General features: G+C 36.5%; 7 protein-coding genes and 2 long non-coding RNA genes across 20 annotated transcripts; 5 read left to right on the forward strand and 4 right to left on the reverse strand.

Annotated features, from left to right (window-relative positions):
• Positions 1–91,674: 91,674 nt before the first annotated feature.
• On the reverse strand, positions 91,675–124,061 carry LOC125779023 (myrosinase 1). Of its 8 annotated transcripts, XM_049459374.1 has the most exons (7): positions 123,574–124,060; positions 119,029–119,227; positions 116,732–117,616; positions 115,939–116,086; positions 115,725–115,815; positions 104,781–104,853; positions 91,675–92,096 (listed from the first exon to the last, which is right to left on the reverse strand). In XM_049459374.1, exons 1-7 carry the CDS (start codon positions 123,639–123,641, stop codon positions 91,812–91,814), a joined length of 1,749 nt encoding a protein of 582 aa, XP_049315331.1. In that variant the 5' UTR covers positions 123,642–124,060; the 3' UTR covers positions 91,675–91,811. The 8 variants fall into 8 exon arrangements, with proteins under 8 accessions (XP_049315331.1, XP_049315329.1, XP_049315332.1 ...); XM_049459372.1 differs by lacking the exons at positions 104,781–104,853; positions 115,725–115,815; positions 115,939–116,086; positions 116,732–117,616; positions 119,029–119,227 and adding exons at positions 92,296–92,386; positions 92,510–92,657; positions 93,028–93,912; positions 97,478–97,676 and having other exon boundaries at positions 91,675–92,169; positions 123,574–124,061; XM_049459375.1 differs by lacking the exons at positions 104,781–104,853; positions 115,725–115,815; positions 115,939–116,086; ... (1 more) ...; positions 119,029–119,227; positions 123,574–124,060 and adding exons at positions 92,296–92,386; positions 92,510–92,657; positions 93,028–93,912; positions 97,478–97,673; positions 111,024–111,209 and having other exon boundaries at positions 91,675–92,169.
• LOC125779025 (uncharacterized) lies at positions 95,460–96,527 on the reverse strand. The gene is made up of 2 exons (XR_007423082.1): positions 96,219–96,527; positions 95,460–95,956 (listed from the first exon to the last, which is right to left on the reverse strand). It is a non-coding gene; the product is annotated as an uncharacterized LOC125779025 (long non-coding RNA).
• Positions 100,143–111,316, forward strand: LOC125779024 (uncharacterized). Its single transcript, XR_007423081.1, has 2 exons — positions 100,143–100,279; positions 111,203–111,316. It is a non-coding gene; the product is annotated as an uncharacterized LOC125779024 (long non-coding RNA).
• A 6,788-nt stretch (positions 124,062–130,849) lies between the features above and the next one.
• Positions 130,850–133,364, forward strand: LOC105233681 (probable ATP-dependent RNA helicase Dbp73D). Its single transcript, XM_011215816.4, has 5 exons — positions 130,850–130,992; positions 131,048–132,448; positions 132,528–132,650; positions 132,711–132,891; positions 132,977–133,364. Exons 1-5 carry the CDS (start codon positions 130,970–130,972, stop codon positions 133,337–133,339), a joined length of 2,091 nt encoding a protein of 696 aa, XP_011214118.2. The 5' UTR covers positions 130,850–130,969; the 3' UTR covers positions 133,340–133,364.
• Positions 133,365–134,528: 1,164 nt separating this feature from the next.
• LOC105233682 (importin-4) lies at positions 134,529–141,991 on the reverse strand. 2 transcript variants are annotated; one of them, XM_049458298.1, is made up of 9 exons: positions 141,497–141,991; positions 139,469–139,641; positions 138,685–139,403; positions 138,168–138,577; positions 137,894–138,001; positions 137,612–137,721; positions 136,405–137,545; positions 136,124–136,344; positions 134,529–136,064 (listed from the first exon to the last, which is right to left on the reverse strand). In XM_049458298.1, exons 1-9 carry the CDS (start codon positions 141,557–141,559, stop codon positions 135,638–135,640), a joined length of 3,372 nt encoding a protein of 1,123 aa, XP_049314255.1. In that variant the 5' UTR covers positions 141,560–141,991; the 3' UTR covers positions 134,529–135,637. The 2 variants fall into 2 exon arrangements, with proteins under 2 accessions (XP_049314255.1, XP_011214119.1); XM_011215817.4 differs by lacking the exon at positions 137,894–138,001 and having other exon boundaries at positions 141,497–141,990.
• Positions 141,992–142,489: 498 nt separating this feature from the next.
• Positions 142,490–147,219, forward strand: LOC105233683 (uncharacterized). Its single transcript, XM_011215818.4, has 7 exons — positions 142,490–142,849; positions 142,903–142,964; positions 143,038–143,182; positions 143,238–143,865; positions 143,948–144,324; positions 144,398–146,862; positions 146,925–147,219. The coding sequence occupies exons 1-7, from the start codon at positions 142,777–142,779 to the stop codon at positions 146,988–146,990; spliced, it is 3,816 nt and encodes a 1,271-aa protein (XP_011214120.2). The 5' UTR covers positions 142,490–142,776; the 3' UTR covers positions 146,991–147,219.
• Positions 147,220–150,717: 3,498 nt separating this feature from the next.
• LOC105233685 (probable RNA helicase armi) lies at positions 150,718–154,677 on the reverse strand. Its single transcript, XM_011215819.4, has 7 exons — positions 154,473–154,677; positions 154,192–154,406; positions 153,700–154,128; positions 152,022–153,635; positions 151,323–151,964; positions 151,101–151,262; positions 150,718–151,023 (listed from the first exon to the last, which is right to left on the reverse strand). The coding sequence occupies exons 1-7, from the start codon at positions 154,675–154,677 to the stop codon at positions 150,718–150,720; spliced, it is 3,573 nt and encodes a 1,190-aa protein (XP_011214121.2).
• Positions 154,678–155,509: 832 nt separating this feature from the next.
• LOC105233687 (eukaryotic translation initiation factor 5B) lies at positions 155,510–209,435 on the forward strand. The gene is made up of 9 exons (XM_011215823.4): positions 155,510–155,907; positions 156,179–157,512; positions 157,576–159,031; positions 159,095–159,227; positions 182,604–182,680; positions 189,460–189,655; positions 190,312–190,419; positions 204,765–204,926; positions 208,744–209,435. Exons 1-9 carry the CDS (start codon positions 155,834–155,836, stop codon positions 208,849–208,851), a joined length of 3,648 nt encoding a protein of 1,215 aa, XP_011214125.1. The 5' UTR covers positions 155,510–155,833; the 3' UTR covers positions 208,852–209,435.
• Positions 159,514–169,175, forward strand: LOC105233686 (ATP-dependent DNA/RNA helicase DHX36). Of its 4 annotated transcripts, none has more exons than XR_007422982.1 (3): positions 159,514–159,960; positions 160,014–160,118; positions 160,198–166,341. XR_007422982.1 is itself a non-coding variant. In XM_029548316.2 (3 exons), the coding sequence occupies exon 3, from the start codon at positions 166,364–166,366 to the stop codon at positions 169,172–169,174; it is 2,811 nt and encodes a 936-aa protein (XP_029404176.1). In that variant the 5' UTR covers positions 159,587–159,960; positions 160,014–160,118; positions 166,348–166,363; the 3' UTR covers position 169,175. The 4 variants fall into 4 exon arrangements, 3 of the variants coding, with proteins under 3 accessions (XP_029404176.1, XP_011214123.1, XP_011214122.1); XM_029548316.2 differs by lacking the exon at positions 160,198–166,341 and adding an exon at positions 166,348–169,175 and having other exon boundaries at positions 159,587–159,960; XM_011215820.4 differs by lacking the exon at positions 160,198–166,341 and adding an exon at positions 166,348–169,175 and having other exon boundaries at positions 159,589–159,960; positions 160,014–160,091.
• Positions 209,436–232,008: the final 22,573 nt, after the last annotated feature.

The raw sequence follows: 232,008 nt of genomic DNA on the forward strand, positions 1-232,008 counted from the left end.
GTTGAGAGTGACATCGTATTATTTCCAGTGGAAAACGTACATTTGTATATGTGTGTGTAGATGTACTATCGCCGGTAGTGGCAGCAAGAGGACCAACACTGGCCGCCACAAGCGCATCTATAAAGTTAAATACACACACACATACTGTACACATTTGCTACGAAATTATGCAGTGATATACAAGTACATACATACTTATGTATGTATGTACGTGGGGTTTCTGCGTTGCGCCTGCATATTACCGTTACCCTGATGATGAATATTCGCATCTGTAACCAAATAAAATACACTAGGATGCCCAGCACACAACAGAAAGCAAAAAACGTAAAGATATCTATGTATATATGTATGTATGTATATATGTTTGTATGTATATATGTATGTATATATGTTTGTATGTATGTACATATATATGTACATATATGTATGTAAATACAGATTTTTGTTTTGCTACTTTCTTGTTGTACAGCAGCCAAATCGCGAGTGTCGTTAATATAGACTTACACTCTGCGGCAAAAGTGAGGATGCAGGGTTAAGTATTAAATTTTATATAAACAATTTTATAACTTTGCCATTATTTTCTTTGCCATTATTTTCTTTTATATTTTTAAATAATATTTCAGTTCGTTTAGTTTAGTTAATCTTTTGAATTTTTTTTTCTAACCAAAATATATGAAACATTCAGTACCTTTAATTAGTAGAGGGTAGAATTTAAAAAAAAGTCCTATGTTCTAAATTATAAAAAAAAATATTTATATTAATATTTTTTTGAAAATATATATACATAAGTATGTATGCGTATCCGCATACTTATGTACCTATTTTTGGCACCATAACAAACAACAACAAAATGGCATCAAAAAAACGAAAATGAATCGGCAATGAGTGAAGAAAATTCACAACAACAAAGCGCAGAGGCAAAAATGAGGCATCTTGAACGTCAGTACGTATGTATGTATGTATGTATGCTCGTTATTCCCAAAATGCTGCCCGAATTCCACTGCGGCCGCGGAAGTGCGCTCGCCCCAAAGAAGAGAGATTTGAAAATTTGTCAGCAAGGATTTGCAATAAAAAATAGAATGTCTTTAAGTAATTGCTATCCACCTTCCGCCACAGGTTGCAACGAGCATTGCATGAACTCTGTGCACTGAACTTTCCGGTTGCCAAATTGGCGTTGGCAACAGCTGTCACGTTCGTTGAGTGAGAACTGCAAGCAAGTGGATGACGTTGTTAAGGAAACGCTCTAATTTACGTGAAGTGGCAAGGTATACACAAACGTTTATTCTCCTCGTAGCCCATTAAAGTTCTAACGGTTCCGCCGTGCATATTTCCTGCTTTGTGATGCACACGAACACAAAGTCAGAATTATCCCGGGCATTTCGAGGTATCGTTAGCTCACATTTATTTGATTTTCCATATTCGTGCTTCAACGCGCCACCCTCAGCCAACTTTCTCTAATGCTAATGATAAATGAATGCTTGGCTGAAGCCTTTGCCTTTACCGTCTCTGCAGGCTTGTACGGATGTTTCAGGATTTGTTCGCAAAAAAACTAGTGGATGCAACCACATGGCAAAAGCTATGGTAAGGCAACTATGTACGTTTACATACATATGTATGTATATACATGCGCAGCATATGTATGTCATTACAGCAAAACTTTATCATTATCTCTGCGACCATGTAACTGAACAAAATTTTTAACACACCACCAACAATAACACTGAAAAAAAGCATTTTTTTCACACCCCCTGTAGGAAAGTCTTAACGAAATAACGTACTGAACGGCTTGCATTTCTTCAGTTTAACATTTAATATCCCACGTACAAAGGTTAGTTCTCCGAACAAATTGCACTAACTTTTTGTACATGAATACATCCATACATTCATAAGTACTATGAGTTCAAATAGCAATTATGAAAGTAAACAAAAATTAAAATTATAGTTTTTTATAGAAGCTTGCCAATTTCCTACCGGGTGTGTATGATGAAATGTACACCAACGCTTATTAATGACTATAAGCATAGGCTTATCTTCGGCAAGCGCGTTCATTGCTTTCTCTCAAGTTGCGTATTTTCCGACAGCAGGACTCGCTGTCGTCGCGAATTTGATTATCTACCCTTGGAAATCGCTTTTTGAAACACACCCGCAAACAAACCTTGGCATTATGAGGTTCATAACATTTCGAACAGGCACAAAGTCTGATATTTTAGTCGCGCCATATTTAAAGTTTTTAAGCGCATTAAGCAGATATCTGCGATAATCCGTGAAAATTTTAGTTTTGTCATAGGGTGTAGAATTAAAGGGATAAAATCCAGGGGGCTTCTATTAGAATTATAAGTTGGTCTCGGTAGAAATAAAAACAATCGACTTTATCATGTTGAATGACATCTATGTACCTCCCTCTTCTTCTTCTTTACAGTAATCGTTCATGCCTTTACACCGTATTGCAGGACAGGAATAATGAGTGACTTATAGAGTTCTGCTTTTGGTCGTCGAGAGAGGGCTTTACTTCTCAAATCCCCATTCAGTCCGAAGTAGCACCTGTTGGCAAGAGTTATTGTCCGTTGGATTTCGAGGCTGATGATGTTGTTGGTGTTAATATTGGCTTCAAGATTGACGAAATTATCTACGGCTTCGAAGTTATGACTGTCAACGGTGACGTGGGAGCCAAGTCGTGAGTGTGACGAAATCACAATTTGGGGTAACAGAAACTCGCTAGTGTAGAGGCTCCCTGCAATATCTTGAAAATAGCCCCAAAGGCGACAAAAATATCCAAAACTCTACAATCATCAAAATTTATTTTTTAAGAGCGGCTTAAAATAAAATACAGTTATCCAAGCGATTAAATTCTTCATTCATTCCTTATTGATTTTGCTAGTAGCTTTTTTTACACTTTCCGTCGATGTCCGTTCGATCCCCGTATCTGCAGCAGTCTCTTATCTCTTTCCTTGATATTCCTTGCCTGTGTTAGTATATACATATGTACATATGTAAATAGTGCGGACGTGAGTGTTCACAATTCATTAAACTTTCTAATATTAAAGTCGGCATTATTCTCTTTTTGCAAGGCAGATGTTTAAAGGCACGCTTTCTCGGCGGCCCGCATCAACCTTAGCCGGAATAAAAAATGCCAAACCACAGCAAAGGCAAAGAGAGACCTACAAAAGAATATCCCACATGAAACACATGTTTTGTGTGGGTTCTGTTGTCAACTCCTTTTCATTACTCGTGTGTGTTTGTTTGTTCTTTTGTGTGCTTTTGAATTCATTCAAAGTTTTTTTTAGCTGCTGAGCTCTCGATATCTTAGGATTCCGGCGTAGATACATGCATGCATGTGCTTGTGTGCGTGTGTTTGTGCACCATTCTGTCATATTTTAGCGCAAACCAACTGGTTCCTCTTTAATTTCCGCTTGACGTTGCGGCTGCTCCTTTGAGAAATGCGTGAGCGGGCATAAATGAGAACGATTATTATTACGACGTTCGTTGGCGAAGGCGCTGCACACACACACGCACGCACTAACGAACTGGGATAAGTTCATATGTATGGGTTAACGGATGCCAACCATGAACTGGCAGTCAGTCAGGCGCTGATTGAAAGAATACAAATTTGCTCTTTTTATTTTTTTATTGTTGTAATCGTACGTTTTGTTCTTCCTGTTACTCCGCAGCGCTCATTGAACGCCAACGCAGTTAAAAAGCAGTCGCGGACGGACGGTATGTTGAACGGACAAATAAGCATGACATGATTCCGTCATGTACGTGTGTATATGTGTGAGTATGTTTGCCTCATTTGTCAGTCAAATGAATTGTGTGGTTGCGGTTGTTGTTATTGTTTGCTTGTTTGTTTGCACAAAGTGTACTTGTATGTTTGTATGTGTGTGTGGTTTCATACCCTCATTTCTCACATCCGAAGGCATCGAAATTATGTTGAAGTACTCGGTGGTTGTTAGTGCTGCTGACCAATATATGAATCCATACATACATACATACATATGTACATATACATAAGTGAAGAAAAATATGCGTGTAATGTGACACTGGTTGTTACCAATGTTTAGAGGCCTTACACTTGTCTCGGCATGTTCCCCGAAAGCACAATAACACAAGAACAACGGATTCGAATTGAACTTTGACAGCTTCGAAATTTCGAATTATTTCACTTTAAAAATGTACATAAATATAAACGTATATACATACATATGTATGTATGTATGTGAAATAAAATTTCAATATTCCTATCAGAAATGTTAACAACTGCTGAAGACACATAACAAAAACAAAACATACGTACACGTACATTTGTATGTAGATATGTATGCAATTAGGTGGGTAGCGGTAAATGTGCATTCGTATGTGTGTGTGTGTGTAAGTCTGATAAAGCATTTAAGTGCAAGTAGGTCGCGGGGATAGTGGTTGACAGACAGACAGCCGAACAGGCACATTCAATCAACAACCAATATAAACTTGCACGCATACATACACACACAGATGTATAGAGCTCGTTGCTCGTCGGCTTGTTTGTCACTTTTGTGTCTGCACAGCTGGCACAGCCGAAATGCAGCCGAAAAAGTGCAGTCTGAAATTTAATATAAAAATTCGTTTACTGATTATTTCGATTCGAGGGGTGCCCCTCAACACCCCTCAAGTTTTTGAACATTTGTCATTAAACCATGGGCTGAAGTACACATGAAAATATAACCTCGATTTAAATTCTAGTCAATTTCTATAGCTTCTTTTTAAATGCTGTCACTTCCAAATTTCCAAACATACATACATATCTACGTTGCAATAATTACAACACCACTAAAAGGTAGTTTCAAACCAATCAAAAACACAAATTTCAAAACAAACTATTTTTAAATTTTTTTTATTATTATTTTGGCTCAAAAGTCTTGGTTACAAACGAAAACATCAAAAAAGTCCACAAAATAGTATTGTATGACCTTAAAGTGAAGTTGTTGGAGATAGTAGGTTGTCTGAAGATATCAACCGAACGTGCATATCATATAATTTACGTATGTTTGGGTATGAGAAAGCTCTGTGCAAAGTGGGTGCTACGCGAGCTCGCCTCTGACTAAAAACAATGACGGGCTGATGATTTGGTGCAGTGCTTGGAGATGTTCAAGCGCAAGAAACCCGAGTTTTAGCGTCGATATGTGACAATGGATGACACATGGCTCCGTCATATCACTGCGAAATCCAATCTACAGTCATCCGAGTGGACTGGATTCAATGAACCCGTTTCAAAGCGTGAGAAAATGCAATAGTCTGCAGGCAAGGTTATGGTGTCTGTATCCATTGAAAAAATTAAAGTTATCAGCAGCAACTGTTATATTGCGATATTGGACCGCTTGAGAGACAGAATCACCGAAAAATGGTGCATTGATAATGCACAGTGTCACAAGTTGGTGAAAACGATGGCAGAAATCCATGCATTGGGCTTCGAATTGCTTCCGTTTCCGCCATATTCTCCAGATCTGGCCCCAAGCAACCATTTCCTGTTCTCAGATCTCAAAAGAATGCTAGCTGGGAAAAATGTTCGTCGAATGAAGAGGTGACCACCAAAACTGAGGCGTATTTTAAAGCAAAGCACAAATCGGACTATAAAAATGGTGTCGAAAAGTTGGAGGGTATCACCCATGAAGGGAACTGTGTATGTTGAATGTTTTTCAATTGACTTGTTATCAGACATTTTCTGATGTGTGTTTCCCAATTACTTTTGGAGTCGGCTCTCTAAAGCTCTCCAAACTCTTAAATATTAATTTACCATTCTTAACCTAAATTATATATTTTTTTAAGAGTGTTCTTGTGAGTTGCAAACACTCTCTAAATTAGAGTAATGAAAGTCGGGTACTCATTACTTTCATCTGGCAACTCAATCCAAATGCATAAAAATTATGAAAAATAAAAGTAAATTTCTTATTGAAAGGAAGCTTTTGCAATAAAGCCGCCCGACTTCCCTATATACATATATAAATATTTGTTAGGAATTCAAATTAAGAATGTAAATGTGACACTTCCCCGGCAAACAGGCGATGGTTTAAAAGCAGTCAAATAAACTTCATCTGCTTTCGAGAAATTGCAATTCAAGTACACATAAGATTTGCACGCAAATGCATTCATATTCTAGCTGATAGTTCACATATTTTTAGAATGATATCTGTCCCGAGCTTTGCGGTTCCTTTGCCTTTTTTTGGTTTCTGTGGTTATTTGCCTTACTTACGTGCATTTCCGCGCTGTTCCTCATTCATCACTTACTTGTTTTCTCTTCTTTGTCGGCCTGTTTTTTTGCACTCAAAGCACTTGTCGTTTGGGCGCCGCCACTGCGAACTCCTAATCACGTCAGTCTCCTTCTGATTCTGAAAAGTTTCGCACAAATATGCTTATCTAAGTCACACACACACATTCTTAGTGGAGTTGCTCGCCACCGCAAGGCTTTATTTGCAAACGGCATTTTGGCTCTGCACTGCACATTCCATGTGGCACAGAACACGCACATGCAACACACACCACCGCTTCCGCTCCGCCACTTATATCATGCCTACAATCATTTGCATATCCTGCCGCGTGGTTCTGCTGATTTTAATCCTTTACATTACCCAAATAGTGTCTGTGAGTAGTTTCGTTAGCAGACGGTTGTAGCATCCGTCCGTCTGTCCGTCAGGGACTGCAGTCTGTCTGCATCCTCTTCATGTATTTTGTTTGTGTATAAAGTGAATTACTTATTTGCATTCCGGTTTTGTTGTTGGCGTTTGCAGTTTTGTAGACACACCTCAAAAAGTAGTGGGAAGAAATGCCTTAAAGTGCACTTCTGCCCGTATTTTTGCTCTCATTCATCAGGATTCTCAGTTTGCGGCACGCTTTCGAAGTTGAAATCTTCTTAGGTTGCACGCGGGCAAAAGTTAATGAGTGTACTTTATCAAAAGTTTTCAAATAAAGTGGTTTTTGGGTTAATTTGGGCTGGATGTTTACTTAACCAAATTGCACGCTCCCTTGAGTTTTCCGAGAAGATTTCTTCGTCAATGTCTGATTTTTTTACATATGTAACAGAATTTTAAATTTGCTTGGAATTTGTTCATTTAGATACCGAATTTGTTCATTTAGATACCGTTTCAGCGGTTATAGCCGAGTTAACATCAGCGCGCCAGTCGTTCTTCCGTTTCGCTGTTTGACACCAATTTCACTTGAATCCAACAGAATCTTCCTCTTCCCCTGCTTCCACCGGTAGGTACTGCATCGAATACTCTAAGAGCTGGAGTATTCTTATTCATTCAGACGACATGACCTATCCATAATTCGCTGAACTATGTCTATGTCGTCGTTTATTACATAGAGCTCGTCGTTCCATCGAATGCGATATTCGCCGTGGCCAACGCGCATAGGACCATAAATCTTTCGCAGTACCTTTCTCTCGAAAACTCCTACCGTCTACTTATCAGATGTTGACATCGTCCATGCCTCTGCACCATATGGCAGAACGGTAATAATGAGTGAATTATTGAGTTTGGCCTTTGTTCGTAGAGACAGGACTTTACTTCTCAATTGCCTACTCAGTCCAAAGTAGAATCTGTTAGCAAGAGTTATTCTGCGTTGAATTTCGAGGCTGACATTGTTGTTGGTATTAGAACTGGTTCGTGACGTGGGAGCAAAGTAGCGAGTGTGACGACTGCATTTTCATTCATACCCTACACATTTGCTTCGCTTCCTTATCCAGTCCGAAGAAATCATAACTAACAGCGAGCTTTATTGTAGGTTGGGCAGAGTACACTTAAATTCCAATCGTCGGGGATGCTTTCGTCATGTTCTACAAAGACGCTGATGCATGGTCCTTATCAGTTCTTTGCCGCCGTATTTGAATAGCTTGGTCAGCAATACAACGCCGCGTTGTTGCTCTTCGGACGGGTAATTGCTATTCGAACTTCTTCATGGTTGAACAACGGAAAGTCTGTTCCATCGTCATCAACTAAGGACTGAGGTTCACCATCTCCTGGAATTATGCTTTCACTGCCATTCAGTAGGCTCGAAAAGTATGCTCTCCATAATTTCAGCATGATGCATGAGGGCATTAGTCACTAGATCACATCTGGGGGTTCTTCAAGAGTATGCTCCGGTCTTGAAACTTTCTGTTAGTCGCCATTTCCTGATAAAGCGATAAAGGGAAATTATGGTTTTTCTTTGACTAGAGGTGGGGGATAACGAATTATACCATTTAAAGTGTTAATATGTATAATGACCCAGCAACATAAAAATTATTCAGTTATGTTGGATGTTAAGACAGCCAATGGACGATCAGCTCAACTTAAATTTACTCTTCGCGGATTGCAGGTTCAATATACCGTCTTTTGTCTACATCTCAACACTTATACTTTCTGTGGCAACTATTTTGGATAAAGGTGTATACTGCTCCATCTTCCATTTAGGAAAACTCTTTTCGTTTTGAGGTAAGTTTGATGTCTAGGTTATCTCTTGTTTCGATCTAAGAGTAGCGCGACTCTTTCAATTTGATTTTAGAAGACAGGAACTCCTTTGAGAAATATACTTCTCCTTATTTTTCCATTCGGGTTTCACTCTATTTTATCTGTTGGGGCTAGATTGACTTGTTTCTTGTCTCAAACTTTTTCCAGAATTGCTTGAAGAAATAATTCAATCTACAACTAAATATTCTAATGTGAACTTTTTCTAGACAAAGACATGAAACTTCATTTGAGTTGCAGTTAAGAGACTACACAACGAGCTTTCCATAGCACTCATGCCCTTCCAATGTGTCTGTGCAATTGAGGAAGAAAACCCACTCGTGATCAATGTCTACACCTACGTACAATGGGCTGCAACAACAACCTAATAACTATAATTACAGCAAAAGGATGAATGCGTCCATTAGATGTGGCGACGACACTCCAAAACTGACAATAATGTCGTTGTCACTGTCGCTGTCGCTTATGTTATTATTATTATTATGTTGTTGCTGTTGTTGTTGTCGCCGTTGCTGTTACTGTTGCTGTCATTTCTTCCACTCAAGCGACTGCAAATAATCGCAAACAATAGATGCATGTTCTGTTCGGCGCAAAGACGTCTTGTGTTCGCTGGCAGACAAGAATAACAGTAACATAACGAGCCGAATAAGGTTTAAAAATAAGAATAAGAATACAATAAAAAGCCGACCAAGTAGGAGAGTACAATAACTTGCAGCAACAATAACAGTAAAGTACATGTGGAGCAATAAATGACAGAGCAGTAACTTTCCAAAAATGAGAGTAAAAAATAAATAGAAAAGAAAATTACAACAAAATTACTGTGATATTAGGCACAAGCTGACGACAAAGGAGCATCCAGCCGTACCGTTGCGCCAGCGCAGACGCGTAAGTTAAGGCAGCGGCATGCATTCGCCTTGCCAGCAAATAGGTGGATGCAACGAGCGCAAGTGGCAATAAATAGCGAGCAACAATTGCAGCACAGTGGACCTGCAGCAGCACAGCATCCGCGCTGTTGCATGCGAACAATGGATGAATGCACCCACTTCACTTCAGTCAGCCAGTCAAAAAGCAGTGCGCCCATGCACACAGTAATGCATACATACATACATATGTATATAGAAATAATACTTATATTGGAGTACAATACTAATGGTGTATGGAAGAATGAGAAGAGCACCGCATAAAGGAAAGGAAACAAGCAATGACAAAGCAAATGCAGAATATCTTATAAACAACAACAACTAACAATGGTGAAGAAAAGAAAGCGGCTGCAATAAAGAATTTACTGCCTACCGGGACTCCGCGATCAAATAATATATACATATGTATGTATGTACTCGTATGTATATACATTTATATGAAAATCCTGGATGCACATAACAGTAACTTGAAATTTTAAAAAGTTCGGGAGGAAGTGTTGGGTGTTGGGTTAACAATGCAAAGCATTAACCTTTAAATTTTGCATAAAGTTCTGACAACGTCAGCAAAGGATTCGTTTCTCAAGGTCACTTGTTCCTCTCGGTTAATTTTTCGGGTAAGATCAGAAATAATGTACCAAAACCGGTCGATTTTTTAAATACGAAGTCTTACTCTCTAAGTTCTAAGCTTAGGAGGGTCGTGCTTAGCTAAATTTGGGAAAAGCTCAACTTTATCTTTCTTGAACTCTCTCTAACCGCAAATTAACCAACACATTAGTTAAAACTCTATCTAAGCATATCATCAAAGGTCTGCTAACCTCTAGCCCATCTCAAATTCATATTTCCCCATTATTTAAGCAATTGAAACATTTTTCTTAAAATTTCTGTCAACTGGACTCATTCACTCGCAGCATAACAGAAGCAATCTTAGCTTTCTTACAACGTTTGGACTTGGTAACCGTATTTTCCTCCATTAAATAAGTTCGGTAATATTTCATATTATACAAATATATATGTATAAACTCCATGGCTGCTTTTTTTGTACCATTTATGTACCTCTAAGCCAAGCTATTGATTTTTGTTTTGAACCAACAGTTCGATATACAAATGTTAACGTCTGTTGGCAACAATTCCCTCTTTTTTACGTCGGCTGACTAACTGTGCGAGTTCTGGCTGCTTTGACACTTCAGTTTTTCACTTGGCATTTCATTCTGCTTCTTTTCCATTTACTTTCGCCTCTTCGTTGCACTATTTTCATAGTGTCTTATGGTTGCTTTCGAGGAAACCCTTCAAATTTTTAGTTACCTTTTTCTGCAATTGTGGCAGTTTTCCACCTCTGAACCCTTAAAGTCTCACACACAAACCTGTTCGATTGTATGTCTGTACAGCCAATCCTCGTGTTAATTCGTGAGTGATGGCAAAACTTTCTCCGCCCGCATTGCTTTGCATTTCACGCCACAGTTATCCGATTAGAATTTTTTATGGGAACCTAAGTAACAACCTAAAAAACAAAAGTGGTAAATAATAGCGCATACATATGTACTTACATATGTATATATAAATGTTGAGCACTATGCATAGCTCGTGTTTGAGTAATCCCATTCAAGTGTCGCTGGAGTGACTGTAAAAGTGACCAAAAGTTTCTATATGCAAGGCGAATTCCAATTAAACTGGACATTTTTGAAAAACTTACAAAGATTATATTCTGTTCAGTTAAGCCTCCAGGAAACGAGGTTGAAGTTCCGCTGAAGAATCTATTTCATTGAGATAATTTGAAGGAATATTGAACAAAGTTGTGTGTATTTCTTGTAATTTTTGTCTAGAACCGGACTCATCGCCTCAAAGACGTAGGCATAATTTGGCTACGTCAGTATAATGGTACAATTGAACATGCGATTCTGGAAATGCGACTAAGCATCGTCGATTTGCTTCTGATTTTTTCGTTCTTGAGGAGTTAAGTCGAAGGTCTCACCCGAACATTAAATTTTTCTCATAGAGACTAAACTCTCCGACAATGCGGCAAATATAATTTTTATCTTCTAGGGTATCAGTATATCAAACACATTTATGACATTTGACATTTCTCCTTTAAACTCTAAAAAAAAAAAATTCATTATTGTCCCCTGTCGAGCGATCACATAGAATTCGATCCAGGAGTTTAATATGTATATTTCGTCTTGAATCCCAACAATTCTTCTTCTTTTTTTCGTTCTTCCTTTTCGCTGTTTGGCATCAACAGGAGATTCCAGGTATAGCCAGGAACCTGGTCTATCCAACGGAGTGGAAATCTTCCTATGCTTCCCCCGTCGGCTACTGCGTCGAATACTCTCAGAGCTGGTGTGTTTTTATCCATTCGGACGACATGACCTAGCCGTAGCTATTGTCTCTTAATTCACTGAACTCTGTTAATGTCGTCATACTAGAGTATATCTTGTACAGATCATATTCTTATCGCATGCGATATTCGCCGTTGCCAATGCGCAAAGAACCATAAATCTTCCGCAGAACCTTTCTCTCGAAAACTCGTAACACCGACTCATCAGATGTTGTCAGTCAATGCCTCTGCATCACATAGCAGGACGGGGATGACGAGTGACTTGTAGAATTTGGTTTTTGTTCGTCGAGAGAGGACTTCACTCAATTGCCTACTCAGTCCGAAGTAGCAGCTGTTGGCAAGAGTTATTCTGCGTTGAATTTCGAGGCTGAGGTTGTTGTTGGTGTAAAAGCTGGTTCCAAGATAGACAAAATTATCTACGACTTCGAAGTTATGACTGCCAACAGTGACGTGAGAGGCAAGTTGCGAGTGCGACGACTGTTTGTTTGATGACAGGAGATATTTCGTCTTTCCTTCGTTCACTACCAGACCCATATGCTTCCATTGCTTCCAGTCTGGAGAAAGCAGAACTCACGGCGTGGTATTTGAGACTAATGATATCAATATCATCGGCAACAATTGCAGTAACATTAAACTTTTACGAAGTAAGTAATGGATTTTTTCTTTATTTGTAATCATATTGCCACTGGAACAAACCTTTAATACAAGCAAACTACCGATCAGCGAAAACTGTCCGAGAGTCTTCAAGAAACCTAGAGAAATAAAGATGCCTACATATTTATCCGTATGTTTGAGTGAGTAATCATGTTTATGGGGATTTAGAAACGCTTCAGCGCGCTGTTGGCTGGCATGATGGCGATGTCGGCGTTCGTGGTGGGTGGCGCGGTGCGGCAGTGTTGCATGAACATGTTCGGGTCGTGCTTGCATTTAAGTGGTCATTGCTTACAAGCCCTCATACAAATGCATACATATGTATGTATGTGCATTTATGTGCAAATTTCTCCAGCAAGCTAGCGCTGTTGGTGGTTCGCAAGCACATGTGTGTGTATGTTTGCCATTTTGTACTACAAATTTTATTGTATTTTAATTGATTTTCAAATGTGCATTCCGTAGTTTTCCAGCTTTTGTGTCCGACTTTTTATTTGCCATTTCCATTTACAACATTTTCATGTTATTTATGTAAACATTTGTAACGCTTGTCGGACATGAGCACATGAGCAGATCTATGCTCATACTTTCGTACATGTAAGTATATGTATATATATACATACTTGTGTGTATGAATGTTTGTACGTAAGACTGTATGCTTGTGAGAAAGTCGCAAAAATTACCGGGTTATTGTCGACGCCGATGATGAAGCAATTAGGAGTTGATATTCGGAATGATGCATATGGTACATAAGTATGTACTTATAAATAAATCTATAGATATTATGTAGTTGGGGGTATTTATGACATTTAAGTAGACTGAAAATTATTTTAAGTGTATTTTCAAGAGAATCCCTTGGAAATGGTTTAGCCGAATTTGATAAAATTTGTGGAATATCTCCTAAACGAACTTAAAGAATTGAAGAAAAGTGCAGTTATAGAGATGCTTCACTAAAAGTAGGTTCACCATAATGCCATTGTAAGTGATATAAAGGAAGAGGAAGTTGACTCCACCACCAGTCGCTCTTGTATAACGATTATAGGACCACACCACCACTTCTCAAGAAAAGGAAAGGGTTCCTTAAGGGTTTACATGGGTTTCCTCGGGTAAAAAACAGCCTTTATCAACATGAAACAAATTAAATATTTTATTAGAATTTGTTATTATTACAAACATACATTATTAACAAAAAAATTCTTAAATTTTTAGAAAAAAATATTTTAAACTCGGCCATTTCGACGCCATTTTCGGAGACCCCTCGGAAAAAAGATGCGCCCTCGTTGGCAGCGTAACTCCTTACAGGATCATATAAAATGAAAAATACGTGTTTTACTTGAAACCTTAACTTAGAACTTGGACGAAGGGAAAAGGAGAAAGAAAATTTGATTTCTGGCAGATATTTTTACAAAAAAAAAAAATCGCGACATTTTTTTTCAAATAGTTGTAATCAAAAAAACATCCTTCGTTCGAGTCTTTAAGGATTGTAACTCAAAGATCTGTGTAATATGTCTGAAGATCGGTTGAGTAGTTCTCGAGAAATCTTGCCAATCGACTTCAAAAACACAGTTACAAGAAAAACGCTTTTAAAGACGGCACACTTAACCTAGCTAGCCTCGAGCGCACAAGTTCTCAAGGCTGTATCACAGAAACTATTACTCGGATCAACTTGAAAATTTAGGACAACAATCTATAAGTGTTGTAAAATTTAATAAGACAATAAAAAGAACCGATTTTTTGAAACCCATGTAACCCCCTAACGGTCGCTCATCGATCACATTTCTAATTGAGAAAGCTAATCACAAAAACAGGTGAATTAAAGCTTCACAAAATTAAACTCCAGATCGGAAAAGTTTTTAGCAAACTCATAAGCGCCAGTTAAAGACATTGCCAATGTTAAGGAGAGCCTTAAACTTCCGTTATAATTCAGTTTATTTCCACAGTGGCGAACTTAAACTTAATTTATAATTTTACGCTCATTTTCAATGAAAAAATTCAACAAAAGTGCAATTTAAGCGTTTACTAATAAAAAACTGAAACTTCATTGTAACAGTACTTTCTACATTAATCTAAAACATGATTACATAAATCACCATTTCATCAACAGCAATTTGCCGTGGCATATTAGGCATTACAACCGAGCAGCTTTAAAGTATTTAACGATATTTATTTTTCCAAGCGAACACAAGGCGTTATGAAAGTTCGTTAATTACGGACGAAAAACGTAAAAGAAAGCAAAAACACTATTTACAGCAACAACATCGAACTAACGCTACTTCTGTAGAGCAATGAAGGTATTATCAATCAATCGTAGATTATCGTTCCATCAATGTTAACTTCGTTGGGGAAGATATGGGTGGCAATTATGAAGCCACAAGTAAAAGGGAACTGAAAGTTGCTTAGAGGGGCATTGAGACGCATATCAATTATCGAAAAATCTCACATGTCCATGAAGCTTTTATCACAGTGAAGTTATCTTAACACTTCAGTGTCATCTATATGTATATAGTAAGGAATAGACACTAGCAGCTTTCCGCAGCTCCTCCTCAAATATTTCTACGTACGCCACTGTGCACATCGTTATCTGCCACAGAGTAATTGAGTCAGCAATATTTCGCGCCATTTCCAGCTTTTTTTCCCTCTTTGTGTGTATAAATTGCTTTGTGATCACTTGAAGTAGCGAAATGCAGAGGAAAAACATTGGTCAGACACAATGTTGCGCTTCACCAGCAATAGAGGGGTCTACATAGCTGCTGTCCGATTGACGCCAGGGCGCTCTAGCCTGTGCTGGCGAATTAAATTCAACTTCAGACAATTCAAGTTGCAGAAAAAGTATCCGAGTCATTATCTATTTGAGGTTAGCTGCAATCGAAGACACACATGTACATATGTGCATACATACATACATACTTAAACAGAGGCAGGTTTGTTCGCATTGTGAAGGAGTAATCGGCTTCCCTGCTAAATTCTTTTCAAGGGAGCAGAACACTCGCACAAATTTCAATTGGAATATGATACAATGTACTCTCAATTTTATATTGCTTCAAAAGTTAGAAGAAAATCTTCAGGAAGACTACAAAAATAGGTCAGACAATTCATAATAAGATAGATTAGCGCTGGAGCCCCATTCAGTCGTCTCGACGCATCATTATCACTCACGCATACAAAATATTATTTATTGTTGACTGTGACCCCAAACTGGACCCACTCGCTGGGCCGCCTGTGTTCGTATCTAAGTACAATATTTTATCGGCACCAAAGTAGCTGTAAATTGCAATGCGAAAGCTATAACAACAAAAAGTGTGGCAGCTGGGCAGATCCGCTTTGATGCGATGAGATGGCCGATGCGATGCAATGCGCTGAATGCCATGGACTGCTGGCCTCTGGCAATTTGGTGCATTGAACTTTACACTCGGCCACAAACACACACACACACACTCACACCTACACGTTAATGCATAGGCACCTAAAGGTACGGGCAATATTGAGAGTGTTGCTAGCGTATTTCGTAGGAAGGAAATCGCATTGCATGCCACTTGGGTTTGCAATAAGCCACCAACAACAACAACAATAAGAACAGCTACAAGACAGCTTACAATAGCAGCAATTGCTACTGCAGATGCGGGCGAATCTTTCGACTCGACAACACACTCGCACACAAACTAGCAAACAGCATTTATTGTATGTACATATGTATGCATGTATAAATGTGCTTATTATCTATCAGCTCATAATGCGATTATAGGCCACTGCGCCTGGAGAGCCACAAATAAATAAATATTTCATTGGAAATGGCATCGAAAGCACATTTACAAAAATCTCTGTGTGTGCCTGGGATGCGGCTGCTAAGCCCAACGGATGGATATTTCATTTGCAGCAACAGCAAAAACAATAACAAGAAGAAGAAGAACGGAAACGCATCACAGTGCCGCAGCGCTGAGTGTTGCAAGCGCTAATCCTCCAGCGTGTGTTTGTGTGATTTGGATTTGTTGCAACATTTTGCAGCTGCAACGTTGAAATACGAGTGGCTGAGTGTGTTACGCGGCATTTACAAATTATTAATAATCAAAGCGATTGAAGTGCTCCAGCAGGCGGCGAAATAAAAATCAATAATAAAAAAGTGATAAATGTGGCCTAAAGCTGCATTAGCAAAGTCAAAGTGCCCTTTAACAATATACTATATATGGTATATGTATATGTATATACCGCAATACATACACACATTCGCTTGGAGCGCAATTAATGTGAAATTGCTCGCCCATTTCTCTTTTTCTTCAACGAAACCGAAATAAAAGCAATAAAAGTGTAATAAAAATTACAATAATTTACATACTCACACATATACATGCACACTCTGGTATTGTCGGTTCATAAAAAATGCGACGTCGTCAGCTGGCAGCAGATGTTCAGCCGCCCGAATGTTGCACTCTGGGTGTGTTGCCGCAAATTGTTGCATTGGATATACTTATGAATGTGAAAGTTTGTTGTTGCTTGTGGGCGTGTTTGCGTGCAACAAACCCTTTCATTTGGAAAATCTAAATAAAAAAGCCATTTGCCACGGATGAAAAGGTGTTGAGTTATTTGTCAAAACAAATGACTTATGAATAAAAAATGTATGGGTTTTAGTTGCTTGTATGAGTGAATGCCCCTTTGCATGCAACAACAAAAATATACCAAATTAAATATTTTAAAAAAGATATGAAAGAAAAGTAATATTGTAAGCAAGTGGCTTTCGCTCGACAATAATCTAATTTTAACAAATCCGGTATTTGTTTTCATAATTTTGGATATATCCAAAAGGAAGTTTGAAGCCCTTAAATTCTTACCTCCATTCCAAGGATTGTTGACTTCTTTGCATGTCAAACTCATAAACTCATGTCTCATCGGCAGTTATAATGCTTTCCCTGAATACGGAATCGGAATTCACACGATCAGGCATATCTATGGAGACCTGTTTATGATACTATTTTTGAACAAAAAATTTAGCTTTTTAGTGACGAGTTGAGCAAGAACGCGTTTTATATCCAAAATATCCACCAAAATCAATCGGACGGACTCGCGAAAGATGACGAGCTTTCTTGTCATCTCTCTTATACTTCCCTGACGATTTTTAAGCACCATATCCTTCACTTTTTTTAATATTTTCATCAGTTGAAGAGGACGAAGGTCGTCCAGAACGAAGCAAGTCTTCAACGATCTCTCGATCATCTTAGAAGGCTTTGTACCACTCTTCGGCTTGTGTTTTTGATGAAACTGAATCACCGTAAGCCTTTTCTAACATTCGTAACGATCTCGCGCACGAACTTTGGTTCGAAATACAAAATTTAGACAAATTCTTTGCTCTTATTTTTATCCATTTGTAAGAGTGTGCCGACTTAAAAATTTTGTCTTCTTACTTCTAACGTACATATGTAAGTGAAATGACATTCTAAATAATAAATGTCGAAAAGGCTTTATGTGGAACTTAAACTAGTTTCGGAGAAATGCTAAGTTCAATTAAGTTCATTTCTCGTGAAGCTACGAAGAATCTCACTTGGACTGCCAAAGACGCGGTTGTGTTGTCCAGAACTCTTAGGTATGGATCAAAAAGACCATCGAATATGAGTAGAGCCTGTCACAAATGAGGTGACTAATATCAATTTCAGCCAATTCGCCGGGTTTGTAAAATGTGTGGTAACCGAGCAACTTCAACCGTTCACACGACGGTCGAGCCTAAGTTACCGGAAATAACCCGGATTTTAACCCGCCAACAACACTCAACTCGGCACCATTCCTCGAAATAATTTCAGAAATGTTTTCTGTCGCTGAACAAAAACAACACCTTAGTCACGCGAAAGCTGAACAGTGGAAGAGAAAATGTATACTTGTTTACACGTCATCTTCCTCATTGCAACCTTCACATGTCGAGTCCTCCAAAATCTATAGCCTCACTGCGTGAGTGCCAATGGGACAGTGTCCAGTTAGGACCCCTATCATTGCGGCAATGTGAGCCTTGCTAAGAGCTAGCAGTTCAATAGATCTTTTACCTTCCACTCTGGACCAGAAAGCTTTCATAACCCGAGGGCACGAAGACATTGCCATTCTGGTGGAATTTGGGAATGTGTGTTTTTTCTTGCAAGCTCATCAATTTCCAACGAGTTCGTTGTGACCAGGCAGCCTTACAAGTTCAATATGGAGCTTGATGCTACTGCTATTGAGGTCATGCACTCCTTGACCAGCTTTGAGCTTAGCTGGCAACTGCGCTGTTAGAGTGGATGCATAACTCCCTAAAAGAAGTCGCTTGACATGTTAGGAAAATAATAATAAGGAACTTTAGATGACACTTCCCAAGTTAAATCAAGGATGTATAGAATGAGCCTTAGGGTTTGCGATTAAATTTTTCATGGCCTTTTTGTAGGGATTTTAAGGAGACACTGTCCGATAGGCATATGTGGCGAATCCAGAAATTTTGACGCCTGCAATTGTAAAGGTATATAGAAGATGGCGAGATGGAAACATCCCGATACCTTCCTCCCGATTGTACAGCGTTCGCTGAACTGAGATTGGAAGTCAAACCTTACGTGAATCGGGCGAATAGGCGGGAATTGATGAGAACAGATTTAAAACTCACTTCCTTGCTTGGATCAGTTCCGAAACTTGACTAACTTGCGAATAAAGAAGGTAAAATTATGCAAATATTCAAATTAGAAGAATAGAATACAACCAAGATAAATCAATACAACCGTAAGTGTGTGCATTTGACTCTTGTTTGCATTATAAACACATATCGAGTGTTGCAAATGGTTTCAGGTTGCAAGTCCATCCTAATAAAGATGTTAAGCCAAACCGCATTCGAGCTCAAACATGTGTGCGAGTGTGTACGTGTGCAAGTACAAATGTCAAACACTTTGACAACAAAATGACATTCATTTATATTCGCAATTTAGTTGCCAGTTGCAAGTAGCAACCACAGATGCCGCGAATTAGCAAAGCACTACTGCGCAGCTTTGAGAGAAACCGCAGCATTGTGGTTGCAGATTTGCGGCGAGGTTTTCGGTTTCAAGAGCGACTAGTAAATAAATAGATAATAAACTAATTCATTAAATGAAATTAACTCAAATCAACGGATGCAATGCGCCAAGCGCGCACAGCAACACGGAGGACAGATGGGCAGCACAGAGCCAACTACCGACGCGCAAATACAACTATGCAACAAAACAGTGGAGCGTCGCCGCATCTAATCGGCGCGCAAAGTAGGCACTCAGCACGCCAGTTGGCGCGTGATGCCACAGCGCGCCGTTCAGCTAATGAAGTGTAACCGCAGACCGACGCGAGCGTTGAGTGAAACGAGCAGCAAGCGGCGCGTCGCGCATTCCGATCGGCATGACTTGGCAGAAATGCGGGTTGCGGTCGGCTACAGTCGCTGATGGATAAGCAATTGAAGGCGCAACAGTTGCGCATGCGCGCGGCAATTTCACCGCGCATCGTCTCGATCGCCTCTCTACTTAATGCTTGCAGAGTCACCGTTTTGTTTTGATCTTCAATTGGTGAGGCGAAACTGTACCGTTGACGAGGTGCCACTTGTGTGTGCAGCAAGCGGCTTCTGGCGCACCAACAACCGCAATGAACTGCACTTTATGTGCTCATGTATGTGTATGACTTCTTTGCGGCAGCAATAAAAGATAATAAATGGCTACAATTATCGCTAATGTCTAACAGCGGTTGAAGCGCGTGCGCAGCAAACAAACAACTACTGGCACACAGAGCAACAACACATAGCGGCACAGACTGTTGAGTGTGGAACTTGGCTGCTACTGTCATTGCAACAGTAAGTGTAGCAACAGCAAAAGCAACCGTCAAGTTCAAAAGTCTTTAGGGCGCACGAATCGCTGCTCTGACAAAGCAAAGCGACTTTCAAAGTAAACGCAACAATAATAAAATATGATTTCAAAGAAAAACATTCAATACATAAAGAACTCGTGCCAAAGCAAAAGCGCAGAGCAGCAGAGCAACACTTGCAACGGTTGCAAGTTCACCATTCATGCCGCTGAAGTCGTAAATTTGTGCAGAGTTTTCATTTCTCCATTTTTAGCGGCAGAAACTGGCAATATTTCTGCAAAGTTCAAGTTCATTAAAATGGCGAGGAAGAAAAGCAAACAACAGCAATAGTAAGGCCCACGTATACATACATATATACATGTATGTGTGTGTGTGCACTGAGTACGGTAAAAGTGTAGTAGACGTTGGCGGCGGAAATTGGCAACGTGCCCATTGTCAGCATTTCTTGATATTTTTATTTGTGTGAAACTGCGGGCAATCAGCGGCCTGGCAGGCGGTGGAAGTGGCGGTGGCGGTGGACAGCATCAGCTGCTGCAACATTTGGTTAGTATCAATGACGCAGCAAACTAGCCGGCCATGTGGCATGCCTCAGCCGCGGGTGGTGACTATTACTGCAAATCGTGCATTTAATTGCAATGCATGGCATATTAAGCGCAATGATTTAGTGAATATTCATGCAGTGTGCAGGAATTGAGACAACACTACTCGCTGTACGATAATGTTTGGGCAATTCCAGTGCCTGAGCGCCTTCAAATAGAATTCAAACTTGAATTAAACTTCAATTGAGACACATTGCTAATGGAATTGCAACAACTGTTATCTTAACTCCTTGAACTGCACACCGACTTCTCCTGATCGAATGTACAATTTATTCGAAGTGATATAAGTAAATATAGACCGAGTTACATCATAAACGATTTTTAAGGAAATGCCCCACAATACTTCTCCATCACTTTGTGAATCCAGCGTCCAGCTCTCAAAACATAACAACACTGGTGGTCCACTTAGCTTGTCTCGTACTCATTAAAGCGGTTGATTTTATTACAACAACAACAGCGTCATAACACCAACAGTATTATTAACTGTGCCTGCGTGGGTGGCACATCGCACACAATCACCAAATCCTTGCAGAGGGCAGACAAATGAGCCACAGATTCATTCATTAACTTCCACTACAATCAGCATAATTATACATACATACATACATACACGTACTAGTATGTGCGCACAATCAGGTTAGGATAGTCTTCATCACACAAGAGCTGTACATACTATACAACGTCCCATCCTACGAGCAAGACTTTATATTTCCATAAATGTACATAAATAATTTACAGTTATGAAAAGAGTTATCTGTATGGTTAGGCGTACGCAAACATCCATATATACTCGTACTTATGCATGTTTACACATTATTGTCAACTTCAACGCTAGAGTTGCTTCTCTGCAGGCTGTGTGTTGTGGTGTGCCATCGTACCGTGTAGGTGTTGATGAATGAGAGCTTCAATCTAAATTTCATGCATCAATTATTTTGACTAATTCGACAACACTGCACAGCAATTCACGCGTAATGATTTGCCAGCGCTAACCAAAATGAATTAATAATGAGTTTAAGAGCATGGGCTCAAAGCACGGTAGCACGTACAAACTTATGGTAATTACGCAGATAATTATTTTCCTTTCAGTTATAGTATAGTTGATGCAAATATGTATCAAATTTTTATACTATTGTTAGGTTTGTATACAAAAAAATTACCCGTATTCCGATCCTATTAATCATTATAACAGCGACTTAATTAAATCTTACACTATATTCACTATTTTCTGGCGAATGTCATTGCTTCGTATTAATTACTAAAAACTTCTTCTCGTACTTTACTCACAAAATATTTTCCAACCTTCAAAAACTTCTACAACAGGCTTCCTTCCAATTGGGAGCAGAAAACAATAAAAGAGAAAAATTAAAAAAAAAATTATTGTGTGTAAGATTTCATCATAATTGCGGGTGGCACACATACATACATATGTATATACTATATTAGATTAGATGTCAAATATTCACAAGCGAGTTTCCTTCCGCTTCCCACTTACTTCCCGCTATTTCCTTTTCTTCACCAATAACTATTTAAAGATATCGGAATTGATCAAAATTGCAACAAGGTATACTTCTCGCTGTCTACTCCCTCTTCCATTCAATGATCCAACACATGTACCTCCGCTTATTACACGCAGCAACTTTTGTTTTCGGCCTTCTTGCCTTTCGGACTCTTGGTTTATAGGCGAGGTGGCGACGAGGAGAGGAGAATCGGCGCCGAGTTTCCAGTGTTCAGCAACTCGCTTTGTGTTCTTATTCGTAGCAATTCGCTGCCGACGTTTTATTCGGCATTCGTGTTCTTTTCTTTCGTAGTACATAGTTGCATTTGATTATATTTTTTGAAATTAATATTTTGAATATATTTAAAAAATTTAATTTTTTTTTTTTTTTCATCTTTTGGCAAGTAATTTGCAAAATATGTATACAATATACATAATATAATTTAAATATTTTTAGAAAAATGGAGTATGAAAAACGAAAAAATCGAATTAATTTAAAGATATTGTGAAATGTATGAGAACCATACAAATGATTCAAGAACGATAGTGAAAAGGGTGACATATGTATGTGAAATTCTGTCATATAATCTTTGTGTGTTCATTTGGCCGAATTTATAAAGAAAATGTATTTCTTAATTGGTCAGAACTGATTAATATATGTGATAGAGGTGGCCCAAATACCCATGAGGAAAAGAAACGACAATGGGTTAAGTAAGAGTAGACAATGGGTTTTAACAAGTAAAGTGACAGAGAATGAGAAAAAACTCGAACAGAGTTGCGCACACAATTGCTCGTGTGAAGGTAATGGCGACAGCAAAAGAGAATCGCCCGAGAATTAGCCAACTTTTGTTGCCGCGTCTAATAATGGACTACGAGTATATGACATTTCCGTTTTCTACAAACTCTTCCGACACTTACTCTTAACCATTATTTTTGCGAGTCTTAATTTTTTAAGACTTTTTCTCAATTGAGAATACTGAATAATGAGCCACACAATTTTGCAGAGCGACAGCAATGAGATAAAAGAGCATTATAAATACAAATAACTATTAAGACTATTAGATAATAAGGCGGCAATTTGTAAACCGCAGGTGGTGAGGCACAAGTCACCCCGAAAAAGCCAAAGGGACCAGAAACACTCACATTAATGTCACTGCGGAAATATGTAACATGCGGTAGCTGCGCCTAAATGTAGACATTAAATATAGAGTTTTAAACGGGTTTAGATAATCAATTTAATTGCTTGCCATTTATGGTGAACATAAAAATTTTAACAAACAATTCAAAAAAGGGTGACTAAAATATTGAAAGGCCGGAAATTAAAGAAAATTAACTGTTGATTGGCTATTTGAAGCGGTCGCATAAGGGTTATAGTCATGTGAAGAAGAAAATGGAAGCAGAAGTTATTGGGGTTAACTATCGTACTGAATTTACGTGTTTTTTACTTTATCGAGTTAAAAAAAAAAAAACTGATTTGGCCAATAACTATGTACTACGAAAAATAACTGATTTCTGATTTGCTTTAAAATTTATCGGTAAATTTGTTATGAATATTAATATTGAAATGAAGACTTATACCGTTAAAGACTTATTGCGATGTGAGAGGAAAGCAATATTATTGAGTAACTGGGCTGCTCTGTACCGTCATTTAAGCTTTAGGGGAGCATATTTTTAATACTTGCAATTGCAATTACATGTTGTAACAAACATTATTACTGTTGTATAAAACAGTAAATACTGCGTAAGCAACGGCATTGAATTCAACTTTCTACTAATAATTATAGTGAGGGGGCGATAATGATCACAATGGTGACACATGTACACCAACAACAACAACAACCTGTTGCGTTTTCGAAAAACAATAATAATAATCCATACCCAGCGGGATATGGTAGACATTGGTAAGCGAGCAAGGTAACGATGCAGCATGATTTATCGGGGGGGGGGCTGATCGCTTACCCGCTTACTTTACGACCTGATGAAAATTAACACGGCGATTGTCCTACGAAAGTAACAGATCACCCCTTTCGCTTACCATAGGGACGAAGAATTCTTCGATGCCATAGTAAACGAAGAATTTCTTCGATGCCATAGTTAACGAAGATTGTCTTTGATGCCACAGTTAGCGATGAATTCTTCGATGCCACAGTTAACGAAGAATTCTTCGATGCCATAGTTCACGAAGAATTCTTTGATGCTCAAGGTCAATGGGAAAAAATTGCATATTTGTATGAAATAAGTATTATTGTACAAAAAACTCACCTTATTCACTCGTAGGCCACTCAACTTTTTTTTTTTTTTTTGTATTTTGTTAAAAATAAAACTGCACTAGATTCAATTTTTACAATCGTTATAAAGGTTTTATTTTATGCGAAATGCACTTAAAAAATTGTTATAACAAAATGTGTTTAACTGAACTGAATTATTAAAATTGAAGTAGTTTAAAAAACGTAAAACATATTACGAGTATATATGTATGTATATATAAAATATTCAAAGTTTGAAAACAGCAGGTTTTAAAAAACGTTAAATATACATATGTATTCAGACGGGTAACTAGCGGAAAGATCCGGGATGCTGCCACAAAGCTGCGAGATGTTGGTCGCTACCCGTTTTTTGAGCCGTTATGGTTTTTCTTTATTTTTGTGGCTGAGTCTCTTTTTCGTTTTTTTTCCAAGCCACGAGACCTTGAGGAAACGGCCCTTTGGGCGAGATCTTTCTATACCATGAATTTTGGTGAATATACTCCGAGTCGGTGAAGCCTTCAACTTTCACATATTCTATAAAAAGAGTATGTTTATAAATTTGAAGCTATGTCCTTCAATGTTAAAAACAGGTGAAAAACTTACCAAATAGTAACCAACTTTTTGCTTGAATTGATTTGACGAAATAATGAAACAATTTACTTATAATTTTATTCCATCAATTTGTATTTGTCGTTTTTCAACGTACTTACTTGACTTGTGAATATGAACACAGTAGAATGTAGCCGCATAGCTTACTTTTTATGCATTACCTGGTATCGAAGAATTCTACATAGAAATTTCTTCGAATTATTCTTTCCAAAAAAAATGTAAGGCGGGGAACCATTATTTTCCGCATAGCTTTACTTTTATGCATTACCTGGTATCGAAGAATTGTAACATAGAATGCTTCTTCGAAGCATTTCTCAAAGAAAAAAATGTAAGGCGGCGCACCAATTATTCTGCATAGCTTACTTTTATGCATTACCTGGTATCGAAGAATTGTACATAGAATTTTCTTCGAAGCATTCTTCAAAGAACAAATGTAAGCAGTTGAACCATTATCCCGCTGGGTAATACTGATAATGAGCAACAAATTGCAGAGCGACAGCAATGAGATAAAAGAGCATTATAGCTCAGTTGTCATTTGTAACGGAAGTAAGCGCATCTAATATGCAGTGATTTAGAAATTATATTCGTGTAGTGTGCTGTGCCAATCCTAAAATTCATTGAATTCGTGTTAGAAAAGTTAAATAAAGTGTGTTAGTTAAATTGTGAAGAACAAAAAGTAAAAAAGTTAAGATTGATTTGTGGTCAATGGCGAGGGGAATGCAAATTCACAGTTTATTGGTTAACAATCAGTGAGCATCTTCACGAAGGCAGAACTAAACGCCAATCGTACGAGTATAACGAATGGCTGCCGTCTACACATGTACAATGTATATGTATTAGTATCCGAAGTTCGGTAAGTGATTTATTGTATACTCGTTAAGTAATGTACATATATTATATATAAAAGTATGTTAACAAAAGCTTTTAGAAAACCAAGACTTGGAAGTCAATAAATGGAAATAAAGTTATCCTTTCAAATTTTGAAAAATAGCCTATGATATTGGCACCTTTTTCTCCGATTTTCAGACTATAAATAAAATTGAACTATATTGTTGATCTTGGTAAATATATTTAATAACACTCTGTGTAGTCTAGTATCACAAATGACCTAAACCTAAGTAATATCATGCCCAAAAAAAGAATTTTTTTTTTACAAACAGATTTTGGACCGTTTTTTCAATGTCTGGTTAGCAGCCATTTGTCAGTTAAGATCTAATTAAAGAAAAAGGTTTTGTACTGAAAGAAAAAGTATCTGTTAAGTTGACCACAACTTAATTGGTAGATGACTGCTAACAAAACATTGAGAAAGCGGCCTTTATATCTATAGCAAATTTGCTAGCCGTAAATGGGTTCTTCGATAAATGAGATAATTCGTTTACAGTTTAGGTTAGGTTAGGCTGTGCTAACTGCCGGTTCTGCGACCTGGAACAGGAAACACCAGCACACCTTATCCTAGATCTGTGGAAAAATGCTTAAGGCCCTGGATTACGTTTACATCAGCAGGGATCACATCACCTCACTAGCTCCCGGCAAACTCCTGGAACTGTTCAGACTGCTGGGGCTCTGGGAGGTCATGCGATATAGGAGAGAGCACAATAGACCCTAGGTCGCGGTGCAGAACCTCAATTAATATTCTATTCTATTCTATTCTATTCTATTCTTTTCTATTCTATTCTATTCTATTCTATTCTATTCTATTCTATTCTATTCTATTCTATTCTAGGTTAGGCTAATCTGGTAGACCAATTAGCGATGCATAGACCAGCTTGGTCCTCTACGATACCAGATGGAGTTCACTTGCTAAGTCCAAAAAGAGTAGTCATCGTTTAGGATGCCTGCGCTTGAATTTTAACAGACTTTGCGAACTCACTGTCGACATATTTATCACACTATGGGGACCCCGGTTGCTAACAGCGTAGACTTGCCAATGTGGGACAAGTGCACAAGATATGCTCCATTGTTTCCCTGGTGCCCTGCTCTAGGCATTTCCTGCAGTCTTCTCGATCTGTCAGCCCCGTCTTGCTGGCGTATGACGCCACCAGACAGTGATCACTTAGTATTTCTTTTAATTAAATTACGGCATTATATAATAATCTGTTGCGACCGAACTGAACACATTCGCAGTACATTACGTTTTCTTGGAAACACAATCCACTATAACATTATAAAGGTTTGTACTCCGTATTTTGTTTGCTCTCAAGTAAGGTATGTAAATTGAACACAGTTATAATTACATATCTTCATTACTGCTTCAAGAGCTCACTATTCAGAAGAATTCCAGTTCTGTCTAAAGCGTACGTACATAAGTATGTATGTATGTATGTATATAAAACACAAAGCGGCATCTGTTTGTATGTCTCAGGCTCTGGAACTCTACCAGAGCTGAAGTGTGAAATCAACCTCATCGGCACACGACACATCGCACGAAAAAGCGACGTTAAAATTCAATTTGATAAACAAACAGTAAACAAATAACAGGAAATGCACAAATTCAGATGTTGATGATGGAATTAATAAGGTAATTGGGTGAAAGAAAAGCCAGACCTTAAGTGCTGCACGAAAGAAAGCAAAAAGGCGTGTGCCACCAAAAATGCATTAACAATAACACTTGAAAAAAGAACAACCAAGAATTGTACGAAGAATTAGAAACATATTTTTAACTTGCACACTTTGAGCGGCACATTTACACAGTTTGTTTGTGTTAAAGAAAAAGAAATATTGAGAACCAGAAAAGTCAACAAAGCGCCGTGCCACTGATAGGTACAACAAAGCCGCTGTAAGTTCGGATTCAATTGATTGGAAGCGAAGTCATTCAAGCGTCTGGGTGACGGTCGTTAGAAAACTAAACAAACAATTGTGTAGTCACTGCAGCGTTCAAAACATCGGACATCGGGCGTATTGTAAGCAAATAAACATTCGAAAAAGTCACTGCCTAATTACCGGAAATAGCACTTGCCACAATGCAAAGAAACGAGACGCGACGCGAGCGGTGCGCATAAGCAAAGGCGCGAACATGGATGCAAAGAAGTACAGTAACTGAGTAACTGGGTAGAGCTATATGACAGCATTTCTGTACCACAATCGTAGCATTCGAAGTCGCACCTGAGCGTTTTGTTTTTCTAATTTTTTGTTACTGAAAACTATGCCTATTTCGGCTCATACATATGTATGGGAACACCGAGCAAGAACTCGAGAACTTGCTTAAAGATGTAGTGCTTATTGTAGAGCTTTGCTAAGATATCAAGATTTCTTTTTCAAATTCACTCTCTGATAATGTCTAGAGAGCTTTGGGTTACGTTGGTTGAAAATATCGCGTTGAACTCAGAAAAAAACCAAGCTTGAGATGTTTTTTAAATATTGAGTATTATTTTTCTAAAAGGATTGATCGTGATTTGTATAGAATTTTTAGTCCAACAAGTAAGGGAGGGCTAAGATCGGGTGCCACCGAACATTTTATACTCTCGCATCATAAAGTGATAATCGAGATTTCATTATCCGTCATACATATTTTTTTATTTTGCTGTAAAATTAATTAGATTAGTAGTTCCTGAGATATGGTTTTTGGTCCATAAGTGGGCGACGCCACGCCCATTTTAAATTAAAAAAAAAGCCTGGGTGTAGCTTCCTTCTGCCATTTCTTCCATAAAATTTAGTGTTTCTGGCCTTTTTTTGTTAGTCGGTTAACACACATTTAGTGATTTTCAACATAACCTTTGTATTTCTTCCATTTTTGGACTGTATATGGAAATGCCTGAGGAAAACGACTCTATAGAGTTAGGTTGACATAGCTATAGTAGTTTCCGAGATATATACAAAAAACTTTGTAGAGGGCGGGGCACTTGACGAATTCTAGATTCCAACTTTATTCCATCGACGAAGATTTCTAATTGGGTCCATTGACTTTAGATAGACGCACATAAGCAACATAATTTGAGTTGCCGCGTTGTCTACAGCCAACATTGTTATAAAGCAAAACAGACAAGTTGGTAAAACGTACAAGTATGCTTTATTCAACGAGTGCCTGTTGCGCTGTCATTTGACTGTCGGGTTGGCAATGCTTCAGTGCGCATGCGCGCCGCGGCGGTTAAAAATAAAACCGGGAACCTAACTTCTGCTTGCTTTTTTCCAACTTACATGCGAAAAGCAGCGTTATTTCCTACGCTGAGACTCAACAGCGTCGCGGTACGTTGCGGGTCAGCGGCTGCTGCAGTAAATTATAGTTACGATAAATGACACACCCTGCCGCATGTTGGTGCTGTGCATGCCACCAATCATGTAAATCATTTCAAGTTCACGGCAAACACCGCCGCCGCGTTGATATGGCAGCCAAACGGATCGGATCAACATCAGCAACGAGTCAAAAGCATCGAGCCCGAACATCACAAAACAAGGTTTGTGCAAAAATCAATGTAAAAATAAATACAACAACGATCATTTTTAATGCGTGCCACAACACGGTGTGCTGTCGCATAAAAATATCGCGCATGTCAGCTCCACAAATGCAACGAGGCAGCACACCACCGTGCCACTAAGCAGCAACAGGGCAATGGGACAGATCGTCAGCTGAGGCGGCGTGCAACAATACTGCACTCACTTAGATGTACGATGTGCTGTTGATTAGAGTTGAAGGCTCGTCGGAATCACTCTGCGATATTGCTAGCGACACTTGGGTGCATCAAAATTGTCCCAACGGTGAGTGCATTGTTGCACATGCAACACGTGCGCAACGTGTATGCCTGGAGACGTGTGCTTGTGTATGTGTGTGAGAGTGCTGGGAAGGACGACTGTCATTGGAACGCCCCCATAAAAGGGCTGAAGAGCAACGTAGGGAATGTGACATGGACGTGTAATGAAGACAAAGGGGTTAGCGATCAAAAAGTACGACAAACAAACGCACATACATACATATGTATATAGGTATTTTTAATATAATGACTTAAAGTATCCGCAAAAAAAATATTTATATTTTTTTTTATTTATGGTACAAGTATGTACATATCTATAATTGTCTGAACATATAGAGTTGTCCTCAAAAATAATGCTATGTACATACATATGTTTGTTTGTAAAAATTCCAAGAATTCTCAAGCGCATATCTCGCATACATATAAGTATGTATATATTTATTTATTTGCGTCCATATTTACATAATTTTATTTATTTTCGTAATTCAGTTGCAACAATAGCGCTCGTTTGACACGCTGTCGTTTTCGACGAATCGACAAATCACAGCTTCCACAACACGCACATCACCGCATATTATCTGAAAACCGCTAAAGCCAACAAAGCTCCATCTCATCTTTATTCCTATCATTTCCCGCAGTGCCATGTCAGCCCTTTTTTGGTTTTCGCATCGAAAACGCACAAGCTAAATAAACGAAGTCGTAAAACAATAAACATATTCAATTAGTTGCGTTGCGCATGCGCGGCAGTTAAAGCGCTGCACCAACAGCTTCACACATACGAAATTCCTACACCTACAAACTATCGGGCTCATGAATTTATGGGGGTACCAAATGGATGATGTTCTTACTGCTGGCGTTTTATTGTATTTATTCAGCGTTCCCGGCTACTGTTCGGCTGGTGTTAAATTTCGAAATAACTTAAATCACCCTAAGCACACATACAGTCAGACCTCGATAATAATGAGTGCGAGAATTATTCCTACGCTTCTCAATTTTATTTTTTTAATACCGAGATTCTCTCCATCTTAATAGGTGGAAGAATTAGTGTTGATAAAAGTGGAGAGATTCCTTTATAGCCTCTTTTAAAAAAATAGTCGTCAGGTGAGCAGGAAAATATGGGGTTTCCACGAATTTCCTGATGAAATACATTTTTTGTAAACTCTATTGGCTTAACTGTATAACTACCTAATTCGAACGTAGAAATTTTAGACTTTAATAATAATGAAATATCCTTCAATTTCTTTGGCGAGAGTGAATTTTCATCGTAATAACTAGACTCTAGAATAGAAGGAATCGAAAAAACAGACGAGTTGGCTCGCTTAGGGGAAATGTTCCCAGCTACAAACCGTTCAGCTCCTTCGAGAGTTGCTTAAAGCAATGGACTCTAGAGGTTCAGGTCTTGGAGGCAAAGTACAAAGTCACACTTTAGCATAGTGTTCATGGTGGAAAGATCAAAAAGCTTATACCTCTATAAGGAATCTTAGTAATATTGTTGGCGCCACCACTGGACACCTATCCTTAAGATCTCAGTTTTACAAAATTAGAAAGTAGATTCGGGATATATTCCACGGCTCCCTATGCTTCAATGAACATTGAACCGCATAGATAGAAAAATATGTTTTTTTAAATAATCCATTGAGTTGCTAGATAAGACTTAATTTGGTTAGCTCCCGGGAACACAATGGGCCTAATGATGACTTAAGTGCAGTCGCCAGCTGTCTGGCGCTCCAGGCATCTTTTTCATCTAACAAACCCAACCGTAGTTTTTACTGAAAATCGAAGTTCGTTGTTTCCTTAAGAACGGCTTAAAAATTCCTTCTTGAGGGTTCCTGAGTTATACGAATTCCTAAAATTTATTTGAAAAAAATTTGACAGTACCATAATTTTTTTTTTAAAGAGAGATTCTCGACCCATAAGGTCTATTACATTAAGCTGCGGAAGACGTTACACAAATCAGTTTCATTCCAGTTTAAATACAGTAAGTCTATGCGCGAGTCTAATTTCGTGAATGTACTATTACTCCGATTAATAAAAGACTCTAGATATATACATACATACATATGTATACCGGTATAATCTCGTTTTAAAAGGAGTTAGCGAACTAAAGCGTTTGGGCGTTTCGTGAAATCACTGCTTGTTGTTGTGTTGTTATCGTTAAAGTTTTGTGACATGTAAATATCGTTTAAAAGTGACTGACTGAGCACGACTCAGCGACACTAGACGTTAGACGGTGCCCCCAAGCGTTAATGGCAATAATGCAAAAACGAGACTAATGTAAATAGTAACAACTTTCGACATCAATGGCGGAAAGCAAACATAAAATGACCCCGCTTGCCCCCACCTCCAGGCAGCTCCGACAATGTTTGCTTGCTTGTAACCGCGCGGCCCATTTGACATTGCCGCCATGGCTAGCGGCGTCACATCTCACGTTCACCTAAGTGTCTCCTTTTTTCTTTGAGCGGGCTTCAATTACTCGGCAGTAACGAAGGAGTTGAAGCAGTTAATTGAACTAGAAGGAAAAGCAGTTGTTGCAGCAGGCCGTGTGGGAGAGAAGAGGAAGGCAAGGCAATTATTTGACTTACTTGTATGTATGTATGTTGCTATATAAGCTGTGCTCGGTGCTTACTCAAGCCAATTTTGTGCTTTTTAAGACTTTATTGCGTGACAACGTTTGTATAAAATGTTTGCTGTACTTTTAAGGAGCTTCGAGTTTTATGCGTATGTAGTTATATGGTGGAGGTGCATTGGCCTGTGGTGAGATGTGGTAAGTTTAAATTTCTTTATGGAAATTTCTCTCTCTTCTTTTTTTAAGAAAGTCACCTCAGCATAGGGTCGTTCAATCAATTAATTAAATTTTCATCAATCTTCTACAGATTTTTCGCTGAAATCAAGAGAAGAAGAGCCAGATTTAACTAAAATCTCAATCAATTTAGAGAAACATACTTAGACTAGAAGCCATCACTTTCAAAGGAAGGAGAGCTGAGGTTCACAATTTGGTCTCATCCGCAGAGATAGGCTTCTAATGATCTCGGCTTGGCCCATAACGGTCCACTTCTTTGCTCCCTACTTATAATAATTACCCAATCTACTAATTTGTCTTTGACACATGTTTCATAAAAAGCAGAATACTAAACATACCATTACATTCGAGTTGGTTACTGACTTTGATTACTTGCATTTTTCTTTAAACTCCCCGTAAGTCCATCAAATAAAGAAAACATCTGTTTTTACGCACGAGTGAGCATGAATAGCAAATCGAAAACAACAAACAAGAAATGCGCCAAGTCTAACAAAATAACGGTACAACTAGTTGGATGGAGAAATTTCGAAAAATGCAGCATGAAAATGTTGCAGCAAACTGCTTCTATGGCCTATGAAGGCGAGCAAGTAAATAGTCAAAAAAGCAGAGTCAGCTTAATAAGTTTGTAGCGTGTCCAATTGGCTCATCCGTTGGGTCAGTGCTACCGTTCGTGTAGCTGATTTTAATGTAGAAACGTCAAATTTATCCGGCCAATGGCATCGTGGCCACTCTTCATGCGGAATCGTGCCAATATGATTAGAAAAGAATTACAATCTTTCTCTGGAGCTCAGCAGGCAAAGCGTGGCGCTTTAGGGAACAATTAAATTGGGTCATCCAACATTTGTTTCAAAGCGTATACTATCATGTACCTTTATACATGAGAGTATTATTCTTTGAAATATTTGGAGAAAATTTCTTCTAGTAACTTATAAATTGTTTGCCGTGATAAGATTCATAAATGTACAGAAAACGACACCATATTTTTCAGCTTTTTTTTGACGCTTCTCTTCAGTAAAAATTTCATTTTATCATGGAAAGATAGAAGATCCAACAACGAGTCGAAATTATAAAAATTTATTACCGAAATTTAGAGTCAGTGGCTTCAACTTTAAGAGCGCTACGTCCAATTTATTATCGTCATAATCGTCCTATCAGATCAACTATTGAGCATCTAACGGAAATCCATAAGCACAGTACAAAATGTTCTAGCGCCAGTAAGACAAAGAAGTGCTCGTAGTGCCGATAATATTGCTGCCGCTGGCGCATCAATTGAGTCTCTAACACGTCGTTCTCAAGCATTGGTCATCTCTGTGACGTCATTTTGGCAAATTTTGCGAACTGATCTTGGTCTACATCCCTACACAATGAAACTAACGCAAGAACTAAAGCCGCTTGACACCAGAATCGTCGTATGTTCTGGGATTGGGCTGAGCAACAACTTGAAAATAACCGAATTTTCATCGAAAAATCATCTTCAGCAGTAAAGAATTTCATTGATACCCCAAAACGTTAGCCTCTTAATTAAAAGCCCATTATACGAGTATAGTAACTTTCGTTTTCTGGAAACTGTGTTCAAAATCGGTTGTCAAGACGTCTCGAGAACTACTCAATCGATCTTAATGAAATTTTATACAGGTCTTGAGCAAACATCCATCATATAAAGAGGTCTAAAATAAGCTTATATTTCCATAAACACTCAACATAAAAAGAGTTTTTATTTAAGGAGATTTAAAGAAATATTTTGCTATGATTTAGTTCGTTTGTTAATTAAACACTAAACGGGACAATAAACTCCAGTTTGTAGCGGAAAGCGAACGTACTTTTGCGGCCTTTCTCTCTTCATCTCAGCAAATACGTCACGCTAGCCCTTTCAACTAGATCCATCCGACGATAGCGTTTCATCGCGTTGTGGCTGATTGCAGCATGGCCAGTTACTAGTAATAATATACCACCTATTTGTAAACTATGTACATACTAAGTTTATAGTTACTGTACACTCAACAATAGCAAAATGGAAAGTTTGAACTCGATGCATTAAAATGGATCGCAAATAAATTAATTGAACTTTGCACGAACATTTACAGCGTTTTCAGTGCATTTTAGTTAAGAGCTAAATTTTAACACCAGGTTGTTTGGTATAAGGAAACTACAACCATTGCACTTTCACATGAAATTGCTCAGCACCACTTGGTCACACCCGAATTTCATCACGTTTAACCGCCGATCGCTCCACTTCCCAAAACAACAAAAGCATTCATTCAACTTGCATTTGCAACAATCAGCTTGCAACATTCGGCTGCTAACAACACAAAATTCGATTTTGCGATTTCACCTGAAAATTGATTAGCAAAATTCAAATTAAGTAAAACTTAATGAAAAGCAGGAAACGTACGCCCGCTCGCTCTCCAACTTTCTAAGGTTAATGGGGGTGCAAATTTCAGATCTCAACGAAATTTTTATCTACTTCACAGCGAGCTTGCTTGTAAGCCTGATTTTAATCGTAATTAAGGCATTATTTTTACACTAACAGCCGGTGGAAGTGAGTGTGAGCAGGGTATTGTTTTTGTGATTTCGAAAGATGTGGCGTTGCAATGAGAAAATAAAATAAAAAAGCTAACGCCGCTATCTAATCATCAGCGCTCTTGCATATGAACACACATGTATGTATATATATACCTTATATGGTATATGAGTCTTTATAGCGTTGGTGCAATTAGTTTATTGGCGGTGAGCATCTTAAATATTTGCTCTTGTGCTACTTAATTGATTTACAACTGAAACTCATCAGCATCTTTTTATGGCACAACAATTTTAAACGCCTATGAGCTTGCGAAATGAATTCATAGAAGCATGCGACGTGGAAGCAAATGGCAATGCGAGAGTTTTTAAAGTGGTGGACATTGAAATCGGGACGAGTAAACATTGCAGCTTTTTAAAACACTTATGTATTATGACCTGTACGGCTTCTATAGAATTTAAGGAAACTTAGATCAACTTCCACCTGCCTATTAAAAGACTGGCTAAATGTTATTTTTATACAGAATTTATTACTTAAAAAATACGAAAAATTTCGAAATATCGGGTCTTTTCGTAGGGACGCTACAAAATTAGATCGATAGGGACAACAAACGACGCCATATTTTTTTCCACTCCTTTGCCATTTTTCTTCAGTAAGTTTGCTATTTTATCATGGAAAGATATAAGATCCAACAACGAGTCGAAATTGTTAAAATTTACAACCGAAATTCAGAGTCAGTGGCCTCAACTTTTAATCGTTACATCCAATTTATTGTCGTCATAATCGTGCCGTCAGATCAACAAATTGAGCTTCTAGTGGAAAAATTTGAGTCCACAGGCACAGTACAAAGCTTCCGTGCTAGTGAGACAAAGAAGTGCCCATAGTGTCGAGAATATTCCTGCCGCTAGCGCATCAATTGAGGAAGATCCAAATCAGTATCTCACAAGTTGTTCTTAAGCTTTGGGCATCTCTGTGGCGTCGTTGTGGCAAATTTTGCGAAAAGATCTTGGCCCATCCTTACATCCTTATAACATTAAATTGACAAAAGAACTGAAGCCGCTTGACCACCAGAATCGTCATATGTTCGTGAATTGGGCTGAGCAAAACCTTGAAAATTAACCGAATTTTCATCGAAAAATCACCTTCAGCGATGAGGTTCTTTTCTGGCTGAATGGCTTCGCCAATCAGCAAAAAAATACTTCTTGAGTCACCATTGCGGGCCGTACTTTTTCCGTGATGATCAAGACCGGCACGTTACTGTGAATGGATATCTTTTTGGGTCGAATTGAATGATATGGACTTGTACAAGATTTGGTTCCAAAATGACGGCGGCACAAGACACACACAGGAAAATTCACAATCGATTTATTGAAAACCAAGTTTGGTGAACTTTCTATCTCAAGAAATGGCCCAGTCAATTGGCTACCTCGGCCGTGCGATTTGACCTCGTTAGACTAATTCCTGTGGAGCTACGTCAAGTCTATGGTCTATGCCAGGAAGCCAGCGATGATTGTTGAATTTCGTACGAATATCGAACGTGAAATTACAGCAGGGTCGGACGATTTATGCTTGAAAACCGTGGAAAATTGGCTTCAGCGTCTGAACTTCTGTAAGCGTGCCCGTGGTGACCATGCAAAAGAAATCGAGTTCCATAGATAATGCCATCGAATGTACTCGTACTTTTACAAGAATAAATAATTTCACAGAAATATACCGTTGCATTATTTTTATGCATAGACCTTAAACCTTAGTATTAATCGAACACTTTTACTAATTTATGCTACTAAATCATAAGTATATTTTTTCAAGCATCCACAGTTTAATGCCCTCCACTGTATGTGTGTGCTAATATTAATGCGCGCGGCAATTGACCGATAATTGCGCTAAAAAACTGAACATACTTAAATACACAAGTAACAGTAAGCAACAACGTGCAATCAAAGTACACGGTAATTGCCCCATAATGTGGCAAGCAGTAAAAAGCAAGCATTTGCTGCACATTTCATAAGCTTTTTCCCCGCTTTTTGCCCATTTCTTGCTCCTGCTCTGCATTACAGCATTAGCGTTGACCGTTTTCACTGCTCTTCAATTGCAGCAACAACAACAGTACGCTATGGTACAAAGGCTAACGTACCACATTAGGCGCTGCGGCGCTGGCAAATAACGCTGCAAATATTTTTGCAAATTTTACCGCAATGCTAACATTGTACGAGGCCATAAATTCGAGTGGCCTTTAAAACGCCAGTTCCAGCCGAGCCACGGCTTTAGCTCGCACCCATTGTGCTTTCTCCCGATCTAAATACGACTGCACTCCGGTAAGCAGTCATCGGTCAGCGTTAAGCGTCGTGTTGCGGTCATTGTTTCACCAGCTGCTCGCCTTTGTTTGTGCTTGCAACGATTTCGTTTGCTCGCACAAAACAGCTGCTTTTAAATTTGTGGCATAAAATGCAATTTGTACTCGCCTACAAAACGAGCAGATAAAACATATTCTTACTAGCAATGCTTCGCTAGCACTTTGCTTGGTTGTAAAGTACTTTTTCTTACTTGCAACTTCCAAAGCGTTTTCATGTAGATCCATGTGCATGTTGTTGCTACACTGACCCCTATTCGTCTTTCGCTTAGGCATTAGTAAATAAATATTCTCCATTAAACTTTCATTTTACAAATACAAAAAAACAATAAGAAGTGTCAGTTTTATTTGCGTGTAATTTATAAAGAGCTACAATGGCGCTTGCTTCACTATCCTTATTCTTACACTAAGTAAGTAAGTACGTGGCAATAAGAAACGTTGAACTTACTTATTCCCGGTAAATTGGAGCACAATTCGCAACGGTCGTCCCAATTTGCCTTGGCAGCCTTCAGTGTGATTTATAAAATGTCACGTAGCAAGTTGCTTTGTTGCATGAAGTTGTTGTACTGAAGTAAATGACAGTTCTGTGTCACATAAATTCCTGTCACAACTTTAAAGTAATATTTCCACTAATATATATGCGTACATATTTACAGGTAAATCAATAAGAGAACTGAGCAGGTGGGAAATTGTAGAAACCATTTCAAACTTTGAAAATTGATAGATCCAAATCTTTTGAGACTTTGGCAAATAACATTGAAATTGTCCTTTCGAAGCTCGAGAACATAAAGTCTTGCTTTCGAAGAAGTCATATATATAATAACGGGTTTTTCAGTAGGGACGCTACAAAAGTGGATCCATAGGGACAACAAATGACGCCATATTTTGACATTTCTCTTCAGTAAGGTTTGCCATTTCATCATGGAAAGATATACGATCCAACAAGGAGTCGAAATTATTAAAATTTACAACCGAAATTCGGAGTCACTGGCCTCTACTTAAGTTACGTCCAATTTATGGTTTTCAAAATCGTCCTATCAGATTAATTATCGAGCGTCTCGTGGACAAATTTGAATCCTCAGGCACAGTACAAAATGTTCCCGCGCCAGCGAGACAAAGAAGTGCCGACTGTCGAGAATATTGCTGCCGCTGACGCATCAATTGAGGAAGATCCAAATCAGTCTCTAACACGTCGTTCTCAAGCATTGGGCATCTCTGTGACGTCATTGTGGCGAATTTTGCGAAAATATCTTTGCCTACATCCTTACAAGATCACATTAACGCAAGAACTGAAGCCGCTTAAACACCAGAATCGTCGTATGTGCGTGAATTGAGCTGAGCAACAACTTGAAAAAGATACGGATTTTCATCGAAAATTGAGCTTCAGCGATGAGGCTCATTTCTGACTGAATGGCTTCGTCAATAAAAAAAAAATGCGTTATTGGTCAGGCAGCAATCCACATGCATTTCATGAGTCGACATTGCATCCAGAAAAAGTTACAATTTGGTGCGGTTTATGGGCCGGCGGCGTCATTGGGCCGTAGCGCTCTTATTAAAAACCCCTTTATAAGGAAAGCACGTCAGAACCTCTAACATTTCCCATCGCTTCTAGTTCGTAAGCATTGAAAGTTTTTATGCGTTGCCAGCTGATTTCAATTACACTCACAGTGATTGTAATATGAAATAGACAACAAAACAGCTCATGGATACCAGCATCAAGAAAAAAAGAGTTCGGTAGCTATTTTAAATAAATTATACCAATTATTCTGTCTGCTATATCATTGTCCTAATCACATCTGGCACTCAGAATTTACCTCCTCCTCTAGTCTAAGTAGTCGTGCACACAACAAGAAAAAGAAACAAATCACTGTCCACAACATGGAGCGTATGAAGTTACGAGTATCAAGATCAAATATCCGCAGATAGTTCAAAATGTTTTGCTGCTCTGCATCACAATCATTAACAATAACACCGTAAGCCGCCGGGCACCCATTCTCAAGTCATAATTACGTCACTAGAAATCCGCCGAACGCGCTTTCATATACATATATAGTATATATTTATATTTGTAGACACCAACCTGCTTGGAACTTAGGGCCCAAGGCGATTTTTCACACTCTACGCTGCCGTGTTTGGCTAGAGCGGTGGCAACGAACGCGGCTACTAGCAGCTGACCGCTACTCTGCCGCACATCTAGCGAATGCAAACAAACACACGGGCATGCAGTCCCACACACACATCGTGTACACCAGGTTGGTGATTGCTAAATGAAAGCAGCAACAAACTATAAAATGTTGCAGCCATCGTTGGTGTTGTTGCTGCTTCCAGCCATGCAATTGTTGTTCCCATTGCCCAGTTGAGCTTCCTGTTCTTGCTGGTTGCTGCCACACAGCAGTTCTTCACAAGCGTTTTCGATGTCAGTTGTACTCGCGCACACACTCACACAGTCAAACACCGTTATTTGTATGTGTGTTTGTATGAGATTACTTCTTTTTGCTGCGCCAACTTTCAATCAACAGTGGCGGAAATGCAATTTTTTATGCAACCACTTTTATTTCGGTTTTTACATTTCGTGCCACTACATTTCATACCCGTTTGGCGTCCACTGCCTTATGTAATCTTGTTCATCGCGATCTTTTTGCTTTGTTTTGTCTTATTTTCGCTGTGTTTTCTCGTAGCAATGAACCGTGCTTTGGCGCTGCTTCACTTCACATCCGCAGCGGTAAAAGCCAAGCGAGGAAAGCAACAGCCAAGCCGTCATCGTCATCATTACCATCGTCATCTTCGCCGTCATCGTCAACATCTTCAACAATGGTAGTGTAGTGAAGTCGCCACAGAGACAAAACAGTAGTCATATCTTATCCTCTATTTAATAGTTTTTGCTTTTTGTTGTTGTTAAGCTTCACTTCCTGTGTTGCAGCATTGCTTTACATTTCTGGCCAAGTCAGCTTCAAGTCCAACTCCAGCTTAGCCGGCATTTATCTGGCAGATTTGTTTATTGGTCGTAGCTTTAATGTTGTCGCCTTTGGTGATCCAGTGTTGCTGCTCTGTACCCCTAACATTTGCCGATTGATATCTCTTTTCATTTGGCTTTCATTTGAATAAATATTCGCAAATAGCCAGTAAGCTAATAAATGCCTCGACTTAAGAATTATGCGCTTACTACAATTTTGTTCAATGCCAAGAGCATACGGGTTCCATGTTCTTAGGAAACTTGAGCTAGAAAAGGACGGAGAACTTAAACAGAATAAATCACGAAAGATGGAGAATATAAAGACTTTGCAAGCAGAGCTTCTATGATCTTCTCACTCAGTTCTCTTACTAATTTTGATATTATTCATAAGGACTGACTTGTGAGAGCCAGTGTGAGTTTCATGGTCTCGAAAAATATTAAAAACTTTAGTTTTGAGACTTAACCTTTTGTTAATTTTTTATACACTGAACATGGTTATTAACTTTTCACGAAGGAAGCTTCAGATATCCCATAAAGTAATTAGTATACCATAAATGATCAACGTGACAAGCTGAGTCGATTTGGCTTCTTATATGTCCGTCTGGATATCCGTCTGTATACGCAAATTAGTCCCTCAGCTTTAGAGATATCGATCGGTAACTTTGCACACGTCATTTTCTTCTCAAGAAGCTACTCATCTACCTAAATTGCTGATATATAGTAGGACCACTATAGCATATAACTGTCACACCAACTGGCCAAACAAATTTGAGATAAAAGATTTTTTTTCTTATTAAAACAAAGAATCGTTTCTGGCCACTCCCAAATGAATGGCGCTCGTAGAACTTTCCTCACTTCCGTAAACTTATAGCCCTTGCCAATAGGTGCTACTTCGAATTGAGTAAGCAATTGAGAAGTAAAGTCCCCTCTCGACGAACAAAGGCCAAACACTAAAAAACACTCATAAGGCATGGACGATGACAACATCGGATAAATCGACGTTACGAGTTTTCGAACGAAAGGCAACGGTGAATATCGCATTCGATGAAACGATGAGCTATACCAGTTATACGACGACATTAACATAGTTCATCGAATTAAGAGACAGTGGCTACGCTGGCTAGATCATGTCATCCGTAAGGAAGAAAATACTCCAGTAAAGAAGAAGAATCGACTCCACTTTATCTCAACCTCTATATTAACCAGTGTGGCTTGAAAGAACTAGCAAAACAAAAGTTTTCAGATTTAGTTATGGGTAGTTGCTATAAGGAATGCAACTGTGAAGGGTATTATAACCTGGGCGCAGTCGAAGTTAAGGTTCCATTTGAATAAAAAAATTCTAAACAAGAGTCAATCTTTTAATCGATTACAACCACTGGACGTTGAAATGCACTAATCTAATTTTTGTGCAAGCAACTCCGAAATGACTTTAGTTTATCAACTACAAGAAATAATTGAGAACATTATTTCCTAATTAGAACAAAAAAGGAAAAACAACACAAAAATAAATCGGTGCATTTAAAGCGATAATAAACGAGACAGCAAAGCGCTACACTTACAACAAAAGTGCAACGAGTAATCGAAAAAACCACCAACAACTTAGTAGGAAAACGACCGCTGACAGCAATTGTGATGGTTATTAAGTTTAATCTCTCCCAGATCAGTTGAACATGAAAGCAATAATAACAATGAAAATGACTGACAAACAACATAAACTTAATTGACACGCAAGATTTCGTTACAAACACTCACACAAAGCCGTAAATCTAAAAATAGAGATCTTGTAGTATGACCACAGAAACACAGTGGAACGAAGACATAACCCAAAACTGGATCAAAAGGCAACATAGGAATGTACCAGTAATATCTGTATTAATTTAAGACTTGAAACGGCGGCAATTCTTGTGCTAATTGAAACGGTTTCATTTGTGACAAGATCAGAACATCATTACCGGAAGCAAAGAAATGAGAGGGACAAAGTGCAGATTATAATTATTCATGCATTTAAGTAAAAGTTGAACAAAGTAAGAAACGAAAACAAATTGCTAAATCTTAAGCGCTGTTTTTTGGTCAAAATAAGTAACGGTTATATATGAAAAGAAGTACTGTATTGAACAATGTGTCAAAACATGTGAGATTTACAAGTCTATTGAAACAACGCATTAGAGGTAAATAAGTAGCTTCGAATAAAGAGTTTTGGAAATATTGGAAATACTTATATTGGGTAGTCGAAAAAGTATTTCGTATTTTGTCAACAGATGTTGTTGCAGTCGTATATCTCCAGTGCTACCAATCACATTGTGTCATACCACACAGTGTTGGAAAGATGGGATTTTATCCGGGGAAGTTGAAAAAAAGTTACAGCTGTTCAAAAATGAGTGAAAATAATGAAGAAATTCGCTAAATTTTGAAATTTTTGTATAAAAAAGGCAGAATGCCACACAAGCCACCAAGGAAATTTGTGAAGTTTACGGAAACGATGCTGTATTAGTTCGTGTGACACAACAATGGTTCGCTCGCTTCTGTTCTAGAAATGTCGATGTGAAAGATCCACCTCGCTCTGGTCGACCTATCGTTGAAAAAGTCGATGAAATTATGGAAAAACGATTAACCAGGACCGTCACATAAGCAGCCATAACATCGCGAAGGAACTTAATATTCATCATCAAATGGTTTTGAACCATTTAAAAAAGACTGGCTACAAAAAGAAGCTCGATGTTTGGGTACCACATGAATTGTCTGTGAAAAAGTATAATTGACCGAATTAACATCTGCGATTCTTCACTGAAAAGAAGTGAAATCGAATCATTCCTGAAGCGAATGGTAACAGGAGACGAAAATTGGATCAAATATGACACTAATATACGAAAAAGATCATGGTCCAAGCGTGGTGAAGCTCAACAACTGGTTGCAAAGCCAGAATTGACGCCTCGAAAGATTATGCTGAGTGTTTGGTGGGGTTGGGAAGGAATCATCCACTATGAGCTGCTCGAGCCTGGTCGAATGATTGATTCTACATTTTACTGTCAACAACTGATGAGATTGAAACAAGCAATGGAAAAAAATATCCAGAACTGATCAACAGAAAGGGCTTCGTCTTGCATCAGGACAACGGTCCACACACATCTTTGATGACTCGACAAAAACTGGGAGAGGAAACCTGGAAAGTTTTACTCTGATGGAATAATTTTTCCTATAGTTGAAGTTTGATTAAAAATACGAAAAGACTTGTTTGACTATTGTTGACCCATTATAAAACTCTTTAAAGGCAAAAAGAAGCACCTTTTTCGGTGGCAAGGATTCACTATCAAACCGAAATATTTAACTAAGGTTTTCAGTGAGTTACTACGTGGTGTAGTACAAATTAGAGAGCATAGCATATAATTAATATTTTTGAATTTCTCATCAGCACCAAGAAGTATTTCAAAACCTCGAATCTTGTTCTTCTCACAGCACCCATCAGGAAAGGTATTCAAAGTATCTTAACAATAATTTGCCTCACTTGTATCATATTTATTTATATAAGTATATTTGTGCAGTGCATGTATCCATGTAAGCTCTCCAACAAGTCGCAATATAATTGATTACGCAAACTTAAGTCATTGCCGGATGGATTGCTGAATAGAGCATTGAATTGTCGGTATCTCTTTTACTGGGCGTAGATGAGCCCAGCGGCATGTGAAGTGTTCTACGTAAGGCTCACACTATGTGTTCACTGATTACAAAGATCAATAGGCATGTAAATAAAAATTGATGAAGTTAAAGTCAAAGCAGCCACAGCCTCGACTTCAACCGAATTGACATGAAAGCTTACGGCTAGACCTAGTCAATGACTTCATTGAACATAAATACCATATATTGTTGTTGACTTTGTGGGAAGTCAATTGTGTTTTTTTTTTTCATTTATACTTCTTTACGTACATATTTACTTTTTATACAACTATTAGCTGTAATATGTACCTTGCTTATGTATAAGTACTATATATACCTTGCAGTACTTATGTAAGTGAGAAGTTCTTGAACTTAAGTGATTGTACGTGAGAAAGTAATTAATTTGACAATTAAATTGAATTCTACTTGGACATCTTTTAACTGTCAGGTATTTACTTGAGCTGTGGCGGCTTGAGGTGCAATGTCTTCATAGATACATAGACGTACATATGTATGTACCATATATGTGTTCTTATGTAGTATGTGTCTAAGTGTTTATGGACTCTTTTTGTGTTCATTTGAAGCCGGTAGAGATATGAGAAATGTTTTCTGGATTTCCCATCAACTGATTACGACGTATTTAGTGAGAATCTCATAAAGCACAAAAGGTTCCCAACCCTTTGATTGCTCCACTGGGCCGTAGACAGCTAGTTACCAGTTTAGTTGGTCAGTTGGCTTTTTATTGCTATGGTTGAGTGAATTTGATGTATTGTTCTGCTTTCAACGCAACTGACAACACACAAATAAAACAAATAACAACAACAAAATAATGAAAAAGCTATTACCACATTAAAAATAACAACAGAGGGACTAGCATATGTTACAATACAACACAGAAAGCGGCGCGACTTGCACCAAATGTTGCATGTTGCAACAGGGGACAGCAAAAGTGCTTATTTCCTTTAACTTTTTATTTTCATTTGATTTTTGTTTTATTTTTATTTTATTTTTTGTTTTCGTGCATTTTATTGTCCAATTACAAGTTGGAAATAATATAGGAAACCTATTTCGAGTTGTTAGGTAAAAAAATCACTCTTTTTCCAGTACATAAATAACGATTTCGAGAACGTTTCAAGAGTCTGGACATATAACTGTTTGGGGACCATGACCTTGAGCCCTAAAAAAATCGTGTGAACCACACCTTCCACTTCTTATTTGTCCCGAAATTTTATTTCACGGCGTCGAAACGAAACGAGGTTAGATAGAGCATTTCGAGGCTTAAATAAATTTAATTTTATTGAATGTAACTTTTGAAGCCTTCAGATTAAAGACTTGAGCTTTAAAAATTTTAAATATTCAAACTGTATTGTTCATATTTTGCTTTCTTATTCATTTTAAAGCAGTGTTGCTAAACACTGGAGCTAAACTACTCAAGTCACAGTGCTTTTGTAGCAAAATTACAAACAAATACCACTTTTCTTTCAGTTACACCGAATAGCCCTGAGGTTTCAAAGCTGATTTATTATTTATTATAAATTCTTGATTAAAGCATCTTTTTTGGCACAAAATATATCTCAAACAAATTTATATCTTAATCACGAGTTGTACCAACTTTAAATCCACCCTTAAAGATGCGCAAAAAATACACTTCGCACCCTTCTGCCGGCAGCAACGGCCACTGCAGCAGGTTCAGCAATTATTTATTCACATAAATTGTATTATGCCGGTAATAATTCTTATTTATGCACATATTTATCACCCCAGCAACAACATACATGCGAACTCTGAAAATCCGCAAATTGAGGGGGGTGTGGTGTGCCTTTGCTGTCAGCTTTTCATTAACCGGGCGTACAAGTGTAATGGACGCAGCAGACAGTGAAGTGTTTAACTGCCATTTTATGTTTTAATTTCGGTTTTGTTTTGCACTTACTTATGTATGTATGTGGCGATTTTGGTCCTTAGCACGTAGTGCGCACGCAAATTTTCGATATTTTCACTTCAGCTTTCATTGCAGCCCTACTCCCAATCTTTATTAGAAATTTCAATTTGGTCTGACAGTTTTTCAATGCATTTGATTTATTAAATAAATATTTCTGTGCGTTTTTATAATCAAATTTTAGTGCGATACTGGTTGTGACTATTCTTAAATCACATTTAAATCCATACCACAATGCGAAAATTCATTTCTATATCTACATATCATCACCTGAAATGCAAAACTACGTATCAGCAAAAAATACCAAAATTTAATTTTTTATTGCTAACGATTTACTGCATCATTTTAAATATGTATATGATGTAGCGTAAAATTTTAACCTCCCGCTCTCAGATATAACCAATATATAACCATTTTGTAACCTATGCATAACCATTTTGTAACCGATATATAACCAATTTATAACCAAAACTCAATTTTTTTCAATATGAGTGGTTTCTATTCTAACGTTTTTCTTTCATTTGTAAACTTATGAAAAGTCATGTTACGTTATTTTGCATATTAGGTGACGATATGTCTATGCCAGTTGCTTCCATGTACAGATACAGTAGTTATTTTTCTCTCTTTTGTATTTTGCGGTAACAAACAATGCTTGTATGGCACATATATATCGGCATATACATATATGTACATACATATGTATGTAAATGTGCAAACTTCTTTGAGCTAAGTTACACGTTATATGTATATTATCTTGATTTCTGGTCTCCAGCTAAGTCTTTTCTTTCCTCTTACTTTCTTGAAGAACTGAAAGGCAGATGAAGCGGTTAGAAACTGAATGGAGTGCTGTACATCAAAATCTACTTTTAATAAAAATTCATCATCAAAATTTGACCTGACTTTGTCCATTTTAACTGAGCTTGAAATACGTCGTGTTGGGATCAGAAGAATAGCAGGCGATCTGCACATACATACGAGTATATATATCTTCTATACTGAACTATTATGGTTAATGTTTTGAGTATTAATGTACCAAAATACCGATGTCATATTTATAAGTTAATATCTCTACTCAAAGCCGTTTTGGTTAGGGTTAGGGATACCAAAACGGCTTTAAGCAGAGATATTAGCTTATAAATATGACATCGTACGAGTGACTATCCAACAATCTAGCGACTTACGCTCCAAAAATTAAACGAAACCAAAATTCTCTGAAAGCATTGAAAGCTATCCCAGTCGAGGCTTAAAGCAAGGCTATGTAAAATAGAATGAAGCGTTGACATGCTTGTATTGGTTCACTCTATTTTAAGACGATAATAAAATGTGAAAATGATACTTTTTGCCAGTCCGGATCTACATACATATACTTAAGTGTATGCATATACCAAATCGCTCTCAAGGCCTCCTTCACAATTGTCAACTAGCTTCTTCTCGAACTATTGATTAACCTCAAAATATTCACATCCCAGCATTTGGTGCAAAATTTAGCAAAAATAAGCTTAATTGTAAATTAAGTTATTTCTATCCCACTTTGTCGAAAAAATCCTAACAGCGCGTGTTAGCTTTGTTGTGGTCCAGCGGAGTCAGCCGCTGGTCCCGAGTATCTCGCAGTCAGTCTGCGGGATAATTGTAACAAAGTTTTCCAAGATGATATTGGAAGCTTCCTTTCGCTCTCTGATCGCTAGACGTGTGACTCAATGCTTTTACGGCAAAGCTGGAGCAAGTACGTTTATTGAAAGTCAGATCCAAAACTAATAGTGAAAGTGTCATTGAATTAAAGTTGAACTTAAAAACAATAATAATAAGTGTCGGGTTACTGCTGCTCGCAACGAACTCAAGCGTCAGCAGAATGTTGCTATGTAAGCAAAATGCACATACAACAATTCTATTCTATGTTAACTTGTATGCATTCATCAACACTATTTGCAACATCTGTGCCAACATTAACTTGGCCATTCTTGCCAACTATGGACTTGAAACCTTCAATAAATTTCAAATCACGGAGAAATGTGGAAATAATGTCCATATGGGCGAACAACATGTGCTTATACATATACTTACGTACATACGTTTGTACATATGTATATGTACATAAGTATGCAAATGCATCTGATAAATCCCTACCAGCGAACAAAACATCGCGTCACCCCTTCTGGCGAGCGACACCCTGCAAGCGACAGACAAGTTGCAACCCACCGCCAACTGTACTCTTACTACTCACAGAGTTACTTACATACATATGTACATATGTACGTTTATTTATAAAGCTAGTATACAAATACAAGCATATGTAACATGTGTTCTTCCGCGGATGTTGCACCATATACTATTCTGTGATGAAAATGCAAAGCAAAGACGCAATGACAAAATATACAAAATACGGTTGAACGACAAGGCAAACTAACGAGAAAATAAACCAAGAAAATTGTTAAATAAAGAAAAATAAAAAATCACTGCTGAAAAAGAAATTGTAGTAATCCTGGAATGGCAAAACAGAATTGATGGCTGCTCGCCACAACAAACTACGCAAGCGTAGGCAGCGCTGCAAACGAAGGAAAGCACGACAAGCGGAACGCGTAGTTAGCAAGCATGGCGAAAAACGGAAAGCAAAGTAAAATTGCGACTAATTTCGTGAAGTCGCCAACCAACCCTCTTTTCAGCGCACTCACCACACGTACGTATGTTTCCATATATATGTAAGTATGAGTGTGTGTGTTTGTATAAATTATTTTTGCTTTTGTTGCTTGGAAGCTAGTGGAAGCAAAGGACACAGTGGCGGCTTAGGATTTCTTGTTTGGATGAATCACAGACGCCAGTTCGTCGAACTCGGTTAACAAAACATACATACATACATACATACACACAAAAAAGAAATAGATAAATAAACGACGTGAAAGGTACGTTTCACTTCCAGTCGCCAAGTAATCATTGAATTGATTGATTTGCGGACAAACAGTTTTTGCGCTTACCTTGCTGTAATCCACTGTTGCCACTGCCGTTAACCACAAATACACACGCACATGTTACTCGCGTAGCCACTGGATAACGGAAACTAATTTCTGTTGATGATTTGGTGAATTTTAACGATTAGTTCAGTGGAGTGGGTGAGAAAGACTTTGCTTTAGTTAATTATGAAATAATCCGCGAATGCGACCAAAATGATTACTGATTTCTGACAAAAAATTTCTTAAAGTCTACGCACCTATGCGGAAATGCGTGGTTTTATATTTTACCAGAGCATAAACAGAAATTTTTTTCTACACACGATTTTAACAACACCGGCCGTCATCTCCAATATGTGGCTATTTACGCTTGTACATCTGCATTTACGTATTAACGTACAAAAGACTGGGCCAGAGAACTTAAAACAATTTTCTTTTGGTCCACACATTTCCCAAAACATTTTTTATAAAATAAACAAAAGTGTTATATTCTCTGATTCATCTATCAGCAACAGCAGCAACACTTCCAGTGGTGTTGCAGTCGCTCACGTAGGCAGTGGGAATTCCATGCCGCTCAGAGAGAGAGCGAGAGGTAGAGAAATAGTGAGCAAACACCACGTACTCATAAATATGAAGAGAAACACAACTTTAATATTCTCTTTGAAAGACAGTGGGCTCATTTCAAGAATTTGAACAAAAAAGTGTTTATGCACAGTGACTCAAAAAAATCAGAGTATGCGATTGCGTAGATATTTGACTTAAAAATGTTTTGTTTAATAAGCCACAATGCTAATTTTAATGCCTGAATTCATAAATTCTGTATATCACAACTTTTAAAACCTGAAAATTGTCAAATTGCTCTACAAGTGAAAACATTCTTTTAAAGTATGCATTGGAAAATGTGCGGCTCAAAAGAAAACTTGTTCAGCAAGAAAAGCCTTGCCATGGCTGCATCGCTTCTTGGAATATTTCATATAATAGCGCCATGACAACTCCATAATTTTGTATTACCCTTCCCTTAAAAGTAAAAAATTTGAATATCATATTTCATATTGTATGATACATACATACATATGTATGTAAATATGTACAATTTCCCATTTTCCTCTTCTAAAGAAATCAAAGAGATAAATATAGTGTTGCGCTACATACGTCTGTAATAACAGCCTACAAAGCCTTGGAAGTTTCTGGCAGATAAAAATCAATAGAATTGCTATTCAAGGCCATGACTTCATACATCTACATACACATATTTTCAACCGTTTTACTTTACTCCGCAGCAGCTTATCGACTTCAGCTGCATCAGCCAAACTAAAAATCGGCCTACCGACCGCATGCACTCGGCTCGGCCACCGGGCGTTGGGTGGTGGTTGGCAGACTGCAATTACACTACTTGTAATTTACTTACCGATATTCAAGCATACACGCATACACACACATATTAAAGCTATAAACATGAAAAGAAACCTCAGCAGGGTTGTTGCTGAAGCCAAAGGGTTGTGCTTGCAGTTGGCAGTCGAGCGCTTTCCCCAGCAACGAAACAACTCCTAAAACAATATCGCCACTGCGACGTAACAATTGTAATGAAAGACAATTTGTAAACCAGAAATTGGGAATTTGACTGAGACGAGAACTGCAGGCAGGCAGTGTGGCGTTGTTGTGTGCAAGAATTGTAAAAATCGAAAAATCCCAGTTGAATTTTCCCATGTGACCAATAATGACAATTTAAGTAAAATTTTTTTCCATTTCTTTGCTATGTGAGAATAGTTTTCTTTTTTATGAGTTGGGAAATTTTGATTGTATGGTGATGCAATACAGACATATCGCGAGAGCGAGATGTTGAGTCCAACTTTAACAACAGATTTCCCTGCAAGATAAAGGATAACCTAAAAATATCACAAAACAATCAAAATAAATGAAATGTTGAGATAACAGATTGTATATTCAAAAATAGCAGCATATTTTTGAAACCAAAAACTAAGTTTAAATTCTTGTTCTTTATTGGTATAGAAACCGCTTACGCGGTTATAGCCGAGTTTAAAACAGCTCACCAGTCGTTTCTTCTTTTCGCTGCTTGGCGCCAATTGGAGATTCCAAGCGAAGCCTGGTCTTGCTCTACCTGGTCTGTGCAACGTCGAATACTTTCGGAGTTTTTGTCCATTCAGACGATATGACCAAGCCAGTTCATCGTTCCATCGAATGCTATATTCGACGTGCCAATCCGCAAAGAACCATAAATCTTCCGCAGAACCTTTCTCTCGAAAACTCGTAACGTCGGCTCATAGATGTTGTCATCCTTCATACTTCTGCACCATATGGCAGGACGGGAATAATGAGTAACTTATAGGTTTTGTTATTCTGCGTCGTATTTCCAGGCGGACATTGTTATTGGGGTTAATGCTGGTTCCAAGATAGACGAAATTATCTACGACTTCGAAGTTACGACTGTTAACAGTGACGTGGGTGCCAAGTCGCGAGTGCGACGACTGTTCGTTTGATCACAGTAGATATTTCGTCTTGCCCTCGTTCACTACCAGAGCCATTTGCTTCACTTCCTTAACCATTCTGGAGAAAGCAGAACTAACGGCGAGGTTGTTGAGGCCAATGATATTAGCTGTACACTCTTATAGAAGATGGTACCTTCTCTATTTAGTTCTGCAGGTTTCTATATAATGAGTTTACACAAGTTCGTCCTTGAAGAATTGGGAAATAGTTTTAGCTAACATAACAATTAATAGTGATCTATGTATGTTATTATTCTCCAGAAGAATCTTCAGGTCAAGCGTTTTAAGATTGGATTTTGAATATTGGAATATAATTAAATATTTAATAAAGCTTGATTTCATAAAAAAAGATGTTATTAAAACTTAAATAAGAGTCTTATTATGTTTACAAAAACTTCCTTCGGTTCTCTACAGCTTTGAGGGTGGCAAATTGAACAAGTTAGATTAGCATAATCGTTACTAGATACTAATCGGTTATAACACCCTAAACAGAAGAATTTATTTTGAATCCCATTGGACTACTTTGTTTCGGAATCCATTTTGACAAGAAACGAGAGCTTAAATAAAGGATCGAAGGTGGCTACTTATGAAGCTGCTGACTTTGAATTCGCTGGGGTTGCAATTATAATCTATACGATTTGCGTTCTGTCCAGAGTATATTGTTTTTTAATAAATGCTTCTAATACTAGAATATAGTCTTCACGTTTAAAAATAACCTCAACAATTAAGCTGCCAATGACTTTTACTTAAAAGCAACCCCCAAGGCACCTTGGAAACCGAGACTGCCGTAAAATAAGTTCAATGAAACCACTGCGACTTTGTATACAAAGTTAATGAATTCTTGTTTTTTTGTTTTCGGTCATGGGAAATACTTATGAGCACATGAGCTATTTACCGCCAATTTTCAAGCACGCTCTCACACCTTCCGCGCTGCAACCAGCTGCACACAATGTGCAACAAAAAGGAAGCAATCCCAAAAACACATTAAATCCGCTGCAGTCACGTGCCAGTCAACGACGCGTCGCCGTTCAAAGAATTATTGAACCTGAAGTTTTATCGGCCCAGCCGTCGGTCTCAAGCATTTCTACCCCCGTTTAAAGGCAGCAAGGCAGCAGCGCCACTGCAACACCTCCCGCTAATGAGCGGCAAATAAGCTGCTGCTGCGGCTGCCACTCGATTTTGCAACAAAACGTGGAAAAATATTTGCAAGCGAGCATGTGTGTGCGAGTGTGTGTGTGCCGAGAACCTTCTAAGACTATCCCAACGCGATTTGGTGTGAGATGTCGAAAAAAGAGGAATAAATCGACAGTTTCAGCTATTAAAGTCGATTGTGTGTGAAAAATTATGTGCAAAAGTCAGCAAACGTGTGACTAAGTCGACGGCGGGGTGGGTACGCTGTAGGCGAATATTCATATGTGTGTGAGTTTGTAAAAATATGTTTATGAGTGCATTTGTATTTGCGAAGAAATCGATATTTGGCGCGTTGCAACATGGGACAGCTCAGTCTATGGCAGGGCCAAGCACTTGCGCATACAAACACAAATAGAACATATGTATGTATGCGTAGAAAATAAATAAAATCATGCATTAATGTGCTTTGCATATGCACATTTATACACATACATATGTATGGTGATGTGTGTGTTTATGGTCACTCATTTCAAACAGAACTTGCTAGGCATGTCGAATTTGCATATTATGCAAAATGTGCTCAACAACCCTGACGCATCCACACCACCGGGCGTAAACACACACAAGCCCAAACGCAGGGCGGTCATCCCTGCAGCTCCCAACACCCAGCGCTCGCCCCCACCCACTCAACTGGCGCACCAACTCGGCCTATTCAAATATTTGTTTGCTTATCGTCTGACTGGGACAGCCTGCCCGTTAGCATTGTGGAGGTTTGCACCGACTTCGCATTGAAGTTTTCCATGCACACTCACCCATGCAAATATGTATATACATATGTACATAGTATGTATATGTATGTATGTGAATACGTACATATGTGCTTGTGTATAGAAAATTCATTTGTTACCTTAGCATTTCGCTCGCTTGTGCGGTCATTCACGTCGCCTTGACAAGGTGGACAATAAGCATATGAACACATACAAATGCACATAGAAACCACCGTACATACAAGTATATACAAGTATGTGTATGTCATATATGTCATGAGAGTTTTTTAATTAAATCGCAGATAATAAAGTTTAATACATTTCATCGAACGATAGCGATCGCCATTCACCGTAACCACTGATTTTGGTAATAAAATTCAATGATTTGTGTATTGACTACCAAATAATACACAGCATCGTTTTAATACTTTCATATATTTAATGTCTCAGTATTGTGTAATATAATATATATTGGCATATAACTTCACTGCGCACTCGATGACTATACTATATATTAACTGTGCACTCGATGACTCTACTATATATTATTCTACTCGCTCCTCGCTCGTTTTACTCTACTCGCTCCTCGCTCGTTTTCCATTCGCATCGGTGGTGCTGCCAGTTGTCATCACTCACTAGGGTAGCCACATCCCTCCTATTTTTTTTAGCTTCAACTTAATCCCTTCTTGCTGAGCTGATGGTTGGTCGCCGGTGAACACGTTTGTAGGTGGTGATGTGACCTTAGGCGCTGACTCAGGACGTAGTGACCCTTGTGACGTTCCTGTCTCCTCCGCGCCTGAATTTCTGGATAGTGTTGAATGTTGTTCCATTGGTGGATGTAACACTGTTCCTGGCGCTTTCTCGGACTCCCTGGCTGGTTGTTGGTTAGCGGAGGGAATTTTCTTAACCTGGCTGCTGTTCCTCCGCAGCACCTTACCATCGCCTGAAAGCTGTACCTCATCGCCTTGCCTTTTAACCACAACGTATTCGGTTGCATCGAAATTTGGTGTTAACTTGTGCGGGAATATAACGTTTTTCAAAAGCACCATATCCCCAACTCCTATGTCCGAGCTTTTCGCCCTTCTGGCTGCATCAGCCTTCTCTTTCCCCTTATGTTTATTTATGCAGTCCAAGTCTCTTGCCGACGAATCACCGATTTCTTGTGTTAGATCACGTATGTCTGGGATCTTGTTACGAATAGTCCGATTGAACATTAATTCCGTTGGTGTAGCCCGACTTATAGTTCACCTTGTTAGAGTGGGCAATTTTCAAACGCTTTACTAGTGATCGATTTATATTCTCGACCTCTCCGTTAGCTTGAGGCCAGTACGGCGGTGTTGTGACTAGCTCGATGTTATTCTCTCTACAGAATTCTTTAAACTCATTGCTCACATACTGCCTCCCATTGTCAGTACGCAAGGATTTAGGTAACCCTAGTCTAGAGAAGATGTCTTTCATTGATTTTATAACAGCTTCGGAACTTATTTTCCTTAAGAACACAACCTCTTGATAGCGCGAGAAATAGTCGATCAATACGAGTACATATTCGCCATGTGGGAAGAGGACCTATTAAATCCGTTGCCACACATTGCCATGGTCCGTCGGGGAATCTGTGTCTTTGCAGTGGGGTTGGATTATTTGGTAGTGATAAATTCTCGGCAATTTTTTACAAAACGTTCGACCTCTCTGTCAATCAGGGGCCACCAAACCTTTGCTCTTAGTCGTCTTTTCATCGCCGACTCCCCTGGGTGCCCTTCGTGTGCGAGTTCCAGTACTCTTTGCCGTAGAGATTCGGGAATCACAATGCGTCTCCCACGCAGGAGTATATTGCCTAGCACCGAAAGTTCTAGTGGGAACGGATAATATATATTGGATGTTCCCGAGCTCCACGAGTTGTTACTTATGTGAGTGATTGCATCAGATATATGATCATCCTCTGTACTTTTTTTATCAATGACGGTTACTGTAAGAGTTGCTGGCACGGAACTACACACGATTTGGAAAACATTATCTTCACAGTTGCTGTCAAATATGTCACTACTTGAAAACTTGACTAGTCTCGATAAAGGGTCCGCTATGTTTTCCCTTCCAGCACGATAAATTACTTTAAATTTGAAAGCTTGCAGTCGTAGAAGCCAACGTTCAATTCTGGCAGGTGGCTTGGATGTCGGTTTAAAAATAGCTTCAAGGGGTTTGTGGTCTGTGACCAATTCGAATTGTAATCCTGCTAAATAATAATAAAATTTCTCTACTGCCCACACTAAAGCCAAGCTTTCTTTCTCTGTTTGCGAATATCTTTTTTCGACGTCTGAGAGACTTTTGCTAGCGTATGTGATTATCTTCGGATCCCCACCGCTGTCGAATTGAATTAAGACTGCTCCTAAGGCTATTGGGCTGGCATCAGCTATTACGCGCGTTCTGTTCTTTGGATCGAAGAATGCTAAGTTGGGTATTTCCGCTAGATAAGTTTTTAGTTTTTTAAATGCCTGTTCTTGATTGTGACTCCAGGTGAAAGTGCTACCTGATTTTAGGAGACTCCTCAAAGGCTCAGTAATATCAGCTAATTTTGGTATAAATTTCCCTATGTACGTAACTAGGCCTAGGAAACTTCTTACCTCGTCTTTGGTCTTTGGAGCTCGAAAATCCCCGATTAATTTTACTTTCTCTGGATCGGCAGTGAACCCCTGTTCCGATAGCATGTGCCCCAGAAACTTTAGCTCCTTCACTTTCCAGGCGCATTTGCCTGTGTTTAGTACGACACCATTCGCATTAAATATTCGCATAACGTCCCTTACTGCTTCGTCAAGTTCTTGTTCCGAGCTTCCGAATATGATGACATCGTCGATATAATTGAGAACGTTCTTGCAAGGTGATAACAACTCTTCCATTATGCGTTGGAAAATCTCAGGTGCCGAATTTACCCCGAACATTAACCTTTTGTACCGGAATAGCCCTTTGTGTGTGATAAACGTCGTTATTTCTCGGCTGGCCTCATCGAGTTCGATTTGATGGTATGCGTTTTTTAAATCCAGCCTCGAGAAAAATTTTGCATGTCTTAGTTTTGTCATGAAGGAGTCGAAGGTGGGTAAAGGGTAGTTTTCACGTAGTATGGCCTCATTTGCGCGCCTCATATCAATGCATAGCCTCACGTCCCCATTAGGTTTGAATACTATGACCACCGGCGATATCCACGAGCTTGGCCCTGGAACTCGCTCGATTATGTCTTGGTGTAATGCTTCATCAATCTTTTCCGCCACTTTCGTCTCTAATGCAATCGGAATGCGTCTTATTGGTTGCTGGACTGGCCGGATACTACAATCTATTGCTAAACTAACTTTAATGTTTTTGATTTTTGGAAATGGCTCTTTATCTTCAATTCGATGGACATTTAACCCTACTCTCAAAACATTAAGTTTTACTGCTGAGTCCCGCCCTAAGAGTGATTGACTTCCCTTTTCAATAACATAAAAGGTAGCAATCAGTTCTGTATGAGCTGTAGCGATTGGCGCGTCAAATACCTGCAACACTTTCAAAAGCTTATCCGCGGCATACGCTTTGAATTGATTTGGAGAGTGGGACCGGATGTTCCATACTACGGCCTGTCCGTTTCGTAACTCCGACCAATCTCCTTCACTTATTAAATTAAATCGAGACCCAGAATCTATTACCATGTCAATCGTTCGGCCACCAATAGAGCATCTAATCCTCTCATCGCTCATATCATCATCAATTTTAAAACAGTCGAACTCCCGCATTTCTTCACATCTCATCTCACCCTCATCATTTATGCAGCGCACTCTAGATGCTGCCATGCGCCGCCGTTTCAGGTTATCATAACTACCACTTCCGTGCTCACGTTTGACCCTTTTTGTTTTACACCTCACTGCAAAATGACCCTGTAGCATACATTTATTGCATTTAGCATTCTTAGCCGGGCAGTTAAAGTCATTACTCGTATGCCCTTTACGCCCGCATCTATCGCATTCAGCAGTATCAAACTTAGTTTTGTTAGCGATTTTGTTAACGTTTAGTGGCACTACGTCAGAAACCATTGTTGTCGTTTGGCTTTTTATTGATTCGTGTATCTGACACATTTCAACCACCTGCGTTAAATCATGTTCTTTTTCCAGGAGTCGTTTTTTCAAATCTATCGGTGCCCACACATCGATGAGTTTATCTTTTATATTCGTTTCTATAACTTCTTTCTCGGTCTTACCGAATTGACATTTAGCAGCTTGACCTCTTAGTTTTAAAATGAATTTATTTAGAGTTTCCCCTTCCATTGGTTTCAGGGACCTAAATAGATGTCGTTCGAACGTCGAGTTCCTCTTTGGAGAGAAATGTTGTGTCAATTTACCCACGAGCACCTCATATGGATCTACACCTTCTTTTCCTTCTACCAGCGCGTCTGGGATATTATACGCGACTTCTTGTAATTGAACGCCGCCAAGGTGTAGCAGTTTGCTTCTTTTCTTAGACGCAGTGGTAATGTCTTCTGCTTCTAAGTACAACGTAAACGATCGAAGCCATTTTTCCCACTCTGTTCGGATTATCGACTTGTCCATCACGTCGCATAGAAATGGCGCCACACTGGGATTCATCATTTTCTTAGTATACTAGTATGTATATGCAATTTAATGCCAAAATTTCTCTTTATTATTTAGATTCTCTTCAACTGGCAATTTAATGCCTATGCAATTTAATGCCGAATTTTCTTTTTTTCTCAAATTTTTCCAATTTGCAATTTAATGCTTATGTGACTGAATGCCGAGTTTTCTCTTCTTTAAGTTTTCTTCGCGCACTCGCACTTGCGCAGGCAAAATTCAGTCGCTCTCACACACTACCTGTTGCTTTTTTGACTCGCTGAATTGCGTAGTTATATGCAAAAAGAAAAAAAAAAAAAAAAATTTCTCTCCACCCTTTCCGATTCGTTTTTTTTTTTTTTTTTTTTTTTTTTTGTAATTATTATTATCCCATTGTCGTCGCCACTGTATTGACTACCAAATAATACACAGCATCGTTTTAATACTTTCATATATTTAATGTCTCAGTTTTGTGTAATAACTCTACTCGCTCCTCGCTCGTTTTTCATTCGCATTCACCCGTTACATTTAGCAGCATTTTATGGATAAAAGGGCCTTTCTCTCATTTTAATATGCACTTTAATGTGGCGGCAAATATTTATCAACGTATATATACATACGTACATATAAGTGAAGGAATAATGCAATTAAAAAGAAAACATTTTTTAATAATAATAATAACGAACAAGTAGACCTTTCAATACAAAATATTGGTAAATATTGCCGATTTCATTAATCCATGAAAAATGATGTAAAAGCAAAAATTTAAAATACCATACATACTTACATATGTAAATATGTGTGTGAATCATGAATCGATCGTTGCATTGAGCGATAGACAGCCCTAAATTTTGAGTATTTAAGCAAGCGCTTTGTATTTTAATAAGACATGGAAAGCTAGTGCATAATTACTATTATTGGGTCTGTAAATATATTCGTACGTGTTTTTTTTCAAAATTTGAACGTTTTTTATATAGATAGATAGAAAAATTAAGACTTTGCACTGCAACCTATGGTCTATTGTAACTCTCTTATATCACCTGGCTAATTTGGGGATCGTCTTTAGTGCCGCTTGACTATCGCATGTATAGCGATACGCTGTTTGCGATAGTTGCGGTGGATATTGATTCCTGCACACTGACTTATAGCAAAGATTTCTACTTGAAAGATGCTCGGAAAACGTTCCGCCCGCAATGCCTGCTCCAATGTCTTCCGGTGTTTTCGAACCGTCAGTGTATAACTGCTGCCCTTCAGTAGTAGGCCGAGCGTGGAATTGTGCTACTCCGCCTTACTGCCAAGGGTAACTATGAACTTCTTCGTAACTCCGTCCTTTGGTGTGTCTTACCCTAGGACCTTCATGTGTTGAGACGACATTATCTTCCCTTTGCCAAAACTCTCTGCTGTTATGAGCAGCATGGTATGTTTCGCTCCCTGTTTGATCGCTAGGTACAGCGATGTAACCTCCAGAATGTGCGCATAGTCCTTGAAGCGCAGATACAGGCAAATCTTTGTAGTTTTGATAGTTGAAGGCCTACCGAAGGCTGCGTTATCTTAGATGTCCAAGCAGCAACTCCATAAATGACAATAGGGATACAGCCATCTTATGACACCTAGTTTGCAGCCCCAGGATCCAGTTTTTCATACCGTATTCAGATGTGAACTATTATCCATTCAGTGTGTTCTGCATCGATCGGAACAAATAGTAGTCTGAAACAGGAAGGTCTGGGCTATAAGCCGGAAGGTGTAGCAAAATTTCACAGCCACATTTTTAAAACATTTTATAACCGGTCTTGTAACTTGATGCCGAATTGCTGAGTTTTTGTCGTAGCGTCTCTCATTAATGGTTTCACTCGATTTTAGAAGCTCATAATACACCCAATCAATACTTGGCGTATTAATTAATTCGGCTTTGCCGTTAATTTGGCTGTTTAGTATAAGGGGTCCATTTTTCACCACCAGTCACAATGTTATGCAAAAACGACATTTTTATGGCGTTCAAGCGCCATTTCTGAAAAATTGTTTTCAAGGTATCTTGGCTTCAATTTATATGACACCAAATTTTCTTGCTTTTGGAGGTATTCATTTGCTCTTAAACGTTTTGAATAGTATGCTCCAGTTAATCTAAAAGGTTCTGCGAGCTCTTCTTTTGTTTGTCAACAATCCTCTCGAATAATGCTTCCACCTTCTCATATTCAAAGTTTTTTGGTCGCCTATAAAGTGCATCGTTTTCCAAACAAGAGTCACCACTTTTAGAACGACACAAATATAGTTTAAAATATTTAGTTGAATTTTTCAGAGTTTCCGAAATCTGCAGCCAGAAGATTTAATTGTTTTATTTATAGTAGACATAAAACATGAAACTCGAGTTTGTGGCGCCGAAAAATGTACTACAGCTTGCTTTATGTTATTAGTGTCACATAAATAATTTATAAATATTTCGAATTACAAAAATACACAGGTTCTTAGTCGAACCAATCTTATTACCAGAAAATGGACACCAAAATTAAGAAGCAGAAGGCGTTTCAAATTCCGAGTCGAAATGTCGCTGTCGGTTAAACATGTTCTAAATACCTAATAACTAATTAAATACCACATTATTTGCAACTATGAAATTTAAAAAATCAAACAAATCAAACCATGCCGAAATCAATGACCGCGACGCCTTCAGAGAATTTACCATTTGGGCTCCAACTCATACATGAACCGAATGCGGAAGCCAGAACTAAGAGAGTGTAAAACAAGTTGTTAATGTTTCCGGTGCATAACATTTAACGGTTGCATAGAGAATGTACTTATGTGCGCTTGCAACGGTAAAGAATGCACAAAAACTAGGAAATGTGTCAGTTCACATGGGTGTTAGTCCGGAACGAGCTTTAAACCCAGAAATGCGTGTCAAAACTTCGTGACGTATTTGTACTAAATTTCGTGAAAACTGGACGAGTGTCAAGCAAAGCAATAACAATAACACAAAAACAACCACAATCATAATCATCAAATAAAATACCTGAATTAGTTTCAAATTATGGAAAATTATGCACAATAATGTGGATTTTAGTGACGATGGGTACTTGCCAACGTGTAGATATGTATGTATGTACATATGTAATTACGAAATATGGTCGCAAAGGCCTGTCAGAATATTATTGGTCTTGCTCAAGCGCAGGCAAAGCTTAGCTGATATTGATCAATGCTTCCCCCTTTAATTACATTACAAGCCGAGTGCTGCAATGAAACGGTACATTGAACCATTCAGGTGCATTACGACAAAACTGTGGCACATGTCCACACACGAGTATTTTGTCTGTGGTACTATGGCTTATGTAAACATTCGTGTGAATGCACTCATAAAATGTAGACTGTTCGTACATACGAGTATATCACACCTTTGAAGTCATTACGCACCCGCGAATGATGTTTAATGACGATAATTATGTTTGCTTATGTTGCGCTCTTAATGCTCACTTTTTACATTTTACGCATTTCTCCATTATTTATTGCATTATCTATATAATTTTGTTTACCTTCTGCAGCCGATCGGTGAAAGAAAAGTGCTTCAAAAAAGTATGTAAACATATTTGACAATTAAATCGTTCAACCAACTGTCACTAATGCACTATGAGTAAGGGAGATTGTTTTTGCTCGAAAAATAACGGTCTTTTTATATTTTTTGAAGAGATAAAAAATGTACATGAAAAGTATTTTAATGAAAATTTGTCATGAAACAACTGCAGGATAATTTTTTCAAGAGATTTTTGGGCCACCAGTTAGCTTTAACTGTCATATCGAACTTGGAGGACAATAGATCGACGATTTTTCGGAGAAAGAATTTCGAATGACAAATATTGCAGAACGGTCCACAATTATACTGATGCATCATCCAGCCATGAAAATTACTAATTAACATACTCAACAATACTTGAGTATTTGGCCAAGCATACAGGGTTTGCCCGGAAAGTTATAGTACTGAGTCGAATTAAAAAAATGTATTGAAGATCGTTACACTTCTTTAAAAACTTTCAAAATAGGCTCCTTCTGCGTCGATGCAGCGCTGCCAGCACGATTTCCAAACATTGAAAGCGTCACGGAAGGCATTCTCCGGTATAGCCTTTAGAGCCGAGATGTATGTTGCTTGCATCCTCTTTGTCGTCTCAAAATGCTTGCCTTTCCTCGGCCTTTTCAGGTAAGGAAACAAAAAAGTCCGAGGGGCCTCATCTGGGCTCTAGGGCGACTGCGGAAGCGTTGGGATGCCGGCCTTGGTTAGGTAGCTGCTTACAAGAAAGGCGGTGTGAGCCGGAGCGTTGTCGTAGTGCTACATGAAAGTGTTTAATTCATAAATTGAACCATGAAACGGTAGTTGGCGCTGGGATTGGAACCTGCCACAGGGAGGGACAACTCCGGTAAGAAAGATTGCAACACCCCAATATTTAAGGAACTACTATTCAGCAGTTTAAGGTCAAGGTATCTCTGTTCGACTCTTTGATGGTCATAAATATATAAAGACTCAAAATTAGACTCTCCTATTGCAATTCGTAAAATAAACGACATAAATATGATAAATCGAAGCTATCATACACATATGTGAGGTGATTATGCTTGATGCGAGAAAAATTACCTCATCACAGTTGTCATTTCAGGTAGACAACGCAACGGTAGTAAGGGAGTTTCAGATTTTTCGAAATGCGCGCATCTCCAAACCCATTTGGGCATTGCGCATGCGTCGCGCACACCTTTCTTCCCGCCTGCACGGTAACGCTGGTGGCGGTTAAAACAAGGGTTGTCAGCGTGAATATGCACATAAGCATATTCAATGTCAAATTGCTGCCGAAATTGCATTTTTCATCCGGCAATGGGCATGTGCTGCATGCAACACGCAACGTGCAGCAAACAAAAGCAATTTCGGTATCGCTGCAGTTGAATTTATTCGATTCATGCATTCAATAAGGGTTGCTGCAAATTTAATTTGCTACTCACATGCTATCGAAGTATCAAAAGCCGGGTTTGAGCTCATTGTCAACCCTCGAGAACGAACAGCGATGGTGTGTGCACTGCAATCACAGTTGAGTTGCAAGCGCCCAAGCGATTTATTTTATGCACTAACGTATTGCTCATTATATGCATTTGCGATATACATATATGATACACATATATACCCATAGGCGTAGAAAGGGGTTTCATGAAAACCAAAAGTAAAAAAATGTTAATCAGTTCTAATAAGTTCTCAGTCCATATCTGTTTGAACTCAGTTCTGTTTCTTTAATGGCGTAGACATCATTTACGCGGTTATAGCGGAGTTTCATTTCACAATTTAGTACCAATTCGAGATACCAAGTGCAGCCAAGTTCTTCTCCACCTGATATCTCCAATGGAGAGGATGTATTCCTTTGCTTCTCCCGGCGTGTAATGCGTCGAACACGTTCAGAGCTGGAGTGTTTTCATACATTCGCACGGCATGACCTAGCCAGCGTAGCCGTTGTCTCCTAATTCGCTTAACTATGTCAATGCCGTCGTATAACTCGTCCAGCTCGTCGTTCCATCGAATGCGATATTCGCCGTTGGCATTGCGCAAAGGACCATAAACCTTTCGCAGAACCTTTCTCTCGAAAACTCCTAAGGCCGACTCATCAGATGTTGTCATCCATGCCACTACATCATATAACAGGACGGGAATTATGAGAGACTTATAGAGTTGTGTCTTTGTTCGTCGATAGAGGTCTTTACTTCTCAATTGTCTACTTAGTCCGAAGTAGAACCTGTTAGCAAGTGATATTCTGCGTTGGATTTCGAGGTTGACATTGTTGGTGATGTTAATACCGGTTCCTAGATAGACGAAATTATCTACGACTTCGAAGTTATGACTCTCAACAGTGACGTGGGCGCAAGTGCGACGACTCTTAGTTTGATGATAGAAAATATTTCGTCGATAGGGAGTCTCCTTGTCTAAAACCTCCATTGGTATCGAACGACTCGGATAGGTCCTTCCCGATCCTAACGGAGCTTTTGGTATTGCTCCACGTCAGTTTACACAGCCGTATTAACTTTGCGGGGTTTCAGTTAGTGAACTAGTAGTAGGAATATTTAATCTGCATCCCCTTACGAAGCGTGCCTCTGTAAACAGCACACACATACATATATACAATAAAGCGTTCTTGTTGTTGGTAGTGCTCTTGCCTTCGTAATTCAAGTTCAGTGATTATCAATGCCACCACTGTTTGCTGCATTACGAATCATTTCTGCTATAAAATTGTCACCAAGCCGCAAAAGTCGCCTTGACGCTTGTGTCGTTCGCTCGTCGCTTAGACAATGACACCCCACTGCATAGGCACACATGTGCCTATATCCTATATACGTATGCATATGTATTCATGTGTAGATGTATATGTGCCAGTGGGTTGTGGGGGTTGCAGCGATAAAATAGCAAACAATTGATTTCCGATTTGGCTGCAACACAATTTATTGTTGTTGCTTTTATTATTGTTTTAGTTCACATTAACATTTTCCATTTGTTCGCAACAGTTCATACCATTCATTACATGTAGTATGCATGTATGTGTGTAAGTATTTAGTAGATTAAATTATGTATCTGCTGCGATTGCATGTTGCAACTACTAATGCCACAACAGCAAAAACAACAATTGTAATAATCACTGTTACGTCGCATATTGATTGTTTGTAGCATCATCGTCATCGTTATTGCATGTGACACAAGTCCATATGCGTCCGCTTGCATATGCGTATGTTGTTGTTGTTATTTGCTTTAGCTGTGATGATCAACCATTGTTTGTGCCGCCGTTTGAAGTTATTTGCGAATTTTCTGCATTGTTCGCAATGTTGCAAAGCGTGAAGTAACTACTAGTCTACTAACTCCCTCTGTTGCGCAACATCGGAGTTACTTTTAAGCACACAAACATACATATGTACATACATATGTGCCCATAAATTATGTGGGTTTCGCTGCGTGTGACCGAGATATGAAATATTTCGCGCTGGAAATAGTGCCGGCAATAGAAATGCGAACTCATATGCTAACGTGTGTATGTGTGCTTGTCGACTTGCACTGTTTGTGGGTGCATATGCTTCCTATAAGTGCTACTAATCCACATTTAAGAGTTTGCACACAATAAACACTTTCCAGTGATTAATTTTAAATTTGTAAAGTAAATGATTTTCGGTCTCCTATAAATTGATCAGCAATTACAATCTCTGTCTACGTTTCTCGGGTACTGCTTTAGAGAGATATGTATATGTACATATGTATGTATGTGAGCTCACAATATGTCGTTATGAACCGTCTACACATATGAGATTTGTGAACCGATTGTAAACATATGAATATATTATGCCAAATAATCTTTAAATGATGATCACCTGAGTTTATTGAAATGTCCCTATGTATACTTACCATCTAGATAACTTTTTCCACACAAATTGAAATTTCCAATATTATTACTTACAGATTACCGATACGATATGATACGTCATTTTAAGAGGTTGTATGGGTTCACGGGTCTCAAAAAATCGAATTTTTATACTCTCGCAACAAAGTTGCTAAAGAGAGTATTATAGTTTTGTTCACATAACGGTTGTTTGTAAGTCCTAAAACTAAAAGAGTCAGATATAGGGTTATATATACCAAAGTGATCAGGGTGACGAGTAGAGGTGAAATCCGGATGTCTGTCTGTCCGTCCGTTCGTCTGTCCGTCCGTCTGTCCGTCCGCCTGTCCGTCCGTCTGTCCGTCCGTCTTTGCAAGCTTTAAATTTTGTAAAAATTGAGATATCATGATGAAACTTGGTACACGTATTTCTTGGCTCCATAAGAAGGTCAAGTTCGAAGATGGGCAAAATCGGTCCACTGCCCCGCCCACAAAATGGCGGAAACCGAAAACCTATAAAGTGCCATAACTAAGCCATAAATGAAGATATTAAAGTGAAATTTAGCACAAAGGATCGCGTTAGGGAGGAGCATATTTGGAAGTATTTTGTTTGGAAAAGTGGGCGTGGCCCCGCCCCCTACTAAGTTTTTTGTACATATCTCGGAAACTACTATAGCTATGTCAACCAAACTCTATAGAGCCGTTTCCTTCAGGCATTTCCATATACAGTTCAAAAATGGAAGAAATCGGATAATAACCACGCCCACCTCCCATACAAAGGTTATGCTGAAAATCACTAAAAGTGCGTTAACCGACTAACAAAAAACGTCAGAAACACAAAATTTTACGGAAAAAATGGCAGAAGGTAGCTGCACCTAAACTTTTTTTAAAAATTAAAAATGGGCGTGGCGTCGCCCACTTATGGACCAAAAACCATAACTCAGGAACTACTCCACCGATTTCAATGAAATTCGGTATATAATATTTTTTTAACACCCTGATGTCATATACTAAATATGGGCGAAATCGGTTATCAACCACGCCTTCTTCCAATATAACGCTATTTTGAATTCCATCTGATGCCTTCTCTGTATAATATATACATTAGGAACCAATGATCATAGCGGAATAAAACTTTACTCAAATACGGTATGTGAGCTGAGGTATCCCTTGTGGAAAAATTGTTGTGATCGGACTATAACTTTTCAAGGTCCCTGATATCGAACACGAAGAACTCAGTGCCTTACCTAACCTAACCTAATTTTTCACCGAAAATATCGGTAAATCTCTCAGAATTTAATTCTAATTAATTTTGCAGCAAAATAAAAAAATATGTAAATGACGGTAATGAAATCTCGATTATCACTTTATCGTGCGAGAGTATAAAATGTTCGGTGATACCCGAACTTAGCCCTTCCTTACTTGTTATTTATTGTTTTATTAAATTCTACAACTCTTTCAGAATATTGTCCAAAATTTTCAAGTTGATCCGAGTAATATTTTCGGAGATACAGCCTTGATAACTTGTGCGCTCGAGGCTAGCTAGGCTAAGTGCGCCGTCTTTAAACGTGTTGTTCTTGTAACTGTGTTTCTTGAAGTCGGTTAACAAGATTTCTCGAGAACTACTCAACCGATCTTCATAAAATTTTACACAGGTCTTTGAGATTCGTAAAGGCTTTGAGGAAGGATTTTTCCCATTTACAACTATTTGAAAAAAAAACGTCGCGGAATTTTCACTGAAATTTTCAATTTTTAATAAAAATGTCTGCTAAAAATCCAAATTTAATTTTTTTCCTACATCCAAGTTCTACGTTAACCGGAAATGGCGTCGCAATGGACGGGCTTACAACATTTTTGTTCAAAATTCAGAATTTCTTAGTTTATAGTGGATGTTTGTAACAAAAAAAACGTATAATAAAATCTTTATTATTTTACATAAAAATTGTTGTTGAAAAAGGCTGTATTTTCCTCGAGGAAAGCCATAATAAGAGGATAATTCCCTTTTTCACAGTCGGTATATTCTTAACCTCAATTGTGATATGACTCAAATTACAAAATCTGTGAATTCGGAATAACTAATAACATACATACATATATAAAAACAATGTTAATGTGAAAATTCGACCCTAAAAAATGAAATCGCATTATAGTGTCGCATATACATACTCGTACATATACCTTCATTCCAACGCGTCAATTGTTGACTGGTATTCAGCCAAACAATCATCAAGGCATTTTCAATTCAACCAGGTGTTTGATTTTTTCTATTCAACCATTTTATCCCTTTATGAATTTTCCTTTTAGTTTGAAGCGCATTTTCGCTTCTAACGATCGTGGCACGTTCTTTGGAAGCCAAGCATGATTGCCACTGCTTGATCGATATAAATGATCGTGTGCTACTTTCAACACTGCCTGAATGAAATGTAATTATGTATGTATGTTTATGCACACGGGCCTACTTTTTCTTGAAGTAAATACGCAGCTCGTTTTTCTTGCTCGTTAGTAATGTGCAAAGGTGTGCGTATTTGTTAGAAGACTTCCTATTTATTGCAGGGTTTCCTTTTCAATAGCGCGCAGATGTTTGATCCTCGAGGTTGGTGGCTTTATGAAAGGCGAAGTAACATTTAAGGGTCTCGTTACAATGTAAGCGCCTCACAATATTCGGCTTTTGAAGTAAACGTTTGACAGGCGATGTGTAATATACAAAATAATATGCCTCTTTAAATATATACTTATACAACATTTAACATAAGATTAGAGCAAGATGGGGGTAATAATAATTTTTTTGTAGTGTGATTGTGACCTTGACACTGTCGGACTTTACGACTGAAGGATTGTATGTAAATCAGAAATGCACTCGCAGGTTTGGCCTTGCCTTCCCAGAGTTGAAATATTAAATGAAACGTTTCTATAACTTTGGAATACATTTTTGAACTTGAAACATTTCTTTATTCCATCAATGCTTAAATATTCATAGTTTCAAGTACAACTTTATTTATGAACATTAATTTGAGTGTAGTTCGCCATTATTCAATAAATATTTATATCCACTTTGATTTTCTTTAATTTCCTAAGCCATTCATTATTAAATGCATCTGACCACTAAGCACTTATCGCCCGTCTTACTCGCGTCTCAAGCGTTCTATGCTCCCTTGATGTGGCAGCAACTGTCAAAGAACTTATAAATTATGACGGCAATCATTTGTAATGTGAGCTCATACTCAAATTGTATACAAAAACATACACATACAGATGTATGCGCATGAGGACTAGACGACCAGCGCTATGAGTATAACAATAAACCCAACTGAGAAGAAGCGGGCAACTGAGATTTCCGTTGATATGCTTTGGTGAATAGGAAAGTACACGTACTTACATATGTACATATGTTTAGTATATAGCAAGTTTTATATAAATATCGTTTCCTAAAGCAATTTTGTAGAATTGTGAATGCGATGAATAGAGTCATTAAAGTTAATAGTGTCAAGCAAGATTGCCGAACAATGCAATTTCGAGAGTAAAAGTGCAATACTTTATAGGCATACTCGATAGGAGAAAAGTTAATAAACAAAAAGTAAAAGTTTCAATTCAAAAAAGTTCAGCACGATACTGTTATATTTCGAAAGAGCTGAGACTGCAAATAAATACGTAAAATGGCATACAATTTGAGTTATATAATAGAAAGGCGAAAGCAAAGAAAGCCGGATTGATTTTCCGGAATATGTTAAAGCATAATAGGGCATAAACACTAACTATCCTCCCTTCCACCTCATTTCAAAGAAAAACTCAATGTTGGCCTTTGTTGTGTCCACACATTAAGGCGTCGAAATGGCACAAAAACTGCTGATTTTTAATTTGTCTAAAACTCTCGAGTTACTATATTTCCAATAAGTGGAAAGAAATAATTATTTGTGAAATAATTCGCTGAAGTTTTTTGTGCTGTGTTAAGGGCTTTGCATGTAAAAATCTCATCAACAATGCTTATCATCTAACTACCTAACGATTTCTTTCTGATTGTCCTAATAAGATAGATAAGTCAAACTTCTAAGAGGACTAACATGTGTAGAGCTATTTCTTATGCTATGGAGGGCAGATATTTGTATACATACATATCTTCTTGGTTCTTATAATGCTTTGCACTGTTTGCACTTTGGACTATGGAAGAGTGTTCTCAAATGTTATAAAGTTTGTAAGAGAGGGAGCCACAATGCTTTGTCCATCTAGACCCAAGTATACATATCATGCCATTATTGTCAGTTTTATACGACTATCAATGACCACATACGAAACTCAATTTGAGTTCAGCCCAAAAACACAAAAAAGTTCCACCTCAATACGACTTAGGAACCCATAAAAACATTAACTACAACTGCTACATATTAGTTTACAAAAATAATAAACATATTCATATTCCTATTTTTACAATTTTTTCTATCAATTATTCAATTAATTACAATTGCTTTTGATTTTCGAACGCATTGTGTCATAATGGGCGCTGGTCAACCCCCATTTGTTCACGCTTCGTTATTGTAATCGAATAACACAATTTGTTTAAATCATACATAAATATGTGTGTAACAATGTGTCTACACATATACTTATGTACATTGGTTGATACTAAGTACACTAAAGTTCGAATCTCCGAAAATATATTAATCGACTGCTATGTCGTATTTTGATTAATCTTTCAATAGAGTCATATACTTATGTACTATATTTGTAGTGTACACACACATAGATACTACACACTGGCCTCTCCATGATTTTCCAAAGAGTTCAATACATTTTTACTTTACTTCTGTAATTTATGTAATTTTTGTTGATAAGGCAACACTTGAAAATGCGGAAATAAGGTCGATAGCAGCTTTGGAAACAATTGAACTTTGACAAGCGGTCAAAGATATAAAGAATACTAAGAATTACAGTCGTAAAGGAACTATTCTGACTTAAAGATCGCTTACCTTGAATATATGTACATATGTATGTATGTGGATTAGGAATCTAATTGCATCAAAATATGGAAAGCTGAAAATTATGCTCGTTTCATATAAACCTATACCAGGCAAGGCCAGCTGCCCAGCTAAATTAACGATCCTAACTTCCCCATTTAAATTATTTGCACCAGTAAAATTGTTTAATGAATTTCATTATCGATCTTCGACCTCTTCAACTGATGAAAATGTAAAAAAAGAGAAGGATATGGTGCTTGAAAATCACCAGGCAAGTTTTAGAGAGTGGGCAAGAGAGCCCGACATCTCTCGCGAATCCGTTTGAATGATTTTGGTGGATATTTTGGGATATATAAGAAACGTGTTCTTGCTCGACTCATCTCGGTAAAACTGAATTTTTTTTTCAAAACAAGTAAAACTTCTAAAATGTAACAATAGTCGCAAACACTTGGTTGTGCGCTGCCAAACTGAAATTGCCTCTCCGTTGAAGACGTTACATACATATATCGAATAAAAAAAAAATTTTTAACCAATATGAAATTAAACTCATCCCAAAAATGAAAAGTGTTTTCACTAAAAACATCATTTTTAATAATTTCAATTATTTCTTAAACTTCATTAAATTCCCTGTCCAATAGAAAGGCAAACATTTGAGCAAATAAAATGAATTACATAATTTTACATTTATTAATAAATAAATAATAAATGATTTTTCGTGGCACAAAAACTGCTGTGTCCACTGCTGGGTATAAAAGCAAACCACTGCAAAGCAATGTCTATTCTATTAAGTCAATTGCCCGCAAGTACATATGTACATACGCGACTATGAATTTTTCCAATTATTAAAATTTACAAGCCCCGATTTTTGAAAGCGTCAATGGCATTGCGCTGACAGCTTCCCTTTTCCGTAATTCTTCGACGGATTTCTGTTTCTTGTTTGTGTACATTGATTGCTGCTATTGAGAACCAATCAAATTAGTAACAGCTGAGATTGCTACAAGTAACGCTTAATTTGCTGAATAATCCACACCAAAGTCTTATGGAAGACATAAATACATATGTATGTACATATATACTTGTTGTTATTGTTCGTGGGTACTAATGATTTATGTATGCTTGTATTTGTGTGCACTTATTCATTATGATTAATTGATTTTATAGAACCTTTTGCAGATTTAAAAAAAATATTAATAATCAAATTGTACGGCGGTGAAGGAAGTTAATTAATTCAGTACAAATTTATGTGAATTTAATTAAATTACATTTTATTGGGAATTACACTGAAACCATGGAATGTTATTATTTTCGGCAAGTAAAATATGGTATTTAAGTAACTAGATCCCTACGACCTCAGCCACCGCAAAAGTGGGAACGCGGCTACTTTAGCTAATTAATTTATACATACATACATATACTCGTATTAAATGCTTATTTTATTCCACGGTTTTTACCATAATTCTCCTTTCTAATGCAAGAGATTTTTTGTAAAAATTAATTATGATTTTTTTTGACATTATCATAAAAATTGAAAACAGAAATGCAACATGCAATAGTTACAGCCTTTTCCCCGTTTTTCTCCTTCCGTGGTGCATTTTTCTTTTCGAAATTATATTTTTCGATGTTCCCTCATGTGAAAACTACAAATTAGTACTCAAACAGATATGATTTAACATTTGCGCCTTTTCCATTTATTAACATTCTCTGCTACAGCAAAAAATCAATGTGAGCGCCTAAATGTATGCTACGAAAAACAAATACTTTCTATTTTACTGTTGCTCTTCGATAAATTGAAGCGCCTACGAGTATACTACACAATATGAATGTCATTGAATGAATTTATTGCAAATAAATTCAAGTCAACAACATTATTTTATGTTCTACGGCTGAATAGAGTCATAACGGGTTAAGTTTGTAAAATGTTCAAACCGTGCGAAATGCATGGCTAATTAAAAGAATAATAAAGTGTTGACATTCTCATGTAATTATATCGTAAAATAATGATATATAATTGATTACTTACGACGCCTTCGTATTAACTTTATAAATTCATGGATTTTTGTATAAAGTCGTAAATAGTTAAACTCATTTTAATGGTAACATAACCTATGCTCCAAAACTATCTACATTTGCCGTTATAGAAGCGTTTTTATAAAAAGTGTAGGGAGGTACTTTAATTTTAATGTTATTCTATCTTCAGAGAACTCTTCAGTTACACAAGTAAGAGCAGTGTCTCAATGGAAGAGGTACAGTGGGACAAAGTAGGAAAGCAGCGAAAATAAATGCAGTCTGAAAGTTTGTCAAAAGAGCATAAGATAAATAAACTGTAATGTAAAATCGTGTAATCGAGATGTTTTACTCAACGATATATACATATGTACATGTATATGTATATCAGACATGGCAAGCATTAATTACAATGCATTTGCTTTTACTACTACTATTTTTACGACGTATGTATGTACATCTTTTTTTTCTTTGTTGCAAATCTTTTTTGAAAGCTTTAAATGATTGATGAAGCTGTAAATCCAAATATCCCACAAAGAAATCTCGCCTCCCTCTTGAAGGTCACAATAAATTCGAATTCTCATTCTTCAAATTTAACGGGGAATGTTTTTTATCATTCGATAGAACTTTCTTTAGCATTATAGTATTCTTCAGCGACTTATGTATGTACATCGCTTACTTATGTCAATCTACTGTGTCATATAAATCGAGTGCTTACTGTACTTATTCACAAATTGATAATTATAAAGTAGCGAAAGCAAAGCCGGTAACAACTTGTCGCTGTTATGCTCAATGAAAACAAACAAACACATGAGTGAGGTTAAATAATCACAATAATTACTAAAATGTTGTTGTTTTCCTACATTAACGGTGCATATTCTTCAATGAAAACAGCTTCTTGCTCACTATTGTCGTCTTGAAATAAGAACACACTAGAGCTCCCACTCCCGGAATGTTTTCGAATTCCCGGGATTTCGGGATATCGAAATTTCATTTCCCGGGATTCCCGGGAAAAACGGGAGAAAATAAAAATTGTTAATTATTGCTTATAAATTTAAAAAAATTAAATTATTTTTTTATTTCGAATCAGTTACATGAATTAAATTAAAAATATACCTATGTATTTGGTATTATATATATATTATTTTGACAAAAAACAAATAATAAAAATCACAGATCGATTTCTGTAGGAACTAATTTTAAATAGTATTTTAAAAATACAAGCGCATCCATTGTTTCATCGTTTAAACTAAGTGAATGAAAAAATGTTATTTTAACATTTATAATTAAAATATTTAGTACTTACATTTCATTTTTACAATTTATACAATAAGCACAAAAGTAAGTTTGTAAAATGCAGTGCGGTTGATCGTATGCTTGGCACATGCTACAGCTTGCCAATTAACAGCTGATCAAACCAGTGCTGTAAATTTGATCAAACAGTGTTGTAAAGTACTAATTGTTTTTTGGCAATGTTCATCTATTGTAAATACAACTTTGTTTATGAAAAAATAATAATTAACAGTGCTTAAAAAAAATCACAAAAATCCCGAATATCCCGGGAAATTAATTTTAAATCCCGGGAGGAGTTTTAAGTCCGGGATCCCGGGATTTCGGGAGCCCGGGAGCCCGGGAGTGGGAGCTCTAGAACACACCACTGTGCATAAGAGGGGCACAGTGAGTGACGTACTCGTATGTGTGTACATATGTAAGTACTCAAATGCATTTCTGGGGGGATGACGAACTTTAATTGTCTGCAAATTCGCAACTTGAGACACTCAAAGACACAAGGTGTTCTTTAAAACGTACGCGATACACACCCATTCAAGGAAGCGAGTATGTATGTATGTATGTATATACTTGTATCATACATATTTAATAAGCAGCTGTTAGAATCCGAAAGGGGGGTGGTAGGCAGACAGTGTGTTAAGACAACAGAACGACAGACAATTGGTTAAGGCAGACGAAAGTGGAAAAGTCATTATCACAAGCAACAAAAGATATAAATCAAGGAAACAAAAATGAAACTAAAGAACGCAATATTCACACTACACTTTACATAAGTATTAAAAGTATGGGTATGTATATATGGATGTGTTTGTATAAGTATTTAAATGCAATCTTGTTGGTGACCGCGTCATGTCATGACTCCGTGCCTTATGGACGGGCGAAGAGGTGTTACCGACTCACGAGAAATTTATTTACACCTTTCACCTCATGCTGGAGGCAGCGCCTACAACAACAGCAACAACTCATCACGGAACGGCCGGTGAACCGGAGGTGTTGCCGCCGAACAGATGTCTGGGCTGTCGATGATGTAATTTGTGCATATCTAACTAAATCACGAACTTGTTTGCACAAGCTTGCAAGCAAAGAACTTCATTTAGTGCATAACTGACTTTATATACATATATACACATAAACACAAACACACTTGCATTTGAACACTTTTTCTAATCTTCGGATATTCAAATGTTTGTAGGCGTGCTGAGCAGCAAGCGCCCATTCCTGCGCTCAAACTTTTTCATATTTTTTAGTTTCTTTTCATATTTTTATCGATCACGTATTTTAACTATTTAATTCTTCAAAAAAAGGCATTAACATTCATATACCTTAAGTAAAATGATTACTATTGTTTTTATTTCTTTTCGCTATTTTTCATAAGAAAACAGTAGTTTCTATGCGTTGCTGTGGGGCAATAACGTACCTATTGGAAAATGGTGAATTCCCTATGCGCCGTTTTTAGCTCTACAATAACAACAAAGTGCAATTTTTAACTATTCGAACAAACTAATAAAATATGAAATTAATAACGCTGAGAAAACTATTTGACAGCAACAGAAAACCCGCTTTCATTTGAATCACAATGCACCGATGAGAATTTCCCAGAACGGAATGATTGAATGTAAGCAGTAAATTACGTTAATGAGTCAATTGGAGTCTATGAATAGCATTACTTTCGATTTTTACATAACAGCTTTAAGCAATAGAAACAATAATTGGTTATTTGTTGCTGTTGCTATTTGTTATAACCGATTTTCAAGCACGTTGATTGCCATTTATTTTAGAGTGCCATACTTCGATGAATTTCTTATATGTATATGGTAGTCGAAAAAGTCTTTTCGTATTTTGTTAATCGATGTCGTGCAGTCGTATTTCTAGTTATCCCAACGCAAGCTTAGGTCTACATTCAGTGTAGTAAAAGTCTATAAACTTGACCATAGCCAAAGGCTGATTGAAATTTAAAAAAAAGCTCTGCTAAGTATTCGAAGTCGCCGCAACAGGTGTTACCATTAACCCACTAAAGTGAACACGAATTTGTGAATATTTTGACCTTTTCGGAAACACAGAAATCCACCTGTGTTGGTGCGCTTGTTCACTTGAGAAGTGAGTAATTTTAGTTTATTTCTGTTCTTTTTGTTAATTTTTTTCTTTTTAATTTTCCAGTTAGCGCCGAAAATGTAACGTGCGCACAGTGTAATAACCTGAATGCTTGACATTGCCGTGCACATTTTATTTGCCAACGCACACATATGCATATGTATGTGCGCATGTTTATGTGAGTTTACGGCAAAGACGTAAAAATCACCTTTATTCGATTACGTCGGTCATTTGCGTATTTCTTTGGATAAATCATCGTGATGGACTTACTCAGTCAAGCGAGTGTCAGCCGATTTTACCTTGATTTCTTTGTTTACATTTTTAAGGCAAGTGCAATAAGCTCTAACAGTCGTACATAGAGGCATGGCGCAGGTGCTATGCGCGCGTATGTATGTGATCCGGTTTAACCGATGTTATTTGACATCTTGGAACGCCAAGTGTCGGAATTAGCCAGTCTAATTGTAATTAATCAATTAACTTAATTAATTTTTTTTAAAAATGTACATACATACATACACATACAAAAAAGGTCGAACAATATTGGTTTGCGCTTTAATAAGATATTTTTACTCTCCTTTTAATGAACTCAAATTAATTTTTTTTCATAATTCTACAAAAACTCTCTACTATAATTTCCTGTACTGCATATGTAAACATAGAAAAAACAAAAAAAAAGTATTTGTGTGCATAACTAATATGTAAATTATTGAAAAATTATACTATTTATTTACTCATTTTACTAAATTGAATCTATCATTAATTTTTTTTAACCATTCACTGCTCTTATTAGTGACACCAAGCAATTTAGCTGTAAGCCACACCGCAGCTGACACAAAAGGCAGCAAATTAGTCGTGTGTCTCGCTGTGTGGCATGACAGGCCTTGACAATGTCAGGAAAATCAAGCGCGCGTGCCATGAAAGCACTTAAAGCAACAGCTGTTCGCTCTTGCAGAAAATCAGAAAATTATAAATTATTTAGCGTAATAATAAACAAATTCATAATTCGTATCTAAAATCCAAAAAAATACAGACCAAGGTGATTGATCTAAGTAATCGAGTTAGTTAGTTTAAAAATATATATTTTTTCTTTGTTGAAAATAATCTTTTTTTGCAAGCTTTAAATGATTGATGAAGTTGTAAACCCAAATATCCCACAAAGAAATCTCGCTTCTCTCTTGAAGGTCACAATAAATTCAAATTCTAATTTTGAAGTACTTATCATCTATGACGAATTTTACTCAAGTTATCGGTTGCGCAGACAGTCACTCGGTTTTCAAATCCCCTCATTACCCTGATCATTTAAAGGATGATCCATTTCGAGATTTCCTACTTTTTTAAAGGAAAAATCACAGAAACTTCAAATTTAATGAGGAATGTTTATTATCATTCATTGGCTTTTATTTATAGAAGATTATCTCTTTCAAACGCGTGATGTTTTGCTCGAAAACCTGAATCGAAGTGGGATTTTCTGCATAGACTTTAGTCTTTACATATCCCCACAGGAAAAACTCTAACGGTGAGATATCACACGATCTTGGTGGCCAATGGACCGGCTCAAAACGTGAAATTATCAGCTCACCGAAGTGTTCCCTCAACGAATCCATCGTACGCTTTCAATTGAAGATCTCAACGTAAACTGCATAAGTCAGTCTGATTTGATCCACTCTCTACAGTCTTCGTGTTCACGCTCAGTTACGACACTTATATTTTCATCAAAGCAAGCTGGACGTGGTCAATGCTGGGTCTCAAGATGTGTGATGGTGTTGCGAATAGTACGCTCAGTAAGACAATTATGTTGACCATAAATGAAACGAAGCGCGCGAAACACATTCTTTAAAGAACATTGATTTTCGTTATAAAGTTGAACGCTTTGTAAACGTTGTTCAGGCGTAAGTCCTTCCATGTTGACATTTCAAACAAAAATAACATGACAGCTTGGCACGACTCACACGTGTTCTATCAAAAAAGACTATTGAAAAAAGTACCTCTACTAGTTACTCGTTATATTGTTTATATAACCGTATATCTGAACCGATTATTTTTAGGTGATACAATCAACCGGTAGGTACTCCGTAGCAACAGGTTGCCAGAGAATAAAAATATTGTATATTGCAGTGGCTTTAAACAATATTGATATAATAAACTGATTGCATTCTCTTCAAACACGAACATTTGAGTACTGCACTCGCCCACACATATCCACATTATTTTTTGTTGTTGTACTACAGTACTTATGTACTATGTACTTATATCACGTACCACTCAATTAAACACATGTTTGACTTACTATTGTGTAAAAGAATTAATTTTGAAGTTGAGCAAACATAAACTTGTATGTTAGTTGATAATGTGGTTAAATTTTTTTATCTAAATTTATTTTTTCTAAATGTAACAGTGCCTGGCTGCTCAGAAAAAAAAACTCCTTTCACATTCAAAAAGGTCTCTTTTACATTCATTTTGTTTTGAAATAAATTCGTCACAATTAAATCGTGTCTTCTTCTTCTTTAATGGCGTAGACAACGCTTGCGAATTTACGAATTCAATATAGTCGACTTGCAAACTTGTTCCATTTCCATTTTTACAAACAATTCAATATAGCCATATGATAGAACATATTCTTTTATTTTCTGAATTTTATTATATAATATTAAATTTATTAAATAATCAGTATACCAGTTTTTGAATTGATTTCCGAAATTCTAATCAAAAATTCATGCGTCCATGAATATAAAGCCGCGGCAATTCTTAGAAGTATACTACGTATACACAACATTCTACCCGACAAAACATGGCAAATCTTAATAATACAAATAACAGCTGAGATCACCATTCACACTCACAGCACCACACCATACAGGATATTATCACACAAGATACCACCACACACGCTGACACCTCAAACCACCAAACAACAAAAATGGTGGAATAATCGCAGCCGCCATGTTCCATTATCTTCAGTCGATTCGAGGAAATGGCGATTTAAACACAATCGATCTCTTTTAATACCAAGTACTTTTTATTCGATTGCCAGCATCCACTAGTTGTTTCGCGTATTTTGATTCTTGTTTGGATTCTATTTCAGCGATCCTGCGCGATAAAGTATTACATGTTTGCTTCTGACCTTAACATAAACGCATTTTTTCAACTCTTAAAATTTGCAAGCCTCGATTTCTCAAGGCATCAATGGCATTGCGCTGACACCTTCCCTTTTCCGTAATTCTTCGACGGATTTCTGTTTATTGTTTTTGTACATTGATTGCTGCTATTGATAACCAATCAAATTAGTAACAGCTGAGATTGCTACAAGTAACGCTTAATTTGCTGAATAATCCACATCGAAGTCTTATTAGACATTATTAGGAAACATACATATGTATGTATGTAATTGTGAGCAGTTATTAATTATGATTAATCGATTTTATAGAACCTTTTTCAAATTTTAAGAATATTGCGAGTAATAACAAATTTTATAGCGGTGGAGGAAGTTAATTAATTCCATTAAATTTTATTATGAATTACACTAAAAATACTTGTAACTATTTGATGCCCAAAATTATAAAACATAATGTAAATACAATCCATTTTTTTGAGAAACCGCCATTTTGTCAAAATTTTTTTTTTTGCTTATTCCTTCAATTTGCTTTACCGGATTTAACATTACTTTAACGAAATCTGTTTGATTTTTAATTTCAGAAGGTCCAGTTCAGAAATATAGTGGTTACCGCAAAACGTTTCTTTTGAGAGGACCTCGCGGAGATCAGCTGTTCCTTTCCAAATAAATATTCTTACTAGTAAGTCTTAAAATACAGTTAAAAGACTTCATAATACATATGTACACAAATTTTTAGATCAATAAATTGAAAATTTTTCTAAAAAAAAATCTGGAAAATTTGAAATTTTTGGGCCTTCTAACTGTATATAACCCTTTAAACAGATATTGCATTTGAGCATATGCAACAGGATTGAGTACTAGGGAACTGATCCAGGAGTGTTGCGTATTACTCTCCGTTCTTGTATGAGTTTTGCTATTTTTTACGGCTTTCGTTGTTTGGACTAAACGATTTTAAACCGTCGCAATAATCGATGTAAAACTTAACACGATAGACAAAATATGACAGATATGTGCTATTGTTTTCGTCTGTACTTTGTATTTGTGACAGCACGAGTCTCGCTGTGGTTGTTTTAGCTTTCGCCGGTGTTGTGGTTTCACGCACGCGATTTCAGCGAACCGGTTCGATTTGATTAAACGTAAAACCACTTAAGTATGCAAAATTCACAAATAAAAATGTAAATTTCATTGAATTGGCGCAACATAAACACGTAGGGGAAGCCTCCGTTCTAACGATCATAAATCTGTGTATAATAAAACGTACTACGTAGATCTAGGCTATGAAAGTTTCAAACATGTGCTCCAACGTCGTCGTGCCTGAAGATAAACACAAATATATGCGCATATGTATGTGTATTTGGCAAAATATTTGCCTAATCTCTGAATTGATTATTTGGACAAAACAAAGCAGTTAAAATTGAAGCCAAACATTCGATGAATATGCATGTTCATATGTATTTATGTATGTAGACATGAATGTCCGCTAATAATTTATGTTTGTTGGCAAATTTAGGAAGCATCATTAGTCGTAGAAATGAATCTTACTGAGACTAACGATGTCAATTAATATTGTCAGATAAAACCCCCGTTATCTAAGTTCAACAAACTAAAACTGGCTTTGACAGAGCAGTAAAGAAAAAAGTACTTAGAATAAATTAAAATAACGGATGCATTACAACAGACCCACTTTTTCATTTCTGAAGTAAAAGAGAAAAATCCATAAAGTTTCAATATTGCAAATATCTGTAACTGGATATGCGATTGTATGTACATACATACATATATGTACGTATTAATATTTTGTATGTAGTGGCCATGGATTGTAGCGAACGTTAAACGTCAATCGGTGAGCACGATTTTTCAAACGCGACTCACAGCCAGTAGAAGAAAACTCGCAAAAAAATCAGATGAAATTATAATCGTAAAAATATTTAACATACCGTAATACGACATTCAAATTGCATCAGCCTTTGTTATGGATTTTTTTTCTCTCATTTTACTAAATGAAGTTTGTCGATAATTTTTTAATGAAGTAGTGATCGTTTGGAGGGCATGGAACAACCTGTATAATTAAACACAAAACGAATACAACAAACGAACGAACGAATACTGAAAAAAGCAAACAAAAACAATTGAAAAAATACACAACAGATAAATTATTTGGCTTGAAAGATACAGTGGCTTGTACATCTAGACGGAAACGGTCAACAACAAGAGGCAATCTGAAAGTTTGCACATAAGTACACACTTTGAAATAACGAAATTATTGAAAGCAATTAATAGTGCTGAGTGTCTGATAAAGCGATTGGAAAAGCAAATGAAAAGCATTCATAAGCATATCATTGACAGCGAAAATATGACCTTCAAAAGCAGTGCAAAATGATTGGTTGGAGGCCATACTTTCACTCCGAGAACAATTGCTTTTAAGTCAAAGAAAAAGTTGATAATTTTGTATGTATAACAGAGTTGCAAAATTCGATTGTAAAATCAATCTGAATTATCACCCGTCATTTTTGGAATCACAAAACTTTATTAGAGATGATAAATCGAATAATGAAATAAAACACATTTTGTCAGATTTCCATCCCCTTAACTTTATGAAATTATTAATTGATTATTGAAGCATTGGAAAGCGTTTTGATCTCGAACTAGAAGATCAGTCTTGCCGGTCACTGTATATCGTGCGAATATTGCAATGAAACGACTTTCGCATAAAATAAATTATTATTTCACATTTATTAAATTAAATGCAGTTAGGGAGCAAGTAAGCGCATTTGTAGAGGTTTAAGCATAAATTTTTATGTTACGGGTAGATTTCGTTATCACTTTTCTAATTAGCTTTTTGATTTGATATGTATGGATGTACACTAATCACTTGTTAATATGTACATACATATAAAAGGTGATCCATTTCGAAGTTCCTACTTTTTTTAAAGAAAAAGCACGGAAACTTCAAATTTAATGTGGAATGTTTATGATCATTCGAAAGAACATTATTTGGCAATTACTTTTTGAAGATTATCTTTCTAAAATGCTGATCGCGGCTACGTCCCAGATGGTCCATCCGTTGAGTACAATTTTCGATGACTCGTTCGATCATTTCGAGTGATAAATGGCGTATACACGCCTAATGTTTTGCTCAAAGGTCTAAATTTAAGTGGGATTGTCCACATAGACTTTAGTCTTTACTTATCCCTTCAGGAAAAAGTCTAACTAATGCTATCACACGATTTTGGTGGCCAATCGACCGGCCTAAAACGTGAAATTATCTCTGTGGAAGATGGCACCGTCTTGTTGTAACCAAATGTCGCCAAGGTCACGAGCTTCAATTTCAGGCTTCAAATAGTTAGTTATCATGGCACGTTAACGGTCGCCATTGATGATTACGTTCTCATCGGCAACATTTTTGAAGAAATATAGACCAATGATTCCACCGGCCCACAAACCACACCAAACGTTTGTTTATCCTGGATAAAAATGGGGGCTCTTGAATATCTTTAGTTTGCTCTTCAACACAAATGCAGCAATTTTGCTTTTACATACCCATTGAGAAATGGGTCACATTGCTATACAAAATTTAGCTCGAAAACGTCGGATTATCTTGCAACTTTTCAAGAGCCCATAGAGCGAACCGATGTCGCTTGGGAAGGTCGAGCGGCTTCTATTCTTACAAAACTGTTTTTTTCAACGCTTTCATATTTAGATTTCGACATAGAATGCGCCAAGTCGTTCCATACGTCAGTCCGAGTTGCTGCGAACGGCGCCGAATCGACTCTCGATTATCTTCGCGTACACTCTCACCTACGTCTGCTATATTTTCTTCACTGCGTGGTGAACGTGATCAATTCGGTCGAGTATTATTCAGTAATGAAGGCGAGGTCTCAAGATGCGTGATAGTGTTGCGAATAGTATGCCCAGTAGGCCAATTATGTTGAGCGAAGCGCGCAAAACACATCCTTTACAGAAAGTAAATTTTGAACGACAACGTAACAAAGTTGAACGCTTTGTAAACGTTGTTCAGGCGTAAGTCTTTCCATGATGAAATGATTGAACAAAAATAACATGGCACTTTAACACGACTCACGCTTGATCTTTAAAAAAAAGGCTATTGAAAAAAACATCTACAAACTTTGCAAGCCTTCCTAATCACTGACCACTCTTTGTCCATATCTAGCCATGGTGTTAACCTACAAGCTGTTTATTCGCTAGTTTCAGAGAGAAATATACCGTGTATTGGTTAAAAATAGACGAAACAAAACCAAAATCTTAATTTAATGATATTAAAGGGTTATAGTCTCAGTATAAATAATAATCGTTATAAATACACATAATCGCTTTATGTTCATTACAAAACGAGTTTGATTAGTTTTTTACGCGAGATTTCTAGTGATAAACCAGAGTTTCTTCAGATTTTTTCAAGTGTTTGTGTACCTTAAATACCATATTAGATGGAACGTGCGCTAATATACAGTCATCTGTGTGAGGTCGCTAGAAAATGTTATATATTTATATTTTCCAGCCTTAATCTTTTAAAACTCATACTTGAACACAAATTTGTATGACTAAAGCCAATCGCTGGAGTAGCACATGTACTCATAGGAGACACACAGTAGCGTGGATAAATATGGCGTAATTGCAACTTTCAAATGATTCATAAATTTTTTAACGGAAACATATTGAAAGTTGATAGTGAGAATGACCAATAACACATTCCGGATTTCTATACGCTATGTATTTTATATCTAATTGTCTATAGATTTGCATTTTTTATCTAAACTTTCCTCTCACAAGCAATTTTTGTAGGGTACTGTGCACCAAACGTCTTTATTTCGTAAAATTAGAGAAAGGGTAATGTTGTTTAGGAGGTACTTTTCATTTAATTTTTTTTCTTTCGAGAACACTTGAGTTATTTCTATAAGTGGGTGCCTCAATAAAACCGACACAGTGGTGCTTTGTCGGAAAGATAATGGAAATATATGTATTTATCATAGATTAAGTACAGGATACCCCAATCAATTGAATACACTTTAGATCGAAAGAGTAAGCGAACATAAATCGAGAGTTTACTATACTTATTTAAAAAGTTATGCAATAATTATAATACAGCGAAAGCAAAGCCGGTAACAGCTGTTGCTGTTATGCTTAATGAAAACAAACAAACACATGAGTGAGGTTGACTGATTATAATATTTACTAAAATGTTGTTGCTTTCCTACATTAACGGTGCATATTTTTCAATGGCGACAGTTCTACCTCTTTATTGTCGTTTTGCAATAAGAACACACCACTGTGCACAAGAGGGGCACAATGAGTGACGTATGTATGTATGTAAGTACTCAGATGCATCTCTAGGGTGATGACGAACTTTAATTGTCTGCAAATTCGCAACTTGAGACACTCAAAGACACAAGGTGTTCTTTAAAACGTACGCGATGCACACCCATTCAAGTAAGTCAGTATGTATGTATATACTTGTATCATAGTTACATACTTAATAAGCAGCTGTTAGAATCAAAAAGGGGCGGTGGTAGGTAGACAGTGTGTTAAGACAACAGAACGACAGACAATCGGTTAAGGCAGACGAAAGTGGAAAAGTCATTATCACAAGCAACAAAAGATATAAATCAAGGAAACAAAAATGAAACTAAAAAACGCAATATTCACACACACACGTTATATGAATATTAGAAGTACGATATGTATGTGTTTGTGGCTTTGCATAAGTATTTAAATGCAATCTTGTTGGTGGCCGCGTCATGTCATGACTCCGTGCCTTAAGGACGGGCGGAGAGGTGTAACCGTCTCACGAGAAATTTATTTACACTTTTCACCTCATGCTGGAGGCAGCGCCTCCAACAACAGCAACAACTCATCACGGAACGGCCGGTGAACCGGAGGTGTTGCCGTCGAACAGCTGTCTGGGCTGTCGATGATGTAATTTGTGCATATCTAACTAAATCACGAACTTGTTTGCACAAGCTTGCAAGCAAAGAACTTCATTTAGTACATACTTGACGTTGTAGGCGTCATTGTGGGTCTGCTTTACTAAGATTCCGAGTGGCAAACAGGTGTGTCGACGTTAATTTCTTTATTTGCCACAATATGCCACGATCTTTGACAAATGATATTTAAAATGTTGAATATTATACTAGGTAAATAAGTATATGTATTGAAATAAACTTATAATTTGCCACAGCTGTTAGAGTACTTGGATTTGAAGCTTTTCAACCATAACCGCTGGGAGCCCATTCAGTATACTAACAGGCGCAATAAATTACTAGCTAATCCCACAGATTGTGGCTAATAAGTTGGTTGTAATTACTTAAGTATCTGTGCGGGCTGTTGCATTGTATTTATGTGTGCTTGTACCCGTTCTTGACATTGATCACTGATTACTCGGACATGCAGCAAAATTAGTTCAAAAAGTCTCAGTTCTCATGATGGCGTCATGAATTTAAACATTTGGTGTTCACTAGGATGAAACTGGTATAGATAATCCAACAAGAGTTATACCACTATGACTAAAAGAGAGTAAGACTTCATAGTTAAAAAAGAATAATTTGGAAAAAAACTGTCAACATAACCTTGATTTTTGACCTGCTTTGACGTGATTTTTTCGGCTTCGGTTCACCGTTGACGCGAGCAAGTTATTTAATTGATACAAATTATTCAAAGATGGTCGAGAACCCGTTGACGACAAACCACGTTCTGAAAAGCCATCAACTCAATAAAATAAAGGAATCGACGATTAACAGTCAAAGATCGTAAGAATCAGTTAAAATCATTTTGAAAGATCATTTGAGCCTAAGGAAAGTGAAAGCACGATTGGTTCCAAAATCACTAAATTTCTTCGAAAAACAGCGCCGCGACAAAGTCTGTTAAGCAATGCTTTCCGACTTCCAGGATGTCATGAAACGCTTTTTTTTTTTAAGTATGAAATCTCACTATCTTTTGGTCATAGTAGTATAACTCTTGATCATATTTTTCCATTAAAATTGAATTTCAATAAAAAAAGGAAATAGAGTTTTCAAAGTATTTAAATTTAATTAGGGCCCTAGTAATTTTCTACAACCTTTCCTATCGTCCAGAATAATAAACATACTATTATTGTTGTTATATGGTAATTGTAACCACGAAATATTCAGAGTGATTATTTTTTAATACCGATTCAACTCACCCAACAATCTAACTAACTATGGGTGACTACGAGTATAAAGACCGCAACAAGATTTATTTATTGAATCTGTTTTTATGTTGAAAAGTCGTTTCTCGGATTTGTATTCCCTTTGCTTTACTAGTTAATATTTACAATATCCGCACATGCCCACCCATAAAAGCTTATGTATGTAACATATACACGTACATATGTATATTCGTAACTTAAATCATGCAATAATACTTAAAGTCATTAACCATTTATGGAATTGTGTTGCACAATTTATTGAATAAATTAACTGTTGAGCTCTCTTATTTTTGTTACAAAGCAATGTTTACTTTTAGTGGAGTAACAACATGTATAGGCATACATATAATTGAGATACTTTGTCGTCACAGCAATATTATCTACGAGAATTTCAATATTTTGTAGACTATTTAAAGACTGATATTTAAAGCTACTTCCACTGGCGCGGTGTGGTAACTCATCGTTTTTGCCTCAGCATCCTATAGAAGGACGGAAATAATGAGTGACATATAGAGTTTGGTTTTTGTTCGTCGAGAGAGGACTTTACTTCGCAAATGCCTACTTAGTCCGAAGTAGCACCTGTTGGCAAAAGTTATTCTGCGTTGTATTTCGAGGCTGTCGTTGTAATTGGTGTTAATTTTGGTTCCAAGATAGACGAAACTATCTACAACTTCGAAGTTATGACTATCAACTGTGACGTGAGAGCCAAACCGCGAGTGCGACTATTTCTTCTTGCTCTTGTTTACTATCAGACCCATTTGCTTCGCCTCCTTATCCAGTCTGGAGAAAGCAGAACTAACGGCGCGAGTGTTGAGGCAAACGATATCAATATCATCGGTATAGGCCAGGACCTGTACACTCTTATAAAAGATTGTGCCTCTCGATTCAGCTCTGTAGCACGAATTATTGTTTCCAGCAGTAAATTGAAGATGTCACACAATAGGGAATCGCTATGTCTGAAACCTCTTTTGGTATCGAATTGTGGTACCCTAGTGATAGCTTGTGACTATTTGTCTGATATTATAGCTCAGCGGCTCATTAATCAAGTCGCTGTAGTAGCGAATGCCTTTACTGTTGACATCATTCTTGTAGCCCCTGTCATGATGAGGGGCCAGGAGAACGAAAATCGGTACACATATACGTTTAGGTCAAGCACCACTTAAACATCGCGACGCCAATGTGCGGAGGAAAAAGAAATTTATAGAATTTTGGATTGTGGATTCTGTAACAAGAGTGCTGTGTGCTGGTTTAAAAATGTTTCATTAATTTGCGACATTTTATGGTGTCTTCATTGTTTACACTAAAGTCTTTTTATTCTTTTTAAAATAAATTTCTAAGGCGTAGTTGTTTATAGGCAGAAATAACTAACCTTTCGACTGCGGTCGCTAAAATTTGTCATGATTTATCGTTGGCAGTCCGCAATTATAAAGATTATTAGAAATGCGCTACAAAAAACAATAATTATTAAAGCTTTACATTTTACTTACAATTCCGTCACCTACGGCTACTTAAGTCATGTCAATTCGTAACGCCTATCCACATATTAAGCCAATTAATTCAATTAAGCCACATTAATCGAACTTGTTAACATATCCATATAAAAATTATTCTTTGCAATTAAGTTGTACTCACAAATTGCCACCTGTTTGAACACTTTAAATATATTTTTATGCCTTCCGTTTAATTAATGCACATTAGTTGCCTCTTTCGAGTTAATTTATGGATTTGGTGAATGTAAATCTCTACTTACTGATTTTACTAGGGTGAACCAACCGGATACCCAAAAATGTGTAACAGCTGTTGCGTTTTATAATGGCAAATAATTTAATAATATTGATGGATTTGTTGCGGAACTTGGCCATTTAACTTCTTCTGGTATATGCACGTTTCTTTAGGTGAGATTCTAAGTTTCCTTTTTTACTTTAACTGACTGCTAAGTTTCTTAAATATTACCAGTATGCACGAGCACAGTTATAAACACCAAGGCTCAGTTTTGGAAAAGCTTGATGTGAATATGTAAGCAATCTTTCAAAAACTGGAATATACATACATGCATACATTGGATGTAATTACACTTCAGACAGGCTCGTTAATTGGCCAATAATTTCATCGTAATTTCTAAGCAATCAATTGGAGTTATGAAAGTGCTACTTATATGAGATTTGCATACCCGTTTCCAGTTCAAATTGTCACTTGTAAAAATCTAGATATATCATATGAATAAATACGATATTATTCCTAGAACTTAAAGAAGAAATAATGTTTATGAAAACAGAGCAAAGTTCCTCGCCGTTCTATACACAAAATATGAGTACTTCGAACAAAACTACTAACATTTTGTATGCCTTCAAATTATATATACATAAGTATACCAAATTGTATTTGTATTTTTTACTTGATGATAACTGTCTGTTGCTATATCCCCATTTGTCCACTTAACAATATTGATATTGATTCTCCTTCGCCAGATTAATTCCAAGCACCCTCAATTTGATATGCTGACGAACAAATGTCCAAAATGAATTTGTCCGGAAATTTTCTTTCTGCCAATACTGGTGGACGATGAATTTATGGAAAAGATTGACAAGGACCGTCATATAAGCAGCGATGACATCGCTAAGGAGCTTAATATTCATCATCAAACGGTTTTGAACTATTTAAAAAAGGCTAGCTACAAAAAAGAGCTTGATATTTGGGTACCACATGAATTGTCTGTGAAAAATTTAATGGACCGAATTAACATCTGCGATTCTTTGCTGAAACTAAATGAAATCAAACCATTTTTGAAACGAATGATTACAGGAGACAAATATAGGATCAAATACGACAATAATGTGCGAAAAAGATCAAGGTCCGTGGTGAAGCTCAACAAATAATCGCAAAGCCGGGATTAACGCCTCGAAAGATTATGCTGAGCGTTTGGTGGGATTGAAAAGGAATCATCCACTATGAGCTACTCCAGCCTGGTAGAACGATTTATTCTACATTTTACTGTCAACAAATGATGAGATTGAAACAAGCAATCGAAAAAATAGCCAGAACTGATCAACAGGAAGGGCTTCGTCTTCCATCAGAACAACGCTAGACCACACACATCTTTGATGTTGTTCTCTTTTACTTTAATTTTGTTCGTCAGCTGTTGAGTAAAGAGCTTCCAACAGCCACAAGTCAAACTCTTGAATTGCAAATAAAAGTTCAGTCTCCACGATGAAACATCCCCATATGGGTTGAGGCTGATCGACTTCGCCGGGGCCCGAAATATGGTTACCTGTAGAACTAGATGCCAGTATAAGAAAATTCATCAAGCCACCTGCCTGTCTCCGTATCGAAAAATCATCAACCAGATCGATCATGTTGGGATAGACGTAAGGCACGTCTCTAGTGTTTTAGATGTGCGTACGCTCCGAGGTTCTAATATCAACTCAGACCACTATCTTGTTGCAGCGAAGATTCGCACCCGCCTCTGTGCAGCAAAAAAACACACGTCAAAAAACACAGAAAGGTTTGACATCGGGAAGCTGCAATCACAACAGAACGATTTTCTACACAACTTGCACTCCTGTTCTCTGAGAGAACTCGGTATACGGGAACTGTGGGGCGGCATTTCAAGCTCCTTATGTACAGCTGCAACCGAAACCATTGGTTTTCGGAAAATGCAAGAGAAAATTCTACGAAAAAATACGGCGGCTAACAGAAGGTTTCAAGACCGAAGCATACTATTGTAGAACCCCCAAAGGTGATATAATGACCGATGCCCAAAGTATACTAAAATTATGTAGGGAACACTTCCCCAGCCTGCTGGATAGCAGTGAAAGCGGCGTCTGAAGAACAATAAAGCGGCGGGGGCCGATGGATTTCCGGACGAGCTATTCAAACACGGCGGCGAAGAACTGATAAGGAGCATGCATCAGCTTCTTTGTAAAATATGGTCGGACCAAAGCATACCCAACGATTGGAATTTAAGTGGGCTCTGCTTTCTTTTTCTTTCATTAAACAAACAGTCGTCGCACTCGCGGCTTGGCCATGGATAAGATGATACGAAACTTTAGCATTGGCTCTCATTTCATTTTCAAAGTGATTTATTTAGAATTGTTGTATAATTTAGTGAAAATGGCAAAAGTGAGGAAGTGTGTGTTTGGATGCGAGGGCGGACGGCATATTTTCAACTTTCCTTGTAAGGAAAAGGATAAAGGCAGGTTAGTCAAAAAGATAAAAACTACGAATATTTGTAAATATTATTTTTTAAATTTAAACTTTGTGCACGATATTTTATAGAGTTAATATACTAGTTTTTAAAAATATGTAATTACAGTATTTTGGTAGGAAAATTATAATTAGAGTAGTATATACATATATTACGTGTAGTATTTAAAAATAAATAATAGTTTAATTAGTAGAAAAGTGTAGTTATAATAGTATTTGCTTCAATTAAAAGAAATATAAATAATATTTTGTTGTAAGGTGTAGGGTTTCTTTATTTGCATTTTTATTAGACATTTAAATTGCAATAAATGGCAGGTTGGGTGTAGGACAAACCCAAATAGAGCATCTGTTTGCCTGAATTCGGCACTTTTCCTTAAATATGAAGTGGAAAAAAAGCTAAGGCTTAATGCTGTTCCGGACACGCATTTACCAAATGCACCGGAACCTAGTTTTAATTATAAAAATGTTTTTAGTCCCAATTCAATCATTGAAATGGGAACGGAAGATTTTTCTTTTCAAAATAATAAAACCGAATCAGCACTGCTCGATAACGGTAATAATTTAATACTATTAGCATCTGTGGCAAAAGAAGCGCAGGGGAAGTACGATTTTCAGGGATAGCTAATTTCAGGGAAATAGGAAGTCAAATGAATTTAAGTTTAGTATCAGGAGCTCTTACGGAACAAAAATTGGTGGAGGAAAATTTGTGTTTGAAAAGTAAACTAGAAGAAAAAGAAAGGGAAATTAATTACTTAAAATATCAGGTGGAAGATTTAGCAAAGAAATATAAAAGAATAAAGAAGGAATTAAAGGAGAAAGAGGAAGGTTTTGATTTAATAGGCCACTTAAATAGTAATTTTCCTCCACAGATAAGCGCCATAGTGCGCAATAGTATAAAAAATTTCAACCGAAATCCCAAAGGTCGTAGATACGACAACTATTTTAAAACACTGACTTTAGGTGTATACTTCTTATCACCTTTAGCCTATAGACCTTAAGCCAATCCTTAGGTTTCCGGATGAGTGAACGAAGTTGCTTGACAAAAATACTATATCTCATTAACTAATAGTTAGAATCCAACTTATAGTAGTAGTATTACATACATACATGTATCAGCTGCAGTGAAGTGTGGACGGGTACTGTAGTAAATAATATAAATGACGTATGTATATGCAAGGGCAAATGTATCGTTAATGGTGGCTTTGGATATGATACACAACCACAATTTCATGTCGGATTAATTGCTACGCCACAATTAAAACCAAAGGATTGTTCTTATAGTTATTTGAACAGTGCATGTATTGAAAAATTGAATGTTCAATTGCAAATTAAATGTAATATCGTTTCTGCTTTTGGAAAAGGAACGAGTGTAAGTTGTTCTACTAATTACAACAGGGCATATACCGATCGCCAAACATTATTTGAAGTAACAGATGATGATAACGGTCGAATAACTGCAACTATAGACGACGATAATAATGAAAACGAATATGAAGTAATAAGAAGAACAAAAACAATGCATTTAACATACATACATATTTTAGTTTCTAATATTAATTTAATTTTAATAAATGATAACTTGATAATGGATAAACATGATTATTAGATAAAAACAATTATAGGTGTTCTCATAATAACTGCATCGTTGGAATATTTAACTTTTGCAGTAAGAGTATCTCCTCCGAATAACATTTTCATCATCAGTCAGTATCCCTTTTGTCCACGCATCCCATCCTGTAACGGTTAAAATTGACAAAAGTAATGTTATGCTATACCAACTTTGACCAGTTAATGTGTTGTATATAGTACTCGCACTCGAAGTAGAATCGCCAACGGCCTCAACTTCGAGTAGCTGTGCCATCGCGTTAATTTGATATTCATCCAATGTTGGCCGATAGCTCCAATCGATTGTGTTCGTCTTGCAAATCTGCGCATAGACCTTGGCGGCGATTTTCGGCGTACGCGTGCGATTCGGATGATTGAAGTCAACGTGGTAGAGACCGAAATTTTCTCTAAAATATGTAAGAAAAACTTGGTAAAAAACGTATCGGCATTTTTTAACTAGATTTTTTATTTAAGGTTCAATATAATTTTCGAAAGCATTCGTAAAATCATGAAAGTTAGTATAAAATACTTACGTGTAGCCAACTTTCCACTCGTAGCTATCCATCATGCTCCAATAAGAGTATCCCTGTACATTTGCACCATCTTCAATGGCATCCAAAATGGCTGTAATCATTAATAAAGATCCATTATATAATAAAATAAATATAAATAACTGTAGATCATTTCTTTCAAATCCTATCAATAAATATATCTCTATATGCCTATACATAAATATTTAAGACTTACCGGATAGATAGGCGTTGAGATAATCAACGCGTTTGTAATCTTCAAGGCCGCCTTTGTCGCTTACGCCATTTTCAGTCACAATTATAGGCGGATTATCATATTCTCGCATGATCCACATAATTAAATTATACATGCCTTTGGGAACGACCTAAAATTTGTCAATTAAAAATATTTTTATTACTAAAAACTTTTATATATTTTTTGAAAACTGAGAATAGTGGTTCAGACTCATTAAGTGACTCTTTATACTTGAACTCCTCAACTTTCAAGCTGGTTTTTTTCTAATATATTTCTTTAAGAGTTTCCACTCAAAATGGTTAGCGGAACTTATCAATAAAGACTAATTTTAGATATACTAAAATAGATAAATAATATCTACATAAAATAGGTATATCTATATATTTCTTAATTCATGGAAATCCCATATAATTATAAATTAATAGAAATCAAAAAATGTACATTTTTTCTGAAATATTATAGTATATAAATTATTTTTCAAATTTGTTGGTTTCACTTACCTTTAACCATGACGAACCCGAATCCGTCCAGCTGGGATCTTGATCCTCGACGACGCCCATATCCTGATAGAATGATGGCACGGGAAAATTAGCAGTATTGTTTTGATCGTTGAACGTCACTCGGGTAGTTGTGTACGCATTAATGCCAAAGAAATCCGAAGTTCCGCGTATATGATTTATTTCTTCCTGTGTGAATTCCGGCAAGCGTGAACGAGTGAAGCCTTGTTCTTTGCTCAAATTGCCTATGCGATCGATCATGATTTGTGGATAGTTGCCACTTTTCGAGAATATCGGATGTGCAAACCAGCCCAAATAGAATTGCAAAGCACGCTCAGATGCTTCGCGATCTTCGTCCGAATCTGTTTTCGGTTGCATATACGATGTGTGCATAGAAATACCGATTTTGCCCTGCTTTAGTTCCTGATATTGGTCACGATACATATGCACCACTTCGGCATGTGCCTTTAGTAAATTGTGTACGCACAAATAGCATGGAATTCCAGGATAATTATAGGAAGGCGCCAAGTAATCAAGACCATAACCAAACTCACATATTTGAAACGGTTCATTGATCGTTGTCCAGATCTTTACACGATCGCCATACATCTCGAACAGTAGACGCGCATAATCTTTAAATACTGGTATAATTTCGGGATTGGTCCAGCCACCCAATTCTTGTAAACGTTGTGGTAGATCCCAGTGATAGATTGTGACCATTGGTGTGATATTATAGTGCAGAAGCTCGTTAATCAGATCACTGTAGTGGCGAATACCTTCACTGTTGACATTATTCGTATAGCCGCCCGGCAAGATGCGGGGCCACGAGATCGAAAATCGGTACACGTGTACGTTTAAGTCACGCACCATTTGTACATCGCGACGCCACTGTGCGGAGGGAAATAGAAACGTTTAATTAAATAGCGTACTCGAGGTAAAAAAAAGCCCTTTTCACTTTAGATTCCAATAAAATTTATAAAAAATATTCAGATAAAGAGTTTGAATTCTAGAGGCACAGGAAAACATTAAGTTTGCTCTTAAATGAAAAGATAACTGAGAAGCCCTTATTTCTACACTACACTGGTTAGTGTTTTATCAATAGTTCATTAATTTGCAACATTTCCAGGTTTCGTCATTGTTTGCACTAAAGTTGTGTCTTTTATTCTTTCCTAAATTCATTTCCAAGGCATAGTTGTTTATAAACAAAATGTCTGAAGTGGTTCCTTCAGTTATAGATTCTTTTAGAAATCATGAATCTTTCGACTGCGGTTGATAAAATCTCAGGATTTGTTTCTATCAGTCCACAATTGATAATAATATTAGCAACCCGTTGCAAAGGAACTTTTTATTTGCATTTCCGACACCTACGACTACTTAAGTCATGTCAATTCGTAACGCCTATCCACATGTTAAGTCAATTATTTCAATTAATCCGCATTAATCGATCTTGTCAACATGTGCATATAAAATTATTCTTTGCAGTTAAATTGTGCTTACAAATTGCCACCTGTTTGAACACTTTAAATATATTTTTATGACTTTCGTTTAATTAATGTACATTAATTACCGCTTTCGAGTTAATTTATGCATTTGGTGAATGTAAATCTCTACTTTTATCTTATATTGGGGTGAACTAACTTGTTCTTTAGCAAATTCCAACAGTTTCAAATTTTCGTAAGTCTGCGTCTAATAATGCCAAAAAATGTTAACGAAATTAAACGTCAATAACGAAATTAATTGAATTAATTTGACTAGAAATAATACGTTACATAAAATTTTCCTTGAATTTCGGTATTGTAAAATCTATATAAACTCTGGTGCTGATTTATATTCCAATATTTGCGTTTTCGTTTACTTTTTTCAGTTTAAATTATTATTATTCTGTACTAATTTAGATTTAGTTAGATTCAGAAATCGAGCACCCTATTTTACACACAAACGCTCAGTTTTATAGCACTTTGATTTGAATATGTAAATAGTCTTACAAAAATTGGAAAATATACATATATAAAAACAAGCATTGGATGTCATCACACCCCAGACTGCTTCATTAATTGGTCAATAATTTTCATCGTAATTTCTAAGCAATCACTTCTAGGCATGAAAGTACTACTTTACCAAGAATGATAGAAACAAAGATTGCACAATAACGAGTTCAAATTTTGTTCGTTCTGCGTATCTACGTCACGTTTGACGTACAATCAGCTGATTTTCAGTCATTTGGTTTTCTTTGCAATAAGAAGCAATTTTGTATTGCAGGCATACAAAAACATGAATATCATCAAAAGTTAACATCAATATAAGTGAATATTTTATAGTGAACATTTACCTACATATTCATTTAATTGAATTTTCATTGTATTATTTAATTTTGTCTCTTTGCTGTGTTTGTTTCAACCATATATGTACATTTATGTAAATAAAAAGATTGAATATTTTGTAACCAAGTACCAATTTATTGTCTTATTTAAATTTCTTTTTTTGCTATACATACTTATGTTCAATTAAGTTTTTATTTAAGGAACGAATCCTAAAATACATTCTAGGTCTGTAAAACAATTATTTTACTTTCGAGCTACAATTTACAAAATTACTTAAATCTAAGTGCTACTGGACGTAATTTGTACAAACGTACATACATACATATATGCAAATCAGTACCATTCACGTCGTCAAATACTGCTTGCAAGGCTCTCATATGCTCCATCAACATATCTGTTGGTTTTGAGAGTCCTCCTTCAGAAAGGTGATCCATCCAAGTATAGGACAAACAATTTTCTGAATTGGCACAAATTTTGGGGTTGTCTTTATCGAGTTTGTGGCAGAACTGCCAAATTCTCAAGTCCGTCGTTGTTGAGAATCTCCAAGTCATCATTTTTTTCAATTGGGTCAGTGGAATTTAGATCAAGTGACACACGTTGAAAAATATTACCTGCAAAAATATAATAAACATACATACATGCGTATAAATAAATGAAATAAATTGTTAGTTATTATTATTATTATTATAATTGGGATAAGAAACAGTGGTTAGTATGCAAACTTAGTTTGTATGTAAGTACATATTTGCATTTGTTAACATCAATACATTTTTATATAAGAATGTTTTCTGCAACTTTAGGCTTATCTATGTATGTATGTGTAATGAACTTTAATATACTTTGCAACAAACTTTTTAGAATTTGGGCACTTACCTGGCTGTTGGTGAAAATGCAGCTAAGTTTTTGACCCAAATTATATCTGTGGAATTCCGCGGTTTTAATGGAAATCCTAAGGCGTTTAATTTCAGCTAACTGCTCGTTTTTGCACTTTTTCAAAGTTCTAACAACACTATTCAGCCTTTGTCTAAAAATAATAAGCAATACACATACTTATATAAGAAAAACATACTTCATCAATATCAATTAGGACTAACATTTCTGTTTCCAAATGCAGTATTTTCTCGTCTTTCTCATCGATGATCTCCTCTCCTGCAGTTTCAAGTGCCTCTTCAACCTCGTCTTCTTGAATTACTTCAACAGGGGGGGTATTCTTCAACATTGTTGTTAACATAAGTATCTTTTTTGGAACGAGACTCCATCCTTCTCTGCCGTTCATTAGCCTCTGCAGGAGCAGTTGTTAATGTGGGAAAAGCGCTACGTAGCAACTTAGTTGGATTCCGCAAACTTAAACCTGCAAGAGTGTTTGTTTATAAAAATAAAATTATTGTAATCAAAATGCTATAATTACCCATTTCAAACTGCAAGTTTCTTTCGAAGGCTTCTGGTGCGTAGTGCACTTCACAAATGCATGCATTTTTAACATTAATTTTTTCCATTGTTTTAGTACTGTTTTATCTTTAGGGAAATGGAAAAATCTCCATTTCGTAGCACAATTTTTACCAGTAATATTATTGCATCCGAACACTGCGCAACGCATTTTAAAAAATATAAAATTTCACAATTAATACAACACTTGAAAACACAAATCGAATTCACTTTCAAAAGCGCGGGCGAATAATAAGTCAACCGTGACGTCAGCAAAAGCAGCTGACTGAAAGCTAACATGCGCATTGCGTAATCTCTTTCTCTATCATTCTTTCTACTTTACAACAAAAGAAACTTAGCAAACATTTGCCTACCATTCAAATTCTAACTCAAATTATAACTTGTTAATCAGGGAAAAAGTACGATATAATATTCCTAGAATTTCGGGAAGAATAATGTTTATAAAAATGGAGCAAATCTCCCCATCGTTTTATATAAAATTGGTTGCACTTGGCTTTGGGACCCGCCACGTAAAAAAACACCCCCAATGAAAAGAAACAACAAGCCTCGGATGAGTGTTTTTTGCTGTTGTTAACTCGGCTATAATCGCGTAAGCGGTGTCAGAATCAGAGAAAGGAAAAGCAATAACAATTTATATATTCAGGTTATATGGTATAAGTATGTCCAATTGTATTCGTATTTTTTACCTGATGATAACTATCAGATGCAACATCCCCATTTGACTGATCAGTAATTTTTTCCGGGTAAGTGTGTGTAAGATGATCCCAAATTGATTCTCCTTTGCCAGATGCATTCCAGCCACCCTCAATTTGATATGCTGACGTACCGATACCCCAAATGAAGTCGTGAGGAAATTGTCGTCCTTTTGGTTCTACTGGTGGACTTCTGGAAATGAAAAAGTTAGTATTAAAGTACATTCAAAATAATATATGTAGAAAGAAATAAGAAAGGGTTAAGATCAATTATCAAATAGTAAAACTGGTGACATATTTTCTGGAGATGGAAAACATTTATATTAATAAATGTTGTATATAATGAGGGCAAGACGAAATACATATCTCCTATCATCAAACAAATAGTCGTCGCACTCGGCACAGTCATAACTTTGAAGTCGTAGATAGTTTCGTCAATCTTGGAACCAACATTAACACCAACAACAACGTCAGGCTCGAAATCCAACGAAGAATAACTCTTACCAATAGGTGATACATCGGACTAAGTTGGCAATTGAGAAGTAAAGTCCTCTCTCGACGAACAAAAACAAAACTCTATAAGTCACGCATTATTCCTGTCCTACAATACGGTGTAGAGGCATGAACGATGATAACATCTGGTGAGTCGACGTTACGAGTTTTCGAGAGAAAGATTCTGTGAAAGACTTATGGTCCTTTGAGCGTTGGCCACGGCGAATATCGCATTCGATGGAACGATGAGCTGTACGAGTTATGCGACGACATTGACATAGTTCAGCGAATTAAAAGACAGCGGCTACGTTGGCTTGGTCATGTTGTCCGAATGGACGAAAACACTTTAGTTTTAAAAGTATTCGACACAGTACCCGCCCGGGGAAGCAGAGGAAGAGGAAGACGGGTGCTTCATTTATATATTGTACAGTGAAATAATCAGATAAAATTTCGAATTATGTTATTTAATGAGATAACGTATCTTAAATTTTGAGATATAACAACCTTTTTAATTAATTTTTATGTAACAGTTATTAATTTGCGAATGAAGAAAGGGCAAAACATTTATATATACAAGGTGCGTTATAAAGTAAACAGCCCCCTGGTGGCGCATCTATGTATATGTCGACGGTGCGTTAATATCTGCTATCTTTATCGATGATCCAGTGAGAATTTAATGACATGTCATCGATTGGAACTGAAGTTATTGCGTTTTCAGTGTCAGTATGTTTGTGTTATCGGTGTGAAAATGAGCTTCGAACAAAGAGCCAACATTAAATTTTATTTTAAAATTGGTAAAACTTTTACCGAAACGTTTTCAAAGTGATCTTGAGGACATAAATGACGATCAACATGTAGGCCAATCCAAATCCGTGGGAAATTCCATCGAAACTGGGCGTGAATTCATCAAAAATCAGCGGAAATCATTATTGTAATTCATGGAAATGGAATTGAACATCTCTAAAACATCGATTTATCGCATTTTGACCGAACATTTGGGCTTACGAAAGGTGTGTGCACGGTTTGTTCCCCACAAATTGACTGACAATCAAAAATTGCTCAGAATCCAACATTCGAAGGACGATTATTTGTCCAAAAATCACAATTTAACCATTAACCACTCCCCGTATTCACCTGATATGGCTCCGTGCGATTTCTTCCTTTTCGGAAAAATGCATTTGCCCATGAAAGGCATACTGGCGGCCATACGAGCTAAAACACTCGTTCGACATGCTTTTGGACCGTGCAAAAAGCTGTCCTGAAGCAGAAGGAGGCTATTTTTAATAAAATAAATTGCTTTGCCGAACAAACCATTTATTCTGTTTTTTTTTAAGTCCTGTTTACTTTGGAACTCACCTTGTACAAGAGCTATGATTCAAACAGTACAATGCAACAAGAATAAAAATAATAATAATACGTAACTATGAGAAAACTATTTGACGCCAACAGAAAAACTGCTTTTATTTGGATTACAATGCACAATAAAAATTTCTCAGAACAATGATTGTATATAATCAGAAAATTGCGTTAATGAGTCAATTACAACAATTCGAGCAGATTTTATCTATTTTTCCCAATACCACATATTATTAACATGTCACATACTAAAAGACCAATTATTTAGAGTAAAGTCAGCCGAACGATCGAAAATCTTGATATTATCTATATGGAGGGTAAGTCAAGTTTTCGCTAAAATTTATCTATTTTAGGCACAAAGATACACTGTTATGAGTAAAACACGTTCCCTCATTTTCATTGATATAACGCACATATTGCCCAATCTATGCGGTGCAAAGTCACCCGGAAGCTCGATTTCCTTTATAATTAGTATCTACATATATGGGCGCTAGTGAAGTGTTGGTTGGTTCATCCAATTTTTAATTTACAAACACACCATTACGAGAGAATTATTATCCCTTAATTTCAATTATGTATATGTCTTACACATTGACCGATATTTTCGATCAAAAGTTAACTATAGGATGGTAAAATTCCAAAGCTGATTTCCGAAAAGCTGCTCACCTTAATTAATGAAAAATGTATGTAACTTAGCTTTATAAATGCAACAGTGCCTTTCGTACAGTCATTTTATAAAAAGGATCCCTCTTCAGTCAAGGATACTTACGTCGACAAGCAGGCACTTAGCGCGAAGCCGCACAAAAATGTTATCAAATGCAGATACAATTTATCCATATTGCTATCAAGTACACTGTGACAATTCACTTAATTTTCTTAATTGATTTTAGGCTATATTTAGCTTCTCTCACGAATAATTTTTATTTTTAGGATGACAACCGTTTTAAGGTCTCATAAGATATTTTATTTTATTGTTCTCCACTAAACATCAAAAAACATCAACTTTTTCGCTGCAAAATTTGGCAGGAAAATCTGTTTCCGTGCAATATGTTTTAAGGCAATTTCGACACTTTCAAACCGTATATAGGAATTTAACCTAGTCGATTTGTGAATTAGTAATTTTGACGGCCAGAATGTAGGCGGCCAAATGACAATAACGTGTAAGGACCACTCATTTTAAACTAACTGCCAACAGCGACAATAACGATCACAGCAGAGTTGTCAATTGAACAAATAATGCCAGCAACAATCGCGGTAGTCGTCACCACATTCCGCGCCCGTCTCATTGACTATTTGTTTGGATAGCCATCTGCTAATGAAAATAGTTTGTTTGGTTTCTGATATGGTTACCCCTCGCCTCTTGCTATGGGTTATTTGTTTGGTTATTCATTCATTTGTTACCACTGCCTATCGTATCGGTTATCTTTTTCCTTGTAAATAAAATAATTGTATTTAATTTCTTTTTATTAAGTTTACAGTTTATACAACAGCTATATTTTTTCATTATATTTTTATAAAATTTCCCTAATTATTTAGGATTAGCTTCTAAATAATACCAATTATATAGTATATGCATTACAAACTATGTAAATTTTCCTTCTTACAATCATTTTTTCAAATTTTTAGTAATTGTCTTAGATTAGCCTTTAGGTATTAACATTTCAATATACATATGTACTTATACATATATTACAAACTAAATTTTCATTTTTTGTATGGCATTTGCCATATTAACGTTATTTTTTGGTAAAAACTTATATAGATCATTTATATTGTTATACATTGCATAATTTACAATACTAAATACATTAATTTACTAATTCTTAATATTCAGACAATATGTGCATATGTATGTAATCTAACTTAACAATAATATTTTAAATTATTTATTTTCATTATTTTAGAACTATTAGTATTGAGTAATTCAAATATAATAGTAGTAAATATTTGGTCCGGCTTGAGATTTTTCCTCCGAAATTTGCACATACCTAAAATGAATAGAAAATTTTTGTTTTTTTGTATTTGTAAAGGTATCTACTATAAAATACAATTTAAGTTTGTATCTAATTGTTATAAAAAAAATTGATGTCTACAATATTTAACATATGTTAACGCAGATGATACGATTATGTTATCTGCGGTGGTTACCATTGATTTCATGCTCAGCAACGTAAAAAATAGTTTCTAAAATCTTTTGTTTACTTCCGGTAATATTCTCTTGGGTCACCAAATAAAATATTAACATGGGTTACCTATGTTGAGGTAACTAATCAAAGTGTTAACATTTTGAAATTTGGCACAAAGGATCGCATTAGGGAGGGGCATATTTGGACGTAATTTTTTTGGAAAAGTGGGCGTGGCCCCGCCCCATATTAGGTTTTTGTATATATCTCAGAAACTACTATAGCTATGTCAACCAAACTCTATAGAGTCGTTTCCTTCAGGCATTTCCATATACAGTTCAAAAATGAAAGAAATCGGATAATAACCACGCCCACCTCCCATACAAAGGTTATGTGGAAAATCACTAAAAGTGCGTTAACCGACTAACAAAAAACGTCAGAAACACTAAATTTTACGGAAGAAATGGCAGAAGAAAGCTGCACCAAGGCTTTTTTTGTTAATTGAAAACGGGCGTGGCGTCGCCCACTTATGCACCAAAAACCAATCTCAGGAACTACTAATCTAATTAATTTTACAGCAAAATAAAAAAATATGTAATGACGAATAATGAAATCTCGATTATCACTTTATCATGCGAAAGTATAAAATGTTCGGTGACACCCGAACTTAGCCCTTCCTTACTTGTTTTTGAATCCTTTTGTTTTGTTTTTACAGAAAAGCTGTTGTGTGAAGAGCTTGTAATATTAAACAAACAAAAGACACAGCTGATTGACTCTTTATACGTTTAAATTATTTTTAAGAGTGTGTTAATAATAAGTAAATTATGTAAGTATGTGGGAGTTTCGGTCACACTGGTTTTGCTGGGATGTGTGTATATGCTTTAGTGGTCCGATACCGAAGGTCCACCCAAGCGCCAGCTTATTGGCTAGAAAAATACGTTGTAAAATTTCAGACAGAAGGCATGGCTAATCGATCATATACATATATACATATGTATGTACAATTTATAGGATCTTATTTTTTTGTGGCAACTGTAATATAGTCTGGTCAGCGTAAAAATATATTACAACTTTCAAATGATTCACAAATTTTTTAGCGTTTGTTTTCTAGTTATCGAAAAAAAAAACAGATAGAATGTTTGTTCTGAAAATATCTTATAACACACACATGGTTCCTATATCTACCATACATTTTTCATCTCATACTATCTTATCCATATATGTTATGTTTTGAATCTTTTATCTCAACATTCTTCCTACCAGCAATTTCTTACACTGCTATGCACAAAACCCGCTACCTTTTACAACTACATAGAGGGTCTTAAAGAGTAGGGATTCACTTTTCATCTTAAAAAAATTTTATTTGCTTTTTCGATAATTTATATTTCCCTAAATATCCTGTGAAATCGGCAAGATCGCATCTTGAATAGTTTTTGGATGGTAGCGTTTTAAAGAGCGATCGCTCGGAAGTACACACATATATAAATACAACTTTAAACGGGTTTTTCTCGAGGCGACATTTTTCAAAATTGCTGACGTCATAACTCAACGAGAAATTGACCGATCGACTTTAAAATAAAACTGAGTATTGTTGAATACATTTACAACCATTTTTTACTTAAAAGAAACGACTTTTTTTTCAAAACTACGACATTTTGTTAATTTTTGATATTTTTCAAAGATCGTTGGTCATTGTATAGGAAATATCGTTAAGTTTAATAAATTTGTGGAGTTTTTTGTTTCAGCTACTCATTCGGCCGGAATCATGTTAGCAGTTGGGCACTTTTAGGTGTGGTACCTCCGAAAACAGCCCATAACACCGTTATTTTAAAAATTAAAAAAAAAAAATCTTAAAATGTAGTTGAAAATATAACTAATTACGTTCAAAGAAGTTCCAAATATTCAATCGTGTACTTTCTCTTAAAAAAATTTCACGAAAATAGCCCAATTTTTCATGCGTTACTCTGGTGTAGCCCCTTAAAGGAAATACAATTAAACTTCCATAACTCGGTCTTCTGTCGACTCGAAATTCTCCACAATTCTATTGTCATTACCGTTTAGAAGTCAAATTTCATACAAATTTCCTTCATTACCTTAAATTGGTACGTTATTCTCTAAGTCACATTTTTTGGAGAAATCCCACTTTGTAAACAGATGCTCACGTAAAACTCGCCGCGCAAATTTATCCCTTCAAATGTTACAACATATTACAGTTCATATTTCGTGGACATTGAGAATTGCTCTGCCGGATTTATGACAGATGATATTGTAGAACCGAATATTTGAGATCCAACCAATACGAGTAGTAGTGACATGGAAAACGATGAGGATTTTGAAGAAGAAATTATTCAACTCCCATCCAAAAACGATGCAACGCATTCGATTATATAATTAAATTAATTTAATATAGATTCTCAAAAACTCCAAGTGTTCAGAAAATATTACATCGTGCGTACATCAATTAGGCACATACTTATGTATTATGAGTATACTACTCGTATATAAGTACTTATGTCATACGTACATACATACATGTATGTATATTCAGCTGGAGTAAAAGGGTTTGGAAAAAAATTTAAGTCTTACTCATACAAACCCTCTTACCTCTTGTATCTTCGTGCACTACATAAAAAAATCATTTGATATGACGAAATGTTAACAATATTGGAAATAAAATTTACCCAGTGTTAGTGAGATAAAAAATTAGTTCCAGTTCTCAACAACGATAAAATTGAGCAAATATCAAAAACAACTACAACACCAAGATCCTGAATGTTGCTCTCAAGCCCTTCTAGTCAATAATGATGGAATTTCTTTCCAAATTCACAAATGACCAGATTTGTGGTTGAAATAAATTTGCTTCAAACACAATTTTGTTTATCCAACAGAGTTGCATTGTCTCCTATTAATTGATCAATTAATTTTCCTTAATATAAAAACCAAAAATACCATATTTTTAATAGCATAAAATTTTTTTATTAGTTATCTTCTTTTAATATAAATAATATAATACTTTAGCCATTAACTAACGAGAGAATTAAATACTATATATGTACATTTCTTCGTATTTACAAAGCACACCTTAAGGCAACATTAACTGAGATGAAAACTTAGATTCGTAGTAAGTAATTTACAATTAACAAGACTAATGTTATGCTATGCCAACTTCGACCAGTTAATGTGTTGTATGTGGTACTCGCACTCGATGTAGAATCGCCAACGGCCTCAACTTCGGGTAGCTGTGCCATCGCGTTAATTTGGTATTCATCCAATGTTGGCCGATAGCTCCAATCGATCGTGTTCGTCTTGCAAATCTGCGCATAGACCTTGGCAGCGATCTTAGGCGTACGCGTGCGATTCGGATGATTGAAGTCCACGTGATAGAGACCGAATTTTTCTCTAAAATATGTAAGAAAAACTTGGTAAAATGTACAGGCATTTTTTAACTAGATTTTTTATTAAAGGTTCAAAATAATTTTCGAAAGCATTCGTGTAATCATGAAAGTTAGTATAAAATACTTACGTGTAGCCAACTTTCCACTCGTAGCTATCCATCAAGCTCCAATAAGTGTATCCCTGTACATTTGCACCATCTTCAATGGCGTCCAAAATGGCTGTAATCATTAATAAAGATCCATTATATAATAAAATAAATATAAATAACTATATGTAGATCATTTCTTTAAAATCTTATCAATAAATATATCTCTATATGCCTATACATAAATATTTGAGACTTACCGGATAGATAGGCGTTGAGATAATCAACGCGTTTGTAATCCTCAAGGCCGCCTTTGTCGCTTACGCCATTTTCAGTCACAATTAAAGGCGGATTATCATATTCTCGCATGATCCACATGATTAAATTATACATGCCTTTGGGAACGACCTAAAATTTGTCAATTGAAAATGTTTTTATTACTAAAAAATTGTATATATTTTTTGAAAACTGAGAATGTTGGTTCAGACTCATTAAGTGACTTTTTATACTTGAACTCCTTAACTTTCAAACTGGTTTTTTTCTAATATATTTCTTTAAGAGTTTCCACTCAAAATGGTTAGCGGAACTTATCAATAAAGACTAATTTTAGATATACTAAAATAGATAAATAATATCTACATAAAATAGGTATATCTATGTATATATTTCTTAATTCATGGAAATCCCATATAATTATAAATTAATAGAAATCAAAAAATGTACATATTTTCTGAAATATTATATAAATTATTTTTCATCTTATTGATACATATGTATGCATATGGTCTGATGATGGTTATGATGAATAACAAACTATATTCAACTCTCTTTCTAAGCACTTCAATTTCAGAAATCAAAAAATTAATATAATAATTAAATATATAAAATAATATTTAAGCTTCACTTACCTTTAACCATGACGAACCCGAACCCGTCCAGCTGGGATCTTGATCCTCGACGACGCCCATATCCTGATAGAATGATGGCACGGGAAAATTAGCAGTATTGTTTTGATCGTTGAACGTCACTCGGGTAGTTGTGTACGCATTAATGCCAAAGAAATCCGAAGTTCCGCGTATATGATTTATTTCTTCCTGTGTGAATTCCGGCAAGCGTGAACGAGTGAAGCCTTGTTCTTTGCTCAAATTGCCTATGCGATCGATCATGATTTGCGGATAGTTGCCACTTTTCGAGAATATCGGATGTGCAAACCAGCCTACATAGAATTGCAAAGCACGCTCAGATGCTTCGCGATCATCGTCCGAATCTGTTTTCGGTTGCATATACGCTGTGCCCATAGTGATACCGATTTTCCCCTTTTGTAGTTCCTGATATTGGTCACGATACATATGCACCACTTCGGCATGTGTCTTTAGTAAATTGTGTGCGCACAAATAGCTTGGAATTCCAGGATAATTATAGGAAGGCGCCAAGGAATCAGCACCATAACCAAATTCACATATTTGCCACGGTTCATTGATCGTTGTCCAGATCTTTACACGATCGCCATATGTCTCGAATAGTAGACGCGCATAATCTTTAATTACTGGTATAATTTCGGGATTGGTCAAGCCACCCAATTCTTGTAAACGTTGTGGTAGATCCCAGTGATAGATTGTGACCATTGGTGTGATATTATAGTGCAGAAGCTCGTTAATCAGATCATTGTAGTGGCGAATACCTTCACTGTTGACATTATTCATATAGCCGTCCGGCAAGATGCGGGGCCATGAGATCGAAAATCGGTACACGTGTACGTTTAAGTCACGCAGCATTTGTACATCGCGACGCCACTGTGCGGAGGGAAATAGAAACGTTTAATTAAATAGCGTACTCGAGGTAAAAAAAGCCCTTTTCACTTTAGATTCCAATAAAATTTATAAAAAATATTCAGATAAAGAGTTTGAATTCTAGAGGCACAGGAAAACATTAAGTTTGCTCTTAAATGAAAAGATAACAGAGAAGCCCTTATTTCAACACTACACTGGTAAGTGTTTTATCAATAGTTCATTAATTTGCAACATTTCCAGGTTTCGTCATTGTTTGAACTAAAGTTGTGTCTTTTATTCTTTTCTGAATTCATTTCTAAGGCATAGTTGTTTATAAACAAAATGTTTGAAGTGGTTCCTTCGGTAGAATCTTATAGAAATCATTGATCTTTCGACAGCGTTCGATAAAATCTCAAGATTTGTTTCTACCAGTCCACAATTGATAATAATATTAGCAACCCGTTGCAAGGAAACTTTTTATTTGCATTTCCGACACCTACGACTACTTAAGTCATGCCAATTCGTAACGCCTATCCACATATTAAGTCAATTAATTCAATTAATCCGCATTAATCGATCTTGTCAACATGTGCATATAAAATTATTCTTTGCAGTTAAATTGTGCTTACAAATTGTCACCTGTTTGAACCATTGGAATATACTTTTATGACTTTCGTTTAATTAATGCACATTAGTTACCGCTTTCGAGTTAATTTATGCATTTGGTGAATGTAAATCTCTACTTGTATTATATTAGGGTGAACTAACTTGTTCTTTAGCAAATTCCAGCAGTTTCAAATTTTCGTAAGTCTGCGTCTAATAATGCCAAAAAATGTTAATCAAATTAAACGTCAATTACGAATTAATTGAATTAATTTGACTAGAAATTATTCATTACATAAAATTTTCCTTGAATTTCGGTATTGTAAAATCTATATAAACTCTGCTGATTTATATTCCAATATTTGCGTTTTCGTTTACTTTTTTCAGTTTAAATTATTATTGTTCTGTACTAATTTAGATTTAGTTAGATTCAGAAATCGAGCACCCTATTTTACACACAAACGCTTAGTTTTAAAGCAGTTTGATTTGAATATGTAAGTAGTCTTATAGAAATTAGAAAATACATATAAAAATAAGCATTGGATGTCATCACACTCCAGACTGCTTCGTTTATTGGTAAATAATTATCATCGTAATTTCTATGCAATCACTTCTAAGCATGAAAGTACTACTTTACAACCACAGAAACTTAGCAAATATTTGCCTACCATATCAGAGAAAAAGCTCGACATAATATTCCTAGAATTTCGGGAAAAATAATGTTTATAAAAATAGAGCAAATCTGCCCATTGTTTTATATAAAATTAATTGCACTCTGATGAGAACCAATAACAATTTTTATATTCAGATTATTTTGGTATAAGTATGTCCAATTGTATTCGTATTTTTTACCTGATGATAACTGTCACATGCAACATCCCCATTTGACTGATCAGCAAAATCTTCCGGGTGAGTGTGTGTTAGATGATCCAAAATTGATTCTCCTTTGCCAGATTCATTCCAAGCACCCTCAATTTGATATGCTGACGAACCGACGCCCCAAATGAAGTCGTGAGGAAATTGTCGTTCTTTTGGTTCCACTGGTGGACTTCTGGAAATGAAAAAGTTAGTATTAAAGTATATTCAAAATAATCTAGAAATAAGTAAAGAAGGGCTAAGATCAATTTTCAAATAGTAAAATTGGTGACATATTTTCTGTAGATGGAATATATTAATAAATGTTGTATATAACGATGGCAGACGAAATACATATCTCCTATCATCAAACAAATAGTCGTCGCACTCGGCACTAAGCACCAACGTCAGTGTTGACAGTCATAACTTCGAAGTCGTACAGAATTTCGTCTAACTTGAAACCAGCGTAAATACCAACAACAACGTCAGCCTCGAAATCCAACGAAGAATAACTCTTGCCAATAGGTGATACATCGGACTAAGTTGGCAATTGAGAAGTAAATGAACGATGATAACATCTGGTGATCGAGAGAAACTACTATTTATACTAAGTTCGGACTGACAACGAAACCATGTTTTCGTGGGAAAACTGGTTTTCGCACGAAAACTTGTGTTTTCGTCCATCTAAAATCTGTCAAACGAAAATACAGTTTTCGCTGAAAACTACTTGAAAACTTGCATGCCACTCATTATAATCGGTGCCTGCTCTAGTTTAATCGATGTTTTTGGAAGACATGTTTTTCCGGCCCTAAATTATCACTTGATATTTGTTTACATACATTCCATATACAAATACTGCTATCGCTTGATATTCTCATATTAGGGAGATTCTCTTGCTCCTGCAAAACTTTGCACCGTGCAGAAATTGCAGAATTTTCCCTTTGGTGCACCGGCACAACAACAAACACACGCAGAAAATTATTTGCAATGGCTGTAAAATATGTCAGACCAAAACCCATGTTTATTTTCGTGCCGTCATATATCACTAGATTATGCAATGGCTGCTCTCTTGGTTTCGGTTTAGGATTTTTGCATTTTGTGTCGTCGTGCAATCTTAGCAAGAGAATGCCGCTTTTGATAGTTGTCAGTGAAAACTCATCGAAAACACACATTGTCGGTCCGAACGACTTAAATTCCACAACATACAAATGAGTTTTCAAAATGTTTTTAATGCCAGGCTGAACATCGTATTAATGAGATAACGTATCTTCAATTTTGAGATATAACAACCTTTTTAATTAACATTTATGTAACAGTTTCAGGGTGCGTTATAAAGTAAACAGGACTTTTTGAATTTAGCGCCCCCTGGTGGCGCCATCTATATGTCGACTGGTGCGTTAATATCTGCTATCTTTATCGATTATACAGTGGAAATTTCATGATATGTCATCGATTGGAAGTAAAGTTATTGCGTTTTCAGTATCAGTATGTTTGTGTTATCGGTGTGAAAATGAGCTTCGAACATAGAGCCAACATTAAATTTTATTTTAAAATTGGTAAAACTTTTACCGAAACGTTTTCAAAGTGGTCATGAGGACATAAATGACGATCAACATGTAGGCCAATCAAAATCCGTGGGAAATTTCATCGAAACCATGCGTGAATTCATCAAAAATCAACGGAAGTCATCATTGTAATTCATGAAAATGGAATTGAACATCTCTAAAACATCGATTTATCGCATTTTGACCGAACATTTGGGCTTACGAAAGGTGTGTGCTCGGTTTGTTCCCCACAAATTAACTGACAACCAAAAATTTATCAGAATCCAACATTCGAAGGACGATTATTTGACCAAAAATCACATTTAACCATTAACCACTCCCCATATTCACCTGATATGGCACCGTTGCTCTTCTTTCTTTTCGGAAAAATGCATTTGCACATGAAAGGCATACTGGCGGCCATACGAGCTAAAACACTCGTTCGACATGCTTTTGGACCGTACAAAAGGAGGCTGTTTTTAATAAAATAAATTGCTTTTGTCGAACAAACCATTTATTCTGTTTTTTTTTTTTTTTAAGTCCTGTTTACTTTGGAACGACCTAGTACATCAGCTATGATTCAAACAGTACAATGCAACAAGAATAAAAAAATAATAATACGTAACTATGAGAAAAATATTTGACGCCAACAGAAAAACTGCTTTTATTTGGTTACAATGCACAATAAAAATTTCTCAGAACAATGATTGTATATAATAAGAAAATGACATTAATGAGTCAATTAGAACAATTCGACCAGATTTTATCTATTTTTCCCAATACCACATACTATTAACATGTCACATACTAAAAGACCAATTATATAGAGTAAAGTCAGCTGAACGATCGAAAATCTTGATATTATCTATATGGAGGGTAAGTCAAGTTTTCGCTCAAATTTATGTATTTTAGGCACAAAGATACACTGTTATGAGTAAAACACGTTCCCTCATTTTCATTGGTATAACGCACATATTGTCCAATATATGCGGTGCAAAGTCACCCGGAAGCTCGATTTCCTTTATAGTTAGTATATGGGCGCTGGGGAAGTGTTGGTCTGATTCAACCAATTTTTAATTTACAAACACACCATTGTGAGAGAATTATTATCCCTTAATTTTCAATTATAAATATTACACTTTGACTGATACTTTCGATCAAAGGTTAACTATAGGATAGTAAAATTCCAAAGTTGATTTTCGAAAGCTGCTCACCTTAATTAATTCAAAATGTAGGTAACTTAGTTTTGTAAATGCAACAGTGCTTTTCGTACAGTCATTTTATAAAAAGGATCCCTCTTCAGTCAAGGATACTTACGTCGACAAGCAGGCACTTAGCGCGAAGCAGCACAAAAATGTTATCAAATGCAGATACAATTTCTCCATATTGCTATCAAGTACACTGTGACAATTCACTTAATTTTCTTAATTGATTTTAGGCTATATTTAGCTTCTCTCACGAATAATTGTTATTTTTGGCTTGACAACCGTTTTAAGGTCTCATAAAATATTTTATTTTATTGTTCTCCGCTAAATATCAAAAAACACCAACTTTTTCGCTGCAAAATTTGGCAGGAAAATCTCTTTTCCGTGCAATATGTTTTAAGGCAATTTCGACACTTTCAAACCATATATAGGAATTTAACCTAGTCGATTTTTGAATTAGTAATTTTGACGGCCAGAATGTAGGCGGCCAAATGACAATAACGTGTAAGGACCACTCATTTTAAACTAACTGCCAACAGCAACAATAACGATCACAGCAGAGTTGACGGCGGCAGCAGAGTCAATTGAACAAACAACGCCAGCAACAATCGGGGTAGCCGCCTCCGCATTCCGCGCCCATCTCATTAACTATTTGTTTGGATAGCCATCTGCTAATGAAAATAGTTTGTTTGGTTTCTGATATGGTTACCCCTCGCCTGTCGCTATGGGTTATTTGTTTGGCTATTCATTCATTGGTTACCACTGCCTATCTAAACGGTTACCTTTTTCCTTGTAAATGAAAAAAATTTAAATTTTTAGTTTATTTCTTTTCATTCTTTTTTTTTGAAGTTTACATATTTATACATAACAGATATGTATGTATATTTGTTCTTTTATGTATTTTTACAAATTGTTTTGGATTCTTCTTCTTCTTTACTGGCGTTGACACCGCTTACACGATTAAAGCCGAGTTAACAACAACGCATCAGTCGTTTCTTCTTTTCGCAACATGGCGCCCATTTGCTTCGCTGACTTATCCATTCTGGAGAAAGCAGTGAAAGCGCAGTGTGCTAATGATAAGTAAATTATGTAAGTGAGTAGGAGTTTCGGTCACACTAGTTTTGCTGGGATGTGTGTATATGCTTTAGTGGTCCGATAGCGAGAGTTCCGACAAAGCATCAGCTTATTGGCTAGAAAAATACGTTGTAAAATTTCAGATCAACATCTAAAAGCTCTAGTCCCCATTTCGCGTATTTACAGACAGACAGAAGGCATGGCTAAATCATTTCAGCTCATCACCCTGATCATCATCCTGATCATTTCTATTCTCCACAACTCGAACTGTTGAATACGCAAATTTCCGTCCGTAAGTCTTTTAAATTGGTTCTCTAAGTCGCATTATTTGGAAAAATCCCACTTTGTAAACAGATGCTCACGTAAAAGTCGCCGCACATATTTATTCCTTCAAATGTTACTATTACAGTTAATACTCGTATTACGGTGGATAATGAGAATTGTTCAGCCGGATTTACGGCAGATGATATTGTATAACCAAATATTACAGACCCAACGAATACGACTTCTAGCAACATGGAAAGCGATGAGGATTCTGAAGAAGAAATTATTCAACCCCCTCCAAAAAACGATGCGACGTATTGTTTTATATAATGAAATTAATTGAATATAGATTCTCAAATAAGTATAAGATGATGTTTGAACATGTTAGAATTACCTTTATAAAGCAGATTCAATTCGAAATCAGAACTCATTAAACACAGCAAATCACTTGTGGGTAGGTATTTGATATCTTTTGATTCTACATTTCCTCTATGCACTTTATTTTCCAACATCGAGATACTTATACGATTCGCTTTGATTTGAAGATTTTCTTTCTTCCATAGAAACTGTTTAGTTAGAAATCATACAGAACAGACCCAAAATACTCATGCGCAATGTTTTTGTCATAAACACTTCGTTTACTTTGGTTGTACTTCAAACCGATGAACGTGGGAAATGTGTAAAGAAAACATGTAAAGTAATACCTTAATTACTAATTTCATTTGTTCCAGAAAGTCCCGACATAAAACCAAAGTACTTGAAAATATTGGCAATTAAGGGAGACTTTAAATTTATTTAATTAAATTTTTTTTAATATTTTTAAAGCATCGATACGATGTGATATTTAGTACCGAAATGTCCAATTTTTGTCACAAAAATGCCGAAAATTTCTAGAAGCAAAATTATCATAGACACTAAGTACGGGATTATCCACCCTAATGATCGAAATAAGAAAGTGAACTTAATTCGAGGGCTTACTGTATAAATTTACAAAGTTTTAATTGTGACTTAAGACTGCTACAGGTAACAATGAAAATATATATACAGAAGTGAGATTAAATATAATTGTTTTCTTAGAATGACTGTCCATTTTCTTTAACGGGAACAATTACTTTTACTTTATTGTCGTGTCGTATTATGAACACACCACTGTGCATAAGAGGGACAATATGAATGACGTATGCATGTGTGTACATACCCAGTGGCGGATTCAGAGGAGGAACATGGGGGAAGTTTAAATACTATAGGGCGTCCGTGTGCATTCCTCTGTTGAATACAATCCGCGAATATTTGAAGGCGCGCTTTTCTTGAGAAGTCTTTGATGGATTTCAACTGTGTTTGCTGAAATGTGCTTTGAAAACCAAAAAAATGGAAAATCTTTTTGACTGCTTGATAGATGGATTCAAATGCCTTTTGGATAATTACTACGTCGTTACTACGTTTTGAAGCTCAAAGGTGAACTTGATCGCTGGCAGTGCCGGGCAGAAGCAAAAACATAAGGCAACAAGTTACCGACTACTGCATTGGAAACATTGAAGAACTGCGATGTAGAACTATACCCCATAACTCATAGTTTCAGTCGCATATTTTGCACACTTCCTGTCGCATATGCGAGCTCTGAACGCTCTTTTTCGACACTTCGCCGCATGAAAACGTAGCTGAGGACGAACATACTCCAAGATCATTGATAGGCCTGGCGTTGCTGCACACGCATTAAGATATTGAAGTCCCTGTGGAAAAAGTTCTCGAAAGATTCTCAAAACTTGGGCCACCTTGTTTTGTTTTGTGAAAATTTGTATTTAATATCCGAACTGACTACAGAATTATTTTACATTGCAATTAAACGTGTTACCCGCGCTTGTACGGTTTATAATGTGTTTTTTCAATTTAGTAGGATTTGATATTAGAAGGTCGATTTGAAATTTTTCCACCATGATGTTAAACTGTATAAAGACTGCGATATTTAATAAAATAATCTTGATGTTTCAATTAAATGTTTATTGACCCTCGTTCACCTCAAAAACTATTTCTGGATCCGCCCCTGATATACCAGGTACTCAAATATCTGGATAGATGACGAACTTTAATTGCATTTGTGCAAATTTGAAACTTCGCAAAGCCACTCAAAGACTCCAAGTGTTCTCAAAATATTACAGCGTAAGTACACCCAATTAGGCACATATCGTAAGTACGTGAGTAATACTACCCGTGTATAAGTACTTATAGTATATCTTGCATGTGTATTATTCTGGTATAAAGGGGTTTGAAAAAAAATGTAAGTTTTAGTCTTACAAACCGTCTTACTTTTGTACATGAAAACAAGAAAAAACGTTAACTTCGGTTGCACCGAAGCTAAATACCCTTCACAGGTGCATTTCTGTTGGTAACTATCTGTTCAGTTTGTATGGCAGCTATGTATATGTTATAGTAATCCGATCTGAAATATATATTTACAGACACAGACAGACAGACGGACATGGCTAAATCGACTCAGCTCAACATACGGATCATTTATATATATACTCTATAGGGTCTCCGACGCTTCCTTCAGGGTGTTACAAACATCGTGACAAACTTATAATATATTCAGGGTATAAACATTTGGTATGACGAAATGTTAACCATAATTACCCAATGTTAGCGAATTAAAGAAATTAGTTCCAGTTTTCAACAACGACAAAATTGAGCAAATATCTAAAACAAATGCAACACCAAGATCCCGAATTTTGCCTTCAAGCCCTCCTAGTCAATATTAATGAAATTTCTTTCCAAATTCACAAATGACCAGCTTTGTGGTTGAAATAAATTAGCTTCAAACAAACTTTTGTTTATCCAACATAGTTGCATTGTCTCCTATTAATTGATCAATTAATTTTACTTTATATAAAAACCAAAAATACCATATTTTTAATAGTATAAAATTTTTTATTAGGTATCTTCTTTTAATATAAATAATATAATACTTTAGCCATTAACTAACGAGAGAATTAAATACTATATATGTACATTTCTTCGTATTTACAAAGCACACCTTAAGGCAACATTAACTGAGATGGAAACTTAGATTCGTAGTAAGTAATTTACAATTAACAAGACTAATGTTATGTTATGCCAACTTCGACCAGTTAATGTGTTGTATATAGTACTCGCACTCGATGTAGAATCGCCAACGGCCTCAACTTCGGGTAGCTGTGCCATCGCGTTAATTTGGTATTCATCCAATGTTGGCCGATAGCTCCAATCGATCGTGTTCGTCTTGCAAATCTGCGCATAGACCTTGGCAGCGATCTTGGGCGTACGCGTGCGATTCGGATGATTGAAGTCCACGTGGTAGAGACCGAATTTTTCTCTAAAATATGTAAGAAAAACTTGGTAAAAAACGTATCGGCATTTTTTAACTAGATTTTTTATTTAAGGTTCAAAACAATTTTCGAAAGCATTCGTAAAATCAGGAAAGTTAGTATAAAATACTTACGTGTAGCCAACTTTCCACTCGTAGCTATCCATCAAGCTCCAATAAGTGTATCCCTGTACATTTGCACCATCTTCAATGGCGTCCAAAATGGCTGTAATCATTAATAAAGATCCATTATATTATAAAATAAGTATAAATAACTAGAGATTATTTCTTTCAAATCCTCTCAATAAATATATCTCTATATGTCTATCCATAAATATTTGAGACTTACCGGATAGATAAGCGTTGAGATAATCAACGCGTTTGTAATCCTCAAGGCCGCCTTTGTCGCTTACGCCATTTTCAGTCACAATTAAAGGCGGATTATCATATTCTCGCATGATCCACATGATTAAATTATACATGCCTTTGGGAACGACCTACAATTTGTCAATTGAAAATGTTTTCATTACTAAAAATTTTTATATATTTTTTGAAAACTGAGAATAGTGGTTCAGACTCATTAAGTGACTTTTTATACTTGAACTCCTCAACTTTCAAGCTGGTTTTTTTCTAATATATTTCTTTAAGAGTTTTCACTCAAAATGGTTAGCGGAACTTATCAATAAAGACTAATTTTAGATATACTAAAATAGATACATAAATAACATCTGCATAAAAGAGGTATATCTGTATATTTCTTAATTGAGCATAAATTCATAGGAATCCCATATAATTATAAATTAATAGAAATCGAAAATATGTAATAAATTAATTATTATTCAAATTTGTTTGCACTATCTTATTGATGCATATGTATGTATATGGTTATGTAAAAATGCTTAACAAGTAAAATTATTTAAATTTTTCAAAAACAGGTTTAATTGTCTTTCTCAGTTTTCCACGAAAAAAAGCAAGAAGGTCTACTTTTAAGATATTGAATAACTGTCTCTAAAATATGCTAATTTATTTATTATACTTAAAATTTGGTTATGATGAATAACAAACTATATTCAACTCTATTTCTACGCACTTCAATTTCAGAAATAAAAGAATTAATTGAGGAATATTTAAGTTTCACTTACCTTTAACCATGACGAACCCGAACCCGTCCAGTTGGGATCTTGATCTTCGACAACGCCCATATCGTGACTGAATGATGGCGTGGGAAAATTAACAGTATTGTTATGATCGTTCTTCGTAACTCGTTTAGTTGTATATGAATTAAGGCCAAAGAAATCCGAAGTTCCGCGTATGCGATTTATTTCTTCCTGTGTGAATTCCGGCAAACGTGAACGAGTGAAACCTTGTTCTTTGCTCAAATTGCGTATACGATCGATCATGATTTGTGGATAGTTGCCAGTTTTCGAGAATATCGGATGTGCAAACCAGCCTATATAGAATTGCAAAGCACGCTCAGATGCTTCACGATCATCGTCCGAATCTGTTTTCGGTTGCATATACGATGTGTCCATAGTGATACCGATTTTACCCTTCTGTAGTTCCTGATATTGGTCACGATACATATGCACCACTTCGGCATGTGTCTTTAGTAAATTGTGTGCGCACAAATAGTTCGGAATTCCAGGATAATTATAGGAGGGCGCCATATAATCAACACCATAACCAAATTCACATATATGCCACGGTTCATTGATCGTTGTCCAGATCTTTACACGATCGCCATACATCTCGAACAGTAGACGCGCATAATCTTTAAATACTGGTATAATTTCGGGATTGGTCCAGCCACCCAATTCTTGTAAACGTTGTGGTAGATCCCAGTGATAGATTGTGACCATTGGTGTAATATTATAGTGCAGGAGTTCGTCAATCAGATCACTGTAGTAGCGAATACCTTCACTGCTGACATTATTCATATAGCCGCCCGGCATTATGCGGGGCCATGAGATCGAAAATCGGTACACGTGTACGTTTAAGTCACGCACCATTTGCACATCGCGACGCCACTATACGGAGGGAAATCGAAAAAAAATGTAACAATTATTTAGATAAAGAGTTTCAATTGTAGTAGCAGAGGAAAACATTGATTTTGCTATGGAATGAAAAGATAACAAAGAAGCCCTTGTTTCAACACTACACTGGCTAGTGTTTTATCAATAGTTCATTAATTTGCAACATTTTCAGGTGTCTTCATTGTTTGCACTAAAGTTGTGTCTTTTATTCTTTTCTGAATTCATTTCTAAGGCATAGTTGTTTATAAGCAAAATGTTTGAAGTGGTTCCTTCAGTTATATAATCTTTTAGAAATCATGAATCTTTCGACTGCGGTCGATAAAATCTCAAGATTTGTTTTTATCAATCCACAATTGATAATAATATTAGCAACCCGTTGCAAGGGAACTTTTTATTTGTCTTTCCGACACCTACGACTACTTAAGTCATGTCAATTCGTAACGCCTATCCACATATTAAGTCAATTAATTCAATTAATCCGCATTAATCGATCTTGTCAACATGTGCATATAAAATTATTCTTTGCAGTTAAATTGTGCTTACAAATAGCCACCTGTTTGGACCATTGGAATATACTTTTATGACTTTCGTTTAATTAATGCACATTAGTTACCGCTTTCGAGTTAATTTATGCATTTGGTGAATGTAAATCTCTACTTGTATCTTATATTAGGGTGAACTAACTTGTTCTCTAGCAAATTCCAACAATTCCAAATTTTCGTAAGTGGGCGTCTAATAATGCCAAAAATGTTAATCAAATTAAACGTCAATTACGAAATTAAAATTTGACTTTAACTTATACATTACATAAAATTCTCCTTGAATTTCGGTATTGTAGAATCTATATAAACTCTGCTGCTGATTTATATTCCAATATTTGCGTTTTCGTTTACTTTTTTCTGTTTAAATTATTATTGTTCTGTACTAATTTAGATTTAGTTAGATTCAGAAATCGAGCACCCTATTTTACACACAAACGCTTAGTTTTATAGCAGTTTGATTTGAATATGTAAATAGTCTTACAAAAATTGGAAAATATACATATATAAAAACAAGCATTGGATGTCATCACACCCCAGACTGCTTCATTAATTGGTCAATAATTTTCATCGTAATTTCTAAGCAATCACTTCTAGGCATGAAAGTGCTATTTAACAACAACAGAAAATTTGCAAACATTTGCATACCAGTTTTCAGTTCAAATTATAGCTCGTAATCGACTATATCATAGAAAAAGTACGATAATATTCCTAGAATTTTGAGAAAAATAATATTTATAAATATAGAACAAAGTTCCCCGCTTTTCTATATCAAAATAATTGTGCTCTGTGGAATGCATATGTACACATATACATGCATTCAGGTTATATGATATAAGTATGTCTAATTGTATTCGTATTTTTTACCTGATGATAACTATCAGATGAAACATCCCCATTTGACTGATCAGTAATTTTTTCCGGGTAATTGTGTGTTAGATGATCCCAAATTGACTCTCCTTTGCCAGATGCATTCCAGCCACCCTCAATTTGATATGCTGACGTACCGATGCCCCAAATGAAGTCGTGAGGAAATTGTCGTCCTTTTGGTTCCACTGGTGGCCGTCTGTAAATGAAAACATTAAAATTAAAATTATAATTTAAAATACTAATAAAGAAACAAGTAAGGCTAAGATCAATTTTCAAATATCAGCACTGGTGGCATATTTAGTGTGTATGGAAAAAATTTATATTAATAAATGTTGTATATAGATTCTATATTCGTTGATCGATCACATCGTGAATGGATAACAATAATATTTGGTATTAATGTTAACTTATATTATAGCTCATATACTCAATATTTTATTATTTATTAATCTACTAACAGCAACCAATAAATTCATCATAGCTGTGACAAACACCAAACCTCGTTAAAATATTCTCTACATGGACAATTTAGAACCGTTTTCTCAATGTCTGGTAAGCAGCGATCTGTCAGTAAAGTTCTAATTAACTTAACCTAGACTCAACCACTATGGTACCTTAGGAAAATATACTTTTGAATTCGATAAAGATACCTTACAGATTGGCCGATACTTTCGTTTAAAAATCAAGCATAAGCACTGAAGTCCGATTTCGAGATGGTTTAATTTGAAGACACTATTTATAAATACAAAGTTTTACTCAGATATCGTCACGGGTGCTTCATTTACATATTGTAAAATATTGTGAAATAATCAGATAAAACTTCGAATTGTGTTATTTAATGAGATGACATACCCTCAATTTTGAGGTATAGCAAACTTTTTAATTCACATCTAACAATTATTAATTTGCGAATGAAGAAAGGGCAAAATATTCATATATACAATAGCTGTAATTAAAACAGTATAATACAACAACAATAAAAATAATAATAACTATGAGAAAACTATTTGACGGCAACAGAGAAACTGCTTATATTTGAATCATTATACACAAACAAAAATTTCTCAGAACAGTGATTGCATATAATCAGAAAATTACGTTAATGAGTCAATTGGAACTTACATAACACCAAATCTTATTGCTGACGAGTTAATTTAATATAGCAAAATAAATTATACAATATTACGACTAATAATGTATTTATTGTTGTTTCCATTTTGTAAAAAAATTTCAAGCACTGTGCCTTTTCTCTATAGATTAATGGAAAATATGTGCATATCTAGGTATTTTAAAAAATTATTGAAATTAAAAAAAAAATCCTCTGATAAGTATCGAATTCACCATAACAGGTGTTACCATTAACCCACTAAAGTGAACACGAATTTGCGAATATTTTGACCTTTTCGGAAACACAGAAATCCACCTGTGTTGGTGCGCTTGTTCGCTTGAGAAGTGAGTAATTTTAGTTTATTTCTGTTCTTTTTGTTTACTTTTTTTTGTTAATTATTCAGTTAGCGCCGAAAATGTAACGTGCGCACAGTGTAATAACCTGAATGCTTGACATTGCCGTGCACATTTTATTTGCCAACGCACACATACATACATATGTATATATGTATATACATATATGTATGTGCGCATGTTTATGTGAGTTTATCAGCGGCGGCAAAGACGTAAAAATCACCTTTATTCGATTACGTCGGTGATTTGCGTATTTCTTTGGATAAGTCAGCGCAATAGATTTACCAAGTCAAGCGGGTTTCGGCCGAAATTACCTTGATTTCTTTGTTTACATTTTTTAAGCTAGTGCAACAAGTTCTAACACTCATACATACATATACTCGTAGAGGCATGGCACAGGTGCTATGCGTATGTACATAGGTGCGCGGGTTTAACTGACTTTATTTGACAGGTTGGGGCGTCAAGTGTCGGAATTAGCCAGTTTAATTGTTATTAACGATATTATTGACAACATACATACACTCAAACATTATAATATGTGATGTATGTACATTTGATATACAAGAGTTTTATTGAACCACTGATAATCACGGTTTTTGCATTAATAAAGCTTTTTGTTTGGTTTTTTTTTTATCAAGTGTGGTCTTGCAATTGAATATAATTACTAATAAAAGCTCATAATAAACAAAAATCACAATTAACTTAATTCAATAAATCTACAAAATATGTACCTATATTGATTTTTATTGTCTGTATATCACAATGCTAATATACATACATAATATATAGGTATGTGCATATGTAAATCACGGAATGAAAATCTGTTCGGCAGTGTATGTGGACATAACTAACGTTTGAATTATTGCCAAACATACATATTTACTCATTACTTTAAATTGAACCAAAGCAATTCATTATTTCATAGCATTCACTGCCATGGATATAGCGATCTAACTTCAAAAGAAACCGACGGCCTTGAAATCCATTAAGTAATCACTCTTATTAGTGAGAATAAGCAGTGAAGCTGTAAACCACACCGCGACTGACAAACACTACAGGAATTAGTCGTGTGGCTCGCTGTGTGGCATGTCAGGCCTTGACAATGCTAGGAAAATCAAGCGCGCGTGCCATGAAAGCACTTAAAGCAACAGCTGTTCGCTCTTGCAGAGAAAGATTGTCACATAAATCGGGGACATAAAATGCGAAAGAAAATTTCAATTGCAAATGTACTTACACGTAAGTTATTATAGGAGCATATTTAGCGCAAAAAGCAATCTAGTTCATAAATCGTTCCTAAAATCCGCAATAAAAGTGATTTTTCATTGTGAAAAAACATTTGTTTTTTGTTAAAAATTATCTCCACTGAAAATCTTTGAATGATTGATGAAATTATAAATCCAAGTACCTCAAAAAAACTCATTTCTCTCGACAAGTTCGCAACAAATGCACTTTTAGTTATCAAATTCGCAAGTCTGTAGACATCTTGATTAGTTAAATACATATTGACACTCGGTTATTTATTGTTGTTTTTTAACATACTTTAAAATCCAATTGCTGCATGAACCGAATGATGGGCAATAAAAGCGGTAATGTTTATTTAAAAATATTCTCAACGTTATACGAGACTTAAAGTGATAAGATCTATATGCCTTTAAGCAACTTTAGTATAATAAAATAAAATTAGTGCAATCTTATCAAACATCCAACAAAAGCAATTGAGAACTGCATACACCTACACATACACACATATATCCATACAATTTTGTTGTTTTATTATTTTCGCTACATTGTACAATGTGCAGACACGTGATTTCTTTTATAATAAATGCACTTTTGAGTTGCTTCGCGGGAAATCTCAATAACATAAGCACGGAAAATGCATTCTGCTAAGAACAATGAATTGTTTCGTTGCTCAATTAAACATGCAAAAAATATTACTACTTTTGTTATTTTTGTTGTGTTTATTTTTTTTCAAGAATAGCGTTAAAATGAAATTGAATATTGAAAAAGGGAAACAAAAATCATCAACAGTTTTTGCCTTAAGGGATCGTCACAGTGTTTAATTTTCGAAAAATCTTTTTCCAATCTTAAGCGCGTTTTTCTCAAAATAGTGTTTCTTAAAACGGTTTCTAGGCTCAAGACAAGAATTTTGAAGATATCTAGTTCCAATTCGGAGAGAACATTTTTAACGCCATTCGGTTAAGCGCTACGGAAGCGTTCTTTTTTGTTTCTTGAAATCTTCCTATTATTTTTTTATACGAAAAACTGTCGAAAAAAGTGCCAAATTCGATAATTTTTGTTCAAACCGCCGCCATTTTGTCAAATTTCAAAAAAAAAAAACAAAAAAAGGCTTCTATAGCGCGATACCGACTTTTCTACAGTTGAATAATATTTTTCAAATTTTTGTTTTACATAGACCAAAATTGCGGCCGCAATCGTGAACATCGTACAGTACCTTTTTTACGTGCCATTTCAACAATTTATTTAACTATTATAAACACAGAAAAATTATTTTTTTATTCGTCGTGAATGTATTTATTAAAAAAAACCGAACCGATTAGTTAATTTCAACATTAAAACCAAAATTCGCGAAAATCAGTGATTTCTCGGAGGTTCACACTGAGGTGATGCCTTAAATATTTCTCAATGCATTCACAAACATTACATTTATTAATTATAATATTATCAAAAAGTTTATACTTTTCCAAAATAGTCACACATTTTTGATTTTATTTTAAATAAAAATCGAGTAAAAGTTACGAAAATTGCTTCAGTTGTGTTATATATTTCGATTTTTATAACTCATGTTGTGTGCTCCATTTGCATTTTTAAATTTTTTTCACAACGAAATGCAAATAATTATCATTTCTTATTACACGCAAATCACTTGACATAATATTTGCATATTCTACAGCTGGTAAAATTTCAAAGTCGATTTTCGAAATGCTGCTCACCTTAATTAGTGCAAAATGTATGTTTGTAGCGCAAAAAAATTTTTTTTTACTAATTTTTATAAAAGCAACCGTGACCTTGGTAAAGTCATTTTATAAAAAGGATCCCTCTTCAATCAAGGATACTTACGTTGGCAAGGAGACACACAGCGCGATCATGCACAAAAATGTTATCAAATGCAGATACAATTTCTCCATATTGCTTTCAGGTACACTGTGACAATTCACTTAATTCTCTTAATTCTTATTGTGCTATATTTAGCTTTTCTCACGAACCGTTATTTACTTTATATATACAATATGGTATTATATTTGCTTTCTTTGGCTTGACAAACGTCTTAATGTCTCATAAAGTATTTTATCTTATTGTTTCTCGCTAATTGCTACTTGTAGATAATTATTTGCACGAAATTAAAACACCATATTTTGTTTGCTAAAAAAAACCACGAACTTTTCGCTGCAAAATTTGGCCGCAAAGTCTCTTTTTCGTACAATATGCTTTATGGCAAGTTCGACACTTTCAAACCGTATATACGAATTTAACCTAGTCGATATGCGAATTAGTAATTTTGACGTTTCTTCAAGCCAGACTGTAGGCGGCCAAATGACAATAACGTGTTAGGACCACTCATTTTAAACTAACTGCCAGCAGCGCAAATAACGTTCGCAGCAGAGTTGACGGCGGCGGCAGAGTCAATTGAACACACAACGCCAGCAACAATCACAGTAGCCGCCACCGACGCTGCCGCTGCCGCTGCAACGATAAAAAAAAAACCTGTCGAACGGCGATCGTATTAAATGCTCGTAAGCAACTGCGCTTGCTACTGAGCACATTCAGAAACGTCAAATACGTAACGCAACAGCAAATCTTAGAAAGGCGTTCAGAACCGCTTGTATTGAAAGCTTTTGCAAAAACACAGTTAAGTATGTCTGTCTGTAGGTTAGGGCTACCAATACTAGCGGTCAGTGCCGATCGCCCCATTCGGGATATGTAATCAATAATCGGAGCAATTGGATTATATTTATGGGGAATACGTTAAGTAAAACTTCGCCTTCAAAATTTAAGTGTGTTGATGAAATAAGGATGAGCTCGAATAAGAAAAGGTTTCGCTAAGTTTCCGTACCAATACAAGCCAAAGTATATCTTTCTACGAACAGGGTTTGTCAGGAAGTAAAAGGACTAATTTTCTTTCGCCACGACTTAACTTCGGATTCCGTAGAAGACATTCCTAGCTAACGAACGAGCGGCTGGTCAGCTGTCTCCTACCAGCTGGAGAGCCAGGACAAACATTTTCCCGCGACGTGTTTCTGTGAGTAATGCAAGCCGAAAATTCAGCGTTCGTGAGAACAGAGATACGCGTTTAAATTCTATGTGAAACTTAGTAAATCTGCGACAGAGACGTTTGCATAACGTAATCATAGGTGACCAGTCAGGGATCTTTGAGAATGATCCCGAGACTAATAGGCAATCTTCTGAGTGGTACACGCCGTCATCTTCTCGCCCCAAAAAGGGAAGAATGAGTAAATCACAAGTGAAACGATGCTCATTGTCTTTTTTGACATCAAAGGCATCGTTCACCATGAATTTGTTCCTCTTGGACTAACCGTTAACGTCGAGTTTTACCTGAAAATGCTTAAGAAACTCAAACGGAGGGTCAATCGGGTCCGACAAGACATCGCAGCCGATTGGAAGTTGCACCACGACCACGCCTCGGCTCATACCGCCAAGGTCGGCAACCCAACGCTTCCGCAGCCACCCTACAGCTCAGATGTGGCCCTCGGACTTTTTTGTTTCCTTGCCTGAAAAGACCGATGAGAGGGGATCTAAGCAGCATGCACCTCGGCTCTCGAGGCTATTCCGGAGAATGCCTTGCGTGGCCCTGTAAAAGAATGTTATCAAAGAATTTAAAAATAAAAAGGCATAAAATACATATCTTGAACTTACGCTGCCGCAACATCTCATTCCTTTTTCTAATACTAATCGATTACTATAATGTAGTTAATATAAGATAATTATTTAATTAAGTTTGGCCCACTTTCCCACTAATAATTTTGATTTTAAATAATGACACTGCTCTAATTAGCAAGCCTTATAAAGCTATATCATTCGATTCTGCATCGGTAGTTGAAAGTTATACTTAACGCTCACATGACTACCGTTATCCATTCCATTTTGTTATGCAACATATCGTATTTGCACTCGGAACGACTTCGGTTATTGTTAATGAAAAAGTGTGACAGGTGCTGCCGTTAACCCGGCTGGTAAACGTCTCAACTAGGTTCCTGTCCCTGTCCCTGTTACTGTCAGTTACCTAACGATTTACTCAACGGATGCATAATAACAATTCACTTTCCTTTTACTAAACTATAATGCATATGAATATGTATGTGTGTTTTTAAAATAGACCCCATAGATCATTCAGAATTTACACGGTCACCTTTTCATTATTCCATTAACAATAACATATTAAATTGTTATGTGTTTTTTATTATGTACAAGTATATGATTTTACATATTTTATTACATTGTATTTATTAGATTCGGTGCAACTTTTGCTACCGTAAACAAGTCTTGTCGCAAATTGAGCCAATGACTTCTAGACTAGAAAATGAGGGGCTGAATGCGGTGAACGGGGCTGAATAGCAAGAGGGGAAGAACAGCTCACGTGTTGCGACGGCTATTTTGGTGGCAGTCAGTGAGCAAAACACGCCCTCTTATACACGCACACTCACCACTGCATTTACTTTGATTGCGCATAAATTAAGTATGGATAACGTCATAAGTCATTAGGGGGTTTTGACACCTTTCTCGACTGGTTTTCGGCTATTAAATTAGCATCCAAATGATTTGTCCCATAAAAATAATGCGAGGAAAGAGAGGTAGAGGTTTCCGAAAAATTATATATCACTTACATACTTACATATGTATATATTCACATGTACGTATGTATGTGTGTATGTATGTACGCCGAGTATGAGTGTGCTATGGAAGATTTGTTTGTATTTATGTTTGTTGTTTTGAGAAAAGCTATTTTAGTTTTTAGATAGAAGAAGCTTAAATTAGACGGATTTATATAATTTGCGGAAATAATTCAAACACGTCTGTCGCACTAATTGCTGCAATTGGTTTGAGTGTTAATTTTACAAGTAAACCGATGTGAATAAACTCGGTTTTAATTTGAAATTTTTTCAATGTCCGCTTTGGCGGTCAAAGCGAAGGCGTAGATTAGCAGCTAACAGTTAAAATGTATTAGTAATGCGAGCATTTGCAGAAAGGTCCAGCAAAATTTTTCAACGGCAAACATATATGTATATACATACATACAAACATATACTTATATATGTATGTATATATTTTTATACATTTGTGCCTGTGCTGTGCTATAAAGCTGTCAATGTTATTAATAAGGGTTTGCGGTAAACCTGCAAACATCGGGAATCCCCCGTGACGCAAGTAAAACAGTTCAAATACAACTCTTTGGAAAATTCGGTTCATCACCTCAGCATACGTTTAACTGTTGTTTACGAATTTTTATTATTTTATTTATAACCGCAAATAGATACAACTTCAAATAGCAGCTTCTTCTCGCGTGATTAAATGCTTAATCACTTTGATTTCTTATGTTTTCTGTAATGCGGTTTGCACAACCGATCGCGAGATCCCAGAAACTATTTGCCCTTAATCCACTATCCATTTTGAAGCCAGAAAAGCACGTTTCTTTGTAAATTGTTTTTTGCATAGCCATTTTATTTAATCTATACACACATACATAAAAGTGAATGTTTATCTGTATGTCCTTTATAGAATCGTAAACTATACATTTGATCATGTGATGTTCTTTAGCAAGTGGTTGTGCATAAGCCAAAAAAGGTTCCTGATTAAATTGTGAAATTCATGTCTGGCTCATACTAAACAGACAATGGCTTTGCTTTTTCAGTAAATTGTGTCAAAAATTATATTAGCTGACTCAATCCACAAAAAAGTATAGAAAAACAAATGAAATTATTCTAATTGGCACGAGCGAAAAATTGTTGCAATGAAATTATTAAATTATTGACCGTTTTTTCTTGCAATGTTAAGCCTTGCAACAAAATTTTTTTTTCACTCAACTTACTCTATAACTTATCCAGTGCAAATTAGTATTTCGAAATGAACAAATTCAATAAAATTACTAAAAATTAATTGTTTTCTTAATGTTTGTTTAGCTGTCATCTGAAAACTCTGGTTAACTTAACACAGACTCCTTCTTTCGGTAAAGGACCGGTTATTTAACCAGAACTTAACTGACAGATGGCGCTAACCAGACATTGAGAAAACTGCCCTTAATGTACTTTAATAATCCGTGAATGATTTTTAAAAAACCTCCGGAAGGACCGCCGAAAAGAGCTGCTTGGCAGTAAGAAAAATGTTGCTTCTTAAAATTAAATCAAATTGAAATACATATGCGGGTGTTAGACCATGGGGTGGCTTTCCAAAAAAGTTCGTTTTATGTGAAAAATTACAGTTCAGACTGGCTTATAAATAGAAATTTTTATCAAAAGCTTACAATAAATCAAAAACAAAAAGAAAAACTTTCAAATACCAGGTTAGGTGGCTGATTAAAGATCCCACGTGGACTTCTATATGTAGTCCTTTGTGAGTCCTGAGAAAAGAGTAGCTTCTGTGTTCGAACTTATAAATTAGCAAAACGCATAGTAGAGCACCGACCCGCTTCCATTCTCTCATTAACATAGGGTGTCTTTTCTTGCTAGCAAATCAGCTTCACAATTTCCATCGATTCTGCTGAGTGTTCAGACTTCTTTTACGAAAGCAAATTCTCTGAGTCTGATCGTCATACACCTTTCGACGATGTCCCCAATAGGGCGATGGTCTGTTAAAAGTTCCACAACTAGGAAAAGCTTAGTCTTACTGAGGGCAAAGCGATCACTAGGTCTCTTGCGATTGATCTTAGGCTAAAAGGCTTTTGCGACAACGCATGTACTGATGGTGGCCAAGCGCTGACCAAGCTTCTGCGAAGCCCAGCTTTCTAGTAGTAGAATACAAGAGGATACGAGAGTACCTACCCGCTTCCATTCTCCCATTAACGGTTATAGGGTGCCTTTTCTTGCTAGCTAATCAGCTTCACAATTTCCATCGATTCTGCTGAGTGTTCAGACTTCTTTTACGCACCCAAATTCTCTGAGTCTAATAGCAACTTTCACAGTCATACACCTTCCGACGATGTCTACGCGCAATATGTGCAAGATGGCGTTAGGTGCCATGGTTAAAGTGGGCATTAGTGCACTGCACATGCTGATGAACGCCACTCCTTGAGCTTTCCTTTGACCATATCGAATATCCATAAAGACTCTCGCTTAGGAAGGTTCAGTGGCAGCCAGAGGAGCCCTAAGGTGAAAAAAAGTTTACATTTGGAAAACAAAGAAAGCAAATCAAATACTGCTTACGTAGTTCTTTGATATATTCGGCTTCCATGAAAGCTTCCTATAGAGGATGAGCCCTAGATATTTCACTGTATCCACCACTTGCAGACGGATGTTTACCATTTACGGCAGCGATGCCACCGGGATCTTGCATATTCTAGTAAATAAGACCATCTCATTTTTATTTGAGTTGATGGCGAGACGATTTACGACTGCCCAATTTGTTACGATGCTGAGATACCCCTGCGTGAACTTGTAAACGGTACTCAGGAACGTTCCTTTGACCATATCGAATATCCATCAATTTCTCTCGCTGAGGAACGTTCAGCTGGCAACCTTTGGATTGAGCAGCAAAACTATTGGGAGCAGGAATTGCACAGAACGTTTCACTTTTCATCCACCCACTTCCAGTATGGCCTAGAAACCAGCCATCTGGTATGTGACTTACTATATACATATATCTTTTGGTGGAATTTAGAAAAGGAAGATAACCATCGGGGGAAGTATAGTGCCGTTAGCGGATATAACACTTAATACTGTTATAGTATCCTTTTCTGACGCAGACAAACGTTGTAGACGTTTTTGTAACCTGTCACTGCTAACACTTTTCCCGTTTTTGGACACAAAGAAAAGTCTTATCGCCATTCAACATGCGTGATAAATCTTCTTAAATGTACTCGTTTCTAGTACTCTTCAGGAAATTAAGCAGCTCGGAAAATCAGGCTTTCAGAATAGCGTAAAGAACTTCTACCTCGGCCGTCCATTTTTAAATCTAGTAAGGTAACGATACGTCGAAATAACGTACTTATTTTTGTTTCCGCTCTCAGACTTTTGATTGTATTCGTGCAATCTCAATCGCGGATTTTCTTAGTTAGACCCCAGTTAAAAAACGAATAGTTTTAAATCCTTTACATTCTCGAAACCTGTTAAAGGAAGACACGTCATTTTGAGGCATCTTTCCAGTAATATAAAATAGCGTTATTCGACGGAGTTTTTCTTCTATGGTCATTGATTATTTTATGGACCGTGTTCAAAAAAAACGTTCTTCTTAATTGGAAAACCTACATTTTATTAAAAATTATGTCTTCTTCTTCCTTTGTCAAATGTGATTGGGAACCCAATTTGATGAAAAACTCAGACACTTAATAACTTAAGACTTAACGCATTTTTAGGGATGTCTGTTAACGTCTTTCCATAGCTTACTCTGTAGGGACACTCTTTTTTGGTCCAGTTTATTATTCATTCTAAATTTTTTTAAATTGAAATATAACTTATAGAGTATTAAAATATCTGCCTGCCCGGATATTGGAATATGTACTTTATCTCAATTTCTGTTAGCCGGACACTATGTCCGGACATTGGACTAATTTGACTAATTTTAATTCCGTCAAACGGACAGTTGATTTTTTCATTAAAAATTGTGTTTTTTTTGCTACGATTTTTATCATGATCTATTTTAAGATCATTTATGATCAATACTAATTATTTACTAAAACATTGTTTACGCTCAATAACTTATAATTCCTACCTACAACAATCTCTACGTCACTGGCAAAAAAAAATCTTTTTCACACTTCCCGATATGAGCACCAACCAAAATTTGTTTTAATAATATCGGTTACGCAATTATCAGAAAATTATGCTTATCATACCGTTATAAATCGACGGTCGCTTCAAATGTCATTTTTCTAAGCATACCCAGTAACGGTTTTCTTAATTTAAATGCAAAACTTGAGTAGTATCCGATCACTGGCACCCTTAACCTATAATTTAAATATAAGCTGAATGTATGTATGACAGTTTTCGCATACGCAACTTAAAGCAGAAAATGTAAACTGAAATTAGGAATAGAATTAAAAACAATTATTCTACGGTCTCTGTTCAAACATAACGGAACGAAAACGGTTCAATTCCGTGCAGTCGAAAGACATTATCAAATCACATTAGACACCTTCTTTCTTTTTGCTATGTGGCAACTACGAAATGCGTTTGTTTTTGTGATTCCCTTTTCAACTTATTCCACACGTGTTTTGACAGAGAATATAATTTGTAATCTACATTCCCTGGTTCTGAATGGGAAGGTGTACTACAAAATTTTAAATAAAATGGAATTATTTACAATAAATCGGTTAGTTTCACTTTGATTGCTATGTAATCATTTAACTGAAGGTATACATTTGCAGATACACGGCTGTGAAACCAGAGGAAGTGGGTAAAAATGAAGAAGCTATTCTGCAACAAATTCTTCTAAAGGTGGAAAAACGAAAAAGAAAAAAGAGCACTGTTGAATTGCTTGGTCTGGAAGCTACGCAAGAAAAAAAGAAAACTTTAGTTAATGATATTATTAGTAAAGACGAATCTAAATCGCAGACTAAACACATTAAAACGGCGGAAGAAAGCGATGCTGATAATGATAAAGATATTGATCCCATTGCCGATGAGGCTCGTGATTTTGAAGCAACTCATTTTCAAGTGCTCGGCGAAGATGTGGACAAAAGCAAGCCCAAGAAAGTCAATATGGTGTTACCTTCATGGCTGGCGCATCCTACTATCATTTCAACTACAATTGCACCAAAAAGTGAGACAGCGTCTGACGAATCAGCTATTAATAAGCTTACCTATTTGGCACCACATATACGTCACTCGCTGAAAGAAATGCAGTTCACCCGGCTATTTCCAGTGCAAACTGCAGTGATCCCTTGGTTGCTTGAGGCCCAAGCGAAACCACCACCATTCCGACCGCGTGATATATGCGTTTCGGCACCTACGGGTAGTGGTAAAACACTCGCGTTCGCAATACCAGTTGTACAGCTACTTGCTAATCGTGTTGAGCGCAAGATACGTGCATTAGTTGTGCTACCAGTGGCTGAGTTGGCATTGCAAGTTTTTAAAGTTTTCAAGAAGTTATGTGAAAAAACAGATTTGACCGTTTGTCTTTTATCCAAAAAGTTTCCATTCGCTCAGGAGCAAGAAAAATTAGTAGAGTTCTACAAGGGACACTATTACTCCAAAGTCGATATTGTGGTAACAACACCTGGTCGATTAGTCGATCATTTGCATGCGACCAAAGGATTTTGTTTAAAAGCTTTGCGTTTTCTTGTTATCGACGAGGCCGATCGAATAATGGACGCAGTATTTCAAAATTGGCTTTATCATTTGGATGAACATGTGCGCACTACTTCTGATCAACTATTGTCAGGACGCGCAGCTCCACTATGTATTCGAGAATTGGAGTCCTCATATGCCTCACAGCCGCATAAATTACTCTTTTCTGCGACGCTTTCACAAGACCCGGAAAAACTACAGAATTTACGATTATTCCAGCCTAAACTGTTTACATCCGTACTTTCTAATTTATCGGAGATGCAAGAAAAGTTCGTTGATGCAACTAATAGCGAGGAGCAAAAAAGTGAACAATTGAAACGCGGGGAATTTATAGGCAAATACACAACGCCAGCTGAGCTGTCCGAGTGTTATTGCATCACAGAAAATCGCATTAAACCACTATCGCTTTTCGCCTTGATTAACGAAAATGAATGGACCAAATTTCTATGCTTCACAAATAGTGCTGAATCGTCGAGCCGGTAAATACTTTAAATCCGCTTTTACAATGAAAACATAAGACCATTCACAGAATAATACACAGATCTTTCGTTTTCTCAGGTTATCATTCGTTTTGAAATCGCTATTCAAGGAAGATTTGGTTATACGTGAGCTCAGTGCATCCATTACCCCAAAAGAGCGTGCAAATGTATTGAGTCAATTTGCGCGTGGACGCGTCCATGGGTAAATATTATTAAAAATCATTTGATTCAACACAGGTGTCGCAACATATATTTTCTATAGTTTGGTATGTTCGGATGCATTAGCACGTGGTATAGACATACCCGATGTGGACGTCGTCATCTCTTACGATCTACCTAGACACGTTAAAACCTATATACATCGTATTGGACGTACAGCGCGTGCAGGCAGTCCGGGCACGGCAATAACTATGCTAACACAAAAGGAACTCCAACAATTCAATGTAATGAATTTATTATTAATTAGAACTTTTTGTATTAAATACAGAGTGTATATATTTTTGTCTAAATAATAACTTTACATTACAGCATATTCTCGGAGAGGTGGGTAAAAATCTAAGCAAGGAGATTTCCGTGAAGACGAACTATGAGGCGGAATACGCCAAACAATACACATTGGCACTTCAAGATTTGCGCAAGAAAATTGAACAAGACAAACGCTTACAATTAATGAGAAAGGAACGCGTCAAGGATAACGCCAAATTGGCGGCTAAAGATCCTTCAAAAATGTCCGTTATGGAGAAATTACAACTGCAGGCTTCGACACAAGTGGGTGATATGGAACAAGGCAGGAAAGAAAACCAAATTCAAGAAAATAATGTCAAGAATAAGTTGGTTAAGCGTAAGAAATTTAATGCAAGCGCAGGCAAAACTAAAGAAATACAAAAATAATATATATGCTCAACAACATTCATGATGTGGCTCAGTTTTATTTAATCATGCCACAAGGCATAATAAAGGTAGTCAACTACTTTCCAAAAAGAGGTAGTCAATATTTAAGTTGTATTTCTAACTGTAAAAGATTGAAAAATAATGATATCGAAGCTGCACATAAGCCGCAGCTGGCAGTCGTTCTTAAAATTAAATTTAATAAAACCAATGTTTGTAAGTTTCTATTCAAGCAGTTTATTCCAGTTTTACATTTTATTAAAAAAAAAAAAATACAACACTGCAAAAATTTCGATAAGACATAAGTTTGTTTTTTGAATTTTAATTGATTTCGTTGCAATTTCTTCAAAAATTGATGCTTCTAATATTCCATTTTCAGATATACATATAATGGATTTTTAGTACTTATCTAATTTACTCTGCGAATACAATTTAACAACTAAAGACTTAAGAAAACAAATTATAAATTTTCGTACAGAGGTTACAAATCATTTTATTGTAGTGAAAAAAAAAACAACGAATTGCATTTTCGTTTTCTTAAAAATGGATTGAGTACGCAATTTCTAATAATATTAGTTTTTTTTAATGATTATTTATTCAATTGCTGTGTAATACATACTAAAAGTAATAATGAATATTAAAATAAAATTTAAGTTTTGCGCGCTGGCAATGCCTAACTTTCAAACAAACTTATAGGGGATTAACGCTAAAACACAGCAAAGTTTTAGACAAACACTAAAACCAATATTCAATTGACTGTGTAGCAGACCTGCAGTGCCCACTGTGTGGGTAATGTGGAGGGTGGGGGTAAGTGTTGTTGGTCAAACCAACTAAAATTAAACATAAATAAACATGGGAACACATTGGGAGATCGAGAAGCCAAACACTGCAGTTGTGAGTGACCTTTGTGGGTTTAAAATTGAATGATAAAAATGTAAGGTGAAGTATAATGCCAGCTATTAAAAAACAAAAAATATTTCATTTGTTGTAATGTTTTCTCCATGTTCCTTTTCGGAACGGGAAACGTTTTCGTATGCTTTCTTTTGTTTTGTAACAACTTGACACAGAGTTTATATCACAGCCTTTTTATATTCACTTGGAGATTAAAAGACCACCTTCATTGAGGTGGAGAAAATATAGCGTATGCACACATATAAACGCGATTTGGTTTTGGAATTTTTTGGCGCGTAAGAAATTGTACGCCACGAAAATACAATTTTTTTTTGAAATTGCTTTAATTTTATTTGAGGAATTTTGGAGATGAAAATTGTATGTGGGAAGCTTCTCCATGTGTATATCTTAAATATACAAATCTACATTTAAATCTAAGGCATTTCAATTTTTATGTTTAATTTTTTTCTATAAGGACCAGTTTGGAGTATCTTCCAACAAAATAAAAGTGTAATTTATGTATTATTTTTTGTGTCTTAGTTGCCTTATTCGGACGTTTAACGATCGAGTATAAAAGTATATGCATTGACTGCATTTTACAATGTTTCATTGTTATTACATGTTATTTTTTTCAATATTCATTAAACTATAAATAATAATAAATTACCGCCTTTGACAGTAGGATACTAAGAATTTCATCAAAAAATATTTCTAAGTTGAATTCGCTTGCTTCAAGTAATTAGAAAATATATGGAATTAATCATATTTAATTAAATTATGTTAATTTTTCAAAACGTGCAAAAAATTAATATTTAATTACAAAAATACTTAAGTTTGAACAGGGACTGATACATAAATATGTAGTACAATTCTTTTTCGTTATATATGTTTTTCAAAAAGAAATATTTAATTGATCTTTATGGAATCGAGAAATTCACAAAAATATTTCTGTGCAAAAAACAAAAAAAAAGGAAAATAAAAGTTAATTAAAGTAAATATTACTTTTAAACAATTTTTTATTTAAATTTAATGTTAAATATTCGTTTTTCAGTTCAGTCCCTGGTTAAAAATTAGCTGTAGCTGCGATTGTGCAGCAAGTAGCATTATTTCATTGTTTTGAAAATGCGCACAGTCTTAGTCTTTTTTTTATCCTTTGAAACACCCCAATAAGGAAAATAGCATGAACAAATTAGTATTGAATGAGAGATTTCAAATTTCGCATTATTTTCGTTTGATTTGCGAGGGGTGTCCGTATGCCTTTTTGAGAACTACTCCTACTATGTTAATTGCAATGGAGTAAATACTCATTACCGTACAATATAAATTCAAATAATTACAAAATTAGCTGAAATACATGAAATTTATGTCCACTTGCTATTCATATTGACATGTTTCTTCCAATCTTGCCATTTACAGCGTTTGCAAGAAAGCAACAATTTCTGGGTTCGAATTGGCCACAGCAGTGAATTTGTCCGGATAATTTTCACGAATTTCTTGCAGCAGACCTAACGCGGTGTCGTATGTCTCCCTCTCTGTGTATTCCTTTTTGTATAGCACGTGTATGGCAATGGCTATAACCTGCTCCAATGAAGCGGCGATCGCATCTCGCGCTTGCAAATATAGCTGCTTCAAGCACTTGAAGATTGAAGCGTTTTCATCGAAATCTTCGCGTAGTGGCAAATGTTGCATGAATACTGGCAACACCTGAGGCAGTGGCACCAAAGAACTGTTGCTAATGATCAGGCGTGCAATAGCACCACAAATATTGTCCAAAGCACTGGGTTTGGTTTCCTTGGAAACAGCCTGGGAGAGGGCATTTAGTATGTGTGGATAAGCTCTGCAAACAACAAAGCACGATTAAAAAAAGAGTGCAAATAAAATTAAGAGCACACTTACTCATATGATTTATCTCCAGAGTATAGCACCAATTCACCCAGACCGTATACGGCGTTTTGGCGAGCTTGATCGAATTCGTCAGAGAGACCAGCGATCATAACTGGACAGAATGTGTTGAAAAATGCGCCGGTGTGATTTCCGAGTGGTGCAAAACATTCAGCTAAAGCGCCATAGGCGAAAGCGCGCTGTGATTCAAGATCCTCATTTTTCTTCGCCTTTTGCTGTAAATGGTGTTCATAAGTAAAATATACATGAAAATTTTGATTTCTTTCTTTACTCACCAATTTTTGCAAAACAATTGGATAGGTGCGCTCAAAGTATGGTCTAAATTGATCCGGTCCCATGGCTGCGCCTAACAATGGCAGCATATTGCCTGCACCCTCTACGATGGCCTCGTCGTATTCGCTCTCCTCAGCATCCTCATCATCATCGCCAGTAGACTCGTCAAATTGGCAAGCGACCTTGCCCTGTAGCACGTCGGTGATACAAGAGAAGACAACATCACGAAGTTCGACCGTTGGCAAAGAGATTTGTTTCAGCTCTTTCAAAAGATCACCCAAACCTTCAAGTGCAGACAGCACAACAGACACTTCTTCATCATCATGCACAATTTGACCCAATTTAGGTATCAAGATTGTAATGGCATTGGAAACGCCTTGCAAATCTTGCTGTTTGTACAGAGCCACAATGAACGAGCTCAATGCGTCAATTGACACTTTACGTATGTCCTCCTGTGGATGATCGATCATCTTGTAAACATTTTGATAAGATTTCTCCAAGTAAGGGATGAAAGCGGCGCCGGTGTGCTCAGCAAATTCCTTCAATGCCAAAATGGCCTCTTCCTTTTCATCTAAGTATGAGTTTTCAACACTGTATCCCGCAATGTTATCCAAATCATCATCCTCCCCATCAGAGTTTTCAATATCGATATCATCTTCGTTCTCATCAGCCTCCTCGGCTGGCGCTGGTACACCATCATCGTCTTTAAATTCCGGAACGACCTCCTCCGTCGAAAGTATAGATTCAAACATGCGTTCAATTACCTTCGGGAAAACGGAGGCCATCTCCTCATTAACCACCTCAGCCAACGAGGCAATTAAATTGTAAAGAGCACGACGTACATCAGGATCCTCAGCCTTCTCGAGTAAATTCAAAGCGAATGTCATGGTATCAGTGGCCAACGGCATGAAGTTCTGCTTGCCGATGGTGCGTGCCAAGGCAGCGAGAGTGTCGATGGCTTGTGGACGCAGACTGATAATATCCTCGTTTTCTGTTGGAGCCAAATATGATTGCAGTATGGTGATCAAGCGTGGGAAATAGGGTAACATATTCTCATTTGTGGCATTTGCGGCAGCTGAAATGGCACTTAAAGCCAATTCACGCACACGAACCGAGTTGTTAGGATTCAAAGCTTCGAATAAACTGCAATAGAGAAATATTAATATTCATTTACTTAGCTCTATTCATTAGTTCTATATGATTATTTACATTTCCATAAGCACAGGCAAATGTGGCACCAATTCATCTTCCAAATTCTCGCAAAACGTTTCTAGGGCATAGAACATACGATCGATGTGTTTGGGTTCAGTGCCGCCGCTCTAAGGAAAAGAAGGAAAATAGGATCTTTCATTAGTCACTGTATTATAAATCAGATTTATTTGATAAATGCTGGCTAAAGTGCGAAATAAAAATCAATTAAAAACACTACTTGTTCGCTACAGTGCATGAAACAAAAAAAATAACTAGCATAATTAGCACAAATTTCACTACATAATTAGTTAAAACCGATTTTCGCTTGATTTGCAGCTGATTCATATAAAGTATTGTATCAGTTTTAGGCGGCCATGGCTCGGTGACTACATCGTTCGGCCAAGATGCCTTTGGGTAAGCGTTAGTGGAAAGGAAAAAACACAAAGAGAGCCAAAAATGTACAAAGTTACCAAAGAAGCAGTATTAACGCAATTTGATTTTTCATGTGATGCAATTGAATAAATAGCTTCAGTTTGGTAAGAGTAAATACACGCTTTTCAATTTGTTAACTTACTCGCAATTCGTTGCAGAGCTGATGCAAAAATTCAAAAAGTATTGGTAGAATTTGAGGTGCGAATTTTGTGATGTCTGGTTGCAAATGTTCGGAGAATTGTCCCAGCGCAAAGAAGGCGGCATTGCGTACAAGTGGTATTGGGTCGGTGATGCCAACTTTAACAATATTTAGCATGGTTTCGAGATATTTGTTGCATATGGCCTCCGAGCATCCTTCGGCTATAACGGCCATGCTTAAGTAAGCAGCGCGACGTGGCAGTGGGTCCTGACCCTGCAAAGCGGGCTCCAAAAGTTGCAACAATGGTGGAATCAATTTCTCTGGTGGCACGCTCAGTGCAAGCAGATCCATTGTTTGGGTAGCCGTGGTCATCGGGTTCGAGTTGTCCTCACCCAAAAAGTATTCTTCATCATCTAAAACATAATACAATAAAATTTTATGCATACGTATATAATATAAAACACAAATTGCAACAACAGCAAATATTAAAAAATGAACTGTAAAAATTGAGAGCACTCACCATCTTCGTCTTCTGGTTCAGTTGCCATCAAATTGAAAACTACTCGAATTATAGGCTCTATCAACTTTTGTTTGATAATCAATTTCTTCTTAAGGCGCACCAACCAGCCAACGTAAGCTACGGCTTTAATACGCACAGCGCTATCAAGTTGGGCATTACTAGCTGCCTCCAAGCAGAACTCCAACAACATTTTGATGTGATTGTTCAGCAATTTAGCATTCAAATCGGCCATACTCTCGAGAATATCGAAAGCATGAACAAATTGATCGACCTCAGGCTGCACAGCGAATGCTTGGAGGGATTTAACGATCAACGGTATGGATTTCTGCAACGTTTGTTCGGCTGTGTTGTGACCCAATGTAAATGGAACCAAATAAGTCATACCAGTTAGAATGTTGAAAATAACAGGCGTAGCCATGTTGCCAGTTGCTTCAGTAGCCACCAATGCAGCAGTGAACATTTCACAAACCGATTCCATATGTTGCAAAAATTGATCCGGGGCCGCGTCAGCCAAAATAGCAAATGTAGACGAACCTAGCTCGCTCTGCTTAGGATCGGCCGAAGAGCAGTAGCTGTAAATGAACTTTAGCACTTCGCTCATCCATGAGTCGGACTTTTTGGCTTCGTGACGCACCAAAACACCAACAAATTGAGCAATGGCTTTACGCACAGACTTTTGCTGCTCTTGCATGAGGGCATTAAGCATACCCTGCTTAATACTACACAGAAAAAAATAGTTGGCATTTAAACAAGTTCTTATATAATCTATGTATCTTACACTTACATTTGCTGTTGCTCAACCGGTACTTTGTTCCATTGACGCAATTTTGCCAAGTGCTTCTTAAGTAGTACAGCAGAATATTGACGCACCTGTGGCTCTGGTGCCGAGACGGCAATTTCACAAAGAGCTGGTACAGTCTCCGGATGCTTGTAAGCCTCCTGTAAATCAGCGGTGGCCTATAAACAAACGTTTGTTATTAAAAATAATATGAAACAAGTGATATTTATATTAAAAAAATATAAGCACGGCAAAAAAGGATTTTAAGGATTACGTTTTCGTAAATATTTCAAATTGCCAAATAAATGAAATAATAGAAACTTATTTATATTTTCTCCTAAATGACGCGTCAAAGAAAAAAATTTATTAACTTTGGAAAACAAAATCGACGGTTGAATATTCTAATGACCTTACCCATACTACATATCTTCATAATAATTCGCAAATATATTTCATTTTATTCTTTTATACATGTATTTATAAATAAATATAACACAAACATAGAATTATTCAATTTGAATAAGAGCGTACATATTACTTTAAAATATATGTACATATGTCGAAAACATTTCAAATATATCTGTAAGAACTGAATAATATACACGCATACAAATGGTATAAAAGGATAAACACAACTTTTAACTCATTTACAATAAATGGCAGATTTCTGCAAGTTAAGTCGAATAATATATAAGAAATACACTTATTTGTGTCATGAACGTTAAATTAATAACATGTATGTATGTATATGCATGTATTCAGCTAGCGTAAATAAAAGAAACGTGGCTCTTAAAGCTATTAAAATTCCAATATGTATGACTTGCCTAAGGCAAAGTATATAAACCGAAAAATTATCACGACGCATAAGCATGTGCTCTCGAGTATTTAAATTAATTAAGGAGGCATGTATGATTATTACTCATCCCAAAGATGATAGGTAAAGCATAGAAGAAACAATTAAAAAGTGTGCATTTGTTCGTTCAGACATATTTGGAAGGTAAATAGATGTATATACATACATATGGATGTGTATGTTTGTATCTAGCAAATTAATAGATGCGTTGTTATTTGGCCCCACCCCACATCCAACAACATTATTAGAGAATATAAGTGATGCATGCCTTTGGAGAGAAACGCAACAGTTCCATTCATTTCTTTACTTTTAAATTAAATGTACATGTGCACACTAAAGTATATACAGATATATATATATATACATATGTTCGCTGCTTTTGCTTAATCGAACTGATATTTGGTAGTTTAAAGGTATTATATATTGGACTTGGCAACCGAATGCAAAATATACACATGTATTAAAAGCAAATGCGTGAAATCAAAAATTTCAAAACCGTTTTCTTTGTGTTGAGATAGCCGGCCGGCGTGAAAGAAATCGGTCGTATCACACACTACACCGCAATTGGGTGGGCGGTATAGCACACGTTTACTTTTGAATATACATACATACGTACATATGTGCATTAATTTATAAACCAAGCCAACACGTGTTTTGCTACAATTTAAAAGATATGCATAAATATTACATTGTTTATTAATTATATGTTACATGCAACATATATTCTGTCATGTTAAAAAATTAGTTAAGTGAAATTTTCAAATTTTTTATACGAGTACTATGGAAATATATCAGTTTTAACATACATTTTTTCTAAGCTTTCACTTTTGTTTCATTAAAAAATAGTATACGTTGCAAAAAATTAAATTCATATGTACAACGAGAATTGAATTGAAAGCAATAAAGATGAAATTATAGACGAGAAGAAAATTCAAATATGACATGAAGATTACAGTACGATGAAGAACATAGCAAAGCATGCGAGCTGATGATGGCGCGCATCCACGTGTTTTTGTCGTTAGAATGACTTTCCCCATTTTACAATTAAAGGAATTATTTGCTGAATTCTTCTTTTACTTTTAATATTTAACTTAATATACAATTCCATTCACTCTTAAAATATTTTGACATCTTTTGTAATTAACCCAGGATATAGCTATTTTAAAATCCGTATTACATACCTTTTTGATTACATCGTTATCCGAAGAAAGTAAATTTGTAATAATCTGGGTCATTTGCTGCATTTTGGATTCTAAAAATTGCTTTCCGTTCCGCAAAGACACTTATTCCAGTAGTTTTTCGCTATTTTCGCTGAAAAATTACACGCTTACAAATTTGCCAATTATTTGCTTATCTTCCTTTGCGCCAATTGCTTTATGTTCCTTCGTTTTTCACACGCACATACAACCGAACTCACACGTGAATACAAAGAAATGTATCGCAATTTCTGCTTTTTGCATATAATTATTTGCAAAAAGTTATGTGAATTGCACCAATATTCTTAGTACTACCTCACCAGGCAGATGATTTTCAAAGAATGATTGAATAAAAATAGCTAAGAAGAAAATTAACTGAAAGCTTTTTCTTGTATATTGCGCAAAAAATAATTCGAATTGTGATCCGAATGTGTGACTGACTTCGCCTTGCTTTCGTTGTTTGCTGCTTTGCTGGTTTGCCTTTGGTGATTCGTGGTGGCGAAGAAATATTCTGAAAAGCACTAAAATAAATTGTTGGGGATGGGAGTTGTCAATTGAATGCAACCCTTTTTTGAATACAAAGTTAATTTTTAACGCCTTGCTTTCATTTTTCCTACCCTGTGTCATAACTTTAATTTAAATTGATAACATACTTATATGTAAATTTTACATCGCAACTACATAAGTACTTCAATGTAAACGGAGAACTTTGAGTACTGTTAGATAATATTTAAATTAATTTAAAACAATTATTAAATTATTTAATTGTATAGCCATAGAAGCAAAATTTCTTCTAAATTTATGTCCAACAAATTCATATTATAAATTATGCAATTGAATATATCTAATTGTTTTAGTAAATTTTGAATAATCGAATATCAAAGTTCAAGTGGGACCAATCAGTCCCACAATTTCTGGCAAGTTTTTACTTCGTACTGTACAATTGTAAGTGCAACCTTGTGGATACGATGGCTCAATATCCACCATTTTAATTTTAAACCCGATTTGCGCCAACTTCATATTCTTTCAAGGCTCTCTTAAATGTCCAATAAAAATATTAATGGGTTGATATAAAATCCTGCGATCAGTACCAAGATATACGTATATTTAAAATTAATTATTGTATTTACTAAATAATTTGAATTATAATAAGTTGTTGCCTGCTTTGGATATTAGTAAGAATAGTGTCGAGACGGTGTCCGAAGGAATTTTCTTTGTTTATTTTAGTTGTTAATTTAATTGAGCCTGAATTGAAAAGGCTCATCATGGATAATCGTGCCATTGAGCAAAAAAATTTAACTGATTCGCTTGGTGTTTTAAACTTGGATGGTTTAAGAGGTAAAGTATCATTACATTATAAATAATCTTTTTGTAATTAAAATGTTTTACAGTTTTTGGTGAGATGTCTAATTCTTCAATAGCAAGCAGTAAGCCTATCAATGAGCGTTTGAATGTGAGTTTGTAATCATAATTCATATGTATATAGTTAAAAGTTCAAATTTACAAGATTATAATTGAATTAATAGAAAGAGCGACTGAGAGCGTTAGAAACATTGGAAAAAGCTAATAAGACAATGAAATCGGATGTGAATAAAATTATACAACAAAGTTTTGCTAAAAAGGATTTTAGAGATCCAGATCCCGTAACAACATCGTCAAACAGCTCTTCAAGTAAATATTTTTTTGACTTAATTTGCTAATATTTTCTAAAATAAATTTCTTTTAGAGTTTAATCGAACCGAATATGTACCCTATCATAGACCTGATTCTATTAATATTTCGGATTTGGTAATGGACGAGAGTATAAATTTAGATTTTAAAAGTACTGTTTCGACAAGTAACAATACAAAAGTTTCTTTTGAACCTTCCGAAATAACTGGACGATCTACACACTATAAGGACCGTAAATCGCAAAAAAATCCGAAAAATAGTATGGCATCCACATCTAGTCGTCTATCCGTCGGTGACATCCTTGCTACTTCGTTTGCGCCTAAAGCACGAAATCTCGGTGAGGTATTGGGAGAACGTACATCTTTTTCAAGTACAACTTTAGGTAGCCTAAGTAATTCGAGAAGTTTACTTCGGACAGCAGACTTGTCTCTGAATACTTCAGAAGCTACTTTTAGTAATAAAACTGCCGCTGTCGGAGGACAATTTTCATTTAATGTCACAAATGAATCCACAGTCAACACAGAAGAATTTCAACCAGCTGAGAATATGCATTCCAAACTGCTGATGGATGAAATAGCTTGGGCACAAGAATTCGCCACAATACCTACATCTGACTTAAATAAAAGTAGCAAAGATAAGATGATAGATGTAAAAGATTTTGATTTGCAATCAAACCCAAATAGGTAATGTTTGCTTTCCGACTTTGTAAGAAGTTTTCTATATTTGTATGCATATTGATTTTTATATTGTTTTTTGTATTTCTAGTTCCCTATTTTCTCGAGATCCAAATTTTTCAGTGGGTCGATTTTTTAATCAACGTTCAGAAGATTTGCAAAATATTGTAAAGTCATTAAGTCCAGAGCGCATGCGGCCACCAATAGCATTAGTAGATGAAACTCAAAGCTCACTTAGTTTAACTACTCCTTTAGGTACAACAAAAGCATCTCAATCTACAAACGACGTAGATCGCACCCCACAAATTGATAACAAAACTTATAGCATAGCTCCTAAAACAAATCAGAGTACGGCAGCCGGTTTGGGTAAGACTATTCGAGATGAACATGAGAGTAAAGACTCTGGAAATGGCACAAATGAAAACGAATCCTATTTGCTTTCTCTATCTCACATTAAAAAGGCGTTTAGTAAGTATATTCTCATTTCGCTTGGATCACAGCACTTTTCTTTTTTACCTTTGAAATATGTGTTATATTTTAGTAAAAAATTCGGATAATGACATCCCATCCACTAATCTTATCGATTTACTGAAGAAACCAAAGCGTCCTAAATCGCCACAAAATCTTGGACAAACGGAACTTGAACACGGTAGTAAGCAATTGGAAACTAAGACAAAGGAGGCGCAAGAGGTTAGAGTAGCGCATAAAAAATATACGGGAAATTCGACTGTAAGAAGTTCCATTGAACAATACACAAAGAGCCTTAATACACTGGAGGAATTGTTATCGGAGAACAAGGAGAATTTGGATCCACAAAGAATGCGTGGATCTGAATCACAAGCTGACACTATAAGCTTTACAGAATCGCTGCTGGATGCCAGCGATTTAAAGGTATTGCAGCAAAGCATAAATCAGCCACGTTCCCCGCTCAGTCCATTGAATATACCAACGGTTAGACTATCACCAGATCAAACAGATGTAAAAGTAAGATCTTCTAAAATATTGGACGACAATTCTAAAATGATAGCTAATGAATCAGTGATATCGAAGACTTCTCCTTCTAATAGCCGGACGGCTAGTAATAAGAATAACAAACCAATTCTCACACCAAATGGAAAATCTCCGTCCGCGGTAAGTCCAACATTGGCGTTAAAACAGAAGCCACTTAGCTCTACAAGGTTGGATGAACAAAAAAGCGATTGTGATTTCATAGCTATTTCTCCGAATCTCTCCAAATCTATGACGTCTTCTAAGGCTATTTCCGCTGAACGTACGTTATTAGCCAACGGAAGCCCCTATAACGGCTTGAACTCTGGCTTGCCATCTCCTCCGCGCAGCTATATGTCGTCACAACCATCGTCGCCTATTGCAGAGAATCATAATGAGAATTATCGGGGTGTTTGTGAGAATTGTTCACCTCAACTGCGAGTGAAACCCCAAACTACCACCACAGGTAGAATCCGCCGTACCACGTCATCCCCGTCTATCAGTGAGCGCAGCACTAAAAGTATTGTACCGATGCGTACTACCAGTGCGCAATCTTTACGAAATGGTAGTAGCAATGGAGGCGTTGTGCGCAGTGTCTCCCGATGCTCCAGTAGCAGCGAATTCAGCCACCGTGATGGCAATGCTATACCATTGAAGGTAACCGCGGTGGAATTGTCTTGGGGAAGTACACGTCTGAGAAACGCCGCCCATAAGACAATGCAAATAAAGAATACAGCTAGCAAGAAACTCACGTTACGTATCGATGTGCATGGTCCAGGTTATCAGCTGATCAATATGCCAGGAAATAATTCATTAACACTGCAGTCGCAGGAGTGTCGAACTATTGCGGTGAGCTTTTGTCCAACGGTCATTGGTGCTGCCATCGGCAAACTCTCATTTTATGCCCCACAAAACACTTCCATTGCCCATAATAGTGCCTCCACAGCCAGCATGTCTTCATTTTTGGATATTCCCCTCTATGGCTATGGCGGTCACTGCAGTGTTGTGGCCCAAGAAGTAAACATTGCTCCTGTAGGTATGGCCTTTCTACAAATGGGCTATCTGCATGAGCTCTCGCAGCCAATACAGCGCACAATACGTGTCTACAATAAAGGTCCACTTCTGGGTTTCGCATTGGCTTCAATTGATTCAGTTGGACTACGTTTACCACGCCTATGTACGGCTTTCGAAATACAACCCTCTGCTATGCTCATACCGCCTGGTTCGTCAGCAATGTTGCGTGTTGTGTTTCGACCACAGCGCGAGGATGTGAAGAAAATTACCCGTCAAACCAAGTCGGTGCTGACACTAGCCAATTTGCGTTTAATATCCGGCGATGAGGCGAATAGACAACGCATGCGCCAATTAGTTGCGCGAATGTCGGCCGACGAACGCGCCAACCTAAGTTCATCTAAATCCCTGGAAGCATTGTGGGAAAAGCTACCTGGCGAGAAAGATATTGAAGAGCTGCAGTTGTTCAAAGAATCGCCGACTTTAACGTTTGATCTGCTGACAAACATGCGCATACACGAAGTGGCACTTACCATTAACGACGATTATTTGGACGAGACTATAAAGTCGACCTCTTCATTTTATTTTCCCGATGAGGATGAAACAGTTTTGTTTCGTACCGTGTGCAGTCCATCGCCCAGCAACAATGCAGACGGATCGGGTCCTGTTTTAGATCGTGTCGATGAACTAACTGAGGATGAGGTGGAGCAAGCAGCCAACAGTAATGATTCATCGGCACGCGGCGAATCTTGTTGCTGGTCAGTTTTGCCGAGTTCACTAAACTTTCATTTGCGCGGTGAAAAGCATATGATAAGCTCTTCGATTTTCATTTGCAACTCTTTTAAATCACGACAATACTTTGAAGTGAGCACCAATCGGAAAAATTTATTACAGTTAAAGCCTACAGATGGTTATGTGGAACCAGATGGTGGACATTTGGAGGTGGAAGTGAAATTGCGGGTTGACAAATTGAATGACGACAATAGAGCAGAACCCATTTATATAACGGTATTATTTAAAATTGTACTTATTTTAAAAGATATTAACATTTTATTTTGCTCTGATGCTAGGTTTCTATGGAAGATGAGCATATAACAGTGCCAGTGAAGTTGAGCGATGAGGCGCGCCCGCAGTAGCACACCTGATGTGAATATACATATGTGTACACGCTAAATGCGCTGTCAGTAGCATTTTATGTTATGATATTATTTTTTGCCGTTATTTGTCTATTCATCTGTTTTAAAACACTTCTTTTTATATTTTATACCGTTATTTTATGCATGAGTTTTACAATTTGTTTTACAATTGCAGCTGCTACTTCTGATATTTATTAATAAATGTATGAGATATTTTCTTCCAAAATAATTTTTATTTTTTATTTTTTCATGGAAAATTTACAATTGGTATTTTTTATATAAATTTAATGAAAGAGTCAAGGCAGTTAACTCCATATTGACCACAGCTTTTAATTGTTGAATTTAAAATTTTAATGAACGTTTTATAAACATTGGACTTATGATAGTGTGATTCATAACTGGAACATTGAGTGTGAATTGGCAATATGGAGTACAGCTCGACGTAATTGTTTGTTAACAGAGAAATCGTACCCCTCTTTTCTGGAAGGGTAGTCTAGTGGATTATAGTTTCTGTTACGCTTGCGTTTGATACAGTTAACAGTGGAGAACTTCGAGTTATGGAAATTCAACTATAGTTACGTTTAGTAGAATTGTATTTGTTCGTTTGTTAGGAAAATACTAAATTTCTAGCATTGACTCAGTTTTACAAGTTCATTAATATTGATAAATAATTAATCTTAAAATTAATATGCTAACTCTTAGTTTATAAGATAGCAGCATCATTCATCAACAAGCAATGTAATCTTATATATAAAAATTTGTATGTCCTTTTTTGTATGTCCGCGCATTAAGCTCGAAACACAGCACAGAAAGACGTGAAAATTTGCACGGTTATTCTTTTAGTCCTGGAAAAGGTCCTAACGGCGGCTTTTTTTTTTGCAAAATCACCCTCGATTTCGCAATTTACATATGTCTATATTTATAACTCAAGAACGGCTGAGCCGATTTGGCTGAAAATACGTGGTGAGGTAGCTTGAAACCTCGGGACGGGTATAGGCTACTTTCTATCGTTTTATGTCAAAAGTCACAACAATTCATAAATAAAAAAAATATATTTCAAAACATAAGCATGTGTTCAATATTCATGTAAGAATCATTTGAACATTTGTTTACTTCAAAAAAACAAAATAAAATCACACAGCTACTGGCAGGGTACAGTGGTTTTTGTTTACATACACATACATACATACATATATGTATGTATGTATATGAATTATAGTGATAGTTGTAACCAAATAAGAAAATGTTGAATCATAATTTGAGATGAATGCCTAATAGCTGACAAATAGTTCTGTAGCCTTGCACAGAACAATGCAAAATTTAAAAGGAACGATCAAGTCTGTGTTTTCTTAAGTGTAGTATCAGGGTTTTAGCCGTCGATTTTGCAATTACGTTCGATGAATGTTGGACATTACGATGTGATTAGATATAGGGTGTGAGACGCGCCCTTTTCTGCCCTACTCCTGCACTGTTATTCACTATAACAAGAAGCATATATGTATACGTACATATGTGTAACGATATACGATGCAGAGGCAGAGACTGTGAAGAACTGTTATTTATGTATGTACCATTCATTAAGTGATTTACGATGTCAATAAAAAAATGTAGATTGCCAATTTAACTATTCCATTATATTGTTATCACGATAAATGATATCCTTGACAACAAAGAGCGAGCGGAGCCGCGGGTTTAGACTTGTTCTTAATAAAATGTTTCTTAACAAAAAAGTGTGGAAATAATTACTATGTAAAACATTTATGAAGCGTTTAAAGAGCAAAGATTTTTTTGAAAATTCCAATTTTCCAATATTCGGCGACATAATCGTCCAGCCGAGTCGATAATACGAACCAATCATGAATCGGTTTCGCACCACGTTTACTCTGGTGTTTAAGGGGCTATACCAGAGTGACGCATGAAAAATTAAGCGATTTTCGTGAACTTTTTTAAGAGAAAGTACGCGATTGAATATTTCAAACTTCTTTGAACGTAATAAGGTATATTTTCAGCTATATTTGAAGATTTTTTTTACAAAAATGTTAAAAAATAACGGAGTTATGGGCTCTCTTCGGAGGTGCCAAAAAAAAAGTGCCCCAACAGCTGGCATGATTCCAGCCGAATGAGTAGCTCAAACAAAAAAAATTGAGAAGTTTATTAAACTTAAAAATATTTCCTATATAGTGCACTACGATCTTTGAAAAATATCAAAAATTAAGAAAATGGCGTAATTTTGAAAAAAAAAATCGTTTTTTTACGAAAAAATGGTCGTTTTTTTTAAATGCCAAATTGACAATTTTCAACCAATCAAAAAGATCGTAGTCTATTGTATATGTACCCAGTTTTAATTTGAAGTCGATCGGTCAATTTCTCGTTGAGTTATGATGTCAGCAATTTTGAAAAATGTCGTTTCGAGAAAAACGCGTTTAGAGTTTCACTTATATGTATGTATGTATGTATATGTTTGCTTCTCTGAGCGGTCGCTGTTTAGAACGCTGCCATTCAAAAACTATTCAAGATACGACCTTGTCGATTTCACAGGATATTTTTGAATATATAAACTATCGAAAAAGCTAAAAAAAAAAAAAGATTTTTTTTGAAAGTGTCACACTGGTATAGCCCCTTAATTCATATTCTCAGGGATGATGCGCACCGAAGACGCTATTGCTACTGTAGAACAGAATTCGAAGTAGACTCGAATAAGTCCATTTGCCATCGCGTGCAACAATTGGAGATTGTGGGGAAGGATCTTGTGATGGTGTGCTTATAAAATTCAACTAGTGCAAGAATTGAAGCCGAACGACAAAAGGAAAGAGCACCGATTCCGATTTTCACAACAAAAGTTGCCGTTACATCCCCAAAAGTCTCTTTACCATACATCAACACAATGGTTAGTTGCGAATCATTAAATTGTAATTTACGGAACTTTGATTAAGAGCATTGCTCCGAAAATTGAACATATAATTCAATATTAGAGCGGAATCCGTTTGTAACATTGTTCATTCAAATTAAATGAACAAAATCACTCTGCTAATTAATTAACACATGATATGTTTAAATGGGAACAATGGAAAGCATTCTTTACGAGTTTTGTAAAGAGCTACAAGCCGTTATATTTAAAAGGTTATACTTTTTAAGAAGAAGGATAGGAAAATATAGCAAAAAAAATTGCTTTCATATCAAAGTAAGGAAGGTCATTAACAGTAGAATTACTGATTTGCTCAGTTTAGTCCGTCAACTGATTTCACAAGTAAAAATAGAAGGATTCATGTTAAAAATAAATTTTTCGGTGAAAACTATGAATTAATTTTTTTGAATGAGTGCAGCATTAGCACCGATATTAATACAACATGGATATCTGTATAGATCGTTTCTCTTTAGGGGGATCCCAGACTTGAAATTAGTCGCGTACAGCAGTTATATATGAGACACTAGTCTCTGCTGAGTTATAACTATATTTATAATCAAAATACGAGGATTTCAGGATGATGCTTGGTGCTTAGTGCAGATTACAAGCAGAATTTCTTTACAAATATCCCAAGTATTTTAAAATAAAAAAAAAAAATAGTGAATCAGTTGTAATAATGAATTTGAGAGAATATGGACTCTCTCACTTCGTAAAGCAAACTACTTGATAGACGACATTTAAGTCAGCTTACTCATATTATATATTAAAAGTATTTCATTGCGAATTATTTGCAAAGATTCTATAAGATTTTTGTATCACTTTTTACTTGGAAACATCCTGATCCAATATCGTCTCATCCTTCTTAAGTTCGGGTCTACTATCAAAGTCGTCGGGCAGATCACAACCTAAATATGCCTCATTGTCCACGCAATATTTGATACAGGAACGCCAACAATGATCTAAATAAAGCAAATGTGGGTTGCCAAATATGAACATCAGGTAGCGTGCACGCGAAATTGCTACATTCATGCGTTTGGCGCTTTGTACGAAACCGAGAGAGTGACGCAGATCGCTGTTGATAAATTTGTGTGAGGAGCGCACTGTAGATATAAGGATGATGTCACGTTCCTGTAAATTCAAAGAGTGCCCGTGAATAGGATATTGAAGCGATATTGAATAATTAAATAGATCCTCTAAGCACAAACCTGGCCCTGGAATTCTTCTACGGAACCGATTTTCGGCATAGCAATGTCAGCTTCGATAAAAAGGGTGCGTAAATGCTTCACTTGCTTCAAATAAGGTGTTATTATGCCTATATTTTCTGGTTGAATGCCTTGACGATATAATTTGATGGCCATCAAAAACACCTGAAAATGTTGAAAAAATTTATTTTTTTTTCCATAGTTTTATTCTAAACAACTCCGTACATTTCTCGCTTCCAGTGGATTAAACCACGATGGTGAATCGGATTCCTGTTTATTTTCACTGCGAGTGCCATAAAAAAAGATTCCGTGTGACTTAGGTCGCTTCTCCGAGAGAGGTAAAAGCACATCAAGTTTCTTTAACATTTCAGCTTCACGAGAACTTTTTTCATTGACCATTGGTCGAAGTTCGGAATCATAGAACAACTCGCTATATACGTTGAGTATGGAGGGTAAAGAACGGTAATTATACAGTAATTTGGTGACCAAGCGTGGATCGAATCCGGAGGTGTCGGGGAAACGCATCACGTCGCGTAGATAGGGCGTACGACCTAATATCCGTTCAAGTAGGGATATTGATAAGCCACGATCCGTTGCAAACCGATTAATCACTATAGCTGGTAGCTGATGTGGATCACCGGCTAATATAACTTGACCGCGCGTTTGTGAAACTAAACACAAGGGCACAATCACTTCAGGTTCAGTGCACTGACCAGACTCATCGATGAGCACATGTGTAAAATGTCCAGTTGGGAAACCCATTTGCAGAAAATTACCAAGTGTAGTGCAAGTGCTGATCGTCATCCGATGACGGCCGAGATATTTCATTTGACAACGTAATTTCATGCCTGATTCAGTCACAATCATCTGTAAAGGAAAAGCTTTTATGGAAGTTGTACTCTTTGGGTAAATGTATCTACAAACCGAATCGTCACAAGTGCCATCGGCAGCCATATCTACGGTAGCACAATAAGGCATAAGATGTTCCGGCACTAGTTCTTTTTCAATTTGATTCTGCGATACTAAGCGGACAAAATCTCCCGGTTGTAGTTGTTTACTTTCTATTAGACGTGTTGCTATCAAATCTGCTGATCCATTGGAGGGAGTGCCAATAAGTAAACGTGAACTGGGTATAAGCTTAATTAGCTGTAACATGGTTTCGACAAGTGTCATGGTTTTGCCTGTGCCTGGTGGTCCAAATATTACATAAGGCATATTCTTAGCTTCACCTCTCAAAATATTGCGTATGGCACGCTTTTGTATTGGATTCAACATCTGATTAAACCATGGATAGTGTTTATCTTGTAGCATAAGATTATCGTCACTGTTTAATTCGATTTGAAGTTGTGGCTCCTCACGCGTGTGTACACGTGAAGGAAACAGAAATGGCTCCCCCAAATGTTTTATTATACGATTGACTGCAAAGTGTTGCTTGCGAAAAGAAAATCGGGAATAATAAAATTCTAAACGAAAATCTTCACCGTTATATTTGGACTGAAATCCTTCGTTAAATTTTAACAATATACGATTGAAGAGAACTTTATGAATTACGCCATCATAGCTACGCTTATCGTTATCATTACTCCACGGATTTATAGCGCGTACCGTGTCACCGATAACTAGTGACGGTCGACGTTCAGATAGATTTTCTATAGTAAGCGATAAAAATTCCCCGTCGCGTGTGAAATGGGCTCTCTCTCTATCATAATTTCGAAAATTTACAAAATATTCGATTTCTTCCAGAAATACTAATGTTTGGAATCGTATTGTATAGTTCTTTATGTTCAGCTCTTCTTTCAAACAAGGAAACATGTTTTCCACGCTGTCTATCATTTCTTGACGGCTCGTCGATGTCAAATAAGCATTACGCAACCGTTCGGGCACCTCATAATAGGCGATTCTAAGTGATAGAAAACGGCGCTTTGTTGCCAAGCCTACACCTGGTATGACTTCGCCTTTGTTCGACCACACTTGATTGGCGTAATAGCGAGAGCGCTGCCGTAGATTTTGCACACCACCGTTCAGTCCGTTTATTGTGCTATGATTAGGTTGAGCCAGTGCGGCCTCCGCTTCAACTTCGGTCTCACAAACTACTACTGAAATGGAACGCTTCACGCGAAATTTTTCAAATTTAATAACAAAAAATTCACGCGATTCTCCATAAAATTTCGATTCTACTTCGAAAACTAATGCGCGACTACTGTGACCTGGGATCTCAAACGCGGTATTATCGTGTTCGGGATCTACAAGTTTCACTTGTGAATCTCGTCGGCGTCCCAAAAAATCAATGGAAAGTACACGCATATTTCGTTCTATATTATTCTTAATGACCATTTCTATACGTTTGGTCTGAAAGGTTGAGGAAAAAATGCAACGTGCATCGTCAGAAACAGTGATTGCATGATTACTTTCTTTACGTGAGTTCATGTCTGAAGGTATTTCACCGTTAGATGTAGTTCCTGCTTTGGAGGGTGTAGTTACTTGTGGTGATTTACGTTCCAATAGGGATAATTTAACACAACGCCAGATGTATGGATCCTGGAGATATTTAAAATTTTTAATTAAAAAATTGTATCCCACTTTTTTACGTATGTGTTCTTACGCGTTCACATTCGATCAGATCTGCCAAAACTATATCGCCGACGTCTAGCTTACAAGCATTAGGCACAACATCCAAGGTGAAATAGCAATCATTATTTAGTACACCCCAGTCGGTATTTAAACGTCGAACTTCGCATTTTTCTTGTTTTAGTAGACGAGCGGGATGTACACTTACCTCTTGCAGTATTTCACCTTGTCGATTCACGAAATGCTCATCACTTTGTACGTTGCAACAGATGTATACACGATCACCAGCTTGTGGTATAAAATCTATTTCTATTGTGTCTAAATTAATGTTCATCAGTTTGTGTTCGGTGTCCACGACAATAGCACTTGGTTTACGCTCCATTATAAGTCCAAGAATATTTCTTTGATGTGTATTGAAGAACGTCGGCTTTTCATTGCGTAATTCAGCTATTTGCTGCTCAATCTTAAAAAGAAATAAGAAAATATACATTATTTATTTTTATTTATATAAAATAAGCTCCCAAACCTTCTCAGTGGTTGGCATTGATTCGTCCCAAAACAGTTCGGAAACTTCATTGATTTGCACCACTTTTATATGGTCACTATGAACTTGTTGATATGCCAAATATTTTACGTGACAGCCGACCTTAAGTTCGCTTGCCAATCCTCCAGCCGCTTCGATTTCAAAAAATATTGCATGATCAATTGTACCATGGTTGCTTTTTAACGATGTTATAACACCTAAAAAAATTATATAAATAAACCGTTAATTAAATAAAGCAATATTTTCGTTCTCCAAAGACTTACCAAGTCGTTGAAAACATTTATCCGCATCATTACTAGATAAAGTACCATTTTGCGGTGCGTTAATAGATCTTAACACATTTTGCATGTTAAAATTCTCACCCTTTTTGATTTTTTCATTTTCTTCTTTTTCAATTTCTGTGTCCAAATGTCTCTGCTCCTCTTCTAGTTTTTCCGCAAGTAAACGTTTTTGCTTCTCAGCATCCATAGAATCCCACAAATTTTTAAAAAAGGACAACATTTTTATTTTGTATATCTAAATTGTGTGTCTAAAACTTGGAAGAAATCTTTAGTATTATTTAAGTGATTATAGCGCCTTCCTGTCTGCGGATTCGTACATCCAGTCTGTCTCACTTATATAATTTAATTCTTTGCGGAGGTTTTGTAAACGTTTTTGATAAGAGTCAGAAATTGTTTGTTTATAGTCGTCTTCTGTTAGCACTATTGAATGACAACGTGAAAAGGTTTTATCCGTTTGGGTCTCCGGTTTCTTCACCTGCATGAATAAACACTTGAAACAATTCCTTTTTGCTAAATTTGTGCGCTTACCTCTCCACTAATTGCAGTTTCAGATGTACTCGGTAATTCTTCAGTAATATTTCCAGGCTGGTGCATGATACAAAAAACAACTCACGTTTTTACAAGTTAAGAGTTAGCGTGGAAACAAAAGTTCAACAGATCTCAACAATTTTCAAATCGGCGTTTATCAAAAAAGAAGCCGGAAAATGAAATGTTAAAACTCTATAAATGAATAAGCTGAATTCAAACATAGGGTGCCAAACTAATACCCTTCATGACGTTTATTTAACTATGTAGATTTTGAATCAAAATAATATCTTTATATTTTTAAAAACACTAATTGTTTCTCATTTGAAACTGAATGAAGCTTAATACTTTAATATTTGTTTTTTATTTTAAGTGCATGCATATAGATACATGTAAGTATTTGATATGAAAAAATAAACAATTCCCCCAATCAGCCTGTGTTAAAACCATTTAAAATTTTTTCTTCTAGTGTATATTTCAGTTGCTGCGACAAATGTCAAAATACGACACACCATCCAATTGGATGTACGTTCTCTGCTCTGACCACACTTTTCTTTAACCGAGTTACGTGCTTTGCATTTCTTCTGGCTTTGTTATTTGCAAAATATTTGAAACAATATTTTTAAATTAACTTGAAGAAAAAGTGTTGTAAATTTGGTTTAGAAAATCGATTGAAAGAAACACTTAACGTTTTAAATAGTTAACAGTGTATAGCAGGAGATCGCAACAGCAGTAAAGTTGACTGAATCGCGGAGTTATTTCGTTTGCATTTACGTGGAGCGGCGGCGGCTGAACGTGTTGAAATTGCGCGAGGAAAAATGGTTAAGGCTAAAAAGGGCAAGAAAGAGATAGCAACCAGCGCGGTTGGAGGTGTATCGTCCGGTGATGAAATGTAAGTGCACCAGGATGTTTTGATATGGTGAAGTGCCCAGGCATATTTTAAAAGGGTTATGGCTCCTTAATAACGGCTAAAAACATGTTTGTCTGGTGTCTGAAAGAAGTGTGCGGGGAAATTTGCTGCGTTGTCAAATCTGCTTGAGTCGTTAAAAGTTATATTTACGCTATGCGAATATACGAGTGCATATATGAGTTTTTTGTATTTAAACATTTTATAAATATAAGCTTTGGTTAACAAATTAATTATATTTCGCGTAAACTTCTAGGGATCAAACTGAACTTCAAGAAGCTAACATTGATTCCGATGCCGAGCAGGACAATGTAAGCCTAAAAAACAAGAAGAATCAACAAAAATCGACAAAAAAGAATAAGAAAAATCGAAAAGATTCAGAAGGGGCAGAAGATGAAGTGGATAGCATCACAACTGGTGTTAAGAAGTTAGAAATGAAAGGAAAGTCCAAAAACAAAGGCAAGTCAAATCAGATTGATTCAGATGATGAAGTAGCCGATGGCAATAAGGAAGAAGAAGCACCAGCAAAATCCAAAAAAGGTAATAAAAAGAAATCTGCTTTCGAACTACTGGCCGCAGACGACGATGATGAGGATTATGAAGCTAACCCACAGGATATTGAAATGTTAGAGGAGGAAGATGAGCCAGTTAAACAGTCAAAAAAAGAAAACAAAAATGCCGGTAAAAAAGGTAAAAAATCCAAAAGGGGAAAAGATGATGAAGAAGATTTAGATCAAATCTTAGCAGAACTTCAAGCTGAATATGCGGGGGAGACATCAACAACCACCACAAATGTGGTTGCTCCCGATGATTTGGACGACGAGGAATTTACCAAGAAGAAGAAAAATAAAGGCAAACCACAGAAAAGCGCTGTTGAAATTTCGGCACCTGAAGCAGATGAAGCTGCTGGTGGTGGTAATGATGATGAGGAAGGAGGTACAGTTAAAACCGCTGCACAAAAGAAAAGAGAAAAGAAGGAGCGTCAAAAACGAGAGGCAGCTTTGGCTAAACAACGAGGGCCACCACAAACGAAGTCGGAAGTATTGGAAAATGTAGAGGAAATAACTGAAGCTGTAAATTTGGCAGAAAAGACTGAAGATAAAGAGGTACAACCTCAATCAGGAGCTAGTGGTGTGGGTAATGAAGACTCCGGTGCGATTGCAGAAGAAGAGTCGGGAAAGGATAAAAAGAACAAGAAAAAAGGTAAAAAGGATAAAAAGACCGAAGATGAAGAACCGAAGAAGGATAGTAAAAAGAAAGGAATGTCCGCGGCTATGGTGGCTGCTATGCAGGAACGTTTGAAACAAATTAAAGAGGAAGAAGAGCGACAGCAACGATTGGAAGAAGAACGGTTAAAGCAAGAAGAAGAACGTGAGCGTCTTCGCTTGGAAGCCATAAGGCTGGAAGCTGAGCGCAAAGAAAAGAAGAAGCAAAAAGAAGCGGAAAGAAAAGCCCGACTTAAGGCAGAAGGCAAACTTCTTACCAAGAAACAGAAAGAAGAACGAGCAAGAGCGCAAGCTATGTTAGAAGCTTTGAAAGCCCAAGGACTCGAAATACCCGATCCAACTGAGAAGAGGCCAACAAGATTAGGTAAATCGCATTGTTTTTTTTTTGATGATCTTGCATCTTATAGTATCATGATTTTTTTTGTAGGTACACGCATTCGTCCAAAGAAGAAAGGTCCTGCCAAAGACGAACAAGCTGAAGCTGAAGCCAAAGCTGCTGAGGAAGCCGCCGCAGCTGCAAATGCTCAACAAGAGTCATCTGAAAAGAAGGAAGTTATTAAAGAGTCTTGGGATGCCAGCGACTCGGAAGAAGATGCAAATGGCGATGACGATACATCCCAAGCTACTACTACTACCACAAATAATGACGAAAAATCCAATAGTGGTGGAGAGGCTGCAGTTTCGGGCTCAGCTGGCAATGCTGCAGAATCATCCGATGATGAATCTGAAGATGATGAAGAGTCGGAAAGTGAATCTGAAAGTTCAGCTCCTGAATCTGAAAAAGAAGAAGCCATTAATACTAATGACGCGGAGGCTCGTCGGTTACGTGCTGAAGCTCGTATTATAAAGCGTCAGGATGATGCAGAGAAAAAGCGTACTGTAGATGATTTGCGCGCCGCCGTAGTATGTGTACTCGGTCATGTCGATACGGGAAAAACAAAAATTTTAGACAAGTTGCGTCGTACTCATGTGCAGGATTCCGAAGCTGGTGGTATTACGCAACAGATCGGCGCGACAAATGTTCCAATCGATGCAATAAAAGAACAAACTAAACCTGTTTATAATTCATCAAGTTTCGAATTTAAGTTGCCTGGCTTACTGATCATCGATACTCCTGGTCACGAATCGTTCAGTAATTTAAGAAATCGTGGATCATCACTCTGTGATATTGCTATTTTGGTGGTAGACATTATGCACGGCCTGGAGCCTCAAACCATCGAATCAATTAATTTACTTAAAAAAAAGAAGTGTCCGTTCATTGTCGCACTAAATAAAATTGATCGATTATATGATTGGAAGGTGATGGCTCGTCGAGACGTTCGTGATGTTCTAAAGGAACAACAAGCCAATACACAGCTTGAGTTCAAGCAACGTTCGAAGGATGTAATTCTCCAGTTTGCTGAGCAAGGTCTAAATGCTGCACTTTTCTATGAAAATCCAGATCCCAAAACATATGTTTCATTGGTCCCAACCAGTGCAATAACTGGCGAGGGTATGGGCAATTTACTGTTTCTAATTGTGGAGTTTTGCCAAAAGATGTTGCCAAAACGTTTAATGTACTCAGAAGAGCTGCAGGCAACAGTATTGGAAGTTAAGGCAATTCCGGGTCTTGGCACCACCATCGACGCGATTTTAATAAATGGCAAACTTCGGGAAGGTCAAACGATGATATTGGCAGGTACAGATGGTCCAATCGTTACTCAAATACGTTCGCTTCTCATGCCTCAACCAATGAAAGAATTGCGTGTAAAGAATGCCTATATTGAACACAAAGAAGTAAGGGCTGCACAAGGTGTCAAAATTGCAGCAAAGGATTTAGAAAAGGCTATTGCTGGAATTAATCTGCTCATAGCACACAAACCGGATGAAGTGGAAATTTGCAAGTAATTGCCTAGTAATAAGTTTTATTTTCGATTATATTAATAAGAAACCTTAAACGTTTGCAGGGAAGAAGTTGCGAAAGATTTAAAGAGCGCTTTAAGTCATATAAAATTAGCGCAAACTGGTGTGTATGTGCAAGCTTCCACTCTGGGCTCGTTAGAAGCTTTGCTAGAGTTCTTAAGAACGTCTAAAATTCCGGTAAGTTTAACATACTAAGTTGTGTACATGACTGATATTTTTAACATTTTTCATATATAACGGTATTAATTATTGTAAAAATGCAGATATTTGACTTAGGCCCGTCTTCAATGTCTGGTTAGTAGCCATCTATCAGTTAAGTTATAGTTGAATTTACCACGACCCCTTAAATTTAAAATACCTTTTTTAACCAGAACTCACCGACAGATAGCTGCCAATCAGACATAGAGAAATTGGCTCTTATATTTTTTTTATAAAAAAATAACATTCATCCATAACCTTCTAATATTAAAACAATATACAATTGAAAAAATTAGTATATATTAATCGGAAGTACATATTGATAAGTTAGATTTTAGGAAAGCCTATCGGTTAATTTTTTACATATGGTTTTAGTTACAAAATCTAATATAATTAAAATAATATGCATACATAATTCGATTATAAATTAAATTTTGTTTTAGCAGGCGTTTAGATCTAAAAATGAATTTTGGGACTTTCATAATGGTATAATTAAAGATATATCGTTATTCGTAAAGGGTACGTTCAATACCTGTTAATAATTGACTTTTGTATTAAGAAAGTGGCATCACTGATGGATACGTACACAATAATCAGCTGTTTATAACACTGTATAACAGTCTGACTTTTTACAAAGAGATTTGAGCGAAATGTGCTGCTGAAATTGAAAGAAAATAATTTTCTGCCATTAAGCATTTAATTTAAATTTAGTGTGAGTTTATAAAGTATTCGTAATTTACGTGATAATCTTTATTTTATGCACAGGTGCGGTATCTGCTTTAAGCCTTTGGACATAAACTTCGAAGTAACCTGACATATTGATTGGGCTTCCAGCAAACAATTGTAAATTTACTTTGTTGGTGTTATCTGGTATTTTGATTTTTCTTGCAGTTTTGTTTATTTGGTTTTGCTTTTTTATTCGGATCAATCTTCTTCTTTACTGGCGTAGGCAACGCTTACGCGATTTTAGCCGAGTTAACAACAGCGCGCCAGTTGTTTCTTCTCTTCGCTACGTGGCGCCAATTGGATATTCCAAGCGAAGCCAGGTTCTTCTCCACTTGGTCCTTCCAATGGAGTGGAGGTATTGCGTCGAATACTTTCGGAGCTGGAGTGTTTTCGTCCATCCGGACAACATGACCTAGGCAGCGTAGCCGCTGTCTTTTAATTCGCTGAACTATGTCAATGTTGTCGTATATCTCGTACAGCTCATCGTTCCATCGAATACGATATTCGCCGTGGCCAATCCGCAAAGGACCCTAAATCTTCCGCAGAACTTTTCTCTCGAAAACTCGCAACGTCTTTTCATCAGTTGTTGTCATCGTCCAAGCTTCTGCACCATATATGTAGCAGGACGGGAATTATGAGTGACTTATAGAGTTTGGTTTTTGTTCGTCGAGAGAGAACTTTGCTTCTCAATTGCCTACTCAGTCCGAAGTAGCACCTGTTGGCAAGAGTTATCCTGTGTTGGATTTCCAGGCTGACATGGTTGGTGGTGTTTACCCTGGTTTCAAGTTAGACGAAATTATCTACGACTTCAAAGTTATGACTGTCAACAATGACGTGAGAGCCAAGTCGCGAGTGCGACGACTGTTTGTTTGATGACAGCAGATATTTCGTTTTGCCCTCGTTCACTGTCAGACCCATTTGTTTTGCTTCCTTGTCCAGTCTGGAGAAAGCAGAACTTTTGGTGTTGCTCAACGTCAGTTCACACAGCCGTATTAGTTTTGCGGAGATACAAAATTCAGACAACGCGGCAAAGAGGCAACTCCTTTTCGTGCTGCCGAAAGCAGCTTTGAAATCGACAAAGAGGTGGCGTGTGTTGATTCTCCTTTCACGGGTTTTTTTTCAAGATTTTTCGCATGGTGAATATCTGGTCGGTTGTTGATTTGCCAGGTCTAATGCCGCACTGATAAGGACCAATCAGTTTGTTGACGGTGGGCTTTAATCTTCGGATAAATAGGTTTGGCTATTTTCAGCTTTAAGAAGTTTAGAGAGCTCTCACTAGGATGCGAAGGAACTTCATCTGTTTTTCCATTCGGTTTCGAAAATGTCATTCATATCAATAAGGTTTATCGCATATGAGAATAGAGTTGATCAGTACTGAAAGTAATAAATATGGTTAAAAAAATATATATGATAGCCAATTGTTATTTACATATAGTTAGTGCCGTAATCTCGCGGCTAACATAACCAGGGTGACATACAAATTAATATTTGTTTTGAGAGAAGGGCCATATTGCTAATTCTTAAGTGAAAATGTTCTTGTTATTTCAAAAAACTTAATGTGTAATTGGAATTGTCCCGTATAATCCGAAAAATGCTTATAATATATTATAATGCTTTGATTGCAAGACACTAATCCAATTGACAATTACAGCAGTCTAATTAAATTAACATTTAATTCCGAATTGTAGCATCCTTTTTCAAGTGGTCAAATTGTATTTATAATAGTAGTAAGAAAATAGAGAGTTATTTGAGCTTTTAATAAAATCCAATACATTTTTGAAAAGTAAAGAGTGTTATCATGAGGAGTAAAAATCGAAAAAGATTGTTGTTGTTATTGTTGTAACGGCATACCTACCATAAAACGTTCTCCAAATCGGTTGTCGACGTATTGGGATGTGAGTCTGTATATTCTCTCATTGAAGCATAATATACATGTTATGAATATAAGCGATCAAACCTGATTTTGTAGGTCTTATTACATGAAGCTTCACGCAAATTTCATAATATATTATCCACCTCCCCATTTTATACTTCAACTATTGTTGTTATAGCGGTAAAAAACCAATAATTTTGAGGTATACTATTGAATTTAAAATTCGCATCCCTTCTGGTTATGTCGCGGAAACGACTTTTCACATTACATGTTTGTCCCATGTGTTCCGCTATGCGTTGGGACTGTTTGAATATTGCCAATAAAAATATATTTATTTGAAATTACGGTTTAAGGTCTAAATTAACATTTATTGAATTTAAAAAAAAATAAACGAATTAACTTATTAATTCTCGGCTATCCTTACCGATTCGTTCGAATGCCATAATTTCTGGCTGATTAAAGAATAATTAACAAACATGTTTATTTAGTGACTATAGTAAATTCAAAATAAAAAAGTCTCCTCGAAAAATGGTGAAGAGAAGGCTGATAATTAACCTAATTTAAAATAAAAAATAAATATTTGCTTACTTGTCGTTTTTTAAAATTCTCATGAAATGCAAAAAACACAAATTAACACACTGTGTATATTCTGTTTATATTGCTAACGGTGCATGTGTGCCAATCAATTAATGCGAGTAGCACTTGCACTCATGTATACATAAATACATATTTATATATGAATATACAAATATCCATACGAACACACTTATGTCCATATTTTGGACGGAAATGTGACCGGAAGTTAGTAAAATTCATATCAAAGCAACGCAGAAAAGTCTAAAATTACAAAAGTGGGTCGTCGCGTTGGTGGCAATGCGATCAATGCGATTCTGAATATTTATTCTACCAACAAACCAAATTTGTTATAATTTAACAAAAAAAGTGGCTAATTTAACTTTCTAGTTTACCTTACTCGAGTTTTTGAGTATATCGATGCAATGATAAAACAAAATTTAATTTGCGTATTAAAAGGGCGTAAGTCACTAAATAAGAGCTCAACACCACGTGGCTTGTGGATACCTTCGTAAATTAATGAAACGTGTATACCTATTTGATCGCTTCAGTCTGTTTGTTCGATCTTTATTTCCCCTATATATATAAACTTATGTACATACATATTTATTTTCACGAAATAATTAATATATGTTCCATCTGAAAGCTGATTTACCAAATCAATATTATACAAATTGTTTAAAAATGCTAAAATATATAAATTCAACATATTTCTCACAACACATACTGTATACTTGTCACCCATAGAAGTTTTTTTTTTTTTAAATTCCCACTAAACTACTATTCGGCGTATTCAACCATATTTGCATAAGTTTACTAAAAATGTATGTGAACTCGTCGAAAAGCGCAATAAATGGAAACTTGTATAACCGAAAATAATGAAAAATAATATTGTGGTCTTGCTATTTTTTCAGCCTACGCCAACGCAACCCTACCTAAACTATAAGGAACAGGTTGAGAAAAAAGTCATTAGCGATACCCTGTAAGAAATTTTGAACGGCAAAATTGTGTAAAAATTATAGAAATTACACTTTCAAAGCACAGCTAATGCAACATTAGAAATACAAGTTTACTGTAATTTTTCGACTCTAACCTCACCGGCTGATTCTTGCTAAGTCTGGGTTGCTAAAATCGAAAATTGTTGTGCAAATTTCCCAACACGTAGGATTTTTATGTTGCAATCAAGGGGTGTGGGGGTCAAACCACATCCATTTACTAAAATGACAAAAATATCTATACCTGGTGGAAAATTTCTAATCTCAAATTAAACCTCTTTGCTCATGAGTCACAAAATTTTCCTTCAAATTTGTTGAGTAGTGTAATTGTTATGATAATTCTGTTGCAAGCTCATATTCAATGGCTAATGGGGTTTTATGAGGGTTATTTCGATAAACAATATTAATTCACTAATCTAAAAAGTACACGAATTTTGCGCAGAAAGTTGATATTTCGAAACACTGCCCCCGATCGAGGCATTTGTTTTCTCTCAGGGCGAGTTGCCAGCGTAGTACTCACGCCCTACAACTAAACAGCATAATTTATTCAATCTACATATTCATAATTCACGTGTAGTTTTATATGTATCAGCTAGTAATTTCAAAAGTTATTACACAAATATTCAAATATCGTAAATAAAAGAAACCTGCATGAGTATTTCAGCCATAGTCTCATGCTAATTAGATGCGCAGCTTCACTGGCGTGGATAACTCATTCATAGTAATGCATTATTGTATTTGTTGTTGATGTTATTGAGTGGGTTGACCGACACATTGCTTATAGTCTCTTCACACGGTTTATAAAGTGGCGTGGGCGATATTACAAATGTACATATTTAAATTTATTATGAATGAAGTTACCTTTAATCTAGTGTATTCCACATAATTACCTATACAAATATACCTATGAGTTGCAGATTAAATTGTTAGTCAGGTATAATTTCTTGATTAAAAATGAAGCTAATTATTCATTGTATTGGGTCTTAAAGATTTCAAAGCATCATACTTATATAGTTTTATTACTGAAGAGCAGGAAGTAGTAACTCCTGAATAGTAGCAAATTAACACTTTGGTACTTAAAACTGTTGGCAGGGACGTTAACAAATATCATATATTTGGTATAAGAAACAATAATTCAATAATAATACAAATCTTCAGCATCGCCTTCAAAACAGGTTCTTGAACCAATGCAAGCATGTTTTAAGCCTCGGCTGGAGTAGGAGAATAGCCTCAGCTAATTTTGGATTTTCAGTTTCTGCTCATTTTTTGAGCGCAATTCGCTAGATTCTTGGACATTTTCGACCTCATATTCATGAACATCTCATCACCAGTAATGATGCGTTTGATGAATGTGGCGTCCTCAGCTACCTTCTCAAGTATAGGATGGTTTTGATGTTGTGACATCAGAAAAAAAGAAAATTCGGGACCGTTCCGCTTACGTAGACCCGACCGTTATCAAGTTTTGCGTACTCTCCTATACGTATTTTTTTAAGCATTGACACATTTCACACCCAAAACATTGACCTGTTCTCGTCGTAAACAAACAGCTGCCTAATACTAATTGACATATGAAGATCAAACTTCACACGAACATAAAAAAGCTTGTATCAATCTAAAAAAAAATTACATATGTATCGATTAATTTGTACGCGCTGTCCAAAAGGACTAGTTTTGGTCAAATTTGATCATAACATATTGTGTCATACAATATATATACAATGTATAAATACCGTATTTAAATAATTCGATCGCGCATTTAAGGTTTCCATTGCCAATTAGGTGGCCGATAAGTCGTTGCCAACAACGAACAGCATCAAAACATTCGCCGATGGCGATGAATGAGCAGCACTAAAAAGCTCCTATGAAAACGTTCGACGGAATACAGCTTTAGCTAGCCAATAAATGCTAAACTAAACAAATGTAAATGAAATTAGCGTGAAAAGTGTCATTGACTTCCTAAAATACTCGCATAATGAATGATTTCTTTTTTGGCGCTGTTCTCAATGTATTGCACATACGCACGCACATACACATACATATGTATACTCGTACACACATTGGGTACATGCTTGCATGTGTGCAGCTAAAGGCCAATGCAAAGCATACGCAGAAGCCTTTCCCAGATTTTAATGAATCAATTTTAGTTAATGAATGAATGAATGTGGAATGTGTGAGGAGTGAAGTGGTCTAGTGTCTCATTACCGTCTGGCAGGCGTTCAATTTGCTCCTCAAATAAACAAAAACCAAAATACGAGTACATTCGAGCGCAAACAATTATTTTTTGTGCATCATCAAAAAAGTATGTGTGCCCAGTTGGTGAGGTGTTTTCTAATCTGAAAGTTGTTTGCTGATTGTGGGGGACAACCTTGTAACAATTTACACTCATACTCATCTGTGGATGTGTGTGCGTACCATAATTGTGTGTCACTGCACATGTGTCCGCTGATCAGTTTTTGTTCGCACTATCGTGTTTAATACAATTCTCTTAATGCGTGTAATTTCTATAAAGTCCATTAGTTCTGGCTTACGAATTTCGTTCTCGTTTTTCTCAGAAGCTAAGGTTGGAAGCCTATTGAGTTATGTATGAGCCGAGATTTTTTCAAAGGAAAAATAATTTGCTTTTCAGTTATTGTGAGGTTGTTTGAACGATTGCAGGCTTAGGTTGAATATACTTTGTATATGGTTTGTGTCTAATGTTTTTAGTTTTAGATCTTGGGGAATTTTTTGTCCATTGGCAACTCATATCCTATATCACTTTTGTAATTTCTATTTACATCACTTACTGACTTCGCTGACAATTTTTGTTAAGAAAAATTTCTTGTTAGGAAAATTTTCGTTTTGTAAATTTTGGTATTTTTTTTTGTTTCGCCATTTTTCTTGTTTGATTTACAAAATTTATTTGTGTGTGTACGTAAAAATACGCTCTTTGCAGATTTGAGCAATCAGAAATGGATCGCAATGTCAGAGATCGTCCTCGTCATCCGCCTGGAATGCGTGGGCGCGATATCGGAATGTTCTATCGCAACCTATCGAAAAGGAAACAATCAAAGACAGACACGCCGACGATTAAATTGGGTCCATGCGTGAGTGTTCCCCAAACCGTGTTGGCCAAGGTTGAAGAGAGCTTACGTCGATTCGAGCAAAGCTGTGAGGATGAGAAGGTGTTGAAAGATTTTGAGGCACAATTTCGGCATTTGCTATGCGCCGATTTCGAAGATTTCATTATCAGTACCAAGTCGGCCAGTGTGGAGCTACAGGACAATGAATTCCAAAATCAACGCTACAAATCCGAGGTGTTGGCAAAGGAGCGTGATCCAGAGTTTCAACAGCGATATGAGCAACGTCTAAAATTACCGACTATGAAGCAAAGTGAACGCATATTGGCAGCGATCAAAGAAAATCAAGTGCTACTAATTGTAGGCAGCACCGGATGTGGTAAGACCACGCAGGTACCACAACTCATTTTGGATGATTACATCTTTAACAATCGTGGTTCGCAATGTCATGTGGTGTGCACGCAACCGCGTCGTATTTCCGCGGTAACGGTTTCCGAGCGTGTAGCCTACGAGCGGCTCGAAAAATTGGGTGTATCGGTTGGCTATCAAATACGTTTGGAGAGTGAATTACCACGTGACAATGGCTCCATTTTGTACTGCACCACCGGCGTGCTACTGCAAAAACTGCAAACTGATCCACTGATGAACACCGTTAATGTTGTTATCATAGATGAAATACATGAGCGTGGTGTCGAGACAGATTTACTATTGGCCTTGTTCAAAATCGTATTGCCCCACCGGCCCAATCTCAAGGTTATACTAATGAGTGCTACAGTTTCGGAGCAGGAATTCAGCACCTATTTCAATAACTGTTGCACGATATACATCGAAGGCACCATGTTTCCGGTTAAGGTGAATTATTTGGAAGATATTATACAAGAGACTGGATTCACGCGTTTTCGAAATAATCCACACGAGTGTGCAAAAAATAAACCGCGGCAACATGGAAAACAGTTTAACCGCCAGAATGCTAACGACTTTGCATACACGGCAATGATAGAGCCATATTTACGACAAATCAAGGACAAATATGATTCCCAAGTGCTGCAATCCTTACGTTGCACTGACTCTGAGGGTTGCGAAAATCTGCAATTTATAGAGCACTTAATTTTCTACATTTGTGATACCAAGCCACCTGGCGCTATTTTGGTCTTCTTGCCGGGCTATGATAAAATCTCTAAACTTAATTCGATCCTGCTGAACCCCACCTTGCCGATAGGCCAGCGTTACTCCCGCAAAATACAGGTGTATCCTCTGCACTCAATGATGCCAACAATGTTTCAGAAGAACATTTTTCAGCCCTCCCCACCTGGAATACGAAAAATCATACTCTCCACCACAGTGGCGGAGACTTCGGTCACCATTGACGATGTGGTCTACGTGATCAACTGCGGACGCATGAAGACGAATAATTATAATGTCGAGGCTAATTTGCAGACACTGGAAGAGACTTGGGTAACAAAAGCCAATTCACAGCAACGCAGAGGTCGAGCTGGACGTGTCCAACCCGGCATTTGTTATAATCTATTTAGTCGCGCACGCGAAAAAACAATGATCGACCATCTGGTACCCGAGATAAAGCGGAGCAAACTAGAATCCACCATATTGAATTTGAAAATGTTGCACATAAAAGATGTGGACCATTTTTTGAATACCCTCATGTCGCCGCCTGACAATCAAGCCATTACGAATGGTATAAATTTGTTGAAACGCATCAATGCTTTGGATGCGGAAGGTACATTAACACCACTGGGCATGCATTTGGCACGTTTACCAGTCGATCCACAAATCGGTAAGATGCTTGTTATGGCGGCGCTATTTCGCTGTATGGATCCCATTACCACAGTGGCGGCAGGACTCTCATTCAAATCGCCATTTTATACGCCGCTTGGCAAAGAGAAGGACGTTGATCGAGTTAAACGTGATCTCTCGGCCAACAAGAGAAGTGACCATCTGTTAATCGACAATGTGATGCTCAACTATCGCGAGTCATTGCAAGATGGTTCAGAACGGGATTTTTGTTATAAAAATTACTTAAATATCGCCACACTGCAACAGCTAGAGGACATGAAGCGCCAATTCGCTAGTTTACTTCGTGCAGCAAGCTTCACCGAATCGGGCAGTTGCAATGCGAAAACCTCCAATGAGAATTCCAACAATATTCCATTATTGCGCGCCATCATCGCAGCCGGGCTCTATCCAAACATGGCATTTTTAAGTAAAGTGCGTCGCACCAAAAATCATGTGAATGCTATACATCACCTCTCCACACCGGAGGAGCGTCGCATCAGTTTTCACCCATCCTCTGTGAATAGTAATGAGGCTTCTTTTGATTCACACTATTTTGTTTACTTTCAAAAGCAAAAGTCTTCAAGCGTTTTCATCATGGATGCCACCATGGTCTTTCCCATGGCCCTGATCATATTCGGCGATGGTGTCGAAACAGGTTATACCGAACATAAAGTGTTCTACATATCCGTGGCACGCACTTACTATTTCAAATGCGATCCCGGCACAGCGAAAATGATGTTGGAGTTGCGTAAGCGCTTGGAATGGCTTATGCAAAAGCGTGCTCTAAACCCTTCACCAATCCAACCAAACACTAGTGAAGATTTCATCATTAAAGCCATCCATATCCTTCTATCACTCGACGATGTGTACGACTACACTGATCAATATCTCTCATCCGATGAAGAGCAATAACCGCAATTGTATGAATACTTGAATGGCCTTGATTTCAAAAATGTTAAAGTGGCATTATCGTTTTTATTGCATATGAGAAATTAATAAAGAAAAGTTTGAGTAGCCAATAAAAACATCCGAGTTTGTATTTAATTGCTTGGCAGTTAAAGTTGTACAATAATTATAGAGTTGTTGCATAATTTTTTTAGAGCAAAAACTGCAGCCCCAATAGACATTTGCAAAAAAACAAAATGGAAAATAATGGACACCCTAATGTATATTGTGACAAAAAAGTACCCCAAAATAGCAATTAAATTCCCCGGGTAAATGACATTAAAAAAAATGTATTTTGCTAAGTTGGTAGGACCGTCCTCTGCCAAATATGAGCGCGAGTGTTGGAAAACGTGATTCAGTTTTATCAAAAACGGTCGGAAGATCGTTGAAGACACGCCTCGTTCTGGAAGTCCTTCGAACTCTTCAACTGATAAAAATGTTAAAAAAAGAGCGAAGGGCATGGTTATTGAAACTCCTCAGGTACATATGTGTTAGAGAGATGGCAAGAGAGCTTTAGTCCGTTCGAATAATTTTGGTTGATGTTTTGGGTATGAAAGGCGTTCTTGCTCGACTCGTCCCGATAAAGCAAATTTTTTTTTCAAAACGAGTACCGTAAGCAGGTATCTCTGGAGATTTTTGATCACGAATTCACTGAAATGCCGCTCCGTGGAACCCCTTTTCAGTCGATCGACGAGATATGTAAAACAAAATTCGCTAAGGGGCTGAAGTACATCCCAAAAAATGCTTATTAAGAGCGTTTCAGGGACTGGAATACATTTATATTTACATCTGGTGGGGATTACTTTGAAGGCGACTAAATAAATATTGATAAATAATTAAATATGTTGCGTTTTATTTACAATTTCCGTGTACTTTTTTGTCACAATGTGTAGCGAAGAACCTGCATGAAATGTTCGTATATCTGAAATGCAAAGCAATTTAAGACTAGCAGCGAATTTCAGGTTAGGTAATCACTCTAATTAAATGAAACGAGGTGCAAATGTTTACTAACCATTTAGTGTATTTGTTTATTTCAGCAGCAAGTATTTTTGCACTAATTGTTTAATCTGTCTATCACCTCGATAAATCAAATTGCTATTGAATTCTCCGCGATCCTTTTCAATTTTCTCTATCGAGGTGTTTATTTTCCATTCCAATAATAATGCCTTCATACATACATACATATGTATGTATACATATACTCGTATGTACTTAAATGCAACTGGTGTGCCCTCCCTGTGCTTGCACGCCTTTTTTTATTGCCACATATTAGCATCTACATACAAACATCTGTATAAATAAGATATGTGTAAACAAATTAGGTAATTGGCTAATATTTAGATAATATGTGTGCACGTTTTTTGTTTATACAAGTATGTATAAACATAAGCTTTGTATATATGTATGTACATATATACATATATTCTTTTGTTTTATGCAATCAGTCTGATAAATTCTAACTTTTCAAAGTACACCTTAGGTCTTTGCTAAGGTGCTCTCAAGGGTCAAGAGAAAGAGAACTCTCTTTTCGCTTTTCCTTTCCGTTTGATTCTGCCTATTTTTTCTTTGAAGCCTAATCGCCTGAAAATCGGAGTAATTTTCATCATCGAAAACACTAAAGCAACAACGACACAAAAGCTTTAGATTTGAAGTTTTGCGCAAACGTTTAGGACGCGCTAATAGTAATAAATTTATGTTATTTAATTTTTGCGTCGACTGTGTATTCGCGAGCCGGTCCTCCAGCAAGTTACGCATACGACCAAATTCACTTCTCGTAGCTCATGCCATCGCCTCTTTGTGTGACACCGGTTTTAGAAAGCTTGGGGGCATTTTATGAATGAACCTCTTACTTACATGTACATATGTATGTACGCGGTGAATTTTCTTATTGCATGCAAAAAGTGCAATTATTTTCATTAATAATTTTCCAACATTACAAGAAAGTTTTCTCACTCATCACGCGGGATTGCAGTTTTTCATAGTGGGGAGCAGCAGAGATGGTAGGGAGCTAAATAATGTAATTTTCACATGTAGCTTTCGTATTGTTACCCCATTTTCAGAAAATAACTAACCAGTGCTTACATTTATTAAGGGGTTACATGGGTTTTCTCGGGTAAAAAACCCTTTTTTCGACAATTTTTTTCTTATATATGTATATAAAAAATGTAATATTCTTTTGGAATTTTTTATTGTTACTAACATACACTATTAACAATGGAATTTTTAAAATTTTGGAAATTTTTTGAAACGCGGCCAAACACAGTTTCGAGAAAAGTGCGTTTAGCCTAGCACTTAGCCTAGCAAGCCTCGAGCGCATAAATTCTCAAGACTGTATCACCAAAGCTATTACTCGGATCAACTTGAAAATTATACAATATTCCAGAGGTATTCCAGAATTTAATAAGACAACAAAAAATCGATTTTTTGAAACCCGTAAACCCCTGTAACCCATTATATCAACTATAATATCAATAGCGCTATTGGACTTTGCACCATTTTAGTTTTGTTGGTCTCTCAAAATTTGTTTGGCTCAAGATAATTAATTTTTGAAACTCTAATCATTTCATTTCTTGTAGCCGGGTTCTTTTCGAATGGGATTTGAGAAGAATTTAGATATTACTGTATACGGTAGCCAGATTTTAGGGTTTGGTATTCAATTTATTTTATATAAGTGCATACATATGTACAAATATGTACATCCACAGTTATGCAACGAAGCCCGTTTAAAGCCAGTTTAATTCGAATAATATTTAGGCTGAAAATGTCCTTTCGGACTGTGAAGATAAATGTCTATGCTATAAAGGTTATATTAGACTTGACGTCTGTTTCACTATGACTATCAATAAGTTGGACTATTCGAGTCAAAAGGCACTTGTATATGTAGGTTATGGAATATATATGGATGTATGTGCTTATATTAAACCAACGGTAACTCGTTTGTAGCAGTACTGCTGCCAAAAATTGCGCAATTTCTTATTCATTGCGAAAGCGCTCTTAATGGCAATAGGAAGTTGTCGTTAAAACGCGTACATTGAATACCGCTACTTCAAATCGGCGCTTCAAGCAAAAGGTCAAAAAACAGTAGACTAAATAAAGAAATCTCTTACATTTACTTTATAACCTCAAATTATTGTATAACCTGAAATGTACACATTTTTGTGAATGAAATCAGAATCCTATGAAAGTAAAGATAGAGAGATTGTTATTATGTTTATTATGACAGTAAAAGAAAAATGTAATAACGTTAAATTACCTATTACCTAACACTGAGTACTCTCTATAAACAAGTGGCACCTCCAATTACCCGAATGATCACTTTTCTACTGGGATATGGCCAACACCGCTCGGCTAACCACATTACTAGAGTTTATGAAAATGGCTACTAATGTCGCCATACAATATATACATATGTACATATATACATACATATTTGTTTCATAGTAGACATCAGTCCCCAACACTTCAATTTCAGACCTACAGTTGAGTTCATGAAAATAGTAGTGTTATAAAAAAAATAATAATAAACTTAAAAATACAAATTGTGATTTAAATACCACTAAAATGTTATTTTCATTTAATATATACATCCATAAATATGTATTTTTTACTAACTTTTACTAACATGCATTTAAAAAATCTTAATAATTAGTCTGTTCACGAAAATAGTAGTGCTTATTTTGTTGAATGAAAAAAAATAATAAAGTTAACGGTTCAAATTTAAAATACTAAATGTTTTAGATTAATTAGCATTTAGTTTGAAAGCCTTTAGTTTTTTATACATCCATACATTGACGTTCCATAGAGTCTGTTCGATCCTTGCAATGCTTCATATGGATTTGAGCTCATATCTCATTGACCTTTGGCCAAAGTTGTATTTAATTAATGGATACGCTTTTGCTACAGTTCCCCATACACTTTTGATTGGATTCAGGTCTACTGCCTACGCTGGCCAGGCCATTAATTCGATCTTTTCTCATGCAAATCACTGTTCGTATATTTGATTCGTTATCCTGCTCTAACATCACTTTTATAGACATTTCTAACTGGAAAAGGGAAAAATATTAACATCGTTCAGTAGGTTTATGTTACTTACACTGTTAGGTGCTTGATGCCAAAGTCTCCCACGATTTATAGGAGTAATAGCCGCCATATTTACATATCGTATCATCTGCATGTCCTCCAATATCGATTCCACTATTGCTCGATTCCGTATAGGTTCTGTCTTCATCTTAGCTTCATTATCAACTCACGCCTTTCGAAGAAACAATATCTTCTTTTACCCACTGTAAAAAACGAAGAGTACTGGGATTTCAAAGAACTTACAACAGAAAATTAATAAATCCCGTCAATACTCTTACTTATCGCAACTATCTAGTAATTTTTTAATTTCTCGACCCCTAAAGGCAAACACTACTAGCTCTTTTAGAAAATACAAAAATGTGTCATATAAAAGACAGTAGACGTAAAAAGTAACGGTATTTTTTCATTTTTATAATTTTATGTGTCTATTTTACCAAATTAATCACGCTTGTTCACCTGGCAAGTCCGTATACTACTCGTATAAGTTAGCGAAGACCTTTAAACATAATACCCTGCACTACTATTTTCATGAACACAACTGTATGTACATATATATGTACCTACCTACATACATACCTATCTTCATACACACTTAGTTACTTTCTTACGTGCACTCACTAAATGTGGCAGTCATTAGTGCGTGGATGTTGTAAGCATAGCAGCTGGTGAATGAAATGTCTTCAAGCGGAGAAAAAGTAAAAATAATACCACACACACACACACAAATAATGCTTTATACATTCATTCACATGTTGAACATTAATTAAAATAGAAAACGTTGTGCAAAAAGAAGTAAGTGACTCCAACAACATTGTTGTTAGGCCACACTTTCCACTAATAGCAATGGTGTGTACGTTTGTGTGTGATAAGCAACATGCTTTATTTGGTAACATTTTGTTGTTCTTGTTGTTGTTGTTATGGTTAGTATGGCGAGACAAAACCACTTATTCCAACCTACCCGAATACATAGTTTATTTGTCGTTTCGCTTTACGCTCGGCTTTGGCTTTTGCTGGCTTTTGTGAATGAAAACGGCAACGAAATGTTGCCAACAAAGCGTAGTAAGGCCGTTAACGCGGTCCTATGGCGGGAGTGGGTGTTGTGGTGGGTGCGCAGCACTCGTAAAATGGCATGGTAACGTGCTTTGAACATATGCAAGTACTCGTGGCCCCATTGTGAGCCCACTCATCTCGCTGTGGCATCATGTTGGCACGCAACAAGTACCCATACACACGTTTATACACATGTTTGTTGCTAAATGCATAATAAATACACAAATGATTGCATACTTTGGACATTTTGTTGCAAATTGCATGAGTTAAATGCATAAATTTTGGTTTGGAATCACAAAAATACTAATCCGTTCAAGTTGAAAGGCGGAGGAAAATAGTCTATAGTCGCCGCGTAGCAATTATTTCTCCTGAAATAACAACAAATTTTGTATCCTCACGCACTATGCAACCGATTTTAATGTGTGTTCACGAAAGTTCATGGAGAAAGCTTTTTCTTTAAATTTGAATTTCACCGACGATTGCCATTCATCACCCACGTCTTGGTCATCCACGTGGACACACCAAATTTATATTCCCACAAATATATCAAAAAGTGATTCAACTACAAACGAGTAAGTATTAATTGCGAAAGACGCGAATAACAGCACTTTTCCTTGAAAAAATTCATTAGACAACAAACTCGTTTACACCTCAGTTGTAAATGTTGCTGAGTTTTTATGTCACTTTACGTAAGTACAAATATGCACATTTGCATGGGTATGTGAGTGCATTGCTTTTCCATTTTTAAATATATATATTTGTAAATTTTTATTGTTGTTGTTGGCTGCTACTACTTTCTTTTTAGCTCTTGTTACGAGCTCATTCATAAATTGTTCGTGCATTGAGTAAATTTAGCTTTTCCGGCATCGCTTGGGGCACCCAACTACAGCAGCAACATAATGGTTACCACACTACACAACATTTTTCCAACATTAATGTCATATCTTAACTAGTGTGTGTGTGTGTCTGTGCATATGGAGCTGCTTAAGAGCTCGTAAGACAAGCATTTGTGCCAAGTGGTTGCTAACAGCTGATACTTTCCAGTCGTCGCAATGCGCCACTAACTCATGAATGAATGGGTGAATGCAGGAAAAACCTTTTCTACAACAATATTAAAATTATTTAACAAAAAACAAAAAATATATTCATAGTGACCCAAAGTCTTTTGTATGTGGGAAAGTTCTGTATCTCAAAATTGGTAAAAAGAAACTGTTGAATTTAGATGTTGGGGCAACATGGGGTCTATTACCTGTCCTTATACATACATCGGGGTTACACAGCAGTAGTCAGGCCAGTCTTACTTTAGGATGCTTTGGTTTGGTGGACCAGTAGTATCGCATACAGGAAACCGTTGGAGCGAATACAGCAACACTAAGAACCATTCCAACGGCTGCACTTACGTGGAGCTGGAACTTAGGCGACTTTTCAAGCTACCGACAGACTGCAGTATTTTTTAGGTAAAAGTCTTTGCTCTCAGGAAAGCTGCTGAGATAGCTAACAATGTAAAGAATATCAATATATATGTAGATACGTCAATAGCCATAGCTGCTGCGATTGCCAAGAGTGCCATTCGTTCGACTACCGAAGTGCCATTCGTTCGACTTAGGAAATACTTAAAAAAAAACATTAAAAACGAAAGTTCCGAAAGAGCTTACAAACGGATCAGGCTGAGATTGAATGTCTTAGGAGCGGAAGGAAAACACAGCAGGTCGGTTGTTGGTCTAATTACAGAATTACAGGAATCACTGGTACCGCATCCGAGTCATATGGGTATTGTTAGCGAAAAAAGCAAAAAGCGTTAACTGGCGCTACAAAAGATCTGAAAGACAGCCATTGTAAACTTAACCTAACCTGATCTTAGCAGAAGTTGTCTTAGAAACCTGTCCTGAAGTCCGATTAAAAAGTTAACTTTTTGTTTTTCTTGTGAATAATTAATTTTAGAGAAGAAAATCGTAGGAAAATCACTTCTGAGAATATTTTACTCAGTAAGTCAATATCCATTATTATTTGGAATTTGAAAATATGTCGTATAATTTTCGTTATTTGCTTGCACGCGACAGACTAGGAGCGTTAAGCCAAAACCCTAACCCCGCTTATGCATGTGAGCCTACAAAATATGTTTCTAAAAATTTGTATCCACTCCAAAACTTTTATAAGCACATCTTTTTGGACATTTGTATGTATTGTATGCAGTCACAAGTAAATACTTGTGCTCGAAAGACCTGTGCTTGTGCATTCATTTAATAATGAAACTGCGTGAATCGTTACCCCGTTGCGTTTTTCGCGGCCTGATGAGCGGAACGACTGGTTGCTCAAGTTGCAAAATTGAAATAAAAAACGAAAAAACGAAAAAGCTGAAAAGCCTGAAAGCGACTTAAGTAAGAGTTGGTGGTGGCAACCACGTATAATCGAAATATTCATTGTTTCTTGCACACATTCCCGCATATGTGTGAGCCTTCCCTCATACATATTTGAGTACAAACTATATATGTATGTACATACATATACCGACATACATACATACGTACAGGCATATATGTATGTATGTATACGCAACCATTTTCATTCGTCCATTCACAAAATGCCATCGAACCGTGACGAAGCGTCGCCGCTACTGCCGGAATTTATGAATGAAAATTATATGTATGTATATGCTCGTGTGTATTTCGTTTTTGTTACGTTACTTTTTCTTTTCTTGTTGTGTTTTGCACGTAACTATTTGCTGACTTTGCGCGTTAGTTGCTGAGGCATGAGAGGCGAAACAATATTGCGTTACGAAAATAAGCGAAAAATGTGAATGAAAATTGTGGTTGAGGCATTTTGTTTTGCCATTTGTAAATCAGGCGGAGGTAATGAGTACAAAAAAAACAATAATAAATTATTCGTGAAAAAAGTACTAGGCAGAATAACAACTCAGCGGAACGGAAACAACTTCACTTAACTTCCGCGCCTTCTTCTCCGCTCTTTCCTGACGATAGCAGCTTACCTACTTAAGAACATTCTTATATTGCGAGAGTGTATATACATATGTACATACATACATTTGTACATATGTATGTATATGGCGTGGTTCACTTCCTGCACGCAATTAGCTTTCCGTCTTCGGTATTGGACAGTGTATGTTGACTGATAATTGGCGCAAATTTAATTAGAAAACTCTTACTCAAATATATATTTTTTATATTTGTATTAAGATATCTTTTATTTCTTTTTTGAAAAAAAAAAAAAAAATTAGAGTTACGGGCGCACCTAGTGTGATCTAAAAGAGGTGATTTTTGGGGATTTTTAAAAAAGAATTACTGCATCAAATAGCTTAAGATTTTGAGAATACATTGTGACAAAACAATACCCGGAAATTGTAAATAATACGCAAAATATTTAATTATTCATTAATATTTATTTTATTGCCTTCAAAGTAATCCCCACAATATGTAATACACTTATGTATGTCAATGATTTTTCCAGTCCTTGAAACATTTTTCATAAGCACTTTTTAGGATGGTCTTCAGCTACTTCAGCTAATTTTCTTTATCTCTTCGATCGACTGAAAACGTATTTTTTCACGTTTCGGAAATTTCAGTTTGGGAAACAAGGAAAAATCACACAGAGTCGAATCTGGTGAATACGGTGGTTGATCGATGGTATTCATTGCGTTTTCGGCTTTAAATTCGGTCACAATCGAGGCTCGATGTGATGGTGCATTATCATCGTGTAAAATCCATGAATTTTTCTTCCATAATTTCTGCCGTTTTCATCGGATGTACTCACGCAAACGCCTCAATACGGCCAAATAGCACTCCTTATTGATCATCTGTCCCTTCCGGAACAAATTCATTATGCACCAAACCACGAATATCGAATAAATAATGAGCATCACCTTGATTTTTGAGCGGCTTGGCGTGTTTTTTTTTGTCCCGGTTCGTTTTTTCCTTCTATTCCAATGATTGTTGCATGCCAAACTCATAAACCATGTCTTATCGGCAGTTATATGCTCTTCATGAATGTTGGATTGGAATTCGCACCATCAAGCATGTCCAAAGATACCTGTTTACGGTACTCTTTTTTGAAAAAAAATTTGCTTTATCGGGACGAGTCGAGCAAGAACACGTTTCATGTTTCATACCCAAAATATCTACCAAAATCATTCGAAAGGACTCGCGAAAGATGTCAAGCTCTCTTGCCATCTCTCTAACACTTGCCTGACGATTTTCAATAACCATGCCCTTCACTTTTTTTTTTTTTAATATTTTCATCAGTTGAAGAGGTCGAAGGCCAGAACGAGGTATGCCTTCAACGATCTATTGGCCGTCTTTGAAGGCTTTGTACCATACCACTCTTGGGCTTATGTTTTTGATAAAACTGAATCACCGTAAGCCTTTACCAACATCCCCAATGATTCCGCACACGAAATATGGTTGGAAATACAAAATTTGGAACAAATTCTATGTTCGATATTTATATCTATTGTAAAAAATAACATTCTTACTGCCAGATTATAGATTTTCCACAGTTACAAACTTCATAGTGCTCATACATAAATGGTTTCTCATTTGCTTCCGGTTTATGGCGCTGGCTTCCCCGAAGAAGTTTGTTAGTTACGTTAGAAAGCAAAACCTTTTTTCCGAACTCTTTTGCCATTTTTCACAGTGCGGATGTTCATATGAAACTCATTTCCGCTCATTTTTTCTAGTTGCTTCTTAAATTACCGCAAACCTGCTGAGCTGCATATATTTCTTTGTTTCTTGCTTAATTATTTTGCTTTATTGGGTTTTTACGCAATTGCTGTCTTCGGTGTTAGATTTGAAATTGTTTTGCGTCAGCAAAATTTCTTCATGTACTCGTTGGTCCCTATATGTATGTATGTTTATCTATGTGTGAGTGTAAGTATAAACGCGCATATATGGATATTGTTTATTTGCTTATGTGCCATGCTTAAGCTTTTATAATTCAGAATCATACATATGTACATGTATGTAAGTCGATAATATTTTCACTCCCCAACGGAAATCTGCTCTTAGAAAAATGCGCATTATTCTTTTATGCTGCATATTGGAGAATTAGCGACGTTTGCTCAATGTCTGGTTCGCTGCAGTTAAGTTCTGGTTAACTTAACCAAGAGAGCTTCTTTCGACAAAGAACCTTTGTTGCAACAAAAACTTAACTGCCTGACCAAAGTTCTTCAATTGCTCATATTGTCGTTTAATTCATTTCAAAGCAAACTTAAAATTGTTATTAAGGGGTTACATGGTTTACTTTTTCAACAATTTTTTTCTCATACATAAAAGGAAATTTTTCATAAGAATTTTTTATTGTTCAAACACACAGTATTAACTAGGAGTACAGTCCTGATGTCTATCGGGCTCAATTAGCACTTGCTGTGTTTTATCGACACTATTAACTAAGAAATTCTGAAATTTTTGGAAAAAAACATTTTAAACTCGATCATTGCGACGCCATTTTCGGTGACCCCTGGAAAAAAGAAGCGCCAGCATTGGCAGGGTAACTCCTTACAGGATCATCTAAAGTGATAAAATGGGTGTTTTGGGTAAAACCTTAACTTAGAACTTGGACGAAGAAAAAAAATTACTGAAAATTGGATTTTTGACAGACATTTTTACAAAAAACTGAAAATTTCGCTACAATTTTTTCAAATAGTTGTAATCGATAAAAAAACAATCTATCGTCTAAGTCTTTAAGAATTGTATCCCAAAGACCTGTGTAAAATTGCATGAAGATCGGTTGAGAAGTTCACGAGAACCTCTAAAACACAGTTTCGAGAAAAACGCACGGCGTACCTAGGCGAGCAAGCCTCGAACACACAAGTTCTCAATGCTGTATCTCCGAAACTATTATTCGGATCAACTTGAAAATTTAGGATAATATTCTAGATGTTGTAGAATTGTAAGACAATAAAAAAAAATCGATTTTTGAAACCCGTAAACCCATGTAACCCATGTCGAACTTGACAATCGAAATATATACAAATGCTAATATCTACTATCTAAGGTCTACAACTTTGCTTCCGGCGTTTTTTTTTTATAAATTTAAGGCTTTATTGTATAAAAACGCTCCAAAAGTGTTTTCCCTTATTCCTTCAAAAAGCAATGCTCAATTAAAACACGAAATGCTTTATAATCCATTTTTTTTTGTAAACTAACACAAGTTGCTTTACAATAATTTTATATTTTTTTAATACCTAATAGAAATCATATAGATGGTAGTAGTAGAGTAATAGTATTATCCATGTATGTGTCAGTCTCAGTAAAGCGTGCACGGGTCCTCAGCCACACTTTTCTTGGAATTAAAAAAGAAAAGCAAAATTTCCCGCAAATGTCGAGAATTCGGCTCAAAAAGTGACATTTTCAGTTGAGAATAAGTTGGGATGCAAACAGATCTCTACAAATATTTTGTTGGGTCAATGTGGACACAAATGTACAGATCGATATAAAACGATTTAATCGACCAGTGCTTGACCCTAGAGACATCTATTGGAAAACGATAGACCTAATAGATTGCTGAGGTTTCTGAAAATTGCTAATGGTTAGGCTCAGTGTTAAGCAGCTTTGCGGAAAAAAAGTTCATATCGTACGAAGGTGTAATGAACTCTAATTGAAGAAAAACTAATAAATTGAAGATGCTGTTTCAGGCATGAAAGCCGATTGACTTTCTTTTTAAATAAATTGCAATTCCCATACGATATTCAATTAAAATACTTTCACACTCATATGTATGTATGTACATATATTGTACTTTGACATATTTATGTGACCTCATATGTGTATGTATGCTGACTCAAGTGCGTGCGGAAAAGTTCAAGCTTCAGCAATTTCACTTCCGCTTAGAAACATTCACTTCCCGGTTTTTTATTGTAGTTGCTATTGTTTTTTTTTTCTACTGAAGTTCTGATTTCTTCGTTTTCAGCGTGTAATTGCATACACTAGTCATTCATTCATTGGGGCCTTTGAGGAAGTACATATGTATGTATGTATGAGCGCGCGTAAAAGTACATACTATTGTATGTAAACTCTAGCTATATACATATATGTATATGCAATTATATTATATATGCTAGAAACAAGTCAAAGCTATTTCGTTCTAGAAAAACTCACAGCTACTCATATGAGCTGTACATACTTGTAGATATGTATGTTTATGCCGACATAAGCAATACATAAATAATTATGTATGTATATAGTCCGTTTGCAAGTCGAAAAATGCAATAATAGGCCTTGGCAGTTTCCTTCATTGGTTAATATATATTTTCATATGTATGTATGTATGTATGTATGTGTGTTAGTTCACTTTTACTCAGACGCTTGTTTATTTCCGTTGTTTTCGCTGCTCGCGATTCATTCATAAAATCAAAAACCTTGCCTCTACATATCTGTGTACAAATGTATGTATGTATGTATGTGCATGTCAGTGTGCTTTTAAATGCCTGAACACACATGCATACGTTTGTATTTACATATCTGTATCTATGAAGTACTTATTTCGCTTGAAGTAGTTTAAATTGCCTTTTATGATTGCATACCCACACGCACACACATGCTCGCATGCAAGCCCATATATGTACATTTGTATACATCGTGAGTATGAATGAATGTAGTTTCTTCCTCGCCTTTTTCGTGTTTTTTTTTCGTTTTGTATTCTGCTTTTATGGCGAGCGCTTTCATTCACAATTGTGACCGTTGCCTCATTTCGTTTCGAATTCCGATATACATATGTATGTATGTATGTATGTAATGTACGTATGAGTATAAGTACATATGGGTGTATGCACGTAATCAAGTTTTTGCCGCACAGTTTTGTTGTTGCTTTGAATTGCCATATAAATAATACTTAATTGTAGGTATGAATTTTTCATGAATGAAGTAACAATTGCCAATAAGCCTCTCTGTGTATGTATGTACATATGTATTTATACCGTGCGGCTAATATAAGTGAATCGGTTATCTAACGAATACCGGGTGCTAAAAGTGCGAATCAGAATAAAAATTAATGAAAACCTGTTTGCCTTCTAAATTACTTCAATAAAAGGGGCCCATACACACCTAACGTGCCTTTTAGCAGATGAAAAATAATTAAATATGTATTACAGAAACAATATTAGCAGCAAAAATATATGAAATAGAGCGTGACTCGTGGGTATGCAGTACGCACTAAAAAACCGTTTCCATTCTTGAATTATTATATTACAATTATGTAAAATTATGCTGAAATAGTTTTTAACTAATATATTCTATTTTCTCTTTTCCATTTTCAGTATTCCGCCATTCGAATTGGCCCGGTTGTGAAGCGTGATGTGATGAAAGCCTCGACTATGCTCGAACATGAGCCGCAGTAAGTATTCAGATCATTGTTTTTCTCATGTACATATGTATCTATCTAGAATGGGTTCTAGTCCCGGTTAGTGATCTCAAGGGCGTGAAATTTGATAAACCAATTTATTGTATTGAAAGAAATATGGGAGTAATTGGTCTATTGACAAAACCACCTTCAGCAGAGCCAATTTCAGCATAAATAAACTTTGGTTCAAAATGAGTAAATACCTGAATTCAATGACATTATTTGACATCCATTCTCGTGGAGAACCCTTTAAGAGAGATAAAGATCAACTGAAGAAAGATAACTCCACATAGTGTCAGGAGAGGGTGGAAGCACATTCCGCATAATATAAGATTATATATTTTTGGTAATTATTTTTGTTTAAAATTCACTGCCACAGTTTCTAGCAAAGACTTAATAGAATGTTTGCACAAAAATTTTCCTGAATACATATATATGTATTTTGCACTGAAATGCTGGGATTTTCCTAAAAACAAAATATGTTCGGGAGGTTAAATATGAAAAAAATTCCAACCAGAATTTTCAAATTGTCTTTTACCAATAAAATTACACACTCAACTCACCAGTATTGAACTCATTCATGGCTTCTTCTCTATTCATTATGCCGGCTGGTGAATGAACTCTAATTTGGCAATTGATTCAAATTAATTCTAAACTACTACTCTGAGTAATATGAGCCGAGCAGAGGGAAAAGTATGTATTTGTAAAAGTGAAGTTGTCTATTGGGGGATCTATGTATGTGGGTATGTACATATGTACGTATGTTATGCACATACATGTAGTTCGTTACTCTTTCATTTCTCAAATTACCGTGAATGTATCGCGTGGAATATTGAAAAATATCTAGCGCCCACACATATTCATATGTACACTTGTTGCTACGCAAAGGTGACTCTTTAAAAGTGCGATATTGTGCCGTACCGTTCATGAATACCTAAACATTTAACCCCTTAATTCTATATATACATATTTATAATATTGTTGATTAAAGATTATCATGCTTTTCTCATAATTAATTAAGTCCAGTTTTGAATGAAAGTTCGAACGCTGAGGATTTGATCCACTTTGACAGTACTATTGTGCATGGTGATTCTACTACATTGGTATACAATTTTTTGAAATGCTGTAGAACTTGTGAGACTTAAATTTAACTTTAAAGAATGTTGTAATCTCAGCTTAGATTACAAGTTGCTTTACAAAATTTATTTATTTTTGGGAAAATAGGAAGTTTACGGATTTGATAATGATAGTTCTCATCTAATTGCTTACCTAATACAATTTCATACCATCAAAATGCTTTTAAAACAGTACGAATTATATACCTAAACCCGCCGAAAAGTTTCCGTTTGATTTTGTATTTTTATTTTCATGGTTCTCCAAAATTATTTTCTGCAGTTTTTGTGTTGAGCGGTTACTTCGCCTCGTACAGAGCCTGGATAGCACTCGTTATACAATATTTTGCAATATGCAGCCTTTTTCATAAAAAAAATATTCTTTAATTAACCTATGAAACTTCCGAAACCCAAAACTTAAGTAAAAGCAATTACTCTCTATGACAGACTATAACTTACACTACATACAGTACCCCCATTTATCGGTATGTGTATATGTACATGTATCATATACATATGTATGTAAAAGAAAAGCATATTGCTAAGCACTGTACTTTGGTGGGTAATAATACTTAATGATGCCCAGCATCGATTGAAAATTAGAAGTAACAACACAGAAATATTCATAAACAAGAACATAATTGTGTATTGGCCTTACAGCATTAACGATTTTCATAATTTACTATTTATGTACATTACAATAAATTTAACGACCCCCCATTAAAATATTTATTATCCTCGATGATTTTATGGCATTTTTATTTTATTCTTTCGTATTTTTTACGACAGTTCACTATGACTTGGCCAAGTTCCCTCTAATCCATAAATTGGTGACAATAGAACACACTATGCAACTAATTTGGGCTTGCTAGGGATAGTTAAGAAGGTTTGTTGATACTTTTATGAGCCCTGTGGGAAAAAGTAAAGTATTGTTGAAGATTTGGCTATTTGTTTTTAAGCAGCCTGTGCATTATAATTATATAAAAGTTAGTTTTTTTGAGGTTAGGTGGAAATGCTTAAAGTTGAAATATTGAAGAAACAATGCATAATTTTTTTTTATTGCAAAAAATTAAAAACTTTCAAACACATTGTTAAAAATTCGTAACAATTAACTGGTATAATTAATAAAGATAATAAAACGCTTCAAAATATGGGAATTCTGCAATTTCGGCACACACTGTATCAGCAGCAGGAAATATTAAAATATAAAACTTTTGCGATTGACGTCATTGTGCGTTATGATATTTGGAAAGATATTAAAAGTTCAAAATCGCGTATGTGTGTGTGCAAATACAATTTATAGCGAGTATTTGAAAAAAGAAAACAATTAAGTTTGCTAATGCTATTGTAAAATTATTAATATATGTATGTATGTAAATTTTACGACAGTTGTGTATCCCATTTTTGGTCAGTTGATTGTGTGCAAATTATTGTAATGCATACATATGTACATATCTATGTTTGTATGCCATATTTCTACATGAAATTTTTTCAACATATTTACTGCCTTCCTTAAGCTTAGCGACACAAAACTTAAAAGTAATAATTTCATACATTTTTATGACCTCGTAAATAGTTTTATTGCAGAAACTTGCCTTCTTATGGTCGATTGGGCACCAAATAGATAGGGAAGTTGGCTTTAAGTCGATTAAAATTTAATTATGTAATTCGATAAAATTAATTTACATAACTACAGGCATATGTATGTATAACAAGCTTATTAATAATTATTTGTAGAGATGCGCTTTAAGTATACATAAAAAGCCTAAAAGCATTTAGAGGCTTAAAAGTGTCCTATTTTATGAGCCTTACATACACGTAACATCAAATTTGACCCGGACCATTTAGACTGCGCACACAAGCTGAATCGATAAAAACTTTCCCAGATTGGCACTAACTTTTTTATGTTCGTGTAAAGTTTGAGCTCCACATTAGTTAGTGTATTTGGTAGATTTTTTTAACATGCGAACAGTTTGTCTGACGTTTTGTATCATGGACAAGTTTTGTGTTTCCAATGGAGTCTACCTTATTATGCATACACATAAGTAGTTAAGGATAAAAATCATTCAGTGAAGTTCGTGAAACCGTCGAAAACTTACCTTATGCGAGTTAAAGACGTTAACAACGAAAAAGTTAAAGGAACAGTGCATGGAAATTCCTGTTGGCATTAAAAAGATTGCAGAGGATCTCAACATCTCTTATAGATTGGCTTTCTGTTTTGGAGTTGAAGCGTGTCAATGCAAGACTCGTACCAAAAGACCTAACTGCGCTGTCACATTCTGGCATGACTGTGACTGATTTTTGGGCCAAACATGAAACGAGAGTCATTACTCAGCCGCCGTAGTCGCAAGTCCCTATAACTATCTGCTGTTTTCGAAACTAAAAAAATTCGCTTCAGGACGCACTATATTGAAGATCAAACTGCATGCAAACATAAAAAATCTTGTATCAATCAATGTTGGAGAAATTCCTCAAACTCAGCGTGGCAAAAATCAAAGAGAGAATATTTAAAGTTTTGGGATATAATAGGTTCATAAAAATAGATACATATGCTGGACTCTCATCTGGATTTTTTTCCTTCAAATGTGGTTACTGTGAGTGACGAACAAGACGAGAGGTTCGATCTGGATATTTCTTTAATGAAGAAGCGCTATGAAATGACTTAAAAACTTTCAAAATAGGCTCCTTCTGCGTCGATGCAGCGCTGCCAGCGCGATTTCCAAGCACTGAAGGCGTCACGGAAAGCATTCTCCGGAATAGCGAGTTACATGCTGCTTGGATCCCCTCTGACGTCTCAAAATGCTTGCATTTCATCGGCCTTTTTAGGCAAGGAAACAAAAGAGTCCGCGAGCTGTAGGGCGGCTGTGGAAACGTTGTGTTGCCGACCTTGGTTAGGTAGCTGTTCACAAGAAAGACAGTGTGAGCCGGGGCGTTGTCGGGATGCAACTTCCAATCGGCTGCGATGTCTTGTCGGACTCGATTGACCCTTTGTTTAGTCTCTTGAGGATTTCCACGAAAAGCTTGGCGTTGACGGTTTGTCCAGGAGGAACAAATTCATGGTGAACGATGCCTTTGATGTCAAAAAAGACAATGAGCATCGTTTTCACTTTGGATTTGCTCATTCTTTTGGTATTCATCAGCGACCTCTTCTCGGCCCTCCAAAAAGGCCTGGTGCCACCGAAACACACCACTTCTTGCTAAAGCAATATCTGAGTAAGCCTGCTTGATCATATCAAACGTCTCTGTCGCAGACTTATCGAGTTTTACACAGATCTTAATCGCGTACTCTGCTCTAACGAACCCTGCATTTTCGGCTTGTACTACTCACAGAAACACGTCGCGCGAAAATGTTTGTCCTGATACTCCAGGTGCTCGAAGACAACTGACCAGCCGCTCGTTCGTTAGCTAGGAATGGCCTTTACCGAATCCAGTCGGTGCGCAAACGCTCCGAAGTACAGCCGCGGTGGAAGGAAATCAATCATATTGCTTTCCAGACAAACCCTCTATATGTTTTGATGTCACAACATTCAAAATTTTGAATGAGTTTTCATGCGAGAAAAAAAATTAAAATTTTGTTAACCAGTGTAATTGAAGAAATCGTCAGAATGTTTACTAAGCGACCCTTTATTATTTATCAACAAACTAAATATCATTCAAATATATAAATAACAAGCTGTACCGCGTTAGCTAACATTTATTGAAAATAACAAACCAATATTGCCAATGTGTTTTGTTGGGAAGATTTTCGATTTTTCTTCAATATGCAAATATTTCTCATTTTGCTTTGATATTTCAACTCGCGGTATTTGCTTTGAATATTTAATTTGATTATTTTAGTTGCCTTTTTAGTATTTCTGCTTTGTTGTTGTTATTTGTCAATCTTCCGGCGGATGTCATATCGGCAATGCTTTACGGTTTTATGGTCACTACTCTTATTTGGTTATACATTTATTCATTTACATACACCAGCACATACACATGTGTGTATGTATGTATGTATATACACGTATCCCGTGTGCTAATAGACTGCGCTCCGAGAAACGTGAGCAGCATTTTGTTTTACCGAGAATTTCATTTCTAGAAAATTTTCCAAAAGCGATTTGCGTCTTTTTGATTAAATACTCGTAAATTTGCATTTATGCTCTTCCATGAAATTTGTACAATTGTAAACATGTAGAGGTACATATGTATGTATGTATGTGTTTGTATAATCATTTTCGGAATAAATAGATTTAACACTTATGTACATGGACAGAGTTCCAGTAGTCGTGGAATAATGCTCGGCTTCGTTTTTGTTAGGGGTTTACTTAATGCTCCCCTTAGTCCATAATGAAAAAAACACTAATCTGACAATCTTGTACGAAGATACTTTGTTGAAAAGTCACGTGTACCTCAGAAGTTTAACTGTGGAGTCAGTTGCCTTTATTCGGCCTTTGAAAATCTTCCCTACTAATAATGAACAGTAATAATAATAATTTTGAAAATTCCATTTTCTAAAGTAATAAAGTTTTCGGTAAGGAATAAAGCCAAAAATAAGACTAGTGTTGCCCCCTTGAGTCGTACCCTCATTACTGTAGTATGACAAAAACTATTTCTTTTCGTTATCTACGTCTTACTGTATATGTATGTATACATATATAATTATAAAATTGGCTTGTGATACTGTTATTATTACGGCTATAGGCCCTCATTACGTTTTCTGTTGATGCTTTCTTTATCTAAAGATCACTCTCAATTGGCTTTCAACTCGAGTGGCTTCCCATTTTTGATTTCAGTACGCTGTCTGATATGACGTACTTCGGGCTATGGTTGTGACCACCAGAAAAAAGGAACATGAATGTATAACTTTGTTTTAGTTTTTGTTTTTTACTTCGTTTTCTTGGGTGTCTTTTTAATTATATTAAATTGCTTTTCGACGCGATTTCCTCTTTCCAGCAGCAAAGCCCAAGCGACTTGCGTCGGTTTCGGCCGTTATACAGCTCGTTGCATGTTGTTGCCTGCTGCTGACTGCTGCTGTTGTTATTCTGTTCTGGTTGTGTTGTTGTGTTGCTGCTGGTTCGTCTTAATGATCATGACATGCCATTGGCACTTCCGTCTCCCGGGCAATCAGCCGTCGTCAACTGCCGCTCAATGATGCTGCTGCCATTGCCGATGTTACCGCTATTGTTGTTGTTGTTATTGCTGTTGCCGTGGCGCGGGCAATTTTCAACAACTGCCAATCGTTAGCAGAGACGGCATTTGCTGTAAATTGAGACGGACTGTCTATCTGTGGAAGGTTGTGTGCCTTCCTGTGCGAAAGCGATTTGCGCCGCTGTCTGTCAACGGTCAACAGTTGATAGTATTACGCGTATCCACACACACTCCCATGCATACGTTCAAAGAAAATACAAATATATATGTAGTATATACCATATGTTTGTGTAGAACTTTGTCCGCCCTAGCTGATACCTTGAGGGCTAATGCTTGTAATTGGCCGACACTTGATTTTTCAAAAACACTTCGTAGCAGTTCGACACATTCCGCTCTGCCACATGTCTCACTCATTTGCCAAACTATTTTTTACACACATATTTGCATGTACAATCATATGTACATACTTATTTGTTTATTTCCCCCGTTATACTTATTGATTTTGCGCTTTTTGTTAATTTTATTTTTCAGATTTGCAACAATTTTGGCTTTCGATGTGAAAGTGGAGCGTGAAGCGCAGGAGATGGCCGATTCGTTGGGTGTGAAAATATTCCAAGCTGACATTATTTATCATCTGTTTGACAAGTTTATGGCCTACCGTGAGGAGCTGAAGCAGAAGAAGCGCGAGGAATTCCGTTCGATTGCCGTCTTTCCATGCAAACTTAAGGTGAGTGCACTCCCATGAATAAATACTAAATTTTTCATATTTGTACACCCATATATATATGTACATATTTATGTACATACATACATGTTCTGTGCTTACATACATACTTAGTTATTTATGCTTAGACATGTACATATGTACGTATGCAGTTTTTGAGTTTTGAGAAATGCGATTCTGGAGCATAAATCAAAAATACAAAGTGCAAAATTGCTATTTCTTCATAATTGCTTTGGAGCACCAGCAAAATACATAAAATATAAAGTGGAATAATAAATCAATGTGTGCAGCATACAAGTGAAACTTTAGTGATTATTACGAATGCATTTTATACTACACATATATGCCTGGCACACTAATGGCTTCAATTAAAGCCGTTTTAATTCTGACTTCAAATCTGCCTGCAAATTAATTTAATTTGGAATCAGACGTTTTACGGACCTGCCAAGCGTTTTTCAAAAAATTAATAAATTAAATTGTATTTCACTTATATCCTTTAACTCCTCACTTCCTTACATTTAGCAGCTTTTTCCCACCCAGCAAAACCTCTTGAATTACATATTTATATTTTTTTAACTTAAACTTTATTTTTCTTGCTTCTACAAATCGATTTCTTATGCCTTTCTTCACCTAATAAAATTGCATAATTCTCATTGCAGATCCTGCCTCAATTTATTTTCAACAGTCGCGATCCCATAGTAATGGGTGTGATGGTGGAGAACGGTATTGTCAAAGTCGGCACACCGATTTGTGTACCCAGCCAAGAGGTGAGTTAAAAATCAAGGCATTTTAGGTATACAAAAATATTGTTATGTGAAAAACAAACATTACTAGACCAAAAATATTCTTAAATAAATAGCAACACGAGTCTAGAATATAATCCCAATTAAGCTGACACACGCAGTTTAATGAAAATTGTGGGAATGTGTGAGCTGATAAATGAAACAATGAGTATCCTTGTTCTCAACATATTCACTTTCAATTAATATATTCACAAACAATCGGCTTTCATTGTCCTCATACATTATATCTAAGTATATACATAGGTTATCATACATCAGTACATTTTGATGGCGTTAGGCGATTATACAAAAGGTGCTCAATCTATAGATGACCGAAATTTGGTTAAAAAAATTTAAAAATATTAATTTATAAATTTCGCAAAAATTACATCAACTTCACTTAATTTTAGAAGAGTTTTGAAAAATGCCTTTAAGGATCGTCAATTTGGGAGCACTTACGGGTTAGCTCTGTTATTTAACATATGTATCTTCGAGGTGTAAAAATACCATTGAGGGTTGGAAATTACTTTTAACATTTTCTTTAGGACCATTTGAAGTTAGTGGATGTGGGAGTTCGCAATATCGGCCCACACTGGCGCATATTGTATTATAAGTGAATTGTTTAATGCTAAAGCTGCCTAATTTGCACATATTCGTCCAACTCACCAATGTGTTTTGTGGTAGATAATGTCAGACCTTTATTTTTTTTACGTAATAGTGAGGAAAAGTGAGAAGTGAGTTCAAAGCAGAAATTTGCAAATCATTCTAATGCGTAGTTTCGCCCATCTACACATATGTATACAGACATACATACATATGCACCTTCGAATGTTGCACCATTTTTATTACACAACATATGCGGAAAGTTTCTATGTTTACACAGGTGCAAGCGTGAGTAGTTTTGAGAAATTCGCCTGATGATATATGTACATACGTACATAAGGTGTGCAAATAAATATCATTAAAATACTAAGCGTTATCAATGTTTACTTGCACACCCTTCAAGACTTGTGCAAATATGATTGCAAATTAAAATAGCAAAGGGGAAACTTCTAAGCCCCTTCCGACCTAAGAATAGTGAGTATTTTTATACTCTTACAACATGTTGTTACAGAGTATAAGAGTGTTGTTCACTTAATGGTTGTATGTATCATTTAAAACAATTTATTGAACCAATCGTTTCGTTCGTCAATTCTTTAAAAACTTTCAAAATAGGCTCCTTCTGCGTCGATGCAGCACTGCCAGCGCGGTTTACAAGCAATGAAGGCGTCACGGAAGGTCCGGAATAGCTTTGAGAGCCGAAGTGCCTTTCATCGGTATTTTAAAAAAAAAAAGTCCAGGGTTCACATCTTGGCTGTAGGACCAAGGATGTCAGCCTTGGTTAGGTAGCTGTTCACAAGAAAGGCGTTGTGAGCCAGGGCGTTGTCCAATAGTCGCAATTTCTGGTCGTCAGTGAACACTTTTGGGACCATCTTCGCACACACCTTGCGCATGTTCAAGTGCTCCGTCATAATGTCATGAACCAAATTAAAATCAAAAATTTGTGGAATCGGGTCAATACTTCCCTGAGCCCCCTTAAACCTAATATAAATATTTTTCGAATTACCGGGTGACGTTACACTGCATATACCGGCCAATATTTGAGTTAGCTCAGTGAAAATTACAGAGTGTGTGTTTGCTCATAAAAGCGTATCTTTGTGCCTAAAATAGATAAACTTGGGTGGAAACTTGACCTAGCTCCCATATAATTAATATCAGGATTTTCTGATAACTTTACTACATATTATTGATGATTGTATGCAAGGTACCTTAATAAAATGACAATGTATTTAGTATGTGGCATGATAATAGCTAACATCGGGTCGATACTACCCCAACTTCCATATACTACATATAATGATTTTCAAGCCTTATGCCGAATATATGGATCAGTGTATGGGTTATATATAGTATATATATATATGTTTATATAAAATTGCTTAGATTCCGTTCATTTGGTGGAGTTTTTACACCTTAAGGTATTTCCCTGGCATTGATTCCTGCAAGTTGCAAGAGTATAAAATGTACGATTGCATCCGAACTTACCCCTTCCTTACTTGTTTATAATTACCATATGCCAAAAGTCCCTATCGATAGTTGGAAATCATAACAATTGCGACCCCAATTTTAGCATCTCATGGTCTACTAAATATTTGTTTAATCAAGAATTAAATTGCGTCTCAAAAATAAAAATATTCAAAATTGATAGAACTCTTTACTTTTAGCTTAAAAGAGTTGAAATCTTTATAAACTATCCAGTGTGAAAAGCGGAAATAATTTCCCTAATCTTCAGTTGTTCTAATTTGCTGGTAAATCCAATATTTTCCGATAAATTAGCACGAAACTTTACTTTTTTATATATTAATGATTACATTTTATACATACATACATATATGGTAATACTTACATTATGTTTGTAGTGGACATTTTTAACCGATAAAGACATGTAAGTTAGTTCGAAAAGTCTTTTGTAATTGGCATTGTAAAAAGCATTCGATTTCTTTGTGAATAGATCTAGTTTAGCTGACATTAGGAGGTCTTCATTAATTCATATAATAATAAATCGTAACCTAGTCGGTAATGTGACAATTTAGTCCGCCCGTAATAAGCTTAATATACATACTATGTATCCCAAATCGTTAAAGTTAAGTCCACTTCACTAAATAAATGTATCAGAATCATTAAAGGTGACATCCAATAAGGTATGAAAGGGCTTAAGAAGAGCCGGCATTAAAATTTATTATTAATTAAAAGTGAATGTGACACCGTTCCCTTTGGTGAAATCCCATATCTGAAGTTTGTTCGACCAACTGCAACAAAATTCTTTGCTTAATATTATCCTGACATTACTGTGTAACGGTATGGACCGCAACCACGCCTACTTATAAAACATTCCAAATATTCTTCCATTCTTATTCGAATGAAGCACCAAAGAATATATTGGAAAAAAACTTTTCAAAAATTAGATGCTCTCAAGTCCAAAATTGATCAAAATCAGATCACATAATCATGTAATATATGTGTGTAATCAGATACCAAACATGATTGTAACCGTTCACTCTTTCGTCGAAAAATGAATGTTGAATTCTTTCGCAACATTCCTTTCTATACAATTTTGAAAACACCTGAAGTTATTTTTCCGTCTTTAATGCTTGCAAGTTGCGAGAGTACAAAATGTTAGGAACTTACCCCTTCCTTTCTTTTTACAAATATTGTTTTTGTATGCCTGCTGCAGGGCATTTTTGCAAAAATTATGTGCAACAAAGGTTGAACGATTCGATTTATTTCACTATACATACATATATGGAGATATGTACATTATTTATTTATTCCTATATGTATGTATTTCTAAATGTCAATTTCCTATCTGTCCTCGTCGCGATCGAGAGTGCGATTGCGTAAGTGTACAATTTCCTTTCCATTAGCAGCAAATCAATTGTTTCCTCTAAAGTCAAATATGAATTTAAATCAATTTGGCATATCCTCTTTAGCTCGCCTGCAAAGAAAGCAATCTACGTGCCTTGCCTTGCCTTGCCATGCCATGCTATGCGTTTGCTAATTTATTTTTAGTAAAAAAGGCAATTGGTCTTCCTGCCCGCTTACCAAATCAGCTTTTAACTTGTTCCTTCATGCCACAACTGTTACGTACAAGCCGCAGACACAACCAAAGTGGTTTGTTCCTTTCGCTGCGTCGCACAGCCGTTGCCACTGCGCTGTCGCTGTCGCTGCCGGATTCACATTTAACGCAACGTAATTATAGCTTCCTCAATTATCCACACTGCGCTGCTATCCGGTCGAAGCTTCTGCACCTTTGTCGTTGGCCAACGCTAGATGCTCACATATGTCCATATTATGCCGTGTACCTGTGTATGTTTGTGTGTAGGAACATGCATGAGCGGGAGCACTTTGTTCCAAAGTTCTGATAACCTGTTGGCTTTCGTTGTCAATATCAGCTGAGTGCATTTTCAGGTTTTATGTGGACACATCGGTACGTACGCCTGCCTCGGTGAGTACATAAGTATGCGCAGATGTGCATGCATCTCCCTTCTTCCTTTGCCGAACAGGATATTCACGTCAATTTATTGAAGACGGGCTCATTACATATGTATATGCAATTTCCTTTCATGAAATTGTTGCAAATTGCCGACGTCGCGGCCTTAGCACTCACCTTGTAGCTTTGTTGTTGTATTTTGTATAAAACTGGTTTTCGGTCGAGTGGCGAATATTCCACTATTAGCGATAGATTTAGTTATCCAAGTGTTTCTAATAGATAAATGGTTATCTCTGGGCTCATCAAAAAAAAGAAAAATGCGAGAGCGAAAGTAGACCGTCTTTGTAGGGGATTAATTCTAGAAGTGCAACTAAAGATGCAGTGCACTTATATCTATAATAATTTTGAAGGCATTTATGTATTTCTCATCATATCTAATATAGCAGCGCTTCGTCGATCAAGCGCAGTTATTATATGGATATGATGAGTGTTAAGCAACATAATCGCTACTTAAGCTTAGAAAGTCGCAGATGCCATGTCTTCAATTTTTGCAATATTTCTTCGACAACTCTTTGTGTTGTTTAAATCTGCAGGTTAGCATGGAACTTACCCTTTCATTAAATGCCAGAAGTATATTTTAAAACCACATGCGTTTCCTGATTAACGAGTTTCTTTTCCCAAGAAAGTCAAATCGCCAACCACTTTTGATATCCGCAATCAACATTAGGACGCTTTCAAAGCAACGAAGTGGTCAAGTAAGCTAAAGGACAGTAAACCACTTCCACTTCCGAGTTCAAAAATTATACAATGTCTGAAAAAATAGCCGCAATACATAAGTAAGTGTGCTTAGACAGTCGCGAGCGCTAAAATTGTAGAGAATGAGCTCACAATACAGCTCAGAATTGGTTAGAAAGCAATACAAATCAGTTTCGGTATTGAAGTCATTGGCTCTACAACATCATAGTAAAGCTCATTATGTTCTATGGAGTCTTTATGCGATGGAGGGCTCTAGAAAATATCACATTTGCAAAGATACTCGAGCACTCGAGTGGGCGGCGCTCATCAGCATGCATGGTGCACTAAGGTCCACTTCAACCATGACAACTATCAGAAGCTCTCTATCTACTCCAGTTTCAGATTTCCTGACTATAGTGTCTTCCAAGCCGAGGTTGCAGCCATTACGGTAGCAGTATATATGCTGCTCCGGAGTGTAGCCTCCTTCAGAGAAGTGACCATTCACTCAAATAGCAGAGCGACGATACTAGCCTTCAACTCATTTACAGTGCGTTCATGGTTGGTCGAGGAATGCCTAAACTCACTATTAATATCGTTTGTCATTGTGATAAGACTGGTATGGTTGCTACATCATAGCGGAATCGCAGGAAATTGCAAAGCTGATGAGCTAGCAAGAAAATCACCCTAGAACCGGAAGCGGTAGATTAGGAGCGGATCGGTGCTCCCATATCCTGTTGTGTTCTACTACTAGATAGCGGGGCTTCGCGGAAGCTGTCGCAGAAGCCTTTTAGTCCAAGGTTGATCCCAGGAGATCTAGTTATCTCTCTGCAAGGCTAGCTTCTCTCTAGTTGTGGGGCTTTTAACAGGCCATTACTACACTTAGTAGTCCACGTGCGATCTTCGAAAAATTGTAGCCTGTAAATATAACATATGTGCAACTTACCTACACTACAATTTTCTTGAACACAACTGTATGTGGTGCAACAACAACATACATATATTCATTTGAGGGTTGTTGACACAAATTTTTCAGGTAGCATGACAGTGTCACCTTTCTCCCTGAAAAGAACCAATTCAAAAACTCAAAGTAAACTGACACCAAAACAGCATAAAGGTATGATTGAATAAACACCAACACGCACACGTACACACGTGGTGTATATGACGTCGCCTGCAGACATGTTATAAACATGTGTTGTGAACTGCAATATCAATTTGGTAGCCGTTGACCGTTGGCTTACAGTCCGGTCGGAACGTTTGTCATTTCTACTCAAAAGGTTAAATTTTCATATAATCAACTCTCTACCCCTTGGCAAGTTGTCGGTACAATGGCTTTTGAACCGTAGGGTATGACACATTGACAACAGCCATTTGACACCTGAATAAACCTTAGACACATGCATGAGGCAGCCGTCAATGGCCGTGATTGAGCAAGAAGTAAAGGACTCTCACTTTGACTTTAAACTGAAAACGTTAAGGCTCTTCATATTTCAGTTCGGTGATTTCAACACTTTTGCATATGTTAGCTCACACCAGGGACTTGGCGGTAATTACTTGCTGATTTGAGGCTACATCTGTCCAGAGCCGGCACGGAAATCCTTTGATTGTTTGTCCGTTGCGAGCGGCAGAAAAAAATAACACTTCAGCCTCATTTGCTCTTTCAAATAATTCATTTAAATAGGCAATAAGAAGCGTGCAGATAAAAGAAAATACTGTCATGAAAATCCATTGTCCTCTGCAAGTATTCACGGCTAAAATATTTCTTACATTTTATGTACTTATAACAGCAAAATTAAGTTTGGAGTCGTGCAATTTTAAAACGGAATAGATACCTGAGATAAATTACTACAATTAGTCTCTTCAAAATTACTCCCAAAAGTTTAATAATCGTCTTAAATATTGGTTAAAGTAATTGTGAGAGTTTTTCTTGGTCTTTGTTGAGATAGTTTCTTTCTAACTTTTGTATCAAATATTTAAGTTTCGTGGGAAAGAGGAACTCACAACCTCAGCCGAAACTAGCGATTGAGATGAGCTAATTATTTTTTTTCTAATAAATTCTTGCACAAATTTCCATGAAAGGGTTCCAAAAAAATATGGAGATAGGACATTAATGCTTTGAGGATCATGTTTTCTTGATGTTATTGATATCTCTAAGAGCGGTGGATGACCGACTCCGCGACAAATTTTCTATGATTGCTTGATCACGTCTATCAAATTTGATTTTATTTTTTAAATTTGAAGATTTTTTGACTGTTTTGGAACTGCTAAGCTCACAACTGTTTGTCGGTCTATGAAATAGGAGTTCTCGGGTAACACAAGGAACAAATATCTGTCCAAATGAGATCCATCGATATAAGATCAACCCTACGACCTAAAGTAACGTTTGGAACACACAGAAGAAAACGTCGGAAATTCTATAAAATGCATACATAAATGATTAGCGTGTCCAGAGTTTGTACGGAAAGTCATATGACTAAGTCGATTTAAAACAAAAATTTATTGAACCAATCGTTAAAATTCTTTAAAAACTTTCAAAATAGGCTCCTTCTGCATCAATGCAGTGCTGCCAGCGCGATTTCCAAACATTGAAGGCGCCACGGAAGACATTCTCCGGAATAGCCTTGACAGCCGAGCTTAATCGCGTACCTCTGCTCTAACGAACGCTGCATCACAGAAACAAGTCGCACGAAAATGTTTGTTTTAGCTCTCCAGGTGTTCGAAGATAACTGACCGCTCGTTCGTTAGCTAGGAACGCTCTCTACCGAATCCAGTCGGTGCGCGCACGTTCCAAGGTACAGTCGCGGCGAAAGAAAATCAGTCCTATTACTTTCCGGACAAACCCTGTATTATCCAAAACGACTTTATAGCATATTACTGCCATTCAAGCTGAACGATCGGAATGAAGTTTTTGTATGGAAAATTTATTTTTTGTGAAGTGTATTATAGCTTCGGTGTAGCCGAAATTTTCATTTTTGTCTTGGTTTCATTAAGAAAGATAAAATCTTATTTACATATAGAATATATGTATGTGAAAACGATAATACCTAAAATCAGCAGAAAATAACGAATTTTCAATTCATATTTAACACCCATTCACAACTCGAAATTAAATATGCTTATCGGACACGAACGTGTTTGCGTCGATTTTTATGAGATAATCCCCTCGTTGCACATGCAGCAGCCGCTCAGAGCCTTCTTATACATATTTATATAGGAATCTTGGCAAGTTAATGCACAAATAAAATTATCGCCGATTTCGTGTCGTGGCATAAAATCCTGCACAACGACAAACCAGAACAAAGGAAGATGTCAGCGGAAACCTTCCTGTTTCTGTAAACAAAAAGACATACGACAACACTAACACTTACAAAAATGCGTAACTGCATATATCCCCTTGCACAAGCCATTCAAGTGGTCGGCCTTCGACTTCGAGTGAAAGCAAATGGGACGTGTTGCAGACATGCTGCTTAGTGCCGCGTCGAGTGGATATTTGCATTAGGCAAATGTAAAACGGAAGTATTTTTAACTACTTCCGACTCCAGCTGTGAAGTGGCATGTTCTACCTAAGCGCAGCTAAACAGCAAGGCGAAACCTACAAAAAATAATCTTAATTTAGGTCACATGCAGCGGCGTCGCGTTGAGTGAATGAGTAATGAATGAATGATTTAAACAATGTACATATACTATATATGTATGTATTATATGTATGTATGGCTGTAGTGTGCGGCATGTAAGCGGTCGTGTATGTGTATGTGCCCTTACGCGGCAGCTGCCCCTTTTAGCAATCGGCTCGTTCTGTGGCCGCATGCCCGCTTCTTTCACTGAGAATGCCTGCCTGCTGGTCGTCCGTCTGTCTTACTGCCAGCTAATGCATGTGACTGCTTTACTTCCGGAACGGTTTATTAAAATTACTTGTTCCGGTTTTCTTTTTTTTTCATTGCTTTACGCTCGTTCTTCATTTAGCCTTCCGCTCCTCTGTTGTCACGCCGGCTGTTTGCATTGTTGTTATTTTTCGTATTTATACACTTTGTTTTCTCCTTATTTTTACGTTTTCTGTACATGGGCCATATGCCTCTGTACGGTATGCTAATGCCCATTCATACTTTGTTATATTCACTCGTCTTTCATTCATAAATTCTGAGGATTTCGATGGCGTGGCGTGCCAGCGTCGTAATTAACAAAGGGTCTGTGTGAGCGCGTGAATGGAGTCTGTCGAATTCGTTGAAATAAAGCTGCGTAGATTCATTGCGTTTAATTTATTCTTTCCGTTCGCCGTCCGCTTAGTTTCTTGCGAATAATTAAGTATTAAGGAATTGTTAGTTTTGTTGTTTATTTTAATTCTACGTAATTACTAACGCATAAAATTGAGTTGAATTTGGTTGTCTGCGCATGCGCTTTGTATATGGTATCAGTACATATCCTTGTCAAGTCGCATATAAATCAAAAATCCGATAATGCATTGATTGCTGCTCAGCCGCCGACGATCGCTCATCCATGCAGACGTGATCCGTCAATGTCTGACGGAGTTAAAATAATTTGCTGATTTGGGGTTGTCAAAGTGAAGTAACTATTCCGCGCTTAAACGAGCCGTGAGTGAATTTAAAATGAGAATATTTAGATTTTCTTTAACTTGTTGCCTTTTGTTTTTAGATTATTCATATCTGCGTTGTCTGTTTTTTGTACTTCAAAATATCAATCTCACATACCATACCAATACCATCTCACCAGAGAAGCTCTGAGTTAAAGATTCAAATTGATTCGTAATATATTTAGGCTCAACCACTTTTTTATCGAAGATTATAGTGAAAACTTCGTTTTTTTTTATAAACGTGTGAAATGTGTTATTTAAAAAGTTGAAGTTCATTGTGAAAACAGGATCGACACACACCACCTCTTTGTCGACTTTAACTCTGCTTTGACAACACGAAAAGGAGTTGACTTTATGCCGGTATGGCAGAATCCCCGCAAAACTAATAAGGCTGTGTAAACTGACGTTGAGCAACACCAAAAGCTCCGTCAGGTTCGGGAAATACTTTTCGAGCCGTTCGATATCAAACGAGACTTCAGAAAAGGCGACTCCCTATCGTTCGACTTCTTCAATCTATTGTGGAGAAAATAATTCGAGCTACACATCTGAGTGGAGAAGGTACCATCTTCTATAAAGTGTTCTGGCATACGCCGATGATGTTGATATCATTGTTCTCAATAACCGCGCCGTTAGTTTTGCTTTCTCCAGTCTGGATAAGGTTGCGAGTCACTCATTATTCCCGTCCTGCTATATGGTGCAGAGGCATGGACGATGACAACAACTGATGAGCCGACGTTGCGAGTTTTTGAGAGAAAGATTCTGCAAAAGATTTAGGGTCCTTTGCGCATTGGCAACGGCGAATATCGCAGTCTATGGAAAAAAGAGCTGTACGAGATATACGACGCCATTGGCATAGTACAATGAATTAAAAGCCAACGACTACGCCGGCTAGGTCATGTCGTTCGAATGGTTGGAAACTCTTCAGCTCTGAGAGTATTCGACGCGTTACGACTTTCACATTTCACTTTCTACCGTGCCATTTTTAGGGAATTTTTCGGGAATTCGTTTTTCACCTTTTGCGAATGCAGATATACCAACCAGATTTTATTCTGTTTCGTTTGGCCTTTCGATTGTTTGTATTTCTTTGGTTTGCTTCGTGCATGTTTTCAGTATCTCGATTATTCTTGTTTTGTACCTTTTTCTGCTCTCCGTCGGATGCAGTAAACGCACTCAATCGGACTTCTTTACAAGCTGATGACTGATTCGTCTGCCCCTAAAAACGGCAAATGCAATCTCTACTTCCTATCATTGGCTTCTCGTTTTTCAACGAAATTTCGCGGGAGTTTCGCCTTAATTTAGTGTTTCCTGTTGGCAAAAACAACTTCATCAATGAATGTGAGCGAAAAAATGGAAACTTTACGACACTCGATTGCGTTTTCGGCACCCACGCTATTTATAATGATTTTTATTTTATAAATATCCGCCGAGTTTATTTTAGCAAATAATCTGTGTGCTTAAGAATAGCACAAGAGAAAAAAGTTCATACAATTTTATAAATATTTAGCTAGACACCAACTACAGTAATCCTCTAAGGCTCATAAATTTCATTGATGGCCAAAATGAAAAACCAGACGAGAATCTAAAATTTTTCAATGCTTTCAAGATTGCGTTGAATCATACAAAAGTTCTTTGCTGTTTATTTATTTTTTAATGAATTTTGTTGACCGTTTTTGTGGTCGTTTGATATTTGGTGTTGTAGTTGTTGAATGTGAATGGATTTCGAAAATAGACGACATCCGGTCTATGAACGCGGCCGCTTAAGAATACAAAAATATGCACAAGCAAAAGACGCTTATGAGCATACCCTGTAGGAAATGCAACAAACTGGAATCGGTGCGAGAGTGGGTCGATAATTCCTTAAAAGTGATCGGTTTTGTCAGTTTTAGTATTTAATTTACCTTATTAATTAGTTTTATGAAGCACATTGAACTATTTGCTCACGCCTTGAAAACTTGAACGGCATGGTGCCAGTGTTGGGGAATGCGCGTCCAGAAATGCTTATCATTACTTCCCTACTAGTTCATGCCCGTCATTTTGAATATTTGTGAAGTAGACGCATTTAGTCGTAAATTTTCCCAACAAAGCTCCTACTAAGCTCATACCCACAAGCTAATTGCTACATTTGCACACACACACACACATGCATGTTCAATTCCAATAATTTTTAAGCAATACAAAAACAAAAATAAAGGGGAAAAAATTAAATTGATTCAAGATTTTCGGCCAAGAAATAAAAGTAAAAATATAAAACTAAAAAATTCATGAATGAAGGGAACGCGGAGCCAGCGTTTTCAGAATCCAAAACACACATGTGTGGTTGTGTGCGTGCGCGTGATATTTAAGGCATGTGTGGGCACTGAATGTGCGTCTGCTAGATATGTGGGCGCGCACGTTCATATCCCAAATACATACAAACTTGTGTGTGTGTGAAAATGCCCACTTCAAAAATTAATTTGTTTGCTGTCAACACAGACAGACACTGGGCCGAAATCTGCAGCTGCACTTTCAGCCGCTATTTGCTTCTATTAACTCAAATACACACATACATACATGCACAAGTGTGCGTTCGGTAATTAGGCGGCATTAATTTGTGCTCACCTGCCAGCATAATGCACTTTCTAAAGTCCAATTTTGTAGAAATTAATAAATGTAGCTAAGACATGCATACTAACTATAGACGACTATTGGAACATTTACTGCTAACTTTTGTGGATATGTGTATGTGTGTGATTTTTTTTGAGTTTTCACCGTTTTGACATCATGGGCAGGAAATAGTTGATATCCCGTTTCTATATAGCATGCATATATCTTGATTCGTAAACACATTTGTTAGCAGCCACGAAGACGGCGGCACTTTTGCGCTTTTATAAAATTATTTTTTTTTTGTCGGATGAGCCGCAAAATTGTGTGTTCTCATTCAATGCTCAAGTTTTAGGATCGTTTCATCATTTCGTTACTTTTCATATTATTCGAAGATTTACATAATATTTTACTGTACATTCGTCGAAATATTTTTTTTCTATGTTCGTACGACAGTCAGTGACATCTGTGCCAAATGTCACATCAAAATAATCATTAGTGTTTAGTATACGCCGGTTTTTCTAAAGTACATTAATTGCTTTCGGCGATTTTTACGATGAATGAAATTATTCAGCAAAGAAGTTCCATCAAATTTCTTGTGCCGAAACCTGCAGAATTTTGAAAAAGGACTTCGCTGATAATTTTTTATTGCGAGCAAGTGTTTTTGATTGGTAGAAAGTATACAAAGCGAGTCGAGGACGCGTTGACGACGAATCATGTCTAGGAAGGTCATCAGTATCAACTGATCAACAAGTCATATATAATAAAGGAATTGGTGCGTGAGAATCGACGATTAAAAGTCAGATATCTTATTGGCACCATTCGAATACTGGAAGGATACGTGAACACAATTTTGGGCTTAAGACAAGTGAAAGAACGATTGGTTCAAAAATCACTCAATTAAACAGCGTCGCATTAATGTCTGTGAAACAATGCTTTCCGACTACCAGGATGTCATGAAACCAATTATTACTGTGGATGAGTCTTGGATCTATACTTACGATCTGGTAACAGACGATCAATCGCCTGGGTGAGTCGAATCCAAAATAAAACAGTTTAATCCGATTATCGAGTTGTGCTGCACTCCGAATTCCTAGCGGCTGGTCAAACTCTCAACAAGGAATACTATTTGAGCCTTATGCGTTGTTTTGTAAATAGAGGCCGGAATTATGGGCCAACAACTCTTGATTTTTTCACCACGATAATGCACCGTCGCATACTCCATTGATTTTTCATGAGTTTTTTTGCCAAATTTTCGACCAATATCGTTCCGTAGCCACCGTTTTTGCCTGATTTAGTGCCGTGTGACTTCTGGCTATTCAACAAACTCAAACGACCGCTCCAAGGAACCGTTTTGAGTCAGTCGCAGACATTAAACGTGAATCGCCACGCGCAGGTTATTTCGCAAATTGACTTTAACAACTGTTTTGAGGATTGGAAAAAACGTTGGCACAAGTGTTTTGGTGCCAAGAGGGATTACTTAAATAAAGAATTTTAAAATTATGAACAAAATCTTACTATTTGTTCCTCAAGGTAGTAAATATAGCTCTGCATGTATTGGTACTCTGTGTGGCACTCCTGAAATATCCAAAAGATTGAAATATTTTACAGCAGATATATTTAATCGGTTGCTCTACGTCGATTCTAGCGTCTTTAAAGATATTGGGCTCTCCGATAAGAGTGCTATGATTTCTTCAAAAAAAAAAAAAAAAAATTATTAAGGAAATTCAAATGTTTTTTTATTGAAGTATGTTCGATTCATTGAGTTCTAAATATAACATCATTCAAATGGTCTCCACGACTTCTTTTGGCAGAAACGAATTCGAAGAACTCAATTTTTGGCACATTTTTCACTAAATCAAAACGTATGTAATGAATAGCACGTTCAATATTGACTTCTAAAGCTTCAGGAGAGTCTGATTTATTGCTAAAAACCATTGACTTAGAATAACCCCACAAGAAGTAGTCTAAATGGAGGCCCATCTATCTCACTATTTTTTGAAATAATCGAATCTCCAAACTGTTCTCGCAATAATTCGGTTGTTGCACGTGCTGTATGGCATGTAACCGTGTCTTGTTGGACTCGGTACAGATATGAAGATCAGTCTTTGGATCTTTATCTTTTTCGTAGATTCTTAGAAAAAATCACACTTTACTATACATGAGTTTTGTAAACAGAATGAAAAGAAGTAGAAACGCGTATCCTTAACCAAAACAACTATGAGTAGATTACGGGACTCAAAGATGGAAAATTTTTAACCATTCTCAAACATTTGAGTAACTGGAAATGAGTATTGCTTACGTTATTCTAAGTTATTTCAATCAGTACATTAAATTTAAGATGAAGTTTGTAAAATATTTGATACACTAAATTTTATATTCTTTCTTTCATTGCAGTTTGTGGACATCGGCATAGTTACATCCATCGAATCGAATCACAAGCAAATAGAAAGTGCTCGAAAAGGACAAGAGATTTGCATAAAAATCGAGCCGATTCCCGGTGAATCGCCAAAAATGTTTGGGCGTCATTTCGACGCGGACGATATGCTTGTGAGCAAGGTAAGTGCATTAACACCGTTGATTTGAACATTGAATATACATACGAGGTATAACAATTATGTAATGAGACTGATTCCATAAAAACCGTATATTTTAAAATTATTCTACAACTCTGGCATACCCTTCAAAATAGTCCCCTTGGACAGCTATACAGTGATTCCAGCGCGTTTTCCATGCTTCGTAACATTTCTGGAACGCTTCGACTGGGATGTCCGCGAGTACCCTCGCCACGGCCGCCTGGATGTCCGTAATCGACTCAAAATGGGTTCCTTTGACCACCGATTTTGTTTTAGGAAACAAAAAAAGTCACAGGGTGACATGTCGGGCGAATAAGGCGGCTGTTGCAACACGGCGATCCCTTTGGAGGCCAAATACTGGGACACGCTGAGGGCGGTTTGGCACGGCGCGTTGTCGTGATGAAGGATCCAGTTACGAGCGATGTCTGGGCGCACCCTGTTGACTTGTTTTCGCAATCTTTCGAGTACTTGGCAATAGTAGACTTGATTCACAATTTTCCCCGGTGGAACGAATTCTTTGTGGACGATTCCACGGCTATCAAAAAAGGCAATAATCATCGTTTTCACCTTCGACTTGCTCATGCGAGCTTTTTCGGGCGGGGGGCGCGCGGAGACAACCATTGTGAGCTTTGGCGTTTGGTTTCCACGACTAAGAGCACTATCACCATACACTCTTACAATTTTAGCGTATGTTTCCGAAGCTGTTTCGCCCAATCTGGCGCAAAATTTTATCGCGACGCGTTGCTCTTGATTTCGTTTTTCCATTTTCGTGACAAGCACTACAAACACACGTCTACTCAACTTGACGCAGCAGGCGAACTAAACAAGTTAGAGCGATGGTACATATATCAATGGAGAGGGGAGAGATGCCCGAAAAAGAGAAAGGGAATTTCGAGGTCACAGGTTTACCACAATCGCGGCAATAAAATCAGTCTCATTACTTAATTGTCAAACCTTGTATGCATATGAATGTTCATCGATATGTAAATATGTGCGAACAATTCTCGCTTTATCATCAAATTTGTAAATAATATGGTGTAAAACTTTGCATTAAACTGAAAATTTTCACTCGTACTTTTCTCCCTAAGGAGATGCTCATTTTTTTTATTAAATTTTTTTGTTATGGATTATTGTGTAAGGCAATGGTGCAATCTTGGAAAAATTCAGATCGGAACACTAGAGCATATAGCTGCCATACAAACTGAACTTTTCTAATTCCGATATCTAGTTCTTGTAAGGGACCTATTGTATTTGCGAAGAGTATTTTAGCATCGGTGCAACTTCATCAAATTTTTCGCCGACCTTCCCCATAATCTAATACTCACGCAGTTACACAGAAGTATTGAAGCGTGAAAAGTTCAAAGCGTATACATAAATACCCACGTTACCGCATATGTGTACATATGTATGTGTGTACTACATACTTACAATCAGCTCTAATATCAAAGCTTTAAAAGCATGAGGTTGCTCATACGCAGTGACTCTCTACTGAAAGCAGCTTGAATTAGACCACAAGTTCACACACTAATGTAAATAAATACACATATGTAAATATATACATATGTGGATATGTATGTAAATATGTATGTCTATGCTTATGTAAATATTTATATGCCTTTCCATATCGCTGCTGAGAGTGGATTGAAGGATGTTTGAGTTATTTTTATGTAATGTAGAGATTATTTGATAGCGCTGCGATAATGCTTCGCAATAGTTGTTGTGTTTCATGACGTCAATCCTATGTTTGCCTATCACCTGAATAGTGTTATGCTCACTGTATCCACACAAAAGACGACGTCATAGCCAATCTGCCACGTTATGTGCGCTTATACCGTTTTCTTTTTTTGTGAAATGTCTTCTTTACTGTGGATAATATAATTTGATATTACAACAGCAAATGCGAATAAAAAACTTCTGCTTCTGCTGACACTGATTGTCGTGTGGACCACTCAACGCGTCTGTAAAATATATGTTTTATGGCTGGTTAACGGCGTTGAAGAGTTATATAAGTGAGTAAATGCGTCAGTCAAAAATATCTGCCTCCGCAGTGAGCTATTTCTATTTACCGTTATTTCGTTATAAACCCCTATCATATTACAGAATTTATTTTAAACGTCGCAGCGGAAAGGTTGAGTTAAAAATAGTGATGAAAGGATGTCAACCTTAAACAGAATTTAACTATAAATCAAAGGCAGTTCGATTTACAGTCCAAAGTGCACGTGTGCGTAGGTAATGCAGTACATATTTGAGCCCACAGTTCTCAGTACTACCAAATCCGTCTCTTACGACTTCATTCCTCACCCATCCTCTACGCCTAGACTAATCCAGCTGAGCCTTGAGTCACTTTGTGCAATTGCAGTCGTTGTCCTCGTTTCATTCATGGCACTTGGTCCACATATGTATTTATGTATGTATTTATGTACGTTTGTATGTGTGAATGGGCAATAACTTGGCAAACAAAATGCATTCACCGTTGCCGGTTCGTGGCCGCCTCCATTGCGCCCCTGCTGTGCTTTCGCCGCTCCACTTGCTGTTCAACGTCGCTGACGTCAGTGGTCACCTTCTGGTTTATTGCAGCCGGTCGTTGACATTCCAGCCGGCAGCTTTTCTGCAATAACCCATTTTCAGGTTATTGCATTTAGTCTTCTTTACCTAGCACAACGCATGCACTTGCATATTAAGCACCCCACCCCTGCGCTTTTTGTATGCGCTGCAGTTGCTGAATTGACCTAGATTTTGGAACTCGCTGCGCTCGTTATTTATTCTGTTGAATGAAATGTTTGTTGTTGTCACCGCTGAGTTTACCGCTTGGGGTTGAGTAGATGCTATTTTTAGTTGATTGTGACCTCAACGACACACGATATGACCTCAATTGTGTTAGTATTTGTTACTTTTATTTGAAGGGTCAAAACTCATTCAAAAAACTTTTAAGGACTTCCAAAAGTGTAGCGTCTTTACGAGCAAGCCATTTATCATATTGAAGCTTATTTGGGGAACAATTTTGTAGATAAAGAAGATACAAGTGTAGGAAAGTAAAAAATATTTTTTTCGGTTTTCTTGAAATGTTTATAAAGCGAGAGTCGAGAGAGTAGATTGTGACAAAAAAGCACCCGGAAATCGTAATTATATTCCCGGAGTGAATGACATTTCAAAAAAAAGTATTTTGCTAAGTTGGTAGGACTGACCTTAATTACTATGCCAAATATGAGTGAGTTTCAACAAAGCCTTCAAAGACGGTCGAGAGATCGTTGAAGACATGCCTCGGTATAAACGACCTTCAATCTCTTCAACTGATGAAAATATTAAAAAAGTGAAAGATGTGGTGCTTGAAAATCATCAGGCAAGTGTTATAGAGTCCGTACAAATGATGTTTTGAGTATGAAGATAAAATAAAATTCGTTGAAGGCCATCCCTAAAAATGCTTATGAAAAGTGTTTCGAGGACTTCAAAAGTCGTTGGCTTAAGTGTATTTCATCTAGTGAGGGTGTTTTGTGCTTTATTTACAATTTCCGGGTACTTTTTGGTCATAATGCATTCAAGGAAAAATGTTATTCTCATTTCAGTTTTCTCAGATTCATTTTTATTGGCATTTTTTTTTAAATATTTCTCGTAAAGGTGTTTATATAAATATCACTTCGTACTTCATACTTTTCGAATTTTTTACTCCAATGTATTCGACACGCTCTGCTTGCTGCCATTTCATCCATTTTTCCTTATTGCATTACTTATTCTTATTTTTATATCTTCGTCCGTTATTTCGACTAATACGAACCATCTGCTCTCTCTTTCTCAACTTTCAGATATCACGTCAAAGCATCGACGCCTGCAAGGACTATTTCCGTGATGATCTAATAAAGGCTGACTGGTCGCTCATGGTTGAACTGAAGAAGCTTTTCGAAATTTTATAAGCTTACAAAGCAAAGCGCATACACCATATTTAAAAGTAGTAAATTAAATCAACAAAAAATGTACTGCGAACAAAACAATTGAAAACATGCAAAAAAAAAAATGGCGAAAAAAATAAAAAAATAAGAAAATAAACATAATCAATATGCAACTACAGCGCAACATATTAAGAGACAAACAAAAGCAAAAGCAAAAACAAAATACATTTTATCACTGTCAATGAAATTAAGTTTGTAGCTTTTACTTTCTCATTTACCAAGCCTCTCCAAAAGTCATCTGCGTAGCCATTGTCTGTATTCCCTGTGTTCTTTATGCTTTATTTTTATGATAAGTTGCTTGAAATGTGCTTTCAGTCGAATAATTGCGGTGGAAAGCCGAACAACAACAATATGCATGCAGTATTTGTTGTAATTCTTTTCACTTTGCACTCTGTTATTTTCACCTTGAAGAATTGTAATTTTTTTTTATTTAATTAGCATTGATTTAATCATTAATTTTGCGGCCGTTAGTTGTTATTTATTTGGTATATTGTGTATAATTAAAGAAAAACTGAAATTCAATTAAAGCACACTTTTTATGCAAAGAATTTTTTACACATTTTTTATAGTGAATGTTCATTCAATATATTTGGGTCCATATAAAATATATATCACAATAAATGAGTGAAATAAAATATTTATTAAATGCAAAAAATAAAATCTGTTTCATTGATCCATATTTTGATGAGTTTTGTGTTGAATGAAAACATTCTGTGGGAGCACCTCAATTCGAAACGAATGAGGACTGGCTTTATAACAGCAGACAGTGACGATTTTTGTAAAAACCTGTGAAAGCAGCCGAGACTTGGATGCACTAAACGACTTCTGCCTTCTAAGCCGTGATGGATTTTGTGACTGACTTTAATTTGACTAAAGCAATGAGAGCTGCCATCATTGTGACACTTGATATTGGAAGACGTCTTTTTCAGCTTTTTCGATTTTTAAACGCAGACCCCCACTGATTAGGCAATATGATAACGATTTTTAGGAAACACACATCACTGTCTATATTCAAGTGCTGTTCTATCAGCGAATTCAAAAATGCGAAGCGGTCGTGTCAATCTATTAATAGTCGAAGGTTGAAGCACAAACATTGACTTCAATTACTCTGTATGAAAATAGCTGCTGCTGCTGCGCCTGCAGTTGACCCTCGCCATTTTTCATATCCTGCGAGTTTACCGTGGAACAATATCAAAGAGCGGCAGTTCTTTCAGCTGGCGTTTTCATTCAAGGCAACTGATTACGCATGTAAGAGTGCAGCGGCTGTGAGCTGGGAAGGTAACTAACGAATGCCGTTATTCATGCAGCACTGAAGCAGTGTTGAACGCGTAAAACTGGAGCAAAAGTTCAAGAGTGTGTGAACGGTTCATGCACCTCCAACTCAATGGTTGTGCACACTCTTTGTTGGAAATATGTACTCAGTCTATTTATAGCTGCATATCGTCACCTGAAATGCAAAATAACGTATCATCAAAAAATTCGAAATTGAGTGTCTTATTGATTACACTTCACTACATAATATTAAATATGTTCAACATTTGCTGGTTCTGCGGTCATATATAAACCAGTTTTAACCAATATTAATATTTTGTTTCACTCATGTTCCATTTTATTCCGTGTTTCATTCATGCCACTGTAAATTTCTGAAAATGTTGTTACGTTAATTTGCATTTCAGGTGACGATATGCTCATGTCTTCATTAAGGACTTTGGTCAGCGCTTTCATTGCAGTTTAAAAAAACGCTTTTCGTTGCAGTCATTTTACCCTAAGAATCTGTTGCTTTTTGTATATTTTCAGAAGCGCAGCTAAGTCCTTGATCTACTTTCGCTGGCGCTTCGTGCGAGTGATGACGCTCGCTCAACAAGCAATTTTTGATTCATGGCGAATACCTGGCCACCCATAAACGCCGGTTCGCTGGTTCGCCGCTTCTCAATGAAAATGACATAGATTGCATTTAGTACATGAATACATGCACACATACACCCATAAAACGGCATTCAAGCGATTGTGTTGCAAAGCGGTAAGCGTCATTGCAACATATGTATATGTACATAAGTAAGTGCCGCCTATATATCCAGCTGACACAGTTTCTAAAAGTATGTATGCGAATGTCACTTTTCGCTGTACACACATATATACCCACCTCTGACGTCATTATAATTCAAAAATTTTTAAGAAAATCCGGGCCCTCGCTTTGTCCGGATTGTAGAGCAAAGCTGTTGCCTTGTTTGTTGTCTCAAAATTATTATTTTTGATTGAAGATAAACGACGCATAACACTCAAATAGTATTCCTTATTGACAGTTTGGCCGGTCGGAAAAAAACTCGGAGTGTACTACACCTCGATAATCAAGAAAACCTATCAACATAACCTTCTTTTTTGACTTCCTTTCCTTTGAGGTGTTTTTTCGGCTTCGGCTCACTTTTGCCACGATATCCGGACAATTGATCGTCTGCTTTCGGGTTGTAAGAATAGGTGTACGGACATGCCGTGCTGGACATGGTTCGTCGACAACCCTCTTTGAATAATTTGTTCCAATTAAAAACACTTGCTCGCGGCAAACAATTATTTCCAAAGGCCTTTTCCAACAATCCGAAAGTTTCGGCACAGAAATTTGATTCCGCACACCGATTTTAATGGAATTTCTTGGTTGAATAATTACTCATCGTAAAAACCGCTGAATGCACTTTATGCACGAATGAATATTTTGAAATGATATTTGGTACAGATGTCAGAGACAGTCGTACCAACCAAGAAAAAACAAAAATTTCCGACGAACGACGAAAAATCTTACTATTTTTTGCCCAAGTTTATTGAAAGTTTTCGGCTTCAATGAGGTCTGAGCTCCAACTTTTGCCTGCGTCATTTATGGCCTCATTCAAGGAGTTCAATGAGCGCGTTCGATACACACTTTGGTTTTCATTCATCATTTGTACATAGCCGAGCGTGCTTCCCTGCAAAAATCTACGATTGATAAAATTTAAAGATGCAACTTATGCAGCCTATCCAATATATAGATACATGCATACATTATACATCTATTTATACTTGCATGTTAGGTATACTCGTACCTATGTATGTGTATTCCTTGAGCGTGTACTGCCGCTCACGTGTGTCGGCTTGACCTAGTTACTACTTATATCGACTAGTTGCTCGTCATTTGCCGCAGACACAATACCAATGGCACTGGCGCTGCCAACGCTGCAATTGCTCACACAGGCACTGGAATGCCATTCAAGCGTTGTGCAGCATATATGCAGCGAAAATATGCTTCTTGTATGCTATATATTATTTACTACAGTAATATATATGGATGTACATACATGTGTATGCCATTCATTGGTTTTGTCCTCATTCATTGAGCATTGCATCAGCACTGTGTTCCTAATTTGCTTTTCTCCTCTCGCCAAAAATAAATGCGAGCTTAGCTTATTTTGTGTCCTCAATATGCCACGTCACTTTACTGGGCTCCTAGGATTTCTGCCCTGTATGCGATTTGGGGAAATGACCTCGCGAACTTTGTTGACGCAATGACTGTATTGAGTTATGTTTGTGGCAGCTCTCGAGTGGCAATGTTGATTATCGAAGGACCACATCATACCCAAAGTACAACTTCGTTGATCTGAGTAGGTTCTTTCAGAATATTTCAACGATGTAAATACGATGTAACGATGCATATTTGTCACTAATGGGTCACTAAGAAACCTCTTTCTTATAATCTCGAGCTCGGAACTCTACAACGGGTGGAATGAGAGTGCCCTTGGTTCCAACTATCTTTTATATAGAGTAAGAATAAAAAATATAATATTTGAAAGAAACAAATGAACAAGTTATCATTTCTCTCGCAATAAATTGTTGCATGTGATCTAGTAAGCAAGGACAGTTCCCTGAATGACTAGAACTAGAGGCAGTCATTAGAAGCTGTTTACGAGTTCGGTTGTGTACAGTCCATTTATTAGCAGAGACAAGCGCGCCGTAGCAAACTCTATGAACGGGAGCCTCCACCAACGACACTCTAGGATAAATGTATATATGTATGTGCGCGAGTGTGTGTTAGATCATGAATGAAAGGAGCAGCGGCTCTTACATGTTGGTAGCGTTCGGACAAGCAAACAAACATCAAACATCCATGCATTGAAATATGGAGGACGTGAAAGACAACGACTAATAAAAATTGTGCATGAATTACTAACAACAATTGCCAACATCGCTTTCTAAATCCCTTTAACTACTTAAACATATAGATATTTATTTTTGGATTTTTATATTTGTGAGATGTACCTATGCAAATACCTAAGTAAGTATGTATGTAATGTGACTCATTGTTTCCTTGCTGGCAACCATAGTGCATCCCATTCAGTAGAAGCGTCTTCAGCTGTGTGTCTCTACACCCCTCTGTCATGATTCTGCGCAGTGCAACACTGGGTCAGTGTCCTCACGTTGGCGAGGTCGTGTTCCAATTCTTTATGTTGCTGCAGTATTAGCGGTCGATGAATGGGCGCTTCATACTCACCACACCTCTCTTTAAACATACTTATATATGCATGTGTGCAAGTGTGCGAGTGTGTGTATGCGCTTTGAAAATGCGGCAATGCAGTTTCGCATAGGTCAACGGCAGCGCAATGACGTCATTGCGCGTCGCATTCAGCATTATGGCTTTATGTTGTCGTATCGCATCCACAGTGCAGTTAAAACAGTTATATATGGGGTCTTTAAGACTAGCCCCTGGATATTAAATTAATTTCATTCCACTGCTTCAGAAGAGTCATGTTTGAAACAAAGTTCCCGTGGCTCATTATTAAATATATATTTTTACTTTCTTCCTTCTCTTTATGCCAAGGCGGGATTGGTTGTGTGATTGTGTGTGACGTGTGCGGTGCAATTACATTGAAAATATAAATAAGAATTTTATGTATGCAGTTGTGCATCGTGGTTTATTTGGTTTAAATTTTATGGTTTAAATGTAGGTCATCACTTTTGGTGCGTCAACATTTGCCTCGTTATATGCTCTACCCTTTACTGTAGGTTCACCACATCTCGCGCCCGTAGTATGCAACCGCCAGCCAATTCAATCACAACATACAACACACAGTGCTTTGATAAGATAAAAAGTAAAAATTAAAAAAAGTAAAAATAATTACTAGTGTAGATATAAATATAAATAAATTGATAAATTGTGTTATGTAAGATTACTGCTACTTGTTTATTTGCGGTGCAAATGGTTAACAAACATTTCGTTTACAATTCGAATACACAAATATGCATACATAAGCATGTTAGTGTAACATTGAGTGTGGTGAAAAGTGATTTTTTTCATTTGCGGCAAATTTATTCTTCTCAGGAAAAATTAAAAATGCAAAAGATGTGATAAAACTAAATGTAAGTACATTGTTATAAGTTATTGAAATGAAACGTATTGCTCCTGGTAGGGAAAATGCTGTATGCATAGGTGAAATACATAACTCTTCATTATTGCTCTGAAATACTTTTTGAGTTTTTTTTTCTATCAGAGGCGTGAATATTATCCCCGACTTCGAAATCAGTAAGACACGGTCTCACATATACATATTTATATGTTATGGTACTGATTTCAGAATCAACCATTACCGTTCATCTCGTCTACTACAGATATAACTTCATACTAATCCCAAAGTTACTCATACGCCCTGCTGATCATAAATGCATACATGTATTGGGAAATACAATGAAGCATATGCTTTTTTTTTATAAATATTAGAACTTTTTGTTTATTTTTTGGCGTCTTTGGAAATATTTTCGATAAAAAAAACAAATTCTCAATGAAATCAAAATAGTTTATTTGCATATTATATCTACATATCGTCACTTAAAATGTAAAATAACGTAACATCGCGTTTGCAGGCGAAGGAAAAACGTTAAAAACTACTCAAATTGAAATATAATTTAAGTTTTGGTTATGAAACGGTTATATTTTGGTTATCGTCCACTTATATTGAAATAAACATATCTACACTCATTTCGCTACAAATTGGTTATATATTGGTTAATATATCCGACAGCGATTTGAGTTTCGGTTATAAAATGGTTACATATAGGTTATTATATCTGATAGCGATCTTCGATATTTTTTGATGAAACGTTGCTTTAAAATGTTGTTGATATGTAATAAAAAATACAAGATTAAATTAGCTAATACCCAGCATAAATACGTATGTACGTACCCGTATGTACATATGTACATATATTTTACACTGAATACAGAAATGCCTTGAAAAACCCATTCTCTCAATCAAAATAGAAAAGTATGCAATGGTGAATGTTGTGAATTCATTCAGTTATATTTCGACAACCCCCTTGTGTGCAATAAAACACACGCATACACACACAAATTCGATATATTGTATAATATACATACATGTGTGTGTAAGGGCATATGAATGACAATCATTGAGCAAAAGCTGTGGTGAATTTGTGCAAAGATGTTCAAAGCAACACATACATACATACACAAGTTCTTATTTATAAACAAATAAAGAGAGCGCGTAAGAAAGAGAGAGAAAGAGAGTCACTAAACTCGCGAAATGCAATTGAAAATTGTAACGTCATAGATAAATGCTGAATGGTGAAAAGAAAGGAAGCAAAGCAACAGGAAAATCAATGAAAAATGGCAAGAGGGTTTTTATGCTTTGTATGACGTCATCACCATTGATAAAAAAATATATACATATATACATCAATTGTTATGAGGACGACTACATTTTGCCACAACATGAAAGCGGATTCTCTTGATGCTGTGTGCATTGAAGTGTTAGGCTGAAGTGGGAGGAGGAAGGAGGGGGAAGTTGTTTTTTCAGCTGGGACTCATTTAGCTGTTTTGTTATGGTAAAACTCTAAAAAGATTTACGTCAAATTGTATGCAGCCTTGATAAAATTGCTTGAAATGTATGAGTGGAGAGGATTTATTGCGTAATGATTTGAAGTAAGCAGGGGAAAGTACTCCACCTAACAATTTTCTATTTTTCCTAATTATCAAATAGAAAAATGTGTATCTCGCTTTCTAATTGAAAAAAAAAAAAACATTTTGTTTCATAAATTTTGTAAGAAATTGAATCCTTTTCTAATGGTCTCTTACGGTTCTTTTGTGTTAAAAAGCTATTAACGATTGAAGTTCGACTATTTGAAGTCTGTTTATCTTTTTTCTTCTTTATACAGTGGTACTCCAATATAACGAATGATATAATGTTGGGACCGTTCGTTAAACTGAAATATTCGTTATATCGGAAACGAAAACTAAATTAATATTGGTACATATATGTTTAAAAATAACTATTTATTCATGAATTCATAAGCATTGGTTGAAATAAATACATATACAATGAAAAATGCATACAATAAAATTAATAAAAGTTGAATTTTATAACAAAAATATGAGCATTATTCAACTGAAAAGAAGTTTGTTATGCTCATTTGCTTTTGTGGGCGAGAAATTTTGAGATCCTGTGCCATTTTCAAATAATTTATGCGATATCCTCACTTTACCACTTTGAACTCACAACTGATATTTCTCGCAATGAAGCGTGCATAAAAAAATAAATAGAATTCTTAAAAAAAAATAGCTCAATAATAACAAGAACTAACGGGTATTTAACTGCCTGCATTGTTTTTTGTTGTAATACAACCAAAACCAAATACAAACGCCATACATTCGTAATATCGAGTTCATCCAATTTCCAGCTTTCGTTATATAGAGTCATCAATGTATTGAAAAACAGCGTTCGTTATATTGAACATTCGTTATATCGGCGTTCGTTATACTGGAGCACCACTGTAATTCAATGAAAAAACATAATTTTAAATTGCATAATCTTATAGGAACTTTCTGCTCTACAAACATTTTCCATACAATTTTTCGATTAAGTTAGCCGTTTGCGAGATATTCATCGTGAAATACCAACGAAGAAACAAAAAGTAATAAAACAAAAAATTAACAAAAAAATTAATCAAGTAAAGAAGGGATAAGTTCGGATGCAACCGAACTTACTATAACCACATATTATAAGTAAAACCCGCTCTGCATTTTTCGTAGATCTCAAATATTGGCCGATGTATCCAGCATAAAGTCTTCCGTAAATACAAAAATATTTAAATTAGGTATTTATATTGACCCGACTCAACCCATTTTTGATACACAGAGATACTACATCTCATACATTGACCGATATTTTCGGTCAAAAGTCTACTATAGATACTGGGTCCACATATTCGGTACCCAGGGCCTTGAACACTTTTGCTAGAATTTGAACAATTTTTGGTCATATGGTGGCATTCTTTAAAAGAATAACTGGTGCAAATTTTTATCCCGTTATATTAATTAGTTTTGTACACTGGATAGTGAAAGAATCAAATGGAATTTAAATCTTTGTTGTATGGGAAGTAGGTAAGCGATTATAGTCCGATTTCGCCCATTTTCGTACTGTGACATAGGAATATGAAAGTAAATCACGTACAAAATTTAGTCGAAATCGGTCGGTCGGGTCCCGAGATATGTGATTTCACCATAAAAGTGGGCGGTGCCATTGCCCATCATCTAACTTTTAGCTTGGGTCCCATAAAACTCGCTTAAACCATCTTTAGGGTTCATTTTAACGTCTCTGATGTATTTAGTTATTGATTTATCGCGCTTTTAGTAGTTTTAAGCCGTACAGTTATATGGGAAGTGAGCGGGGTTATCTACCGAATTCATCCATTTTCACTCTGACAATATGAGTTCGTATAATATTTGCATAAATTTAATTTGGTGGTTGTAACTTTAGTAGTTTAGAAGATATGTACATGAAACTTATTAGCGGTATGGTCACGCCTACTATGTATTTAAACATTTTTTGCACACACAGATGTGCTTTGCTACTGCGATTCCCTGTGCGAAATTAAAGTTCAATATCGTTATTTATTGCTTAGTTATGGCACTTTATAGGTTTTCGGTTAATGGCATTTTGTGGGCGTGGAAGTGTTCCGATTATGCCCATCTACGGACTCTTAATTTCTTTTGTACTAAAGAACCCGCATACCAAGTTTCATCAAGATATGTCAGACAGACCATCAACCTTCAACTTTCGTCACCCTAATCATTTATATACATACATATATGTAAATATACATACATCTAATTCGCTTAGTTTTAGGTGATATGTACAACGGTTAGGTGAACAAAACTATTATATTCTGTAGCAACAGGTCGCAAGAATATAAAAATAAGTGGCAACTTTAATAGAGCAGTAGATTTTCTACAAAACTAGCAGTTTTCCGATTTCTAATAAAAATAAATATATTCGATTTTTTTAATCCAAAAATTGTGATATGTACATAAATAGAAAATATGTCGATAAAAGTGTTGATATCTGATTTCCAAACAATATTAGATTTGGCGCTTACAGCTCGGTTTGTTGTTTGGTCAACTCTGTTCATAATTTTCTGGAAAAATTCATTTAACATCTGATTACAAATGGGAAAGAATAGAATTATAAAGAATAAACCTTAACATCAATAATACGAGTACCCTTCACAAAAACTTAGATTCCTTACATGAACTTTTATCGATGTCTAGCAGATGTATATATATTATAGTGATGAGATCTGAACCACTTCTTCCGAGATTGAACTATTGCCCAAGACAATAACTCTTGCCAAATTCCTCGAAGATATCAAATGAAGAAGCTTTCCATATAAACACTTTATTCTGATCGAGCAATTTGTATGGCAGCTATATGCTATTGTCGCCCGATATCGGCCATTTCGAAAATTTACCAAATTCTTGGTGAGAAGAGGACAGGCACAAATTTTCATTTCGATATTTCAAAAACTGAATGGCTAGTTTGCGTGTATACAGACAGATATACATGGCAAAACCGACTCAGATCGATATGCTGATCATTTATATACATATGTATATATTTAATAGGATCCCCGACGGTGTTCCAAGCTACATGGGAAACTTAATAACTTACAAGAAAAAAAACGTTAACTTCGGTTTGCACCGAAGCTTCACAGGTGCATTTCTGTTAGTAACTATCTGTTCAGTTTGTATGGCAGCTATATGCTATAGTAATCCGATCTGAACAATTTCTTCGGAGATTACATTGTTGCCATAGAGAATAATCTATACCAAATTTGGTGAAGATACATTGTCAAGTGTCAAAGTTTTCCTTACAAGAACTTGATTCCGATCGTTCAGTTTATATGGCAGCTATATGTTATAGTTGTTCGATATTGGCAGTTCCGACAAATGAGCAGCTTCTTGAAAAGAAAGCGATATCTTAAAAACTGAGGGACTAGTTCGTATATATACAGACAGACAGACGGACATGGCTAAATCGACTCAGCTCAACATACTGATCATTTATATATATACTTTATAGGGTCTCCGACGCTTCCTTCTGGGTGTTACAAACATCGTGACAAACTTAATATACCCTGTTCAGGGTATAAATATATCCTGCTCAGGTTATAAAAAGAATTCAAGAATTGGTATGCGTAACCTTTTTGTAAATGCACACCTTCCAGACAAATCATATCCCAACAATAGTGGAAAAATGCAGCTGTTTGATCAAATATTTCTTACTGTTTTCTATTCATTAACGTCGTTTTAGGTAGCCCCTCAACATTTAGCAAATTGGGCTAGTTCCTTCCACTTTTCTTCAAGAACCACTCTATCGCTTTTTCTTAAATTTCGTGTCAAATCTGCATGTGATTCCATAAACTCAACTAAAATGTGTGCTTGCTTGGAATTCTTGCGTTTCACCTTAAAATTTGATTTGATGAATTAAAAAGATGTATTATTTTATTTTATTTTATTAAATACTTGCATTGTAATAAATGTTACTTAAACAAATCCTTATTACAATTTGAAGCTGCCACCGCCACAGAATAAGCGGGAAAATTGCAATTATTACGATTTGTAGAACAGGCTGACGTAACGATTTTCTTATGTCCGAAAGAAGGAAAACAAAACATTTTACAGAATATGCAAAACAACTTAAAAATCGAAAATTTGGAAATTTTGCCCGAAAAATATTCGCAGAACAGGCCTGACTGAAGCGTTTCTTAGCCTTTTTCAATTCAAACAATATATACCAGTTGTAAGCCTTTACTACTTCTACAATTTCATTGTGGTAGGATATGTTACTCTAACTGGGCTTCGTTTACTAATATTGGGTTGTCAAAAAGGTCTTGTGGTATTTTTATTGATTTTTTTTTTTATTTTTATTGAAATTGAAATGAATTTTTGATGACTCATGCCCAGATCTTGACCGATGCTACGGCTGCTACTATGCCGGTCTCTTGCGACCAATTCAGCGATTTTATCGTAATTTTCAACGGCAAGGCTTCCGGAGAGTGGCGCATCTTCGACCACCTCTACACCAGAACGAAAACGGTGAAACCATCGTTGTGCAGTGGAAATGGAAACTGTATCGGGTCCATAAACTGCACAAATTTTATTGGCGACTTGAGATGCATTTTTGCCTTCATCGTAGTAGTACTGTAAAATATGCCATATTTTCTCTTTATTTTGCTCCATGTTTGCGACGCTATAACTCACGAACGACTTAAAAGAAACGACAATCAATCAAACGATGACCATGAACATGATAGCATGACCCGATGCGACGAATAAAACTAGAACTACGCGCTTTCAGCGCCAACTAGCGAAAATACCGCAAGACTTTTTTGACTAATATCTTGTACTTCTCTTCTTAAATAATATATAAAATACAAAAAAAATCTTTAAAATGCCAATTTAAGCCAAAAACTTGACATTTCGGTGTAACCTGCCGAGCATCTCCCGATTCGGCAATAAAAATTTCTTCATACATATGTACATATATGTATGTACAGTGTTGAATTGAGTATTATCGAAATTAATTTGTTTTCTTCCTTAATTCACGTCATTCCATTAAACATTTATCATCCGTGGAGCGCTTATGAAAAGCGTTGACGTCATAAGTGTCCTAGTTATTTGTAGCGAATGTTTAACATAACACTTTCATTGTGTTCTAAATATTGCGTATATCACATAATAGCTGGTACATACATACATTCCTGAACATATATGTATATATGTATGTATATGCATGCGTGTATATGTGTATGCTGTTTTAATTACATTTCGCGTCGGCATTGCATCAATTTCTATAGAGGGACTTTTTCAAATTAATCTTAAAATGTTTCCAAACTTCAAATTAATTATCATTTTAGTTGATAAAAAACATTATCTGTGATCTTTTGGGATGTTTAATTTTAAGTTTGCATTGGTTTTGAATTGAGAATAGAATCCCACATTTGACATGATTTTTATTTTAAAGCTTTTACAGCAAAGAAGGCTGAAATATTTCTAGCACAGTCTACCAGCGTTCTATTGTAGTGTCTTCCAGGTCGAGGTTGCAGCTATTAAAGTAGCAGTAGATTTACTGCTCCGGAGTGCAGCTTCCTTTACACAGATAGCAAAGCTGCGATACTGCCTTGAACTCATTAATAGTGCCTTGATAGCCCGGTCGAAAAATACCTAACCTCACTATCAATAGCATTGAGTGACTTTGTAATAAGACTGGTATAGGTGCCAGGGCATAGCGGAATCACAGGCAATTGTAAACGTGATGAACCAGCAAGAAAAAGACCCTAGAACCACTATAAGTAGAATGGGTGCCGATTGTGCTTCCGCATCCTCTTGTGTTTACTACTAAAAAGCTGGGCTTCGTGTAATCTTGGTCAACGATAGGCCATCATCGGTACATTTGCTGTCGCAAAAACCTTTTGGCCCAAGATCGATCTCAAGAGATCTAATGATCTCTTTGTCCTCATTAAAGCTAGCCTCTCCTTAGTTGTGGCGCCATTGTTCTATTGACGTCCACCCAGTGGGGCTGGGAGTCCTACCAGATGCCATATGCAGAAGCTGTGTGGAAGAAGATGAGGTGGAAACAACTCAATACTTCTCTCATGACTATCCCGCTTTTGGGAGGCCAAGACTTTAACAATTGCGAGCGCATACTTTCAGACATCCCACCGAACTGGCGGAAATGGAAATTAAACGGTTGTGAAAATTTGTATTGACTGCTAAGCGTTTTGATAATTTATAGTTCGTACACAGAAGTTCCTCTTTTCTGTGACATCACAAATGACTACATACAGTAGTCCACGTGCATTCTTTGAAGAGCCTTCCAACCTAACCTAACCCTCGTTCTAGGTAACTGGGTCTTCCCAGTTCGTTGTTACGACAGTGGTGTCTACGTAAAAGGAAAGTATTCGATTTACATATACATACATATATACCCGGGAGAGATCTGCGGACTAATACCATCAATACTAACCGAAACATACAGCAACTAGCCATTCTCTTTTTGCAAGAATTTCAATAAACTAGATAATATTAATACTTGTATTTATGTTTGTGATGACGAGCAGTTCATTGATTTTTTCTAAAATATATTTCTATCGATATGTCTTCTGAAAACGGCATAAAAGATTCCTTTTATTTCTTGTTTTATTAAAAATTGTCTAGCGTTACTACCGCTTTGAGGCGTTATACTTGTATGTACACCTTCTGGTAAATTTCTGAATGACTGAAATTATTTTCAAATGTAAGTGAAATACATAATCACATTCTTCTTAAGTATGTATGTATGTGCATTTAAATATTTTCAGTCATGTTAAGCTTATAATCCCAAAGCTTTCAAAACTGACCGTTTTTAGTGAGTTCTAAACAAGAGGTTTTATGCGTGGTGCCTCCTCAACATCGCATATAAAGTTCTGTCGTGCGTACTGTGTGAAAGATTAAGGCCCACCGTTAACAAACTGATTGAAACTTATCAGTGTGGCTTTAGGCCTGGAAAATCTACAACTGACCAGATATTCACCATGCGCCAAATCTTGAAAAAGACTCATGAAAGGAGAATCAACACACGCCACCTCTTCGTCGATTTCAAAGCTGCTTTCAACAGCACGAAAAGGAGTTGCCTCTTTGCCGCGATGTCTGAATTTGGTATCCCCGCAAAACTAATACGGCTGTGTAAACTGACGTTGAGCAGCACCAAAAGCTCCGGCTACGCTTGGATTATTCAATTGGCGCCACGTAGCGAAAAGAAGAAACGACTGGCGCGCTGTTGTTAACAGAAACATCATATTTTTTGGGGATTGTTTATTATCATTCGAAAGATCATTCTTTGGTATTTGTTTTTTGAAGATTATCTCTTTCAAATGTTGGCCGGGACTACGTCTCAGATGGTCCTTACGTTTTAACTGTGAATTACACGCGTAATGTTTTGATTTAAAGCCTGAATCGAAGCGGGATTGTCCACATAGACTTTAGACTTTACATATTCCCACAGGAAAAAGACTAACGGGGTGATATCACACGATCTTGGTGACCAATCAACCGTCCCAAAACGTAAAATTATTTGCTCACCGAAGTGTACTCTCAATTAATCTAAACCACACTAGCACTTGTTTTTTCTGAATGAAATGGCAGCTCTTGAATCTCTTCCGGTTGTTTTTCGTCTCAAATGTAGCAATTTTTCTTATTTACATACCTATTGAGCCAGAAATCCACCTCATCGGTGAACAAATATTGGCTCGAAAACGTCGGATCTTCTTGAAACTTTTCAAGAGCCCATAGAGCGAAGCGATGTCGCACGGGGAAGTAGAGGGGCTTGAGGTTTTGCACGAGCTATATTTTGTACGCTTGAAATTTAAGGTCTCTACGTAAAATCTGTCAAGTTCCGTACGTCAGTCCCGGATCGTGCGTACGCCGCCGAATCGACTCTCGACGATCTTCGTGTACATTATCAACTCCGGCTGCTATAGTTTCTGCACCGCATGCTAGACGTGGTCTATTCGGTAGAATATTATCCGTGTGAATTTTGATCTACATACATGTGTCAATTAATACGTGTTTGACAGCTGTTTGTTTACGACGCGAGCAATATGTATGCCGATCTTTACTAAAAAAAATAAACAACGTGTTTGGTTGAAATGTTGTGTTTCCTATGAAATCATACAGCTACCTAATTCTTGAAAATGTTGCAGAAGTATTTTGGGAAATCTGCTTTATCACGAACATAAGTATCTGAGGTATAAAAAGCAGAAGGTCATGAAATTATCAGGAACTTACCTCATGGGAGTCATTTAGCCACCTCTGTCAATGACGATAACAACAAACAAGTTAAAGAATTGTCTTCTTGGCAGCAGAGAGCTAGCGGTTAATGTTTTGCGTATGAACGCTGACAATGAGTAATGGTTTTAGTGAGGAGTTTTCGTGACAAAAATACCGTTCCAATGCAGCCGGTCTACGTAACCGGAACGGACCTGGAGTTTTATCCAAAATTTGTTTTTATTTAACAACGACAACAACAAAAACACATTCGGTACTGCTTGGCCTGGCGCTGTTATTGATGATTACTTCCTAAAATTAAATTTAAATTAAATATTTTATCTTTTAGGTGTTGCCATTTACAAAAAATAAAACATTGCTTTTCAATTATTTTTGCGAAATTGTTTTCCCTTTTATCTGGCATCTTTATATAGGAATCAAGAATCATTGTCATTGGCTAAGAGCTTGACATTGACATTGCACTTCACTTGCAACAAAACTTCCCCAAGTCCAACCCCTCAGCAAGAGTGTGCATGTAATAAAAACTACAACAATTTATCCCAGTGTGCAGCGTAGCAACTTAAACTATGTGTTTTATATAGCCCAAACTTTGCTGCAACTTATAATCAAAACTTATACATGAATATTTTTTGACAGTCGCTTGGGATTCTGGAAGTGGCATTTTTAGGCAATCCATAAGATCCAGGAAGAGATTCTCAATTAACACTTCCGACATTGTGCCTTATAAATTATTTTATTACTGTTATCTGAATTTTACTTGAAATTGTTCGAGTATTTGTCACGCTGTCCGGCGTCGAGTTTAAAGAACTAAAGTATATTTTTGAGGACTTTATAATAATTGCTACTGGGTTTAATTGCGAAGATTACGCCCACTGGTACAACAATTTAAAGGGGCGACATGTCATCACTGTAGTACCTCGATGATTATGCTACTTTAATTAGTTCTTTTAGTTTACTTTACTCCAAACAAATTTTTGATACTTAATCGGTTATTCTTAAAAAGCTACTGGCTGTTTTCAGGATAGTCAATTAAAAGCGATCTACATAACCCTGGTCGCCTGCTGGACACCACACCTCCCCACCTCAGACATTGAGAACAACATTTTGCGAAATGTTTAGAATTTGTGCGTTCCACGATTCCTGGTTGAATATCTTATATCTAGGTAGCACAGTATTTTGGTGCATTTTTTCACAAGTGAGGAACTATTGCATTTCGGCTCAACATTTGGGATGCTAGTAGGCCGATAAAAATGGCTGCTCAACATACACGCTATTGGATGTTTGTTGATAAGGATGAGGGTGTGCATTTAACGGGCTTTGCCATTGTCATTGCCATTGCCAATGCCTGACCGTGACCTTGAGGACCTCCATGCGATTGGTGCATACTCATGTCCATGACTTTGGTAGTCGGCTAAACTATATGTATGTGCACGTATACATACTTTTGCTGCCCACATACATTGCCAAGGCAAGCAACAGCCGATGCAATTTAGTTTTCTTCTCCCCTACCGTTTGATTGGGGGCCTATTTACATACATACGTACTACAGCTCGATTGCAGATTTCTGGCTGCAGTTGAGGGCTCAAAATGGTTTTTGAATCGGTGAGGGAATAAATACTTATAATATACATATTTCCGAATGTGTGCAGCGGTGTCCAAGGACTAGTGTTGGTCAGCGTCGGCGGCAACGGTAGAAGACCTCGCATGCACCACTTCTGCATCTTCTTTGCTCCTCTATGCATGTATGTATGAGTGTGTGCATACGAACAATATATTCCAACTATACATACATATGTACGTACCGAAATGCATCAACGAGCTTTCACGATTTGTTCCACTTCCGCACCGTTCGATGTCATCGGCTGCGCAACGCGCACTTCACAGATATAGTCGTTATGTGGTTGGTCGCAGTTCGGAAGCCAACACATTCGTGCTAAATTGCGCCAAAAAGGATACACCATCGCAACAACAAGGTCTTTCGGCGAGCACACACGAATGAAGCTTCGCGAATGCACGACGCGCAGCGAACTGCAAGGACCGACCAAATCCAGCACGGGCACAAGCACCCACCCACCCTCGCAACCCATTCGATAGCAACACGAACGAACTGCGACATTTTTCGGACTACGAACAAGGAGCTGCTGCAAAATTGAGTTGCAGTTTGCATTCAAACGTGAAACGAAATTCTGTGTCAGTGGAAATTGCACGGAGCATCCGTTGGAGACAAATACATAAATACAAATGAGACAAAACCAAAAGCCAACAGTGCTTGCAATTTATTTCAGTCGATAAATATCCTAAATAGCTCGACATCTGTGTAATGATTATTGTAAAAAGTGATAATTAGCCAAACCAAGTGCTGAAACAGAGTTTTCCTCTGGCATTTCAGACTCCAAATTAGTTGATTAGTGGTCATCGAGGAAATAGCTACAAAGCTACATACATATGTACAAGTTTATATAGTTAAATTATTACTAAGTGCAAAAGTGATTGTCAATAAAATTGCAATATCGAAATTGCGGAACTGCGCAAATGAAAATATAATACCGATTAACAACACCTATATGTATGTGTATGTATGTATGCCTCTAATAAAAATACATTCAAAAAATATTCTATTTAAATAGCATATAAGATAGCATGTTTCCAGATAACCAATAATTAGTAGTGCTATGTATATACATATACTCCTTTGGCTGCAGCCGACAAAAAAAATTACTTCATATATTGCTTTATGTATATTGTTTCTAAATATATCTATATACATATAAGTAAGATAATGTACACTTTTTTTTCAAGACTTACAGTTCCAAGTCACTAACGAAGTTGGGATGAATTTCTGCAGATGTCCTGATATCTCCTTTTATGTAGAAGAGATCGGTGGGAATAAATGTGAGCATGCTTATGTGGTGCAAGGAGGAATGATTGCTATATTGACCTTTGCACTTTCGCTAGATTTTATTTGTGGAGCTCTTTTTATTGTTAGTCTATAAATGAAGGGCTTTTTAAGCTTTCTCCAAACGGCCAATCACTTTTTAGGAAAATCTCAAAATTTTGCCATTACCTATTGAGGGATCATTCGACCATTTATAATGAGCAAGAAAAACAGCTAAGGCTTTAGATGCTAACTTAAATCACTTATAGACAGGACCGCCGAGTGAAAAACCGGCCGAGGGGTAAAAGTTTGGTCCCCTCCTTATAGGAGTCTTTCTTCTGCTTTATAAACTTTATTAACCTCTTCCCGCTTACAACTTCAGTACTTTTGTAGGTTAAGTCAAATACGACGTAGTGTTTTATGCTCTAGTCACATCTGTATTAAAATTGCTTCATTGTTGTTGTTGGGTTGAACAAATTTGTTTTGTACGATTTTGAAAGGTCAATATTATATAAATCACTTCATACATAGACTTTCAAGCAAAAATATTTTACCGGAATTTATGAATATAGGGCTGGCAGGACTTGAGAGTTAATAAGAAGACAGAAACATCTCATTTCAATATTTATGTATATTACCTATTGAAAAAACGATTCTTTTGACAATCGTGACTAGGTTTCTGAACATGAAGTTTAAACTCCTCCTCCATCTTGGCTAATTATGTGCACAGTATAGTGAGTCTTGAAATTCTGCCCTGTGACAAGCCTGAGCTATGAAATTGTTGATCCTTGCAAAAGTATCTGACAACTCATGAGATACATCAGCGCAATACTTTTTACTTTTCTACAGCTAAGTTGGGTCAGTTTCTTTCATATCATGCAACTACCATATAAATGAAAAAGATTCCTTTCTTAAGGAGGGATCCTGCTTTAGAGGCTTAAAAAAATCGATTTTTTTGTGAGGGAATGAAATAATTGATTAAAACGAAATATACTCGTATTTAAACATCATTCACAAATTTTTTGGATACGAAATCTTTGATAGTTTGCCTTTGGGAAGCAATTGCATGTTGCATCTCGCAAGAACATTTGTCGGACGGCGGGCAGGATGCAGGTCGCAACTTCTACTGGAAACAAAAAATTCATATTTTTTATTAATTTATCTTTTAGTTAAACTAAGAAAATTTCAAAAAAAGTGTAAAAATTTCCAAATTTTTTAAAAATTGAAAAAAGTGGTTTTTGACCAAAAAAAATTTTACTTTATGTTGTTTAAAAATACGAGTATATTCAAATTGACTTTTCTTAATTTTTTTACAACTTCTACAACTTTGCTTCCGCCGTTTTCCAATAGATGTCTCTAGGGTCAAGCACTGGTCGATTAAATCGTTTTATATCGATCTTGGACATTTATGTCAACATTGATCCAAAAAAATATTTGTAGAGGTCTGTTTGCATTCCAACTTATTCTCAACTGCAAATGTCACTTTTTGAGCCGAATTCTCGACATTTGCGGGAAATTTTGCTTTTCTTTTTTAATTCCAAGAAAAGTGTGACTGAGGACCCGTGCACGCTTTACTGAGGCTGACACATATGTACATAGATAATACTATTACTCTACTACTACCATCTATATGATTTCTATTAGGTATTAAAAAAATATAGAATTTTTGTAAAGCAACTTGTGTTAGTTTACCAAAAAATGGATCGTAAAACAAAACGGCGGAATCAAAGTTGTAGACCAAAAATTAATAACCGAGAAATCGCGCGTCAAAGTTTTCGCTTTCGGCCCAAGCGCTAATACAATATATCTGCTAGACGCTCGGTCACTATTTCCCTTCTAGCTTCGAAAATATTTCGAATTCCCATCTATAACCTTGGGGACATATTCTTAGACATTTTTAAAGAAATATAAGCAAAAAAAATATCCATTTTTCGAAGCTTCTAAAGCAGGCTCCCCTCTTAATTCAATTTCTTCTTTACTGCAATTTACACCCCATTTAGCTGATGATAAAATCGTCACGTTATGCTCTAAATTCTCTGCAGCAATTTATTAATCATTATAAATTTCAACTGGTCGTGAAGAAGAAGCATATCCCCAGAAAGGCTTTCTACATTTCTAACTTCTGTGTCAATGGTGGCATTGATCTCTTCAAGAACTACGTCTTTTTCAGTGATTGTCTGAAACTTTTAAACCATAAACCATCACAGCACACTCAAATAACATTGAGTTTTTTAACTTCTTTCAAAGCGTTTATCAATCCGGGAAGATTTTTCGCAAATGCTTTGACGGTATCGATTCTGACAAACCTCCCTGTGTTAGAAAGAGAATGCTTTGTATGGGTATTTTGAATTTCAGAATTTGCCAACCTGAAAATATAGAAACATTTTAAAACGGCACCAAAAAAGTTATTGCTCGAGGACAGCATTCAGCCGATTCGACTCCAACCAACTTGAGCGTGTGAACACCGCAGGCCGAAAGAACTGCACACTTATTTTTCCGTTGGTGTGATTTTGCGCTACTTCATATTTATCGCCCATATCGTAGCCCTGTCCACGACAATCTTCCAATGTAAAATAAAGCGGCAATAGCCGTTTTGTTCCTGACAATCAACAAAAGCGAGAAAACGTTCCCCTATCGATAATCACAAGGTTTAAATAAATGATTCAATTAGTCATCTATCAAGAGATAAAAGAGCTAAGTTCGGGTTCAACAGAACATTTTATACTCTTGCAACTTGTAAAAATCAAAGCCGGGGAAATACTTTGAGGTGTAAAACCAATCATATAGAGTAAAGTCAACCGAATGTTCGAAAATCTTTATATTAGTTATATGGGGGCTAGGCCAAGTTTTTGATCAAATTTTACTATTTGTGGCACAAAGTTTTCAATGAGATAACTCACATATTGGCCGATATATGTATGCAGTACAAAGTCATCCGGAAGTTCAAAAATCTTTATTATTTATTTTAAGTATAGGGGGGTTAAGGGAAGTATTGATCCAATTCAACCCATTTTTGACATACAGATATACAATTATAAGAGAAGGATTATCCCTTGATTTCACATTGGCCGACATTTTCGATCAAAAGTCAACTACAGGTACCGGGGTCTAAATATTCGGTACCTAGGGACTTGAACATAACATCATAACGTTGCACACACTAAAGAAATTATTAGTGCAAAGTTTCATCAGATTTTATTAAAAACTTCTTGTAAAGTTGTGCTATATGGGAAGTAGGCGTGGTTATTGTCCGACTTCTCTCATAAAGCTCTCTCATACCATCTTGGTGGTAAAATTTAATGTCTTTACCGTATTTTGTTATTGATTTATCGCGCTGTTAGCAGTTTTTAACTGTACCATTACATGGATAGTGAACAGAAGTATATCCTCGATATCCGGCTACAAAATATTCAAATGCAGTATGATACATTGCTTAGGGTAAAGCCGGCACATGGCTTTAGGTCTTCGCACTAATTAGCAATGTAAACGAGAAGATGAGATTCATGAGGTATTAAACGCAATGTTTTCTTCCTCCGGCGAGAAGAATTGACCAATGGACTGAGCTATGATTAATCCATACGCAGAAAGAAACTTCAAACTAATGACTACAATTCAATATTTAAGACTGAAATGGCTGAAATAACAGAAGGTGGGCTTTTGCTCTAACCAGCACGGCCAAGCGGCAATTAAGGCTTTCCGTAGCGCCACTACTAAATCTCATACCGTGAGGTTATGCAAGCAAGCCATAACTATAATCCCAGTAGGTAACTCGGTTAATATGATCTGTGTACCCATTCATAAAGGTATAGAAGGAAAGGAGAAGCTGCTCCAAACTATTCAGCTCCTTCAAGTGTTTTTCCCTTAAGGGTTTTTGAAGCAATGGAAACAACAGGCACAGTGAACAAATCAAAAAGCTACTACTACTTCTAGGCCAGAGAGAGCTTAGTAATATTTTAGGAGTTACCACAGGGCATCAACAATTAAGGTCACACCTTCAGAAAATTGGAATTGGCAGAATGCAGAGCATATGCGGAGCTTGACGAGACGCTGCAACATTATCTATGCGAATGCGCAGTCTTATGCTGAATGAGACAGGATATATTCCATGTTTCTCAATGCTCCAACTTAATAGACCTTGGGCAGAAGGGGTGGAAAAAAAGTAGTTATTTTACCAAATCCACTGAGTTGTTGGATAAGGTTTAATTTGGTAACCAGGCGGGAGCGCAATGGGGCTAATGATGTTTTCGAAACAAGAAAAAATTACACGCAGCCAAATCCGGTGAATACGGTGGTTGATCGATCGTATTCATTGCATTTGCGGCTTTAAACTCGGTCACAATCGTGGCTCGATGCAATGGTGCATTATTATCCTGTAAAATTCCTAATTGTTCTTCCACTATTTCAATCGTTTCCGACGGATGTTCTCACGCAAACGACTCAATACGGCCAAATAAAACTCCTTATTGACTGTTTATCCCTTCGGAACAAATTCATGATGCTCCCAACCATATCTAGCTTTGGCTTATGTGCATGTCAAACTCATAAACCCATGTCTTATCGGCAGTTATAATGCTCTCAATGAATGTGTGATCGGAATTCGGTGCTGTTTACAGTACTCCTTTTCAAAAAAATTCAGCTTTATCGGGACGAGTAGAGCAAGAACGCCTTTCATACCCAAAATATCTACCAAAATCATACGAACGGACTCGTGAGAGATGTCGAGCTCTCTTGCCTTCTTCCACCACTTGCCTGACGATTTTCAAGCAACAAATCCTTCACTTTTTAAATATTTTCATCAGTTGAAGAGATCGCAGGTCGTCCAGGAGGAGGCATGTCTTCAACGATCTCTCGTCCGTCTTTGAAGGCTTTGTACCACTCGCAGGCTTGTGTTTGTGATAAAACTGAAACACAGTAAGCCTTTTCCAACATTCGCAACGATTCCGCATATGAAATTCGGTTAGAAATTTGTCTCAAATTTTGTGTTCTATAATTTGATCCATTGTAAAAATCGCAACGCACTACTGAGGTACACCGACTTAAGCAGCTGCTGTAAACAAATTGTTTGACAGATCGCACTCATATTTGGCATAATAATAAAAGACAGCCC

Source organism: Bactrocera dorsalis, chromosome 5 (assembly GCF_023373825.1).
Source record: "Bactrocera dorsalis isolate Fly_Bdor chromosome 5, ASM2337382v1, whole genome shotgun sequence".
NCBI lineage: Eukaryota > Metazoa > Arthropoda > Insecta > Diptera > Tephritidae > Bactrocera > Bactrocera dorsalis.

Excerpts from the sequence above, each read along its gene's own strand:
- LOC125779023 (XM_049459372.1), bottom strand. The coding sequence starts at position 123,641 with ATGGAGAAATTGTATCTGCATTTGATAACATTTTTGTGCATGATCGCG. Across the intron at positions 93,913-97,477 it reads CATCTGATAGTTATCATCAG|TGGCGTCGCGATGTACAAAT; the intron begins GTAAAAAATACG and ends CCCTCCGCACAG. Across the intron at positions 92,658-93,027 it reads CGGGTTCGTCATGGTTAAAG|GTCGTTCCCAAAGGCATGTA; the intron begins GTAAGTGAAACC and ends GACAAATTTTAG.
- LOC105233681 (XM_011215816.4), top strand. The coding sequence starts at position 130,970 with ATGGAATTATTTACAATAAATCG. Across the intron at positions 132,651-132,710 it reads GCGCGTGGACGCGTCCATGG|TTTGGTATGTTCGGATGCAT; the intron begins GTAAATATTATT and ends TATTTTCTATAG. Across the intron at positions 132,892-132,976 it reads AGGAACTCCAACAATTCAAT|CATATTCTCGGAGAGGTGGG; the intron begins GTAATGAATTTA and ends TTTACATTACAG.
- LOC105233682 (XM_049458298.1), bottom strand. The coding sequence starts at position 141,559 with ATGCAGCAAATGACCCAGATTATTACAAATTTACTTTCTTCGGATAAC. Across the intron at positions 137,546-137,611 it reads TTGCCTGTGCTTATGGAAAT|TTTATTCGAAGCTTTGAATC; the intron begins GTAAATAATCAT and ends TCTCTATTGCAG. Across the intron at positions 136,065-136,123 it reads TCTGGAGATAAATCATATGA|AGCTTATCCACACATACTAA; the intron begins GTAAGTGTGCTC and ends TGTTGTTTGCAG.
- LOC105233683 (XM_011215818.4), top strand. The coding sequence starts at position 142,777 with ATGGATAATCGTGCCATTGAGCAAAAAAATTTAACTGATTCGCTTGGT. Across the intron at positions 142,965-143,037 it reads CTATCAATGAGCGTTTGAAT|AAAGAGCGACTGAGAGCGTT; the intron begins GTGAGTTTGTAA and ends TTGAATTAATAG. Across the intron at positions 143,183-143,237 it reads ATCGTCAAACAGCTCTTCAA|AGTTTAATCGAACCGAATAT; the intron begins GTAAATATTTTT and ends AATTTCTTTTAG.
- LOC105233685 (XM_011215819.4), bottom strand. The coding sequence starts at position 154,677 with ATGGATGCTGAGAAGCAAAAACGTTTACTTGCGGAAAAACTAGAAGAG. Across the intron at positions 153,636-153,699 it reads ATCTGATCGAATGTGAACGC|GATCCATACATCTGGCGTTG; the intron begins GTAAGAACACAT and ends AAATATCTCCAG. Across the intron at positions 151,024-151,100 it reads TAGAAGAATTCCAGGGCCAG|GAACGTGACATCATCCTTAT; the intron begins GTTTGTGCTTAG and ends TTGAATTTACAG.
- LOC105233687 (XM_011215823.4), top strand. The coding sequence starts at position 155,834 with ATGGTTAAGGCTAAAAAGGGCAAGAAAGAGATAGCAACCAGCGCGGTT. Across the intron at positions 155,908-156,178 it reads GTATCGTCCGGTGATGAAAT|GGATCAAACTGAACTTCAAG; the intron begins GTAAGTGCACCA and ends GTAAACTTCTAG. Across the intron at positions 204,927-208,743 it reads ACGATATGCTTGTGAGCAAG|ATATCACGTCAAAGCATCGA; the intron begins GTAAGTGCATTA and ends CTCAACTTTCAG.
- LOC105233686 (XM_029548316.2), top strand. The coding sequence starts at position 166,364 with ATGGATCGCAATGTCAGAGATCGTCCTCGTCATCCGCCTGGAATGCGT.